We start from the raw sequence: 288,358 nt of genomic DNA, 5'->3' as shown, positions 1-288,358 counted from the left end.
GTGAAGTTTGGTTTGAGGAGATCAGGCTACAGTCAATTTGATATGTTTCTACTTACAGATGCAAAAAGAAAGACACTTTGAGTCTAATTCAAGCTACATTTATAAGGCCCCAGGGAAAAAAAAAGATTTGAACTCTGAATTCTACAACTTCTCAGGCATCTTGGCTTAACACTGAGGCATTAAGTAGCTTTTCACTGTAAAGTCTTCAGTTAAATTTATGCTCTCATTACAAAGCCATTTAACTTCATTACGTAGATGGGAAACTTTTTTGCTTTATTCCATCAAAACAGCAATTATATTTCACCTGGAGTATTATTACCTAACCATCTACAAACTCAATCACGCTTTTGTAAGCAGGTTCAGAGCGAATTTACTAGCCTTGGTTTGACTGCAGCTCAGCTCCATCCTAGCAGATGCCCTTGTGGCAGAGCCTTATCAAGCTGTTATTTGTTGTGATTTAGTAAAAAAAAAAAGTAACCGAGTAAGCAGCCTGTAATCTAACAATTCTAAATCTCTGCCACAAAAGCACAAAAATGGAGGGAACAGGAAAGTGGTTAATAACATACTGTAGACATTTATATCACTTTAGACAATCCTTAAGTGCTTGAAACACAAGAAGGCAGGCACAAAAGCAATTCATCAGCGGCCATTACATTGAGTTCTAAAATAATCTTAAAATGAAACTGAAACAAACATAACTGGAAGTACTCCACAGTATATTTCATGCAAACATATGTACACCACACTTGACATCATTACTGCTGGTAGTAAATGAATCTCACATCTTCTCTTTCCTGCACTGAATCTTTTTCTTTTTTCATTGTATAGGCTTTTGTTACTATTTTATTCAATTGGGGAATAAGAGATGCTGGCATAGTGGTGCAGTGGTTAGTATTACTGCCTTACAGTGTCTGATCCTGGGGTGCTATCAGCATGGAGTCTGTATGTTCTCCCCTTGTTCACATGAGTTTGTTTCTCGTGCTCCGGTTTCCTTCCACAGTCCATACTGGTAGGGTAATTGGCTTCTAGGAAAACTAGCCCTATTGTGAGTTTGTGTGTCTGTGTCCTACAGTCGACTTACATCCCATCCAGGGTATATCCTGCCTTTTGCCCGTTGCTTCCCAGAATAGGCTTCAGCTCCCCTGCGACCATAAATTGGATGAAATGGTTAGAAGATTGATGGATAGGGAATTAGAACTCAAATTTTGATCTTTTATCGAGGGAAATGCTATCATTTCTTTGTCCTGTAACATTTTTATGTTACGGTTTGTGCTATTTTATTTGGTGTGTATTGCTCCCTTGATGTTTTAGGGTTATGGAAGGTTGCAGTTACTGTACTGTACCTCATGAATATTCCTTTTGATAAATTCAAAGCACGAATTTATTGAATGAATCCCCCAGAAACAAATGTAGAGAATCAATTTGGATACCTTTTTGCAGTATGATTTGTGATTTATTGTTGTATTTTAAGTGTCCTCTTGTAACAAATGCTACATTTTTACAATGCGTTCTGGTGTTTCTTGGTCCAACACCCAGTTGTGTTTTAAAGCCCTATAAAAAGAACCTGTTAATTGCTGTTAGAAACCAATTGGCTATTTTATTATATATTAGTTGTTGGCGGACAGAGTCGAGAAGAACTAATTGAGTGATGTCGTAGAGGGGAAGTGAGGAGTTTGCTCCCTCATTTGCCCCTCTCCCTCTCAAATTTTGTGGGTGGGGTGGCATTCGTTTTGATTGCCTGATTATGCAAAGTTGTTACAGTCAACTGGAAAGCAGAAGCTGCTAAATTAATGACTTGTAATGTAAAAAAGTAATGACTTTCTAGTACCTCTAATATATGGTTTGGAGTGGCTGAGATAATGAGTTTCCTGATAACATCGTTGAGTTCATGTAGTCACGTACAGTATCATCTCAGTGTCACTGGCCAGAAAGTATAATATATGCTTCTATTGGCTTTCTCTGTGAAATCCAGATACAGGATGAGACTTTTACTTCCAGCAGGAAACACAATCTCTGAGAAATCAGTTTATCAGAGACGGGTGCATATACTTAGATGAAACAATATTTCAAATGAAGAAGAGACAGTTTCAGGTCTCTCTTTAACTGATTAGCTTTTAAGTGTTAGATTTTTAGAAATTGCTAATCTACAGCATGTTGCTTATTTGCTTTAGTTTGTGATGCTTTCTGTGAATGTTCTGAGTATATTATATTAGTTTCTTTGATATATGGATATATGCCCTTTATGTTTATCTGCAAGCACATATTACTCTTTTCCCTGTATTTCCTTACCAATTAGAATTTATACCTTACTCACCTATCAAACAGCATTGCTGTGGTATAGCTAAAAAGTCCTCTACTTGGCTTTTGAACTATTGAAACTGTAATGTAATACTTTTGCCTTTTATTTAATAACGTAAGTAAACACTAAAAATAGGACACATTGCAATTTAATCAGCACTGACACAAGAGAGTTGATAGTTGTGGTTTAATCCACAAAATTCACCCTCCTAGTTCCATTGCTGTGGTGTCATCTGACTGGTCATTCTGCAGGTAGTATGACATTCATACTGTACATGATATCTTTCTGAAAAATCATTAATAATTGACAGATACAAGAAAATTTCACCCTACTTTCTTCAGCTGCTGTATACGATTTTTTATCACAATATACTGTATGTGTGTTAAGGCTTTTGTTATTTGTACTGTATGCTCTATTTTAAAACCTGAACACAAAAAACAAAGACCTTTTTAAAAGCAATGTATCGCTGTTTTAAAATGATACGTTCCTAAACAGGAAAAGATAGTGGATTGGATTTCTGGATCATGTTAAATTCTGGGAGAAATTTGGCTTACAAAATGGGCTGGAGTTTCATAGTTTACTGAGCTGGCTGGAGCCCTTGGTTTTGATTGCCTTAGAGCAGGTGGAAAAAGAAGTGAATCTCAGAGAACTGTATAGTAAGGACTATCTCTTGTGAAGGCAGGCACTGAATAGTGTTCAGTGAAATGTAACACACGGTGTAACACACAATTGTCTCATTTTATTATAACTGTTTCAGCATTGCTTCTGATTTCCTACTAGGGGATCTCTTTCTGTGTGTGTTGAATACAACTCTTAAGGCTCCACTAATTAAATCGATCAGTTATTCCAGTCCTAAAGTTTGTATGACAGCTCATTGTGTAAGTTCTATGCCAACCGTGCAGCAAGAGAGCTGTCAGATTGATTCATTTACAGTGTTTAGGCACTTGTTTAGAGTTAGCCAGTGTGATTGCCTCTATTAAAAACTACACTTAACACTACAGTTTCTGTTATGTTAAAAACTATAATTATTAAGTGTTTTTTAATGTAGGTTTTTAGTTCCCATGATAAGTTGCAGGAAGCCGTGACTTCAAACCTTGTAAAACAGACTCGCTATAAACTGGGACTTCATTCACTTTTCAATACATATTTCTATGAGACCTTAATGTACGAAATGTTCTTATCTACTAAGATGAAGTTTTTATATAAGTATATCCACTGATGATTCACCTTTTGTTTTATGAAATTATGAAAAGTTACCACAGCTAGAAATATTTTTTAGGTTTAAAGCATCACAAAAAGGATTACAACACACTAGTTAAACCTGATAAATTGTTTTGGAAAAGTTCATGAAAAGAACCATTTGTGACTGTATTGTGGTTCCACTGTCTCCCTCTTCTGGCGAATGTTTGTTGACCTGAGTCAAATTAGCTTTTTTTTTAAGCAGAGAAATGCAGTACTACTCCCATCACATACATGCAATGTAGTGAATTCACTATTACAATCTAAACATGTTCATTTCTCTAGTCTTCTGAAATGTATCATTAAGATGTGCCTATTACTGACACGTGAGACAAATGCACCACATGGAAAAAAATGAAACATATGTAATAGAACACCTGCTTGCTTTTTATCTGCCATTTCATTTTATTATATTTATATAGTTTCCTCATAGGTACAGGTGTTTAATTGAGCAATTCATTCATTATATATACTGTAATTAAAGGGCCAAGTGTTACAAAATCCAGCAGTATATTGGATAATTAGTTAACATGCTAGAATTCTAGAACATTTTTAATATCAATGTAAGGATTAAAAACAGTTTGCAGTATATTTTGGAGAGTTGTGCTGATGATATATTTAATCCCTTATTCCTCTGGGTTCATATCACCAGACATTCTGGAATAATGTGTTTAATACTGAATGTGGGCCGGGAAAAAAAACAAGCCCTTTTTAAAGGAGTTTTTATTTTTAAAAAGGAGGAGCCAATGAACAGAAGTAAGTGAGAGAAATCACATTCTTGTCAAGATAATTATCTTGGCCATTAGTAAATTATATACTTTTTGCTATAGGCCTTTTTATTTGCGGTTTTAAGTTTTTTAAATATTCATTTCTTTAAAAAAATGTTGGTGCACAATTAATTTTTTTGTTGCACCCTCAGTTTTGCAGTCATCAGTTACTGAGTTTCACTCGCTGCTATAACCTGAATGCCTGAATGGCAAGGGTGAAGACAGCGCAGGGCTCCTCCAGAAACAAGTTCTGCTATTTTCTACCCTGGCAGGGAAGTGCTCCATAGGGACTTGTGATGCTGTTCTCTTAGCACACCCTAGAGGTCACTGTTGAGTAGAAAACTCAGGGTATCCTTCCTGGGGGTGAGCTAATGGACTGCCAATATAATAATAATAATAATAATAATAATAATAATAATAACCCTATACAATTTCTTGCATTAGGAAATTGTCTTTTCACATACTCCAGCTTGCTCTCCATGAGACACAGACAAAGAGAGAAGCTTGGGGTCAGAGCAGAGGGTCAGCCATTTATACAGCACCCCTGGAGCAGTTGGGGCTAAGGGCCTTGCTCAGGGGCTCAACAGAGTAGGATTTCTCTGCTGGCTGCGGGATTTGAACCAGAAACTTTCCAGCCACAGGCGCAGCTCCACCCCAATATGTGGACTGTAGAGTTTCCTCTCTGATTGTGTCACTTGAGCTCCCATTTGAATTACTTCTTTCTTTATTAAATTTCACTATTTTTTAATGCAAAAGTTGAAGAAAAGTCCTGTATATTCAAACGGGTAAAAATATATAAGATCACTTTATTTCTTGTATTAGGAATTTGTCTTTTCACATACCCCACCTTGCTCTCCATCAGACACACACAGACAGAGAAGCTTGGAGTCAGAGCACAGGGTCAGCCATTTATACAGCACCCCTAGAGCAGTTGGGGTTAAGGGTCTTGCTCAGGGGCCCAACAGAGTAAGATTCTTCTGCAAGCTGCAGAATACAAACCAGCAACCTTTCAGCCAGAGGCGCAGATCCTTAGCCACAGAGCCACCACACCGCCCTAGGAAAGTGGTGGTAAATGAACAGGGTATATCCTATAAAAATCCTATTAAACTAGATGCAGTATGTTAATAGTTGCAGTTTTACATATTGGTGTGCTATAACTAAAAATATTTATAAGATTTTTAATAAGTCAAATAGTTCTTCAAAAGGTATGTAAAAGAAAGGTTTATCAAGTGGCATGTAAGGTTCTCTATTGAATTATCTAAGTTATAAGTTATTTGAAAGATATTTGGGGGTGGCCATACAGTACATGTTGTTAATTATAGTCATTGATCTTATCCATAGTACATGTGCATCATATCGTTGAAGTTATAATGAAGTGTTAGAAAGGATGGATTAAGTATGCAAATGCAGCTCAGAATGACAGAGTTTTCTGAATTGTTCTTCTGCTCTGAATATCCAAATCCATTGAAGAACACGTACTTTATTAATATCTGTATCTGTCCTGTGTCATTAGTTTGTTACTAATCCTGTTAATAGTATGACTCGACTGTGCAGACTTTCACTTGAATGAAAATAATGTTTTCAGAAGCTGTCTAGAATGCTGGTAATTACTAGTCACTTTGGTGGTGGTGGAGGGGAGTCCCCATTACCTGTAAAGCGCTTTGAGTGGAGTGTCCAGAAAAGCACTATATACTTTAAGTGCAAGGAATTATTAGTATTAACTCATGTAAAGCAAAAGTAAACCTTTTTTGGCTTATCTACTGCATTTTGTGAACATAAGAATGGTTACAAATGATTAGAGCCCCTTTATCTCTATGCCGTAATACAGAAGTAAACATTCTAAACACAACACAAAAGTAAAGATGTTTTTTTCTGCTGTGTTTTATGTGGAAACTGAATTCATTAATGTGAGGCAAGCATGGTCTTTGTTGACTTTTGTCCTTTATAGCTTGTTTTAAGGTCACACCAGGAGACTGTCACAAGATTTGAATGTAAAGTCCAAGTTCTTTTTTAACATGTCTCTAACTTATTCATTTCATATCAGAGAAGACTTGGGTGCTTGCTTTCTATCCTTCTAACGAAATAAATGCTCTTTTATTTGTTTTTTATTTTTTGTGCTCATCTCTCTCCCCCAACATTTTCAGGTTTACAGCCTGAAATGCAAGTATAAATCTCTTTTTCACAGGCTATACTAGCATTATTTTAATCAGAACATTGATACTTACAGTTGACTTTCAGTACAATTAATTAGTCTTTTAAGACATGTACAGTATTTACAGTTAATCCTTTAATGTTTAAAACTTATTAGGATTCAGCACTAGTTAAATTTGTGCCACAGAGGAAGGTGAAGGACTACCATAATGTCACTCAAATCTAATGATGTTAGGATGTTAATTGTATACTGTAGGTCAAATCCACAACTGTCTGAACTGAACTACCGTTGGGCTATTTAGCTTAGTGCCTTAATATGAACAAACTCAACACAAAACACAAGCAAAACGAAAAGATGATTGTACACACCCAAACTGAGTGTCTTTGGGCCTTGGCTTTTCTGAATTATCATTGTGTTAAGGACATAAGGTAGTTTGTGACTACATCCCCAGTCCAGATTATCCCAAAGGAATTAGCCCCCAATAATGCTGCTCCCCATTTATATAGCTTGGTGAACTGGAGCAACGGATGTAAAGTACCTCAATTAAGGTGTCTGTAGCAAGGACTCAAGCTCATAGCCTGTCTGTCATTAGTCCAGAGTCTAATACTAACCCACTACTCCATCCCTTCCCTCTGCACCAAGTACAACATATAGATAATTCTAAACAAATGTCATGTCTCCCTCATGAAATGTACTGGTTCCCACTTTGTAAAGATACAATATCTACCATTTCATTTCATGGTAGATATTGTCATTTATTTAGCAAAGACAATTGCAGATGAAGAGCTATGACAAATTGAGTACAGTAAAAAGAGCAGGAGGAAATGTTTAGGAGTGAAGGCATACATTTTTTAACATTTAGAAAATATATGTAATATATTTTTGTCTGGGACTGCCTTGAAATCACTCAACATGATGGGCTGAATTACTCAGATCAGGGTCCATGAAGGACTTAAGTGGTTTTTTTTCCTGACTAACAAGATTCATAAGGAATGTGGTTATTCATTACATTTAACACAAATGATCTTTTTCTAATTTAAACAAAATAGTCTTTCTTAAATGAATTCAGATAAATAATTTTATCATGAATACTTTGGAAGTTACGGTATTCTTATAAGTGCAGTCTATTTCAAATATCAAATCAAATAAAAAGTATGTCCAAAAGCATTTCCATTGTCAGATGCTGTGCCTCATCTGTATTTGTTGATGATATTACAGGTTAAGGCTAATAAAGCCTTGAATGTACAGAGCTGTAAATGTGATTTTATTTATTGCTCTTGGCCATGAATAGCTTTTCAACAATTTTCAAGGGAGGGATTGGTCTGCTTTACCAGAATCACCTCCTCTGTTATACTGTTGAATGCTCCAAATCAATTCAGACAGTGATTCAGTGATCGGGACGGTGAAATGTGGGTTTAGACATGGTCGCCATCACTCACATTGGAACCTTCTGTATGTTTGTGTTTCCTTTTTTAAGTTCTTATTTTTATCCTAGTTCTTATCCTTTGCTTTGAGGACCCATTTATTAATTTGTCTCACTACTTAAATTACATTTTCGGTTATGTTATTCTCATTATTGTCATTATCATTTGTTGCTTTTTCATTGTTTTCCTCCTTGTTTTGAGTTCTGTGTGCACTGAGCATTGCAAACTTATCTTTTTAGGGTCAAAGAAGAACAAAAGCCTCAGCCAGCACAGTAAGTAATGCATAACCTGAAAGTGCTATAGGCTTTGAAGCGTCTACCTTTTGCTGTGTGCCCTGTGCTTCCTGCAGCTTCTTTGGTATTAGGTGTGTCCCTGATACCTCGATGGGCTGTACCTAGTGTGTCATCTGCTTCCTGATTGGCTTGTAAGAGAGCTTCATGCGGCTTCTTACTTCATCCACATGTGGGCTGGATGCGTCTACTCTGCTACCTGCTTTTTGAACAAGTAAAATGACACATACATGTACATGTGTGACTCTCTCTCTCTGTACATATCCCCTTTTATACATTCTTATTGGCTGATTTCTTACTGCGGTGCCCATTCCCCATTGGCTGTAGCTTCCCTGCTTGATACTTCTTTTTACAACTGTCATTGTGTACAGTAGTATTATTATTGACGTTAATAATTTTGTTATAATTACTATTATTGGAGCTATCATTGTTGTTACAGTAGTATTAAATTTTAAAGACTACCTCTATTTCATTTTCCTGTCAGATTTTATTTAATACAAAGATTAAGGGCACAGCAATGTTTTTGTTTTGCTTTTGGTTGTTCAGTCACACTATTTGCTTATTTAAACAGGTGGTTTCCCTTTAGTGGTATCACTGAGCTGGTAAATAACGTTCTTCAGCCCCAGCAAAAATCGCAAAATGAAAAGGAGCCAGAGACGTAAGTAAGCTGCCCTGAGAAAATTATTGTGCCTCTAGTTTTTAAATAAATTGGGCCCTTAAATTAACAACACATAGGCACTTAAATATCCATGGCTTCCTATGGGAAATTTAGTCATCTCTGTGTTTATAGGGCCTATTGCACTTGAGACACATTAGTCTAGTTGCTCCATGGTGTGTACTTTTTGACACTGAGGTACAAATTACACGGGACATTGTATTTTTCAAAAAAGTCTATTTTTTAGCTTATTTCCATGCATTGGGGCTTGAATTTAAAATATGGCTTCCTCGTTAGAGAAAGACAAGTCTAAAATGTATTGCCCAGAATACTAGGGATGCAAGTTGGATTTTTTAAGAACTTACATTCACTTTCTATATACATACTGTATATATAGAACATATTAACATGTTTTTTACTAGCTACTAAGGTTATATTTCTGTATTGAAACAATGACAACTGCATTATTGAGGTTACAATGTCATATGAGAATTACATGTGAAATGTAGGCTTCTAATTATTAAATTCGTGTTACGTATATTCATAGTAGATTGTAGATAGTAAAACTGCATATTAAATGCTGTTTCCTCACACTGATTTTATGTATCATTTTATCACATCCAAATGAAGTATCTGTATTCAACGATGTGGGAATTTCATTATCAGTACAGATTTCTGTGAAATTCATCATTTTGTTTTGGGCATATCATCTATTTGTTAACCTTTAAAGCAACTGAATCAATTGAGACATCAGTGTTCCTTCAGCCATGTTTAATGTCTGCCTTATGAAGGACAGTGATAACTGTAGACTTACAGGTGTAATTGAAATTTCTAATAGCAGAGAATTTCAAGTACTGTATGTGGGGGAAAATACATACACAGCATCACAAAGGCAAAAACTTTTTTTGGACTGGGATTCTGGACAGATCTTTATAAAACTCTAAATGGCCCCAATGGTCTAAGCTTTGCCTTTCAATATATAGTTCATGTACTGTCTTTCTGTAGTAGTCAGCCACAGAATATGGGAAGTATTTGTTTTCCAAATGTATTCAGTTTACAAAATTATATTTATCTATCTGGTTTGACTTGTAAATATTTTCTTCAACTGAGCTTTTCCCTTAGTAATGTACTGTATAGTTTACCATTTACTATGTCTAGCTTTAGGACTGTATGTTATGCAGTAATGATGCTTCTTAATATAACTTAACAACGGGGTGTTAAGATGGGTTCAATTTGTTTCTTTACAATTTGCACAAGGGTTTCACCAACATTAGTGGTGCACAATAACAATGTCCGGCCTTGCGCATGGTAAAAAATGATGTTCTGTGATCTACTAAACAGGCACAATGGGATGACTGGCCTTCTATCATTTGTAACCTTTCTTATGCCCTTAGGTTCTTAACCATGTGAGTTTCGACTAAGGACACGACAGTCCTTATGTCTGTATTTTATTTTTTTAATTGGTTCAACTTGGAAAGCTTCAGAAAAAAAAATGTAAACATTTTATTAAACAGACTGTACAGAAAGAGCAAAACGGTTGTTGGTAAGTCTGTGGACTACATCACTCGGCCCTTTTTAGTTTGGTTGTTAGGCAAGAGTACCTTGGCAGGAGACCGTGGATGGCTTAAAGATTGTTAATACAGCTGTGTAGGGAGTTACCACTGCAAGAAACAAATAGTAGAAACACAGAACACTGTATGTATCTACCTTAAGCAAGTCATACTTTACTTCAACACAGGTAGCAAAGAGTTTACGTTTTTCCACTTCAGTCATGCAAGAAGAGCTTTTTTTTGTCCTGTCAAGGTCCAAACAAAAACATGATTCCCATCAACACTGTGTCTGTGTTACAGTATATGAAAATATCGCTGTATGCTAGGTTTTTTACTGTTGCTGCTCTGGTAGTGTTCCTTTATGTCAGCAGGCCTACTAGCCTGAAGTAAACTCTGGTCAGAGTTTAGAGCCTAAAGGTATTTTAAACATGCTTGGGGTGATCAGCGTTTGGGTGTGGGGTCCTTCTTTTGAAACAGAAACCAAATGTCTCATTTGAATGACATTGCCGTAGGAGATGCTGTCTTTCAGATTAAGTATTAGACCATGGTTCTGAACGCTAGGGAGCATTTAAGCTTGCAGAATGATTTGCAGGAGAAGGCAAACTCAACCGCTTTGTCTGAACACCGATTAAGATGTTAAATAAGTCCTAACTATACTCCTACTATACAGTAGCATAACGGTTTTAGTTACATCCCACTTCTCCATGGTTTAGAGAAATGCTGCAAAAATGACTTTGGGTCCTCAAACATAAACTGCTGTTTGCATGTGCTGTAGGTTCATGCAGTGACATAGTGTTGATAAACTGGGCCACAAGTATGACATTCCTTATAATCTTCTAACTACTCTTGGCATGTTCCTGTTGTGATTAGATCTATTCCAGGCCTGATTAAATAAATTACTCAACACTCATAAAGTTCCATTGCCATCCTGTATCTGATGACAGGCATATAACATATAGGATATCTGCCATCTATATTGCTCTGTGCCATTAATGGGCATTTACTGTATGTGTTTGAAGTTACATTAGAAGGCAACAGGGGGAACAAAATATCTGATAAAACTTTAAATTGTTTAGAACAAAATATAGTATTAAAAGAATTTCTTCAGGAGGGCTAAAGTAGTAGAGTATTCTCTTATTGTAATATTGTACTGTATATTGTTGTGATTGTATTGTAGGATATTGTTCAGAGAGTTAAACTGCTGTTTTCTCTTGCATCTTTAATCAAGATTATAGCTGCTAACATTTACTATACCAAATAAATGTGAAATAATTGACCTTTAAGTTTCTGTTTAATTCTTGACCATCAATAGCCATGCTTACAGCACCATTTGTCTTATAATTGAGTGTAATCTTCAATGATTACACAGTGATCTGTGTTGAACAGTACGGCATGAATGACACGAACACAGAGAGCTCAGCAATGGATATCGCCCTCTGGTGCCTCTCCACATCAGGTTTAATCAACCACTTTGATCAGAGATATCTGCTGTCTAGTAGGAAGCACACAGAGGACATGTCTTTCATGTAGTTTTGTGAATGGGTGACCTCAGTCTTTATAATTGCCAATGCAGCTGAAAGAAGAAGCCTTAGTTTTGTCTAAGGCCATGATGTTGAATCTGATACCCTGGCTTCTTCCAAGAAATGACAAGAGAAGATCCCTGGATCAATTAACTACTACCAGAAAGCATTAATGGCTTCCTCTTTGTAACTGTTATCATGTTAATATGTTCACAAAATTAATATACTATAGAAATAGGAAAAGCTGCAGACCATGGTGAGGAATTCTTCAGGAGGAATGTCTTTAAGATATTAATTGTAGCACCATGGAATTTATTTTCCAAAGACAACGAGATGCCAGTCATCAAATGGGTCACAATCACTAGCGTCGTGAAATATTGATGCTACAAAAAATGTAACAGACAATATTCTAGTATTACCTAGTAGAAAATGAAATACAGTACCATATATCTTGCGAAGATTTCAATGATAATGCAGGTGTTCTGGTTAAATATTGATTACAAAGCTCTTCTTAGAAACGTTAATTTAAACATGCACAAAAAGAGGCAGGGCTTATTTTCAAATATCTGTTTGGCATACAGTATTTATGTGCTTTTAATGGTTTTATTCTTTTTGCTGTGGCTTTTGTTGCTCTTCAGTGGTTTATGAAGGAGCAATAAAATTTCTTCTAAAGCATTTGAAAGCCCACACATAATCATGCTTTTGGCTAGGTAACATGACCCACACAACAGGTGATGTCACTGTGCTGCTCATTCCTCTGAGGCAAGGTTGCTTAAAATAGGGAAGAGAAATGGAACCAAACAAAAAAAAACTCCCATTTGTGTTTGATGTGTATTAAGACCTTAAAAGCACTTGACCTGTGTTGCAAAATAGTGGGTTTACTCTCCAATTGAGCTAATGTTCTTGAATTGTTACTCTGATATACAATATGTCTGTGTTCTTCACAGCATAGATCTTAATGATTGAGGCTGTGACGTGTGGATAGTAGTCACTCAAACATTCTTGATACCAGTATCCTGAAGAAAAGTACTTCTGGTTATGAGAAGAATGTACTGTACAGTATTTTTCCATTTGATTTTTACACCAGCATGGTGGCTTTTTACTGTATTTTTGTGCTAACAGCCCAGCCTATGACATCCTGAACATTCTCTTCAGTCATAATAACAAACCCTTAAATCCCTGTATGTACTGGTTTATATATTGCTTAAGTGTTTTAGTTTTCAGTAATTAAAGGAAATGCCAGCTTTTTCACAGCCGTAGTTACCTTGTGAAATTTTCCAGATGCTGATAACTGAGTCATCTTTTGTGGCTCAGTCACTGGCAAATTAGTTTTCTTAAAAAGATAAGGATACATTATAGAGATTGGATAAGATATTTTACAAGCTGAAAATCTTACTGAGTGCTGTATTGGTGTGTTTTGTTCAGTTTGGGTTCTGATTGGGTATTTCGTCAATCTTTCAGATGGCAAAGGATGTGCTTTTAAAATACATTTGTGCAAATGAGATTGGTTTTAAAATAGCACATCATTGTAAGGCTGTTCCTACAGTGTAGAAAACCATTGCAGCTATTTTAATTTTACGGTTTAGAAAAGAATAAAAGCACCCGATAGTCATGCTAAAAGGCAGCCATAAAATGTGACACTTTCGTTTCCTTGTCTATTTTACATTGCTAATATGCAGTTTGCGGAGCACGTGAGTAATGTATAGCATGAGGAATTATGCCAGGTTTTCTGTGTGCTTACTGACTGAGATGCAAGAGCAGGTAGACAGCTGTGAGTGTCAGTAAATGCCAAGTTTACTTTCTGAAGGCAATTCGTTTTGACACATTGATAATGCCTGTCCGTAGCAATTACATGTGTATTTTAAAGTTCCATTTATGGGAAAAGGTACCCCATCAGGTTATCACCAACACCAAAGCATAGAGTAAAAGGATAGGACAAGTTAATTATTAAAAACCCTAATAAATTTTGCAAAGGATATGTGAAGTGAACTCATTCTGATCGTGATATTATGAAGTCAGCCAGTGTTTGGTTTCTGGGGATCCAGTACATCATGTCATGTGTCATACAGAATGCATGGAAATACACACATGCACTCATGTGAAAAATGTAAACATTTGAATTCCGTGTCCATTCACTTCTGAAGGTGCCATTCTCAAATTGTTGTACTATGGAGCACCAATAATTTACTACTGTACAGTAGGGTACAGTATGGAGAAGGCTGCTGCCCCGTCTTTAAATGTGTAATATGAGAAGTTACAAAGATGCAAATGGTGCAACCTGAGCAACTTGTCAGAAATATTATCTGTGGGTGTAAAGATTCTAAATTTAATACGATTCTGATACATTTATAAGAGTGAGTGTTAGGTGCAATTATTTCTAGCAAAGTGTTTTGGCTAAAATAGATATTAATTAACTTTGACTGTTAGTCACACTGAGATGCTAGTTTTGAACGGAAAGGCTACCAGCACTCTATTTTAATGCCTCTTTCTGTTTGCACAAGTAGAAATCCAGTGAGTCAAACCTTTGTATGCATTGTCACAGATATAATAAAGACATGTACTTATTATTCATTAAGCACGAAGAAAGCAGGGTAAATAAAATTAACTGAAGCAAGTGTTGTTAAATGTGCAAAGAAAACTTGATACCCACCTACAGTATGTAGGGTATATAAAGTAGAATAGGTTTTACAGGTAACCTTATTCAGTCTTTAAAACTGAACTATTATTAAGATACAGCATGTTTTTATCACCAATTTCAGGTGCTGTACCCTGAATGTTATTGCTTTGGAGACCATTTTATACCATAATTCGGAGAAGTCAAAACAATGTGTATATAAACAAAACGTTTTGTGAGTGAAATCATCTGAGGACTTAATGGAAGTTTGCTTTTATATTTATTTAGGCAGCGAGAACAACCGTAGTCCACACTTGAATGAATTGGCTGTGATGAAACAGATGTCAGGTGAATGCGCAGGGTTTACCAATGTCTAGAAACAGGCGTAACCAGCTTGTGCTCTGAAATCGACATGGCATCAACTGACATGGCTGTCTTATGAGTGCTTGTGGGAGAGTTCTCCGACAATGCTTCAGAAATGCAGTTTTTTAAATGAAACCCTTTTTCATGTTTTATAAAATGAAGCACATTTTCAAATCGAGGCCAGATGGCATTATACTGTATATTAACTCTTCTCACAAATAAATAATAAGGCTTTTCGAAATGTCTGAAAAAAATAAAGAAATATTGTTTGAATATTAAAGATAGGGACTCCATCAGGCAGTGGTCTGAGAGAAAACGTATGGGATGTAGGATGTTGGCTGGGTGAAGTGCTTGGCTCTTCAGTGATGTCGACCGAGGTCACTCAAAGTCAGCAAGCAACAGGCTCAAGGCAGGACACACCCAGGACAGGATACCCGTCTCTCGCATGGCAAGTACAGACACGAACACTCATGCACACACAATCACAGGGAGAACATACAACCACTGCTTAGATAGCACCCAAGGAATTTAATCCAGGGCCCCAATGCTAACCACTGTGCCACCAGACTGCCCAGAAAAGGTTATATAGTTTGTAAATAATTTAACAAGGAATGGTTACAAAGGAATATATCGCTCTATCTAGAGTAGATTTTAAAGTGAAGCTTTGTGTCTGACTGTGATTCCCTTGCTTGGTTTATAAAACAGAATCTTATATTTTCCTCCATATCTTTCAAAAAAATATCTTAAAAAATAAAAAAAATACCCTTTCTTTGTCAGTGTACTGTATGGTAAACCATAACCTGTATATCAATGAATTGCAATTTCAATAAATAACACACTTTGAACATATAATAATGTATGTGGTGTTTCTTGGTATGTCTGAAAATGTATTCAACGAAAGTAGAATGTAGCAGTCCACAAAAAGAAACAATACATTGTGCTGTACATCTATTATTTAAAGTTAGTAATATCAAAGTTTAGAGACACATACATCAAAACCATTATTTGTAAGTGTACTCACGATTAACCAAACTTTCTTAAAGGGAGCATTAAAGAGGTGCTTATATGTACTTCAGAGAGTGTAGTAGCGACAGTTACAATTATGTTCCAATGAATGGTTATGTACATTGTGTATATGGAAAGTGTTAATAGATGTAATCCAATCTTTTAATTCTGTATTACAATCTAAGAAAATCCCTCATCTCAGGTAGTGGGAAGAGTAATGTTTCAATTAAATGCACAATATTTGATTTTCTATATTTCTCGCAAACGTCTGATTTACTGTACATGTGGTAATACAGATCAGAACAACAACTGTGCCTGTGCGTCTACAGTATTCCATACATTTGGCATTGCATTGTGAAAATATTAATCAAGAGATTCTCAGCCAACAGTTTTGAGTGCTAGACATTTAAGCCTAGCAACAACTCATGAAAACAGGGTTGGTAATAAAATAGGTGTATAAGGTTCACGTGTTAAATAATCAGACTAAAACCTGTTATCAGCACTAACAAGTGCTTAAATGGTTATGTAACCTTTTCAACTAGGCGAAACTATCATTTAGAGCAGCCAAAGACCACAGATGCTTCCTTTGGGTCTGAACATATTTCAGTTTCAAATAATGCAAAACTCGAATGATGACTGCCTGATCACTCGATTTCTTTCTTAAAAGAGGCACCAGTTTTCCACCAGTTGTACTTTAAGACATAATATTATTGACATTATAATATTGAAGACAATGTTATTAACAAAACTCTTCAACCCGAAACTAACAATGGGGTGAATCAAGGCACGTTATATTAAAATTATGCAATGTACTGGTAAGTTGTCATTTAGAATATTGTGTTCACTTTTGGTTACCACATTTTAAAAGAAAATATTACTCTTTGGTAGCCTTTCGGCCTGTATAGTAGTTAGTAGCTTATTGAAACAAGGATGTTAAGGATGTTATTTCTTTAAAGAAGGCAGGGTGTAGGCTTCAACCAAATGGCTGAGTAACTTGTTCCATATCCCCACAACCCTAAAGAGGTGCCTCTATTCTCGTTTTTAAATGCACTTCCATGTAGTTTCCACTTGTGCCTTCTGGCTGGTGTTACATTATTTAGATATGTAATCTAAACTGTATGAAAATAACAGAAAACTCAGGTTCTTATAGAGAATCAGGACATTTAATAGACAGCTTAAGGGTTCTTATGTTGTTTTAAGAAAAAAAACGTACTTCTTTATTGTGTTTGACAGTAACGTGAAAGCTTACTGACATTCTTAGTAACTCCACAAAAAAGAAGGAAAAAACAGTGTTGTAATAGTTAAGTCTGGCAAATATTAAGAACAGCAGGGAATCAGGCATAGCCTGTTTTATGGGACATGATCAGCAACAAAAAATAACTGGATGTTACAGGTAAGGTTGAATTAACAAAGTGTTCAAGAGACATAAATGAGAAAGAATTCAATCAAATTAACTAAGAACAATTAACTAGGTCCAAACATGATACATGGGTGAAAAGGCCTCCTCTCATTTGTATTCTTTATATTTTAAAATTCTGACAATTTTGGTGATGGCATGTTACCAACTACCTTGCTGACAAAAACCTTTTTCCTTGTGCAAGTGGACTGGATTTAGACACAGAGCGAAGACGTCTCTGTCTCTGGCGGTCCTGACGATCTGGCCTTTTCCCGTCCTCGTAGGAAGTTGCACCAGCAGTTCGAAATGTACAAGGACCAGGTGAAGAAAATGGGAGAAGAAGCACAGCTGACGCAGGAGCAAAAGGGGGACGCTCCCACCTGTGGGATCTGCCACAAAACCAAGTTCGCCGACGGCTGTGGCCACATCTGTTCTTATTGCCAAACTAAATTCTGTGCTCGTTGCGGAGGACGCGTCTCTCTGCGGTCAAATAAGGTACGCTCTCTGTCGCCTTCCAAGCCTTTGCAGAGGTAGATAGATACTGTAAGACTTTATTGATCCCGAAGGGAAATTGATGTGTTACAGCAGTCCAGCCCAAGACAAGCAAAAACAGGTGGGGCCCTGAGTCTGATCCCTGGGGAACAACATCTTCCCCTGGAAGAGAAGCAAGTGGGACGTTAGGGCACTCTCTTATGATAAAACGCTGTCTCTTTCTCTAGTCAGGCATTTCAACAGTCTTCTCAGAGAAGAGACAGTGACACAGGAACTCATGCTGGTGTACAACATTATTTAATCTCAGGGAGCTGAAGGAATAGCGTTCATGGTTTGGAAGTGATCCGTTTGATCACTGTCAGAGGCAGGTGCATTATATTCATTACTTTTCACTTTCACTAAATGAAGGTTCCGCCATAGTGTGAAATTATTACTTTATTTTAGGGAAATTCAGAAAAAAAAATTATTTACCCAAACAACGATGGAAATTAAGAGAGAAGCTTCTGGAAATAATCACCACCAGGCATCCACACACATACAGTACATGTCCTGGGAACAAAATGATACAGTATCTTCAAATGTCCAATGTTCATGTCATGTGTATTTTTCTGGTTTCCTCGATACTGAATACTAATTAAGCAGATTCTTTAGCAAGTAACAGAACAGTTATCATAATGATCTACTCTGCCCCAGAACAGTGGTGTCTAATAGTATGGAATAACATTAGTTAGGTTTTTATGACCTCTACGAGTTACTGAACAGCCACTGTGGGCCTTTAATTCCTGCATTCCTGTATGTGAAAGATGGGGACACGAAACACTTTTTACACAAAGAGTGTTGGGAGTGTGGAACAACCCGCTCTGCCATGTTGTCGATACCCTGACTTCTTTCAAGAAACAGCTGGATGACACCCTCAGATCACTTAACTAATAACCACAAAACATCTTAGAGTGGCTGAATAACCTCCTCTTCATTAATAACCCTTCATGTCTTTTGTTTTGTACTAAGTTTCTAGTGTTTTTTTGTGCAAAATATTGGCTTTATTGATACATTTTTAGAAATAAGGTCTTGAGACTACAAGTTTTTTAACAATAAATATAAAACTCTGATATACAGTATAAGAAAAATATATATTGACTAAATTATGGTTTGAAGAAGTTCAAGCGGGTAGCTGTGTCAGCATTCATAGGCTGCAAAGGAAAAAGTAAAGGTTTATTCCATGCTGAAAACAGAAGAAAAACACAGTTTCAAACAACTGAAGAAGGCTCCACAGCCGAAAAGTTGTTTTCCTAAATCATGGTGTGTGCTGGTTTTGAACAAAATGTCCCTTATATTTCAGACAATCATAAGTATGATTCTTTATTATTCATCTTCTGTTACTAGCTAGAGTCGGCTTAAATTTTGCGTTAAAAGAGAGCAAAAAGGCCTATTTATCCCAGATTTCTCGGTTAGGTCAAGTTCTCATGTTCAATACATTTTGTAGCCACCAGGGGGCACTGCTACCTCAGCAAAACTCTACCGCAGTGCAGAGAAGTCTTTACTGTTTAACCAGTTACCTTTTCTGTTTTTTTTGTTGTTCTGTGGTATTGTTGTTTTATTTATTCCTTCCCTGTCTTTGTAGACAAGACCAAGAAATTACTAGCATAGTAGTTTCAGCCTCTAAAATCATAAGTCTCGTGATAAAATGATTGCAATACGAACCTGCTGCATATCTTTGCTGCTTGCTAAGGCATAGGGAAACTATGCATAACTCACTCATGGTGTCTTTTTTCTCTTGCCAACATGCTTGCTTTCCTGGACCTGCTGCAGGAGGACAAAGTGGTTAGCATATTCTTTTTATTACTTTTTAAATCATTGCCATATTTTTAACCCTGTGTGTGTTTTCTCTATGTTTCAAATATCCAGTCCTAAAGGCCTTTGTGTATCTTAACTCACAGAAATGATTATGCCCTGAATACATCTATTTATGAACTAATCTAACATTTTACTTTACAATGCCTTACTCATAATAATTAAGGTCAGTTAAGGTCCCTAAGACATGGAAGACATGGACATGGTTATCAATTATCAATTAGGTTTTGAAGCCTGTGGTTTTATACATCAGTATTCAGAAAAATAGAAAAGGTTTACTTAGGGATGAGATATAATCTGCAAATTATAGAAAACGATTAGAGGTGAACAATCTAAGGATTAAACTGGTACAGCAGGAGCAGAATATGTAAAAGGAAAATCCAGTAACCCCATATTAAATGTGTAGTGTTGCAGAGTTTGTGTAAAAAGAGTTATGTTTTATAAAAATAAAATAAGATTTATTGTCCCCTGAGGGAATTATTTTGTGGACACACAGCACTTCTGTACATTTAATTATAATGCAGAAAAAAACAAACATTGCACATCACTATATTGCACATGTACAGTATAACACATAAAACTTTACAAAACATATGGCACACAAGTGGATTGTAAAGGTCAAAATGGTGTTTATCCTTGCCATTTGCATTGACAGCTGTAATTGATAGTGGAACAAAGGATTGTCTGTATCTGTTTGACTTACATTTGGGAACCCTAAAACGTTTGCCAGAAGGAAGAAGTTGGTACTCAGAAGTGAGGATGTGGGAAGGATATAATTTTTTTCTGCCTGTTTGATTATGGCTTTTTCAAAGATTGTCTGCAGGGAGGGGGTGCTGTTTCACTCCCATGACCTTCAAAGCTGTTTAGATGAGACGGGTAATTTGCGATCTTAATTGAACTGATAAATTACCAAACCACACTTATACCATATCTGATAATGCTCTTGATTACAGTATGGTACATTATGTATGTCTTATGTTTTGTGTTCATTAGAGAAATTAAACATGATGGTACATATTTATAATACAGCATCAACAAAATATTCCTTATCCAATTCTACTGGTTGTATAATTAAGGAAAAAGATTGATTAGAGTACAGTAAGTTATCTGAAGTTTATTTTTATGACAAATGCTGCTTTTCAGCTTCTATGAACATATTAATATCTTTTAAATATGTTGACAGAAACCATCCTTGCCAACTCAGAGTTAATTTTATGTTTAGCTAGATAAATATATAAATGCAATTCGGATACTGTTTATATGGTATGGTATTACTTTGTGACAAAAAGGATTGGTGTAAGTTTTTGTTTGTTTTTCTTAAAAGGAGAGACGATATTCTAGGAAATCAAGCTAATGTCTCAAGACCTAGCATCAGAAAGAAAAGAATCAGTGTGTGATAGCCTACTTTACCTAAATCATAATGGATTTGCTGATTTTGAACCGGGAGTTTCAAGTGATATCGTTACAATGTGGTTTTGTTTTTCTGTGACTCTGGGTGTCAGAGTGTTTTACTGTGTCACTTCTGCACTAAAATTCTTTATATGCGATACCTAGCGGTTCTGATTATCAGAGGTTTTGTAAAAGTAAAAGGTGTATAAGTGATTGGAGTAAAAACCTGTTTTCAAATACGCAGTACTTGTAAATGCATACCCTGTCAGCTGAGTAATATGTAACATGGTACTGTATATGTAATATGCCTGTCACTTAACAATTACGCAGTACACAGTTTCAGGTTAGCTCCAAAAGTGGTAATTACAACTGTTTACAGTATACATGTTCTACTGTTAAAAATAAAGTAATGGTCCCTTAAATATGAATGTATATTCTTAATCGCAGTGGTGGGTGATTGGTGCCTCAATTTATATCATGTGCATGTTTATATCAAGACCTCAAAATCAAAGATCACATATGTCATTACGTGATCATGAAAGTGCTATATAGGAACAACGCCTCAATTTTAATGTCTCTGTTTCGTGACAAAGCTCAAAATATGCTTGTCATCCGCCTCTAAGAAGTGAGCCTCCCTCGAGCTTCAGTGTTAAATTTCAGCACCACTTTGACGTGGTTGTGACTCAGGGTCAAACACGAAAAACGTTTCAGGTGACATCAGGCACGGATGTCATTACTGTTACCCACACAGGTTATCCAGTGAATGCAGCGGCTTCTAACATGAGAGCTCCTGACTGGTAGACAGGATCAGGATTAGCCTTAAGATGGGACAATTCAGGTTCAGTTTTTACCTGCTGCTCATATTCAAGTTAAAGATGCTGGTCTCAAGAAAGCTTCAAAGTTAGCTGTGTCTCTGCCCTCCCAAAAAAATCAGTGTTAGGGGAGAAACTGCTCTCATTGTTAGCTCTTAATTTTTAACCCATTTTATTACATCTTAGTATGGCTGTGTTGAATTCTCACACTTGTTTTAGAATTTGGTGGTTGAGAATATTATTCTATTTTCATAATTTGTTAAAGATTCGACTTAGCATCTGTGACTCAGTTTGTTTTTTAATTTTAAAGTGAGATTGTGCTGTGTGTATTGAGGGACAGATAATGTGAAGCATATTTTGGTGCAATGTATAATTGCTACTATCTGTTTTAATGTTCATAACTAAGCAAAAAAAAAACATCAGCTCAAAAAAAAGAATAGTTTATAATGTTGAAGTGTTTTGAGTGAACAGTCCGTCATCAGGACTCAACTATTAAATCACACCAGGAAAGAACATAAAAGTAAGTACTGGTATTTCATCACTGGTCCCAGATTTCATATCAGGCCATAAAATGGTGAATAAAAAGTAGAAACAAGGCAAAAAATGAGTTAGGATTTTGTAATCATCTATAATCAGAAAGATGCTTATTTCTGGCAACCCTGAGTCTATCCTGGGTTCACAGGGCTCAGAATGCCTATCCATCAAGCAGGCACACAGACATATGGATAATTTAGGATCATTTATTGATGCTTGTCTTTGGAACGCTTTAGGAAACTGGAACATCCATCAAAAACCATGCGTGCACAAAAAGAGACCATGCTATTACAAGCACACAGAATGTGCCTTAGGGTGGGTTTAAACCAAGAGTGGAAGAGCTGTGAGGCATGAATGTTACCCCACACCACTGTGCTGCCCTTAAGCTGATTAGAAAAGTGAAAATTCATAAATTATAATTATAATTAATAAAAAAATGTTATACAAATAGAAAAAAGATGGACATACAAGCTTTATAAGGTGAGTATGTGGCTACCTGAATTTCTCTCTGATCATCCGTCAGCCCAATAGAATGGCAACCTATCTGGTGGTGGAGGTAGTAAATACTGGAATGTCCTGGTTCCTGTATGGAAAGGAAGCTATCGTTACACAAGTCAGGACCTGAAGTGTTAGTTTACCAGATGATGCCCCCTTTTAAGAAAAGCTGATCCCTTTAACAAAGTGCTTTATTATAATGCTATAATATTTCTGCACTACAACACACTGTATACATACATACTGTAACTCCAAAGTAAGCCTTCTGATAAACGAAGTGCATTTTTAATAGGGTTTAGTGATTTTTTAGTTTTTTTTAATTGTACTAGTGCTCTTTGATGGGTTGGATTAAGTTTTAGCCAAGGCTTTTAGTTTTGCACAAGATTACATTTCTTTTTCTTTGCGGAATTTTCTCTCTCACTGTAGTGGTGTTTAACATCAATACCTGTGCCACAAAAAAATATTTTACTTTTGCATTTGGATAGCTCCCAAAATGATACTCCTTATGATTCTAGCTTTTAAGCACCTACAAAACCTTGAAAAGCCCTGCACTAGAAGTGCAGTCTGGACCTTGTTTGGTTTGACATGGATACAGTGGGCAGTGTGTCTGGTTGCACTGTGGCTGGTTGACCTAGGTGTCACACTGTGGATTCTGTTCCTCAGCAGTGCTGGGTGACCATATTCTCTTTCAGTGTATTACCTCAGTGATCACCTGCAAAGCCATTTCTTTATGCGGCCCTATGTGCAAACATACAAAGGGGCTTTGGCACATTTTCATACTGTCCTTTTGAGAAGAGGACGTGGTAGACAGAAGTATTGCTCATTGCACAGATTTCCTCTAGACTCAAAATATCCATCTGCCTGGGACCTGGGCCTTGCTGTCCTTATAGGAAAAGAATGGTGTCATGAAATACTTAAAATTTTAGTGGTTGGCTAAAAGCTTCATACTGATGCTGTTGCTTTGTTAGAGATATTGTATGAGAACACAACATGATCAGGAAAGTACTGTATACCATTAAAGCAGGGCAGCCCCAGCCCCAAAATTTAAAAACCCCAATTTTTACACAACACTGTTTAACCCGTTCCAGTATGATATTACAATACTTAGTTGTGTTCTTTTGTGTTATGATTAGGAAATGACATACAATGTGTAGTGGTAGGGCATACAATAGGAAATACAGTACTTCTATATTTCTAGGGCATTCATGTTTCATCCACAATCACTAGATTTGAGTGCACTGTCAGCTAGGGAAATCAACCTTGATTTCTTTACACTCAGTGTAACGATGCAGAATGATCAGGTGCGACATCAGTTTGAAAGTGTAATGTACAGTAGCTGGTTACCATTTATGTTAACTTCATCAGTTACAGTATCTTGCTGTTGATAGCCATTACTGCATAGTGTTTGGACAGGAAGGTTTAGTGCATAATCCAGGTGTATAATCTAAAATAAATAGCCTTACATTTGTCACAGCTACAGTATATACAGATTTAATGAGCACATGGTTTGTATTTGTGGTTTTCTTTTATAATAATTTTGCATAAAAGAACATCAGAAAACAGATTTATTCAGTTGTACTGAATACATTAGAATGTATATTGTAATGATTGAACAAAAGTACCTGTTGTTCGGGAAACCTAATCCCTGACTGCGTTACTCTGCATGTTGTGTTTGAGACTGTGCAAGGAAACACTGTTTACAGTATTAATAAAGTATAGATGCAGTTTGGTTAAGTTTAGATACTGTGCTTTCAATAATACACTTCCTCTGGGTGATCTGGTTTCTTCCCACAGTCCAGAGACTGGTACTGTAGGTTAATTGGCTTCTGTGAAATTGGCCCTGACTTGAGCCTGTGTCTGTGTGTGCCCTGCGATAGACTGGCATCCTGATTTGAGAATTCATCTTTAATGAGAAGCTTTATCAAAAACCTTCTGAAAATCTTATATATACCACATTATATGCTCCGTTTCTATCTTTTACAGCTTTTGCTTGTTCACAAAGCTCTAACAGATTAGTTCAGCAAGACCTATCTGTTTTTAAATCTTCTTAGAATCCTCTTATCATACAGATGATCATCTATTTTAGTTTTGGTTATTGTTCCATAACTCTGTGCACAATTGAAGTAGCTTGATTTTGCCACGGTTTTTATAGATGGGCGCTAAATCAGCCATTTTCCAATCAGTGGATATGAACCTCATCTCGAGAGACAGGTGTTAATACCCATTTCACCAAGACGAAGAGTTACTTAATGGTCTATGAGTAACACGTTTTCCTTAAGTGTAACTGGTAGAAAGCCTTTGGGTCTTCGAGATTTGTTTAACATACTGTAAGTGCTTCTAGTACCTTTTACCTCTTCTATGCTAATATTAATTAAACTCTTGGCTAGTGGGGAGGATTTAAGAATCACCGCCTTTAAGCAGTTCAGCCTGTTACAGAAATTGATTGTAATCCTGTAACAGTACAATTCCAATTCACTCTGAGGAAGAGTCGAATCGCAGCTACATTACAAGATACTAGATTATGAGACGAGATAGAACAAGAGGAAGACAAGTTGATCCTGGGACTGAGAGAGTTGCTGACAGCCATGGAACCTGGAGCTGTGGGATGATATGGTTCAAGAATAATATTTTAGATGATTTTTCATCAGGCAACTTTTCATTTCACTGAAGCTTTTAACTGAAGTTCGGGAGGGATAACAACAACAAGCCAATCTCACACAGCTGTACCTAGTCATCATCATTACCATACTAGCTACAGGTTCATATCCTAAACTCAGATGCCTCCCTACGCATTTTGCCTCAAGCATCCCTCATGTGCCCCATCTCCACCTTGCAGCTGTCTCTTGGTCCACTCAGTCTGAATGGAGTTCGAGCCTTAATGTCCTGTGGTCAGGAGGCTGCCCATTAACCTAGCGGGTTAAGACATACTTTTATTACCATGTATTCCAATCATTCACAAAGCATTCAATTCTTGGATGTTGTTCCTAGTGAACTACAGTTACATAGTTACGGTTAAATTCTGTTATTTACGTGTTTGTTAATGAGTTATAATGCACTGTATACCTTAGTTTTAATTTTATCCTGATTGAATTAGATTCTAATGCAAGAGTATGCAAAGGACTTTTTTTCCTAATTCAGAGAGATTCTGAAAATATCACAGCCTTTAAAAAAGGATCTAGACTGAACTAAAGATGAAATAATCTTGATTAAGATTACTTTTGCTTTGATTAAGATTTACTTTTGTCATGTCATGTCATTTGCCAAACTGCTTTGTACCATATGGTGTCACGGGAAGCCGGAGCCTACCCGGCAAGCAACGAGCGCAAGGCAGGGTACACCCTGGACAGGACGCCAGTCCATCGCAGGGCCAGTGCAAGCCAATCATACATGGGGACAATTTGGAGGCCACGGTAAAGGCAGAGGGGGGAAATTTTGCCTGGACACCGGGATACCTCCCTAATCATGAAATGCCCAAGGATATCTTATTTTTGTAGCAGTATGATTTAATTACAATGTTTAATTACAGTCTACTGCATTTGTAGGACCTGCCACCTTTTATTCAGTTCACTCCCAGATACAAATTATACTAGGGAAGGGGGAGTGGGATTCCTTCTTGGAATTTGTTGAATACTTTGATATTCATCTCCAAAGATAATGGTCCATGTTTTCAATTCTAAGATATTAACAAAATATGACAATTGTCACGCAGGCAAGTGAAAACCAGACATGAGGACACAAAGACTCTGCTATTCTTAATATGAGGGTCATATTTTATATGTCTCTACTGTGATGCAGACAGATGCTATAATACCTCTATAATTAAGGAGGGCAAGTTGGTTGGTGGAGTGTCTACATCCTGAGCGGTCCCCGTAGTAAAGTCAATAGATTGAGGATATTCCAGAGACAGAACTGAAAGGATCAGTAACTACAAATCCAAGAATATCTACAGAGCTGAGTGCAAAAAGCCTGGCACAGCAGGATTCTAAACAAGAAGATGAGATCTCCTTGAAAACTGAGAAACATTGATTTCTACAATCTAATAGCACAAAACTATGTGTTTTAATGTGCTTCAGAGCCTCTTTTCTGGTCCTGTAGAAATCATCTGTCATTCTTCCAAAGTATAAATGGTAGGATAGCTTGATACCTTCATATATCTCAATCCTTCCTTACATGGCCAGAGTTTCATGTGCTGTATAGTTGATACATATGTTTGGCAGTTTTTATGGTCAAACCAGATTATCCATCCAACAATTTTCTAACTGATAGCTACACAGACACAAACACACACATCAAACCAGGGCCAGATGTTTCCACCAGTAATGTTTTTTCATACTCCCAGTATGTCTTTGGACTGCAGGAGGAAACAGGAGTACCCAGACAAAACCCATGCAGGAGGAACATACTGTACAAAATCCAAGCAAAGAGCACCCCAAAGAGCACCCCAGGAATTGAATCCAGGGCCTAAGTGCGCCGAGACAGCAATACTAAAACCACTGCGCCACCATGCTGCCCGAAACTGGATTATGTCCTATTAAATTCCACACTGTGTGTGATTAGAAATAGCCCCCAAATTTCCCTTTGTTTGAGTCATAGGCGTGTAACTGCACACTTTGGATTCTTTGAACACAGTTGGGCAGTGCGGCATAGCAGGGGATGCTATGTATTCTTAATGAGCTAGAATCAGCTTCAGTTGCTGGAAACCATTGCCTATATTTATAAATAATGAAGACGTTACTAGTAAAAAAAGTGAAGAAGAAAGCGTGGTTGTGCTTTCTTTTTCTGTTTTGAACATCATATTTCTAAATAAACGATATTAAAATTTGCAGGTGATCCTGCTTTCATGCCCCCATGGATTTTTTAAAAAAAATTCGTCATTCTGGCTGTCTCAGCCTCTTCATGTGAAGCAGGGAATTGTGAGCGTATTTTCCTGTGCGCGAGAAGACTATTTTTAATGCATTTTGGTAAGAAAAAAATGTTAGAATTTTTAGGATAAAGCAGAAACAAGTGGGTCACTGGCTGCATATAAAATCAAGCAGCTCTTTGCAGGTGCTTTCAGTCTGAGCTGGATCGTTCCTTACAGAGGGAACAATCTTGCAAGTACTTTGTGTTGCAGAGTTACCTGGATTCTCTCCCACTTGAGATGCGTTTTTTTTAATATTCCGTGCAAAGAGGATTACACACCTTTTGCTTCACCAGTGGCACAATGACTTTTACAGCTAATATGGGTAAGAAAAAGTGTGAGAGCATTGTTTTTGTTTTTAATTCTCGTTTTCCTTTCTGGATTTACAGTACGTTTCTAATTGAATAGCTGTAATCTGGGTCAGGAGGAGATACTGTGATGAGATGAAAACTGCACTTCAACCCAAGATTAAATGACATTTGCACACATTTAACAATATTAGAAACCTATCAGGCTCAACAAACCTCCTTGATTTCCTCATGTTTTTTTTATATTCGAATGATGACTTAATATTCTCTATGCTTTCCTTTACTTTGAAGCAACAACAACAACAAAAAAAATATTCAGTTATTCATATGAGATTACAGTTCATAAGGGGAACATTCTTGTATGTGTGATAGAAGTTATTTTAAAGCTTCGTAACAATACATACATTTCAGATTTAATGCATCCTTCTACTGAAGGCTAATGTTTGTAATAGGTTTTAGGTTGTTCATCTCTGACATAAGACAAGATTAAATACTGTATAAGCCAATTGTCTTGTTTGTACAGCATTTACCCTTCTGTCTATTAGGGCATTTCATTTGGGTTGCAGTTTTATACCATTTTGATGACATTTCTAATCGTTTTAAAGTTAGTGAATACAGTAATACTTTTTAAAAACTTTACATTTACCTTTTCGCTATCCTTCCATTCAACAACTCTGCCTGCCAAATCAGAATTTCATTTCAATTTCATTTCCATATTTTAAAAAGGGTTTTGTTTTCATGCGAGTATTCAATATTCATATTGTACTGTCAAAAAGAATTATACTTGGTAAAAACATGATGGCTTATTTATTCAAGTGCCTTGTTTTGGGTGTGGCATGCGGTGATGAAGTATGTTTCTTGTCATAATGAGTCCAGAATGGAAACCAGAAACTGAGATATTTCTTAGGCTTTGCAACCAGTGTGTTCAGATCTGTGGTAAACTGTTAGCCTACTATTCATATTCTTCATAATGAATGTTATTAAATATAGCTCCTGTGTTTAGGAAGACAAGGAACTTAAATATGCATATTTACTTACAACCAAGCATTAAAAATAGTAGGCTATATTTTTTTATTGGAATTGCATTTTACATGCATTGCATTCCGAAAAAGTTAATTTTCATTTTAAATTTAGGCATTGGTTAGTTAATGGAGACTAACAATGTACTTGTTACAGTGATCAAATGAGCTATAGTGGCATCGCTGCATCAGTACGGAACTTTTTATTGTACTTAATGTCCTTTTGTAGGGACAGGACAGTCTTTAAAAAAACTGAAGTAATGTAATTGGCAGAAATCAAGCTTCTTCTGTGATATTTCATGGTAAATTAATTAAGAATAAGATGCACAAAAATAAGTAAACTAATATGAATACATTAGAAAGGATGCCAAATGTGCATTCATTGAACACTGAATGGATGCCTACACTTTTGGCAGCCTTTTCAATGCTGCAGATCTCATAAATAGCTTGTGCTTGTTCCATGTACCCTATTTTACAGATGTACCTGCAGTTGCTATGATTCCGATGATTAAAAGGCTACAGTGCATTTTATGGGCTTCATCATGTCTCAAGATGGAAGCTATCATATTCCAAAAAAATGCTGTGGCTTTAAGAAAGATGTAGCCGCCTCTGATAAGACATGTTTTCAGGAGACTACCACTTATTACATTTTAAACCATTTCAAAGAGGCGATGCTTGACAATAGCATGTTAATTGCTAAATGTGATTAATCATCTTTCGTGTCTTTTTTTGTGGCATTTTCAGTGTGGCCTGATGGGTTGTCATCATTGTACTAACTGTGAACAATGTATTGATAAAATTGAATTGTAAAACTAATTCTAATCTAAGTACAATACTTTTACCTCAATAAAATATTTATTATCCTGTTTATATTAGTAAAAAAAATGTTTCCAAGTACATGGAGTACGGCAATACCATCTCCTATGGTATTGAATAGTGTGTTGACCAGAGTTCACTGGTGACGATTCAGTATTTCATTCAGACATACATAAAAAGAGCTTTTTTTAGAAAGATGTGTTTATATTTATCATATTGATGTCATCTTGGGGGATTCTTTCTATACTGCTTAGAGTTGCCGTAATGTATACATGTATGGTATCCATAATGAGAAACACCTGAATTTTTTTAAAAAGCTGGGAATTTGATGGCTAATGTCCACAAGAGGGAGCTCAATGAATGTGTAATACCAAATGAGCTCATTTTTGTTGTTTCAGATATAAATTCACCGATGTTATAATAACAATAATAGTGAGGCACAAAATGCCAAGTTTGAAGGGTATGTCATGTCTTAAGGTAATTCTTTTGCAGGCCTGTATATAAAAAAAATACAACACATATTTAGCCATACAATCCTAGTAACAACTCGTCTGTGGTGACGCCCATCTAGTTGTCATTGCTATATACTAAACCACTAATTAATTAGCTTGATTTGATAAATAGCTGATATGTGTCTTTTATGTCTAATTTTGGAAACAGTTTGAAGTGGTTCATTGGTCATAAGATTTGAAACTGCTATCAGAAGTGGTTTCCCTTCTGGCAACTGCGCGTCTTTTGAGTCATGTCCTTTGTGAATCATAAGTGACAATTATTCTGTAGCAAAGGCACCTCGGGCCATTGCTGCTGTTTAATCCCTGTTCAGGTTTTAGGGAAAATTAGTAAAGATTGCAGCTGGCTGTTATAGAGCACTCTATCTTAGCAGTTTGTCTTCAAAATGTTGTTGGTGGGGACATCTGCAACTGTTTCATTTGTCTCACGTTTTTATCCATCCATGTCTTGAGAGTGGGGTAATTGTATCCAATACAACTGACTGCAGATGCCTGTAGAATATTAGATATCTAATCTTTACATGCATACACATTAATTTAGATGTCTCTGGAGTGTGGACTAAAATCATTCAGATATAGAGACCTAGTTATCATTTTTCACAGGCATGTAAGAGTTCTCTTGATTTTCATTGCAAGCTAGCAAGCCTTATAAATTAAAACCTAACTGAAAAAATATTTTTTTCAAATCTCTGTGCCATACATTAGTCAGGTTTGTATTTTCAACCATTTTTGGGAGGCACTTCTATACAGTATGTGGTTTGCTTGTTGGTGAGACTTACAAGCATCTGAACTACTATCACAAGTACTAATGATTATATTCTAAGGCTGGTGAACTGTATATGCAACAACACACTATAATCCATTTAGTTCAGGTGGGGAGCTGCGTCAGCATGCATAGTCTGCAAAGGAACAAGTAATAGGTTTATGCCATGCTGAAAAGAGAAGAGAGAAAACACAACATTTCAGCTGTGAAGCGTTCTTTACCTGAAGAAGGCTTCACAGCCGAAACGTTGTGTTTTCTCTCTTCTCTTCTCAGCATGGAATAAACCTATTACTTGTTAATTTATAATCCATTTATTTTGTGGGGTGAAAAAACATCACAGTTGATATAATTGTATTGACATATTGCATTCTACTGTTTTATAGTTTTGATATACAGTATTAATGGTTAATGTATGCCCTAAGAAAAACCTAAAGCAATAAGCTAAAAATGCAGAAAACTGTTCTTGGATCTTCAGCCCTTTGGAAACAATGCAAGATGCAATATGGAGAGAGGATCTAACCCCTTAAATATTGAAATCCTTTCACTTTTACATGCTCCATTTTTATCTTTTTGAAGCTATATTTTTTTTAGGTCAAAGCATTAAAATACACTGTGAAAGGCCTGTATTTTGCCTAGTTACAATTACAGGACAGGGAAATCAGACTGCGACTGAGTTTATGCAAATTACACTTGTGAAAAATAAGTAGGTCAGGTCTAATATGCATTGCATTGCACACTGTAGAATTTTGCAAATGGCATAAAAAAGGAACATTATAGCAAAAATATATAAATATACAATAAATGTTGTCTGGAAATCTTACTTTGTGTGTGAATATTGGTTAAGTAGAATGGTGCACTTGAACTGCAGGAGCAGATCCAGGTTCCTGTGAGTGACCTACAGGTAATTGGTTTTTGTTCTTTGACTGAGATTAGAGAAATGACAGGAAGACAGTTGTACTGTACATAAGCAGATTGACTTATCACGGTGGACTTATCTGCAGTTGAATTTGATCTATTTTGAGTATTTACACATCAATTTCTTAAGCAACACACTCCTTTTGAAATTCGTTAGGTTCAGGCTTGCTTTCAGAACTGTATGCTTAGTTAGGCTCGGGGTGGACTATCCAGTTTAATGAGATATCTTGGATTTAAACGTGTTTGGTTTTTTTAAAAATTCCCATCCATATAATTGCCTCAAATTAATTTAGTTTTAGGAAATATGCTTCTGAAGTTTGAAAGCCTAAAGTTTGTTAGATGGGAGTACATAGGTGATTATTAAAATGAAATTTACTCTTCAGGAGTCTTGATGCATTGCAGCTGTGCCGTAGATTTAAGGAGGTAAAAGGACAGGTTGAATAAACATTTTAATAAAACGTCTTCTGCTAGAAAGGCCAATACTTTGTTACAGCATTTTGTGCAATATCCAGTACAATAATAAACAACCAATAGGAACATGTCTGGATGTAATAATAGTAAGCAAACAAAAGAAATGTGCCCGTCCATTAGCTCAACTGGGGACTCAGATTGCAATGGTGAAGTTTAGCTTCTAATGTTTTAATGACCATGAAATACTCTCATGAAGATCAAATACTTGACGGTGGTGATCTGTAAATCAGATCTGCAACGTAGCAGGGTCTTTGAAACAGGTAAATCTCCAATCACAAAAATGGCAAGCGAAGGTACAAAATGAGGTGTATTATACGATCTGATTTCCATTATGGGATTTGTTCTCTTCTGGGGCTGTGATATCAATGTCTCGGAACGAAAAAAGAAAAGTTCACTCCAAAGCCACAGTGGTTCATTGAGCCAGAGCTCATGGCTCCTGGTCTGTGTAGAGTTAAGACTAGAGAGCATTGAGACTCCCCCCCCCTGGATGGGACACTGGTCCATTTTAGTGAACAGCCCCCCAGCAATGCTGGTGCCCCACTTGTACAAGTGGGTGGATTAGAGCAACTGGGGTACAATACCTCCCTCAAGGTACAACAGTCTCAGTAGCAGAGACTTGAACCTGCAACCCTTCAGTCATGAGGCACTGTGCTGTGTTGTTCCCCTTGGGCTAGGAACACACGAAAAAAATCACAAGCCTGATAAGTTAGTAATTGTACAGAATTTAGTGACCTGTGAAGAATCCTTGCTTGATTAAACACATTTTTGTTATAATTACTGCGATGTATGCGCTAATGCCCTTTTTGATGGTAGTAGTATTTAAGCACACACAGGTGTGCTGGAGCACAACTCTGTATAATTAAGGTTGAATATTATCCTAATCATGCTGCTCGGTTACACGTGTCACAGAACAATCATAGCCACTCCTGACAGCAATCAGGTGCAAGAAAACTTATTTAAAGTGTGTGCTCCATTAAGCGCTGCAATCTTATTAACTGCTCACTGTAGAACCTGTGTCAGTAGGGGTTGCCAGCAGTAACTGCTTTGTTGTAGTGACTCATGGTTAGTGATTTGTACAGTACACAAACTGGACTGCTTCTTCCACCATCTGGTGTTGCCCTTTGAACCACTGGAATGACTAAACCGACTGTTGTTACCATTCACACTGCATGGTATACCTTGCTCAAGTATGATCTTATTATCATCTTAGCATCTTCATGAGTTTGATAAATGAAATGCCATTTTAGCTCCACTGTAAGATGTTTTCTGTCTTTTTGTGTAGGTAGTCAGCAGGGTTTGAAAGTAGCATAACCTTTTGAAAATTTGTTTTTCATTTTTTTTTAATTACACTGCAGTGTTGGCTTCAGATTGCTTTACAAATATCACCATTTAATTGTCTTCTCTGAGGACTCAAGACATGCTCAGTTATTATTGGCGTAGTTATTTGAATTTCATGTGACTTACAGTAACTAGTGCTACTGCCTCACAGTTCCTGTGTTCAGTCCTGGCCTCGGCTGCATGAAGTCTTTATGTTCACCTACAGTAGATTTGAAAGGCTTAGTGCTTTTATTTCTTCATAGAGTCAAAAAACATGCTTGTTAGGTTGGATTAGCTATTCTAATATCATTCCTTTCTTAAAGGACCCAGCCCCAACTTGTGCCCTATGCTTCTATGACAGGCTCCAGTTTCCTGTGGTCCTAACTGGGATAAGCAGCTTTCTCATAATGGATGGATGTGTTTTTTTTTTCTGACGAACAACATATGCAGTAAAAGCTTTATGATCTTGCTTCCTGCTATTTTTTTCATCCGTCTGTACTTGTAGTCTACTTAGCTCTCTGAACAATGATGACTCAGCAAGCCTACTGCTTTATTTTATTAATTTTTTGCACTCCCACTGCCGACTGTTGACATGGCTTTTTTAAGTCATGTGGCGGCAGTGTAATCTTCTGTCTTCCCTTACAAACAGTGCTCAGCAATTTTATGTTTTATAATCTTTCCCATGTCTCTTGTAAACCTCAGTATCCATTGGACGTCTTTCATTTCAACACACATAAAATATTAAATTGGTTTCTTGTGTAGAATAGTTTAGATGCCCATATGCATGCAAAATACAGTAATTGTAATCGCTTGAGTCTAAAAGCAGCAGAAATCTCTACCAGAACCTGGAAAGTTCATGTCTGTGATGCAGATGCCATGTAATCATTTTTTAAATACATTTTCAAGGAAATGAACTTCATTAAGTCAGGGGTGGTTGTTCACTGCTGGTCTGAAAGTGGTTGTTTTACTGCAGTTAGAGATAGAATCAATAAAACAATGTTAAAAGGGGTGTTAAAACACATTTTTAATTTCATTACTCCTTTTAATCTAAAAACTCCTTTTAAGCTCCTTTGCAGGGTTACTATAACATGAAGAGGTCAAACTATTATTTTAAATGGAAATGTTAAATTTTTAGAAGGAGAAAGACACACATTTGCTTAGGTGCAATATGCAATAAATGCTTTTTGCTTAACACTTTTGTGACCGCATATTTTGTAGAAAAACAATATAATTAAGCTAAGATTCACATTTCTTATTTTGAAAAGCAAAAACAGTCATCCATTACAACTTACACAGATTAGTGCTACTGTACAGTATATACTTATGTGAGCTGTTAGGAATGGTGTAGAGAGCAACATAATACTGAGTCACAATTTTATACAAGAAAAACAATGTTCTGATAAATGTTATTTTTTATACCATCTAGAATGTCAAGTCCCATATAATGCAAACAAAAATACAAGTTGCTCGACTATCATTATATAATTTCAATTGCATTTCCTTAAAAACAATTTTTTTCCCCTCTTTGTGCTTAGGTAATGTGGGTATGCAATCTGTGCCGAAAACAACAAGAAATCCTCACAAAGTCAGGAGCCTGGTTCTACAACAGCAGTTCGAATACACCCCAGCAGCTGGATCAGAGTGAGCCCCCCAGGGGCCACCGGAATGAAGAGGCACCTCAGGAGAAGAAGGCAAAACTACAGGATCCGTCCCACTACCAGGGACCCTCAGGGGACATTTCCACACCAGCGTCAGACAAAAACAGACCTCAAGGGCTCGTCCGGCAGGAGTCGATCAAAAACGGTTCAGGGCTGAAGTACCCTGGTCCAGGAGACGCTTCGACGGACAGGTGAGTCCTCCGCGGTTTCGAGAGCACACAGGAGGCTTTTGGCATCTGATGCAAAAGCTCTTCCGAAGGGGTCTCTTCTCTCCAAGGTCTTGACTGCGTCGGGGGTGCGAAGGAGCCTTAGCTTTGAATTTTTAAATTTGAGAGGTTCAGCGCGATTTAAATATTTTGAGTCGTTGGTGTGAAAAGTAACTGAAGAATGACGATGGCGAGATGGGAAAGTCAAGAGGTACCAAATTGGCTTGGGCTGTGTAAAACGTAAAATAGCTGCAGCTGACGTTGAAATTATGTACTGTATATTGTTTGTAGCAAGAGGATCTGAAAGGCTGAAAGAATATAGAGGGATCTGAACAGAGATCTACTCAACTATCATAGATAGAGGGAAATTGCTGTAAAATAAGAAAATATGAAAGCAATAGCTACAATTAAAAGGCTCCTTTTGAACCATTTTAAAGGTTTAGGGGTTATCTGAGTTACATACGGTATTCTCAGATATATGTTTGATGACTGCCTTTGCTAAGTGAAATAGGATACAAGTGGATATGCATATATAGAGAAATAGTCCACACTTTGGTGAGACATTGCTCTATTTTTTTATATCACCCCAATTTCTAATGACCATTTCTTAATCGACTCAGGTGATAGCCAAGAGCCATGTTACATTCTTTGCATTAACCTCTATTGAACTTAAGTTGAATTTGTGGGAATAAGCTTCAGTGACATGTTGGATCTAGGACTCAGAAACCAGTGAACATGCATGTGTTTATCACGATTCTATCATAGGAATGGAGCAAATTTCAGTGTATACGAAATGGCGCAATGCATGTATCTCAGAAGTGCAATTTGTATGGCATCTAGTGGCTACATGCAGACTTTCAATGCCAAATATTAATCCGCATAATGGGTTTTCCTATGTCATGTCACTTCAGTGCCCTTGGTACAAAAAAGATTTTATGACTTTCCTGATAACTCTGCTGTATTTCTGAGAGCCAGGAGCTTCCTAGCCGACTAATCTAACCCTGTCGATTGGTGGCTGTTCTCAGCCAATTGTGTACCACTGGTTCGGGAATCACAGTTGGATAATGGCATTTCCCAGGCTCAAACCCCTGATCAGAAAGCTCTACCTGGCCTTGCTCAAGTGACATTAACAGTGAGTCACACAGTAGTTCTCAAAATCAAAGTGTCTCATCCCTTTAATAGTGTAACGCATACGGCCTCCATTGGTTGCAAGAGCCGGCTTACCAGCGCGGTGACGTCACCGCCCTGCCCTGTGAATAGCAGGGACCGCAGCCGCTGGGCTGATGGGAAATTTCCCTTTGGCTCAAGAGGCTGAGTCCCTGTTGAGTGATGCTGAAGGCCTGGGTTCGAGTCCCCGACGGTGGGGGGCCGACCTGATGCGGCAGTGGCGAGGGCGCCCACGTGAACCCCGAAGCAGTACAATATATTTTATTTAATTGTGCTGTATTCTGTTGCTGCTTCCATGGAAAGTAAAAGTTCACAGCTGTGACCGGTGCAGCTCTGGTCAATTCCTGCCGGGGCTCCATCTTGGTGGCTTGTGGGCTCCCGTGTTTGTACAGCTCCATTCCCCATTCAGCTGATAACGCGGCCACTGCAAAAGACCTCTGCTACAAGAGGAGTCTACACAAGACCAGCGAAACATGGTGCTCTTCCCTGCCCCTGCCAGGATTCAATCACACTTACTAGTGGGCCCAGAGCCACACCATTCCTCTCTTTAGATATATCAGAATCCACTGCAGCAAAGGCCTGGTTCTTTGCCACTGCAGAGTTTTCCACTGTCTAGGTTTCAGAGGGAGGTGACATAACTTCTTTAACTCGTTCAGTGCACTGAGCTTTTTACACTTTTACCACGGAGACAGGCATACGTAATCCAGTGGATGTCGGTTCTGTCCATCGTAGATTTCAGGAAATATGCTCAAGAAATCCGGGTTATCAAGGTTGTCTCTGTACATTTTGGTGACGTACTGACAAAAGTGTTCGTCTTTGAGGTTGTCGGTGTCTCACCGGATAATCAGTTTGAAGTTTTCTTGTTTTTCCTGGGTGGTTAAAATACCTTTGCTTTGTCTGTTCTTATTCTGCTGCAGTTTTGCTTTCTTACTTTTGCTTGTCTTTGAATGCGGAGGATGCACTGTGCTGCCATGTCACTGTTGAAGTGGCAGTTCCCCTGGCGAATAGCTCTCCTGTTTGAGTCTGCTGCAGCTGTGAATTGCACTGAATATGCATGGGCCTAATTGTTACTTCCTAATATTCTTGAAATTTCATCTAATTCTTTGGCCTTGGACTTTTATGGTTTCGTGAACGGCAGGGGGCTTGTAAGAGTTTTGTTTGTGAAAAGTATGATGTCTCTCATGTTTTGAGCTTTTCCAGTGCTGCTGTTTCAGCCCTGCAGTCTTGAAGAGGCATTCTGTTTCTTATTTTTTTTATACTCTTGCAGTATGTAAGGTGCAGTGGATCTTTTGACAATCATATCATGGGTGTTGCCAGTCTCCTTGTGTCACTCTTGATCTTTTAAAATGAACTAGTGCCATAGAACAGTTTATAAAAGGCAACTTGGTGTTAAACTTTTTAAATGTTTGTTCTTTACCTAGAGCACAAACAACAAATATCAATACAGCTTTTTTTAGGAATTAGAACTATGTCTAATAGGCCAGTACTATGTGCTCAACAGAAACGTGATTACATCAGGATGGCTCCGTTTCTGTTAATTGAAGCCTTCCCTCCTGAATTTACCTTTTGACAGAGGCCTCATGGGGGAGGCCTTAGGAGGCAGCTTCCCCCATCTTTTCAGTTATGAAGGCTTGCTTTCCATGAGCAGAAAATCTGTGCTGATTATTTTCCTTTTTGCGTGTCTTGTGTTTACTGTTGAAACTAATGGTGCATTGACAAAAATCCTAATTTATAGACCATCCTGACTGGATGCTTCTTTCCTGGAAGAATTGAGATTGTATACACTCTTCTATCTATACCCCCAAGGCTGTTGGAACTGGGGGATCTTACTGTTCATGTGGATATAAGGTGTTGACGCCTTTTTTAAAAATGTACTGCTTTGTTGAATTCCCTAATTTAATATAGCACAGATCTCATACTATATACTCAGTTTAGCAATCCCTTTAGTTGCTAATATTACTTTACCTAGTGTAGGTTACACTGATCATTCCATGATTACTCTTGAAATTAACCTCATGGAGTCCTCTTAACACATACGTATGGCTAATGTTTCATTTGCAGCTGAAGATTGTACCGTTTTTGTTGATGGTGTTGTCAATTTATATAAACTAAAAATGCAGAAGTCTTTATTTGTACCTGCCCCCTCTTTACTAGTAATCACTTTCCATGGTGTACAGATTTGAAAAAAAATCCTAGGCTTGAAAGGACAAATGTTGGAGGAGAAATTGAGGAACATTGTGTGTTGATGAGGAAATTTGGAATTTCAATTTGAAGCAATATAGGGAACCGAAAAAAAAAGACTAATGCTGCTTACTTTTCTACTCTGATTGCCAAAGAAAAAAATAGGCCTGCAACCCATTTCAACACACTTGACAAGCTCTCACGTTCCAAGTCAGTGATTCATCAAGGCACAGACTCCACATTTCAGCATCAAACATTTTTTTATGATAAAACCCAGGATGCTTATCCACAGTACGTATTGTTCTGCTTTCTTCAGGCTTGTCTCCTATTAGTAGTTATCCTGTTAAGTCTGTTAGTACTGTTAAGTCTTTATCTGTGTTCTTAAATCTTTTTATGGACATTATTAAAGAAATAATTTTACAATTCCATCCCAGTTCATACTTTGGACCCTTCACCTAATTGCCTTCTTAAATATTTTACTGTCCTCAGTCCTGTCTTTACTTTCATAGTAATGGTCTTTAAACTTAGGCTTGGATATATTTAATTTAAAAGTGGCTAAAATAATACCTTTTTCTGAAAAAGCAGAATCTTGCTTCGGAGCAAGCAAGAAAAGGCGTGATTGAGCAATATTCTCAAAAATAATAGAATGTTGTCAGCATAAAGTGAAATGCATTGTTGCATATTTTTAATGCTGATAGGGAGAAAATTGTCAGATTGGCAGGGTTCTTATGCGAGATTAGGTTTTAATGGGAAACAGTAATGGGTAGAGAGGGCACCCCTGAAGGGTATCCCTCACGTTAGAGGACTGCATAGAACACTTGCATGAGGGTACTTTCAGTGAGGGTTCGGATAAGAAAAAATGAATCCATATGTTCTAACACCAACTGGTGAGCCTATTTCCTTAAAGGCTTTTTCTTCATCTAGAGAAATTGTGGTTGAGGATTTGGCATCAGTGGTGAGATGAATGATGTGAAGGAGATGGTGAACATTGCCTGTCGCTAGCCAAGTTCTAATGAATCTTTTTTTGGTCACAATGAATCAGTTTTGTCAGTCTCAAGGACATGTAAACACTTAGGCCTGTAGCTTAGTGTCCAAATATTCTACGAGCAGGGAATGACATCTGGCATATACAGAGGAATCATGATCTTTTTTTGTAACAAATGCAACAATACCAGCGTTGATGAGTCTAGAACAGCATTTTCCTCTCCGTAACCATCTGCATCATCAAAGAGTACGGGTGTCAGCTGATCACAAATGGTGAGGAACAATTTGAGTGGTATTCTGTCAAACATGGAGTCCATGTACAAAATGGCCTCGTTTTGATTGTCACATTCCTTATATTCTTTATCCCTTGCCTCCTTTAACATGGAACAATTGGAGCACCTAGCTAGTTTTCCATATAAGAACCACTGTGGCTCAAGGCCATCAAGAAACTATTTAATGTCACCTGGCGCCTGGTCACTGGCACCTGGTGTAAATCCTTAATTTGTAAGGCATGCCTACTAAACCCCATTAGGTTTATTGAGTTGCATTTGTTTCTGATCATATGATTAGGTCTTTACACTGTCTACCAGTGAGTTTTCTGATTGCTACTACATAGCAACCATAACATTTAAAACCCTGGATTAAAATCATGGGTTAGAGCCTTAATACCTTCAGGAGCTACTCATTCCACTTGTACTTAATTGATCATTAAGGTCTGGGTGAGAGTAGTTGTACCTGGACACTGTCTTTCGTCAGCTGGACTTTTAGATGCTACTGTATTCCAATCAATTTTAATAAATTCAGAAACACAGTGTTTTAAATTAAATGGAAAACCTATCCTCGTAATTAAGTTTTTTTAATGAAATGTATGGTAATTTGTTTTGCATTTTGTATTAAATTTTGTACAATGCTCTAGGATGCCCTGATGTGCTATATATGAATGCATTTATATTCAGTGAAATTGAACCATTTTTTTTTAAATTCTGGTATTGAATGGATATCCTTAGTTTAGTTTGGATTTCCTATTACTGTATGTTAATGCTGTTTTCTGGTGATTTAAGAGAACTTTCATTTAAGCCCTGCTGTGTCAGCTCTGTGTAAACTGATTCACAGTCACAAGGTGTTTTTAGGAGCACATGGATAAATACGTCAGCATTTCTTCAGAAATATGCAGCTTCTTTTTCAACAGAGAGGTGAAAGCCGAGAATATCCAAAGAATCCTGTCATATTGTATATATTCTGAGGATCACAAATAAATTGCTGATATTGGGAAGTTTTAATTTTCTAAGAAAACTTTAAATGCAGCTCCTTTTTAAAATATATTAATAATTTTCAGATTGAAGAAAATAATTATGGATTGTGTGTTATGTTATAATGGTATAGGATAGAATCTAGTAATACTATCAGTTGTAGTATACATTTTGCACAGTCCTCAAAGCACTGTTTTTAAAGAATTCCAAATACGCAAATTAGCATACTATCATCTGTGTGTATGGAACATGTCTAGTGAAGAACACAGTGGTATGCTTCAGTGGTGTCCTTACATTACAACTGGAAATTCAAAGGTGCTTGTAGGTCAGTGGTATAAATTATGCAATTAATAAACGGATGTATAGGGTTGATGAGTCAGCTTCCAAGTCTGTCTACAGAGAGACATTATTTGCAGAATTATGATGTGAATATGACAACAACAGATATGAACAAAAGGTTTAAATGTGACATAATGCACTACATTATCTTCTGTTCATATTGGCAACATATTTTTGAAATTATTTCATTTTTTTAAATTATCTACTTAATAAAAAGTTCAGTCACGCATTTTGTGAAATATTAGAAAAAGTCATTTACTGGTTTGAAAATATCCAAGACCTGTCTGTGCACTTTTTTAAAGATAAAAATGATATTTTGTTTTTCTAGGAAAAATGTATTAACGCCTACACTTAGGCTGAGAATTCCTCATTCTCACAGTGCAGTACTTGGTTAATGTAGTGGGTAGTTGTGTATTGGGAGCACACAGACTGACCCTTCAGAGTCTGATGAATTGGTGAGTTCAGGAACATGAGATCCACAGAATTTCTTTCCAAACAGCCGCTCTCATTAAATTAATATGAGATCTGAATTGCGCTGATTAAGGAAAATCCTGTCTTACCTACCAAAATTGAAGGTGGTAAATGTTTAAGAAAGGTTGTTTAATAAACCATTTGACACTATTCTTCCCTCTTTTACACTCATATGTGTGTCTGCAACAACTGAGGCTGTGGATCAGTCAGACTGCATATTGTTACCCACTAGCTGCTTACAGTATACTGGATATATTTTTGTATTACAACTTGTTTCCTTTCATAAGCTGTGAAAAGACATTGGGAAATGAATAAGATAGAATCCTGGCTGGATTGGGACCACACAGCTCCTGCTCAGGGGATGTGAACATGGAACATGGAACATATTAGTAAATGACATTGTGGTTCATGTCATACTATATACAGTATGAAAGCAGTGGAGGAATTGTGATGCAAATTACTCCAATGAGTTGCCGCTGTGTGTTGAATACAACAGTGACATACAGTGCTGGCTTATTTTAGAACTAGATTGGATAGGAAGGCTAAATCATATACACTTAAATACAAGTTACTCTTTTTAGTTCAGTGTTCTGAGGAGTGGATTATTGTCTTGGATGATCTCGTCCAGACTTGATTTGCAAGCTCCACTGTGTCTTTTAATAAATGCTGTTTGGACTGCAGATACCTTGCAGTGTAAACTGTGCGATCATTTTTCCTTTATTGCCCAGTAACAGAAATATATTAGCGCAAACATTTAATATTGATCATAGCATACAGTATGAACTGTATTTTTAAGATTCTAAAACATTCACATTTATCCTGCAAAAAATTTAAAAAGGCATATAAAGCTTTTCTCACCTTAAATGCCCTGGTAAAAGCCAGGTTACTAGTCATGTTTCCAAACAAAGCCCGTGAACACAAGAGTAATACTGAATTTCTATTACCATAACCTCTAGGAAACTTTAGCTTCAGTGTTGCTTGAGGCAGTCTGTGATAATCAATAGGAGCAAAATCTGTGGTAGGTAGTGTAAATACAGGTGTAGAATAACCTGTAAAACAAACCATCAAAATGAAAAGAACTATAAAAATCTTTGGCATGATATCTCTTATCCTATTTGATGTGTGTAGAAGACTGATCTGAAAAACTGAGGTGAAAGTATCTGGTGGAGTACAATTCGCTTTTTTAATGAGAAGAGAAAAGGGAAGAATTGATATTTAAACCTGAAACGGTTAACTGAAGGGCTGAGTGCAAGGTGTCTTGGTGTCTTTTTTTTTGTGAAACTAAAATTTGTTAACTAAAAAAAAAAAATACAATGCTTACGGTATTTTTGCAAGTGAAAGCCTTTAAAAGTTTGATTTTTGTTTGGCACAACTATCCCAAACTTAAGAAATTTAAAGAAAGAAAAGTGAATCTTCTGTGGCTTTTTATCCAGCATGCTTTTTTTGTCTCAAGGGTCAATAGCACCCAACAGGCCATTACTTGTACTGTTGGAAGCTTTGATAAATCTGCCTCCTGTTGTTATTGCTGTGCATTTTTAATGAAAGCCTAAAATACAGATTGATAAAGAACAGTATTAACAGTGTTAATGAAACCTTGAAAAAGATAAGCTACAAAATATGGTAACACAATATGTACAGTATGAGGATGAATGTACAGTATAATTCACTTACTGCCACAGGGGGGTCTGTATTTCTCTACAACCAATGATATGTAACTAGCATAAATATATTTTTAATCTGCATGTTCTAAACCTGAGTTTTTAGACTTATCTTTTTGCCAACCTTCTTAAGATGGAGAGATAAGCATGGCTTAAAAATTGATGCCTGCCGCATAAAGCTCTTCTTTTTTTTTCTTTCCAAGGCCAAACGTACAGGATACCGTAGTATCTACTGTAAAGGAACTATAGGCCGCATTTCATACAGCCTGCAGCAGAGCAGCTCTGCTTCCAGACTCTGAGCAGGCTCTAAACAGAAGCCCATTGCAGAGCATTCAAGGACTGTGAGGCTGGTCTCTTGTGGCCTCCATTCACTACCACGTGTGTCCTGTGATTGACCTTGTGGAAGTGTATTTTATTGTCCAGGGATGTTGCTGTCGTTGTGGGATAGATCTAGATATTTCTGCATTGCCTTGCTAAAGCACAGGGAATATGCAAGGTCGTATTTCTCCTGATTCCTTCTGAAATCGTCTTTTATCACATGAGGAAAGCAATTGGGATAGCCTGAGAAAAATGGAGGACGAGTAACTAAATGTTCGATGCAGCTGTTCATGCATGTCGGGTCCCCTGAGACTGCCATCAGAATTCTTTGAAACAGCACTGTATAATGAGCTCACAGGCTGCAGTTTTCCTGAAACTGGCAAAGCATTGGATTGTTTAAGTGCTGAAGGTAATGACAGGGGTTGTATATAAACTGTGTACTGAAAGGGAGCAAAGCAGCTCATATATTTGTAGGCATAGCTTGAAGGAAAATTTTGAAATGTCTTGGTGTCAAAAGCTGATGCTACTGTATGTGATTTTTAATGTATTAGCTGTATATAAATAGAGCAAGATGACTACTTTGCAGAGCACATTTTTACCCACGCGTTTACATTCAATCCTTTTTTTCTCTTCTGAAAATGAGGTGTTATTTAAAACTGAAAACAGCAGGCGTTTCTTTACCTAAAGAGTTGTGGGAGTATGGAACAAGCTAAAAGCCATGATGTTGAAGGCCGTATCATGGCTTCTTTCAAGAAATGGCTGGAAAAATTCCTTAGGTCAATTAGCTACCAACTACCAAATGGGCCAGACAGACCTAATGGTCTCATATAGTATGTAACAGTCCTTTTGTTTTAATGAAGTAATCAATCTGATTTCAACATTGTGATCTTGATTTTATTGTGGCACACTGAAAGCGTCTGCATTTATAACAATTTTTAATCATTTTAAAATACATTTTAAAAAGCTGGATGAAAAATACTGTGAAAGATGGTACACCGATTGCCAAAATAATCAAGGTTTCTGGAAGACTCAAAAGAGTTTTTTGGTAGGTAATTGGAATGCAGATATTGACCCTTATTAATATCTTCCACAGTGGCATTAATAAATAAATTATTTTTTATTTCATATTTCTTTTAATGAATTTTCAGCAGTACAAATCTTACTTTGTAAAAATGTTCTAACATCACAAGTGTTATTTGTCAAGAGGTCATGAAATTGCCTCAAACAGTGCATTTCCCATAATCATCAGTATAATTATACTAATTCTGTGATGTTCAAAGTGGCAGAAATCTGCTTTCAATCCAAGTGCTTGTATCCACTCTCATAGATTAAAGTTTATTTACTGTTTTATTCAATTTTTCATGCTGTGATTGTAAGTCGATGCAAATGCCCTGTTTATGAAGCCGCAAGGTACTTTTTAACGTTTTCAACGGATTAAAATAAAATACCCATCCTCTCCCACCTTGTAAGGACTTTACTGATGTTTCTTCCCTGTAGGGCTTTCTTGATTCTTGGTTTTGTGTCTCAAGTGCAAACAAAATAGTATCTAAACTGTTTGCCACTCTAATTTTAATTTTGTCCTGTTAACTCTGTTATTCAGTATGCATGTGCATGAAATTACTAGCTTTCTGGCGGGTCTTTATTTTTCATATGAAGGGGGCTTATCACAAACCTGTCTTCACTGCCTACCCCATACCTTGGATTTATTGTACTGTGGGGACTGAGATTGTTTAGTCAGAATGATAGCAATCTGTCTCACTGAATGATGAAACCATTGCAGTTTTTATTACAATACGTCTGTTTGCTGTAGCATTACATGTAGGGCTGAATCTCACGTTTTCCTGTATTAGGCATCCTTATGGTAGTCTAATCATAATTCATTTAGAATGTAGGAATTAAAGTAAAACCAACTTCAGTCCTTGTTTAGATTCTGTATATCTATGTGTATATCAGTTTATTTCCAATTTTGCAACAGAAAACCTTCTAGCATTTATTGAATGTACTGTATGATGCACTCATAGCATTTGTGAGAATAACAATGAAAATATGCAATAAATAACTGTAACATTCAACTCAGGATCAGTGCAGAATGAAATGTCGAAGTAAATTTCCAGGGAGACTGAAACAATTTATAGTAGAGCCTCCACATGTATAACTACTACAGCACAAGTATGAAGAACCCCTTTCATTAATCTTAAAGAATGTTTAATTTAACTTTGAATCTATTACACAGAAAAATCTGCTGACAGCCTATTTATAACAAAAAATAACTTGGGAAAGAGTCTAATTTATCTTGGTCTCAAAGGTGTCATTTGAATGAAGAAGCACACAGATACAGGGGATGCGTTGTTCTAGAGAGGTGGTTGAAACAATAGTAATTACAGTGGGATTAGAATTTAATTACTTACTTGTGTTTCCCAAGGTTTTGACTTTTATTCATTCAGTCTTTTGCTCTTTCCATTCTACAAATTCCATTAGCGCTGTCACATTAGAGAAATACACTGCCGAAGCCCATTCTATGCACAAAGAAATATAATCCCCATGTTGTTGTGCTGTTGTGATTAGCTTTGCAAGAATTTCATGTGATTATGAGGCAAGGGGGTGGGCATTGCATGCTTCAAAAAATTATGGAGAATACTGAAACAACATTGCTGTGGTAATAAACATTTCAGCCATTGCTATAGTATACAATAAAAATAGTCAAGCACATCTGCCTTTTTTTTGCTGTTGTGAAGGGTGTTGGATTTGCAGCTTGGTTTGCACAAGTGAGCCACTGATGATGAGCATTTGAAAACATCTGAGATCTTTTCATTCGAAATGCTGATTTTCTCTTGAAAGCCTGAGAGGAAACATAATGATGGAATGCTCAGAATCACAGGTGTGCAACAACATTTACAGGGGGAATTTCTAAAAGCCGAAATTGCACATTCAAGCCCCAACAATGGAAGCATGCTCCGTCTTGTCTGCCTGCAGACTGTGAGTTAGGAAGATGTAAGAGAAAGAAAGGGGGTAGGGCTTTCATTTGAAAGAGTCCATTGGGAATCTCTCAGGACAGGAATTTCTCCTGCTCTTGCCTGATGGGCTTTTGCCTTGTACAATGTGTATATATATAGCAATGTATGCATAAAATAATGAAGAATGGAGAAAACTGTTCTGAGGGTTCAAAGAAACCCATGTGGAGTTTAATTAAAGGTTTCCAATAATTACTAAAAAAGAGCATGATTAGTAAATTATAGGAAGACTTAATTGCTGTATCTAACAATGATAATTTTAAAATCGAAGAAGAGTTCTTCGAACATCTCTATTATTATGTGTATACTAGGATGGGGTGGACTACTAGCATTTTTATACAACTAAAAAATGCATTTGTGAATAATAACTCACGCTAAATATTTTTGCCAGCCCATAATATGCATGCCAGTAATGATCAACACAGCAGAGGACTAGAGTCCCAACTGCAAGCCTATAACAAGAATATTCAGTCTTTCACAGTAAAGACTGTTTATAATGCTAATTGCATGCTCTCGCTGCCTTTTATGTAACCATATTTCTCAGAAAAATATGAACTACAAATAAAGTATCATATGCATTTGATATATATGCAGATTTAAAGAACTGGCTTTTACGTAACTAGTATGATTAGAACACATCCCGATTAATCTCTAGTGCATCACATGTTGTAGCTTTTTTTAGTTTAGCAGGCTCTTCTTTCTGTAGGTTTTTTTTCCCTATGTTAAATTGCCCTGTGCATATTGCTACTCCCATCTGTGGGCTGGATGTTTTTAGACAATCCCTCTGTCCTCCTACACTGAATCAGCTCCTGTGATTTGTGAGTATACTCTGTCAGAGCCATTAGATTTCATCTCGGAAGAAATCCCGTCCACTCCCCCTTCCTCCTCTCAGACACTAGTAATGGTATTAGGATGCCTTGTCCTCCTTCTTTATTACTTCTGAGAGTTGATGGTTGGCAGCCAGATATGGCTAAAATCCTGACGACAGCATCTAGCCCTGTGTGTGTGTGTGTGCGTGTGAGTGAGTGGGTGAGCGTGCGTGTGTGAGAGAGTGTGTGTTTAATAAGCTCAGAGAAATATGAGTAGTGTGTATGAAAGCAGCCCCTGATGCTTCTGCTGGGGATGCCTGTGAAGAGATGCTCTGCTGCTTTGCCTTTTTTTTATTTTGCCTTTTTTTTTTTGCCTGCCGTGAAGAAATCTTGCTACAGTCAGGCGGAAAGCTGGCCCTGCACCTAAATCTTCCCAGGCTAAGTTCGGAGCATAATGACTGAACAATTAACTATCGACTGCTGCTCGTTAAAGCATACTTTCTACCGAGATCAGGAGAAATATGGAACTTGATTGGCGTCTCTGCGTTTGATGTTCCCCGTGAGATAGAGGACAGGTGCATGTGTTGTTTTGTGGTGGAAAGGGCCATAAAGAAGAAGGAGAAAGAAGGGGGGAAAAAGGAAAATGCAGTTTGAGACATTGCGTCAGTTTTGTAGCTCTGTTTTATCTCATTTTAATGGGGCTTTCTCGCCGCCTCAGAATATTTTGCAGACGGAGCTGCTGGAGCAGGCACTAAGCAACATCGGGTGAGTGATGCCTTTGAAAGAATGTGTGATTTATGAAGGGTTTCCCCCTTGGCAGATCAGCAGCGTATTCATGCCGAAGGGGGGACTCGCTTATTGATTGCTAGCCTTTGTGAAGTCATATTGGGAAATGCAATAGAAAATGTCCTTCAGTCGGGGGGTGGGGGTGGGGAGGGCTCTCGAACGGCATTAATGCTTAAAATGATGAGGGTGTTAAATTGGCGAGGGGGGTAGATACGTGTGCTTCAGTGTGTTTCAGCCGCATGTGCAGCATGGCAGCTGAAGTACCGCTCAGTGCAAGGGTCAGTTCTGTACCACAGCCCACCCAAAAGGAGGCATTTTCTGTACTCTCTTCAAAATGCAAAATTGCTTCCTGCAGCATTTCTAACACACAGTGTTTTTTTTTTAACAAAAGTTTTAATAAGTGTTATTTTGGGGATGGAATTGTAGCAATTTGTGCTTGATAGTTTATAAAGCATTCCTGTGAACGTGTAACTTTAGACCAGGCCATTTCCTACACTGTTATTTTTTCTTATTCCTATTTTTCTTTGATTATCCAGTTTGAAGTGTTTCCGAAAGGCAAGATTCTGTTTTGATGCCCTGCTTCTGGACTGTTGCCCTAATAATCGAAATCTTCCATTTTCACGGTGTCTTTGTGCACAGAATAAATACATGTCAGCTCAAGATATGGAAATACTAATTAGGTTATGTAACAAGAGACTTTCATTTGGACCATGTCTTTTCCTTATGCTAATAGCATTTTTATGTCTTAAGTGTCTGGGTCCATCAAGTTTCTATTTTTATTTTTGATTATGCATTTCATTGAATTTTATCCGAGGATGATCTCAATTAACCTTTTACCAGTGTTTACTTTCTTCCCTCCACTCTGCAAGGAAAAGATTTCTTTAAGCAATGTTATGCATAGGAGAATGGCCATGGTTAAAAAGGTGCAGTGTTACTAGTCCCAATAAAGTCAATGGGATTTTGTGCATGCTCTGTAAAAGCCGTGCTTAAGCTGTTTGTAGAGGTAATTGTCAGATGTGAAAGCACAGCAATGATGTTTGATTGGATTTTTAAATACTGTACCCACGGTCTGTTTTGCAAATGACTTGAATCTTCTCCCCAGGCTTGTGCGGGGCTGTCCTGAGCTGTCTTTTATTTTCTTTTGAGATTTTTCAGTGGGATTTAACCCTGTGTTTTTACTGTACATATAGCCTTATTGAAGGGCAAAGAAGGTTCTAATGCTTTCATCTGTAAGATAAATATTTCCAAATTTTCCCTGCCTCTCTGCCCCTTTGATATATCATGTTTTACCTTTCCCCTAACATTTTAGCAAGGTAAATATGTGTTACTCGAAGGGGTAACCTTATTAGAAGTTACGAGCTGCATAGATGATAGAGATTTTTTATATTTTTGTTTAAAAATATTTCATTTCTGAAATGCGAAATAAGACATAATCTAGCAGCAGGTTTCAGTGTATTGTAATTATTTTTTGAATTCATGCTTTGCCAGTCAACTATTGCAGGCTGTTTTCTGCATGGAGTTTGGGGTCGGCATTAGGATATTGCTGGTTCAAATCCAGACTGTACCACCTGCCAGATGTGGCCAGGAGTTCCCAGCAGTGGCATACAGCTGGATGAGTGCCAGTAGAATTGTTGGGTGTGACGTTAGCTGTCACTGTTTGTGTGCCTGCAGGACCAGACCAAATCATTACGAGTCATATCTGTCCACACATGCGTTCACACATAAGATCAACCAAAACCATGTTGGAACTGCTGTACAAAATGAAGTAATTGATTTGACAGCTAAGAGACTACACCCTTACCTCTTTTTACGAATGTAATTCGTTCCCTGAATCCCTTTTGTATAGAGAAAATTCTTAAAAAGAAAAACCTATTTCCATTATTTCTTATGTGGAAAAATAATCATCCGTTCCAGACCCCAAAAATATCACCCCTAATTTTACTTTTTTCACCAAAAACTTACAATAAATAAACATTAATACCGTGCTTTGTGTTTTTAGTAAGACAAAAGACTGCTTAGCTGTTTCATTACCTATGTAGATATTGTTTATCATAACTAATGATATCTGTACAGCAACCACTTCATGTGATTTTTGCGTAGTTACACACACACTCACAATTTTCATTTTCTTAATACCTTTATGATAACGTCTAAACCACAATTTTTCTTACGAAAAGAGTGCACGCAATAGCAAACAATGCACAAATCAAGGCGCAGTGAACTGTATCACACGTGTCTCTGTGCTAGCCCTCACCCATAGTAGTTAGTGGAATGTCATGCAAACACTCAGTATGAAATGAGTGGTATGACATCTTCCTCTTCACTCTCTACATTTGGTGGAGGTTTAGAAACATTCTTTATAAGAGATACGGGTGTATTTGTCTTTGATTCTCCTACTGTACAGCGGCACAGGACTGTAGTAATTAGCTGGTTTGAAGAACTGGTGATAGTCAATTCATCTACAAACAGCACCTATCTAAGCAGGTTGTTTGCAGGTGGATATGTAAGACGCTAAAATATTTGTGTCTATCTTACTCATTCATCCATCCATCCAGTTTCTAACCACCATCCAGTTTAGGACTTTAGGGTCATAGGGTAACCGGAGCCTATCTCGGAAGGTGGTGGGCACAAGGCGGGGTACACCCTGGACGACACGCCAGTCCGTCCGTCTGCAGGGCAGGCAGCTACAAACCCAGACACGCACACACTCACTTCAGGAAACGGTTTTCCCAGAAGCCAATTAGCCTACAGTACCAGTATGTCTTTGGATTGTGGGAGGAATCCGGAGCACCTGGAAGAAACCCATGTGATCAAAGGGAAAACATACAGACTCCATGCAGAGAGTCTGGAACTGAATCCAGGGCCCCAGTGCTGGCAGCAATGCTAACCACTGTGCCACTTTGCTGTCTTTATCTTATCCATGATTTCTTTAATTAGGATTTATCTTCATTTGTTTTTGGACCATTCATTTTTTACGTTTCATACCTTTTTTTATTGTACATAACTATTGTCCTAATACATAAGTAACTGTGCAGCTGAGCTTAGTGTGCATTTACCACTCAGGCCCAGTCATCCAGATGGTAAAGCCTACTGAAGTACTTAAGCTTTGCTCAGAAGCTGTTATTAGGAAATTTGGTGTTACTATCTCTGTAAAAGGGTACAGCCTTTTCAGCTATTGTGTCGAGGTTATAAACTACATGTTTATGTGGGAATTGCTCAGGGAATAGAGGCAGGTGTGTCCCATTGCTTATCTCAGTGTTTTCTGGTGCAGCGGGGACTTGACTAAAACATATCCTTGACCTGCTTGTTATGAATTTTAATAGTTAGTCAGGCCAGTGAAGTATAAAGAATTTGACATGCCACCAAAGATTTGCTCTGAGCATTTTTCGTCATGTTTTAATAGAACATTGCAACAGTCAAAAGGGTGGCAAGGGTTTGTAAGGTTATTCTGTAGGGCAGCAGTTTGGAACAGTGGTTAGAGCTTTGGACTCATTGCTAGAAGGTGGGGAGTTCAGGTCCTGGGAGGGCTCTGCTTTTGTATCCGTGAGAAAGGTACTTCAGTTTAATGTGCAGCTGTGTAAATGAGATGTTTTGGATAAAAGCATCACCTGGACGTAGTTGAGATGTCACATTAAAGATGCGCAATAAGCTACAAAATAACAATGAAATATAACATTGAAGAATAATTTAATGTGCTTGTCATGAACAGCTTCATTCAGCATGTAAGCTGAGGAGTGATGTTGGAATGTACTGCTGTAAGAGATGGATTTCTTAGTTTCTGCAAATTTCCTTCTGGTTTAAGAAAAGTTATGAGGTTAAAAGTAAGAATCTGATTATAGTCTATATAATGACTGCCAGTTTTCTGTCCAGTTATCACTAATTCAGGAGGGTACCATGTTATGTTTTTTGTCACAATACATGCATGTAGACAGAGTGCTTTGACGACAGAAGTTAGAATTAGTTCACACTTTCTGAAATTTCAAAATTTTGTGTGAATAAATAATGGAGTTTTTCCAATGAAAGTATTAAACTGATTGAACTGATTTTCATTATGTGAGAACCATAAGTAGTAGTCTAATCGGTGTTAGAAATCCTGTTATTCAACGTGAATTTGAAAAAGAAGCTCATTGTTGAAAAATGTTAATTGTTTTCTTATACTTTTGGTTAATTTTGATTATTTGTCTTTGGAATATGGATATTTATGATATTGTTTAAAAGTCTTAGATCTCACATTTTGGGGTATCCTGAGATGCTGAGCCCAAGAATGCTGGAAATAATTTAAGTGATGCCATGTCCTATCAAGGCACGGTCAGATACTTAATTTCATAAAGATATTCACATACTGTATGTTCCCTTCTCCTTGTTCAAACTCTATAGCTCAAACTATATAAATGTTTGGTAATATGGGTAACATCACAAGGAAATGTAAAGTGAGTGGTTTATCTTGAAGTATTGTAGAGTAACCCTAAAGTCAACCCTGAAAGAACCGAAGAAAAAGAAATACAGTAATGGAACATGTTTGTCATGTATTATTTTCGAAGTGCCTTTGTCAGAATACTGGAGGAGTGTGTGCTAAAATGAGGTCCTTTGGGAGTTTGTGTAGTCGAGGCATCATGTGGTTGTAGCTAGACCCCTGAGAAACGCTGAGAGGCTTTCTTCTAGAAACAGCTGCTAGAAGAACTATTGCTTTCCCTCATACACCTAGCAAGGACAGTATGTGTTATCTTGAACATGTGAGTCACATGTGTAGCTTAGGAGGTAGAATTAGTTAATCTAATTAAGACCACTGTCTACAATGGTCCCTCTCCCTTTGTTAACCTTTGAAGTCCCACTTTCAGTGTTTTAGCACTAGTGGTCTGTGTTTTTCAATACAATTATTATTCCCGTGCACGTAAGAGGTTTTAATAGAAAACCAGGGCTTTTCTTGTATGTCTTGAACTTTCTGTTTTGTATTTTGAACTGTTTTGTATTTTACAAAAATACAATTTGTATTGGTCTTCTCTATTTTGAACTCTCTATGTTGATCGTAATGTTTATGACAGTAACACATTTTGTAATTTTAAGATTACCGTCATATTTGAAGTGTACAGTAGGTAAAATCAGATACATTTCACTAAAAAAATAAAATATGCACAGTGTGGATAAAAATGAGGCTAATTTGTTTGACCTACATGCTATTGCAAAGGAGGCTTTGTGTAAACTGGTGTTTTTTTAAGTCTCGAAAATCCAGCGAGTTTATTTGGTTGTACTCTTTGGAGTTGAAATTTGGAGAGCAGTCTAATCTACAGTTGCTGTGTTGCATAAAATGTGCTTATTTAGCACACTTGGAAGCCCTGTATGTGCTGTTTGTATAGTAGGCAAGATTTTTTTGTGCATGACTAGGGGAAACTATGAGATTTCTGGTGAGAGAACTTCTATTCATTAGACCTTCCCTCTGCAATGGAAAGACGGAGAATTTTAATTGTAAAAATGACTCTGATATATTTGAATGATATGTTATCTTAGCTGAATCCGAATGCCTGTAGCGGGTGACAAAAACAGGAATTTGGTGAAAAAGCCCCTTGATTATATTGATCAAAATCCAGAAACATGAATTGCATGTCATAAGAATGCATTTTGTTTAGTTATTGTACTTGGGCAAAATGTTTCCAGGCTTACAGTTATGGCATTGTTGTGCATACTCTTAACTATCTGACGTTTATAAATGTTGCCTGGATGGTCTGTATACCTGTAGTCTCATTGATTTAATGAAACCTTTTATTGTGAAATGATTACCAGATTTATAAAAAATGAAGCTTCATTAAAAATGAAAATCTACAGCAGATATTTAAAAATACAGTACGTGTTTTAATAATTTCTTTATCATTTAAGGTGATTTAACAAAATAAAATATTTTTTAGCCAAATTGTCCTAATAATACAAGGACCTATAAAAATAGTTTCTATTTCAACCAGTAGATGAAAGAATTGAAATGATCAAAGGACCTTTCTTGAGGTCTGAGGATAGACAATTTAAAACATACTGTATTTCCACTCTATAAGGTGCAATTGTCACTATGGTTTTGTGTGATCAATGTTGCAATTTATGTGTTCTGAGTTATTAATTATTAACTGCTGGGAGAGGCAATGGGATTGTGGGGGAAGGGTCTCTTTCATAAAATAATAAATATAAAATTGCAATTTAATGGGAACTACTTAAAACATATGGCCTTATGTTCTATACAGTATTTGCTTTTTCACAGAGGTGTGGCTAAAGCAGTTTACAAAATAAAGGATGACCTCTCTTTAATGTCAAAAGCTGTCTACTGTACATCTCAGGAGCACAAACTTGAGATAGATTTGGCTACATTTGACACTATGAAAACACTTTAATATTTCTAATGACCTTTTGCATCAACACATATTCCCTAACTTTTGTAATTGAAAGTTCTTTTGGGAAAAAATCACTTTGTTAAAATATTTCGAAACAAGTAATTTTTCTTTAGTTGTTTGTATTAATTTATGCTGCACAATGAGTTTGTACACTATATGTCAGTTACTTTTTAGTCTATATTAATATATACTGTAGCTAAGATATTGTAGAAAAATTATAGGACTTCATATTTTATCTGTAAGATACTGAATCAACCAAGGAATGTTGTAAAATTACGTACAGGATTATGCGTCTTTATTTTTTAAATACAGCGTGTATGGTAATTGTATATGTACTGCGTTTCCACATAAACATGCAAACGTGCTGAATTAACTGTCCGTTTTATTTGTATAAATAATAAATACTTATAATAAGTAATGCTTTATTCTGCAAATAGGTTTGCAGAAAAATGCTGGAGTAAAGGAAAAGCAGCAGAGTATCATGATAGGATAAGGTGTTAGTCTTCAAGGGTTAACCAGCAGCACTCACAAGCAGGAGGCTGGAGAGTGGGAGCAGCGAATGCTCCTGTTCAAGAACAGTCTCAACAGAAATAGAAAGGGAGATGACAGGCAGCAGCTTTGGGGAGACTCACAGCTGTTTCAGTCCCAGATTAATGTTGATATGGCGATGACGAAAATGAAGGAGCAACCAGCCAAGAGAGATCACGGGCAAAGGAATATGGAAAGGACTTTTAGGTTTTCGAATGTTTTAGAGAAGGAGTGATTAAAAGACAGATCTACGACAGATCATCCTTTTTTACGTCCACTTGCAATTACATTTTCTAACGCCGTTTAATGTGTAGTGTTCAATCTCTAGGTTGGGATGGTAGCGCAGTGGTTAGCATTGCTGCCTCGCAACACTGGGGCCCCGGGTTCAAGTCTGGACCTGCGGTGCTGCCTGCATGGAGTTTGTATGTTCTTTTCATGTTCATGTGGGTTTCCCCCTGGTGCTCTGATTTCCTCCCACAGTCCAAAGACATACTGGTTGGTTAATGGGCTTCTGGGAAAACTGGCCCTGGTGTGGGTGTGAGTGTGAGTGTGACTGTGTTTGTGTCTGCCCTGCGATGGACTGGCATCCCTTCACCCAACTTGTGCACCTTGCCGCTTGGCTCTGGCTCCCCTGCCACCCCGAATTGGATTAAGACGTCAGAAATTGAATGGAAGGATGTTCAATCTCTATATCATACTTTCCATGAGGTAGTACTACTTAAGCTATAATAAAAAACGATATATATATATAAAATAATTTTCTTTTCCTATTCTTCTTCTCTCTTCTTCCCTCACAGCACCTGGTTTTATTTTGTTCTTTCCTTTTGTGCCCTAAAAAACCCTTGCATTAACCCCAAGATTAATCCCAATCATGTACGGTACCTTGTAAACCAAAGGGCTACCTCAACCCTTTAATAAGTTTGACTTTTCAGTAAATTACGTGCTGAATTGCAAATGGTTTTTATTCATTGGTCAAAGGCAGTATTTCTAATTATTTTATAAACAATATTAAGTTTAGCAAGAACATGAGTAAAACATTTTTTGTTCGATTTCAATATTGTACTGTAACAACCTAAAGAACAAACAAACGAGGTGATGCTAATGCGCTGAAAGATGGTATTTTGAGTTTTGCACAAGACTGGGTGGGTGCACGTTTCCTGGAAGCCAGTTTTCGGTATTACAGCCATTAACTGCCAGATTGTTTTGCAGTTATTATGGATGTAAAACATGTTATTTTCAAACATGTTATTAGTTTATTTTTTACCCTGTGAGGTGCAAACACTAAAAAGATAATTGGAGTTAAAAAACTGAAATGTTTAACTCCTTAAAAGTCTTCCAAGACTTACTTTGTGGAGTCATTTCACTTTGTTGTTGCTAAAGGAACGTTGCTTCTTGCCTCTGTGTCCTAAACGGTTGTTTGTCTCCTCAGCTCACCCCGCTGGCCCCTGTTCCAGGGAGGGAAACTAATAGCACTGCAAGCTTAAAGGTTCCCAGTCTAAGTTCCAGCCAAAAGGATTGTTGCGTGGAACACCCTGGCAGCCTTTAGGCCAGCTGTACATACCCCTTGGAGAATTTCAGTCACATCAGCTATTCGTTTTGGACCAGTTATCTATGGGTACTATAGAGCCACATATAATAGTTGATCCAGTCAGGGTCCTTATGTATTTATGATCTTTATTACTGAGTGCAGTTCATTTGTACCTCTGAAATATTTCTGTATTTAGTGTTTTTCCTCAGCTGTTCTGAGGAAAATTCCCCAGTTGTTATACAATATTCACTATGATAAATAGATTTTGTGATGTATTATGTGGACACATAAGCTAAAAAATTGACCATTTAAAAATATGTAAACCAGGGTAAAAAACCCAGAAACACTCTTCTTATATAGTAGGTATAATCGAGCCCCTGCACATTATTTTTTTGTAGAAAAAAAAACTACTGAACTTAAGAATGTTCAATTTATAAATAATTTTGTCATGTAAAACATATCTTAAGAAATTTAAATGGCATCAGAATCTGATGGAACTTTTTTTTTCATTTGATAATTTACCAAAGCAGCTGTCTAATGTTCAAAGCAATAGACTTCTTAATAAACAACTAATGACAATTTGCCATTTCAGTTGAGCTCATGAGGTCAGTCCTGGACATGCTTATACTGTACATGTAGCTGTGTTGTCCCTCTGACTCTACTGTTTATACTGTAGCAATATTGAATATTGGTTATTAACTTACACATTGTAACAAGGCATAAAAGGCAGTGGAGTCATGGTAAGTGATTAAATGAAAAGGAGAGCTTAAATTTTAAACATGATTGTCAGTGAAAGTGGCCTTTTGGACCTTTTGTGATCACACAGTAAAACTAATTCCACCATAGAAAAAGAGTGCATCCTTATCAACCTAATTCCTTCATAACTGTAGAAAAGACAAGACTCCACCCTTTAAATTTTCAACTCCAGCGGTAAAGACTATCACAAAAACTTGGCTGTGGTCTTAATTAGCCTTGGCTGGTTTTTATTGCTGTTTCAATGATGCTACTTACTATACAGTAGGAGGATATCAGGAATATATCCAGTTCTGTGACACTATTGAAGTAAAACATGGATGTGTGCTGAATGTGTTCATTTGTATTTATAAACCTAATGGATTCTCCAATCATTTTTTAATGTAACACATCGAAACCAAACTGTAAGAGCTCTGTTATGTTACAATTTTTAGAAAAAGCATGACATTCAGTAATCAGTGATGTCTGTTGAGCTTAACATATGTAAGAACAACTTCTCCAAATCTTTACAGTTTACCATTTTTGAAGGTCATTTGGATACAATTTGACCAAAATAAATTGCTCAGGCTTTGTATGCTTTCCTTTAAGAGTCTCTCAATTTGATTTGGTTCTACGGCTATTGAGCCTATTGATTATAAATAGAGTTTATGGGATAGATAAAGGTAAATCAATGAACAAGGGATTGACTGCAATACGCCTTTCTTTTTACCCTAGCAAAATGTTGTGCTCACTGCCTTACTTTGCTGTAGGTGGTTCAGTGCACTGTATCACGGAGGTGTAGTTAAAATCGTGCTGTCCCAATAGGGTGCTTGCAATTTTTTTTTTCCAATTTGGCTATTTGTTAAAATAAACAAGGGCTTTCTTAATCGTTTGAATGTGTTAATTTCATAAAACAAGCATTGTGCATTGTACTGCGACAAATTCTTTTATATCACAACGCTTAAACCTTTTTCTTCAAGACGTTTGTATCTAGGAAATCATTTGCTTTGAATATTCATGCAAAACTGTACTGTACTGTATGTCAGTTGGACCCACATTGTGTGCTAATGTTAAACGTCAAAGCAGGTAGTGAAGATAAGAAGAACAGTAACCCAAATTACATTTTAAAGGGTTTGAAGGGCTAAATCAATATTTGTAAGATATGTTGATTTACCTGATCTTTTTTATTAAAGGGAGGACACTTATTTGTTTAGTAACAGGGGTGTAAAGTTTCTAATACAGAAGGGGAAAACGTTCGTGCTAAAAAGGAATCAGGAGTGATTTGTGCAGCAGGACTTAGTTCTTGTAAAGTGTGTCAGAGTACTTGCAGCACACAAACTCCTATTCTCCTTAGAGGATCAGATCTTGGACATGAATAATAAATTCACTTGTGAGTGTTCTGTGCTATATTTGTTGCTCTTGGGTATAGTGTTAGGCAGTAGAAATGCAAATATCGTTAGCTGACACAGTGTAATGTGTCAGTGTACCACATGTACTGTAGTTTCTTTCCATTTGCAGAATGAAAGGAGGCATCGTGGTCTGATCTGGTCACACAGCACCTTCGCTACCCACTATGATTTACTGGTCTCCTACATTTTAAGAGTTGAATGTGATTTTTTTATAACTTGTGCAAGACTTGTCATTTGAGCATTTTATATACACTCTTTACATTCTGTGCTACTGTCTGCTTTGCAGCACATGGACAATCCATTTAATTGCTTTGTGTTGCAAGTGAACATAGTCTTGTGGATTTTTCCTGTTTATTTTGAAAGCAGAGCTGATCAAGTGAAAGCTGATCAAAAGCCCATCTTCTGAGAGGGGGGAAAGTAAATATGGATAAGCACCAGTAAGTGTCTCTCGCTGTACTGGCGAGACTTTCTAGAGACTTATATCATTAATGAAATTCAATTTAACATTAATTCGATTCAGTATGTTTACTCGTTCATTAGGTTTTAAGATTGATTTCGTCTCCTGGGATGGCAGGAAGCACTTTGATGATTTTTTTTTTTAAATTGGGACAGAGAAGTCTCAGCACTGCAGGCAGTGCTCTTAGAATAGATTGTGGGTTTTGTAGATAATCTGCAGCACAAGTGCTGTGTCACACACCGTGTACAAAATGTGCTCCACGGGGCCACTGCCATGCCTAATAACATATACCGAATAAGCAAGATTTAAAAGCCATGTGGAAAGACAGAAAAGTGACTCAGTGTTGCAGTACTTCAAATGTTGCAATAACTTAGATGCCATTATTAGCTAAGCTTGAACACTTTTTAGAAATGAAACCTTTTTTTGTATGTGTGAATCCACCACAAACAGTTTACCATAGAGGGTGCTCTCATTTCCAATTAAAATGAGCTGTATTGCTGTTATGTTTCCTCTGCTTTTAGAGTGTACGATTCTTTTCACTGAATGTACTTGATCCCCAGACTGGGCTGCAGGTTTAACCATGTTATTAATTTCAGAAGTTCTTGGACCACCTCCTACTGAGAATTTCAACAGAGATAGAGGTCTCTACAGCACTGATCAAGAAGCCCTAGACCCATGGCAATCTAACCTCTGTGCTAGAATGCTGGTGTGCCTGCAGATTTTCATTCCAGCTCAGCTTTACCAGCTTCTCCCAGCTCCCGAATTACTGCTGCTTTAAAGAACCCTGGAAAATCTGCAGAAACACCAGCATAGGCATTAGCTCCATGTGTACTGGGTGTGCTCAAGCACCCCTAATATTGTAGATCATATTATCATGGGATTTCACATTCTTAGTCCTAAATATCTATTACGGTATGTCTTGTCCTGGACAAGTAGACTTGCCGATGGACAACTGATCTGACTATTTGTCAAAATTTCTGTAAATTACTGTACGATTATGACTATTATTTGTACTGATACCTACTGTATGATATAACAGAAGGCATATGATATGAAACAACAGATATGTATGAAAAAGTGTATTGAGCACTGTGCAAGTCACCAGGATTTAGATCAAATATTCAGTCACGCAAGTGTCAGAAGAACACAAAGGTTACAAAGGAAAGGAGACACTTTGGCTCATCTAGCTCATTTGGGTGCTATAAATGATCTTGGCTTAAAGCCCAGTTTTGCCCTGCCTTCAGATCATGTGCAGTTTGTTTGTTTTCACATTCTGGTACCCAGTTCGAAGCTATAAAAAGGGACATTGTTTCATAAGGCAGGAGGACGTGGTAGCATCTGTTTCTCGCACTGCGGTGTCGGTGGCTGACATTGAGAGGGGTGAGCGCTGGCTCACTTCACACTGCTCTCATTGTACCCCACGCTGTGCAGATAATGGATGACGGTTCCTGTGAACAGAACAACTGCCTGTGTTGAGTTCTGCCACATCTGCAGGAGTGTTGTGTGCTTCACTTTGCACTCTCCTCTTTTCCTGTACTAGTTGTCTGCTGTTTTGATTTGGAACATCCAGGACAAAAGTATGAATAAGTGGACACACTTATGTATAAGGATACTGAGGATTGACACTTTTTTTATATGAAAAACATCAATGTTCCTTTTGTTTTGACTTTGTGAATGTATGAGAAGACCCTGTCAGATATTTCCTGAAGATAGCTGTTCAATCTAGACTTTATATCTGGCGATGTAATTGGCAACTTCTCTGAATTATTTGCATTTTCCTCAGGCATTATCAAATTAGGAGACGGATTTTCCTGACATTTAAGTTGCTGTTATAGGAATAATGCAATAATTATAGGAATTGCATCAATAAGATCATCTAGCATGAAGCTTTTTGAAATCGTAAAGTAGTTTCCAAAGAAAAAAAACTATGTCTGGAGCGAGGTTTTTAAACACCTAAACACTGTTTCAGGAGCAAAATTGTTTTTGGCAAAAGATTCCTGCATAATTTTGATTTTTGTGGCTGTTTTAATTAGATCTTTGTGTGATAAGTATTGTAGCTGGATGTGGATGGAGTATTGGGGCAAAGCAATGCTTAGTGACAAGGAATAACTCAGAATTTACATTTTTGCAGTGCAATAAGCATCTTGTTTGTTGTTTTACAATTTATATCATGCAAAGGAACAAGTAATAGGTTTATTCCATGCTGAAAAAAAGAAGAGAGAAAACACAACGTTTTGGCCGTGGAGCCTTCTTCAGGTGTGGCAGGACAAGGACAAGAAGCTACCCACCTGAACTACTACAATTTATATCATGCATTCATCAACACATTTAAATGTTTTTCCCTTCCCTTAACCTCTGATATAAGGCCTAGGGGAACACTGGCACATTATTAATGTTATTACAGGACTATTTGCTCATCATAGCAGCCTATCAGTGTACTGTATGTTTAACTGCTGTACTTAGTTGGATGACTCTTATATTTTGATGATAGCGTCTTGGGACTTCATTATACCTTTCAAAATAAAATTTCTGTTACCCATTCATGTTTCCATCTCTCAGTCCATATGTCCAGTACAGTCCATCAGAGTGTTCCTTTTTCATTTAATTATTTTCAGCAACCCTCAAGATCATATCTCTAATCTTTCTAGTTTACTTTATTTAGTTGTATATCTTACCACAGTATTCCTCGGCTCTTTCAATCTCATGGCACAGTTACAAAAATACAAAAAATGTGGTACACCACACATACAGTATACTCTACTGATCACCCCAATCTGAACATTCACACTTTGTCTGTACTTTTTTTTAAGCATTAACCAGTTTGTAATCTATACATAAAACACATTTCCCTTAATGTCTGCCAATAGTTTGAAAAGTAATCTTATTTATACTCATCCTTTATGAGTAACTATCAGAAACCTTCTAAAAATAAATACATTATCAAATGGTCTATGTATAATCCCTGTTTTTGCTTGTTCAAAGAACTCAAACAAGTTGGTTAAGCAAGGCATACAAATCCATGTTGATTATCCCCTAGGATCATATTTCCATATACTGTAGGTGATGCTCTAATTTAGTCCTAATAATTGTTTCCATAACCTTACATGTAATTAAAGTCAGACTTATTGATCCATAATTACTTGGTTCAGTTTTCTCACTTTTCTTGTAGATGGGGAGTACATTAGCAATTCTCCTGTCCAGGAGTACTGCTGCTGTGTTGAGTGATTGGAAGAATGGCTGATGTATCACATCTCTATTTTGAATACAATTGGCTGGGTACCTTTGAGGCCTAGCAATTTATTAATCTTAAGTGCTTTTAGTACTCAAAACACTTCCCTGTCTTTTATGACAATAATGCCTTAGACATGTTGATTTCTTCTTTGGTGAAATCCTAAGTGAAATTCTTATTCAGAACATGATCTACTTTCCTGTACATTTGCCACTCTTGTCCTGCATACACTAGATTTCACTTCACCCTTAATTTTTTTCTGTTTTAGTACAATACAATATTCCAAATTTTCCATCTTTTTCTTGGTCTTTCTAATAGCCTTTTTTAAACTTGTGCTTTTGAATCTTTATACTTATTTTCTTGACCTAGATGTTTTTTTAATACTTTTGTGAAGCACTTTCACTACCCTTATTTTTTTCCTAATTGACTTTTTGATGTTTTTTTGCTTTTTTGATAGATTGACTGTTGGTGATAAATTTATTGTGTGCTTCAAGTAGAATCTGTTTAAGATTTCCATTCTCCACTGATTTCATATCTCCATATCTCACGTACTGTACTGTATCTGTATGCCACTTTGCAGCTCATAAACTGTTACTTAAAAATGCTTACTTACATAAACTTGTTACTTACATAAACTTTCCTTAAAAATGCGTTTCCTAAATATGTTAAAATGAACGGCATTAAAAACACCACATGGAGCAGCTGCAGTAACCTTTCATTTATTTATTTTATCTTGTGTATAGAGAGTGCATTTTCAAGGATGACTCACAAGTGTTATATATTGTACTACATGTTGGGATAGATAAAGAAACAAATAATTTATTCAGCAGCCTTCAAGCTCTGTGCTTAATGCATGTTCTTAAAAAAGGAGACTTTGTAACCCAGGCTGTTGGTTAGAGGTTTGGGATTCAGTGGATCTGCTGTGTATGATGCTGTGGACATCGTTTCTTCTCAGCTGTTCAGAATGTAGGGAACAGTCAGAGGCAAATACAAATCTCTCTCTCTAGGCCCAAAATTTAGTTTTGCTGTTAAATTAAATTTCACAATATAACAATACCCTGTTTGTTTTGACTGACCACATTCTCTCACATACATTTTCACACTTCTTAATATACCACTATTTATGCAGATACTGTATGCTAATTGACTCTCTAAAAATACAATTCCTGCCTTTATCCCCTTTCAGATTTTAAATTAATCCCCAACTATGAAATTACAGAAATTGGCCTTAAAGGATCCGCAACCACTAGTAACTGATGTGGCAATAAAATACATACTAAAAATGTCAAAGTTACAAATAAATATGCATTTAAATATATAGCTGTGTACAGTATCTTCAGTCCAGTGTATCCTTATTTGATGTACAGTGCATAATAATACGCAAGTAAGAAAATTGTACCCTAGGAATAGAAAGTCACACTGGATAACAAAATTATTATAGGTATTTTTTAAGGGCTAAGGTGAATGGATTATTAACTTACCATTCCTGCTGTATCTCCATTTTTCAGATTTCTAGTATGTAGACAGTCACAATCTTTTCTTTGAAAATACAGCTGCTTGCTGAAAAAAATGCAAACTTAGCAGAATCAAAGAAAGAAAAAATGGCTTGAAAGACATTTTTCAACCTCAGAAAAAATGGTTCATTGTGTATTCCATTTTATAAACTTTATTATAAAAATCTTCCTTGATTGTGTAACTGTGAATAGGCTATATGATTAATTTTACCTTACACTTTTACATTTCCACACTTTCCACTGTGTTATTGTCTTTTGTGATGAAAGGTTGAGGTTTAGAACTTCTGGTATTGTACCTTAGTAGGAGCTTAAAGCTCTGTGGTGACCTACATAAATTTCCTGTTATTTTCAGCAACTTTTTAGAGCCTTGAGATATTTTCTTATGGAACTTTTGGATTACTATTACTGTATGAAAAAACAAAATGTTTTAATCTACTTTACAATTTCAGATTGACCTTTTTTACCATACTGTACAGTAGGTACTTATATTTGTAAGCTTGTAGTCTGCCATTTAAATCTAAAATGTTTACTCTGCAGTTTGAGATGAAAATCAAATGAAATTCCAGATTTGGAGGTATTCTCAGCATACATGACACTCTGAAACTTGGTTCATTCTTTATAGCCCTTTCTTCATGAATAATTTGATACTGTTGACAAAGCGACAGAAATGTATACCCACCGGGACATCTCATCTGCCCCCAGATGACACGGCTTGGAATTAATTCATTTATTACTTACCTGTACGTCCCGTGTATACATATTTAAATTCATGGGGTTGCATTATTTACAAATATCATAAAAAGCCCTCATAACACAACACATTTTAAATGTGTTTTTAAAGGCATTTAAATCTGCCTTCTGAAAATGTCTAGGACTTGCAAACCTTTATAACCATATTGTTTAGCTTTAAATTGATTCACATACAGTATATATTAAATAAGTGGAATGTTATGCACAACTACTGTAACAGATTTGATTGTTGATATACTTGCAAAAATGCTTTTTATGTAGAATGTATTATGGCCGCCTCTTTTTTGTAACCCTAAGAATACATATATTTAAAGAAAGAGGAAAACGGCAACAGACAGACCTTGGCTAATGATGATATATACTCTATTCCACACAATGTAAGTGATTTCAGTGTCAACTGACCACAGCAGCTATTTCCTTGTTTGTTCATAACTGTAGCCTATAAGCTTTTATACCATGATTTGAAAGCTCCTCTTACCAGTTTTACCTTTATTAGTCGCTAATATTGTGTACGTTCTCTGACTGCAGTATGGGCTGTGCTAAAAACATTTACATTTATCTTATGTTTTGACAAATCCATAGGAACCAAAAGAAACAAGAGAAAAGAATAATTTTCTATCATGCCATGTTTCCATAATGGTCGACCATGTTAAGTCAGGCCATGGAAGTGCATGTTTTACCACGTTTTTACCAGAGTGTTACATTATAAATCCAAACTTATACAGGTAAATTATTCAGGTTTGCCTGTTTAGAGTCAGTCTACTTGTGTAGTACGTAAGTAAAATGGATGGTATTACTCTTTTATTATAGTTGTAGACATACATATTGGTAACATGTACATATTAAAGTACATGTAATACATAAAGTAAAGTAAATAAAGTATTTTTATAAATGCTTAAGTCTAATAATGCCTACTCTAGTGAAGTACTGTATTTCATTTAGCTTGCTCCAAAGGAGCAATCAGGATATTAATAATTCTGTGCTCCCATGCAGAGCAGGAACTTAATGAGCAGAACAATACATTACACTTTGGAGTGTTTTGCAGTAGGAGAAAAAACTGTCTGTTCTGATGGCCAGAAATTAACACACCCCAATCCTGCTTAAAGCGACATCTGGACACCATTAGGACAGGTCCAAGCCAGTATCTTAAGGCAGTCTGTCACTATGGGAAGAGTTCTAAAGTTATTATTTTATAGAATACTCTCTGTCCTGCGAAGAGAAAAAAAAGAACATGTTTAAAAACTTGTGTCAGTGTAATAAAACATTTTGTATTTAAATTGATAATTGATTAATTGTTCCAGATTAATTTATGTGATGGATACAGCTTTCCTGGTCCTGCTGGGATTCAGTCCTGGACTCTGAGTTCAAACAGCACCACTCCCTAGATAGAGGATGACTTCACCACACAAAAAAAACAGTCCTCTACCACAGCAGAGTCTTACTTTTCTAGATTTCAGAAGGGCCGATGCCACTTCTGTAACTTGCTCACCATACTGAGTCCCGTTGCACTTATAATAAACAAACTGTGAAACATTAGCAAAAAACATTATAAACATTAATTGGTACAGTAAGAACAAAAGCAACTGGTTGATATAATCTCACACAGTACAACATAGCAAGTGTCACAGCCTCATAGAGTACAAGATGAGGCTGTCACAATAATGTTTTCCCCAGGATTCCCAGGGATGTTGATGGTTGGCCAGTTACCGTAGCAAACATCACTACCTTCACTACTGTGCGGGCCAGAGCTGATAATGCTTGTAAAATCCCTGCTTGGGGTTCCTTTGAATGCCACACGGGGTACTAAAATTATTAGAAACATAAGCTCCAAAGGTTCAATCTATTGAATGTGAAACAAAAGCAATAAACAAGTGTTACGACCCCAGGTGTCTAGGGGGTAAAGGGGTGTAACATTTAGGATGGGTTCGGATGCAGGTGGGTTTCTGGTAAGGGACAACAAGAGTTTGTGCAAGAGTGATTTTAATAAAGTGAATAAGTGACTGGTACGTAAACAGGACACAATAACACACAGGGAAAAGGAACTTGAGCGGTGCCAAAGAAAAGAAAAATAACAAAACTGCCCAAACTAATACAGTGACACCTAACCTGACCTAATCAAAACACGAAACAAAAGGTCTTTGGCAAAAAATTAATTTGCCCTAACTTCTCTACACCGAACTAACCAAATCCAGAAAAATACAAAGGTGGTACTCGCCCCTAACCTGCGTGTGCACAGTGTAACCCGACGACCTTACCTTACCTTTCCCCCTGGTGTACAACAAGTTCACAGTTAACAATAACAAGACACGAGTGAACCAATTGCACGATTATGGGAAAACGGGTAATACCGAAGAAAATACACGAGCAAGGAATAGGGTAACAAAATGAGCACAAGCAAAGTAAAAAGAAAAGTAACAAATGCGGGCAAGGTAATACAAAACACAGGTAATCAAAAACATCAAACAAACATGACCACTAGCGAGTAAATGCGAACACGAGTCGAAGCTAACCGAGGTTGACCCTTCTTCAGATATTTAAACTGTAGATCTTGGGTTCTGATTGGCCGGGAGTATAGATGATAATGAAGTCACAACTGCAGCAATGGCGTAATGAGGGACCAATGGGGGAGGGGGGGTACCTGAATACAGGAAGTGGGAAAAAAAAAACAAAAAACACGGACGGGGACGTAAGAACAAGGCAGAAAAATTGCAGTGATAAATTCTCCAGTCTCAAGGACTGTGGAGGTGCTGGAAGGTCCTTTTACATTGTGGAAGAGTCCATTACTTGTAGGTATAGAAGTTTCTGTGAGATCAACATAACATTGCGAAAAAACGGAAGTGTTTATGTACTTTATGCACTGAAGTAACTAAAGTAATTGAAGTAGTCTTGAATATTAAAATAAAAAAACAGCATGAAACAAAACATGCTGTTCAGGATCAGGATAGCATTGGTTCAGGATAGCATTTTCATTCCATGAAGTTATAAAGGAATAATATCTAGTCTATGCAGAAAACTTTGAGATGTACAGGTAAGAAGTAATTTTAAGATTTCGTCAACATAAAAATGCCCATATGTATTTCAGTCTTAGAAATACAGAAAAAAAGGACTGTTGTTAAGGTAGGCCCCTTAATCTCAAAATATAATAACTATTACTTTCTATTAAGATTGTGATTGGAGGAGCCCTATACAACATAACATGGTAGCTGTGTAAATTTCTACAACAATAAACATAATAAAAAATTAAATTTATTATCTTGTAAATGTGTAAATATACTGTGAGTTCCCAGATGTAAAGCTACTTTCTTGATCCATCTATAATCTTTAGATGTATTGTTCTTAATGTGTTTAATGAGTTCACTGTGTCTCTGTCTACCTTTATACTGTAGCTACAACAGAAACCAGTGGCAAAAGGAGTTTGTTTTTGAATTATGAAAGATGTAATACAGTGATTTTGGAAAACATTTCCTTTTATTATGATGAGTAGCTATGATGCATTGCAAAGAATACAGTATACAGAATCAAACCTGGCTGGATTGTTCTAAGTGTTAAGAGGAGAATGATACAGTAAATGTAAGTTTAGTGCATGCTACCCAGACATGCTACCCAGACACATGCCATATAAAAATGCAGTAATAGTGCTCTAATCGTACTTGAGCAGAGATGTTGTTGTTTGGGTAAACTAGATATTTCTGCATTATAAGGAATAACCAGACTCTGCTGTACATGAATCAAGATAAGATTCTGAGGATGTTGTATTGATATTAAGGTTGGTGCAAACTTGGCTGAATGTAAAGTTATTTTGTGCACTACACTGTTTTGTGTTATCTTTCTTATATGCAATATTTGTCAATAATTCAGGTGGGTAGCTGCGTCAGCATGCGTAGGCTGCAAAGGAACAAGTAATAGGTTTATTCCCTGCTGAAAAAAGAAAGAAAACACAACGTTTTGGCCGTGGAGCCTTCTTCAGGTGTCAGGTGTCATTATTTGTCAGTAATGCCCAAATTTAGGTTAATAGCTGGACCCTGTGCGCGGCCGGAGAGGTGGTTGAATGCAAATCCAAAACGATGCGAAGGTATCCAAATCGTTTGACAAGAGAGGAGTCCCGGATTTTAAGCAAAGGTCATTACCAAAAGGTCGAGAGAGAACTAAAAATTTGGATCGAAGGGTTGAGTAGCTCTAGCTGAGAGAAAGTCTCAGTGGTGAGTGAGGATGGATTGAGGAGAGAGGGTTTAAATAGGAAGGAGCGTGGTATCAATTAGTGCATAAGTACTGTATGTGTGGTGCGAAGTGCGCGTGGCTGTGTGGTGATGCCTGCGTGCTTGCGTGTGATTTCTGACAATATTATTGCATTTTCTCCATTCTAGGAGTGGCTTTCCCTTATAAACATGAAGACTTTAGGCTGAATGGGAACAGCAAATATGCCAGTTAAAAAGTAGCTGCCTGTTTTTAGGGTTGATACATGATCTTCTCTACCTTACTGTATGTACTGTATGTACTGCATGTTCTTTAGAGCTCCTTCTAATATAGACAGTTCTCTTCGTTATAGTGATTGACTAACACACATTCATGACTGAAAGGGAAACTGAATAAAGAGCTTAATGTTTTCTGAAATATCACAGACATGCTACTATTTGCTATTATCTTAAAATTCTTAAATATCATGGTATTTATTAGCAGGGGTAATGGTAGCAATAATAGCAGCTATAGTTGTGTTGCCGGTCTTGTGTCTATTGCCCCTTTATGACGGGTGCACTGCTTTGCTACATACTGTAATTCCTTGAATTGCAATCAGAATTGACATTTTGATTCCAGGAGCGTTTGTAACTTCTTTAGCTAATTAGCATAGCAAATATACATAACAAATATCAGAGCAAGCAGAAACACAAATAATTAATGATGAGCATTGGTCATAATAGCGTCTCATAAAAATAATTATCAAGCAAAAGCCATTCATCTGCACAGAAAAACAAATGCTATGCACACCCCTTATCATTGTCCACTTGTTAACATGTATCCTAAAATAGTAGTTTTATTGAAGTCACATATTTTCAAATTATATTGCTAAAAATGTTATGTTTTCCAATTCTCTACTGTTAGATGCATTTTGAAAAGCACACTATATATTGATAACGTAGTTACGCTCGTGAGATCAAATACGGCAACAGCCAGAAATGAATGTTATCTTTTGATTTAATTCCAGCAAAATAAGGGTACATTTTCATGATGATTGTCAGTTTTTTTAATTAGAAAGAATAAGAACATTTTTAGATGGTGCTGTTTTTATAGAAGCCCTTTTTTATGAAGAATCCTCCAACCCGAATTATTTTATTCATTGAAAAAAATATTTTCACTCATATTTTGAATACAGTCATTACAAAGAAAATATATTCTTGATCTGCCAGGAGAAATTGACGGTCATTTCTTTTAATTGAGGTAATGATAGGATGAAGGGTTTCAATGGGTTTTTTTCACTCGGAGAGCTCTAAACCTTCACTTTGAATTGTTCTGTTTGTCAAAGGGGCCGCTCATCCTGGAATGAAACTGCACAACTTGCACGCAGATCTCCGTGCTCTGAAACAGCATTGTGTTCCTTTTTGGCACAGCCCGTATGTGGCCCACTGTGAAGTGCTGTGTCAACATTCGTGCTTGAAATTGTTTTCCCACATGCTCTGATCTGTCAGTCATGTGTCTCGTCTTATTCTTTAGGCAGGTATCACTTCAGCCTTAAGCACAGTACTGTATATTTCAAGGGACAACGCCATGCAGGAGGGTCTACCTCGTCTATTTACAGGGTGTGCTGAAGGCAACTTCATTTCATTGTAATCTCACATGTACCAGAGCTGACCTCCTGCAGAAGTATTTGAAATTAAAAGAAAATGAAACGGAATTCACCTCGTCATTGTGGTGCATTTCGCTTTGAGTTTTATGTCCAGCTTGCAATTTCCAGGTCATTACAATAAGCTACAGAATGAAACAGCAGATTAAACAAAAAAAAAATGTTTTTCTTTGAGGCTATGCTTAAACGGTTACATGGATTATTTTTTGGGAGACTTATTTTCCAAAGCAATCCAAGGTAAAAGAGAAAATACCATTTGTTCTGTAGCAGGATAATTATCAGGGAACAATGTTACATTCCAATAGGCCAGATCTGAAGGCCTGTGTTTCGTAGGCAATAACTGCCAGCCAGTAATCAGCTAAGTACCATAATCCTCCTTGCAGGGTAAAATCTTGCTTGACCTCCAGCTATATACAGCCCATGATAACAGCATTAAACTGTAACACCACTCCATGTTCCCAGAATCCTCTACAGCAGGTCACCAACCCAGTGATTTTTAGGCTAGAGGAGCACCTAGCATTTGGTCCTGTCAGTAAGGGAAATGGTGCAATACCTGTACGAGAGGACAGTGAAAAATGGTTTTGGAAATTGCCGAATGTAGGAGCCGTGTGGAAGACATGCATTTCATAACCCAAAGCTTTTGGATGTGATTTTACAAAGGCATAGAGGGATTTAGAGAAAAGTGCTTGCCAGCACAGGATTTAATGCATTCGTCTGGACGAGATGCTAGTGACTTTCCAGATGTGCAATGGTTGATAGAAAGGTAAGGACAAGGTTTATTAACAATAAAATGGTTACACCCAAACCAAATGTTTCCTTTAATTTCGTTTCATTTTGAAGACAAAGACTGTAAGAAATGTAGATACGGTTTGATATGTTTCCTGTGTTAACTCCTTTTAATACGGATAGCTGTATGATCAATTGTTATCATTCGAAGGAGAATGTTCCTTAATAAGAGAGTTCACTGAATGTAGCATGGTCTTTTGGTTTTATCTGGTTTTATCTGGTCTTTTGGTTTTTCCTTCTCTCCATTATCTGTAAACTATTACAGAGGCAGCAGAAGTCCTGCAGGGACACCTACTTGTGTTTTCACCTTGATTGCTTTTTACTTTATTTAACATATTTTACCAGGATTTTCAGAAGAGGGGGCAATTCTGAAATATATATATACTGTACAATACAATAGATAGAAAGAAAGTGAAAGAAAGAGAAAAGACTGCAAGTCCAAAATTAAGATAGACTAGACATACTTTCAAGTTCAGATTTTATTTTTTCGCAGGGGGATTGAAATTTAGATGAATCATCTGAGTTAATTCGGTTATTAGTGTGTGTCATGGCGTCTTTTTCTCCTGGTTTTATCTCACTAGTACGTGGGCTACATTATTGTAATTGTGATCAAGAATGCATTTTGTAGTGATGTAGTTTATCTTTTATTATACATAGAAAACAGCAGCAGAAGCACAGAGAGCTTTAATCTCATCCGACAAAAGATGTTTTAAGTTGTTTTTAACAGCAAACCAGGTCAGTCAGCAGCTCACAGAAGCATGTGCTGTATGCTCGGCAGGCCTGAGGGATCTTTCAAGCGGTTGATCTAATGTGAGAGAAAAATAGGTTGTTCTGGGTTGCCATCTTCGCTTACTTTAAATTTTTGACCCACTTTTTTCATCTACTAAATCTACTTATGAAATATTTATGAAGTACGGTAATATCAGAACACTTTGGAACGTGTGGAAATCACAATCATATCAGAGGTTTCTCAGATATCATAAAGGTTAAAAACATAGGAGAATACCAAAGAGAGAAGGCCATTTAGCTCATACAGTATAGCTTGTTTAGTTGCTAATTCATCCAAGGAACTCATGCAGCTGTATCTTGAAGAAACCCACGCTATTGGTTCTGACATGATTGGGTCACTTGCTCAATTTTCCTGTAGCTCCTGTACCCCACTTTACTTTCACAAGTAAAGAAGTACCCAGAGTCTCAGTTTTAAATGCTCTTCCACATAGTTTTCAGTTGTCCTCAGGTCTTACTGTTGAATCTGAAGACGTCGAAAGAACTGGTTTCGACATTACCTTTGACTTGCAATATTTGCATCATGTTCTTTTGTAGTCTTCTCTTTTCAAGACTAAAAAGATATTAGGTTCATTGAGCCTATCTGTACATATTTTATATATAATATGTTCCTAGTTTTACATTTAGTGAAAGTACAAAGTAAACAATAAAATAAATTCAATAATTTATTTCACTCTGCAACTCACAACTGGCAGCCCACTGAAGCTTAGCAGGTGTGAGCCTGGTCAGTACCTGGATGGGAAACCTCCTGGGAAAAAAAAGGTTGTTGCTGGAAGAGGTGTTAGTGGGGCCAGCAGGGGGCACTCACCTTGTGGTCCATGTGGGTCCTAATGCCCCAGTATAGTGACTGGGACACTATGCTGTAAACAGGCGCTGTCCTTCGGATGAGACGTAAAACCGAGGTCCTGACTCTCTGTGGTCATTAAAAATCCCAGGATGTTTCTCAAAAAGAGTAGGGGTGTAACCCTGGCGTCCTGGCCAAATTTCCCATTGGCCCTTACCAATCATGGCCTCCTAATAATCCCCATCTATGAGTTGGCTTCATTACTCTGCTCTCCTCCCCACTGATAGCTGATGTGTGGTGAGCGTTCTGGCGCACTATGGCTGCCGTCGCATCATCCAGGTGGGGCTGCACACTGGTGGTGGTGGAGGGGAGTCCCCATTACCTGTAAAGCGCTTTGAGTGGAGTGTCCAGAAAAGCGCTATACAAGTGTAAGCAATTATAATAATAGCATAATAAGGCAAGCATAATCATTGTTAAATTACAATATCTGCTGACTTCTATGCACTCATGGCAAAAGTAAAGTGAATATCCTAGAGTTTGCAAAGTACACGTCTGTAGAATTTGCAGTTCATTTTGATGCCCCTGACAGAGGACTTCAAACAGGCTATAAATTATAAGCTAGTGGACAAGAGAAAAGATGATAGATTTAAAGCCTAACTCAGGTTTCGGAGCTCCTGAAAATATGATACTGCTCTTCTAAAAAACACATATTAAGTGAATGCAAGGGCTGTCTGTACTAAAAAAGACAGTAACTTAAGTTTCAGACATACTGTAAGATTTTCACAATTAGTCAATAGTAAAATCAAGCGATAAGACTGCTGTACAAAGTGAGACTTAAGACTAATCTTAACGAGCTGTTGCTAAGCAACAAAAAAGAGAATAGAGGCACACATTTTACAAATTAAATTATTGTATACATTTTCATTCTTTATTTTTTTAACAAAGATGAGACACCTCTAAAGAACAACTTTCAAAGCATTGTGCTTGGGTGTAAAAATCTCCAAACAGTGCTAATTTCATTAAAGCACTCTAAACTTTTTACACTTCTGTTGTCTCAGGCACAGCTGGCATCTCTGGCTTTTTATATTTACTGTATATTTTTTTAATTTTATTTTACTTGTAATTTTTAATAGAAAATTAAAATCAATTTCTACTGACGGCCAAACAGTGATAGATATCACCTTGACAGCTGGAAAATTTTAAATTATTAAGAATATAAAAATGATTATGGATCCAACATTACAAAATAATTACTTTTTTTTACCACAGTTTGACGTGTGGTCATCCAAAATTTCATGTAGTACTGAAATTCTTCCCTAGTAGAAACACTTTTAAAACAGTAATCTTCAATTTAGTAACCTAATATGTTGTATTAAGTCTTTCATAAGAAAGCAAGGCCTTTTTATTGAAACAACCCACCATTTTTGGTTTCATTTTTATTTTTAAGAGCAGGCTATGTGAATGATTCTTTAATACATCTGCAATATGATATGTTTAATAAGTTTTTGTAAGATGGAGTCACTAGGTACTGTATTTTGGCTTATCAGTAAAATAGAAATGATACAATACCTGTCCTGTTCCTGAAACTGTCACTTTCATTTTCCACATTTCACTTTTACCTACAAGTTTAGAGTTAAAAAGTCCACAAAGGAAATCTGAAAGTGAAATCTGAGAACGGTACATAATGTCTTCATGGCTGTGATAACACCATGTCATCCACTGGTACTGGGGTAAATGACATCTTTTCCCGTTAAGCAAGGTGACTCTTCTCCTGTCCATGCTTTCAGAAATGATGTTTCCCAAAAAAGAAGAAAAACATTGATTTTGTCACCATTTGTGAATAAACTCTGTTAACATACCTTTCTAAGAGTTTTATGGAATCCCTGCTTCATGTGAGGAGGACTTTTCTACATTGGGTGGGTGACAGAACAGATAACCTTGGCTTCTTTCACAATTTTAATACATAAACAATGCAATTTAATCTTCGAAAATAAAAAAATGAACATCCTAAAAAATGAAAATCAAGAAATAATGAAGGTGCTTGTTCTCACATTATGTGCAGGATTTTGAGGTTGCTGTATACTATACAAATGAATGGTTTTGTGGCAGAGTCAATCGATTTACTATGATTTGTACTTACATTTACAGTACTAGATTTATGCCACATCCAGTGTATCACAGAGCTTTAATATTTCTATGCTTGTGGGGTATAAATAGTGGCAGAATATATTTCTGAGATCAGTGGACTGTGTCATCACAGAGCTAGAAGCTTCTATCTAACCTCAAGGCGCAAGTGTGGCAACAGCTGCACAGAACTGGTTGAGACTGCGGCCGTAGTCATGACGTGAAAGAGGCAAAGGCGGGAGAAAGCCAGCCTTCCTGCCACAGCGTTAGACCGTTCTCCATTGGGCCGCACTGGAACAGGAAAGGACAAATGGCCCCATTGCTCCCAGAGCCGTGGGTCGGTCCTGGGTCTCAGCCCTACAGGTAAGTGACTGTAACTGAAGCGTAAAGACCGAGGTGACAAACAGATGAAATGACCGTCTTCCAGCAGTTAAGGCTGTCAGAAGCGGCTGCCCTTCGGACTGAGCTTGTAACCGAATTCTCTCCTCTCTCCACGCACCTCTGAAAGGTGCGTGAAGGCTGTGGGGGGGCTGAGGAGGTGAAACAGGAGAGCGATTTGCTGGCACCCTTCCCTCCCAACCACATGGGCCGTGCCGACTGTGAGACAGCGTTATATAACGCGTGTGTCAGACTTTCAAAGCTTCGCAAGAAAAAGCAGCACATTATTTCATAACAGACTGACCTTGGACACAGAGAGAGCACAATCCCTGCGGACTGCTAAGAGCTCTTACCGAACACTTTAGGGGGGGCTGCTCCTCCCACACACCACGCGATTCCTGCTTCAGCTCTGGCACTTAACATTTTTCAATGAAGCCCTCATTAATGTTCAACCACTGATGAATTATATATTAATCGAATATTTGTTGGTGCGGAGGATACATGCATTGCATATGCTTGCAGAACATACAAAGGCCCTGTTATTCTATATTTTATTAGGGAAGACTCTTGCAACCCTCCATTGCTTTGGTAGTTCTCATTAGCTGTGCATGGGGAAACATACTGCGATTGAAAATCCTGCAAAACTGCAAAAACAGGCAAATTATTCTTGCAGTCTTTTTAAAAAAAAACGTTAATGTGCTGTACTTCATATCATGCAAAGAAAAGTGTGAGAAAAGGAGCTCGGACACAAAAGCTAAAAGATGTGGGATTTTTACATAATTATGCTATAGGTCGCCATTACAAAACACCTGGAAATGTCAATCTAAATAAGAGGGGGTCCGTTTTGGAAGACGTTAACTGTGTGACATTTCATATGTGATGAACCCCGCCTCGCCTTTTACATCTCATAGACTAATGTCTGAGTTTTGAATAAATGTCCTTTAAGATAGATTTAAAATAGCAAATACTGTATAAGTATTGTAATATAAGTAATATGAGTATAACTTTTGGATACTTTCATATGTACATATTGTGTACAAAATGTAAAAAACATATTTAATGCCCAGAACTCAATTGAAAATGTTTTTAAATCCAACCCAAATAACAAAGACTAAATCTGTGTTCTCCTTATTTTGCAATGGCATACAGTACCTCAACAGATCCTAAAAATGAAAATAATCATTTTTTAACTCAAGTGAACATGACAAAATACATTTATGAATAGATGTTAGAAGTGTTCTCTTGCAGTCGATAATTTAGTAACCATCGCATTGCTTTATTTTCATGGGTGGTTTCTTTGTTTCTGCTCTTTAGGTTTGTCAAACAGAAGCAGAATTGATTAAACAGCTAGAAAAACTGATTAATCAGTGTAAAATGATTGGTAATTTACAAACATTTTTTATCAGTGTAAAATGATTGGTAATTTACAAACATTTTTTAATTTTTTTTTTCATGAAAGCCAGAATTGCATTTTTTATGGATGTCTGGAGGGATTGGCTAGATTGTCACATTGTCAGCAAAGTGTCTCGTTTTTAGTCTCATAGCAATATGTGAACTTCCAGTGAAATCACCAGGCTGAAAATATAAAGCCTCATATTAAATTTGCAGACACTAATCGAGAATGGACCGAGTCAGCATTTTAACGAATCTCATTTGAAAGAGGAGTATTGTAGAAAAGGTGTGGAATTAGGAAACCATTAGATGCCAAGATTTGTAAATGCGGTAGCTGACCACAACAAATCAAAAGAAAGTGAATTGGTTCGAAAAGCGCAGTAGTCCAATCTGTCAGCGAGTTCTAGAAAACAGGAAACTGCCCATTATACTGTACCCTTCTTCTGAGTTGGAGCTTGTCTTAGTTTTATGAAACTGCTGAACACCAGAAGGGGGAAATAAAGATAAATGACGGACAAAATATAGGACGCAAATTCACAAAATCAACGAAAAAGCATTCTAAGGGCTTGTCTGGAAAGGGATTTGAACTTTGTCTGTTACAAAGTAAAAAAACTGGCTTTAAAAAATATACATTGTGTCTGTCACACTTTTTTAAAAAGTGATACTGTACATACAGGTATTTGCCAATTAATATGACCAGATCACCCCAGGCCAAGATTTACAGCATGGCTTTACATTGTCCTTGATTTGCAGAAGAGAGGAAGAGCCAGGGCTGGAACTGAACCAGTAACCCAGAAGGCAGTGTCTGAATCCTATTAACAGTCCAGTGAGCCAGCCAATAATACATCCTTTTGAGCTACTGTCGCTAAGGGGACTTACAGTATGTGATTAATGTACCTTTGTAAAATTTATAGAAGGTTGTCATGTATAAAATTAAGAGAACAGTTGAGAAAATGTCCAAGTCCAATGTGTTAGGAGCATTTGTTTTCTAAAAAACATACAGTACAAAAATACAAAAACAAAAACGGTAATAAAGTTTAGACCTTGAAAGTGAATAAATGCTTTTCTATTATTTTTCTACATTTTCTGAATATTAATATTGTTTTTGAGAGGTAAAATATACTCTGAATTTGGCTACATACAGTATTACACATACACATCCAGTGTATATGTTTTTTAAACATGCATGTCATTAAAACCACATTTCCAAATATGCTTATTCACTGCTTAGACCAGTAATGAGCATTTGCAGAAATCAAGAAATCTGGCAATTTTTAAAATCATGTGCTTGTGGCACATGAAGCAATATTTACAAAATCTTGACATCATGCTGAGCTTGTTACAAAGTGTCTGTGTCATCACAAAGGGCAGAATAACACCCCCTACTATAAAATATGAGTGCTATAACAGGGCTCATAGTGTTGGAAGATAACCTTGTTATGGCGAGCTAACCTACAAGGCATCCCTAGTACTGAATTCTATTGCAGTGGAAGTCGGCCTTTAGGAACTGAAATAATGCTGTTGGAGGGTATTTGGCTTGGGGCTAGGAACATGCCTTTATTTGAGAAAAAGCTGATACACTGAGCCAGTGATAGAAAACTAAATAATAATATGAGACTGAGCCTAGGAGTTTTTGTTGTACTATATATTGTGAATACAGAAAAGAAACCCTCCTGAAAAGATTGGACTTTTGAATTTTTGGATATACAGAGAGAATGATTTGAGTGCCTATACTTAAATGTGTTGTCCTTTCATTCCAGGTTCTGGCACTGCAGGCATTTGTGTAATTTAGATCTTGGTTGATGTGGTAGGGAAGAATATTTCCCTGCCCTTAATTAGTTAAAATGGCTGGAGTGCAGGCTCCTTGGAGCTGCCTGATTGATTGATTGACTGATATGAGAATGCAGACACAGGCCTCATTCGCATTTTACAGGCAAACAGTCAGTCAGCAATTCTGAATGCAGCTCTGGCTTGCAAGGGAGCTGAGGAGCTAACCTCTGGTCTGGATTCTAGACATTCAAGACCAGTCACAGCACCGTACTGGGCTCTATCAGTAGTGAGTCAATTTTCAGTTTGTTTGTTGTTTCTTCAGCTCTCCAAAGGCCCTGTTGTCACACAAACCAGTACCCGTCATAAGTTAATATGCACTCAGAAAGCATACTGATTCCAGGAGGAACACGGAGGACATATTGGATTAGGGGAATCCTTGTCCTAGTTTTTCTGGAAATGCTGAACTTTGTTTCAGAGATCTCATAAATAAAACATTTGCTTGGGTAAGATGAGTACATCCTACTTGCCTCTATGTAGGCCACAGTAAATGTAATAAGGCTACGACCAATCCATCGGTAAGATCATTGCTTCAAATGTGTTTTTGAGGTTTCAGTGTAAAGTGTTTACATGGTTTTTATGCCATTCCACCATTCATACTTTTTTTATAATACTGGAATAAATCAACCTTATAATGTTGTCAATTGGATTAAGCAATACTTCCATCAGGGAGTCTTACTGATCAAAAGAGTGTCTGCTTTAATTTTTACACTGCTGACATTCACCTTTACATCTCGTATCTTGCCTGACCTTCCATGAGACTTCTCAAATCTGGCAAGCTGTGTGAGTGAAATCCAGGCTTGCTTGAGCTCAAATTTCCTCCATTTAACGATGACAAAAACTAAGGTGATGTGCATAAATCCCAGGGAAGATACATCGCATTTATTAAAGTCCCAATAACATGGAAACAGTAGCTTCACATTTTGCTCGATGGGAAGTCTGTGGGTCTCGTTCGATCCAGAGCTCTGTTTTGATGCACAAATTGATCACACAGCTGCAGAAACCACATTTCATGCCTTCATAACATCTCAGTCTTTACAGTGGTCTCCCTATTTACTCCCTAAACAATCTTCAAATGGTCCAAAACTCAGCGGCTCAAATTCTACTGCTTTCAAGGCTCTGTGACCACATCGCCCCAGTTCTCACACATCTTCACTGGCTCCCCATTGACCAGCACATTCAGTTCAAAATTTTACTTTTACGTTTTTAAGGACACACCTTTTAATTGTACCTTATACCTGTAGGTATAAGCATCTTGGGTGTGCGGTTTCAGCTGCCTTGCTCCACAAATCTGGGATTAACTTTTTCTCCTTTTCCCACTTTTTTTATCTCTATCTTTGTTTCTTTATTTTTGTTGTTTTGATTTTATTTTTTTGTGTGTTTTATGCTTACCCTCTTAAACTGCCCCAAACACCGGTGTACATGGGCACTGACATAAATAAATACTTGTAAAATACAAAAGTGTGTTACTGTACAGAGCAGAGACATCTTCAAAAACAGAACTTCTTATTTTAATATGGTGGAAAGACCTGCTAATAGCAAGTGTTATTCTATCAGTTTCCTATCAGTGGATCTGTTTTCTTTGACACTAGTAAGACACAGTGATATTCTGGAAACTTGAAAATATGATGACAAATTCATTGTTCCTTCCACAGTTGTCAAAACACCACCCAATACCAAAAAAATACGCACTCACATCAGAAATTTGGTAGAGAAACATTGAAGGATTAAAAAAAAGAGAGAAAATACTAGATTTAGAATACTAGAACACTTCTTTGTTCTCATCATGGACATATGTTTGACTATTGAAGTTTCCGGATTTTCTGAAGATTAAAAAAGAATGCAAGTGTAATAATGTCGAAAAAATAAATGTCAAAATAATAAAGAAAAAAAATTCAAATTACTTGAAATTCAGACTGAGAACAACAATACCCCAAATATTTTCTTTAATATTCTGTAAAATATAGAAATGTAATGGATTATATCAAAGAAGAAAAGACATAATGGTTGCAAAGAACACACTATACTTCTCACATGCAGACAAACTGTACAGCTGTCTTTTTCTAATCTTTCTATGCAATACAGGGTCATGGGGAGCCAAAGCCTATCCCAGCAAGCAGTGAGCACCAGGCAGGATACACCTGGTAGGTTATATCCTGCCTTGGTACACACAGACACAAATATACTGTACGCTCACACCAGGGCCAATTTTCCCAGAGGACATTTAACCTTCCAGTATAGATTTTGTCTGTGGAAGGAAATCAGAGCACCTATAGGAAACCTATATGAACATGGAGAGAACATCCAAACTCCTTGCAGATAGCAGCGCAGGTCCCAGTGCTGTGAGGCAGCAGTGAAAATCAGTGCACCATCGTGCTGGCCTACACATGCACATATGGAGCTAAACGCGTGAAACATTTTAATTTGGGAGTTGTAATTTTCTCATACCTTCCTTTTTACATTTTGTTTCTGTGGTGCTGACGTTCGCAATGCATTTGGTTTGCAGGCGTCTCGCAGTGGTTTTCATTTTTATGAACTCTATTTCTTTGTTTCAAAGTGATTAGAGCATACTTGAAAAGAATCATTTGGGATCAGCTTGACTCTGCTGGCTCAGTCACTGCCTCAGTGCACGCCCCCTTCCTGTGTGTGAAATCTTTTGAATCCCTATAAAACAGCTTATAGAGTCTTGTGGTAAAGTCATTAAGGGTATCTGCAGAGTGTAGCTGTGCCATAAAACTTTATTTACTGTTTTTGTTAGCTTTTTTAGTGCTGTAGATCTGTTTTTTGACTATTTGGGTACTATTGTACATTTCATGGTTTGTCTTTCAAATCACAAGGATTTTGGAAGGATTTAGTAGTGATATCTGTGTGCGTGTAGTGGGGAGACCTCACTGATAATTTAGACCATTGTGACATTTTTTTTTATAATTCACACATCTATGGCACTGAACTGCTTTTGATTACAAAATTGTAGAAGTAACAGCAGTCACACAAACAGGTTTGATGTGATCTATGAATCACCCCTGTGGGAGCACTTCATGCAGAGATATATTTATTCCCAGTCAGCAAAAAAAAAAACATAGTTTGTTCATCTATTGCAGCGGTTAAACTAATTTTAAGCTCTAATGACATTGTCATATTTGGTGTCATTTAATTATTTTATTGTGAATCATTTCTTCTTCTTTAGAGGTATTGTAGCTTTAAGATTTACTGAAGCATACAGTACTTGCAAAATCAAAAAAGAATGTACTGGATATATTTTTCTGCAAATTCTATGCACAAGCAGGTCCTAATTAAATAATTTCCTTTCTAAAATGTGCCTGAAGTTTAATGAATGTAAGAAATAAACAAAACATGATGAAATGTGAAAAAAAAATCATTGTTCCTTCTATGGTTTTCAAAACATCACCCCATACGAACAAAATACTGTACCTACTCGTACCAATAGCACACCAATTGTAACAGCAGTGAAAACTGAATTCTGTTTCGTATCAGAAATTCAGAAATTCTGTTTCGTATTCTACTGTATCAAAAACCCAGTTTATTGGAAGCATTTACACTGATTGTTACTGTTTTGATGATGTATTTTTAATATATTCAATCTGGAATCCTTGAGTTGTTTAACTGCGAGCAAGACATTTGTATTTGAATCTAGAAAGGTGTTTGAAAACTACAGCACATGGAAGTATGATTTTTTCACAAATTACATGAAATTTAAACACATTTAATAAAAGCCTTGATGTTGGAGCTTACTTCTGAAACTGAAGCAAAGGCAAAGGGCATCTGTGATGTGTGTCCTTAGAGACAATATTTCTGTTAATTTCTGGATAAAGGAGTGTGAAGTTTGAGGTGCAATAACTGCTTGAAATAGAACTGTGTTTCTAGTGTCCTCAAAGTACTGCAGGGACTGGGCAGAACAGTTACGTTGTATTAGAATAACATAATAGCATCTGTGGCATTTTATGGAAGGCTAGTTTTATATTGTATAATTTACCGGGAGAGAACAAAAAGTATAGAACCTAAAGTATCTCTTTATTGCTAAGAGCAATGTTCATGAAGTGATTATCTGATCCATGGAGAAGACTAACAGTAGTATCTAATTTTAGGATATAGTTTAGATTCTAGTTTTTAGGGTTTTAGGGTTTAGTATGAAGAATTGTGTGTTGCTTCTTACTTCTAGCACAGGTATAAATTTTATTTTGTGTTTTTTATTCTTGCATTTTTTAACTTGTGCAGTTTTCTTCTCTTGGAAACATTTCCAGTTGAAAACAAGGGTACAAAAATAAGGGTTTACCCTAGCAAAAAAAATGCAGCTCTCTGGCAGTGCATACTTTTATCAAGCAATTATTCTCTCCCACTCAGGAGAAAATTGAGACTTGTTACAGTGCTGAAAGCCTCGGAAAATAAATTATGAAATACTTGTGAAGCACTCATAAATGAGATGTCAGATCACCACCTCTTCTCTGACATTCTTTTGTGTTTTGTGCTCTAGAATTCTTTTTCTGAGAAGTGGTGGAAACTGAGGAGCTCTATTTAAGCACAGCAGCCACTTCAAAAGTTAAAAGTTTACTTCCAAAGATAATTGGTGTAGTTCACACAAATATGTGTGTGCAAGCTCTGTGTATGTTTATCAGCAGCACATAAGCAAATGAACATTAACATTTCACATTAAAAAAGGGTGTTATACTGTTAGAACTATAATGAAGTTTGATTTTTTTTATGTACAAATTGAATATAAGAAAGTCTTACAGTTACTATAAGTAACTTTCCACATGAAAACATTTTTCACAGTGTGTTATTTATCTGCAACACAGTTAATGATACCTGGCATTAGCACACACATAACTAATAAAATGCCATCTATAGTTTCTTTTTGTGAAGTGTTGATTTGAGTTTACTCTATGAACAGGGGACAAAACTGAAATTGTATATTGAACGATAAAGAAATACAGTATAATTATATAGAGAAAAGTATAAGAATGGATTAGAATTACTGTACAACCATTTGCTCATAAATTATTCAAATTAATTATTGAATTATTTCCTTAATGACTCAATCTTTTTCCTTGTCTTTTTAAACTTAACATACAGCACTACTATGTAATTATAGTATTATTATTATTAAATATTATTAACTATTAGTACTGTTAATATTATGCTATTATTTTGAATCACTATAGTCAGGGGTGGGACACAGATGTTAGCATTACTGCCTTGCAGTGCTGGGGCCCTGGGTTTAATTCCTGGAGTGTTATCCGTGTGATGTTGGTTTGTTCTCCCTGTGTTTGTGAGGGATTTCTCTGGTTGCTCCAGTTTCCTCCCACAGTCCGAAGACATACTGATAGGTTAGTTGGCTTCTGGGAAAATTGGCACTGTTGAGTGTTTGTGTGCCTGTGTTTGTTGGTTGCTGAGATAGGCCTTGGCTCTCCATTGACTCTGTATTGGATAAAGCAGTTAGAACATGGATAGATGCACTGTAGCCAGGCTCTGGTTGTTCAATCACTATGTGAATGAATCAATGTTTATTGCACACTTTTATTTGCTTTCTTTATATATACAATTGCGCACCCTGTTTTCAATATACTACGCCACCTGAAACCAAGGCCTTCAGTAGTTATCTGTGTTAATCTTGAGTTACGCATTTAATTTAAGTCTGCGCTTCTCTTCCTGGTTTTGCACACTGTGACGAAAAGAAAACTGAATCACCTAAGCCACAGCATAATAATGCAAGTCTTTAATGATGAGCATATCTTAATCATGAATGCTTTGCGACACATTTTCCAGAAAAAAAATGTTCAACTTTCAGTATCGATTTTTGTAATTGGCCTTATGTAACAGAATATCCAATAAATTATCCAATAAATTACACCAATAAAAACATGCTATATGTTTTAATATTTAAATGGAAATTCAGAACTACAGTATGTGTTTAGTTATGTTTAGCTTGAAAAAAATGGAACAAATAGAGGACGTTTTGCGTTGAAAGAGCATAGTTTTGCGGCCAAGTACTGTACAATAACCGTTAACTATTGAACAGCCAATAGTGGTCCTTGACCAGACTTTTTGCCCAGAGAGTTCACCCTTGATTTTAAAGTTTTTTTAGAATCATCGTTGCACACTCTCCCTTCCCATTTGTTTTCAACTAATGTCTTTGTTTTTGATTGGCAGGAAAAGAAGCCCATCAGCATCCAGGGATCCAAACCAAAAATACGACCAAAGGGAGGAGAGGGGTGACCGTTCGCAGTATGCCCCGGTGGATGGTGGGATGCCCAGGTCACCATCCGACTACGAGGAGCGAGAACCGCGGAGGGTACCACGGGGCTCGCGGATGTACGAGGATGCAGAGGCGGCACGGGGGGAGTACCGGGACCGGCGCGGACGGCGGCGGTCCCAGGAGTATCCCCTCGACGAGGAACTGGACGGCCAGCAGAGCGAGTACGAGAGGCAGCGGCAGCGGGAGGAGGAATACCAGGCCCGCTATCGCAGCGACCCCAATCTCGCCCGCTACCCGGTCAAGCCCCAGCCCTACGAGGAGCAGATGCGCATCCATGCTGAGGTTTCGCGAGCGCGGCACGAGCGCCGGCACAGCGACGTCTCGCTGGCCTACACCGAGCTGGACGAGCCACAGGGGACTGTGACGCGGGGCGACCGGCAGTCGCGGCAACGCTCCACTACAGAGAGGCGGATGCCCATGGAGAGCCAGCGCTCCTATTCTATGGAGAGAACTCGAGAAGCTCCCAGTCCTGGCCAGCGGACCTCTAATCACAGCCCCCCCACCCCACGCCGAAGCCCTGTGCTCGGCGAGCGGCCCGGGGATATGCGGCGCGGGGGAGGGGGGGATACCATGTGGAAGCAGCAACAGCAGCAGCCGCATCATCTGGACCCCAGCTCCGCCGTGCGCAAGACCAAGCGGGAAAAGATGGAAACCATGCTGCGGAACGACTCGCTCAGCTCCGACCAATCTGAGTCCATCCGGCCCCCGCCGCCAAAGCCGCACAAAACGAAAAAGGGAGGCAAGATGCGGCAGGTGTCACTTAGCAGCTCTGAGGAGGAACTAGCCACCACCCCGGAGTACACAAGCTGTGATGACGTGGAGATCGAGAGCGAGTCAGTGAGTGAGAAAGGTAGGCTTCCACCTTTTGTTTGGGCGAGTTTGATGATGAGTTCTGTTAACTCTGTGCCCTTAAACTTTAATTTTCTTTCCTTATACTGGGAGCTGGGGGGGGGTATAAGAGTTAATCTCTTTGTAGGCTGCTTAAATTTGTTGGAGACTATACAGTGTATATAACTATCATATAACTACTGTATATAACTGAAATCATTCATTTGCACTGCTTAACTACAGTAGTTGACAATACCTGCATTTTGTGTGACTAATACTTTTCACATTTTTTTCACAATTGTTTGATATTGCTGTTTTTTCTTGTTCTCATATCCCGTATCCCATTGTGAATTATAATCCTTAACACCAAAGGATTTGTTCAAAGTGATTGTTGTTATCTTTGTGTTTTCAAGGGCTATTTTCATGTAGAATTTACTATAAAGCACAGTGAAAACTGTGAAAATGGCTACTTTATCTTTGTTACGATCTCTGTAATTTAATTTGCAAGATGACTAGATAAAGATGTTTTAACCTCTTGTTAGATTCGGTAGTATCAAGATGAACTAACTGTCTGGTGAATGTATTAAGTTGCTACCAGACCTTTCAATGCACTACAGAAATAACTACTAAGGTACTGTAACTGCTATCACTTGTAAGTGGCATATTTTTTGCAAAAATAAATTTGAATAATAGTATATTAACAAAGTTAATTGCATGCAACACATGTCACTGTATACTATCATGCACAAGTCTCTAAACCGTCGTTCATTTCAGCCATCAGAGGTGTGCAAACCCTCCTCCCTGACCTTCCAGTTCACTCACAGTTCTGATAGCTCATTGCCCTCTGTTGCTGTTTACCCCCTGGCTTGTCCTGTTTGGCTCTTAAACTGTCTGATCATTCACAGCATCTGTTTCGAGCTGGATGGCTTGTGTCCCAAGCCTTTAACCTCTGTGGAAGGTCCGCTGTCCTTTTCATTGCCCCTTCGGAGTGGAGAATCCCACCTTGCAAACATCCTTCTTAATCCTTTCTCTTAGGTTCACAAGGATTTTCCCCTCCAACTCCTTGGCTGTCACAGTGGCTTGTGTTGTAAACTTAAATATGAGCCATCAGGTGGCTGTGGTAATGAAGGGTTCAGATATTATGACTTCAGGCTTCATTTGTTATACCTGGGTTTGTAAACTACTTGTTTCCAACAGTCATACAGTCCGATATTATGGGTACACTATGGTAAAACAAAACAGCAAAGCATCTTTTGATTTAATCTGCCATGACTTTTTCAGAGATAATGGTAATTGGAAAAGAGTTTATATTCTGCTTTAGTATTGTATTTTAACTATTGTCAGTATCGCATATTTTATTAAGTGAAGTACAGGAAATGTGATTAACAGGTTGAAAGAAATTACACCGTTCCCTCCTGAATTCAGTTTGATCAGCCCAACTATCAGCATTCAGTGGCATTCCTGATTTTTTAGTTTCCCTTTAAGTTGCTGGTTCCAGAGGCTATGAGAAGATCATCTTTTTTGCATAAAGAGTACTATCCATAGTGCTTTATTTCAGTGCTGATGTCATTGCTTTAAACATCTAATGAATCCTTTTCCCTGGCAGATGCTGGATTGTACAAAACAAGCACCATTTAAAGCAGTATCTTTTATGACTCAATGTAAAACTGATCACTAGATTCATTTTTGATAAAAAAGGAACTGAATCTTAATCACACTATAACACATACAGTAATATACACACAATTACTGCCATTATTCTAATACGTTAGCCCAAAAAACAGATATAAAAGATACATGTTTTACAATCTACTCAAATTTAAGCCCTTTACATTTATCTTTAGACAATGCAGCTAGTGTGATCTTCATGGGGTACAGTATACAGTATAACGCCTGGTGTCATACAAGCAGGTCCTCCCCCCCATTTAGAAAAAGCACATGCTAAAAGAAAGGTTAAATTAGAAGGTTCTTCCAGACAGCAGCGTTAACCATAAGAAGTACTCTACAAACCTTTCTGTTTATATAACTTAATGCTGCTGACTGCCGTTGTAATTGCAAATTGATTTTGTTGTCAAAACCTGTAATTACACGCTGCTACCTGGCCATGTCAAATGATGAAAGGAAAAGAGAACCTTTCGCCTTGTGCATTCAAGGAAGGCTATTCCGCAATAATGAAAGGGCAACAGCAGACTGAGAAAACTAGAGAGAATAGTAGAGCTATATTATGTAACCAGTAATGCCCTCATCACAAAAGCAAACGGAATTTTAATTATTAATGCTAGGGCTTCCCTGTTTTAATGTCTGTACAGGGAAAAAAAAAACATTCTGAGTGTTGGGTTTTTCAATCAACTTAATCTTTATTTGCAGTAAAGAAATAATTAGAAAAATGTTGGTTTTGTTTTCATTGCCTCCCTCTGAAGACAAGCTTATATCTTCTGCTTTGTACTGTTATTTGTTTTCTTACTGAAAGTTTTGCATGACTAATTGGACCCAGGAATAAAACAAGATTGTGCATTGCTAGTCTGCCCCAGCAAATAGCAACGTCAGTGCTACATTTCTTTTTCTCTTGTTCTGATTTTATCATCTGTACACAATTCACTGCGACAGTTTTTGTTTAATCCATAACTTATCCATCACTAATGATTTTTCACCTCCCCACACACACAAACGCTTGAAAGGAAATGTCATTAACGCTTTCAGGGCTGACCTTAGAAAAGCTTACTGGCCAGACTCTCTCAAGCAATTTTGCACCACCTTACTTCCAAAATTATAGCATACTGATTTTTCAAATTTTACAAAACTAAATCAAAACATCTGAAAAATCATTAAACTTGTGTTCTGGGTCTTAGATTATTTTCACACACTTTTTTTCCCCCAGAAAATGTATTCTCAGAAGGTGTAGCTTGTCACCATCATTGGTCTTATTTTCCTGAGAGTGTGTATAGTAAGTGGAAATAAGTAGCAGTCCCAAAAGCCCCCAGACTATTTAGTCCCCAAAAATAGGACTTCACTTGAAATAAACTAGCTGTTGAAAAATGCATGAAGTGGCAGTAGCAAAATATGTTAACAAAGTAAGGTCAATAACAGATTTGTTTTTTAATTCAATTCTTGTGGGTTCTGGATTTTTTTGTTAAACAAATGTCTTCCAAGTCTCACCAGGAATATTTATCGAGAGAAAAATATTTTTATTTCATTTTTCAGTGCTAAAACATTGTGTTCTCAGAAAGTCTTGCTTAGGCTATAAATTGAATTACCTTACTGTTTCAAATCAGTCCCTTAAATCATACGTGTCCTCATTATGTAAGATCAGCATGATGAAATTGTCAGGTTCTTCACTAAAAAAACAAGGTTAACGTCTTTAATCAGGTTAGAGATCCATCTGCTTGACTTTCTGCCTTGAAGTCATCCAGTTCTATTGACTTGTGGCCTCCAATGTATTTCAGTCCGCACTTTTTGCCTGTTAGGCTCTAAATTAAATGTATTTAATTACACTAGACCCAGCGATAAGTCTGTATCAAATCCTTGTTTAGAGTTGTTTAGAGTTGGGAAGGACACCTCTCATCCAGACTAGAGTCACAGAAGCTCATCAGGCCAGAGATCATTCTGGTTTCTATGGCATTAAGTGGACTAGAATTGGATACTGATTCGTCATAAGGATCACTCTCCAGCAATGCTCATCTTATACCTGTATATTATAGCTGGGTAGATTGGAGCAGCTGGGGTACAGTACCTCACTCAAGGGTGCAACAGCAGTGCTTTCAGTAGGAATTGGTCGGATATGATCCCAAATGCTTACTCACTAAGTCACACCAACAATCTTGTAAAGGACAATAAAATAATAGCAGACAAAAAGATTGACTCATATGAGACATACAGTATACAGTGTTGAGAAAAGCACGCATGGACTCTCTAGATTGGTCTGAATTCTATCATATTTTAAACCTAAAACATAATTACCGTAGATCTTTGACAAACCTTTAATAATAAATGAAGATAAACTGATTAAACATATACTGTAGCACAGAGACATGGGATATATTTAAATTATTTAACTCACAATTAATCCAACTGTAAATATCATTGTGTGAATAAGTTCCTTAGATGCTGTAACTGTTGTGGTACTGTACCTCCTTGAGCAGAAATTAATTACACTGGAAGTTGCCTATAACTCTTTCTCAGTCATATCATATTATTTTTAGAAATATTGGCCCGTTCTTCCTTATAGGACTGCTTCACATCAGTGATATTTAAGGGTTTCCTTGCAAGGAACACCTTCCTTCATCATGTCTTTCCTTGATGTTTCAATTGGGTTTAGTTCTGGATGACTATGACTTAGCCATTCCAAAATGCAACATTTCTTCTTCTTCAGCCATTCTGCTGTTGATCTCCTTGTTTGTTTAGGATCATTCTCTTGTTATGTGACTTGGTTTTAGCTGGTGAATTGATGGCCTGACTTTCTTCTCCAACATTTACTGATACAATGCTGATCGGTGCCAGATTTCCCATTAGGCACTGTAGGCACGGTGTAGGCAAAGTGTCTAGGGCCTACGAACTTTTTAGGGCCTATGAAGGAGGGAAACACTAGTGACTAACGAAAAACGAGCTGAAACAACATGCTTGCGATTGACTCTAGGTGTTCCAAATCAATAATCATACACTCTCTAGCGGCTATTCTAGAAACTAGAAGTATCGAAGTGACGGTCGCTCGAATCGCTCCATCAATCACGTGGTTCAGCATTAGAATAGTTTAAAGTGCATCATGTCAATCGACATCATGCAGCTGGCGTTTACCCCTCTTTTTGCACATTTCGGAGTGAAAGTGCCCAAGGTCTATGAATACCAAAATCCGGCGCTGATGCTGATTTAATGTTTCTTTCAATGATGGTAACCTTTCTGGGTCCTGAGGCAGCATTGCATGTCCTGCAGGGTCCTGCAGGTCCTTAGCTATTACTCGGGAGTTATTTGTGGCTTTTTTGGATGATTATCCAAATTGACCATTGGGAGATCTTAGCAGACCAAACAAGTGTGTAGAATCTGGTCTTGAAATTTTTTTTTGTTTGTTGACTGTCTGCCAGACAGATGGTTGGAGCCCCAAGTGTATAGAAATTATTTTGTAGCCCTCTCTGAATTGCGAAGTATCAAATGCTCTTTTTCTGAGGGCCTTTGAAATGTCTCTTCATCATGGCATGGTGCATTTCCATTAACCTGTACGGTGAAGATCAGACTCACAAAGTTGATGACCATTACATTGACATTTTCAATTAACGATCTGATTTCAGTTACCCTTTTAGTTAAGCTAAGTAAACTAGGGGTCCACATACTGTATGATTTCACATACAGTATACTAACTCTTAATTATTCAGTTTTTTTCTACAGCATACACCAATTCATTTAAAAAACATTTCAATAAAACAATTAGTTTATTGAAGAAAATATTGGTCTTGATTAACCATACTGTAGGTATCATGGTGAGAAATTGGAATTTCCAAAATTGTAGTGGGGTTTCACATCTTTTCTCAGCATTGTGTACTGTATATATACTGTGTGTATGTATACTGCTGTGCCATTTTAATTTGACACATGTTAGTCAAAAAATAGTTACAGGCCAATAAAGTCATACTGTAGCATCCCTTTCCACATATAATGTAATTGTATTCGGGTATAGTATGAAGGAACGCAGACAGCAATAAAGCAAACATCTTTCACGTGTGGACAAAACAAGAACGAAACTGTACAGTAGCTGGAGTTTCAAAATAAGATACAAAGGTTACAGAATCTACATGATGTGGATGGCTAAAAAATAAAAGAAAATGATGTAGATGGCTAAAAAGACCAAATTAAGACATTTTATTGGTACAGCTGACTCCTAAGAGAGCTGCTCATAGCAGCTGTGCTACAGAAAGAAATGGTTTTCTGCACAAATTCCAGTAGCCAGTAGGGACTCCCATCCCGATTGGTACAATATTGCAGGCACAGAGAATGTAACAGCAGATAGCAGATCTACATTATTTTAAAGTAAATGGGTGGAGTCTGTGATGCTTTCTGAAGTGGCATGTTGTTAGGTGGACTTCTGTACATTGGAAAATAAAATCTGAGCATCATTATGCTGCAGTGCCATTTACTGAGCATTTTTAAAATAGAAGTTTGAGTGGGGGGAGCTGCATCAGCATCCCTTAGCCACAAAGGAACAAGCAAAGGTTAATTCCCCAATGAAAAGTAAAAATAAGAAAACACAAGGTGTATCACACCTGAAGAACTGTCTACTTTTAAACATGTAATGTTTCTACTTTTAAACATCCTACTTTTTAACTTGCCCTTTTCCTGTAAATGAAATACAATTTAGGATTTTGTAGATGCATCTTGCTTTACTTTGAGACTTTGCTCCTTTTTGAAACTTATAGTACATTTTACTGTACTCAGAATATTCCAATTAAATACCACCTGTATGTAATCAGTTTTACCTATTTATCTTAGCAGTTTAAAATATACACATTATGATACAGTACATTAAGATATTTAAATGCAGTATTTTCCAAAAACGCAAGAGTTCAATTACTCCACCTCTCTTTATTTTTCAATCCTAAAAAGCTACATCTATCCCACTGTGACAAATTGATGTGCGCTAATTTCAATTTTAGAATTAATATTAAAAATAACATCTAGCTGAATCTACCCAAAGGTTTTCTTTATAGTTATACTGTATATTATTGAAAGTGCTTCGCTAACATTAAAGCTCTGTGAGGCACCATACTAGCCCAGAACCTTCACATCCATCATATCCAGTTGTGTGAAAGTTTTCAGACTGCAATGGCTTCAGCATGAGAAATTCCTGATAGAAATATCCTGTGCATCAACAGAATGACTTAATTAGCATCTGGAATCAGCATCAGCTTACCAAAAAATATTGCATGCCACTCAAAATCAAAAACCATCTGCTGAATGGATCTGTGATACTGTTCATTGCAAATCTATTGTATTGTACTAAATACACAGCGTGCTGATGGTCTTTACAGTGATGACTTTTGATGAATGTGATGATGTGTTACAGGGTAACATTGGAAATCTGCTTCTGCTTTGCTGTCAATGGGATTTTATCATTGCATTTTCAGATGCTGCTCAAGCAGAACTTTTTGTTTCTGCAAATTTCATTGGAAAACAAGGACTGTATATGTTAGCAGGTTGCTGTGAATTTAATAATTTTATATTACTTTTTGAACTCTGCCTTTATGTAAAATTACACTGAAAGAAAGAAAAAAAACTCCTGTACTGTATATCTGGCTTTGTGAAGAGGGGGCTTTATTTGTACTGTCACAGAGATAATAAGTGGTGTAATCTGAATGTCCCTATTTAAGGTTCTGTTGTTACAGGTACTGTACTGTATGCAGCGTTCAAATATTCCCATAGCACTTTCTCTCTGTGTTCCAGAGAACTTACAAAGAACTTGACAAAACGCATCATACTAAAATGCAGTCTTTTGTTAAATACCTTCTCAATAAAAAAAAATGCTGCAACTTTTTTTTGTATAAGTGGACATCCATAAGGATGTAAAATAAGTCTGGCAGAAGCAAAAATCTAGGAAAGATGGAGAAGTGCATCTGGTTAGCTGGTCAGAGAATACAACTAAATAATGTCTTTGCATGCTTGCCTGACCTTTAGCTGGTGCAGATAAGTTGCAGCACTGGCTCCTCACTCCATGAAAAACTCACATGTATCTTGTTTTGGAGGGTTAAATACAGCAAAACTGAAATGCTGTCATACTGTGCATTAAGTGTAAGTATGAGTAGGGAGCTGTGTCAGCAAGCATAGGCTGCAATGGAACAGGTAAAGGTTTGCTGAAAGAAAAGAAAAAGAGACACAACGTTCCAGCTGTGGAGTTTCTTCAGGTGTTCCTTTAAGTATATGTACTGTATACTCTATTATATTCATAAATAGATCAAACAGCATAACACAATCTTGTTTATATACTGTATATTTACAAATGTAAGAAATGCTACAAGGACACGAGAAGCAGAAATGGCAAGTTTGAAGCATATTTAAGGGACAACAGTTTTACAGTATAGAATAATCTGTGGTAAGAAAATCCTGATTGATCAGTTATCCAAAATAATTTTTTGTACCATTTATGTTCCAATTTATCTGTCCTCTGTACCCTGTCAAATACAATATCTTTAAAATTACTGAGTTTTAGGTAAAATCATGAAGAGCAGAGTGTGTATTTTTTGTAGTTCTAATAACACAGTAGATAATAATTTTTTATCAGTTTTTTATCACTATTGCATACAGCAGCTGATGTTCAGATATAATAGTTAAAGGTTAATTTTTTTTAGATCATTTTTTTATTTTTGTCTGGATTATTATAACTAATAGTTATATAAGCAATTCATCCACAAAGACAACAAAAAAGACAAACTAATTTTTATATGGTGATTACTAATTCCATGAAATATTTGATGTTGGACTTTTCTTAAGACCTGCTTCAGACAATCACAATGACTGATTTACTGATACACTTTTCTCTTCTTTTCTCTTCTTTATTCTGTATTGAACTTGTCAAATTAGTTTAGACATAACAAAAATATCTATCTAAAATGTTGATTAAAGCATTTAGACAGACTTTAGCGTTGCATCTCATAAGTAAATCATTATTTTACTGTTACAGAGACAACACATAACACTTTGTTTTACCCAAAACACAATAGATGAGGTTATGTGTGTTAAAACGTACAATATTTTGTACCGTTTCAGGGTTTGACCAAATCGTAGTAAAAACAGCGTCAATAATTAATGATCCAATTAATAGTTTACACAGGTTTTTATTGAGTTGTCAAAGTGATGGAGAGTCTGCTGGCTGTGAACTCTTGCACTGCCTTTGCTGTTCTCCTGAATCAGCAGTTTGCCAACATGGAGCCAAGCAAACTGTGAGGCTGCCACAGATTGCTGATGCTCACAATTTATTGCCATGATGAGTTTCCTGCTCCTAAACCACAGCACCTCACTGGAGATGAGAGACCATTTTGTGGTTGCCACTGTTAATAAACTATGAGGCAACATGTTTTCTACTAGGCTAACCTGAATCCCTTTCAATAGATAATGAAGAGAAAGAAGGGAGTGAGCTGTAGATGCTCTGTGGTGCAGTGGACTGTCGTACTATGCAGTTTATACAGTATGTCATGGTGAGCTGGATCTGTGGCTAATTTTTAAATACAAATGCACTATTTGTGGCTTTTTAGTATTAATAAAAAACATGATACCCTATGTCTCTGTATTCTCTGAGTCACTCTCTAAATAACCATAATCCTAGAAGGTTATCCTTATAATATGTGTACTGTGTATACAGTACTGTATGTCCATGTCACTAATCTGTCACAGTGATAAGCTACTGTATATGGGCAAAACAGTAGTGTGTGGCTGCCACGTTTAACTACATGCATGATTGTATGTGCAAGAAGAGGCTCAGATGTCTGCCTAGACAGTTCTACTTACTCGTATTGTGATACAGACAGTGCTATTTCCTAATTATTCCCATAATTCATAGTGAGTGCCTGCTCTTAAAAAAAATTGCCTACCTGAAAGATGCAAGTTCCCTGTTAAGATACATATATGTTTCTGTAAATTTGTGCAGAAATAAACTATACTTTCCTGTTGTTCATGATTTGTACAGAGAATCTAATTCTGAAAATTCTCTACAACTGAACATTTGAAATGTATGTGTCAAGCCCTCGGCCCTTTTTTTCTCTAATAGCTCTTCTCTGACAGCTTTTATGTCACATCAAAAAGACTTCAGAATCTCCAGGTGAGATATAGGGTACAATCATTTTATTTTCTCCAGGGTGTTCTCCCCTCTCTGTCTCCCAGATACACACACTTTACCTGCAACTTTGCCTTTCTGTGCACCGGAACAGTTTTTGACTTCTTGAAATGGGGTAGAGAGAATTTGAGAGGTGTTCACAGTATTTTTTTAGAAGGAAAACCATTGCTTCTCACCATGTATCACAAATAATCTTTTAGGGGTACTTCATCTCCCTGTAGCTGTAACCGTGGCTGTTTCACATGGGCTTTGCAGCCTTCATGTACTGTAGTATGCAGTATGACCATACATTCCAAATTTGAATTAATTCCTGAAGAAGCAAGAAAAGTGCCAAATTAGAAATAATACTAGATTAAAACTAAGAAATGTGCTGAATGATATGCCCACAAAAAGCTAGTGCTTGTACAGCTTACAGAGAAGATCCTACAGTAGATCCATCTAACAGGTCTAACTGGCTGATAAATGTCATTCTTAACATTATATCAGTGTTGACTATTAAACACAAATATTAGCTTCTGGAATTCCACTTCAAATCTAGTACAGTATGTATTCTTATGAGAGTAACCGATGGCCTTGGGAAACTGGGTTTTGCCCTTGACTTCAGTTTTATCAAATATGTTATGCTGCAGATGTGGAGAAGGAGACAGTTGTTGGCTTCCTCACAGTATCCTACATTTTTGTAGATGACATGGCCTAAATTGCAAAAAGCCAGAAACAGCAACACAACTGTCTAGTTAGGTCTGATAACATTAAGACTGATAGCCTGCAAAGTGTAAGCTAATGTTGCAAAGTTAAATAGATTCTTTCCCGGTGGCACTGCGTGACCTTTTACAAGGTACCTCTGCTTCCAAAGGGAATTCTTTTCCTTAGTTCAGGTTCATATGCTTTCACTGCCTTTAATTAGCTCACTTCTGTAAGCCTCAAATAAGCAGCTACACAGTATTATTCCTTCTTGTATCATTGCATTTATTGTACACAGCTCTTTGACAGAAGGACCTGCATTTTGCAATTGAAATTCTTAATAAACCACATCCCAAAAATCCCACACATGTCAAAATGGAGTCATTTAATGTGGTGAGTCCCAATGGCTACAACTCACAGGAAAATAATGGTCTAAGGATAGCTATACAATTATGTGGGGCACTTACTTACAGGACCTAAAGAGAAATGTTTGTTTTCTCTCTTTTTTTGTGACCCAGCATGAGTAGCAGAAAAGCTGGATTTATGTTCCTCTACTTTTTGATCACTATGACTTTGCAGTGTCTGTTTAGTTCTTGGTGTTGATTTCAGATTTTCCATATCTCAGTTTTTTACTGTTCATCATCATAGAAGAGGGAGGTGTCTGGTTCCAGCATTTTTCACCTGTGCTATGACATATTGCTGGGCTTGCCTTTAGAGCTTGGTAGAATTAAAACAGATCTGTTAGAGGGCTGTTTTACCCTTCACATCTGACTTTATTCTGCCAGTCCCACAGTAAGACATCCATCACTTGCTGGGGAATATTGAGTATTCCCTATCCTGATTTTTTATTGGTACACCAAAACTTTAGATCAGTGCTTTTCTCTGACTCTAAATTGAAGTACAGTATATGGTGTGTCTTTTGTTTATCAGGCTTGGGTAGTAATTCAATTATTATACTGTATAAAGTGAACATAGTTGTTTATGTAATTCTTAAGATTTTAAAGCTGATGTAGCTTAATGTCTTCCTTAGCAGCATGAAACAAATTTTTACAAAGAAAATTATATTAGGCCAGGTAAGGGTTACAAGAACCATTACATGTTGACTGCAGTTATAGTTGTAATTGCACTTTAAATGACAAAATTCAGAGAGTTTACACAACAGAACAGGTTTTTGATCTGACTCAGTTTTGGGTTACAATTACTGAACGGTGCATTATACAATATAAGTAGCCAAAACTATCCGAAAATTCAGTTGAAGATAGGAGCAAATTATCACTCATTATAAAGTTTGCTTGGGCCCCAGCACACAGCACTGAGCTCACGAAATGTCTACGTAGTGTGGTAATGCTAATCCTAACTCTAGCCCTCCGGTAATCGGATTTGAAACTATTCCTCAAACCACCAAATATAACTCTAAAACAGTCAAAACCATTGATGAAAACTCTTGGAAATTTATCTTCTTCGATAATCTATCTTCTTTAGGCAAATTCTCAAAAAAGGTGAAAAATGCTGTGAAAATGGTATTTAAAGGAGCAAGAACTATGAATAAAACCAACAAATGAGAGAAAGAGAGATGGGAGAGGGTGAAAGACTAGTGGAATGGCTTTCAATCAGCTGCTTTGATTGATTGTTTCCCTTTTATGGACTAAGCTACTAGAACAAAGAATAAAGTGCTTGCAAACATGTGTCGGTGCAACTAGGAGAAGGCGTGGTGGAAAATAAAATTGCATACCTTTAATATCACATTGCATGCGCGGTGTTTTTGGTATGTAGTGTAGTGTTTTTTTCATTCAGGTTCTTGATTAGTTTATTTCAACAATTAATATAACTGAATCCATCGCAGCTCAGGTGGCAGGGGCGTCTAGCTCCTGACCGGAAGGTCCCGGGTTCAATCCCAGGTAGGGGCAAGTGATGTATCTTGCTCTAATTCCTTCCAGATGGCTCCCAGGTCCACTCAGCCTGCTTTCCCAATGAGTACTGGGGGTTAATCCTTCTGGGGGTAATCGGCCGGCCGGAGCGTGATGCTGACCACATCACCTCCACCTCCAGTGTTGGATGGTTGAGAAAAAAGGTGGCCCTTCCCCTCCATTCCCCCATGGGCCTTTATAGCCTGTAGCCTGTTTTATAGAACTATAAAAGGAGACAGTATTCACTAATGATGCCAGTAACAGAGAGTATTTTTAATATACAATTATGAGAAATTATAAAAGTAACCAGAAACCACTGGAATTATTTGATGTCTCTGAGATTACAAATAATACTGTATCTGTCTCCACCAGATCTCACTTAATAGTTGAGCCATGTACAAATACTGTGTATCTTGGTACGGAGTAATTATACTAACTTTGTTTTTAATGTTGTCTTTAGCAATCATTTTTAAGTATGAGAAAACATTTCCTGCTGGAGCCTAAAATGGATTTCCCTTTTATGAAGATAAATGTTGAAACCCAGAGGATTTCTTCAGGAAGAACAGGGGGCACGTGTTGTTGAAGCAGATACCCTGGTGTCTTTCAAGAAACAGCTGGATGAAATCCTTGGAACAATTAACAATCAACTACCAAATGGGTCAAATGGCTGAAAGGCCTCCAATCGCTGTGACCTACCTTGAGTTCTTATGTTCTTCAATGTTTTCTGGAATAGAGATCTGTTTTAAAAGCGACTGCAGGTGTGTGTTGATATAACTTCTTGTAGGTCCCTGCAGGATGTCCGGAGCCCTAGTGCTATACTTTTCTTTCTTTTGTCTTACTGCAAACAATGGTATCACAATAGGAATTATGTTCAGATAAACATTCTTCTTGATTCTTCTCACTTGAAAGGTGTTTGTCTTGGTTATTCAAGTTGGGAGGCAGCGGTACGCAACTTGAAGATATGAGCTTCTGTTTATTTATGTGTGTTCCAGGGTCCGGGGGAGTGTGCACAGCACGTGTACATGCCAGTGTCTTGTAGGTCTGTCCTTTCCTCACCTGTCCTCTGCTGTACTTTCTTGTGTGTCTGATTCTCACAGGGGACATGGATGGCAACTGGTGGGACCATGCATCTTGGCATAGCAGCGAGGCCTCCCCAATGTCTTTGGTGAGACATGCGGAGCCTTAACCTTACAGATTCCTTTGTCATTTCACTTTTCCTTTGTTTTATTTACACCTCTGCATGTTTTCTTTTTTTTTTCTTTTTTATCCCACACCTGTAGGGGACAGTCAAAGGGGAAAAAGAAAAACTAGTGAGCAGGCATTTTTGTCGGACTCAAACACCTTAACTGAGAGACTAAAGAAAATGGTGCACTTTGGGGGCCACTCATTGGAAGAGGACTTGGATTGGTCTGAGCCTCAGGTTAAAGACTCGGGCGTTGATTCATGCAGTAGCACAACTCTTAACGAGGAGCATAGCCGTAGCGATAAGGTACTGAGACTATATAGCCTGCATTTTTTTTACCTACTCATCTGGTCTTCATTTGCTCTCTGTCACTAACTGTAATTAGAAAAGATTTTTTTTCAAGTTATGGTTTTATTGCAGGGATATTTCAGCAGCACCCTTTGAGGGTGTTGTTGAAGGAGGAAGTGGGTAACCTTCTGCTTGCTTTGCTGTTTGCTTTCCGGCAGCAATTAAATATAAAAGACAAAATAATGTTTGTTGCGGCACACAGGAATGTTTGGTCCTACAGCTGCATGTTAGTCTTTCTTAGTATTTTGTGTTGTTAACATCTGAGTATCTCAGGGTCTGAATTTTCACCCAGATTGGTGTCCTTCACTGTGTTTATGAACCCTCTCCCACACCCCCAAGCAAGTAATCTTTTGAAAATCTTATCCACTGAGTAAAAATCAAGCACAGAGTACAAGGGAAGATTAGATTTGTTTTGCACAGAAAAAGTTATGTTTTTCTTTTTTCCCTTCCACTGTCATGCTTTGTTTTCCATTTCTGTGCTGTGGCTTACTGGTGGAATCCGTGTGGCATCAAACCTTTGAAAATATTTTTGCCATCCACTTTTTTCTGTTTCACTTTAAATGTATCAATGTTCATCATGGACAATAGACCAGTAGGATATACAGTAGATACAGTAGTGGGTTAAATGGGAGAGTTTCTATGTTGTTTTTTGTGCATGGATTTATGCATGGAATTCACTCACTGCCCTACAAATTGTCATGATTACACAAACTCTTTGTGCCTAGTTAATTTTTATATAAGTTTCATAAGTTTATTTTAAAATGATTGCTTAGCCTGTGGGGCACAGAATGGCCTTTAACTTACTGTATGTAGTGAAACGAATTGTCTCTTTTATTGATTATGAAGTAAATGCACTGATTCTGAAAAACTTTATGGAGTCATAGCAATGTTTTATATTCAGTAAATAAAAACAAGGCATGATCAGAAATCGACTTTTGAGGAATTACATGTATTCAATTATGAATGCCTGTAAAATATTTCTGTGCTTTTATTAAAAAATAAAAAGGTACAGTCATTTATTGATTTAGAATACCCCTGTGCATAATCAAATGTGGGATTGACATTGACAATCACATAACATTTATCTCTCTTTGAAACTGGAGTCATGCATATGTAAACTCTCTGACGTGCTTTTGTGGTCCTCAACAGGACAAGCACATCTCCCTCTTTTCACATATGCTGTTTTTGGAAAGCCAGCTCTGCCCAGTGGTCTCCACTCAAATTACTGCAGTACTTTTAAACTAACAATCTGAAGCTAAACTAGCATAGGCTATGTACAGTATGAACCTGTAACCTGCACATGTAGAACCACTCCTACTCTTCAGGCAGAAGTTTTACCAGATTGAGCTATTAGAAGTCTTTTCTAACCAATTCAAAACAGAAATTGATTTTTTTGTTGCTTTGTAGACCTTTCTTGTGTTTGGAGGTTGGAACATGTAGCTATGAAATACATCTGTCAAACATACTTAATAATAAACATGTCTTCACATATAATACCACAATGCCTAAATTAATCACACCTCACGCCTCACACCTTTCTAAAATTATTTTTAGCTACTTCTTGATTAATACTAATCTAAAATTAGTTTAAGCAGCATTCTTGCAAAGAGCAAATATCACTTCTTGAGAAAATTAAAGATATTGTACGTCTGATATTAAAATAAAGTATTTTCAAACACCAGATTTATTTAAACGGTGCTTCAAGACAAGACACTATAGTTAAACATTTTGCTTTATTATTCTCATAAGCATTTTTGCCATTTTATTGTTTTTGTCACATTTATGCAAATTAAATATTTCACATTGCAAGTACTTTATATGCCTTTTCATTTAATAAAAAAGTGTCCTTCAAAATAATTGTACATGATTTCAATGCATTCCCAATAAAGACATATACAGTACCTTCAACAGCCAGCCTAGATAAATATACTATATTGAACAATCACCAATATAGCTATATATTTTCTAGCTTTTCTCAAGTAATACTCTTAATAGTAAAGAAATAGTCTGGAATCACTGTGTTTCAGTTTACTAAAATAAGATTAAAATACTCATAAGCCTTCATAGAATTTGCATTTGAAACAAATTATTTAACGGTTACTAAAAGTAACAATTTGCATTGGTTATCTGTTTCATTTATTGCTTGTTGCATATACCACTAACTCTGACTTCCGGTTATCTTAAATTTTATAATTCTACCTACAGTACAGTATATATACCTTTAAAAAACGGATTCTCAAAACCAAATAATGACGATAGTGTCAGGGATGTATAGTATATACAGTTTGCACTGTGATTTGGTGGAATTTTTCCGATTGGAGCAGTTTTCCCACGACCTAATTCCTGGAAGCCTGCTTTGAATTGTCAGTTAATTAAAATTCTATTCAACATGGAAAATATATCTTTCAGTTGAGACAAAATCAGAAAGTCATCATCGCTCTGTACATGTTAAAAACAATTTCAACACATTTCAACACATGGAACAAGTTCTGAAGTATTCTTCTGAGGGCAAAATCTGGTTGACAGAAAATGAAAGCTGAGGTCAGTCTTAAGGATTACACTGTACTTCTGTTGTGATCTACAGAAAGATATCTGGCAACAGTTAAGTTGTTCCTTGATGTGGTGAAATGATGTATTTTACACATTGGAATGATAAAACAGGATCCTAAATGTATTAACTGGACAGCCAGAAAGGGACCTTTACAGTATTTCATTGTTTTGCTACTTCTCCTGTCCACCTCTTGTCAGCAAAACCAGATGACCAATAGGATGTCAGGATTAGTTGAATGCTGAGAGCACCACATACTGTATGACCCATAAAATGTCACTGTAAAAAAAGTGGTAATATCATTCATTCCTATTTTGAAATGCATTCATATTCATTATTGAGTTACTTTACTACACATACTGTACATAATCAAACCTAAGCCTGCCAAGAAGTACAGCTGTCCCTCCTTACTGTTAGAGTACATTTTATGATAAAAGAAGAACATTGGAACCCATACTCTTTGAGGCATGTACAATATATTGATTATTTTCTAAAACTGCAAAATAAAATGGATCACAAAGACATGGTTGTTATAAAGTGCTGTACAAGCTCAGCAAACCATTATTTTGGTTGCTTTTTTTTGTACAAGAGTTTGTGTCATCATCCTTATGTTTATTCACATGGTGTGTGGACCATTTTTTTCATTTTCTTTTGAAATGTGATAGAACATCTGTTTGTTGCAAAATATAAAAATGTGTTGTTGCTCTGATCTCATAGCACCCTGTGACATGGCAGACATCCAAAGATGGAGACCGTTTAATAGGGCGGATTTTACTAAACAAGAGGCTGAAAGATGGTAGTGTGCCTAGAGACTCAGGAGCATTGCTTGGACTGAAGGTGAGTACTAGGTTTTTCAGATATTTCTCTAAAATTCTGAATCCCAAAACTGTAACCATGCTAAACACACTGCAATTTATAATCTTACTGTACTTTACTGTATAATCAACGGCTTGCCCCCCTGCCCCTCAATAGGACCAGCCTAGGCATTCATTCCTAAGGTGTCAATGAAGGACACATTGCATGTTTTACAGTAGGGAGAACGCACCATTTTCTTACATAGTAATTTTGGTTCATTTTATGGTTAGTTAATTGTTAATTGTTCAAGTCGTTTAAGTCAAACATATTGTCTTTTAATTGTCTCATGACTTATTTTGTTGGCTTTTGCTCAGAAAATTTGCAGGTTTTCGTAAGGCTTTACGTCTGTCTCTATGAATCAGATCAAGACTGTAATCTGTAGTCCTTGCTGCAGAGAAATAGGACTCCTCCTCATTTTAAACTTGCCTGCTGCAACATCACTTCTTTAATCAAATCTCCTCACTGCAGATGCGTGGGCGGTTGTAATTTGTTTCTTTGATCTCAGCAAACAAGAAGATTTTTAAAAATGTAGAGTAACCCTTTCTTGCATAATTTCTCAAGAGAAAAAACCAAAAGAAAATACCTAAAATAGCAAGTTCCATTTTAACAAAAGACCATTAGCAATGTTTTCTTGTCTTTTTCATACAGAAATGGTGCTTATAATTGTATTGTACAGAATTGCATGACCTTAAGACCCTTAGATTCTCATATCTCAGCCACACAAACAACATAATTCATATTACAGATACTTCCCCACAGGCAATCTTCTTGTGATGCTTCCCAGGTTTTTTCAGCACAGGGAACAGTATTTTATAGTGTTCTTGGTTCTCATAATTGATACTTATGATTCTAGTATTGCTATTAGTTTTTCAGCTCTGTCTTGCTGCCTTTCTCCTAGCTACTTTTAGCCAGTAAATCATGGTCCTCCTACACAGAAAGTGGAGACTGAGGGAGGCATGCTTCCCCTCTATTGACTCCTTCATCACTCATGAAAAGTAGGGGTTGACAAACTTCCAAGGCCCTTCTATACAGTAGCAGCCTGTCTAGCTGCTTGAAGGCTTTTTTCACTTCACCCCTGACAAACAAGTTTCTGCTGGAGCTTTGCCCTTTCTGGCTGAAGTTCCAGCAGCTGTAAGCGTGATGGCCAATGATTCTGGGTTTTCCAGGATTGTGGCACAGCACCTCAGCATTTTGAGCATTCAGGTGAATTAGAGTAAATGCCATCATTTTCCCACTTGGACAAAGAGTTCTTGAAGATAGGTGGGGACACTGTTCAAGCTTGAACAACATCTCCATCACAGACTGGTAGATCTTATCTGTAGATAAACAGTCTACAGGCTTGCCTGTTTTGCTGGGGATCTGGATGAGCCACGATGTTTCGTGGGGCATCTTGCTTTGAAAGAGTCAAGATTTTAAGTCCTCTTGAATACTGTTCTGTTCACCTGTGGTATCTAGTGATGATGATGATGAACCTTTAAGCTCATTTTGATACACATTTGGGAGTTGCAAAAGCCTGCTTTATCTCAAAATCAAAGTCTGATATTGAGTAGAGTGATGCTTTATCTGCAGGATCACTTTCTCCAGGTTTTTATAGCCAGAGGGAAATTTTGACAAAGCTCTCCTGATTCCTCTACCACAGGCAGGAGGAGATTATGGTGATAACTAAAGAAAATAGGGCTTACTGTCCTAACAGAACCAACCATGACACAAAGACATATTTACCTCTCAATTCTTCACTTTCTCTGACTATCTGGTGATAGCGTACTGGGACAATACAGCATCAGTGGCTGAAATCAACAGTTGCACAATGCATAAGGCAAACATAACTTCTCATTTCTCCACAGAATAATTGCATAGGAATCAAGGTCATACATCTCCTAGACTTGAGCAGCAGTGATATGCTGTCCACTAGGAGTTCCCTAGGAAAGAGTGGAATATGCACCATGGTAGAATAATACATAGAATGATAAAGTATAATACTACTGTACATCCTTAATCATGGGGAGAACACAGGGTTAATTTGACTATGTCACTTTGGAGGTAAAAAAATACTAAAGTGCAATTCTTCATGTATCAATAGGATATTGCTTTCTCCAAAATGTAACATGTAAGGCAGCAAAGGCTTTAATTTATAGATTAAAATGAGTTATTTATATTTAGCAATCTACTCTTTGGTATGCTCAGTAGAATCTTACATACAATAATTACTTCAATAATTACAATAATTAGTTCCCAAGTGTGATTATCGGTAAATTAATTTACAAGTGTTACTGTTATGAGGGAACATATATATAGTATTTATATATGTATTAAATGAATGTTTTCAAAAATATAAGATCAAAACACTTAAAAAGCAACTGAAATACAAACAAATCAATCCTTTTTTAAAAATAAAATCTAAACAGAAGTATTTGAATGTAGAAGAAATGAAACATAAGATAAACATTAGCATTGAGCAGATAAATAAGGAAATATTATACACACTACTAGGTATTTTGGACCAAGCATGCCATAGTTATTCTGGTGTCTGGGTATGTATTAAATATTCAATGTCAAAACTGCCAGATAGATGCCTCAAACAAGAGATCTAACAATAACTTTACCGTTGCCTTGTCTCTTGTTGCAAAATCCCTTCTGTAAGTAGTAAGCAAAAATAGCTTTTCCTGGGGCAAGTACTCCATGTATAACACGGAGAAGGGAAAGCAACTTGAGAAAAAATGTGGTGTTTTTTATTTTTAACTTTGTACAAAAAGATTTTACTTAAACATAATCCAATAAGTTCTGCAATAGTCTCTCTGACAAGCCCAAATCTGTAATTAATTTGAAACAAAATGATCATTAACTCAGAAAGAAATAACTATATGAATAAATAAGGAAATTATTTAATACATGGTACATGACAAGGTATTATTGCATCCCTTCTTGTTAAAAATGATTTCTCTTGTGACAGTATTCTAAATAAATGAAGGATTTCTATATACAGTACAATTTTTTTGGGGGGGGTGATTGAATTAGACACTGGGGGTTACATTTTTTTTGGAGATTTTATGTACAGTACTTTTAAAGTCATAAATATATTTGCCATTTTCTTTGTTTAACAATAAGTGATATAAATGTACTGGCTGTCGATATTTTATTACATACCATGTTGTATGCTGTTTCTAGTGGTTTTTGAATGCCTGCAAACTGCTTTAATGTTTAGCAATGAATTCAGAAAACAAACACAAGGAATAAAGAGGAACTCTACGAGAAAATTCTTACTGATTGAATGAGCTTCCTGAATTGGCGTATTTGTATCTGGTCACTGCTTATGTATGAGTTTCTTCCTGTGCGGCACTGCTAGCAGAGGTTCTGCAGTTAGATACTGGTTATATAAACCCATTTCATTTTGTAGATGTCCTAATCTCCTTTTGTATGTTTGGTGCAGCTATGATTAATTGGGATTTGTTTGAATAATGCTCATAATGGAAATCAGCCTATGGATATAAATGCTTCAGGTTAAACAAGTATATTTTTCAGAACCATGGAGAGGTACTTCTTTCCTTTTCCAAAATGCAAGTATTGTTATTCCTCAGTAGTTGCACTGAAGTACTGGAAGCAGAAGTATTGCAGCTGTCGTAACGTGAAAATTTTGGATGTAAAAAAAAAGATTAAAGAAAAGGTTTCAATTAATAAGGAATCTGATTAATGGAAGGGGGGGGGAGGAAACAGAATTATCACAGCTCTGATAGGACTGATTAAAGAAGATATTAAAAGAATCTAACATCAACAAGGTGAATAAAACCCAAGGTAATTATTAATTAACCTACTGTAGCTGTGGTGATGCTGTTTATTGCATTTGCTCTAAATTAACATTTTGTGAACTAAAATGAATACAAAATATATTTACAGTATACTTTGGTGAAGGTTTTAATTTCTTCTATGTATAGTGCGTCTTCATCAGGCTTCATTTGGAAATAAGGAGATCATGTTTCCTTTATTCTTTCTAGTGTTATTTCTGTTGAAGTTTCCCTAGATGTTGTCCCATACTGTGAAATTACAAAAAAAAAATAAAACTTTATGTATCATTTGTATTTAAAATATTTCCACAGATTTTCAGTAGGATTCAAGTCAGTATTTTGATTGGGCTACTCAAGGACATTATTTCTTTTTTAATTATTAAGTCACTCCAATGTACAGTAGCTCTTGCCAATGGGTCATTTTCCAATTTAAGCAGGAACTCTAGTTCCTGCTAAAACTTTGGCTGTACGTTTTCCCCTTGGATTTTAATTGTTGTTGCAGTCTTGAAGTGTCATGTGATTCCTTTGATATTTAAGCTATACAGATGTAACACCTGGTTTCTGTTTCTAACAGGTGGTCGGGGGAAAGATGACAGAATCTGGTAGACTGTGTGCTTTTATTACAAAGGTAAAGAAGGGAAGCCTAGCAGATACTGTTGGACACCTCCGACCAGGTAAGGCCATTGCTCTTCCAGAAGCATCAGTCAAATTATTGTGTAGATAGCGACTATATCTTTCACCTTGACTAACACTAAAGAGATATTGTTACTCATGTGCACTGTTACTCACGTGCACTAGTATTAGGTTAATTTTATACTCCCCAGAGACAAAAAAGCACATTTAGAAGTTAGCAGAGAAAGAATTTTGGATTGCTTGGCATTTGGAGAACTCATGCATATCATTCCAGCCAAACCATACAGGTCTCATCGTCTTATCAATAAAATGTTAAAAACAATAGTGTCTCAGATGATACTTGGAAACAAAGAATTTTAAGGGGTGCATTCCCGTTTTATTTTATTCACATGTTATTTTGCTCAGTCAGGCTGAAATTTCTTGAAAGGAGAACTGGCCCAGTTTCACTTGAAAGAAACATTTAAATTGATCAATTACAGTATGTGATACAAGACAAGATATGTTATTTTAAGGAATTTCTGGGTGTTAAGATCCTACTGTATATTCTGGAACACATTTGATGTAGACAATTGCATGTACTGTACATGTAGAAAATAAAATCCTTAAATTACTGCAGATATAATACGGCAGTATATATTTATGAAGAAATGAGTGTTTAAGTTGGCACATCATTTTAAATTTCTAGACGATATTTTTATATTTCAGATAATGTGGGGAGCAGCCAAAAAGATAAACAGAATGTTAGGGAATATAATAATAACTGTAGAATTTAAATCAAGTGATGTTATTGTTAAAGTTGCACAACACAGTACTACGGCTATCATATTCAATATACAACTGTACTGTTATTGTATATTGTATATTAGTTACCACTGTTACAAAAGCATATGGATTTGGTACTGTATGTGTTCATAAAAAGTGAGTAGATACATTTCCAGGCTCAAAGGAATATACTTGTCAGACAGAATAAAAAAAAAAACTGAATATTTTTAGTCTTTAACAGAGACTATATTGGTGAAGTCATTGCTTCATCGTGACCATCAGTGATACATGAGCAGAAGGACCCGAGTGGAAAACTAATGGGACGTGCTTTAAAATCAGGAAGCTATCATTTTACACAATGGGTTGTGAAAGTACAGAACAAGCTACCAATTTATGTTATTGACACTGTTACCCTGGATCCCTTTTAAGAATTGGCTACATGAAATAAATAAGAGCAATTAGCTACCAGCCACCAAAGGAGCAATTTGGCGCTACACGGTCTCCTATTCTTTGGAACCTTTCTTGTGTTCTTTATAAGGCAATGTATTCATAAGGCAATCCCTGATTAAATTAAAAAGCTCTTCAGATTGCATCACAATACCAAAAGACCGTCTTACACGTCTTATTTCTTAATTTACCAACCTCTTTTTTGAAGTGAATGTGCGATATTATTTCCAGGTGTCCAATTTCAATGTTCTGTTCCCGCTGTCCTTTTAGGTGACCAAGTTCTAGAATGGAATGGGAGGCAATTGCAAGGAGCTACTTTTAAAGAAGTTTACAATATAATTCTGGAATCCAAGCCAGAACCTCAAGTGGAGCTGTTGGTCTCACGACCAATAGGGTAAGAGTTGTATGTGTTTGGAGGAAAGGAACATGGGGGGGGGACGACGACTTTGTAATGGTTTTAGAAAATTACTATTTGATGCTTAAAATGAAATGTAACTTTTTTAGTAGGTACCACCTTAAAATTCCCCAACACCATCAACCATAAAACAGCCAGAACGTATTGTTTTCTAGAGTGCTTATTGTCTTCATGCTGCTGTTATACAGTATGCACCCATTGCATCTTGACCAGAAGTGATTGTAAGTCACTTTTGTTAAAGGCGGCTGGCAAATTCATTAAATCTGAATTTTTGCAAGTAAAATGTACTGTACATGTAAGAACACTTGAAATATTCAGAAATAAGCCCAAACGATCATGAAACAATGAATAGATTTTCCACGGAAGTAAAGCAATACAAAATTAAATGGGATTTTAATTAATTAAAAAAAACAATTTATGTTTTATGTTTATTGAATATGATTTTCACCTTTATATTTGCATCAGTTTTAGTTTACCAGGTATTTAGTCTCAGGTATACAGTACAGTTCATACAAAAATGAAAAGCAGTTATACTGCTGCCCGAGTTCCTTCTCCTAGAAGCAATGGGAAATAAATTGCTTTTGAACACAGTGACACCCTAGAAACTGAAAGCCCTGCTTTGTCAATTTACATATTTGACCTGTTTTGTATTACAGTGAAAACTGCTAGGGGAATAAAGATAAATGTAGTGCTTAGGGTCATTAAAGTACTGAACATTCGTACACCAGCTTAAAATTGATTTTGACTTTTTTTCTTCACTTTCCAGAGACATTCCCCGTATTCCAGACAGCACACATGCACAACTGGAATCAAGTGAGTAAAAAAAGCCTCATAAATGATATTCTTTAAGAAACAATTTCATTCTTCAGCTTATTTCTCAGAGTACGATGTGAAATTGTAACATACATCTAGGAAAACCCCAGGGATCATAAAACAATACACCAGTTTTAATTTTTAAATGTTTTTTTTTAAAGTGTGAAATATTAAACCAAATGTGTGTTTTCTAGCACCATTTTGTTTTTTAAATTAAAAGCATTTTCAGTTTAGAACTAAATGTATTTCCAGTAAAGTATTTTGCTAAAATATTTAACAAATATTTCTTCCAGATGCAGATCTTATTTAATGTGTGATGTGTGGTTTTCCGTCACAAGTTTTTGCTAGTTTATTTTATTATTTGTTAGAGGTTTGAGTGTTGGAGCTGTGACAGTTTGCAGGCTACAAAGGAGCAAGCACTGGTTAATTCAACACTGAAAACGAGAAAGAAGGGAAAAACACAACCTTTCTGTTGTTGAACCTTCTTTTTTCACTGCAATTTCCCTCACGGGATCAATAAAGTATCTATCTATCTTCTTCTTAACCTCAACTTGTTCCTTATTATTTGATCACACCAGGACATACCCTGTGAAAAGATCTGTTAAGGTGGAATGTGGAGAAATGTGCTGAAGAGCTCATGTGCTTTTCAGAAAGTATATTTCTGCTAAAATATATAGTTTCTGTAATTAGTAGAACATAGTGGAGGTTGCAGAGATATTCTGCAGTAAACAAGGACATGCAGGCAATAAAAAAAGAATAATAATTTTAAACTCCTCACATAATATGCAATAGGCAGTAATATAATGTGGTACATTACATTTTTGGAGCTCTCTTAATTGTGCTGTCTTCAACAGAAAACCACATGTTGTGTTGTGTCTGCTTTGTCATGTTAAAGGAAGAGGGACTGGTGTCCTTTAGATTTATACATTTCTGCTATGCTGTGTATCAGTATTTTGTACAACATGTACTGTACACAGTATGCTGCCAGCTTATAGCAGACTTCACTCGATATCATGTTAAATGTGACAAGCAACAGTAAAAAGACATTACACATTCTTACAGAGAACTTAGTTTACGGCGGTTCCCTTTCCATCTATTTACAGGTTCGAGTTCTTTTGAATCCCAGAAGATGGAGCGCCCCTCTATCTCTGTCACATCTCCCATGAGTCCTAGCATGTTACGAGATGCACCCCAGTACTTGCCTGGACAACTCTCAGTATGTACCATTCATGTTTATGTCAAGTGCTGCTGCTCTTCGTTGTGAAATAGCACAGGAGTTTTTTTAAGTCTTCTGTCTGAACAAAAACGTTCTTCCATACCAGACTAAAAAAGACAGAGGTTGGACCCAGAGATCTGGTGTTAAGTCCTTAGCAAATTTGCAGTTGCACAAACATTTTCAGTATAAGAGGTTTCAGATGAATAAGAGGTATCACCCCCTTTAGTTTTTCTTTAGTTTACATTGTTCTTTCTCTGCAAGCAATTTATGGAACTCTTTTTTTCTGCCTATAGCTTCTGTTCTTTTATAGTTGTTTGATTGCTTTTCTTTAAAAAGTGTTGTGTTACATTTGTGTTGTCTGTTAATTTAAAAAAAAATTAAATGTTGTTTCTGAAAATGTAGATTTTCCTTGAATACATTACATCCCATACGTTGTGAATTTACATATTTAAATGTACATTTAAAATTACATATAAATATTGATATCTTTTCTCAGTTTTGCAAAATAGGCAATGCAAAATAACATCATGTATCCTTAGTGCATTTCAATGAAGTGATATAATATACAACAATCAGTAATGAATTAAAACAGAACATTAGAAAATTATGAGAATTTGCATGCCCAAGAAGATGTTTGCACAAAGAATTGCTTTTCATTACAAATTACTGTTTTTGGAAATAATGAGGTGCTCTGTGCCCGATATCAACATCAGAAAGGTAAACTTTGATTTCAAGACTGTGGAAAGGTTTGCAGACACTTCTAAGAAGAGCTGTAGTGACACAGGCGTGAGATACAACTTTGGAATCTATCCATGCTACAAGGCCTGTACAGCTGGATCAAACCCAATTCAGCATGGGATAATATATCATGTTACCTTTTGTGGCATGTAATTCATTGTGCAACGTAAAATATACACTGGGGGAATTGCACTAAAGCTTGTAATACATGACAAACACGCGTTCCATTATGCCAGTGAGCAAAGAGAAGTTAGAGGTAGGTGTAACATAAAAATGAATATACATTCAATGTTGATTGAGTTCAGTCACTGTCAGGAATGAGCACTGCAGTACTGTGTTTTTTTCATCTTAAATCTAAAAAAAATCTGTAATATCATGTTGTACAAGTCTTTTAAACAACTGTTATTCGTACGGTAACAATAATTGCAAAGCACTTTTCCATTTGAACATTAGCATTAGGGTTAATTGCTTGCATCAGATGGATTTAAGAAATAACACTGCTATGCATATCAATGAGTGGTCAAGATTAATTTTCTGCTAATGGAGGGAGCTGTGTGTGTTTAATTTGCCTGTCAGTAAATGTTTTGAAGACTTTGATATCTAGTAAAATACACTGTATGTGTAGTGTATAGAGCTTTGAAGTTTTTAGTGTTCTATTTGTCATTTCCTTTCTTCGGGGGGAGATTTAAACTAAATTGCCAAATAAAACTTTGATACTGTAACTTTCCTTTCTTCAGCCACAAAGTTCACTTTATGGGTCTCCAGAACAAAATAAGAAACAGATGTGCCATAAATCTTTAAAGTATCCGACTCCAATTCTTCTTGAAAACTGATGTCATATCATTAGGAAACAATACTCATTTACCAAGTTCACCTTATTACTTTTGTCCCATGTAAAGAGGAAAGCATGTCATACAGTATGTAGTAACAGTAATTGATGTAATTGTACACAAATGTTTTTAAAGAATAAAAAAATCTGCAGTAAATTACATTTTTTTGTTTTAATAACCCTCTAATTTGGAATCGAAAAAACGTAGCTCAGTGTTACAAGGGTGCCCTTGGTCATCACATGCCTGCTTAACCCTGGCATGTCTTAGCCAGTTGTACTTTACCATTTGGGGAACCACAGTCATCAAGTGCGATTATAGCCCACATCTGAAACAGAAATACCTCGGTATTAAGGCCTTTCGATGACTGGGCTTAGAATTTATTTTAGGTGAATCCGACAATATGACTGATGTTTCCTACTGTAAAAGGAATGTTTTATGTCAATGAGAAAGGAAAAAAAGTCACATGCTGAAAAATACTATTAGGAAAGGGAACTTATTATGCAGTGAGTCTCATTCATCTGTCTTGGTGGAATTCAACTGAAAAGTATTGAAGGCTAGATTGTAGGCCACAAGACATCTGCACACAGCTCCTTCTGGATGTAAATCAATGCAAATGAGATAACGGCACAATTAGAATGAATCTCCTCCATAGTCTATTTTTGTGTTTGTGTGTTTCCAGTGTGTGTTGTCATTTTGATTTTGTTTTATGGCATTTTTCTTTGTTGTTTAATTTTGCTTACCCAGAGCCAAAGCCTTAGTAGAAGAACAGCGCCTTTTGTCCCTAGGGTCCAGGTAACAGTTCCTGTCTGCCTGACAGAATTCTCTCTTTGGTCTTTTTTTTTCCGTTCTTTCTGCGTTTTGGAAAATGCATCGCAGGGAAATGGCAGCATTTCAATCTGTTTTCCCTTTGCGTTTGTTTATAAAGTGCAGTGCTTTCTATTATTATTCTAATAATTATTTTTAACACGTTTCATGTAATCTTGCCAGGAGCCTGGAACAGTCTGCATGACTAACCAACCCAAATGAAACAGTTTAAAGAGACAATCTGCTATCGCCTTCTGTACTCCCAAAACACATCTCATCTATCAAGGATTGGACGAAAATAGTCAAACAAATCAAAGCGTAATGCACGCTTGCTTTTCTTGGTGCTTTTGACAAAAAGGCCATAGAAGGTTAGGTCTCTTTAAATGTTTTAATATTATGTACAGTTTCTGGGGCAAATAAATTTTATGTTTTTCCTTGTAGCATGAAACAGCTTTCAGAGATTTTTTTTGTATCAATTAGACTATATCTGGCTTACCAAGGTATCCTCAAGTAACACATTGATAGACTTATTTTCTGGAAAGCAAAGAGCTGATCTCTATAAGTTGTGTGAGATTAGATTTTATCTTGCAGTGGACAATACTTACAGAGGCTTAATGGATTAAGTATTCGTAATGAATGATATTGACGAGAGCTCTTAGCTCCCATGAAAACCACTGATAGAAAAATCTGGACTAAGAAACAGGATTCGCAAATAAGATATTCAATGTATACATTCATTATTCTAAATGAATGTGCAAAAAGATAATGCAAGACTTTTAAAGGATAGATTGCAGTGCTTAATCATCTCTAATGATTTTAAAACAGTTTACCTTGCTTAGAGCAGAGGAAGATGTTTCATGTTACAGTGAAAAGGCGTGCAAAGTTTACTGTCCCGTTACAAAAGAACATTGCATTTTCCAATAAAATATAGAAATGGGTTTATTAGGACAAATAAACAAATTGTACCGTCTGATCAGAGAGGATGTACAGTCTAAGTCAAGATGGTTTGCTGTACCACCTCTCAGTCAGCGTACTGAATAAGAAAACAAGTGTTGGTGTCCAACTTTTGTGAAGTGTCTGGAGAATCCTTTTTATTCTCTCTGTGTTTTCTGTCTTTGTGTGAATGAAGACTGAAGTAGTACTCCTGTGTCTGTCATATTAGTGTTGATGAATAGTCGGAAATGGACATTAAGACTACTTACACAGAGCAGTGTGGGAATTGTTCATGTTTTTGAAAGACCTGACCCAAGATATTTTGTCGGTGCAGTATATTTTTTCAAATGAACATTCGTATACCAATGCAGGGTACCCATTTCTTATTTTCTATCTTACTACATTTTGGCTGTAATTTTTTAATTTTTGTTTTCTTTATGAGAAACTTTACTTTCTTTACTTTCTTTACTTTCTTTCAAAAGTGAAAAAAGTACATAGAAAGCATGGCACTGATTGATAGGATTGTTAGTATGTTTACAGGCGGTTTTTGTTATAATGTAGACCAACAAATAACTGAAAATGTTGAATATATTTAATGAGAATGTTTCAAATGTAGAATTGATGAAAATAATAGAATACTGATTGGAAAGGAAAGTGGGTTTATAGATAACCAAAAGGAAAATTGAGACCTGCCTAAGATGTATTTAATTTTCATTAGTATTTATCTCCAAAACACCTAGTCTCCATGTCCCATCATTAATTGATGCCATAAAACCACTTGAAGATTTTCCACCTGCTGGGCACATCTTGCTGCCTTGGTGTGTATGGCTCCTAACACCACCTGACCTATTGCCCGCATTCTCCACCATACAGTATGTGACATTGCGTGGGGTGGCTTTTTAAATAGGAAGCAAAACCTCCAAGTCAGCCACGTGATGCAAAAACATCTCTTTCAATGTACGTGTAGAATGTGTAGAACACATTCAAACAAACCTAAACACAAGCCTAGTTTCTTCAGATCTCTGACTCCTCTTTCCTGTGAGTGGCTGTGAGCCAGGCGGCCAAGTGGTTTACTGGGTTACCACAGGAAACCCCAAAATACGCAAAGCCAGGTTGCAAATCCTCTCACCTCTGTCAGTGTGGTCACTCGTGCTCTTGCTCCCATGTGATTCTCAGCCTCTCTGGCTTTAGCCTGGGATGCAACTGCATCTTCCAGGTTCCAAGTCCAGGTTCGGGTTTCAGATGGTGTGGAGTTTGATTACTTCTATAGTGTTTGCCAGCTCCAACTCCACCTTTTCAGGAAATATTGCTCTTACTGTTTGCCATGGTCACCTGAACATTCCCCCTTGCTGGATGAGACGGGTTTATTAAGCCGAAGGCATGCAGATAATCATCCCCAAAGGCATTTTGGGGATGTGTTTGGAGCAAGATCCTCTTCCTTGTTCCCTTCTTTCTGTAATGCCACATCCTTTTAAAGACGGATGTTTGATTCTAAGACTTGATAGTTCTCTTAATCCTCTCATATTACATTCAATGTTTTCTGTGCTTAAATAGAAGGATAATGGTACAATTTGTTTGAAGTTTGTATTCCCCTTAATGTCTCAACGTGAAAGGTCTCCAGTTTGTTCTAGTATGTATCGAATGCTTTGTTTTGCTTTGCTGCATGCTTTGAGAATTAGATGGTTTAGAGTGATCAGTATGCTGGTTTAGTGTCTAGACTTGAACTTACCCAGTGAATTTTATGCAAGTATGGGCAAGACCTTTGAAGTTTTTTTTGACATGGTAGAAATCTATTAACGAAACTTTCTGAACTCAGTCAAATACCAGACTTCAGCATCACATGGCAAGTGTGATACAGCTTTTGCCCATACTTCTCTGAGATTACTGCAAATTGTCTATAACAGTAATTGCAACAGCATGAGTGAGAAGCAAAGTGCTTTAAGTTGTAATATTTTATATTTTCAAAGGTTGTGTTTATTTAATAGAAAATTGACTTTTCTTTCCATGCACACCTGCATTTCTGACTTTCAGAGCTTGGTTTTCTTGAGTGAAAATTTGCCTAAGCATTACTTTTTCCTGAAACAATGTAATTCTTATATTTGTTTATTTTTTTATTTTTTGTGTATTTCATTACTATTTTTGCTTCTTAATCAAGCATAATAATTCAGGATTTTTATTTAGTTTTTTTTTAATTTTGTACTGGAGCTTTAAGCTTTGAAAATCATTCTGTTGAGACGTTGGAGTCTTCGGACTGAGAGAGTTTTTAACAGGCTCTGCCATAAAACAACATATGGCCAAATGCCGCAGTCAGATCTCTTATTCAGGGGTGTTGCCAGGAGGGAACTTGCTTTTTCAGATCGGCAACCTGACTTGAATTGTTGCTTATTCTCAAGACAGGGAGTGAATGTCACCTGGGAGTAGTAACCTTGCATTAAAAGGTCTTTAGTGGGACCAGACAGTAACCACCTAGATTGAGCTCCGGTTCTTCTGGACTCGGCATCTCCACAGGTTTCATTAATTGATGGTGTCATGGAACAGAAGTCCAAGTGGAGGTCAAATTCTAATACCGCACTTCTGCTTCCCCGCGCATAAAAGCTCAGTGGCTGAACACCATGCTGCCCTGCATCCTCTCGAACCCGTCTCCCTCCGTCCCAGCATCACCATTGCAGCAGTTCTCCCTGGCTCATACCTCCTAACTGGGGAGGGTAGGGGGAGGGGGGGGAGTGACGGCTCTGAGCTTTGCCCAGCGCCGTCATGTCCTCAGCCAGGCGAGTTAAGGCCAAAGTACCAGGCACGCCATCTCTTTTTTTCTGCAGCTCATTTCATCATTATTACAATTTGGCCAATTCGCTGAAATGATCTGAAGACACTGTGCAAAGACACTGGGGTGTCACCAGAGTAAAGTTAATTCTCAGAAGCTGTACTAACCAAATACTGTACATCTACCATAAAATACATACTGTACATGCATGCATAGGACAAACTAAATTTACATGTAAATCAGAGCAATGTCGCATGGTATTAGGTCTAAAACGTAAAAAAATGTCAAATAATGAAAAGATACCTTTAACAATTTGCGCAGAATCATAATTTGAAAAGTCCCTGCACTCTCTTAAACTATCTTAACGTTGCTGTAGAATGCTAATCTCTAACGGTTCGTCGCTGAGCATGTGAGCCTTCATGACCAGCGCAGTGATGGTATAAAACTCATGTCTTTTTCTACAGATAAAAGTCTGGTATGACAAGGTGGGCCATCAGCTAATTGTTACAATTCTGGGAGCAAAAGACTTGCCTCCAAGGGAAGATGGGAGGCCAAGGAACCCTTATGTTAAAATTTACTTCTTGCCTGACAGAAGGTAAGACGAGAAGCAGTGACAGCTAGTATTGTATCATGCATGATGTAGTATCATGATTTAGAAGTTTTCTTAATTTAGTTTTGGCATATATTTTTCGTAGTCTGTAATTTCTGTGTAATAAATGCAACTTTTCATTATTCTGTTACATTTCTGTTTAATTGAAGATGTTATTCCTCATTTTGATCTTTTCTATGTTATTTAATTTGAAATGCTGCTTGTCTTAAAGTCATAATATGTCTTGTAGAGAAGCATCCTACACCTCCAAAGCTGTATTTATTTGGGAGGAGGTTGAGCATTTAAATGCCAAAGTAAAGACCAGACTGTATTGGTCACCAGTATTTTGAAAATGATGAGATGTGAGAGGAAGCCAACGATTTATTTTTTCAAATGCTTTGACTTACTTTGCTACCGTCTACTAGGTCTGGAGTGCTGGCATACTCGTGGGTTTCTAGCATGATGGTAAAATAAAAACAGTTTGAATCATTGTTCCTCCAGTGACAAAAGTAAGAGAAGAACAAAAACAGTAAAGAAATCCTTAGAGCCCAAGTGGAACCAGACATTTATGTATTCCCCTGTGCATCGGCGGGAGTTTCGCGAACGGATGTTGGAGATCACACTCTGGGACCAGGCACGCGTAAGAGAAGAAGAAAGTGAATTTTTGGGAGAGGTATGGACATTGGTAGCATTTCCAGATTATTATTCAATTATTATTATTTTTGACATGGAAAACAAGAGCAGAAAATGTTCTGGGAGACAAAGAATGCAATAGAGGTCAGGCTAACAAGCTAGGATCATATTGATGTTTTTACACCTTGAGAAAGGATTATAGTAGAGTTTGGACTAAACAGGGACCTCTTTGACAGTCTTTGTGTCCTTCGGGAGGCCAGCAGGCAAGAACAGGGGGGTGAGAAAAAGAAAAATGTAGGACAGAGATCGAAAAGTAGGTGTGAGATCAGCAGATGAAAGGGTTTGTAAAAAAGTGTTAACAGAAATTAAAACATTTCAAGGGCTGGATAACACCTGAGAAACCTAAGAAACTGAGAGAAAAAAAATCAGGTTTTGCTGTGAGAATAGTTCAAAGTGTGTTATGATTTCAAGAAAAAAAGTTCCACGTATTTAATCTTTCTCATTGCATGTGTACAGTATACCCATTCAGTGTAAAAATTTCCTCTGCAAAAGAACCTGTAACATTGATCCACATCTGCAAATATTGATGCTATTGACTACTAAGGAGCAATTTCCATTGCTCCAGCTGGAGCACATTGCGTAGCTCTTCACAGTTCATTGGAATTAACTTAAACTTCTCTCACAAGCCCAGAAGTGGTAAAGGTGAGATGGAGACAGTTGTTTCAATATGTTCATTAGCTTGCGTATGGACATTCATTGGCTGAGTGCCTTGTTCCGCTTGGCAGGTGTCCAGTAGAAAACTGAGCATTCCATCTTTCCCACATTCCAAGCTCCAGTGTTGAACTTTTAAAGAATGTACTGCTCCACAAAACATTTCAATATGTTATTCCAACACAGTCAAAAACGAAAAACGCTCCACATAGTACATTATTTGTAGCTTGTAGTAATACAGTATGCTGAAATTGAGTCACTGGGTTTTAAAACCATCCATACTATATACTGTATCTTATTATTTCCCTTTGTGTATCAAGTATCTCTTCTGACTAATTGCTTATATAGTTGTGGGTGGTAGTACAGTGCAAACAATCACAAATTATTTTTCAGCTATTTTTTTTAAATGACGCATTCCCAAAATAAAAATCATTTTCAAAAGTGTGTTGTAAAGTACTCTATGACAATATTCCTGCAGCCCTACAGTAGGTGGTAGACCAGCATGATAATTGCATTCCTATGCAGTCAAAAAACACTTAATGAGTTTTGGAATTGTTAAATGAGGTTATGTTTTCTCACCCTTAATAAGTATAACAACATTTTATTACAAGCATAGTTTTCCTTACTATACAGACACGTTTAAATTAAATCTTCTTAATCTTCTTATTGCCCCTGTGATTATAGTAGATCATTATTAATTAACCAAGGTTCAGATTCATTAGACAATGATTAATAGATATCTAATGGAGAGGTCATTTGGGTTTAGGTAAATCTGCCCATCCTCTGCCCAATGGTTTGGGTGGACACACTCAATAGAAGATGTGATAGATGCATTGTATGTACAGTATGGTGTCCTACTCACTTTCATCATTTCGACCCATTATTGTGGACACTAGTTCAAGGAATGCAATACGAATAGCAGTATGGCCCATGATTGTCATGATTGTTTTGTAGATCCTAATAGAACTAGAGACTGCGCTCCTGGATGACGAGCCTCACTGGTACAAACTCCAGACACATGATGTCTCCTCTCTGCCACTTCCTCTCCCTTCGCCATACCTGCCACGGAGAAAGCTACACAGTGAGAGCCCGACTCGGAGATTGCAGAGTAGGTTACGTTTGGGTTTTCTATAAGTGAAATTAAGCAGCTTGCCTTTTGCATGCCTTTTGTTCATCTGCAGTATACACACAAAATGTGTGTACTTTGTGATGTGGTTTTAGAGGTTTATAAGAACCTGCACATAAGAATGTCCAATGGCTTTGGCACATGATTGTATCTGTGCATGACAATTTGAAGTTAAGAAGGTAAATTCAAATGACCTCTGAAAGGAGACCTGCTATACGAGTTGTAAGGGGTGAAGTTCCACAGAAATTGTAAAAAAAATATATATTTTCAGAAGTAGTTACAAATGAATATTTCACAGCAATTTGCACTTGAGGAATAGTGTTTTAATATACTTAAAGTTTAATACTGACATTTTTGCTGAATAGTTTTAAAAGGTTCCCCCAGGACAACTTGAAGATGAAAAATAAGTGAACCAAATATGTCAACTTCCTAAGTAAGGATGAGAAAAGCATGAGTGCCTCAGCATATTTCTTGGAAAAATGTTAAGTAAAAAGTCTTAAAGGTTATGCTGGTTGTATCGGTTTTCGGTAAGAAAATTGCACAGCCATTATCATCAAGCATATTGTACAGAGTTTAATAATTTCTTTGAAGATTTGAGCATTTTAGTGATTCTTCGGAACATTACCTTTATAACTTCACATTCCATTCACAAGAGTGGAAACATAAAACCAATTGAAACACCTTGCATGTCAGTATTTATTTAGGGGAAAATGACACAATGTTGCACCTAAGCATGAGCCCGATCTGCACAGCCTACTGCAGGCTTTTGGGGGTGGAAAACATACGTGAAGTCCACGCTTGTCTTTCATCCCAGGGGTTACGTTTGTAACAACTAGGGATACAAATGAAATGATTGAAAACTATTTGTATCACCTGTGCCATGATACTGACTTGATGTTCCTTGAATGCCCATGTTCTTTATGGTTTTTGTCTGTTTTTTTTTTGTTTGTTTTTTCTTCACTTCATCCTGATACTTTTCCAGATAAAGGCCCGTATTACAATTCAGGTAAAACAATATGCATGCCTGAAATGACTTGAAAGACTGACTGAGTTTCCTCCCTGCTTCTGTCCCAATGCTGAGCTCTTAAAAAGTGTGGTTTCCCCCATTAGCTAACCCATCTTACCCTCTTACCCTCAAATGCTTCTCTGCTTCCCCCTCTGTTGCATTCAGAGGACAAACTAGTTTTACACTGACACTTTGTTATTGTCAGTGTCTGAGACCTTAATAGCTTCTGGGTGGCTTTCAGAATTATAATAATTCTACTTTCATTTCTTTTTTTTTAATTTCAAGTGAACATCTAGAACATTTGTTTTGCTGTGTGTTTTAAGGATGATAGATAAAAATATTAAACTTTGAAGTTTTCTGCGCTATTTTATGATGACTTTCTGACGTGGCTCTGGAACATATCAAAGAGCCCAGAAAGGTTCTACAACCATACTCACTGTCCGTCTTTGTTAAACTATGATCAAACTATTTGGAAAAGACCAACAATGGCAGCAATGAAAACCCTGCTCCAGCACAGGGACTCTGTGTGCTAAATACATCAGTGCACAGCATTGTGTCCCATTTTAGAATGGTAAAGTATCAGGTTGTATTCCTGGTAATCTCCAAGATGTCCTGGAATAATTAACTCTAATACTTAAATCCTACGAAGAATTTCAGAACTCGCCCTAGCCAAGCCTTTGACATAGTTTGTCCCAAAGACGCAGCCATAAGTATTGGTACTGTTCACATTTCATCACATTTACCCTGCGGCCCTGAAAAATCACTGTATTTTTCTATATTTAACTGTGCAATAATAGCAAAAGAGATTTAATTTGATGCTAGATTCATTTCTTCAACTCTTCAGATAGCCTGAATCACACTGCTCCATAATATTTGTTCTTGGTAAGGAAAGTCTGTTGCATGCATAAAGAGCAAGTAGTGAAGCATTACATATACCCTATGCTATTCATCTACAGCAGGAACTTGCTGTACTGCTTGCTCTTTATGCATGGTGTTAGTGGGACCAATAGGGGTGTTTGCCCTGCAGTTTGTGTGGGACCCATTGCCCCAGAATAGTGATGGGGATACTATACTGTAAAAAAGGTGCCATTCTTTGGACGTAAAACCGAACTCTCAGTGGTCATGTTTCTCGAAAAGAGTAAGTGTTTTACCCCAGTGTCCTGGCCAAATATTTTCATTGTTTTATAAAACTTGAAGATAAGGCTCGTAATATTGCCTTTTAACAATTAAAGACTACTGTGGCTTGATCAGTACAGTACTTGAAAGACACATTAAAGTAGAATTAAAAGGATTTGTGCTGCCTGGAAACATCATTTGATTTCAATCTGACCAAGAGCTCTGCCATACAGTAAGTTCAGGAACCTCCCATGACCATTCGAGATGTACAGTATACCATGATATCTGCCTGATCGTTTAAATCTGAAAATTCAGTACCAAAACAGCACTTAATATACCTCGTGTACTGTACAATAGAGTTTATTTTATGTAGAAATATTAGAAATTTTAATAACAGATAAATAATAAAGTGTAAATAATGTGGGTATAACTGACCCCTACTATTTGTATATTTATTATCAAAGTCTATCATTCTGTAATGGATTGCTTGTCATCTTTTGCTAGGGCATTATTTCCTATGTCTTTATAAATCCCCATGTTTTGTCATTTTCTATTTTTGTAAGTGAGGGTTGCATCTAGGACAAAAAATCTATTTCTGTATTTCGTTTCCTGAGACAGATCTCCGACATGTGTGGTATAGCTATGGTTAATGAACCAAAAAAGTAGTCATAAACAGCAGCAATGTTGTAGGAGGGATGTAAGATGTAGTAGAGGATTGTTTTGCTGTCTCTGACTTGAGAGAGAAATTAAATGATTGATGTACTGTACCTTTCCAAATGCATGCATAAAAGTATCAAAGTATGAATGTACTGAAAAGGGGTTATGCAGCAATATTTATGAGAGTGTTTGAGCTATATTAAGATTTTGAAACAATGTTTAGCAGTCATTTAAAGTCTTGCTCAGGGTGGTGGCTGAAGTTTTAACAGAGGCATGCAGAATTAGAATTGTTCAGATTTTATTGTGATCGATAGCAGTATAAAATACTAAGTTATGGTTTTATTGGAATCAGATTTATGACAGACTTGTAGAAACAGCAGCATAAAGCACTCATGCAAGATAGAAAGGGCTCTGTAGGTAGTGCTTAATAACAGTGTCTTAATTAGATGTAGTCTTGTCCTCTTTTCTGATACTAATACATGCTCTTACATTTTTAACTTAGGGGCTATATAAAGAAGATTTACCCAAAAACTGTTTTCACATTTGACATTTTGTTTACATTTTCTTGGTTTACATTTGTTGGTTTATGTTCTTAAAAAGAAAAGTAAGTAATCTTAAAAAGTAAGCAACGTGCTAATAATTTTAGAGTAAGATAAGATACACCTTTCAGAAAAAAACATTCAATAATGAGCATCTAACTGAAATACTAATAAAAAATGTCTCTGTGGACATTTTAAATTATATCTGGAGCAGTCTTACTTATATTTGGTGTTGACACTCCATTTTATCCATTCTTAGAAAAAGAAACCTTCAGTTGAATTCACCTTCATTTACATTAACTTTCTAACTAAAGTAACATCATTTAGAAGTGTTTACTGAAATGGTTTAAATAGTTATTATTTTATGATGTTTCCTGATTTTTCTCAAATTTAGGACTGCTACACTTAAAGCTAAAAATTAAGATATCCATGAAGAAATACATTTTAAAGTTTTTTGCTAGGATGACTCATGCCCTTTTCAAATCCCGTTTTATAATATCACTTATGATTAGTAATATCATAAGTGATATTAAAAAATAAAAAGCACTCCTCTTTGAAAATCAGCCATCTTGTAGCCAGAACAGGCATTTTTGCCTTCTTGATTTTACTATATGTTGCTGATGTTACATTTATATCTTACCTGCTTCATGAACCCTCCCTGTTGTTCCAAAAAGTGTGTAATTGCTAACAGTCTGTACAGAGTGGAGTGTCCCACTGTGTTTTTTTTTTGTTTTGGCTGCATACAGTATATGTATTTTTTAATTTGCTGTAAAATGGTAGCCCACGTAGAATTAATTTACCTTTACTGACCTCACAAGAGATCACACTCATAGATCTGTAATGGCGCTTCACTAAAGAGAAAAAAAAACAGCTAAATTCAGTCCTCCATCCTGCTTAGATGACACTAAACAACCCTTTTTTCTTCTCTCCATTCTGTCTCAGGATCCCAGAGGATTAGTGACAGTGAAATATCAGATTATGACTGTGATGACGGAATTGGAGTTATATCAGGTAAAGTTATACGGGTAGTATCAGAAAAATGTAGCATAAAAAATAATTTCGAAGATGCTAAAATCTTATATTTATTATTAGCAAAATCACAACGGTGCTGATGTATGTCATACCTGCATCTGCAGTTTATACATACTGTACATTTACTTCAGTTAAGGAATCCCTGTTCAAATGACAAAACCCCTACTGTTCCTATTGTAGAATTTCTTTTTATAAATAATATTTGTTAAAGTGATTTCAATGGGGGCAGCACGGTGGCATAGCTGTTGGCTTTGCTGCCTTGCAGTGCTGCAGCACTGGGTTCAGTGCCTGGGGTGCTGTCTACGTGGAGTTTATATGTTCTCTCCCTGTTCGCGTGGGTTTCCTCTGGGTACTCCAGTTTTCTCCCACAGTCCGAAGACGTACTGGTAGGTTAACTGGCTTCTGGGAAGACTCGCCCTGGTGTGTCTGTGTGTGTCCTGTGACCAACTGGTGTCCCGTCCAGGATGTATCCCCCTTGCACCTGTTGCTTGCCAGCTTGGGCTCTAGCTTCCCTGAGGTTCTTTTTTTTGGATGACAAGGTTTAGAAAATGGAGGGATGGATGTACAGTACTGTAATTTTGAATGACAATAATGTAATAACATAACAGTTATAATTGCAAATGTACCATATACAGTATGAGTGTTTTCTGTCTAACATACTGTATGGTTGTGCATATGACTAGTATTATTCATTACTGTAACTTAGAATCTTGACTGACTGGTATATTTTACAATCTGGCAGCCCTCAGATAGTTAGGCTTTACAATAAATAGATACTGATTATGCATATAATGACACCAATGTACTGTAATTGTAAGATAGATACATCATTGTCTATTTGTACCAACAACTATAAAATAAAATAGACAGCTTACATAGCACAGGTGACCAATCTCATCACAGCAAAACTTTCCAAGTATAATAGATTTTCCATGGATAATTAGATTTTGTTATGATAAGGAAAAGGGTAGAAAGGTGTTACTATACAGTATATACATGTACAGTATAACTTGTACAGTATGTGGCTAAACTCTTGCTTTCTTTTTCTTTTAACACCAAGATAATAGGCTGGGTTATTTAAAGAAACTGAGCTATACTGTATTTGATTTCAGAAAATTATTTTTAATGTGTTTTTGTCACTTTTAATTGCATAATACAGTAACTGAATATAATACATCATATTTGTCTGATAAATTATTGTACAAGGAACAAAAAGATGTCTTAATATTCATGCATTTCAACCTAATCCACACTCTGTTGAATATAAATTAAAACATACTGTACATTGACCTTATGCCTGTTAGCCACTCCTGATTTTTAAGCTAATTAACTTCTCAAGTTCATTGGACTGCACACTGTTATTCAGCAGTTCAGTAAACTGCGACATGGAGACAATGTTTATTCAGCAGAACTTTCCTGGCTGAGTGAATGGCATCCTCCCCCTGAGGACAAGGTACCCCCTCAGGAGTAATGAACCAGGGAGATGCCTCAAGGGTGAAGATGAGAACAAGTAGGGAGAAAGAAGTGGAAAAGGGAGGGAACAGCAGATGATACATATTGTATCTATATATAGCATATACTGTAGATATATAGAGAGTGGAAGTGGGTGAAATTAGAAATGTAGCCTCTTTCTGAGCTTCTGTTTAAAAACGATTCATAGTATCGCATTACATTATGAAACACAATATTGTTTTTTTTATTTTAAAAAGGTCCGTGTGTATCTACTGTAAATGCAGTCCAAAGGATATTTGTTTTTTCAGTTCCATAATCCAATCAAGTTTTCCAAGATTTCCCCTTCCTCCATTGAAGCAATTTCTGTATTCTGACATTTTGTTTAAGACTCGAGCCTCCGAACCGAGCCTCTTCATTTTTACAGTTGCGTTTGACGTCCTGTGTTGGAAAATATTTAGTACATGGGAGTGCACAGAAGAATATTACTAGTACACCATGCCTAACATCTTATCTTTGTTACAATCCTTCTTCACTATTCTGTTCTTTACTCTTCAGTCTGGGACTCTCCCTGATTTACCATTTATTTATCTCATTTATTTCTTTTATAGTTCAAACAGTTCGAACTGTGTATTTCTTTCTTTAACAAATCACTGATCATTCCTCTTCAGCTTGCAGAACTTATTTGAACAATCATATTTATATTTTCAGTAATTAAAATCAGAATACGCCTCCAGCTTTTGAAGATCAAAGCAATCTGTTTTCCCTGTTTGGTCTTATTGTCGTGTATTTCTTATACAGTACTTCTGTTCTGAGGAAATATGTCAAACATACACCCTGGGTCTTTTCTAAATACTGGTAGAGAGCTTGCCAGTACAGTGTTGCCAAAGCACTTCAATGGTAAAATCCTCTTTTGCTCTCTGTTTTAATAATTCCCTACACAATGGGGAGAGGGGAGGTCATAGTCCCTCCCACTCATGGCATTCTGCTTGCGATGTTTTCCACAGAATACAGACATAACGGCAGGGATCTCCAAAGCTCCACACTATCAGTTCCAGAACAAGTGATGTCATCCAACCACTGTTCCAGATCAGGGTCACCTCACCGGGGTGACAGCATGGGCAGGACGCGGTCTCGGTCACCCAGCGTCCCCCCACCCCAGAGGTAATTGAAGGCTACTTTTTTGTGCTGGGAGTTTTTCTCTTGTAGGAGGCATTACAGCTGTACATCATCACCCAGTGGTTTGCAGCATAACACAACTGGGAGATCTCACTGGCTCCCACTCATAGGAAAGGCCATTCTGTAGGCAAGCACATGAAGCATGAACTGTACCCTATGCTACTTGTGTTTTTGTTTTTCTAACATGAAATTTGCAGGTAGTTCGAAATGCACGTATCATTGATTATGAATAAAAGTTGGAACTTCAGCAGACACACGGAGCCTATAACAGAAATCTTGGGCTTTTGTTGTAGTGGAATTCACTGATGTCTAAGGAGTTGCACTGTATCTGCTCTGAGTCTGTAAGCCACTGCAGGGTAGATGAGCACCCATCTCATCAATGCTGTGACTCGGCTTTCACAGTCTGGTGACTATCAATTGCTCAGATTATTGCAAAGGCAAAAATGGAAATCAGAGGTAGAGACTATAAAAGGGCTCACTAACACGGCGCCTGTTACTAAAGGTGATATCACCTCCTTGAAACCTACGCAGTGCCTTATGATGTAGCAGAGTTCACTACTGCCCAGGGAGTGGGGTTGTGTATCCTCTGAGCCTGGGAATGTACAGCAAGTACTGCTGTTTCTAATGACTTTTGATTCCAAAGACACGACAATAAGTAGCATCAGTAACATGGTATGGACAAACTAGCTGCTGATCTTTATGACACAATTAATTAAGTTGTACTGTTGTCATTAACATTCTAGAAAGGGAACCTCAGCACTTTTTGTTTTTTCCTACACTATAGAAATTCATAGTCCTGTTCCAAAACATATTTAGTGATTCCTATACTGCATTAAATTGCATTCAGTTATATAAATGTACAGTCGAATCCCAGTATCCCATGAATTGTGCCATACTATCTACCAAAGTGTGACAGTTGTTAAGCCTGTAATGCTCAACAACTTTTAGGTATCCCCTGTCAAATTATAAAGAATCTTAGCAGGCATTGGAGATCAAGCCATCATCTGTGGCAGAGATCAGGAAAACTTCCCAGAAGCACTTGTGTCAACACACTGTGTGCATTTGCATGCAGCCTGAAATTCAGACTCTTCAGGAAACTTTTTTTTGCACGGTCACAATAGAATTCAATCTTCTCTAATATTTTTTCGTCTGAATGCTTCTTTTATGGTCGTGTCACGGTGGCTTCTTGAATGACAGCTGGTCCATTGAGTACCAGCATTTAAAGATATATATTTTTTCATTACTTAGTTAAATCTTTCAATCTCTCCCCCTTTGAATACGTATAGAGTACTGTATATAGTGTAGGTCTATTTAAATTACAGTATATTTACTGTATAATAACAATATCAAATAAAGCCATATATTAGTCTTTCATTGCTCTCTATAGGTACATTTTTAGCATTTAGGACTCAGAAGGATCGGTAGTTTATATTTCCAGTGGTTCTTTTTTTCTGAAAATCAATACGAACAACAGACCATTTTTCTCTCACTTCTCTTAATATTTTTTGAACTGAGAAATGCTTCAGAAAATGAGCAAAGAATGTTATCCTTAGAGCATGAAATTTTAAATTCTGGTTAGAAGGTGCAGCTTTCTGAAACAGTGGATTTGAAACACTTGGATATCCCATGTTTGCAGATTAATTTCTGTAATCTCTACCCTCCCCCCCCCCCCCCCCCCCCTTGACTTCCGGACTGCCTCTCTTATCATGAATAGTTGCGTGGTAGAGCTAATGCTTTTCTGTTCTGCAGCCGCAGCTTGGATCAGCCTTCGCGCGGTAGCAGGTCCTCCCCAACACAGTACAATACGATGAGTCGAATGGACAGGCATCGAATGGCAGAAGACCACTACTCCCCAGACAGGTAGTCACTGCCCTAAGCACTTTCTCTTCTAGGTTTTTGCAGAGTATCCAGTGTCCAGAGCCAATTGTCTCATTAAGGAACAGTTGATTTTCCCTCTACACTGCAATGGACTATTACTATTGTATTCATGGGTGTTATAAATGACAACTTTTGCCATGGAATGGGTTGCACTCTGTCATATTGTTTTCTGCCAGCAATCATGTTTAAGGGTAGGAAAATTAGCAAGGCTAATGTCAATTTCTCCTGTATGTTTTTCCAGTGCCGTGATCATCTGTTACAGTTGATCTCACGTGAATTGAATATAATCTGTGTGATAGATATCACTATAGATATACAGTAGATATAGATATAAAGATATAGATATAAATATAGAGTGGAGGTGAATTAGGAGGTTTTTCAAACTAGTATTATGTTGGCTAGTGTTGGTTCATCAATTGTGTTTTTTCACTTTGGTGTGCTCGTCATCTGAACTATTTGAATTAAATCTTTTGTGAGTGATGGTTTGGTTTAAAAAGGAGAACTGATAAGCTTTGAATACACAACACACCAAAACTTGATTTTTTAAAAGCCTGACAATAGTGTTTCTTAGTACTGTAAATATCTTCTCCTTAAACAGCTGACTGGTGAATGCCCTGATCCCAAAGTTTTTAGGCACGCCCGTGAAAGAAACCACACCTCTGAGAATTCAAAGGAGTAATATACTGTACACAGATCATTAATGTTTTACATCTTCCCTTACAATATTCTTACAGGTTTGCAGGATTTTTTTATGGCTGCTTTTCTGTGTGTCTTTTAACTGTGGTCATTTTATCTCTGAAACCGGAATAACTCACCACCTCTGCTATCCTCCCTGTCTTCATGAAGTTGACGTCACCAACTTCCTTTTGGGCAACATATCTGTTACCAGCAATAACAAGCATCTGGATTGTAGTGTGTTACATAACTATGTATAGATCTGTAATCAAAAGTGCATGCCCAGAGTCGCTTGGCATATATTTTCATACTTTATTCATTCCAATTAACTTGATTTCATATTCCAGAAGCAGAGCTGTAATCAGAGTTGTAAGTAAAGAATGCACTTCTCTAAATTGTATGTGACAATACTCAGTAAACTGTTTTCCAGGTTCCAATGGACTGTTTTTCTTTCAAACAAGCAATTAAAATGGACTATGTTGAAACTTTGAAAAATAGAACAGCATTTTACGTTTTTTCTGAATACTGCATGTCCATAGTGTTGTCTTAGGAACAGAAAAACCAAAAGGAAGTGTTCACCTAAGCAGATGTAAACACTTCTAACTGTCTTACTAATATGCAAAGTTTTAGCTTATACAGTATGCTGTAAAATGAACATTCTCAATATCCATTGGTTTTTATTGGTAGAAACACAAAACATCCTGAGCGTATTCTGTCAAATACAATATCAAGTATTATGAATATATATTGTGTCATAAAAAGGTATATGAACCCTGGCAGGGGAACCTCTTTTACCATAATACGTACTGTAGATGGAAAAGTTGATAGAAAAACAAACATTTTCCTGCAGTGCTGAAGGCAGTACTTCAGGGTTAAGTGAGAATGTTGATTTTACACAGTAGGTTAAATATTTTGTGACTTTTCAGGATGCCGGGAATCACCTAAGTCAGTTCTGGGGACACACAAGCATCACTGCAGCCTGTTAAGAATCCCTGCTCTGGTATTTCTGCCATGTGAGAGAGGGACAATATGTCCACAGCATTAATTCTGTGGCCAAAGGTGTACTATACTTGTTTTTGTGTATGAATATGTTTTAACAAAAACAGATGGGCACTGACCGATCTGCTGAGACGAGTCGTAATTATAGGCTTTTACCCATGTTTGTCAGACTTGCTCAGTGACAGATGTACAAAAGAACATTGTGGGCTTTGGCGTTTTCAGAACATTTAATCATCTGGTACAACTCATACTACTTTTCCAGAACCACATATTCACATATTCTTCTTCTTCTCTTCTGTAGTGCCTATGACTTTAACCTTTCTTCATTCAACTCCATTCATCCGTTTTTCTGTTTTGTTTTTTTGACATGAATGCAGCCAGTTTCTCACTCTACCTCGGTCCAGACACAGTCAACCTATTGAACATCATCACAAGGAACCCAGGTATACTGTTACCTGAGTCTGATTTGGTGTACAGGTGCATGAGTGTCCAACTCGTTTAAACTGTCTGAGGTATTGCTTGAATGATGACAGTGCGTGTTGATATAGTGGCACTGGCACTCTACAGCTTTTGTATACTGCAAATACACACAAATAGGGTATATATCTTACTGTATATACCGTATTGTGATGTTTTACAGTATGTTGCATTCCGAAAAATGCAAAAAAAGTAATCTATAAAAATTAGCATACAGTTCAGCCAACATGTTTATGATAAAAAAAGGAATAAGAAGTCACAGGGTTAATATCTGTTATACTGTAAATGACTTCCCTAGTATTACTATGTGTGCTCACTTCCAATCAAATTCACCCTCAGCTCCCAAATTTGTGTCATTGCCATTGACAGCACAATGTGTGTGGTGTGGTGAGGAAGTATATATTTTCCTAGAAATGATAAATATATACTGAACCGTCTACTATACTGTAAGTCACGTGTCTGATGTTGCTTTCACTACAACAGGTAAGCTCTGTGGAGTGGTAGCTGCTGTGCATTTGTGCTCCCCTCAGCTAAGCTCTCCCAAAGTCTGTCATATTCTATCATATAATTGATCAGCCTCACATCTCTACATTGCCCATTATTCATAAGCTAGCCGTTTCATCAATATCATTTCTGTTTTCAAGGTTTAACACACTGTTCTTGCTGGGAAAGACTAGATCAATACCATGCCTAAATATACTTTGGGAGGCTTTTTCTATAACATCAATCGATTCTATAACCCCAAAATGTACTTAATATTTTTATGCATATTGTGGCTAAGATAAAGTATGTTTGATTTTTTTTAATGAGAAGTAAATTATTACATTCATATTACAAATATATTTATTTCATCTTGCAGTGCAAAGAATTGGAAGAGAATGAAAGTGATTGATCATGAACCATAATCTACCGGCCCTTAATGTACACTGAAAATGTACAGTGAGATCAGTTATACAATAATTGAGTTTCACACTCTTCAATAATTTATGTATGAATACCTGTTAATACACTTACTCTCCTGTTATCCGTGCTTAGAAGCCCAACTGGGCCCAATTGGTTTGCTTTTACAACAGTGCCACAAGAACTGAGAGTTGTGCATGAAGTCATACAGTGCATAATGCTGTTTTCCAATGGAATGAGATGTACATGTGTCACTAAATAATAATATTAAAACTAACAAAAGCAGGGATTAAACCTTCTTGACGGCATCAGAGATTAAGGGTGGCTGTGCTTTAAATTTACTTATGCTTAGAAATTCAAAGAAAAGCAAATCCCTATCAACCTTTTCCTTTGAATGCACACAAATGCACCATATTACCACTTCTTCTGCTAGTGTGGCTTAAGCTAAAATGGTATATGAATGTAACATAGTAACTCATGTAATTCGTACCATGAAATGTAGACCAGCAGAAAGAAGTTCCCCTTCTTTGTTTGCATTTTATGTAGTGTATACAGTATAAAGAGTTTATACATGCTATACACTTACTCTGGGTGCCATGGTAGCCTGGTGAATATAGTAGTTAGCATAACGTATTTATGTGATAGCTTGTTGTGGATTGCCTTTCATTATTTTGTCAGTTTGTTCCTTAAGACAGTAAACAAAAGCTCAAGCCGTTCAATATTTTCCTTCCCCATTTTTTCCAATGTTTTGTCTGTCTTTTGACCAACTGTAAAATCTTTTGGCAGCAACAACCATGCCATGTACCCCCTCTATCGTGAAGATGCAGTCAGGTTACTGCGTTCCCATAAGATGTCCCGTACTTATTCTGAGGGCGCATACAATGATCTTGAGAGGTATTCATGCTAAGAGTTCCTTTTCCTTGTTTTTCTTTTAATTTTCTTTTTCTGTGTCCCACATTATCCCACAAATCAGGACAAGTTCAAGCTACAGTAGCTTGCCAATCTGCTTTAGAAAAAAAGCACTCAGCAATCTTTATCATCATAGTTTATTATCGCCTCCAGTAAATGTGTTATCGCCTTTTAAATTAAAATGTAATAATTCATTACATTATTTTTAAAAGACAAAATCCTGATCTTCTGGATACTTGTTTATGGAATTTAAGAAATGTGGTACCTTCTGAAAAAAACAGAACAAAACCAAAGCCTGACTCAAATGCCATGGTAGTACCTTGCACAAATCAGTAGAACTGGAAGGATTTAAACACATGGAAACAATTTCAATTTGAAAAAGTGACACTGTCATCAGTCATTTTCCCAGGGATGATAAATACTGTATACACTGCTTAGACTTTGTATTGTTCCATTCTTTTAACAGTTTTCCTTTCATGGTTTCCCTTCTTTCTAGAAAAAATTTCTGTTGAACTTTTAACATTTTAAGCTAACAATTACATCTGGCTAGTTTTGTATATTTGTAGTCCAAAACAATTCAAGTTAGCTCAGTGGATGTGTACAGTACAATGACACCAGTTCAAATTCACTGCTTGTGTATCATCTATCGCCTACCTTAAATTGTTACAATCTAATTTTTTAAGATTCTGATCAATAAGCAATCAGTAAAGATGATAATAATAATAATAATAATAATAATTGCTTACACTTACAGTATATAGCGCTTTTCTGGACACTCCACACAAAGCACTTTACAGGTAATGGGGACTCCCCTCCACCACCACCAGTGTGCAGCCCCACCTGGACGATGCGACGCAGCCATAGTGCGCCAGAACGCTCACCACACATCAGCTATCAGTGGGGAGGAGAGCAGAGTAATGAAGCCAATTTATAGATGGGGATTATTAGGAGGCCATGATTGGTAAGGCCAATGGGAAATTTTGGCCAGTTACACCCCTACTCTTTTTGAGAAAGATAGGCTATAAAAATGTTTATTAAGATTTTCTCTCAGCTGTGTCACACAGCTTTTCTTCTGCAAATTAAACTGTATTAACAGTCACAATTGTCAGAATAATAGAAACATAGTAGAAGCTTTGAGAGCATTGGTGATGCTCTTTATACATACTTTAACTTGTGATTGTATCTAAGACATCTGAACAATAGGGTATACTAAAATATTTTATACAGTACTAAGTTGACATTTAATCCATTCATCCATGATGTTCCATGAAGTGAATAGCATTTGCTTTTTAAGAAAAAGTTGAATCCATATCTTTGAAGATCACAAATAGTGATTGAGTAAAAATAGCCTTTTGTTCAAGCCCATTCTATTGCAGTGTCATTTACTGTAGGAGCGAAGAAAGTAACACAGGGATAATGTTCTGTCATATTACCTATTTCAAAAAATAATTTTCAAAGGAACTTAGAAAAACAAAGGGATTTGAATCTTTACATTATTTGACATTTACTGCAATAACTAAAGCACAGACTGGCTATAGACAAAAAGTTAAAGCTACTATTTCTTAACTGTCAAATTAAGATTAAGACACATGGAAAGTTCAAAATAGCTTTCCACACTGACAGTGTAATGACAATGTATTGACAATGTTAATGCTAATGAGGAAGTGTTAATTTTGGTTCTAGATATTAAACGATTTAATGAACTGACTTTAATTATAGGTGTAATTACAGATGTACTATCTGACATTTCTGGCTTAAAAGGGGCATCAGTGAAATCTGATACTACTTAACATCTTCAAAGCTGCTTCTGTCACAATTATTTTTACCTGTGATGTAATATTTTCAGGTGATTTAAAGATCTGGATAATCTGGCTCAAACCTGTGCTCATGGACCTCAGCCTGCATGCAGGGGAACACTGGAACCCCCCTTCCAATCACTCTCAATGTCAAAATAAAAGTGTACAGGAAAAAGAAATGACTCAAAATTAGGGGTAGCAGAATATATTGATTATTCGATCAATTCTCCAGATCTTTAAATCATCTGAAAATATTACACTTCCTCATTAGCATTAACATTGTCAATATCTGAGTGTGGAAAGCTATTTTTAACTCTCCATGTGTCTTAATCGTAATGTCACAGTGAAGAAATAGTAGCTTTAACTTTTTGTCTATAGCCAGTCTGTGCTTTAGTTATTGCAGTAAATTTCAAATAAAAAAAAACACACAACTGACTCTTCCAAATTGGGTATAACAAAATAATGATCAATCCTAAATTTGGAAGAAAAAAGCATTTTACTTACTAACTGATAAGCCGCTTCAATGTTCCATTCAGTTCAGTTTAATACAAGCTTTGTTATCCTTTTGGGAAACTTTGTTTTACAGCACAGTCCAATTCCAAATAGCAACAAAGAAAGATAAACATTACCAACAAAGAAGACAGTACAGCAGTGTTTCAGGAGACAGAAGAATTACATTCCATACGACTCTTGATCTGCCCCAATAGTTTTTACTGCTTATCTGCACTAATTTCCCCAGCCTTTTACAATAAACAGCACTGGTGTTGCCAGGCCAACAAGGGAGACAGTACAGTATGTTAAAACACTTTCAATAAATTATATGATTTTTCATTTTTAACATTTGTGGTATATGTGGGCTACAATTATGAAATTGCATATACTGTAGCAGACTTCAAAGTGATGAAAGTTTTTTATCTAAGCTACAGATCTTTCAAAGGGACGCTATAGCATAAATAAAGACAGAGAAATATAGTAAGGAGCTAAAGCTGGCAGAAAAGAAGGGATGCATTCAATGCTATATACAGTATGTTGTGATGCCATCTTCTCCCTCTTACAGTATATTATGGAGGTTGTTTCCACATAAATAGGAGACAAATGTATTTCTGATATCACTAAAACAGTTTTACAATAAAAATATTTTTAGATTATTTTTGTGTCAAATATACAAATATAAGAAGTAGTGTCCCTTTCAGAGTTCTGAAGAATGACTTTGTCTCTTCTGTGGTTCTGTGTAAAGAGCTTTACAGTAAGTGACTTCAAATCAAACCTTTTAGTTCTTATTGGGAGAAAGAAGGCAAGTTGGGACAGGAAGAGGAGCTGGTGTGTTCCATTTGCATACATGATACTATTTTAATTGTTGATTTGGGTTTCAGACTTCGTTACAAGTCACATCTCGCTTCAGTTCCTTGAAGCATCCCTGTCTGAAATGTCATTTCTATGTTCTGCATTTTTCCCACTTTATTCAATTTAGATGTTTCTTCCAGTTTGGACTATATCATAATATCATTAAACAGAGCTAGTTGGGAGAGCTATTATGTAGTGCACATTTAGTAAAGCTAGGAAACTGGCAGGTATTTCTGAGCCAGATGGGATTCTGAATGCGGGTCTGATGTTAACACACCAGGTGGCTGTCATGCCAGAAACCATATTACACTAGATATATATAAACTAAAAGGAAAGCTGTGAACTTGTTCTACCAAAATGTTCTACCATTAATATTAAGATTATTGCCAGTAATCATTAGTATCATTAAATATTTGTATTATAAGAATGACTGCCATGCTTCAAGAACTGAAGCAAAGTCTTTGGTTCCATATCATAATACTTAAAATAATGCTAAAAATGCAAGGCTTCAGGAATGTGACTTCTGTGACATACTGTAAGTAGATACAATGTTTCCTTGTCTGTCTTGTGTCATGGTCTGTTCAGGAGGATTAGGCGGGAAAGGAGAATGCTTAATGCCTATGACGACTCATTCAATTCTCCTGAAAGGTACATTAGAAATACAGTACTGTACTGTACGTGCTGCCCTAGATATACTGTAGATTAGAAATGCATATAGAGATTCCAGGTAACTTTGTAGATTAAACAGACATCTTAGATTTACAGCTGTAACCTGCTTTTAGTGATCTGCTTTCAATGTATCAGGCTGTCATTTTTTTCAGCACCTACTGTATGCCATCTTCTTTTTTTAATGTTCTTCACACACTGAGAAAACGCGCGGTTTCTTCTGCAGAATACAGTAGCCTGGAAATTCCTGTAAACCTAAAATTGTCATTACTTTTCCAAAAGATGAGAAAACACTTTTAGAATTACTGTTATTATTTTAACAGTTGTTAGTAGTAAAAATCTTGATTATGTTTTTTGTTTTCATTTTTTATTTTATCTAATTATTTGTTATTTATTTCTATATAAGTGAAAGTAACTTTAATATTCATTATTTAATATACAGTACTGTATGTACTATAATATATTCATTATTTTAATTCTGTGCACAGCAATTTTTCCCATTGTCATAAATGTTGGTAAATACAAATATCTATGATATTGCCTATGTAGCCTTAAGCCTTTTAGATCAAATTATAATTGAAAGAGTAAGCAGGCTGAACATACTGTAATTCTCACCAGCTGGTCAACACTTGTTTAAATAAAGATGGGATCCAATATTTCAATATGCCAGGAGAGATAATGTAATCTGAAATAAGCGTTGGATGTTATATAACCACTTATTTCTTTAGGAAATGTAAGACTGCATTTAAATACAAATTCATCATGCAAAGATTTAAAAACCTAAACCTCAAGAAAATGTCAATGAGGTCAGAAGAGACAGAGTCCTCAATACATCAATGCAATTAAATGAAATTAATTATCTGACTAAAACTAAATTATCTGACAGAGTACAGTATGTGATATTTTTGTGATTACATGTGAATGGAAAAAATAATAACAACACAGTTTTATTTAAAACGTGAATGCATATGAGAATTGCTTAAAAGAAATGCCAGGTCTGTCTATGTAAAAATGCCTCTTTCCTGTTGACAATTACGAATTTCCTTGTGAAATTTTGTATGTACTTTAAGGTGTTAGACACATACTGTATGTTCAACATGCCATTTGATGAGCACAACTACAAAACTAGCCTGATCAGTATGATTGAAATCAAACTATTGCTACTGTATACGTAATTCTGGGAAAATCAGTGGTGATGGAGAGGGAGAAGATTATTATTTTGATTGTTAATCAATTATAAATGTAAAGGTTGAAGGTCTGAACCTTACTCCCCCCTTTTTTCATTTTAGACAGAAGCTGGTGAGAACTAGTCTCTTTCGACTGACTGTACAGTAATTAGATCAACTCTTTTTTATGCCAGTTTCAGGCATGTATTATTATTCTTCAAAGTACTGAAAAGCTGATTACTCTCCCCAGCATTGATAAGGCTGAAATCTTGAGAAAACACTGGTTAAGGACCCTCTCACACTAAAGTAGTGCTGATGCCTTTCTGTTGAGAAGTTTGTTTTTCAGGCATTTTCTTTCCGCACTCTTCTATATCTGTATTCCCAGTAGACACAACCTTTTAATTCCACATAATGTGTTTCTCTTTTCAAAGATGGTACAATGGACCTAGCACTTGGTCAAATCATGTAGTGAATGGTACATGTGAGGATTACAGGTAAGCAGAGTGGTGGCATTAGTGTCAGTGTTCAGCTTTCTCATAGAGCTGGCAGCATTCTTATGCAAAGCAGCAGCTCAGGAAAGTCAGCTGCTGTTTGCATGATGACTGCAGAGTGCTGTTTTGTTGCCAGTGTGCCGTGTTTGCCCTGATCGTATCAAAGGAATCTTCTGACAGCGAAGCGGTGAATGGTTTACTTAATCGGAGAGGCGTTATTGTGGATCTCCAAGTAGCATGTCCATGATTTACTTTTTGAAATTGAAAACTTTATTTATTTTTCCTTTGAGTCAAAGTCATTGGCTTTCTCTTAAGATGCTTGAGATTCAGTTAATGTGCACCAACATTGAAAGTCACAGTAATATAAGAAAGTACATCTGCAAACTTTAATAATCAGTGCAGCTGGCATTACCTGCTAGATAATTGACCATGGTGTATAGGTCATCTTCTGATGGTATCAATTACACTGAGCTTCAAAAGAAACTTATCACTTAAAAAATGCAGCAATTTCATAAAGTTTTTTTTTATCAGGAAAACACTTTTTTTGTAGGCAGTGCACTGACATTGATCAGACACAGTAAATTCATAATGCTGAATGCCGATGACTGTCATCAAAATACAGTAGTTGATCTGTGGCAGGTCTGCTGTGAAAGTCACGGGCTGATCTTGTAAAACTGTTGTCGGAAGCAATATAAGCTGTACATCTTACCAGGCTGCAGATGTTGTTTTGTGGGATTCTTTTCCTCTTCTTTTCTTCTTGTAGAGCCCAGACAGACACATGCCTGTCATCCTAGCTCATCCCACTAATGTTCAATGATGTAGAAGTCTTTTGAGAAGGGCATCCACAGCATAAATGTCACATTCTCTTCTCCCAAGCAATCTGTTATTACTGCATATGAGCAGCTTGAGCATGTGTGCTGTCCTGCTGGAATGTTGTCACACCAGGACGGATCCACATGACGGGCAGGAAATGAGGTCCCAGGGTTTAATCAGTGTATCCTAGTGAAGTCAGATTACCATCAATCGCTACAAGAGAAGTACGGTAGTGACCAGACACTCCTTGCAGAACATCTCCTTTGGACCTACAGTAATTGGAATAAATACTGAACGAGTTAAAGCAATATGCATACATAGAATAATGAGTTTCTTTTGATGCTCTATGTACAGTATGTTCCCCTTTAATTATAAAATCTTAACTCAAGTTTATGATTACGTCGCATTCCCATTTGATGGGAAGTCTTTACAGTGTGTCTATTTTAGCCAAGGTAGCTTAGCATTATACTAAATAGGGACTGTTCATATATTTAGTGAATCATTTTGTGGTCTGTAAAAATGCACAATCGTTCTGAAGCAATTTAGAAATGCAATACATATTTGCATGGGTTGGTATTAACTTTGTAGTTCTGGCCCATTAATACTGTACAGTATGTTTGATATTATATAAAGAGAACTCATGACAGACCTCTAGAAACTGTTAGAGCTCACACCCTGTTTTATGCACTTGTCGTTGGCTTCTCTATGGGCAATCACAAAAAGTTTTTCACTTTCAAAATGTGTGCTTGCTAGCTAGACTGAAAGTGCCAAACTGATGTCTGTACACGTTAAAGTCCCAAAGGTCCACTGTTTAAATACATTGTGCAGAAGCCATGTCTTTGCCATGATAATGTGAGATGTCTCTGTGACATTCATCTGCCCAGAACAACCCTGCTCAAACACAGAAGCTATTAAATTACAGGAATTAAGTTTTGTAGGACCATCTATACAGTAAGAGTAACAAATGACTTCTAGCACAACCTGTGTACCATGGATATCCTATAAATCCAATTACAGTTATCAGGCATCCCAACACGACTAACGTCATAAGCCAGTGTTAAATGTACTGTATGTTGGGCTACACAGCTACAAATATAATTGGGTTCTCTAATTTTTGTCATGAATCTAGGGTAGGTTTTTGAGACAGTTTCTGTACATGTGCTATATTTTAAATGGCAGTTTATAGTCCAATATAGAATACAGCCTATACTGTATACACGATTGGAAACTTGGTCAGTTTCTGCCTATTACTGTTTACATTTACTTTTACATTTACATTTTGCATGAGAAAGCCATGATAATTATAAACTGTATCTTTACAACACAGAATAATGTCCTTTATTTTCTTTCACACAATTCACTAAAGTTGAAACTGGTAAAACAAAAGACATCAAAGATAATTGTTAATTTATGTAACGAGAGTATCTTCAGATACTTAACCAACAAGAAAGACCTAACGAACAATTACAGTACATTTCAAGTTGTATGCGTTTAAAATTGTATTTCCAATGTATCGGTTTTGTATTTTGTGTTTCAGACTTTAAAAAGGAGATGTTACCATTCCCAATTGCTTCTCTGAAACAAGTTGCCAATATTAAATCTAAATTCTAAATTCTAAGTTTAAAATGGTATAGTTTCATAACAAGTATTTTAAACAATGCATCCTCTGTTTATCTGCAGTTCTAGTTATGACAATTCATAGTGCAACAATAGTGGACTGTGTATCCTGAAACTCACAAGCTAAAACACACAAATATACAGTACCAATCTGTTTTGTGGAGACTAGCTAGATCCACGCATTCTGGCCCTGACTGAGTGCAAGTTTGTCTTACTAATGTGACTAAACAGCAAAGTTCATTTATCTAGCAGGAAATGTCCAAGGATAGAAATTCAACAGCCTTCCACGGACACTGACAGGTATTAATTACTGACAAATAGCTGAAGTAGTTCCCAGTAATAGTAGACATTAGATTTATCCTGCCTCACTTGTAATGTGCTCAGTTCAGGTTTATTTTTGCAAGACTGTTGTTCAAAAGTACTGTAAAGCAACTGTTTGCCCTTTTCCTTGAAAGTAAAGCCAAACACCATCTTCCCTTTTGACTTTTCTTAAAATAAAGAAAAGGAAGACTTAATTTTCAGTCAGTGCAGAACTAAAGCTTTAAAGTAATGGTTATAGAAGTTGTTGTGTGTTGTGTTTTGTAATGCTGCTAGTTTATAAAATACTTAATATTGTTTTTATACAGTAGGTCAGGCTTTAGCATTTTAAAATAAGTATACTTATAACTAAAGATGTCTCTGTTTAACATTAATTTACTGTTACTGGCAGTTAGTAGATGGATACTGGTTTTTGGCCAGCTGGCTGGAGTTGAGGTTGCAGGTTAGAAGAGCCACATGGCTTTGTTTTAAGACCGGGTTCAACTGGCAGGATAAGGGAAATATTTAGATGTAAATTAATGTACTGTTGCTAAGTACCAGCATAAATCATGTTCTGCTGTTATAGAGGTTGTAATTAATTTTTCTCATCTTACATAACAGACATAAAACATTAAAAAGGAAAAATAACATGAGAACTGAGAAACTGTAGAGCGTTTTTTTTCTATCAAAACATCCAAACATTGGGATCATTCATATTTAAATGTATTGTTTACAGTGTGGATGGAAAGGGGCGTACAGTTGCTTGATGTTTGTTAAAGGGAGTTGAAACATGTACAGTACAGTGCATATGAAAATCATTTAGCACTGTTCAGTTTGATTATTCTAATGTAACATGCTAATTCTAGCAGAAAAACATCTGTCACTTTAAATGATGTCAGAGATACTTGTTTTCTCAGCTGATCTCAGTAACGGAAAATCCATTTTATTCATAGTAATTTCAAATTGTCTATCATTTACAACTTAATCCAGGTGGACAGTGGTAAATGACATATGCTGTGTATCAAAACAATGAGAATGGATTTTGTTTGAGAGTTTTGATTTTGCTATACTTATGAAGATCTTTTAAATTATATGGACTTTTCATGTAATCTGTGTAATTCCTGTTCAGTATTTACCAAAGTCTGCTTTCCAATTCCTATATAAAGAGAGACAGTGGAAGCTTTGGCAGAATTACAGTCACACTCTGAAGCTGAACAGCCTGATCCAGAAGAAGACACGAGGTAATAGTTTAGTTTAGTAAAGACCCTTTTCGTGTTCTAGCTGATCGGTGCATTCACTGACATTGAATCTAAAACAAATAAGTACTCATCATCTACAGAAGTAATAAGAAGCAGAAAGCTACAGGAACATATTGTCCTGACATTTTTAAACCCTGTTTTTTAATATAAAATAAATAATAGTCTTTTTGCTGTTTTTGATTGATTTGCCTTTTATATTATAGATTGGTTGGTTTACTTATTAATTGATTTGATTGATACAATGTCACTTGTATGAATGCTTTCAATGACATACCAAAGACTGTGAGGTTTGAGCCTTTTGATATATTACAACCTCTGTTTCTTACTGTTACACATTTCCTTCTGCTCATGGCTTTAAGAGTCAAGCCAACTCAGTTAAGAGTTGGTGGTTATTTATTGCTGAAATTTGTAATGACAGGTTTATAATGAGAGAGTACTGCTGGACTACTTTTCACAAAATGGGTTTATTACATGACCTTTATGTCTTTTTCTTTATTATACAGTATATTCCTTCTTTTAAACCTGAAAATTCAATGAAGGCCTGGTTGTCACTTAAAGGTTGGATAGCTGAAAAATATATTTCATCATTCAGTTAAAAAAAACTGGGTCAGCACAGATAAAGCACAGTGCTCTTGTGAAGGGATCTTGTGTTCAACAAACATCGAGGAGATACTTTTAAAATACACTGCTTGATAGCCACATATTGCCCTTAAAAAAAGGTTTCTGCATTTGAAAACTGGGCTGTGTGTAACCATTTAGAAATCACATAATTTTCCATCACCCACTCATTGTAAAGGTAAATAAAACATAATCTATTTAATAATAATATGATGATGCTTACAGTACATCATGTACAACCTTAATACTTCCCTCCACCTTAATGATGAATAATCTTACTGGATTTCCAATTGTCCGCTATTTTTCAACAAGTATATCTTTTGTATTGTGATTATAATGATAAAAACTGGTTATATCACACAGATGTTTTCAGAGACTTAAAGCATGATTGGCTCACTGGTCAGAGATGCCACCCTTGAGCTCAGGTTTTAAAACAATACTTTTCATACTGTTAGATATTTAGTTTGATACAGTGTTAAATGCTTATAACCAGCTTTAAAACATTTGTTCAGTTTGATCAAATCTCAAGTGCCACCGTGTCTAATTTTATCTCTGGAAAGAGCAACCTGCAACAAAATGGCATACAATATCTGCTATGCCTTCACATTGAAGCAGTAATTTGTAATTGCATACAGTATGTGAAAACAACATTATCAGCATTTGTATTTAATTACTAATTGCCAAACCAGGGCTGAATGGCTCCTTTGTAACTTTTTTATGTATGTCTAAAGTCTGATTTGAACCTGTTATTTTTGCTCATATTATTATCAAATTATCATTCAATGCATCTTGGATGATTTTAGCCACAATTGGTCCAAACTAATGATTGTAAAGAATCTACAGATATAAACAGAACACATGTTTTATATAGAGCAAAGCACAATATACAGTCTACAGCATCTGAAGTAGCCGATATCTTTGTGTTTTGTCAGGCAGTATATTTTGTGTTTTTGTTTAGTTTCTGGAGTTGCAAATGGCACTGTAGGAGGATAGAAATCATATATAAACACAACTATGCATTAATAATACACTGTAGTTATACAGTATATGAGAACAAACCAACCTTTGATAATAAACACAACAATTCCTGTTTGACAAGTTATTGGTCTATTCATATTTTTTATATTTATATTTTTATAAAGAATTTATAAATGGAATTCACAACCCGTTGTAGAACATTTCTTTCTAATAACTGGTATTTCCAGGAAATCAGGATTTCAGGTGTATGTATATCTTACATTTTTCTAAGAGCTATAATTTTACATAGGTCTAAAAGCATTTATATTGTACTGTATGTGTTTTCCTAAAGTTTAGCAAGGTGGTTGTATACAATTTTCTACACTGAGCAATACGTACAGTGCGTTGTTTCTTTTTCATTTAATGCTATTGTTTCAGCTCAGGGGCTGTCTTTATTTTCCCGGTGGACATTTCTGATATACTTTTACAATGGATCACAAAAAAAAGAAAACTTTTTTTCTTACAGCTCACAGAAGATGAGGATCCCAGAATTTCCTGTTTTTAACTTTTGTGTTGTTGTTTGACCAAAAATGGTATTTGACTGCTGACTATTTGATTGCTATGGCTCTTTCAAACAAAAACTCTTTTTAGCATTTTGTAAAATATATGGCATTCTACATTTCAGGAATGAATTGAAGATTTAAACTACTGTTTGTTGCTATGGGGTTACTGTAGAAAATGCAAATCTTTAACCGTATTGACAAAGGCATTGGAGGTATAACAATATTTATCTGGCTGTACCAGTGATTCCCAAAACAGGTCTTGGTGGACCACAGTCTCTGCTGGCTTTTATTCCAATGATCTCTAACTCTCCAGTGCTAATTGACGCCTTTATTTGATGTGCTTGCTTTTTGTATATACCACACTTCCAGGGGACTGCTGTACTTCCAATCACTTCTGCATACTGAACTTCAAGATGTCTCTCCTTAGGTTACTTGCTGAAAACAAGCTCCAATTGGAAATTTGAAATTAATTAGCCTGCAATTATGAACAAGCTTGGGGCAAAACACAGAGGATACTGGGGTTCCATAGGCATGGCTTGGGGTTATGACAGCATTTAAGTCATACAATGTAAAAGAGTGGGGGCACTGTGGTACAGGGCAAAGCTTAAAAGATTCAGACGTTTTGAATCATGAACTTAAACACATTTTGCACACATATGAAAGTCAGGCAATTCACTAGTAAGATCTAATTTACAACAATATCTAGAGTTTCGGTCACCAAGTTACTTTAAAGATATTACTGCTCTAGAAGAAATCCTAAGAGGAGTGAAGTGAAACTTTCCCAGGCTCAAAGAAATGTCCTACACAGTTAGAACTAATCTTTTTAGTCTTGAACATAGAAGACCTGATTCAAGTATTCAGTATTCCTCAAAAGGACTGACAAAGTCAACCAATCGAACTGCAGCTCAGACTCGACGATGAGCTTGAACCAGAGGATACATGTGACACAAGTGACAACTACTGGGAGATGCATTGAAAACTGAGAACAGGAGGAGCTGTTTTGCACAAATCTGTGTTGGAGTCTGGAACAAGCTACCCAGCCAGGTTGTCAAAAAATGACAGCCTGGATTTTTTGTTTGAGAAACAGCTGCAGGAGATCCATGTTTAAATTCACTGCTAGGAACCGAACTGACCAGATTTCATGCTCATGTAGCTGAATGGTCTCCTCTGGTTATCTTTTTATTTCTTATATAAACTCATCTCAGATTTGCCTAGTTAAGTAATAGTGTTTTTTTTTCCTTGTATTGGTGATTTGATGTTATCAGAATGTACAGACTAAAATTCACAGCCAGATCATTGCAAATGTGTTGCACTAATAGGTGTATATTGCACTGTGTATTATATCGATTGCTATGTACACCCCCCCAAAAGCAGCGTTCCCTCAAAGTGCACAGTGCAGTCACAATGACCCCAGGGCTGGTCCACTCAGCCGGCTGCTGCTCCACAGGCGTTTCGCCATGCAGGGATGACCTCGTGCCATGTGATGTGCCGTATGTTGTTTGCTCTAGGAGCTGGGTCAACTGAGTGGTTTTCTGAATAACATTGCAGGAATTGCGAAGCCCTGGACAGACATGAATGTCAAAGGTCCAGATCCACAGATCAGCGCCCTGTCCTAGAGCGGACCGCCTCCCGCTCCCGGTCCACTGAGCGCCCCGACTCAAACCTCATGAGGTCGATGCCATCTTTACCGTCTGGAAGATCTGCCCCTCCCTCACCTGCCTTGACGAGGTGACCCAGACAACTCAAAAAAGCCCAACTAATTCAACCCCGTCGCCACTCCCCCTCCACTCTTCCTCTACACAACTCCCCCTGCCAGCTCACCTTTTATTTTCCTGTAGTATAAGTGCTGTATTTTTTCCATCTTAGACTAGCCTCTAGATACTGTAGATACTAACGTTCTTTCTTTTACAAACACACACACACTACTTATATTCTGTACGGATATAATGGTGTGGGATTATCATTGTTGTTTCTTTACTAACATAACTAAAGATTTTACAGCATCTGTTTTGTTTTATTTTCTTCCTTTTCTGTGGTTCATTAGGAATAAGCTGGGTAGTGTCCTGCATTTACACTGTAAACCCTCATGGCTACCTGCCTTTCTTGCAGCTTAAGACTCTGACGCCAGTGTTTTGACATTTGACATCACCTTTGTTGCAGATTTCATAATACCTTTCAATAACGGGATATAGCAGAATGTTAAATCAGATTATGTGCAGCAATCGTACTGCTTGTGGCTAATCTACTGACTGTGCTCTTAATATGTTCAACAGGTAGCAAATCTTTGTCCATAGAGACTTTGATGAATGTTATTGATGCTGCCTGTGTATTGAAAATATTGAAAATTTAGGAATGGATGTTTTAGTTTGCGTATGGAGTTTATTTTGAAATGCTCATGATTATCCGTTTACTATTATTGATGAAGCAAAGACGCGATACAAGTGAATAGCAGTAAAGGTGCTATGAATGTTGTTGTGCTCCATCTTGGTTTATCTCATCTGCCATTTTCTAATTCATTGCTCAGACAAAATGTAAATAATGAAGCTGAATCGTAAGTAAATAATGTAGTTATGACTAGATCATTTTATTTAGAGGTGCGCTATATATGACTTTCATTCATTTCATGTAAAAGGTCATATACACCTCTCTCAATTAGCAAAACCAAAAATACCTAACTCTCTTGCACTTAATCACTTTGTTTTCATATGATACGATTATTTCCTATTTTGGCACAGATTAATGTATTTTAATTAGATTATGATGTGATTAATATATATTTCTTTATCTGCTATGCTGAGTTCAGACTTTGCAACAAATCAGAGGCCGTGATCAGAGGTCTTATACTGCAGCTGATCCACCTGGCCCAGTTTTCATTCCTCCGGTGTTTTACAGTGCCCTGCCCCTGGAATTCTTTATTGACAGCAATTATTTACCAGAGCAAAGTGTGATGCAATTGATTTTAATGAAGTGTGCAAACCATTTACATTTCTCAAAATGCAGTTTGTATATGTACACTGTATGTGTGCATATTTTTATGCTTTTATATGTGATCACATACAGCATTCATCAACATTTTGAAAATGAGTGTTTCTGGTTTTCCAAATCTGTTGCATTTAAGAAAAAAATGATGAGTTCGCTAGAAATTCACAGCATATCTTTTTTAATTATGCAGATTTTCAAGTGTACAACATTATTATTCAGACAACTCTTTGTTTTCAGGCAATATCTTTTCAACTAAAATGTACAGTATGCATTTGAATAGAGTGACTGAGTGTGTTTTTCTACTTTTCTAATAGCTGCCCTTATGAAAGTTTAATATGGTTCGGTTTGCAAGGATGCTCACATGGTTTTACTCTGACCTAACCATGGATCATGAATCCTAGGGAATCCTGTGATACCCTGAACAATGAGAATATCATTATAAAACTGTCTAAGGAATGTTTCTGCTACACCATGATATTCCCATTGTCAAATGTAGTAAAACATAATCAAACTATTAAAAAAAAACATCCATGGGCGGTATGCAGTAAAAGCAAGAAAATAAGATGAATGCCCACTTTCTAAAATCATTAGAACTTGTTAATGTTTCAGGAGATGCAAGGCTTCATCATCAAGGTCTACCAGTAAGACAAAAATATTTTTGGACAGGAAAGAGTGTAGATCCAGCTCATCTTAATACATTTACTGTAGTTTAACCTTATAATAATAATAATAATAATAATAATAGCTTACACTTATATAGCGCTTTTCTGGATACTCCACTCAAAGCGCTTTACAGGTAATGGGAACTCCCCTCCACCACCACCAGTGTGGAGCCCCACCTGGATGATGTGACGGCAGCCATAGTGCGCCAGAACGCTCTCCACACATCAGCTATCAGTGGGGAGGAGAGCAGAGTAATGAAGCCAATTCATAGATTGACCATTGGTTTTATTCATTCTTACTGGGCAGCACCTCAAAAAAATGTGGGTGTGCATTCTTCATTTCTCTTAGCAGTCTACAGTAAAACTATGTGAAAATCCTATGCTGAATCTACAGCTGTACAACGCCATAAGAGTGGTGTTAGGATAAACTAATTAGAGCAACCGAGCTCCCATTTTCTTCAAATTCTGAATTAATTTTTTTTCCAAAATCCTGTTTTGCATCCTCATATACGTCATGTGCATGTAATATATGTAAATATACTGTATTTTGCACAGGTGTATTTATGTATGGATACATGCACATACTCAACTTGTGTTTTTTATCAACATCTACTGTATAACATAACATTCCAACATATAATTTGTATACCTTTTCACTAACAATATAGCTTTAATTGACAGGAAGACAAACAGTGATTGCAGGAGTATGACCAAATAAAGTATATACTGTAGTTTTTCATGACTGAATTACTGTATATACACTGACAGTCTTAAAGTATTTTTATAACTTAGTTCTCTTCTGTGTTAAAACACAGTGTGAATAGCTGTGTACAAAGTTATTAATGCCTCTTCACTGCAAACTTAAAACTAAAAGTGCAACAAATCATCTTTTATTTTTTAAAGTAAGACTAAAAATATATCACAGCAGAAAAAAAGAAAAAAAAACTTGGCAAAAAGTCAACCTCTGTGCATGAAATATGAAGTAGGATGTACTATATTTGGTCAATATTCATAAACCCAGTTGGATTAAACCACTTTTCAGAAGAAGAAGAGACGCAACTGGGAGCTTTATTCAAACTAATGTAGAGAACAGCTATATTTTGTTAGAATGGACAGGATTATAAGAACCGATCACTGTAATCCAGTTTGAATTAATCATGATAAAACTTGTGGGATAAGTATTTTCTGTAGGCATGTTTTTTACAGTTCATCATATTTTAAAATGACAATTATTGCACTTCTACTTACATATACTGGATGATTTACTACCAGAAGTGAGATGCAAATGAGATGAATCTGTTCCTGGGTACAAGCCATGTTTTTGCAAAGGCACAGCCAATACTTAAACAATTTTTAACTATAATACCATGTTATTATCAATTAAGGATTATTATTAAAAGTTAACAGTCATTTATTATTCATACTAATACTGTGCTTAAGCAGTTTCACTTATAATACCTTTACTGCAGTTTTAAGCACTGCCTTCACAAAGCAGATATTCCAGTTACAGTCATACTGTAGGTGGAGCCTTGGGATACACTTTAGGAAGCCTGGAGCAATTCTAAGGTATATTTAGTTGATTAAAGGTCTAAAAGTAATCACACAACACACGTTTATGGTCATGCAATCACTGTTTAGTTTTCTTCTGGTGAAAATCCGTTTCAACTAATTTTGTAAGCAGACAACAAATTTGAGCACCTTCACTGTTGCGTACGACAATGTTTGTACATATATGCACCGTATGTATATGTACAGTAAATGTTTCAATTCTACACTCCATCGTAGTTCTGGAGCTTGTATAGTAAAATCAATCTGTTTTATAACTATTCATCCATGTCATGTTTTGTCCTAAGGTGTGTGTTTTGGCTTTTGTTGTTGCTGGCTTTTTTTTTTCACTGATAACTGGTAAGGAAAAAAAACTCTTTTCCTCTCACACAGCAGTACTGTGGAATCACTTGGTGCTTGAGAAAATTAGGCTCTCCCTCCCGAGGTATGCTTTTGAGGGAACCCTGAGCGCTGCACCCCGCATCGCTAACTGCTTTGTGTCCTGCAGGGCACACCCACGTAGCGGATCGGTGCAGACTAGCCCCACAAGTACCCCCATGGCCGGGCGAAGAGGGAGGCAGCTGCCACAGCTTCCTGCGAAGGGCTCGTTGGAGAGAAGTAAGTGCACGGCTCTTTTCAACAAGTCTCTTGCCTGCACCTTTAGACTGAGCAAGAGGAATAGCTCTGTGAAATACTCGCCAGCTGAGCTGCGGTTTGGCGCTTGACGTTGCTTATCACAGTTAAAAACGAGAATGGATTCTGTCGGTCTGTTTGTTTGGCAGTGTTGATTAACAACACAGATCTCTTGAAGTACCATTGGTGGTTGTATTAATATAAACAGCGATGGCTGTGGTGGGTTCTTGATCAGACCCTTGAAGCTTGTCTGTTGTTTTTTTTTTTCTGACAAACAAAAATCTGGGTTAAAAAATGTGCAAAACTGTTGCTGCTAAATAGAAGCAATGGTTTAACTGGTCCTGGAAAATGCTTGCTGTCATTGTGTGGTAGGCTGGTATATTGTAGTAACGGATGAGAAAGCTGTATTTATATAATGGTTTATGTTAGCTGCTTGGGTACAAGAAAAATAAAAGGAAAAGATTTGTTCTATTCCCTGTTGGAAGGTACAGTTGGCATTGTAATAGAGTATATGTTTTCGCATATGCAATTTGGAAAATTGGAAAATGCAATTTTATACTGTATATTTGTCATTATCACTGGAATACCCTAAAATGAGTTTATCTTTTATAGAGATTCATACTACTGCTGTTAATTAATTTTCTTTAATTTCTTATTAAACATTTCTGCTTTGGTTCCTTTTTCGTTTCTTCCCAGAAAATGGAGACGAAGGATTAGAGCCTTATGAAGGTCTGTAACTAAAAGTCTAGGTTTAGTTTTGCAGACAGAGTCTGAGAGAGCTCAGTTTGCAAGAGTAAACCCATCTGCAATAGGTGTTAGCTGGTTTCATCAGACTCAGCTCACTCTGCTCCCATTTTGTCCAGCTTGAGTTTTTGCAGTGATACAGTATTTCTGCCTTTGACTGCATGAAACCAAGCGATGTCTGTTGCGGTTTGTTCTTGTCTTTTGTTTGAAGTGTGTGTAATAGCATCGTTGGACTTAATCTTGTCAATGTCATGATTTCTACTCTGTCCAAACACTTTTTTCCTGTTAACTAACATTCGCTAACATGTTCAACATTTCCAAAGCTGTGAGACATTACACTATTTTGCATTTCTAAGAGGTTAGTTTACTGGGACCAGTCTCCTTGATTCAAAGGACAAAATACATATTTCATCCCTCTATAGGACCTAACCAGATTTCTGCATTATAAGTATAAGATGTAGTTTTGTACGTACAATGCAACACTTATTTAAATGGAATGTAGGGTTGCTAAGTTAAGGCTTGATTGTTTTTATGTAGCAGCTGTTATCTGGGTAAAGTTGTATTTTATACAGATTTTGATTTATTGTATTCCTCGTTTAATTTATGACATCACATTAAGCGAAACCATTTCTACTGAATAACGTTTGCTGTACAGTTGTTTATCTGTTTTTATCATAGCTACAAATGAAATTGTGGTAAACTGACTTTGGATTTTCATTCAGATTTTCAGAAATAGTGTATTTTTAGTCATGTGACATACTGTAATAGGTCAACCTTCAATTATACAGTAAGTACTGTAAATACAACTAACTATAAGTTCAAAGTTGTTTAAGGAATGGTTGGAAAGGTAAATATAGTGTGATAGTACTGTTTGTAAGAGCTGTTCATAATATATTTATAATTTTAAGGCATCATTTTAAATACCATTAATATATTTTTTTATTTACTGTGTTTGGATAAATATTTTGCAGATAAAATTTTATGTATGCCCATGTTGCATCTGTTTCAATTTTTAAATACCAAAAAACCCCACAGTCACTTAACTTTGACAATAGTTATCTTTCTAGTAACTGTGGTACAATTACAGTATTGTTCTACTCTCTGCCATATTACAGGGTACTATTTTTAGTAAATAAAAGACAGCCCTATAACATATCAACAGTTAAAACAGTTTAACTTAATTTGTTTTACTTTACTCTCTCTTATGCCATACTATCAGGTCCCACACATTTTCAACCATCAATAACTTGAAGGCTCTGCTGATCAGCACTTGTTAATTTGTTTAGGAAAGGCTGAGTGACTACAAATGACTTTGTACACCGGACTGTCACTAACAGGAAATGAACAGATTATATTCCCATGGCAGTTCTGTTGCCAGACTTCTCCACACTGTAAATAGCATAGTGTACAAACTTTAGCACTAAATTGTAACAGAGCTTATTTGAAGAGGGACTGTTACAGTGACATAACCCTCTGCAGCTCAAACAATATTACAGCATAAACCCTCTGGGATATGTGGCTGGTCTTTTATGCTCAGTAGATTTGTATGCTTCTCTGTGGCTCCAGTGGCTAAAATACAGCCACATACTGTATGAGACAAACCATACATACAATACTGTACAGTACTGTACATACTGTACGTAATGTGTGAATGAAATGCTGTTTGTAACAGTCAGAGGTCAATATGCTGAATAGATATCTGAAATACCTGTATCTGTCACAGAATTATAGTCTTGTTAGCAACACTAACCCCAAAGAAAGATAAATGTCTTTGGCCTTCGATGTGGTTATACACTAAGCGCAAAGCTCAACAGATAGCAACACCTGCCTCGTAGCAGGCCAATTTACAGAACATTCCTGTAGTCTAAGAGCCTGGATTGGCCTAATGGCCTCCTCTTGTATGTAACCTTTCTTTTAATCTTATTACTGTAGGTTTTTCCAATTGACAAGGAACACTTTGAAAAGTTTTAGTTAAAGAAAATGAGAAGGTGAAAACAACACGTATGATGGAAATACAATTGAAAACACCGGCTTAGTGTTGCTGAGAGAATTTTTCGGTTCAAAAAGTACCAGCTCCCTGTGTTGCGTAAAGGGTTGGTTCCTCAAGACCACGTAACCTGGATCTTACGTAAATCGGAAACGACCTTTTCTGAGCCATTGGGTGAATACTGTACATATACTGTAGATAATTACCAATGTGCTTTTATGGCAGTCATCCCTTATTGCTCTAACTGTGTCGGGGAGTGAGGAAGGAGTGCCAAGAGATGAGAATTAGAGGCTCACCAAGGTTTATTGTCTTTTAACGATTAACAGGTGCTTGTGCTAATCGTGGATGGGAATAGAGAGCAAGAGAGAGAAACTAGCAGCAGGAGCTAGCCATCCACGGTGAAAGGAAAGAAAGGAAACTTGCCCAGTTTGTATAGGGGAAGAGAAATGAAATACCGATGAATGAAAAACATATTTTAAACCTATAATCAGAATAATTAAACACCAAAATATAGAATCCACTTCAAAATATACGGCAAACAAATTTGAATTATTATTAAACAAATTTAAAAAAAACGTGCACATTATTGTTCACTTGTTCACTGTACTGTTCTTAACACAAAATACCCAGCAAGTAATAAAAATAATAAAGTCACTTGGGTTCCACCCTGAAATTATTGCAATACGGATTACACATAATTTCCAATGAAAAGCACGAGATAGCATGCAAAAGATATCTACACATGCGTGAAAGCAGAGTGAGACTTAAGGGTCTAACAGAGCCCTGGTGGGGACTGCATTACAGTATGCTCCCTCCATGTTATTCATCAGTGCAAGAAATGTGCTGGACTGCTTGCACTCTTTGCACGTAACATAAACTCTCCTTATCCTGAAATTATGGGAAGTACAGTATAATTTCAGTAAATATGTAAAGTCAAATTTGCATAATTTGAGTCTTGCATAACCTGGGATGGTTTTTTACTTTGTGAAAGTTGGTCATGACACGTTTATCATTCTGTAGTCAAATCTTACCATGATGAGATCTTTGTTAGATTCATATGTTTTTACTTGCTTTACAGTGCTTTACTGTACTGTGTTGTTTTCCATAATGTCATGCTTATCTGTTTGTTTCTGGTCATGTATGGTAAAGCACATTGAGAGCATGTAAAAAGCATAAGAAAGCACTGAAAAAGTGGATGCAAAACTACTTTGAAACTTCAAAAACTAATATGATGAACTCATCATGGGACATCTTCAGTAGAGTCCATTTGTTAGTAGGAAAGACAGAAAACAGACTGTTGATTTCTGTGAATATATATTTTATCTATCGAAAAAAACTAACATGAAAACTTGATATAAAGGGATAAGTCCTGTAAACGTGTACTGTACATGTTCATGTACAAATACAGTATATGCATATGCAGTTATTGTATATGTGCATATTTATTTTTGCTTTGTTGTTGTATGCCTCTCTGCTAGTCCCTTGTCTTATCAACCATAACCATCCACTCTGTCTGTGTTTTTGTCTCATGATCTCCATGCCCACAGAGGAAGCAGGGGAAGAGAATGAGCACAGTGAGCTGCAGGGCTCAGAGTGCGAGGCAGGTGTGTCTCATAGAAATGCCTTAGCCTAGGCTCTTCCCTGACCCTGCTGGAAATTCCATACAACCGAATTCAGCAGCTGCTTGAATGCTGTCGCAACTGATAATATGCTGTACATTGGCTACCTAATAGTTTCAATACTCCACAGATAATACACAAACTTCTTCATTTGGTTAAAGATTGGACAATCCATAATGTGCATTCTTGTATTATTGCATGCATGGACTAGGTTATTTACCACTGAGAGGTGTGGACTGCAGTTAGCATTTTGAACATGTACCTGTACACTAGAATATTGTAAGAAGATAATGCCTCAATCACCTAAATTCTAGATGTTCATCTCAGATTTTTATAACAATAACACAGATTACAGGTTCTCTTGTTTCAAAACCAAGAAACCACATCTTTCAGATTATTACAGCCCTGAGATATTTCCTCTGTTGGCACATATTATTAAAATATGTAGATCTATGGTCTGATGTAGAGAAGTGCAGTACTATTAAAAAAGCTGAGAGGAAATACTGTATACTATTCATATTTTCTTTTATATTAACAGTATCTGTTTTAACAAGTTTTAATAGGTTCATTGGCAAATGCTGGAATTTCCAACAGTAAAATTATTCTCCCCTTTTTGTGCTTCTGTGTTTTTGGTGTTTTCTGTTTATGTATCCTGCATATTTGAATCTGAAATATTACTGCAATACTTTCACTTTTGGTTTGTGTTATTTAATTGCCTAGCACAGAATGCTATTTAAACCATTGTAAATGTTTCAAATAGCAGCATTTCTAATCCTCTATAATAATTTACTTAATTAATTATATTATATGTTTTATGTACAATTTTGATTTATCACCAGCAGTCTTCCTTGCTTTCATTTTCAGGAGTACAAAACCTACAGTATATACACCAATAAGGAAAAATAAATGACATTGTATACTTTTATTTTCTTGTTTTTTACCACTTATTTGTTATAAGTGGTACTGTATCCCCGACAATTATTAGTAGATCATAGTGTCTTCACTCAGTATTTTCAGATTAATTTAGAATATAAGCATTCTGTGAAATGCAACCTTACTGCACAATCACAAAATGTATTTTCTACACAACTACAACCTAATTTTCACACATGTTTTCAAAACCTGAGTGGTGTGATGCAGCTCTTAGCTTTAGTGTAGTTTACTAAGGTGGTTTAATGTGTATGTATGTGGTTTTGTCCATGAAGTATTTTATCATTCTTTAACATCATTATCTGTTTCTAAATTCCATTAAGAATATGAGGAAAAACCTCAGTGTCCACCAGTTAATGGGAGAAAAGGCAAGTTAACCAGATTCTCCTTTGACATTTTGAAGTGTGACGGTGGTTTTTCTTAGCATTGTGATTTAGAGCTGGCATGCCTTTTGATGTGTGTGATTTAAATAGACTGTTTTAGTATGTACTGTGTTGTGTATTTTAGAGCACAAATAGCTCAGTGATTCCATTTCTTTGATGGAAAAAATGAGAACCATATCATACTGTATGTTTGGTTTATGCAAATTTAGTCAAAGTATTTTAAGTTTGCTACACAGGTGTAAAATATTAAAAAGTATCTTAATGTTTGTCCTCCTATTCTACATCTTAACCCTTACACCTTAACTCAATTTAATATGGATTGATATACTCTGAAGAAACTTTATAGAACTCAGGTAAAATGTTTGAAGAATGAGCCATTTCCTTATATTTGAAATGGTATGAATTTAAAGTCAGAAACAGCGTCATGTGACATTCACAATTGAACCTATATCAAAGTAATCACAATCAGTGCAATCTAAATATAACATTTTGAAGTAGTTCTTACTACTCTCATGATTGCTTACTCCTTTCAGTGTCTTCAATTTGATAAAGGACATACAGTATATACAGTATACTGTATTCTTATTTGTTTCCCAGTTCTTGTAAGAATAAATCATGAATGCCTTATATGAAGATCCGTAGATTTACATTAATAATGTAACAGTAGAAACATCCAATTCATTGAAATATCACAAGGCGTAGGAAGTTAAGTGATGCTGCTTTGTGAGGGAAAATGTTTTTCTTCAAAATACCAGCAGATGGAGCAAAGTTCCTATATTTTAAGAATAGGAGCTGTCCCATCATAAGTGCTGAAAGCAAAGAAACAGGTATTCACAATATCAGTGCAAAATATGAAGAATACTTATTTCTGCATGTCATTCTTTTCAGATTCAATATAGGCAGTGATGAAAGTCAGTTGATAAGTGCTTTGCACATTAGTCTACATGATTATTGTCAATAAGATAAAATAGATTGTGTGATTATCCATATTTAATCTCAGATATTTAAAATGCAATTATATTCAATCCAAATAGTAATTTTAGTGATTCACTGTTTATTATTTTTTCTGAAACCTTTTGGAAACATAAACTCAGATTTGAAAATAAACATTTATTTGAATCTTACAGTAATTAAAAAAAACATTCAGCAACAATATTTAATGTACATTATTAATATATAGAATTTTAATTAAAGTTTCTGGAACTGAGACCTCTTTTACATATTTTATTATAATTGTGATCAAGATACATTTATCTACAGGTATGTACTATATTTTGAGTATAGCAGTAAAGCAGCCTGGAAGAAATCTAGCAATAATGTGAAGGCAAAATTACCATAATACAAGTTTTTTATCTGTTTTGTACTAAGTTACATGGTATTATTATGGTTAATAACTATTATGTCTGGACTATTAAGGTAATAAATGCTATTTTAACCTTAGGTCCAAAGTAATGTTTTAGTTCTCTTTTCTGTTTCAGTTGTTTTCATTTAGTAAACAAAAAAAGAGCTAATGCAAAGGAAGATGAGAAGTGATGGAATGTTATATTTGCTGGTTAATGGTGGAGCAAATTAATATATCAAGTCTTATATTTGATCTTCATTCAAACATCTATTTCTGTGACGTTGAGCAATCAATATTCATAACTATTATCGTTTTTATTATCCTAAAAATACCCATTTCGTACATGGTTTCTCCAAAACATAGCAGAAAGCCGGTTAGTTTAATCTGAAAATGATTGTGATATATTTAAGCAGAGCTCAAGCAGTGGCTTTGTCTTGAAGAAATTACAGTATCAATATCATTGTATCATTAATTGCAGCATCAGGAAGTACAGAGTGCAAAATATTTGAAGGCTCCCTCTTCTTTTCATGTACATTCACATACTGTATCTAAAAGACAGAGCTGAGTAAGAGTTTTCTAGTGTGGAATTTAAAATGCATAATTTTTTACATTTTACTGTTTCCTGACAGGTATCACTTAAAACTAAGCCATTCAGAGTTATGAGGATTATACAGTAGTACAACTGTACAGAAAAAGGCTCAGATTATTTTGTGCTGGTATGAAGTAAAAAAAGCTACAAAATAATAACAAGAGATTAAAAAACACTCATGCCTGCTTTCAGTTAAATTTGCAATAAGCTTTCCTTGTCCTCTTTTATCACATTCTCACTTCATTTAGTTCACCTGCAAAGCCCAGTTTCATGCATGCAGACTGTCTCTAACCGTATATTTTGTATGTGTAATTTTGCTAAAAAAGAAATTTTTTTAAAGACTTTAGCCCCACTGCTGTCAATGTGACATAGCTCAGGATTTGTATTTAATTAGCTGGAACATTTGTATTTCACCGACTTAAGTTGTACATGATGGGCCATCTTTCCTTTTGGTTTGTATCAGAAGTGACCTGGGAGGACCAGCAGAGAAAGGTGAATGGTACGGTAACTGAGGGCAGGACGAAACAGAAACGCCCCTCTGAGCCAGGTTTGTCAGGGTGTGAAAAAGTGTGGCAAAGCGAAGCATGAGGATGAGGAGAAAGGAGGGTGGGAGTCCGGGGGCCTCATGCTTTAGTGCTTGTCGACATTGTGTTGTTCTCTTCAGCTCTTTCTTCAACGTTGTGATGTGGAAAGGTAGTATTGTGGAAATAGATCAGTGTGGACACACAGTAGCCAGCTTCGTACAGGAAACTCTTCCAGGCTGATGGTACTGCAGGTTTTAACGCATTTGTCCTTTTGTCAAGTCACTGTATTATATGTTGACGTGTATCATTTATGTCACTAAGGAGTAAAAAAACAAAATGGGTTTTAACTGCGTCTGTGGTTCCATTGTGCAAAACACAGTACTGAAGCTCATGTGAGACCTTGGTAAATAATCACTTTAATACAGATGTCATGGTTTCCAAAGCTTGAGTGAAAAAATAACCTTGTTTTGCACGTGACTGGATACAGCCATTCCCTGCACTTAGATAATTGGGAGCTTTCCTTTTGTTTGTGTAAATACATTCCCAGTTTCATTCAGCCTGGAAAGAGTTATAAAGAATGAGGAATAAAATATACAATTATCTAGCTTGATAATTGTTTGTCATTAATGTTTTCTTCTCTTCCCCTCTTAGCTTTCATTGTCTGCTTGCTTTTCAAAAGTTCTTTGTGTGTTTAAGATTGCTTTGAACCATCACTATGCTTTGAGTTTTTTTTTTGTCAAACTTGTGTTCTGTAACTACAGTATGGCACTGCATCAGTGTTGGTATTCCAAGTTGAAGATTACATTCAGTTTGTTTCCCTAGGTGAGAAATTAATTGAACTAACTATTATAAATTAATTGAGCATTTGATTTCTCGATTAAGATTGCATTCAGACATTGATTGAATTTGCTTCTTTAATTTGTTGACCTGTTTGTTTTAATTTGACTCCGTACATCATTAAAACAGGAATAGAAGCATAACATAATTTGCCCTCTGCAGACCCTCACTGTGAGTCTGTCCTGTGGTCAGTATGCCCAGCCCTTCATTGTAATTCCCATAATGCCAGCTCTCAGATGGAAACCCCTCCTACACCAGCAAAAGAAACATTTTACAATGTAAAGGATCACTATTATTACACTTATTTTTTTCTTAACAACTGTTTTAGTCGGTATGTGTAAATGATGCTCTTAGAAATTGCTTCAGCTTTTAATTTAAAAATATATAATGACATTCATTAATTTTGAACGATGTCACTTTGTTATAAATGATTGTGTTATTGACTTGTATATTGAGAAGTGAAACAAGATTGTCATGAAGGCAAAAGAGTTTAGAATGCGTGGGATGTGTACAGGCTGCTGATTCGTTTTATATATATATGTAGAAATTAGATTTTAGTGCTGGAAAGAATATAATAAAGAAATGAAGAAAGAAGGGAAAAAGTAATGCATCTGCAACTGTATGGTGTATGAAGTAATTACAGAAAGAATATGGATACTTTTGCAGTTTTCTTATTCCAATATATTTTTATTAGTCTCACTGTTTCTATTGGAGCCATAAGAAAGAAAAGGTTTCTACTGAAATATACATACACAGTATATAAACATTTTAAAGCTATACTAAAGCAGATTAATAAGGATATTCATGAAGTTTTGAGTGCACAATAAATATATCTAATAGTGCACGTACATATATATATTTCCTTTAATAAACTATCCTGTTCTTCGTTGAATGAAATTGTGATGACATACTGACTTGGATATGACATTCGCAATTACTGTACCCCTTTGGTCTGGATACTGTATCACTGTGTGTGCAGTATGTTGTTTATATACCAACTGCAAAATAAATTAAAAAGTGCACTGAATTGTTGGAGTCAGACAGAAATGTCAATTTCAGTAACATTTTCTTGTCACCAGTAAGATTGTCCTAAAACTGCTCTAAACAATGTGTAGGAATCAGGTAATTTAGCGGAAGTGTGTAACGGTAGCGTTACTTTAAAATTTGACTGAATACCGTTATCAGATGAAATTAATATTGCTGCAGAACTGCATTCCATGGTAAATATAGAGTAACAAAAACAGAGCTTCTCAATGCAATCATTAATAAGGTGGAGCTTGGATTGTTCCTTTGGAGCAGTGATGAACCAGGGAAATTCATCATTTCTGTGTACAGTACATACTGTACAGTAAGAAAAGAAGGAGGTTGTGTAATTACATACTCTATCTACATAATACTGATTTTCTTAGACTTAGATCGCTATTGATAAGAAATCCAGTGTGTCAGGGATTGGTGTATTGAGTGAAAACTTTTTAAGGCTAGATTAAACAGGTTATTATTTATGTGACTGTTTTTCATGACTGATGCAGTGTATCAAGTGCTGGAGGAAGCCATGCCTTCACCACCTTATGTGCAGCTCAAAAACATTTTTGCAAATACCACATGATAATGTAACAGCAGTGCATACACTTAAGACTCAAATGATTTACTACTACTGTTGACATAGCAGCTCAAGATAGAGTACAGTACCTTTTGTACATCAGGAGAATAACAAAGTAAATGTACTGTATCGTTTCAAAGGCTGTCTCTTTCAGCATCGCACTGTACTGTATGTTATCTGGCATTTTAGAAGATTCATTGCACTTGCATTCCATTTTTTTCAGAAAATGTGTTCAGAATTCTTCCTTTTTAACTCTTAACACTCCTTTTAAAGCAGTAGTAGCAAAAAATCATAATCTGGCAATTTGCATGTTCTGTGCAATTAAAATCAGTTTACTTGTGGGCTAATTTGTGCTATAAATAATCTGTACCGGTGACTTGTAGGTCTTACTGTCAGTTCAGTTGTGTGTATATATACAGTATCACAAAGCATGTTTAACAATAATTGGATAAGATAGCATCTGAAGGATGTGTGAATAATAACACAAGGATTGTTGGCAATAAAAATGGACTATGTTTCCTAAATTAATTATTCCACAAGAGTTTGTCACAGGTTTAGCCTTGCAGATTTTCGGTTACCGTATCTTCATGTCTTGTTTTTTTTCAGTAAGACAAGTAGAATGCAGTATAACAGATCCTCATGTATTGAAGGGTGTTCAGGGTAACAACAGTTTTAATTTGCATTAGAAGGACTACAAAGAGTTGTAGATTGTGGTACCTTGTTTGCGGTACTTTGTACAAATGGTGAGTACCTCTCAGCATCTAATTACGACCCCTCTGTACTTTGTTTAGACATTGTGTATGCAATTATTTAGACTAGAACTAATGAAATGCAAGCAGATCCCTCTTATGTGTAATCCGACATCAAAAAACACATCGCTGCATATGATTAAATACATTAGGATGAAAGCACAGTTGATCATAAAGTCCTCAGCAGTTTTTCTCCAAAGAAGGCAAGAGTGGAAAATGCTTAATTAGAGGAAAATATTCAGGACTGAAAAGATTTCCTCCTCCTGAGCTAATGAGAACATACATTAACTGTAAGCCCTAGAGATGTATTACATTATCTGCATAGGCAATAGTAAAATAGTTTAATATTTCCATAAAATATATACTGTTTGTCTAAATATTTCAGTCATACAGTACAGTATATAATTACAGCATTTCCAAGGTTTGGCGCATTCTGTTGTGTTTGTTTATCGTAACCGTATTTTGGTGAGCGGTTTTGTTGCAGCTGAAACTAGAGCCTGTCAGAGCAACTAGACGTATCCTTAAGAACCTGAGTTTTTCACTCCCTCTTCCAAGGTCTTCAGGTTGTCTGTCTGGACTCTTTTCCACGTGTTCTCATTAACATTTCTTTAACCTTTCAGCTCTCCTCCCTCCGCCGTCAGTAACAGTCTTCCTTCCTTTGTCAGCATAATGAGCTCTCTTCTAGTCTCTCTCTCTCTTCCTCGTGGTCTGTGTTTTGTGTGTGCAGTCTTTTTTTACCGTGCTGTTTCTGGCGTTGTTGCTGTCTCCAACTCCCCGCCCCTCTTTTCCCTCCATTTTTGATGATGTGGTGGTGGTTTCCTCTCTGGGCCCATTTGCTCCTACCTCGGTGTCGCTTCTCACCTTCTGAAAGCTTCCACTCATGCCCCTCTCCTCTGTCTATGTCTGTCCATTCTGTGGTGTGATCCCAGAAGACACGGATTCATCCCGTCGGAGGAACTCAGGTCTGTCACTTCTCCTTCTCCTGCTTCTTCCCCCCCTTTCCTTTCTTATTTTTACTACCCACTTCCTCTCCTCCTTCCCTTATTTTTATTCACCGTCTCCTCCTCTTCGTTCCTCCATAATTAGCGTTCATTGCTCATTAGTCATCAAAGTCATGGCTTTGTTTGTCTGTGTATATTTGAATACACACAGATATAATATAGGCAAACATGTACACCTGCCTTCAAGCCTACATTTCCATTTCTGCTTTAAAAATATGCAGAATGCTTTCATTAAAAAGCTGTCTTTTTTGTGGGTATGGGGGGGGGGGGGTATTTATAAGAGATATTTTTGATGTGCTACAGGTTTAAGACTGAGCTTCGCATTATTAATATTGTAATAATCATTCTAGTACCGAAAAGAAATAAAAGCTAATACTAAAAAAAGTGAAACGGCAAAACGTCTGGAGTGTGAGTTTGTGAACATTTTCATTTTTCTGTGAAAAGCGACATGTACTGTGCCAATGACATGGTAACAGCCAATTGAGTATTGCACAGTATGCATTAAATATTTGCAGGTACCTGTACTCTCATTTCTATACTCATCAAAAAATCTCATTTTTATACTATATTTTGTGGTCTGTATGATAGTCTCATAGGAGTGATTATCAGTCATAGGCGATATTTTTGACAGGAAAACAAAGTCATGTAATGTCTAGTTCTAAGATTTTTCTACCAGATAATGTGGATTTATCTTTATGTAATATTTGCAAAAACACTTCCAACTAAATGCAATTTTCTTTAAAGAATATAAGTTACAATTTTACTATGATTATTAATACTTTTAATAGCCCTTAATATACTGTATTACTGTTTTTTGCAATTGTACAGGGTACCAAAATCTAACAGCTTATTTTTTAAGTATCACATATAAAATTGGTATTCAGTATTTTTAGAAATGTGTGCTGAATGGTGTTTTCAGCATTAGTTAAATATTGCTGGTGACAAAACTGTCTTATACTGTACTGTATATTGCTTAAATATTGGTATTGACATGAAATTATACAGACTGAATTGCTGCAAACTGTATGTCACTTTACGTTTGCAATTATTTTCTTTAAACTCATTGTAAATATTACGTTGTCTCCATTTTCTTATTTAATTACTCTAGTTGTATTTGGGTCTACATGGAACACAAAAACTCCTTGTTCTTACATGTTTTTACATTATACTGTAGATTGTATGTGTGAATGTATTTGTATATGAATTCAGAATGTATCCCTGGCATTTCTGGCTTACAGTATGTGGTTTTATAAAATCATATACAGGCTACATAGGCATAGAATGTTGTCTAGTCTGAAACACTTTTTCATTTGATCTGAACAAACAATACATTCAGTACAATGCATTTTCAGGTATTCGTGCCATGCATAGAGTCATTATCTTTTGATTACAAAATTATAACTTTCATAAAAATAAGTTCTAAAGGAAGCATTGTTAGACAAGTGCAGAATGATTGTTTATATTTGCACATTTTTAATCAAAAGGTCATAACATTTAATATTTAAAATATATTAATGCATACAATTATTGATATACTGTAAAATATACCGTGTTTAAAGTATAAAAACCCTTCATACTTTATGACGTAAGGTTTTTTCTTAAGATTTTAAAATAGTAAACATTTAAGTCTTTGTTATTTCTATGAAAATAGAACATAGCAAATTAGTTCTATGAAAACCGAATCACTGATAATGACTAATAACACAATACAGTTCATTCCAGGAAACCTTTGTAGATAATTCCAGTCTGTTAAACAGTGTTTGTCTGGTGAAACAATCAGCGTCTAAGATCTAAAAAGTCAGTAGTCTGTACAATAATAAGACTTTTCTTAAGGCAATTGTGGAAGAGTGAAAGCTGAAGTAGAATCCTTCATACATCCAAACACTTGTTAAAAATTATTTTAATGCACTAGAAACACTACTGATATTTAGAACCCTAAAATGGTGAGAAGGTTTTGTACGATGTGCTGTTCAGCTGTGATTCTGGTGCTGCTTTGATGATTGTCCTGATGTACAGTACCTGCCAAATTAAAACAAAATAGCTGAATGAATGATGTAGGGTGATGATATATGAGCAATGTACTACATAGATGGCTGAATGTGCTATATAACAGACCAAATAAAAACTTAGTCCATTTTCTAAAATAAATGGGAGTTAAAATCACATGTGGATCCAAATGTAAAAGCTGTCTTGTCTTGCTAATAATCTAGCATAAGCCAGCTAAACATTCAACCTTTATTTGGCTCATAACAAATACATCTGTATCTGTTGTTCTAAAAGCTAAAACCCTTGTTGCTTTTTACTTAAAAAATCAAAAATGAATAGCCAATGGGTTCTGCAGGAAGAAGAGAAATAAATTAAAATATGAGCTACAGTAAGAACCTCTGAGAAATACTGTATTTGAGATCTTTGTAGTTTAGTCTGCGTGCATTGCCTTCTATACAGTACATCATGTTTTCTTCTGTCAAATATACTGGTAGCACTGGTAATTTTTACAGAGAAAGATTAAAGTTGACGTTCATTTGGATTTGGGGTAAATAGTGAGATCATAGACATACCAAATGCCTTAGCCACAAAACAATGCTACATACTGTAAGTTAGAAAACAAATATCCATTATACTGTACATTACTATATGTGAATATAATTAGATGGGACGCCTTGTAGCTGCTTCATTATAGTGCAAAACATTCTGGCTTTACAGCCCGTAAAGCAGTATTTTCTAAATCTTTGTCTTTTCACTTGTACAAACTCAAATCAGAAAAAATATTTCTAAATTTTTCCTGCATGAATGATTTGACACAGTATCAAAAACAGAACTATATTTTATTTACTTTTTACAAGCGTGGCAGGCCCAGGTGACTGTTTTTCGGACAAACAAATACTGCATTTAAATGTTCAAAGGTTTAAGAGTTATGAGCTACTGTTCAACAAAATATCAGATCACAGCTATTCTGCTGCATTTCAAAGATTTCATGTTTAATGATTATGCAGCACAGACGACAAAGAGAAATATCATCTATGAGGCCAAATAGTTACTTACATAAATGCTCATGTCATTTCTTTTTCTCTTTTTGTTAACGCCTTGTTTATTGTTCATTTGTTTTTTTAACGTCACTGTTTTATTGTTGTGTTTTTTTCTCATTTTTGTGTTTCCTTTTCATTGCCATCTTAAAATAAAAAGTAGAGAGGAATGAAGCAGAGCCAGAGAATGGAGATACAGGTAGGACAGTTGCAAAGTCTTTTCTAATGTTCATAGTGCCTCATTGTTCTTGTACTTTTCTTAAAACAAGAGGAGCACAGGAGCTGTTTTCAAAAAACAGATGTTAAACAACTTAGGGATCTCACACACTTGAGGGGGTTGTAAATTACTATATATACTGTATATTTTATTCAATACTGTTTCGGTGGTTTCACAGACCCTGATATGCACTAATCTTGGACCAATGTTATTATGCCTTGGTCTGTGAAACCATCCATTGAGGTACTGTATTAATGAGAGAATACCCTTGATCGTCTTGTCTAATTTGAATTAGAAAAGTTAGTTTTGTATTTATGGTATATCTTGCATAAAAGAGGATTAGGTCAAGATTTGGGTTAATTTGCTCAATTCTGAATCCCTTCACTGCTCGATGTCCATCTTACGTAACATGCCAAAACAGGCAAATGAGTTTACAGTAAACCAATCCACACCGCAAGTACCACACAATTTAAGACCACAGCACATGTTTGAAACACTATATGCAAAATGTAGCTTTCCCTGTGTGTAGCATAATAGCATGGTGGTTCATTCTCCGGGTCTTTGGGTGGATTCCTGACTAGGATGCTTTTTTTGTGTGCAGAGCTCAGATTTCTCCTATTTCCGAAATACATATGCTTGTAATGTGTCCTGTGATAGACAGGTGTCTCATCCAGGGTATAGGCCCACAGTATATAACCTGTGCTTCTGGATTAGGCTATGACTTTGCTTGATTGACTATTCTAAATGGACTCTTTTTCTGTGGCCCTCTGATGGAGTGGTGTCCTGTCCAGGGTTAAGAGCAATCATGTGCTAAGTCTCTGGGACAGGCTATGGGTTGCCATAACTCTCGACATGAAAATGGATAGATCATTTTTCTTTCCCCAGAATAATTTGGCAGCAGATTCTCTTTGCAAAGGGCATTTGTTTGCAAGTATACTGAGTCTTTTATTATCTTGCCAATAACTTGGTTGGTTTTACACTCAATAGAGTTATCCGTCGGGCTACTGTTATGTTTTGCACATAGCTGGGAGTGCATGTTAGGATGTGGGAGTGTAGCGGAGTGGTGCGTAGGTCACTGATAGGAAGCACTGATTCAGTCACTCGTGCATGAACATCTGTGGGATTTTATTCTAGGTCACCATGGTCCAACCCCTTGTGGTGGCAGATGCACTATCATGGAAATCAATAGATACTGTATTTCCTTAGAATATCAATGCATTTTGTGCAGGATTGCAACAATTACGATGCAGTATTGAATCTGTATAATGCTATATTTAGAGAAAACTGCCTTGAATTACAGTCTGATGTAGATGCCCATTACCATCTGCTGTACTCATTGATTTGCAACTATTTCAAGTTTTTGCCATCTTTTCATGAATTTCAAACATGTAGGGTAAATTACTATAATTAGTGTCTGTTGTTTCCGTTAAATGTGTATGATGTTCTTTCAAAACAAGCAGGAGCTTTGGGCATGCACTACATTTATTTTCAGACAATATTGCTGCCCATGAATGAATGTTACTCACACTGTGCAGGAAAACATTCCACTTCACATGAAGACAAATGGCGCCACAAAACAAAATGAATGAATGATCTTTGTTTCTGATATAATGATCTTGTGCCCAAGAGTACCAGATCTATAAAGGATTTATTTATAGTGAAATATGGCATCTGTCTGTGTGATAAAATTAAATTTGAAACTGAAAACATAAAACATAACCAGATTATATACAGACATTTTAACAGTACAAGTAAAGTAGCAAACGCACTAGAGATGAACTTCAAATGTCAAATCAGTGTGAATAAGATGTGGACAAAACATGGACAACAGAGAGGACCAGCCAAGTCGTGTAAAATGTAATGCCTACTTTCAGCTGTCCTCATCTAACTCTTGTATAGTATGTAATCCAGTGTAATGTTATTGCCACTATTCAAAACTTTGCTTTTAATTGGTTTTCTTCCCTTGTAAAATATTTTAAGTTATAAAGGTTTCTTTTTCAAATGTTAATTTCCGGAAGAGTTCAGTTGCTATTAAAGTAACTTCTAACATACAGAGAGAAGGCCATTGCACTGTAGGGGTCAGTTCTTATTCCTATTCCTAAAGTAATTGGTGCTTCCACAGAATTCTCTCTTTTCACCTCTGTTCCTGCCTACATTTGGATCTGTTTGCTTTGGTATTTTTGGATTTTTTAGAAGTCAAGCACTTGTGGACACTTTTATGTAACTGAGGGTAGTGCATCATGTCTAAGTGATATGTATATTGTACTGTATATGCATATTGTCATTCAACTTATAGAGAGTAACATATCGAAATGCCTGTCATTTTAGTTCATTTAGCCAAATGAACAATCTATGGAAATGGACAATCTCTGTACAATTCCCTCTCACTATCTTTAGTTCCAGCTTTACTTTGCTAATGCATCATTGTAGTAATTCATTATTTCAGTGCCTAGTTACAGGAATGCACACCTGATCCATCAGCTTTTTAGGCAATTAGGCAATGAGGGCCATTGGATTTGGCATTTTCACACAAAGCAGGATTGCTGTGATCTACAATGCACATGTTCCGAATGAAGTATACAGTATGGTTTTATCTTCCAAACGTAAAATGAGCTTAAAACTAATCTGACTAATCTGACATGTCCACCTCAAGATCTGATGGTCCTAGTTCTGTGTCTATTCACTTTCTTTTTTCAGAACAAGCTTTTTATCAACTCAGATTTTTTTGTATTGATCTTGTATTCATTATTTGTTATTTTATGGAAAAAAAGTATCGTGTTTGTTCAGTCAAGAGGAATGCTTTGCTAGGAAAAAAACGTGATGTAGAGGAGTTTTAAATTTGATTATTTATTAAAGTCATGGCTTAAAAGTAGTAGTTGTTTAGCTGGAAGAGTTTATGTTAGGAAAAGCTAGGGTTATAAAAATTATAGAGGCCTTTTCTTTTTTTATTTCATGCTTCACATATTTTCTCCCGCTAACACCATACTGTAGCTCATTCCACATCTCACAAGGCTTCCATCACACATGAATGTGTCAGATCTAAGTACACAGGACTCTGCTGAGTTCTGGTACCTCTCCCCTTTCAGGTGCTATGGATGTAGAAGAGAGGACAAGGCAGATGAAGCTGAAAATGAACAAATACAAACAAGGAGCTGGCTCAGACTCCAGGCTGGAGCAGGACTACCATTCCAAGGCAAGTCAACAAACCCTTCTTTTATAAGGAACAAGTAATAGGTTTATTCCACGCTTAAAAGAAAACACAACATTTAGTCTGCGGAGCCTTCTTCAGGTGTGTCAGGAGAAAATGAAGGCTCCTTCAGGAGAAGGCTCCACGGCCGAAATGTTGTGTTTTCTTTCTTCTCTTCTCAGCATGTAATAAACCTATTACCTGTTCCTTTGCAGCCTTCTTTTATAAGTTTTTAATATTACGAACGGAATGTTCTGTTGTTTTCTAATTTCAGGAGACTACAGTTCTTTGGTTTTTAGGTCCTTGCTTAGAACCTTTTCAAAGGAATAAAACATTAGCATCCTGCTTCTAATTTAGATTGCTCACATCTGAACAATATGTGTAATTATTTAAGCAAGAGCCCTAGCAATAGAGTAGTGGCAGCTATCTTCATATTATTTTAGCACCTGATCTCAATTTTATGTACTCATGGCTTTACGTGTGATGCTGTTTTTGTGTCAGATTTTGATGATACTCTTATGTAAGATGTTGCTGTAAATTTTGAAGGTGTGGGAGCAGTTTTTTTGTGGTTCTGCTGACTACAAAACACATTTAATTCAGTTTGCTAGGGTTTTCCAAGGAATGTATCACCTTTAACTACATTCCTGTATCCTTTTAATTTTGCAATACAGTTTGTAAGAGTAGAGATGGTAACACCATCGTCCTGACTAATTTCTGCTCTAAACATGCACAATCTTGACTCCTGGAAGTTCTCCCTTAATTCAAATGGTAAAACAAATTTTCACTTGATCTGCTGTGGAGTGTGATGCTTTGGGATAAAAAGGACTATATAAAATAAATTAATTGTTTAATTCAAGTTAAGCACTTAATCTGCTTTATGTGCAAATGGGTTTAATTAATTTTGTGTTGATATGCTGCAGTTTCATCTCCATCTTGGTTTGTTGAAATTCTGCAACTATCAACTAGAAATACTTATACCTATGACAGTATATAGTTATAAAGTGGTGATCTCAAGCAGGTTCATATACTGTACATATTTTTAACCATTTAATCTTGTGTTTACCTTAGAACCTTATACATTTTGTAGAATATTCTTAAAAGATCACTTTCTTTTAAAAGCATTCATTTTGTTTTGACTTGCAGTATATAGAATATTGTACATTTTGTATTACTAATGGTAGTGAGTGTAGAAATTTAATCCGTTTTTTTAATTAAAATCAGTTTAGAATTAGGATGTAATTATGTAATTGTACACTGAGGCTTGTGTAACCATAAGTGCTAATGACTAAATATTTAACTTTAAAAGCATAGGAAGGGAAGCACATGAATTTTTACACATACTATAGCAGTTTCCAATGCAACATTGAATGCATCACATGCAGAAAGTACAGGGTAGCCATTCATTGACTACGTCAAGGATAAAGGCGAAGATCCATTGGAATTATTTCTACAGATTGACACAAAGGTGTATCAGAAATAGGATATATTAATTTCTTAAAGCAGCTTACAGTCCTCAATCCAGTGAAATACAAATATCATATTTGTCATTGAGTGGACATGTGAGAAGCAGTAAACCACCATTGAGAGTGACCCACAGAGTCACGGATGGCAAAATGCAACCCAACTGCAACAACAGCTGCAGTTCTCTCACTTTTTAGCTTTGTGGCAGGTTCATTTTTCAGCACAATTATGCTTGACACCAGCATGCATATGTGACCGAAGACCAGTGACCAAAGGCCACTTCCATGATAGAGATTTCCAGACCACCACCAATATCTATTTTTGTCCCCTTTTCTGGACATTTTACCTAGAGAATGTAACTTGAAGCACACATCTTCGAGAATGTAAACTCCATCTCTAGAACTTCCGGGAATTTAGGATGGCTCTACAAGAATAATGGCATTAGACAATACAGGTGCATCTGGGTCACTTCTTTAGAAAGATGCATCTTTACTGCTAGCCCTGCAACGCTGCTCATTACTGATGTCAAGCAAAACAATAACCGTTTTTGGCTGCTTTCTTGCCTAAAGATTTTGTGTCCAGCTAAAAAATGTTACCTGAACTCCACATATCAGTTCGTATCAGCACTGCTATTAAAGTTGCATCTACTGGTGGATGCAAAGATAACTCATGAGTATCACCTGTGGCCTGGCTTGCGTTGTCCAAAAATGAAGGCTGTATGACTATAAGGATTTAATCAAACAAAATTAAAGACATATTAAAGACATTACTTAAACTGTTGGCTATAAGAAGGCACCAGGTTAAGAAAAGATTAAAATCTTTATCTGAATCACATTATAAATACAGAATGGTGTGACGAATGAGCTGGTCTCCTCAGTGACTCGATCAGTTCTGAGATGAGTGGTCAGGAGAGATAAAAGGGAGCAAGCTTAGGCTTTCTGGGTTGCTCTTTATCCTCTGTCTGTGGAAAGCGAGCAGATTGTCCGTTAATGCACATGAAACCTGAGGGAGAGGGAGAAGGAGAACCCGGCTGACTGAGCAGTAGGTTGAATCTGGTACATCTTAAAGTTTCAAATAAAACGATTGTTGTGTTGAAGTTAAGCAGTTCTGCTGTCTGGCTACTCTTAGACAGGGAACTAAAGAAATCTATCGAGAAGCTCCGAGAGGAATCCAGGCTTTTGGTGTGGTTTTTGATTTTTGCCTGAACTGTAACTTTCCTCTTTACATTACAGCTGCTTTGTGTGTCTGTTTTACCTGGACACACCTATTTACTTGACTGTTTACAATATCCTTCTCCAGGGTGTGTCACAGTTGGTGTTATGATTTATGCACATTTGCATGTCTGGAACACATTTGTTTTAATAGTTTTATTACTTATAATTAACTTTATTATCTTCAGAAACATAGATTAATTCACAATTACATCTTTTTATAATAAATAACTTAATTTACAAGCATTTAATTCTTTAAATCAGTCATTAGAATTAGTTTGGATTTGAATATATGAATCTGATGCAATATATGTATGTATATCTAAATGTTCTTGTATATTGTTTTTCCTGTATAGTGACTCTAGCTGATGCATATCCATATAACTCTATGCATATGTTAAAAAATATGTTTTCTGTTATTTTCTCAATAGCCCCATGTTTTCTTTTCTGGTAAAGAAGTTAACCAAGAATGCCTGTGTCCCTCTTGCAGCACCGGTCAGGGAGAGACCCACAGAGGGGCTCAGATAACATCTCAACCAAGTCTTCGGACAGTGATGTGAGCGACGTGTCCGCTGTGTCGAGGACCAGTAGCGCCTCTCGGTTCAGCAGCACGAGCTACATGTCTGTCCAGTCCGAAAGACCGCGGGGTAACAGGAAGATCAGGTGGGGCACCTGACATGCAGACACGACCAATAGAACAAAGTGCAGCAGCCAGGAGTGAGCAAACGTACAACTGGATACTGAACCCCCTTGATGTTCTCGGGTTCAGACTAAAGCTGCCACGTTCAGATATTTATACTGTCAAAAATATTTGGACTGGGCCCCTATCCATGAAGGAAATGTCTGTTTCAGACAGACTCATTTCCAGCAATTCAGTGAGTTCAGGTTTGGCTCTACTTATGTGAGAATTGAACCAAACGTCTGAACTTTACTTTTGTTTGTTGAGGTTTGCCCACGCTTGGCAGTGCGCTGTGAAAGTGAACTTGTTGTGATTGATATTGTAAAGGGTAAATAAGTGATATTTATGACATACAAACAGCTAGAGCTCTTTATTTCTAGTGTATGTGCTGCACCCTTGCTTTATGTTTTTCGTCAACTTGGAATGCTATCATTTTTTATTTCTTTCCATTTTAATGTCTGAATTTAATGTCTGAATGTTTCAGTCTGGTGGTTGTTCTTATTTCTGTTCACATGTTTTCCTTTCTTCTTTTGCATGCCTTCCTTTCTATTCTGTGCGCCGCCAGGCGCTCCAGAACAATGCATGATAAAAAGGAGGGTGGGAGGGAGGGGGAGGAGCTTTTGGAAGAGGTTTTGCCTGAGGAAGAGGAGGAGGAGGAGGCGGGGTCAGAGGAGAAGAGGGAGGGGCAGGAAACCGAGAGCTGTGAGAAAGTAGAGGATAAAGAGGAAGGGGAGCAGGAAGAGGAAGGCAAAGATTTGGTGGAGGAGGAACCACAAGAGGAAGAAAAAGAGAAAAGACAAAGAAAGAAAGAGGATTTGCAGAGGAGGTTCTCGGAGAACGATGTCAGGTAAAATCTAGCCAGTGCCCCTTGCTTTTTTGGTAGTGGTAGATTTTAGGGTGTTGTAGTTACCCTTTCAAAACAAAGTTTTGTCCCAATTTTTATTCCAGTTTACATCAGATTGCATTTAGCCAGCCTTCTTCCATTAAATAAGAGTGAAAATGATGGAATTGTCCAAAACCTATTGACCAGGTAAATAAAGATCAGATGCCGTTTATCCAAATGGCCGTTAATTAAAATGAATTTGCCATAGTGTCAGTTATTTTGGGTGTGCCCTGAAAACATCAGGATGGCATGAAATAGAAATATTTAAATAATAATAAAGCTACTGCAGATATTGTGTGACTCAAACAATTTAGACAATCTTTAGAAAACTGGGATGAAGTTTGTTTTCCTAAGGGCTGAAGCAGTGGTGGAGGAAGATGCAAAACCAAGGTGTGATATCATTATCTCATCAGACTTCCCACACTAACCACAGAAAGTAAATTGGGCACAGTCATGCATATTGTATTTTAAGGAAGGTGGTTTTAACCTGAGTTTAATTTTAACACATAGGTTGCATAAAGAAATGCAGAGATTACTCAAGATTTAAAGGTACTGGCAATGAAAATGTATCTGGGCAACTTGAAATCTTACTGAAGAACTAAACTATGCATAAATGTTTAGGTTGGAAGCCTGGAAAGGAGTGAAGGATGAATACAGTACTTGGCAAGTACTCATAATGTTCCCAGAAAGACAATAAAATGCAATTGATTGTTCATCTTCATTATACATCAAAAGGAGAACAACATTTTAGGATATGTTGTTAGAAATGCAGGATTTAAAATCAAGAGAATTTAGGTTTTCACAAGCAACTTGTAAAATCAATTTATTCTTTAATTTATGAATTACTATGAAAAAGAGCAACCAGCTATGAGGACTTAATGGAATGAAGTGCCCTGACATTTTAATAAAATTGTATTGAATGGAGAAGACTACAAGAATTGGTTCAAATATACAAAATTCTGAACGGTATTCATGAATTTAATCCACTTCTTCAGGATCAACAATGAAGCAAGGTCCAGAAGGCCCATATAGAAAATTAAGAAATTTAAGACAGAACAAGTTCTCATGTTCTCAATTATAAAAAGACTGTTTTGCAGAAACGTGTACTGTATATGTAAACAGACATCCGAACGTAGAGGCAAATGCAGACCAAAGTGAAGGATGCATTCTGGGGCTACAGCAAACGTCCTACACTGAAAGGCTGAATACTACATAAACTGACCCATTTTAGACTTTACCACAGAAGATTATAAGAGCACCTAATGCAAGTATTCATATTCCTCAAAGACAGTTACAAAGTCAATCCTATGGACTTCTTGAGTACCTCTTTCCCCAAGGAGTTGTGGGATTACGGAACAAGCTTCACCGGTTTATGAAGACTACCTTCAACAAACAGCTGGATCCAAGGTGGATCAGTTCCTTGGATGGATTAGCTACCAATCACAAAAAGGAGCTATGAGGGTCGAATGGCTCCCTCTCGTTTGTAACTGTTCTTATGTTTTTAAGTGTCAAAGATGTGAAAAAAAATGGTGGACAGAGGTCTCCATAAGTTGGAGTAGTGTGGTTAGGAGTGCTGCTCTATATTATAAAAGCATAATAAGAAGAGCAAAGCAAGGACATTCTTGTAAAGTAAGGAGTGTCTTGTATAGCGTTTACTGCTAGATATGGGAGAGGTAACTTGGACGTTTGAGGTGTTTTGCCAGTGGAGAAGCTAGATTTATAATACTGAAAAATAAAAACTACAGTTACACTCCTTGTAGAGAAATGGTATATCATTGGGGTTTTCCACTCCATGTAGTGCTCTCAAGAAGGCAACCTTGGGAAGAGTATTTTAGTTTGAGAATTTTCACAGTCAAACTAACTCATGATGACTTAAGAATAAATAACTAAGTAATAAAATAAGAATACAAATATAGCCTTTGCAGTTATACACTGTATGGTCCTTTTGACAGGATGGTATGTCTGTAGGCAGTATAAGCATGATCTGGTCATAATTAGGATTCAAATTAACATCATAAACAATATGTTTTACCTAACTGATTTGACAGAATGCAAAGAATCTGTAGCTGTAATATTAAGAGTAATTGTTCTATAAACTGAGTGCTTTTACAGGAAAATGACATCAAAAACATTCTACTGCATTTTCCTTTAAGAATGAAATCAGTTTGCATTGGTTTGCACTTATTTGTCCATAATTAATTGCATTTCAGTATGATGTCCAGGTGTCCTCATCATTTTAGCTGCCAGTATATATGTTTTTCATCTGAACTGCAGTTCAGTAAATCATTGACTACACTCAGATTCCTTTATTTCAAGTAGTACTTTTGTATTAGGAATTGAATTATATGAATAGAATGCTAACGGACAATGAGGATATACTGTACACAAACAGTACCTAAACAGCAGTGAGGGAAGTCTGATATACCTTGCAAAGGCATCTTGCACCACTGTTTTAGTATTTGTGGCTGTGTTCTTGCCTGCTTAATCTGTGCCCTCTCTCTCCTCTTTAGCCTCTTCCATAACTGATTGTATTTATCACTGTAACTTTATTAAGCATGCGATTCCTTCTTTCTAAAGCAGCAGCACTACACTTATCAAAGATCAATATAAAATGGACAGAAGAAGAGGTCAAAACACTGCACTCTTCCTCCAAATGAGTTTCTTATTGAACTGTTTACATTTCCCCAGTTTGTATTTTTTATAAGTGACCCATTCATTTGGTTTTATTGACTTTGAGAACTATCAATAACACCATATTGAATCATCTAATAATTCTGCTTACCTAAAATATATATTTCTTTGCAAAAGTGAGCTTTTGAAATTTGTTGTAGAAATATTGTCTTCATACTGCTCTTGTTTTGCCAGAAACTTTCCTAACAAGAAAAAAAAGTCATTACTTTTACATCATCTACTATCTACATCTACTTTTCTAGTTTACTTTTTTATCGAATACTTTATTTTGTTCTCTTAAAGCACAGTAGTGTACTGTACAACAGTACTGTTTAAGAGGAGCATTGAACAAGAATCTGATAGGCTTACAGTGTATGTGATATGATCATGAAACACAAGCCCTGAAGGAAGAATAAGATAAAAGAAGTAGCTTACTGTACAGTATGTCATCAACAGTTCTCTTTGATCCTTATGTTCTTCTTATTATGTTTCCTGTGATCCTACATTTTTTTTCTATATATTATCGGTTGCATTATCAACTAGTTATTAACATGAAGCACTGATCTACAGTATTTAATGTGAAATGAACTATTCATTTAAAATGTGTGGAAAATGCTGCCTCAACCCCTTACATAGCAGGCCCAATCAGATTGCATGTAATTAAGTTGCAGATCTTCAGTAAGTTGGTTTGTGCATTTTCTAGGACAAATACATGATTAGGCAGCCGTGTGATTGTGTTTGTTTCATATTAACAATAAGAATGAGAAATAAGAATAAGTAAAGTTTAATGTGTTTTTAGGACAATCCATCATTACAATCAAACAGCAAAGTTTGGTTCTACACATTTTTCCAATCCTTTAAGGTTGTTCTTATTCTTGATTATGCTATTATGGTCATTTACTTTTACTTCATTCTGTTTTATTCAAGGTAATACATTTTCTTTCAGAAACTAGTTCAGGCGCTAACTGTAACTAACTGGACTGCATGTCAGCCCTCAGACTTGACAACAGGACAGGTTGAATGGTTTATTCTCGTGGCTTTCTATGACAATTAGATGTCACATTCCTGACTTGGAAGAGAATGTTTTCATTTTGTTTTAACATTTTCAGTGTATTCTGAATAATAAATATTCATCACATGATATGTCCAGTAGCAGGTATTAAATATGCTTTGCAAAAGTATGCACACCCCTTCTATTGTGTCCCATTTCGTATGTACAGTGTACAGTATATGCAGTACATACTGTATACTGTGCAATTATATGTAAAATAATACATTTAATTGTTATTTTAAACTTGAATGTGGAAACAGAAAACTGATTTTCTCAGATTCTCAAAAGGTGCTTATTGATTGTTTATGGATGGCAGTTTTCAAATCTTCACAAGTCACATTTTCAACAATTCTCAATAAGATTGAAGTCAGTGACAGGGCCACTCCAGTGCAGCTCTGGCCTTGTGCTTTGAGTTATTCTCCTGCTGAAAGGTGAATTTCTATGACCAGTTTTAGGCCTTTAGCAAACTAAAGCAGGTTTTCCTCCAAGACTTGCCTGCACTTTGCTCCATCCATTTTCCCTTCAATCTTTACAAGCTTCTCAATCCCTGGGGATCAGATAACGAGGGGCAGTATTATGTTGTGGGGCTACTGTCACAAGGGGGGTTTGACAGCAGGGATGGTGTTGCTCTGTGAATCACTTATTCACAGTAGACCTAACATTTTACATTAAGACCAAAATATTCCTATTTTGTCTCGCCTGACCATAAAACAAATTTTGACAGATGTCTGCAGTACACTGTGTGCATTGTAGGAAACTCAAAGAATATTAATGTTTTACTTTCAGAATTGATGTCCTCCTAGCCCAATTCATGCTTTGAACATTTGGACATTTTCTCTCATCTCAACCACTGACTTTTTAAATTTTACTGTGGGCCTTTCCAGTTTATTCTTTGCCTTTGAATTATTCTGCAATCATGACTTTTCAGTTTTTTCATTATCTACAGTATCTACGTACATCTTTTATTGTTGGGCTTTGGAAGTGCTCAGTTTGGAGATACAGTGCAGTATCTATGCTATGCAGTATCACCCTGCAACTCACAACTGGTAACCCAGAAACAATACAGTTTTGAGCCTGGCCAGTACCTGGATGGGAGACCTCCTGTTAGTGGGACCAATAGGGAGTGCTGACCCCAAGGTCTGTGTGGGTACTAATGCCTTAGTAGAATGATGGGGACACTTTACTGTAAAAAAGGCACTGTCCTTTGGATGAGATGTAAAACGGGGGTCCTGAGTCTCCAGAGAAACACTGGTATTAACCCCGGTGTCCTGGCCAAATTTCCCCATGGCCCTTACCAATCATGGCCTCCTAATAATCCCTAACTATGAATTGGTTTCATCACTCTGTTTTCCTGACCACTGATACCTGTGAGTCGTTTTGATAGCTCGTAAGCTATCAAGCTAACTTTGCTTGAAGTTCAACTAATTGTATGATTTGTTAAGGTAATTTTGTACAGCTAAATTAATTTAGATTTGCCACAGCAAAGTGTTTGAATTCTTCTGCAATCAGGACTTTTAATTTTTTACTTCATATTTATTATCTATTTACTTCTCTTTTTTTTGCTTTGGATGTGTGGTTCACATTGTGGTTCTATGGACAACATGAGTTCTGGGCTGAATTTTTGTAGATCTTTTTAAATTAAAACCATTAAAAAAACAAAGATATGTATTTAATTAGAAATACTTGTAACTATAAAGATTAAATTAATAGAATTTTTGTAGTTTTATTTTGGTTCATTACCATGGTAAAATTAATTGTGGTACTATTAGCTTCTGTTAGATCAGGTCAGTACATAGTTAGAAATGTACTCTCTGCAGGTTTGTGAGGAACTTTATCGTGTTAAGAAGAAGTTGATTAGATGACACACATTGTCAGCATAACAATGCAATTTTCATAAGTTAGGGTAATGCTGTGCGCTATCTGTGTGCCAATCCATTTGAGCCAAAAAATGTATATCATTAATTAACTTTTGAATTCTTCAGGACTTTTTTTTTAATTGAAGGTCATGGAAATTAAATGCTCAGCAAAGCCAATAAGCATCAGATGATATTTTCATAGAAGTTATTTCTATGACAATAAGGAGCTACTCTGCTAATTAATTGCCTGTCTTCTCTTATGCTCTTAATTAGCATTTTAATTACAGAGGAGTGTGAAGGGCTTTTTATTTTTGTAGGTTATAATGAAAGATTAAAATGGAAAATCCAATTCAAAAGAAAAATTGAACATAAACGATACTGGATATAGTTCAGAATATATTTGGTCATTTCATCATAATTTGGATGTTCCAGATGTATCCATAATGCGACACAGTAAGTTTCAAAAATGGTTTCTCAGTAAGATCTTGTCAGCAAGTGTGTGGGTCTCTGGGATCAGAATTGGAAATCCCTTTCTGAGCCATGAAACATGACTTCCTCTTGCACCACGTGGAGAAAGAGATGTTTTCTCTATTCCCAATACAGAAACACTAAAAAGCTCATTTGGAAACATCAGGTGTGTGTACCTACTGTATGTATGGGTACACAAAGGACAAAGGTGGCAGTGATATTGTACATTCACAGTATCTCATTGTACTTTCAAAGTATCTCATTCCTTATTAGATTGTTAGATACTATAAAGCTACTATACCTTTACCAAGGACAGTAGTCTGTCCTGATTGTGGTAGATAGGCAAGCAAATAACTGAGCAGCCATGCAAGGAGGAGGGATGCCCCTGAGAATCAACGGTTACCTTGAAAAAGCCAGTGGCTGAGATGGGAGAAAATGTCCATGAATGAAAGCTGGACTACTGTATGTGGCAGAATGGCATGGAGGAAGCCAATACTATAAAAAATTACATCAAACTCTGAATGGCATTTACAACAAAGCATATATATATATATAAGTTCAATGTTTGCGATTCCACCTATTTGAGCAAAATTATGATTTAACACTTTTTTTCACATATGCTGACCAGATTCGCATTATTATTATAAAGTCTCACATGCGTACTTTTATGATTTGTGGAGACTTCAAAGTACCTACTGTAACTTTCACAGATAGTGAAGTTTTTGTACTACAAACATGTGGCAAAATTTGTTTTATGGTCAAGACAAAATTTTAACATTTTGGTCTAAATGCAAAATTCAAGAGGCAAGTTGGATCATGCTGTTTGCGTTTTTCTTGCAGGTTTCCTGACATCAGCAAACCTCACAGAAATAAACAAATGTGGCAGCTGCCCATGCTGCATTTTTCCTCATCCCTCTCTCTCTTCCTCTTGCCTGCTCCATTCCGGTCGAACATCCAACCTATCCCGTCTACTGCCCCAACCAGCATCTGTTGTACCGTCCCCTCTCTTCAATCCTTTTTTTCTCTGTCCACTTCAAGAGCCCCCTGTCTGCCCAACAAGCGTGAGCACACAGAGGCTGTCTGTACCAGATCTTCATCATTCTCCCCCAAGTTGTCCTTAGCACCTGGGATAGGCACCCCCCCATTTAGACTGGCGTCCAACTGGTCAGTACCTGCCTTCGACTTTTCCCCTCCCAAGCCTCCAGCTGCATACTCTACATAGCTGTTATTCCACCTCTTGTTAGGGATTCAGTTCACAATCAGTCTTATCTAGCCAAATTCAGCAAGTAACAACTCCCTGCCTTGTTGTGCATCAGGCTATTTTTCTGGGCCTTGTTACAGTAGTACTTCTGGTTGCAAGTCCCTTCTGCTGCCTGCCACAGAATTTCAATCTTAAATTAGCTAGTACTGCTACATGTAGCTGGAAGCTCTCTTCCTGATTCCACAAAAGATTCTCTTCGAAACCCCCAGCACCTTCCACAGCACTAGTCAACATTTCAATCTAAACTATCCAGTCCTGCTACTACTGCTAGCTGCTAGTGCTGCCACATGTTCTCTGACTTGCATTCCGTCACTCACAGCTTATGTGCGCCTCAGGCACCATGTCTGAACCCACTAGCTCATACAAGCATCACACATGACCTTTCACTCCATACACTCATCATAACACTTGTTATGTTGGGCTAAAAATTTGCTCATTTGACATTAAATCGCAGCTGAACGTACTTTCTCTTACCTTCAGGTGTACTTTCTCACACCTGAAGAAGGCTCCACGGCTGAAACGTTGTGTTCTCTTTCTTCTTTTTTTCAGCATGGAATAAACCTATTACTTGTACTTTCTCTTAGCTCTGCACTTTGAGTGCTACAGCTGTCTTTTTGGGCATTCTTTTGGGGGGTCTCCCTCAGCCAGACGCTATGGCTAATACACTCTGCATAGCTCATCTCTCTCTTGTATATATTAGGTTCTTACCAAACTACTGAAATGTTGAAACATGTTGTGTCAACATTATCACTTCAGGCTGCTTCTCAGCAGCAGGGACTGAGAATCTTGTAAAGGCAAGGGAAAATGGATGAAGTAAAGTACAGGCAAATAATGGAGGAAAGCCTCTTTCATGAATCATCTGGACTATGATCCAAAGCACAAGGTCAGAGCTGCACCGGTGTGGTTCAAGAATAATAAAGTGCATGTCTTTGAGTGACCCAGTCAAACTCCTGATTTGAATCCTATTGTGAATCTGTGGATAGACTTGAAAGCTGCTATTCATAAGCAATTCCTAATCTGCTTGAGAGCACAAGCAAATGTGTCGAGAGGAATGGCCAAAACGTGCACAGAGGCAGTGTGCAAAGTTAGTAGGAACAGTTAGACTTGCAGCTGTAATTGCAAAGGTGCTTCCATCAAATATTGAGTTTATGGGTCAGAATGTGCTATCAACACATACTGTATCCCATTTTTGCTCTTTAGTTTTTGATGTCATTTACTATAATTTATCTTACACATACAATGACTTTAGTTTGAGAATTTAACTTTTGAATGCAATATTAAAAATTCTATGTGTCATTTTATAATTTCAGAAAATGGGACCACATACAGTAGTAGAGGTCTGAATACATTTGCGAACACTGTAGTGCCCATCCATAAAATGGGTGGCACAGCTAAAACAAGACATTATAGATAGACCAGTTTGACTGCTATTACATGGTACAGTAGGTTACGGAAGCAATGATTAGGTGTAAATTAGAACTTCATCCTTAGACACATTCATTTTACATTTAGACAATGCAGAGAAGAAATAAAAAGGGAAACAGAAGGTTAGGTATATACAATATACAGTAGTTTCAAGTACTGAATAGAAATCAAGAGATGCTACGTTTAAATTGTACAATGCACTAGTAAGACCTCATTTTGAATATTGTGTATAATGCATCATCATGTTACATGCAAAGATTTGCTGCTCTGGAATCAGCCCAGAGAAAAGCAACCAGATTGTCACGGGAGCCGGTCCTGACTCCAGTGAAATGCGTAGTAAAGACCCTATGCGTACTGTATAATCGAGAAGTGGCTGGAGAAGGACGATAGGGAAGACACTGCAAGGAATGGACGGGATGACGGCAGTGCCGACAGTGATCCAGGTGCATGGGGGGAGCGCAGGCGAACAAGTCCAAACAAGAGAAGGCCAAAGGGGAAACTAGGGCGCAGTCCAGAGTCCAGGAGCTGGGAGATCCATCCAGACAAACATAGGGAACAGGGATCCGGGAATAGAGAAGGTTAAAACCATAACGGAGCAAGGCGCTCCGAGCCCCAGACTCAGATGGCCAGGACGCCTGGGGAAAAGGCTTTGTCCTCGGCCTCCTACTGAGCCTGGTAGATAGGCAGGCCTTCAGACATCTGTCTTCCAATACTGAGCCTATTTTTTACTATTTAAGCCAGGCATCTCCGCTATTCTTGGCTCAGTATTGGAAGATGGATGTCTGAAGGCACTGTCGGCACTGCCCCCTGTTCGTCATCCGGTCCATTCCTCGCCATGTCTTCCCTATCGTCCTTCTCCAGCACACAGGTGTAGGAACTTAAACTTACCAGAATATATAAAGGTACAGTAGGAGTGCCCTCCAGAGGAGGGAAGACGATCGTGACACAGACACAGTACAGTACATGCACGATGTAAAGTAATGTCCCGTAATGTGGTGAGGTGCTAAAAGAATGAAATCTATTTTGCCTTGAACAGAGAACATTATGAGAGACCAAACTCAAGTGTTAAATATCCTCTATTGACCCTAGGTATTTAGGGTTAATCAGTGAATCAGCAGTAAAGCACAACCTAAGTGTACACAACGTGGCAGCCATAGTGTATACTGAGATATGGTATTATGGAACAAGCCACCCTGTCATCTTGAAACCAATACCCAGGTCAACTTTCAAGAAACGACTGGGTTTATTCCTTTGTTTTTAGCAACCAAACAGGACATATGTCTAAAAAATCTCCTATGATTTGTTTCCTTTCGTATCATGTTTTAATTGTGCTGCACAGTGTGCAGTCTAATGTAGCTACATAAACAACTACCAACTAGGTAAGCATACTGTAGATATACCACATTCAGCAATCATGGATTGAGGACTAAATATTAAAGGTCTCTATTTAAGTGGAATATCGCCGCCAAGTGTCTTTAATGAGGTTGTTAAATCGACCTGTTAGTGGGTATTCAAAAACTGCACTGGTTATAAGTCAAGAAACGTCTGTAGATGAATACCACTATCTACAGATAACCATGAGAGCACTTTTTTCTGTCCTGTGTTTTCTCATAGTCCAAGCTTTTTCTGTGTATTTTTCTATATGCACCCTTAAGTACATCCACAGATTTTGCAATGGGCATGTATCGTCCTTTTGTTTGAGGTACAGAAAGAAGACATTTTGTCTTGTCCCAGGAGGCTACAGTGAGAAGATTTTTTTAGATTTGCAGCACATCCTTTTACAGATATTTTGTAGCACAGATAATACTTTTTAGTTTATGTCAGGCAGGTGTTTCACCCCACAATTCCCCTTTAAGTCACTTCTGAAGAATAAATTGCAGCATAATTGCAGCATTCTAATTCTTACAAGCACTGCTGTGGAAAATAATGTAAGTGTGGAAAAATCCATTTAGGATTATGTAGTAATTGTACAGCTGTTGGATTTAAAGAGAGCTGTTTTGATTAAAAGTTTAGTCACATTACATTTCTTCATAAATACTACATAACTTTAAAGCATCTAAATACGTGTGCTGTTTCATGTTCTTTTCTCATCACATTTGCTGAGAGATCAGTCTGTATATAGCTAACCTAAAAAGCAAAACGAAACACTTTGTAATTCAGTAGTGTGCAGAGGTTTGCATTTAATGAGTTATTAAGCGAATGAACCACTTTCTTTAGAACTACTAGGGTGATTTTCATTTAACAACTAGCAAAAACATGGGCTAGATGAGTCTTTTCACATCTGAAACCTTTTTAAATATATTTTTACAAGCCCCAAAACATATGAAAGCTTTTTCTAGAACATTATTTTCCGCAAAGAGTATATATAGTATATACTTTCTGTTAGGTGTCTGTAATTACAGTATATACACCTGAAAATAACCTTGTATTTAGCAACTGTATTTGCAATGCTTTTCAGTTGAGATCTTAATTAAAACAGAAACTCTGAAGCACATATGCCTCAGCACAAATATTACACCATTGTAATAATACCAGGACTTAAAAGCAGTTTCAATGTTTTGAACAAACACATAACCTCAGATTCACATTAAATATGACCCTCTTCTCCAACACTGTTCACTACACCTTGCAGCAAGACTGGAGACCCTTGTTCTGTCTGCTCGTTTTCATTTTATTCCCATTTATTTTATATACTTTTTGATGGCATTTGTTTTATTATGCCAGCTTAAATGATGACTCAGTATTCTACACTGGAAATGTCAATGGCCACAAGTATATTTGCTGATCTTTATACTTTGTCTTCATCTCCCTTCCCAAACTGTAGTGTCACTAACTGAACTTGAGGAATGCAAATGGCATGACAATGTCAGGTTCAGGCAAAATGAACTTCTAGCGTTGGTCTGGCCTGGTATCTGGGGATAGAGGGTGAAATAAATGCCTGACTGTGGGCCTGTGTGCAACTGTGAGTGTGTGTGATGTGAGTTTTTGTGAATGGACCTCTGTGTGGTGCAGTTACTTATGCGAGTGTTTAGAGAGTTTGTTTCTGAAGCCTGGAGACAGATTATTTGTCAAGCTGCGGTTTATAGCGAAGGATTTTATAGAGGAAGCACAGTTAGAACCTCAAAACAGTAGCTTAGTCTTTTATTTTGGTTATGTTTTGCAGGGGTTTAGCTGTGTGTCCAAACATTGTGAATGAAAAGCATTTGTTCTGCACTGTTTGGTTGCTATTGTCTGTTTTCCTGAAATCAGCCTATGAAAAGGTCACTTGCTATAGCTCTCCAACCCCCTAGTGTGTCACAATGCTTTTAATACATACAGTATATAAATATACTACTTAATAATATTTTCTATTATTCCAAAAGAGTTGCTGTGTAGTTACATTAGCACGTATAACAACCTCGCTATAACACACTTACCTCTCCTTGCTGAGAGAAGCTCATCCCCCCTTTATTTGGGAATAAGCCAGGAAGCTCCTGAAAGAGCGAAGATGGGGAGGATGGAGAGATGCAAAATGACCCATACAAGTGGGTAAGATGGAAACAAGGAATGTATGTGGAATTGGGTGAGATTAGGATTTGACCTTCTTATAAACTTTTGTTTAAAACTTCATTCACAGCTCTAAAACTTTATAATGCATTTACAATTTCCCTTTTATGTTCAATTTCCTGCAGGATGTATCTGTGGTGTGAGGACTGTGTTTTTTATTACATCATGTCATGTGAAAGTTGCAGTTTTTACAGCTCCGTATTTACAACAGTGTAGCTTATTTTATTTGGGAAAAAAACAGCAAGGCTATAATGGTTCAGTCAGTTAAGACAGGAATAAAGAAGTTTCTCTGAAGGAGGTATAACTCAGGTTTGTGTTCCTATGCGGACCTGTATTTGGGGAGTTTAGTTATTTTCATTTTAAAATGAAACAAAGATAAGATCCTGTTCAAGTGTAAGAGTGACAGTTATTTAGAAAAACCTGAGACACCCGAGACGGACTCAGCGATAAAAGAACTGTGTTGTATAGAAAGATGATAAAGATGCTTGATGCTATTTTTTGTTCATTGCCACAATGAAAAATTGTAATGTTTTAGCTGTAGCTAGTATAACAATAACAAAAGAAAATGGGAGAAGCATTACACAGGAAAAGTCTCCATTTTTCACTTATTTTCAGTGTAGTAAGAAAATGCAGTGATTATGTAATTTCACACTTAACTGAATGTATGTTACATTAGATCAAATGTTCTGAGATCATGCTCTTTGAAGGTTCTTGGACATTCCTAGAACTTACATAAGATCTGCAATTATTTAGTAATATGTTTTGTGAATAATACAAAAAATATTTAAAACTGAATGCTGATCTTTTAGAAAAAAAAATTAAATTTAATAATTTTAGGCTTATTAAAAGATTTGAGCACAGATTTTGCAAATGAATGTGATAGACTAGAGAATCTTTGTTTTTAATTGCGCAGCTTTTTTACAGAGTTAACAGTTTAGGTACTCTGTTTAATTCTGAGCGGTTTCTGATAAAATACTTTTAGTTTGAACACCAAATAGTGAACACCATATTTAAAGATATATGTATATACTGTGCATTCTAACTTACATTTTTCAAAACTACAGTAAAGCCAACAGGTGTAAATAGGGATCACACAGAGAAGGAGTAGGGAGCTGCATCAGCATGCGTTTGCTGCAAAGGAACATGTAAAGGTTTATTCCATACTTAAAAGAGAAGAAAAGAAACACGTTTTGGCTGTGAAGCCTTCTTCAGGTGTCATGCAGAGAACATTTGGGCCAAATGGCCTCCTCTCACTTGTAACTTTTCTTAATACCCAATGATACTGTACTATGAATTTCCTAAGCATTATTTCAGCCTTGTCCTATGTGTTTTTAATTGTAATTCATTTATTTAATTGTTGTATATGCATATCCTCTGAGTTCCCACTCTGAGTTTGCTTTGAGTCTTTTCCAGGAAAGGCAGTGGTCTCCTGCCTACTCTCATACACATTCTATGACAACATCTCCAATAGAAGATGCTCTTTTAGTCCATCCTGACAGTGAAGCATGAGACTAGCAGACAAATGCTTCATGTAATACAACCCACACTTTAATTGTAAGCACTACACAATTAAGAACATTTCTGTTGCAGACAACAATGACTCAATTTGTTTTATTTTTTAAGCAACTTTGTTTTTTGTGAACAGTTCTAGAGCCATTCCTTAATCCCCTTTTTAAAGACTGATGTAAACTTTTAACACTTAAATTAAGAAACTTGAATTGGAACATTTCTCTGAAGATCAGTGTTGTAAATACAGTATACAATATATACATACACACCCTTCTTATCTTATATATATTTAAACATAGCTTTCATGTTGAGTTACAATCCAAAGCTACAAAACAATCCTCTGAAAATTGGTCACAGGGTCTTAGTTGTTTGAATTTCAAAAAGAAATTCTTATGATATTCGCCATATGTACAGAACTACATAGACACCTAAGGCACAGTTTCCATAGAAACCAATTCTTCTGCATCACTACAGCTCTAGAAAGGCTTCAATCACCCACTTTAGAAGATCTTCAGTCAGGTGATTAATTATCTTGCAGAAAGAAGGAAAAAAGACGTCTTTCCTTTAGATATCATCTTCTTCATTCACAAAAAAACCCACAATTGCCAGGTTACTCTGTGCTTCACTTTGATAATAAAAGTGGATAAAAATAGTGGTGCAGATTACAAAGAAACAGCTTTAAAACAGTTGCATTTCCAGCTAGCTACTTTCCTCCTACGTAGGATCGCAGAACGATCATTTTGAGTTGTGATGTATAAAGCAACATATATAATTTAGGCCATATATAATTTAGGCCATCGGGCCATGTTTCAGTCATAAATGTTCTGATAGATGTTTGAGCCGGTGTCCCTTAAAGGTCTAACTAGAGTGGACAACACACCACCACAACTGGCAAAACGGCTAAACATTGTTCACTTTGATGAATTTCAGTAGTCATGTGAAATAATAGTGACATCTAACAAATGTCTTAAAAATGCCAGTGCGGTGGACAATTGTAGAAGAGCCTCCTTTACATTGTAGGATGTCAAGTTGGGTAAACCCAGCTGTCATTCAAAACTATGGATAAAGTAAAGGTAGATGTATTGCATCCCACTGCTGTAATTATGAGGTTTTGCTACTTTTCTTATGCTGTTATTTTTTGGTCAATTAGATCTTGTTTTTTAAGCATGATACCATCTATATTAAGCAGCATAGATCAGCTCGAGTCTCCAGGTATGATATTTATTTAGAAATGCTTTCTCTCTCAATGGTGCTACTTAACATAAGATTGAGAGGAGGTTAAAATTATAATATAGCATGTCTGCTCCCCTATACAGTATATACTGTCTGGCAGCACCCAACTCTTCTGTTGTCAGAGACAGACATGTTCCATACTCATTGATAGTAAGAGCTAAGCCAGGACCAGACTGTTTTCTCTCCCCCCCATCTTTTCTCCATTTCTGGTTGAGTATCCAACCTGCTGAACCTACGGTCCCAGCCTATATTCATTAATTCATCTCTTTACTTTCCCTAGTTCCCCTTTTCATTGGCCCTACAGGAGCCTCCTGGTTACTGACACTCAGTCCGGCCCGTGAATATTAGTGCATGATGTCCATCTACTGTACACTAGGCCAAGACCTTCTTGTTAAGACCCCTGGTCCATCCCTGATGCCTGTGACCCAGTTGCAGCCCTGGATGCTGGTGTGATGGGCGTCCTTCACTGTACCTTTGGTTGGTGTCCTACTGGTGTGGTGCCATCCCTTGAGTCTTTGCCCCTCAAAGCTTACTCCCATGAACATAGTAAATATTTTCTTTTTCTTTTGAGTGCTCTGCTTGCAATATATTTTCACCCATTCAGTTCTAGCAAACTTCAGTAAGTGATAGCTCTCTATCTACTTCCACATCAGCCTACTTTTCATGGTTGCTGAGGTATTTTCTGCTGCCCACCCAACTTAAGCTAGCTCCTTCTAGTGCTGCCACCTATTCACTGACTTGATTTCCAACATCTACAGCATACATACTTCTCATTCAGCTTATTTTCCATCAGTGTTTCAAAAACTGTATATCTGAATCTGACTGCATTGTGATTCATTTCATGCTGCTTATACATTCTGTTTTCAGTTCAGGTGAAACTTTCCAGCCAAACCAACTTAGATCAGTTTTTGAAATCTGAATTGTGTTTTGGGGATCCTTTTTGGGGGTAACTGCAGCACTGACCTTTGCCCAGTGGTGTTACTTCCTTAGCCCAACTAGTTATGCCAAAGTATTAAGTATGATATCCCTTTATATTCGTTGGCTCGTTTTGTCACTATTTGAATTTGATCGAATTATGGATTGATTAATGGTGTGCATCTGTCAAGGCTATTGTTAGAGGACACATCCATTAATAATCCATGGTTTGATTTTGGAATAGTAACATTAATTGACAACATTATCTGTGGCGATTGAGACTAGATGGCTAGTGTAATGACCATTTCATGTTCAGAGTGTACAGTATATTACTAGGTATCTTTTTTTTCTCTTGACGTACTTGTAAACAGAGACAGAGTGGCACTGGAGGTTATTCTTCCCTTAGACCACTGGAACATTAATATTATTTCACCTCTAAACTATCTCCTTTTTACAAATGTATTTAAGTATTAAGAATAGAAGACATTATCTAAATAATGAAGAGATTATCTTGTCTAAATAATCATGGTTATAGTACACAGACCATCATTTTATGAAATAACTTCTACTGTTACTCTTTTTTTTAAAAAAAACACTTAAAATTCAATAAAAAATTGGTTCCAATATGCATGTGTTGCTGCTCTTTATACAGTACAGTATATGATACATAAAATTATAAAATTGATTTTTAGCACAACTGAGAAAAACATTCTCATTCTTGTGGTGTACATCTTCTTTACAAATGCAGATAATTTAAATGGATTTTGTTGTTTTACAAAACTGTATAGCAAGTATAAAGCGATATTTGACTATTAGATGACATTGATTACACAGAATGTCCATTTAGGATATAGTAATCAGTAATATGTTTGGATGATTTGCATATTTCTCTAAACACTGCATAATGTGCAGATATTTTTAACCAAAAAGAACGTTATGGCTTACTTATAAATAAGCTTAGCGGAATATGCATGAAGTGGGAACTAGACTACAATTCACACAGGGGAATATGTTGGATTTTCAATAAGAATATGTTCCCGAGATACTTATTAAGCTGCCAAACAAAAGCTATGTCTACATTTATCTTTTTACTTGGATTGGATGACTAATGCAAGGAAGAAGTAAAGAAAAGGATACCTATGGAGTTGCAGTGATAGTGGCACCCCATTATCTTCATTTAATTAATTCTCTATAACATCTTAACTACCACTTACCAGAATGAATGTTACTTTATGAATTACACTTAATTGAAAAACATGGTTTTATGTGTAGTACTTATATGAATATAATATACAGCTACTATCTCTCATTCAGAATGATATACAGTATGCTTTGAGACTATTTCTTATTTTTTCTACTCTGAAAAAATGAATGCTGGCCCTTTTTTAAATCAATGCACAGTGACTTTTACTATGACAGACAGAGTTCTCAGACATCTCTCAAAGGTGGGTAAATAGGGAGAAGATGTCATCTAGGATGGTGGCGTAGTTGATTTATTAGGTCAATATGATACGTTCCCAAAATTCTCATGCCTATCAATAAGCCAACTAACACCACCTGAGCAGATACTTGTCCCTGGGTTGATCTGTATTGCAAGATCCTGGAACTAATGATTTCCTTTCTGGAAATAACATCTCAATGCTACCTGCTGAATTACAGTGAGATTCTGTACAATATTTATCTGCACTTAAAAATTTAAATTAAAAGTCTACAGAATGTCTGAGATGGAGTTTTTCTTTAAAAGATCGATTATGAAGGGAGGATCTTTATAATTGTGATGGGGTGTACACTTAACTGTGTTTGGTCTTTGAATAATTCCAATTAATTTCCAATAAATTTGTGCACTTTTAAAGACAGGTATAGTCTGCATAACAGACTAATTCAACATTCTGTTTTTAAAATTAGTTTTAGGTTCTCAGCTTAATTATTTGACACCTGAGAATAAGTGTGTAGTTGCTTTCATAAACATTAAAAACAACCACACATAAAATGTACTCTGTATATAATGCACTAAATTCACAACAGTCAGATGTATATAAAGCCCTAACATAAATCCACGTGTGGTGAGAAATATCTGTTATAAAATCGGTCTATATAGAAATAAATTAAATTAAAATTGTGTATCACAAGTTGTTACATATTTCTGAAGTAATGATCCTGTACCAGAGGATTCTTAGAACAAAGCAACAATAAAAGCAGTACCTTTATTTTATTCTATGGAAAAATACATATCTCTTGAATCTCAGTTGGAGTGTTAACTCAGCCAAGAACCAAGAAGAGGTGTATGGGTCACACTGGTAGAAATACATTCAAAAGCTATAATGTTAGACGTATAATAGATTTCAAATTCAAATATCAGTTATGCAGGAATTAGGGATATTGAGGATGTTTGTGTATTTGAAGTGGTGATCATGGGAGACTTTAATTTTCTTCACATACATTGGGAAAAAGCCATCAGGGATGTTAAAGGATAAAACTACAATGGTATGCATGCAGAATGATTGCTTTCTTACTCAATAAGTTTCCAAGTTTTATTAATTTATTGGCTTTCCCTTGTGGTTGGGGGTTCATTAGATGTTATATTGGGAGATATCTGATTGTGTACTGTGCAATTGTATTGTATTTCTTCATGTCTGTTTGTACTACATCTTTAAAAAAATACCCTGTCTTCTGCAAGTGTAATGGCTAAGCAAGTTGAACAGAATGCTTTCCTTGGAAGCCTGGAATCTGATATCCAAAAGAAATGACCAACCCAACTCTCCTGATGATAGTGGATCATAGCTTCAATTGTTGTAACAAGTGCCTGGGAAAGAACATTGATATTTGTGCATCTATAGCATACTCCCACTTGATGCATAAAATCTTCTGTGTTGGTGGTAGGACTGTAGCCCTTTTAAATGTTTCCTACGTATTGTCCTCATTTCAGTCCCATATACTGTAGTAAGACAAGAATGGAGACTCCATATGATAGGACATCAGCTCATTTTACTAATGTTATAATCCTAAAACACTTACTTCTTGAGGCAGCCAAAGACTACACTTTCAAGTTCCAAGTGATGGTGTATTTTGTTTTCAATATCAGCCCTCTGTGAAAAGTAGCTCCCAAGGTATTGGAAGATAATTTGCTACATTCTCCACACAGTCATTCATGTCTTGAGGTCTGCGTAGGCACATATTGCTGTGTACTGGAGTTGTTTGACTGAATTCCAGGTGGTGTTAGTTCTGGACCACAGTCATTAGAGATTAAATAATTTACTGTCGAATTTGTAAATCAAATAAGTTGTTCTACAGCAGGGAACCTGTATGTAATGAAATGGAGCACAGTACTGAGATATTCCAAAAATATATGGACTATTACTGCACACCTGTAATGGATCTGTCACTGCACTCATGTCGTGATGAAGCAGGCAAAGGTTCCTTCTGAATTTTCCCAAACATCCATACTTCAGTAGAATCATCCAGAGTTCCTCACAATTTACAGTGTCAGCCATCTTTGTCTAGTCATACAATGCTGTTAGACATGTTAGTGTTGCCCATGACATTTTTCTTATAATTGACAGGCTGTAAAATGTGTCAGCTGTGTCTCTTGAGAGTCTGAACTTATACAGTTATTTTAGGAGAAGCTTTACAGCAAGAGGAATTACAGTACTGGTAAAGATATTAGCTGCAGTCGGCAGCTGAAAGATCAATCTGAAATTGTGTCATTGGATTTGTCCCCTTTCTCCCAGATTGTTGTGATCATAGTATTGAAAACATTTAGATGTTACTATCATTCCAGAACTGTTTAATAATCAACGAGGATGAAGTGTTGGTTTCTGTTCACTGTGCTCATCAGTCATTCATGTCCTGCCAAGCTCATCTCTAATTGCGTGTTGTAGGACAAAATTAAATTGACAGTGGATTCTAGATTGAATATACCCTCCTTGGATACTTTGGATATTAATAGTTCTTGTTAGTCTTTGTCTGTTCTTCATGTCGTGAGACCTTTGAACCTCCTCCTATACTTGGAGGTAGAATAGATTTTTTTAATGTAGTTTGAGCCACTGTGCAATGAACAGATAGCCTTGCAATTGTGATCAAGCCAATGCTAGTGTCTCCTCATATAAAATCCAGGTGTTTCTTTGCAGGTGTTGGTGGTATTTATCTTAAGGTCTTTCTGGGTGGTGTGAGTACTTTTCTTGTGTTCCCAATTGGTTCATGAGAGCTCTTCCCTAATGTATTCATTGAGATTTTCTCATTTGGTTAGATCCTTGATCCTCGACATTTAGTGGATGTTGCTCCTTCTACATACATTTGGTGCCAATTTGGGCTAAAATAACTGAACAGATAAGATGATATTAGGTCTAGAAGTTGTTATCATTGCGTTGGTTACTGGGCACAGACAATGACACAGTCAATCAGGTGCCACTGTCCAGAGCACAGTTTCCAGGATATTTTGAGTGTGTTTTCCTGATGACATTGTCTGTTAATGCTGACAAGACTGTATGTACAGTATACTGTATGTACTCTATCGTTAAATTCATTCAAGACCTAAATTGATGAAGCTGCAGATTTAGTAAATAAGAGATATACTGAAGCACTCTTTTTATTTATGTTGCAACATAATACTGAAATGAATCACTGCTGTAACTATTTGGCTGTGGGTAGCTGTTTTTAATGTTGCTGGTAAGCAGAACAATAACACGGGAAAAATGAGTCTTATATTGCTAGGTCTTTTTTCCAAAATAAATCCTTTATTTAATTAAGCAACAGTGGTTTGTTGAAGCTATTAAACATGGAATATATTTCATTTTTGTGTAGCTGCCAGTAGGTGTTTCTTAGCATGAGAAGCACCTTTGTATTTTATTATCCTAAGCAAAATGGTTGTTTTTATAAATGCCCAGAATTAAAATTAAACAAAAATTATATAACTGGACACTGTGAATACATTACATAAAAGACAGGGATGTTCCTATAGATTTTTTTTCTCTCACCATCTATTAAGACTCAACACTTGAAAAAGGGATTTACATGATTGTGAAAGCTCATGGAAATGTATATATTCAAGAAGGTACATCAAGATGACAACCATTTCAATCATGTATTTTATAGAGTGATTATTTCTGGATTAAGTGTTTTTTGTTTTTGCTCACTGGAATACCAGAGAAATTATTAACAAACCATATTGTATACTGTATACGCTTTGCATTCTAGCTTGTAAGTCATAGGGCATGAACAAATTTGATCCTTAAAGATGTCTGTAATTAAATGAAATTCTAATGTAAGAGAACAATTACTTTTGCTTCATGTCAATATTTTCACAGAAGATAGACGTCTTTCATGTTAGTGGTAAAATGTATTCAGAGATGCTAGAGCTCTCAAATATATTTGATTATTCGAATGCAAATTATTTTTTGCAAGAATGTAACTACGGTATAAAATCTACTTTAAACCTACTTACAGTACTAAGAAATACCTTGTTTGTGTACAAAGAGACTAAATAAAGCTGGGATAACTGACTACATTAAATGTAGTTCAAGTACTGTAGGTAACTGCATCAGCATGCATAGGCTTCAAAGGAACTGTTGTAACAGAAAGAATAAGCTTCTTGATCCCGAGATGAAGTAAAACAGATGAGTTTATTGCATGCAAGGAACAATAAAGCCGAAGTCTTGTTTCCCGCAAGAAACAACAAAACCGAAGTATTGTTCCCCGTACCGGTACAAACTTTTGGGTTATATAGTATCTTCTTCTCTGTTTCTGACGTCACTCGGTCTGATGGTAAAGAGGGGGGTTCATGGTATTTGGCCAGTTTACGAGGTCCTGGCCAAATGGTCAGTTTAAGATTACACCCAGGGGGGTTCCTAGCTTGCATCTGGAATCCTTATCAGTTAACCCCCTTTCCTGCCATAAACCCCAGCTTGTGACTTAGAAGTCTAAACCACATACAGAAAGGATTAAATTCAAACCCCCGTCTTCACATCTTTCTTTAGAACAATGAAGGTTTATTCCTTAAACTGGAAAGAGAAGGAGAGAAACAACGTTTTGGCTGTGTAGCCCTTTTCAGGGCATTATGATTTAAATTCATTATTAAATGATAAATAAATTATGAATTTAATTAAATTTGGGTCATTATAATTATATTATAATTTCATTAATTGTACATGTAGTCTATCATCCCTTAATTTGAAAGGGTAAGGATGAAAATAATTGTAGAATCGAAAACTAATTTTGTCAGTAGTGCTTGAAAGGCAGATGCATGTTATTTTGTTTTTCCTTTTTTACTTAAAAAAATAAGCATAAAAATACAAAATACTGTAGGCACTGGATTTTTTTGCTAGGTAAAATGGAAATTCTAATAATTAAATGAGGATTCTTAAACAACATTACTTTAAACATGTAAATTAATGATCTTTTGTCTTTTGTTTCCAGTATAAAGATGTTTTCTAGAGGAGTGTGATGTAACGATGAATTTGATTTTTGGTTCATGTATTGCAGAATGAATTCAGTATACACTAATAACACCAGAATATTGAAAAAATGCTTCCATCACATCTGTCTCTGAATTCAGGTGGTATATTGGTTAAGAGACTCTACCTACAGTATATTCTTGCAGTAATTATTTTATATAAGAATATAAGAATAAAAGGAACATATTGGCAATATATCAGAATCCACTAGGATTTGCAATAGCTCTCCTAGAAATTTCAGAACATAAAGTAGAACATTTGGTGTCAGTTTCCTGGGAACACAATGTGCTGAAACAAGACTGTTGTTCTATTCTTTTAGTAAAATTTCATAATACTGCTCTTCAACTGTGTCTAAGCCAAAGTACACTACCAAATTTTTAAATAGTACAGTCATAGTCACAATATGTCGTAGGTGATTCCTTTGGGCTTAGCTTTCAAAGCGTGAACATTAATACATTCTCATGCCAGAAGATTTTAAGTGATGATAAAGGTTGTGTTGCTGAAGTACAGGTTAGATGTTTAAAAAAAACAGAAGAGTTCACAGTTGTTGTAGTGTGGATTTTTATTTAAATTCTAAAGGTGGCTTTAGATAAGGAACTTTGCTTACAGACAATTTAAGACAGGAGCTGATTTACAAGATGATTTAAGATAAACGGGGAGTTGTTTTAAAAGCAAGATGCGAGTAATTGTAAAGTAAAGTCAGCTATCTGAAAAATATATGAGCACAAACCTCTGCTAACAACATTTTAAAGTACCATATGAATATTTGAGTCTTTTGCTCACATACTGTTTATGTTGCCAAGGGCAATAATCAATAGGCATGCTGGAAAATGTTCATTTCAACATATTATAACATTCCCAGCTGCAGTGTTTTCACATCCTCAGTGAAGTGTTTAGATTTTTGTCTTTAATAAAAGTTTAATGAAAAAACAGATAAAGTGAGAAATGAAAACTTTTGAAAAATCATATCTATGCTCTTCCATTCCACATATTTGTATAGCTAGCAATTTAATCACAAAGTCTTACAAGCACATACAGTACCAAGAAAATAAAATGCATTAGGCTCAAATTACTTTTTTGACATCCTGTATTTCTTAAATATATGTTTATTGCATCCTGTGCTTTAATTCTTAGAGCAGGGTTATTTAGCTTCTGTGCAACTCTTCTAATCTACTCTATTGCAATGCTTTAATTTTTATCTTGATACTGTGATTGACAATTACATAAAGATCTGGTTTAAGCAAAACTTTGTAATTGAGTGGACAGGAGGGGCTGCAGGTTAGTAGTCTTGCTGTTAAGAGTTATGATTCTGGAGAGTCCTGGTTGAAAGTTCTTTGAGCTGCTTTACAGTTCTCTCTTTATTCTCCATTTTTGGACATACTGTAGTTGGGTATACATCCATTATTCAAAAGATTCCCTTTAATTAATGAGAAATGTTTTTGAAGTTTAGATTATCTCAACAGCCCCATATACTAATTTGGGGCAGCAAAGGTGTCAAGCCAAGCTCATTTTAAATAACTTCCACAGATGTGGAAAGAGAGGCTATATAAAAAAGGAACACTTTGGCTCTGACCATACCGTACATATCAAAGGACAAATAAGTTGGTGAATACATTAACCTTTCATCTGAAGGGGTCAAGTATCACTATTAATCACATGAATCAACTTAATGAGTTTTCTGTCTTTTACTAAAATAAAATGGTATTACTTTATGAACTGTAGTGCTTAGGAATTCTGCACTATCCAGAACTGTTTTTTTTAAAAGATCCTTTGATTTTAAGGAAAAAAATCATTCATTTCAAATGAACGTTTGCAAGTGAAAGGATGTTCATGCAGTTAGTGATGGTATTAAACCATTCCTCAATCTACCTGTTGACCATTGTTTGATTATTGTTTGAAGTGATCATGGTTGATTGTTGTCTGATATGTCTGTAGCGAGGAGTCTGTAGTATCATGGATTGTGTCCACGTAGCACCTGCTGACATACCTCTCAGCCTAGCCACACTTCAGCTTCCCAAGACCCTGTAGCTGAAGCCTGTCCTTTTCTGTCTCTCTTGTTTTTCCCTGCCCCCTCTGCTGTCCTCCTCTGTCCCCATTCTTCCCTGCTTTCTGACTCCGCTTAATAAAACCTGTCCACCGGGGGGGCTGACAGTGACTTTACGTCCAAAATGAAAAACAGGCAGATGGGAGCGCCCGGGAAGAACATGACGAAAAGCACCAGCATCAGCGGCGACATGTACAGCCTGGAGAAGAACGACGGCAGCCAGTCGGACACGGCCGTGGGGACGGTGGGCGCGGGCGGCAAGAAGAGGCGCTCCAGCATAGGTGCCAAAATGGTGGCGATCGTGGGGCTCTCGAGGAAAAGCCGGAGCACCTCGCAGCTCAGCCAAACAGGTAGGAGCCAGCCACCGGGTTTTTCTATCTCCAACCGTCTGTCGCTGATGCGCTTCTTCTTTATTTCCTTCGCGTGACTCCCGGGCCTGCGTCTCTCCGCCCACTCCTGCTGGGGTGATACGGGAGCTGTGGACGGAGGCGCTGCCTCTGGTGGACACAGGAGGACTTAAACACACGGTCACTCAATTTCTTTCTCTCCTAGATCAAGGAAATTCAGGCAAAGTTGCGGGAATTTTATAACCGTTCATTTTTCTCATTCAGCTGTTTTTGTATGCAGGTGTGGGTATCAGCCTAACTCTTATTTCCTTTGTAGGCATAACTAACAGGCGCTCTTGGCTGCTTTTCTGAAAACTTCTCCTCAGTTTTGTGAACTGTTGTCTGAATTGTTCGAAACTAGAATGAATTTTGGTTTGTGTTTGCTTCCACACATTGCAAGTATCATTTCAGGAATTTTTATGAGCTTCGTAGAATCACAAAGTCATCAATACGTGCTGAGTAACAATATATTTTATTAAAATCTATGGCATGATATACCCTTCTACTTTCCCCATGCACTGTTAATAGTTGTGATTTCATTTGATTGCAGAATCCTATTAGTCTGTTGGAGCTGATCACAACAAATTTGTTTTATAAGTTCATTAGTGAAACTATTGTAGTTCTTCAAGCACAGAAGTCAACTGTTTGCTTTGTTTGCATTTTCAGCCCTTCTTTTGAGGTGTCCTTATTAGACTTAGAAAATTGTATGTAAGTGGTTGTTTGTTCATCAGTGTTTTTTTATGGTAATTATGATTATGATTGTGTTATTATGGTAGGATTATGGTGATATCTCCAGACAAAATTTGATCTCTTTAGAAATCATTAAGGTTTTCTAAAGTGAAATCTTAGTCTGGAAACTATCAATTTCCTGTAATGCAGGGTTTTCCAATTAAAATTTTGTAGCATAGTCTGATTTGTTCAGATGATGCAGAAATGGCTTTAGGTTAAGAGAATCTAGATATTTTATAGAATCTACATGTAAAATTTTACTAATTGCTATATAATATTAATTATTTATGCAGTGACACAACTGAGAGAATCTGCTTTACAGCATTGACTGTTTTTTGTAGGCCATGCAGAGAGGGATATGTTTCCATTGAATACAATCTTTTTAAGACATGGTAAAATGGGCTATAGGCTGTTGAAGATTATTGTAAACTTGCTGTAGGGAATGAGAAGAAAGTATGAATATATTATGGATATAAGCTGGTTTGAAGTCAACAGTTGCTAACAAATACTTTTTTTTTATGTTTACTGTAAGAAACCCCTTAATGACACTTCAAATATCTTGACTTTGTCTGCTCTTGAGCTGAATATTCTTTTTCAAGATTTCCTTTGTTAAACATCAAGATGTACAATTTTTGCTTAGTTTATCTACTTACCAAGAAAGTTCTAACATCAAGCACAGTTAACAGTAGTAGCCATTATAGTGTCCTCTACATTAGTGCACATTTTTTATTAATAGACCCATTTAATCTACGTGTTCAAAACAGGTCAGCTTTAGTGGCCTACTTTACAATGAATACACAAAAGATATTAATGTGTAGTTGTGTACTGATTTATCTAAGAAAGATCTAGTGGTTACTGCTCACTACAATGGATCAGTGTACAATATTTTTTAAAAGATATACTGTAGTAAAGCATAGTAAATAATATTTTTCAGATGAAGAGTGCCCATACTTTCCATACAAACTGTAAAATAAGTGCAACAAACAGAAACTTTCCTGTACCTGAGGTATAAAGGTTGATAACAATAAGGTTATATTATTTCATCTTGCACATTACACTATGGCAATGCACGCTGGTAAAATTAAATTGTAAAATATTATATGACAGATTGCTAATGTTATTACAGGTAATATCATTTGTGATGTCATGACATATTTTTCCCTAAAATTTAGACATTGCTATCTATATTAGTCCTGTAGAGAAGTATCTGTTCAGACTGATAGGGCAATAATGGAACAGAACAGGTCATTTATAACTATAGTATTTTCCGTTTAAAGCAATATCAGAGATTATATTTGTGTGAGGTTGTTCTACAGTTTCTATCCAACAGTCTTTTCTTAGAATAAGGAAACTTCAACCTTGGGTTTAAGAAAAAATGTATAGGTTTATTAACTGGCACTTTTATTATCCATTACTAAAATGTCATTTTGTAATTCCTTAAACTGAAGATTTACAGACATAAAATACTCGACCCCACTGTTTACCTGAATTATGACGTGCATACTCTTACTGGTAACTGGCCAGTGAATCTAACAGTGTTGTTCCTGTCAAGACATTTTGATGCATTCCAGGCAAAATGTTCCAGGAATAATCCTTGGATCAGGCATCTAGGATAAATGGCTTTCTCTGGTTGCAGAGAAGCTCAAAGGAGAAAAACAAGTCTCAAAGCTAATATGCACCATATAAAAAAATATATATATTAAAACAAAGGATACAGTATGTTATCCCACATTGCCTCAGGTGACAGGGAAAGTAACATTAGCCTGTTAATTTCAGGATTTGTTACTGATAGCTTATTTACATTTAATGAAGAGGATGAATGAGATCATTTTTACAGCTTTTTACTCCAGTGAAGAACTTTCTATTCTTTTTGGTAAATCTTAATGTGCATCCAACAAAACAACTACAGTATAAGTCTGTACAGTTAATATCTCTATGTACACATACTTTGTAGCCATATTTTAGAAAGCATTTTTCATTCACAGAAAGTAACCCAATTATCTTTTGAGTTGTGTCCAATTAATTTAACTCTATTATAATGGCACAACATTCACCAAGCGTACTGTATGACTACCAATGTGTTAAAATACTTCATGTAAACCAGAGAAAAAGTGTGTATACTGTACTTGAAATTATTCTAAATGATTTCTAAATACCACAGTCTGCAGTTTTCCTTTCATCATACTTTCCTAAAAAATGTTTGTCATGATGTACATTTCACTTTAACATCCATTTTATAAACAGCTTTCCCTTTTATAGTACAGCATTTCCGCTTAAACCATTGACATAGTGCAGATCTTTCAGTGAAGCGCTACACACGAGTCTGTACTATTCAGGTGACTTTGTTCTTGTGGACATTTTTTAACCTTGAAAATCTAATTATAGGCCATCAATGTGCAGATGTCAGTGTATATTTGGATTTATATATTTTTTTAACGTCTGTGGTTTTAGTGCATTGCCTGTTTGCTTCTAAGGTAGTGAAGTTAATTTTTTAAAATATCCTTATTCATATACAATTATATAAATCTCTTAGAATATACAGCTTAATCTGCCACTGAAATCATACCCAGTCTTGTATAGAGATGAGGCTGGGTGGTTAGGAGTGAGGGGTTAACCTTTGTATAAGCTTATATAGAATTGGTTAGTGGATTCTCTGTAATATTTAGTGCTCTGTTAAACCCTAATTCCTGATTCAGCTAATGGACAGTTCACAGCACAGAATAAGCTCCACTATCAAGCTTAATGAGAATGCACTGATTACAAACACGCCTTGCCTGTTTTACTGTTGAAAATGCACGCATTATACTGTACAGCAATAATAATATACTCTTACTTTTGAGAACAAAAAATGACCCATGCAGCATCTTCCAATCAATTAAATGTAATGGAGTCAGATTTCTTTTTCTGTATCATTGCACTCATTCATGGAGACAACATCATTCTGAAAGTCTGATCTTAATCCTGATTCTGTGGTCTTGAAACTTTGGGCCCTAGAGCAGCTTTCTGATTCTTCAAAGCATATGGGACTTTAGACACTTTTCTCTAGTTGAATGAACTGCTGAAGCATGTGTTTGCTGATTCATTTTTAAAGTCTTTCCTATTGCCCTACATAGAAACCACTACTCCTGCATCTCCATGTGATCAAGGAGACACGTGTACTACCGTCTTGTCTCTCCTGAGAGCATTTGTATCAATTAGACACAATCATCATTCACCTCTAATGCCATTATTAGAATGGACGTGATAATAGTGTTCTTACAGCTCAGTCCTACTAACATTTGGCTTTGTTTCTATTGTTCAAAAAGGAAGGAATACCTCTTTAGCCTGAAGTGTTGATTATTTAAGGTTTGTGGATTTGTACAGGCTGAACTACTATATATTCAATAAAAATGAAAAGAAAATGCTCACTTCAGTTAATGAAAACACTATCAGAAAATGTTGAGAAAATGTTATAATTACTGTGTTTCCCATACTTCCAAATATGGCTGGACATGTTCAGCAACAGCTAAGTACTGTTTCAGGCTTCACGCTGTTTACTTATGCTTGAATTCATGTCAAAATTAATATTTTATTGTAAATAATACATATATATATATATTATGTGACGCTGAAAAAGGTGTGCAGTGCAGCTTTGCTTTGCATTGCAGTCTGAAGAGATCATTCCAGCACAGTGTGATATTTCAAAACTTCCTGTATAAAAAAGGCATAGTAGATAATTTTGTAGAATGTAAGTACAGACACTTTGCAATGTTATCATTCCTATTTCAAGCCTAGAGCATATAGTAGAAAGTCTGTGCTACATCTGTGGTCACGTGCACAGTTAAGAAACAAAACTTTGACATTATTTTAATCTTAAAAGGCAAAGGTGAGGCAATTGAGGCTGAGTGAATAGTTAGCTCACTCAGTGTTGTTTGTAACACTTACAAAGCCACTTAAGGGAACCAGGGCTGAGATTATCCAACCTTTGCTTTTTTTCAGGAATGTCATGTTCACATTTAGTTCTTAGCAGTTCTGCCTGATAATTGCAATAACCATCAGTCTATATGTAATATGTAGACTAGTCTGTTACTTTATATTATTTGAAGCACCCATCCCCTTAAAAAGGTTCATATCCAAAATCATATTAATGGTTTTACTGGATGCTGTTAAGAATAAGACCACAATAAGGACAAAATAAGACTGCGTTTGAAATTCCTGTCCTGGATGTTTAGCAGTAGTTGGCCTGCCAGGTTTAAATCTGGAAGAAAGAAAAACTGAGAGCTGCCCTAGTTTGTTGTGCACTTACCCAGAGGAGCCATGTTAGAACTTAAAATGTGTACTCAGAGCATACAGTATATCTTAGAGGGTTTATTCTAGGATTGACCTCTCAGTATAAGCAACTTTTGCAAGAACAGCCCTCCAAAACATCAACATTGTTCCAGAACACCAAAATTTAAGACGGGGTGTGCAATTTCTCTGCCCAGGGAAAGCTTAAGAAGAAAACAATGTTTTGCAAAGCTGTGTTATTGTGCATGTACATTGTGTTCAGAATTAGTAATTGACTTCTGGAACCACTCTTGTAATGTCAGCCTGACAACTACTTAGCTTTGATCAGTCAGCAAAAGCTGGCACACCGTGAAGTCCGGGAACAAGGAAGAGGTTGGAATGAAACAGACAAACAAAAGAATAGTACTCCTGATCTGTAGGAGGAGCTCAGTGTGCTTATAACTCAACTGGCGAATACTGAACTAGTGTGATAAGTTAAACTGGGCTATCAAGCCACCCATTTTCTAACCACTATATCCAATATAGGGTCACAGGGATGCCATTGCCTATTCTGGCAAGCAACAATAAATCTAACCCTAACCCTGGAGGGAACACCGTGCTATGCGTAAACCGAACATTATACAATAGATTAATAGTTATATTGATTTGAAGACTAGGAATAAGTTGCATTGCTATTAAAGGAGAACAGTCTTTGATTGTGTTGTTAAACTGGATTTTATAATTAGATAACGCTCTTCCCCTTGGACCATAATTTCCTTACCAGTACCCCCAGGGACAATGTTGTGCTGTAGAAGAAACTATGGATGAGATGTTAAACCAAAATTCAGCCCACTTGGTCATTAAAGACACAACTGTGTTCATAAGAATAAGGGTGTAAGCTGTGGTATCCTGGTCATATTATATTCTGGGTTTCCACAGTGTGGCCTACCCATACTTCCCAATGAATTGAATTTGTAGAATATTTCCTCTCTTCTTTACCTGATATGCTGTGTAATGGCCGGTTGACATAAAATGGCAAATGGCAGTACAGTACATTACCCAGTTGATGCTGCTCTTCAGTGCCAGATGAAGTGTATCCCCCTGAAATATATAAAGCGCTTTAGAAACCTTCAAGATGAAGAGTTCTATAGAAGGGCACAGAGTTATTATGAACTGTTCGTATAATTGTTTATTGCAGGAAAGCATTTATTAACTTACATGTATTAACACATGGATTAACATGAATCACTATCACATTTAACACAGTATTTTCCACCAGTGATGTTGAGAGCCTGCTTTATTTATGGTTATGTGGCGTGTTATGCAATAAAACAGTGATTGCATAATCAAATCTGACCGAATGCACATAAATTATTTCCTCTAGGAGAATTTTAAAAGCAGGACTTACAATTCCTACAATCAAAACAATGCCTGCTTGTGTTTCTTGAAGAGCACTCATAAATACAATTATATTGTTGTTTTGCTGTTAAAGTTCACACCATACAAAGCATTTTTTATAAAAGTATGAACTTTAATAGTCTACCCTTGTAGTCACATTCAAGTTGGGAACAGTTATGGGCTCTTCCTCCCTCCTTGGGCCTTGTGCTTCCAGGTTCAGCTTCAGGTTGACACCATCCATGATTGCGATCTCCCTGATAATGGAGGGATGGATTGACAATCTACTTAAAATCTTCATGAATTCATGTTGGTAAATTATTCAGATATACCGCTCATCTTATGTCACTGGGCTAATAAGTGAAGACCTGATTTTCATTAATTATTATCATGTACAGTAGTTACTAAAAATGCTCCATTTTATTCAATAAAAAATTACGGAATTTAATTTCTTCTGGGTTCTACTTTATACCCAGCACCAGAAGCACTACTAAGAACTGTAGTGCTTCTGGACTGTAATTTCCCACGTGCCTGCTACAGTACCTCCCGGTTAAGAAAATAAGGTGTAGAAGAGGCTTTGGACTGAAAGATTGGGCCTGATATTTTCCAAGTCATCAACTAAATTAGAAAATCACTTTCTTTGGCTTCATTTAGCATAGAGCATTCAAGGAACCTGGACCTTTATAAGGTCTGAGGTCTGAATGTACAGCTTGAAGCAAAGACCAAAACATGACAAGAAAACAGAAACGTTATCTTTGTTTTTCCTTTTATTATTTTCCTATGGGTTATCCATTTCGGTGGCTTGGGCAAACCCTAACTACGAAGAGGACTTGTGTGAGATTTAGTGCGATAACTCCCCTGGTTGAGGAGAATGCCAACCTGTCCGTAAGAAAGGGACTGTTGGAAGTGCCTCTTTAGTAAGGGAATGAGCCAGGGAGCTGCTCGGAGGGAGATGTTGTGGAGAGAGGGATGCAAAATCGAAACACACAAGTGAGTCAGCGAAAGGAGTAATATTTATTTAGTGCATAGGCAAGAAGAAGAGGAGATTGAGTTTGGACCCTGAACTTTTCTAATTTTTTAGTTTTTTTTTAATAAAAAGTAAAAACAAGCATAAGCCTTTGCCTATGAATACAAAACTTCATGGTATTTCTGAACTGGATAAATTAATAACACAGTATCTCAGTTTAAATTTCACAAAGCCACTCCGATATTACCTAGTACATTATCTTCAATTTATTATTAATAACCAATATTATTATATTAGATTGTTCTCTACATTACTGTATATGCTTATATTAATTGGTCGCTTGTTTACATTACATAGAAGAAAGCAATAATGAAATGTACTTTGTGAAATGTTAGACAATGCCTAAAATTAACTAAAGCACAATTAATAAACAGTCTATAGAAATTCATATTTCTCTGAATTTTCTCTGAATTTTGTAGAAATTATTTAAGTACCTAATTGTTGTTCCTCTTTTATGTTTTTGTACAAATCAAGTGTAAAAAATATTTTCTTTTATATATATAATGAATAGAGTTACGATGCTTGAAACTTTAAAAGGATAATGGAATAAAGTATATAAAAAATGCCATCAACTCTTTTGGAGAATGTTCAGAAAATGGACTTATTCCTGGATTGTAAGGCACAGGCTACAGCATTATGACAAATTGAGAGCCTGCAATTTTTTACCCTACTTAGGTACTGGCTCAAGGGAGACTGAATTGAGGTCTTTAGAATCTTAAAAGGAATGAAGGTTGATTCCAAAAGCAATTTCAAACTTAATCTCAGAGTCATAAATTAAAACTTGGTAAAAGTAGATTAAGACATGATAAATTTTAAAAAGTTTTTATACATTGAAGTGGTTGATGCTAAACAGAGTCTTTGAAGTATAGTACATTGTAAGCCTTCACAACTCAACTAGACAGCATTGAAATATCTGTTGACAGAACTAACTTTCCTGTTTGGGAACAGAAGGAATATGAGGGGATAGGAAGTGAGCACATAACAGTTAAACCACAAATCGTTTTCTATAAAAATGTTCATGACACCAATAATATGGATCTTGCTTTTGGAGATGTCCAGTTAAAAAAATAAAAAATAAATCAAATCTAATCAGCCAGGAGGAACAAAAAATTGATTGATATAATCTTAGTACAAATATGATGGCTGCAGCTCTGCTCTGCTTCTGTCAGGATTCAATCACTGTCATCCATAGACTCAGAGCCACAGCGCTCCACTCCTTAGATAGTGACAAACTCCGCTGTGCCAGAAAACCGACTTTTTCACCAGTTAGAATTCTATACCGTCTAGCTTTCAAGGGAGAAACGTCACTTCTGTAACATGCTCAAGGCCACTGCTGAGCTCTGTTATACCAAAAGTTGTATTTTAACTTTTAGAACTAAAAATCTATTTTAAAACACCTTTTTGACAACTGCCTATTTATATTTGCCTAAGACATAAATGGTTTGCCATATGGAGAACGAACACGGATTTCCAAAACTCTGCTTTTTCTTGTTAAGTATCATGGCAACCCTGAGACTATCATCCCATTTCTTTTACTTTTAATGTATAGTAGTGTGCCAGGGAGCAAGAAGCACTTATTAGTTTCCTTCCATGCTTTTTCAGAAGATAGATTTTTGCATTAGTTCCTAATGGCACAGTGGTTTATCAAATGAGCCAGCAGATTTTGCAGCCAGATGCAGTCTGCTAAGGCAAAAAGCACAGGCACTATAGATGTTTACTTACTCACAAAAATACATCCTCTCTCTGATTGCATACAGGCAGACTTGGAAGGCATGCTGTTTGAGGCCTGATCTCAGCCTGATTCTGTGTAATAGCTTCCTGCTGTGCCAGCTGATTTTAGCTCTGTCTGGCCGGTAGAGTAAAGCAAATAAATCTTTAGTTGGAAAAAGGGCTCTCTTTCCAATTAACAGACTCTGTATGAAGTGGGGCATTGATTGTTACAAGTTATAGGAAATATATAAGGTTTCATCTTGTTTGGTGAAGGAAGGAAGCATAGTGTTCTATACACTGACTAGCCTCTGGGGGAAACGGAGAATGAAATGATAGTGTATTTAAGATTTTAAGGATATTGTGTGGGTAGCATATGAGGAGCCTAAATGGACCATTGTTTTTGTTAGGTCCCTTGTGCTGTATAGATAGAAGCAATGTAGTGGCTCTTGGGCCACACTGATATAATTCCGATATCTTACATGGAGGAGATAAAGGACTTAATTAGGAATGTTCAGATGAGGACTGAGGTGCTTTTGGTGGAAGCCTCATTCTTTTCAAGCACAGTCAGTTCTGAGCTCTGTCTGTCCTAGGTCTTACCTAACAGGATTGCTTGTCCTTGTGCAGAATCTGCCACTGCAGGGCTGACAGATCACCCGGTTTCTATGCATGTCCTAATGATGAGCCAGGCCAACTTGTTGATGGTTTGGAAGTTGCAGCCAGGATGGTGACACAAATTTACCTCTGCTTATGTCGATGGTTCAGCTCATCTTTCCTTGACTCCTATGATCTGTTTGTTTGTATCTTAGTACCATGGATACAGGTATGGAACAGAAAGGTAATTTTGTGTTGCATTTCTAGTGTATATCAACAGCAATAATACCAACACTCTGATGTTATTATGTGATCCATTCAATAAGAATAATCTTTTCATGCCTAAGAGAGAGAAAAACAGCACAAGCAACTGATGTAAGTTTTTTTACTGGGTTCAGCTTATTTATAACCATTCTAAACACATTTCTATAAATACTAAAAACTGAATTCATTGCGTATTTGCGTAACAATGTAAGTGGTATTTATTGGTACTGAAAGGCGGTGCCCATCTCTATATCTGACTGTTACATAGTACTACTCATCTTTGGACACTTGAACATGCCACATTACATGATGGGTTTTAGCACATCATGGCTTATGGTTTAGTGATCAGTTAAAATATCAGAATACTTGCAATATGCTCATATGAATATGAAATATATTTCAGAACCCCTGTCTGAGGACGTACTGTATATGGATCCACATAAGGACCCCATTTCAAATTCTGGTCCACTTTTCATTTCTCCTGGCTCTTGCAGTTAGGGTCTAACATTCATCAAAGGAGGCTGTACTTCACACACCAGCACAACAACCATCACAAGTGTGGATAACATAGGAGTTCACCTTTAATAAATCCATCTTGTTACAATGCACTGCTTACACCACAGCAGCAATGTTTGCAGTTCTTGAGCCTAGCAAGGTTAGTATTTCATTTGTTAGGTTTCATTTGTATGCTTTTCATCTTTATATACCCAAATTCCCGTCATAGATGAGAATTGCTCTGAGTGTAAACTAAAATAAATTGGTGGCACAGCAACATACTTATACAAACATTAATTTATCTTTAATAAGTACATTTATTATGCCAGACAGCACCACATCAATCAACAGAAGAAACATTATTAAATATTTCCCTTAATATTAAGCCTTGCTCGTTACCACCATCATCTGAGTATGGTATATTTTTCCATGCCAGAAGAAGGCACTAAGTATCATCAGTTGTTTTATGAAATACTTCCAGTCTGTGCAAAAAAGAAAAGGGGGGAAGTTTTGACAGAATTCAGTCTTGTCTTGATATGTTTTTATAACTAACATGCCAGTAAACTCCGTCAATGAATCTGAAAAAATTACAAGATGATAATAGCCTTCCAGCCATGGAAAAAAAGATTTGTGAAGAACCTGCACTTATATTCTGTATTGTTCTTTGGTTTTGATTAAGAGGAAGTGGTACTAACAAAATCTCTGATCACTAGATGGCATATTGTGCTGCATTGCAGGAGATCCTATTCTGCTATAAAGCCGCATCATGAGAGAAAAAATTCCTGTCTCAGCATCTACCTTATATTCCACCAAGTATAATTAAAATGAAAAAGAGTGATTCACTCAGAAAGTGCTGAGAATGCTGATCATTCTTCCACTGAATTATCTGCTCAAATCATACAAGAAAGACATACAATCAAAAATATTTTACAAATACACGTTTTGGGAAACATTTGAAAATTCTTGATGTTACTGTATTATCAGAGTGAATATAAATGTTCTGCTTAACTTGGGGTATGTCTAAAACCTTACTCTTTTAAAAATGGTTTGGGTAGAGGCACTGAAATCTGAATAGGCAGATATCTTCAGAATGCTTTTTAAGAGGCTACATAACAAGTTATAAATTATAATGTCTTCCAAGAGACTAAATGTATCCCTAAACCTAAACCTAACCATAGCACCAAACCTTAAACACCTTGCACTCTTTTGCCAGTGTTATTAAGACTTGTGTATCAGATTATGTCCCTTGGAACAATATTCTTAAAGGGTTATGACTATTGTTCTAATATTTTATGTAGCCCCTAGGGAGGATTACACAGGGTACCTGAGGCCTAATTCATTAGTAATTAATCAATCTTTATAACACCCTTAAAAATGTCAAGTACTGTATAGCAGGGCAATGGTCATATGCCACAGAGAAAAAGGGAGAAACTGAATCCCTGGGGGTCCAAGGCTCAGTGACGTCCTACGCTCTAGGTAATGGGTCTTGTGAACCTTCATGAAAAGCAGGTTGCAGATTGTGAGTCAGTCCTAAGGTGTTTCATCCAGGGTGACACTGATCGGAAAGGAATTTGATTGTTATCAAGGGTCTGTTTTTCAGAGTCGAATCTAAATCCTCATCGCCATAATTGTAATTGTAGGCCACAAGGCTGGGATCCAGACCATGGAATGAGAAAGAACGGAAAAATGTGTGAGTGTGACCAGATAAAGAAAACTGGGTTTGAAAAAAATCTGTAGCAGAACACGTTTTTGATATGAGAAAGGCATGTACCTGTTTCACCTGCCTTGGAAGAAGCCACTTTAATCTGGCAATATTTTATAACTGGGAAAAAGACACTCTAGACATTTTTTTGTCTCAAATAAAATGTTAGGATAAAATTTTGCATGCAAGTTATGTTTTGTACATTTGGTGCCAAGATTATAACCTTTATGTAGACCTGAAAACATCAGGCTGTCTTCCCTAAGGCCAGAATCTCTGTTTTATCTCTACAAGGCAGGATGATAGATTATTTATGGATAAGGTGTCAAATGGATTTATAAATAAATACGGTTGTTTGTCATGGGTATAACAGTGAAAGGTATGTTATGTCTTTGAATAATGTCCCCTAGAGGAGACATGTTTAATGAGAAGAGTATGGGTCCAAGCTCAGTGCCTGGATGAACTCCACGCATTACCTGTGATAAATGTGAGTGATTATTTTTGTTAGGTTACATTTAAAACAGGAAAGGACATGGCTTGAGTGTACAATTAGGGTCTCTTGGCAGTCGATCAATATTCAGGGGTCATTGGTATTAAAACTGCACTAAAGACTAGAGGAACATCATGATCTGTGTAGAAGACAAAAGGAAATCATGTCCTCCTCTAATTAAAGTTGTTTCACTTCTATGGTTGGCTCAGAAACCATCCACAGAAATTAAATGTTCAGATTATTTGAAGTAAATTATATTCTTGCAAGATCTGTTTCTAAGATTTTAGTTGTATATGGGAGATTTAAAACAGGGCTATAATGTAATGAAGTAGTGGCTTTAACTGCACGAGTTAATGAAGCTTAACCATTGCCTGAAAACTGAGGTATTAATTGTAATCAATATGGGAAAAAACAACTGTTGAGATTGCATCTTTTTAATAGACTAGTTTTTTACAGGGTCTAATGCACATGCTGTTACATTTGGTTTTACTAAACTTCAGTATTTGCAAGTACAGTACTTAATTCAGCTCTTTCCTGGAACGAGCTGGTGATAAGAATAGATTAGGGGATGGTGGTGTTTCTTATGGTGAATGTTCCAATTTTATTGTTAATGTCAGATTGTATTTCTGTGTGGGTCTATCACTGTTGAATAGTGGCCTGACCATGTGGGAGACGTACATTTTTTGAAGGAGCCATGGATTCCAGCTCCAACCACTGAATTGAGAAGCCAGTTCCAGAGACTCACAACTCTTTGCGTGAAGAAGTCTTATCCGTTCTCACATTGCAATTTATTGATTTGTTGCTTTTAATTTGACAAAACTATAGCCAAGTATCACACTAGATTCCCTCAGGAGATGGAGGTCTCCAAAGTTTTTTTTTTCTTTTGTTATACTTCAAAGTCAGTTTGCATAACATCTTGTAATACTGACACTTTTTAGGTTAACATATTCATTAATTCAGGCCAATAAACCCAGCATATGTTCCATTCATAGACTTCTGAGAATTGATGTTTTAATAAGTGCTGAAAATTCCTTATGGCTAACTGGAAGAAAATAAATAATTCTGCAGGGATACACTATTTCTTGTCTCTATCTTATCCTGTTACTCTTGGATAACCTAACTTACCTACTGAGATAATTTAGTTGATAAATGGTCTTTTAATATATCCATGCATTTAATTTTTCAAAGGAAAAAATACTCTTTTTCCTCTTTTTTTAGTACTCTAGCATTTCCCTACCAATTTTAATACTGTAGAATTCCATGTTATATATCACTTTCAAAAATCTTTGTTAGAAAAGATTTTATTTTTTTTTATTAGGTGGGGTTATTTATTATCATTTGAGGCTGCTATGTATACAATGTTACTTTTTTATTAGCCACCTGACTGATTTGATGTAATGATAGATAAACAAGAATTTTAATTATTCTTTGTTGAATCTGTTGTTTTGCAAATTATATTAATTACTTTCTTTGATAAGTAGGCATAAAAACCTTTTTTAGTTTTATATATATATAATGGTTCATAAATTCCACTGGAGTGTTTTTGCTCTGGGCATTTGTAGAGTAATTCACTCTGATGTCCATTAGTAGTTCTCTAAACATTTTTATCTTATCTCCTAGACAAGGTTTCTGTAATTCAGGATTAGCCTAATTAATGTTACATATTTAACTTGTTACTTGTTAGCGACATTTACTGTAGCATATGCTTAATTTACAGTCTAGAGTACAGTTTGTTTTTCCTTGAGTTGATATCGGAGGTCTCTGTGTAGTCATGGCACCCAGGATGTGTTCATCTGCACAGCACAAGTGCCAGTGATCAGCAAAGAGGGTCTACAGATGTATTTTCTTTGTGAAATTGTTCCCCTTAACTGTTTCCACACACTGTCAATAAGAAATGATGTTGTGTTAAGCTAAGTGTGCCATGAATCTTAAGAGTTTGGAACTAACAGAAACTGTTTTTTAACAATCTGTGATATTTCACACTCCAATGGCTTTCCTGTATGTATTGCACAAGGAGTTAAGTATACGAGACCACCTAGCCACAGGAAATTAGGCCCTAAGCCAAAGGATTAAGCCACATTTTCTTATACCTAACCCCATAGTAAGAAGTTAACCAAGGAGCAGCTAGAAAGGTGAACATTGGATTGAGGTGTGATGTAGGGATGCAGAAATAAATATAATATAGAGAGAAGCTTACTGTGGTATTCATATTTTTTATAAAGTAATGTCATGGAGAATTACAAGTTACTGTAGACTAGCAAAAGTGAGGTAGATCTTGCATTCAGTCATTCCTCCTCAACATTCATTACAAACTCCATTTCTTGTCTTCATATACAGGTATATATAAAATATTTATATTTTAGACTGCTTTGTTACTTTAATTTGAACTGATACAGCACACAGTAATTGTAATTGTTTAAGTCTAAATTCTCTAGATTTATCTCATTCACACATTACATTTTAGTGACTTTTATTTTTTTCTGCTGTATTTTAACAGGATTAAAGCGCTTAATTTACAGTCTTCCATTATGGCAGGGCAACATCTCTTTGTCATTATTAATGTTATTTAAAAGAGGAGGAATGTGATTTATGTTAGAGTGTTTTTTGTGGTTGAAATGTATACTATGATGCAATATATTCACATGAAATGGCTGGTTCTGACATTGCGATCCCATGAGTGTGTAGAGCCGCCACTTTTTATCTGTCTATTGATGGCAAGAAATTGATTAACGTAACACCCTTTGTGATCAAAGCCAGACCCAGCAATTCATCTTCACGGCAGATCTGGGTGCCTGTTCTTCATTTTATCTCTAATTAATCCTCAAGGAACCTTTTACGAAGACATCTCAAGTCATGGCACAGGAATGGGCAATCCACTATTTTAATGTATTTTGACAGAGCACTCCATATAAACTCTTACAGCATTAAGAGTTTATCATGCAGTGTAATAGCTTAGAATTTGTCAGATTAGAGAATGTCAATACTTATGCCTGCAGAATCTATAGTTGAAAGTATTATATAAGAACTTTTGTTATAGTTTGATTCTGTCAAATTACACTGCCACCACACAGCATAACCTGGCACCGAAGATGTACAGTAGATAAAAGAAATTGTTTTATAGTAAGTGAAATAAAATGTTCAGTTTGTACTTATTGCACATTGAATGGTTATGTGAATCTAGGATATTAAGCAAGCTGTGCTACATTCAGTTGATTCAGTAGGTCCCAGTCCAGGTTATGGGGGAAACCTGTGTCTCCTGAAATAAGGAATTCTGAACTCAAAACAAAAACCTGTAGTCATAGTAAGATACAGTGAGGTTGTAGCTCACTGTATCCCTTTAAAGATAAAACAGTCGCTGAAAATGGATGAAAGTTTGCAACTCAAATAAGAACTAACACTTTGGAAGAATGCTTACATAAAAACATACAGTATATCCAATGTACAAAATGTTGATCATTTCCATTGCATGTCTGTCATATACAGTACATTAAACACATCCCTGTAAATGACTAAGAGATTTAGGGTTTTCCATCAACTTAGAGCAGCAGGGATTTTTGTTTTAGTTCTCTCTTTAAGATTCCATTTTAAGGTAATTCCTGGCAATCTGCAGTCCGTAAGCTCCTTCATCGGACCTCTGCTCTCCATGCATAGCGTACAGTACATGAAAAATACAATTTCTGATGTTATTGGTTGGACTGTTGGTTGGAATTTAAGACTTCATTTTAAGTCTTAATTTTAAAAAGTCTACAAAACAACACCTTCACAACAATGTACAACATATGAGATATGTAAATATATGTTATGGACATTATATATGTACAGTATCTGATAAAATATATTAAGATGAATACATAATATAGTGAATATTATGTTATTGTTATTTAAATTAGTATATATTATTTTTAAATTATATTATGTTATTTTAGCATAGTTTAAATGAATGTGTTCAAAATTATATTCAAATATATACCCACACATTTCTCAATATGTATTATCTCCATAAGAGATTCTTTTCAATTTTGATTAAATATAATACAGTAGTTTTGCGTGATTGTCTTTCACAGCTTGGAGACAGTTATCTTGAAATCACGAACCAAAGCTCTAAGTAAAATAAGAAGGGTACATTTTCAATTACACAGACTGTTTTGCTGGCCCATCAACTCTATATCCCATAGTACAGTATATAATGTCATTGAATATCATTGCGAGTTAAATTCACCCTATTGGCTCTTTGTGGATATTTTTATATATTGTTGTTTGACTGCAATGCATCTTTTTTCTCTCTTGTTATTTTACATACTTGCCACACAAACACTATCAAAACCAGTTGCATAAAAATGCAGCATGCAGGGCTCTAAGAAAGTGTATTGGGAAAACAAAAGACAAGACGATGTGCAGATCAAATGATCAAACTGCAGATTGAAAGTCGAATGCTTGTCAATGTCTTTATTTTTTATACATTTTTGCTTCTTCTCAGTGGAAATTGTGTTTATAATCCATGACATTCCAGTTGTTTATACCTATAATTTAATATTGACCAATTCTGTCCTTCACTTTGTCAAATTAATTATTTGCTAATTTGGACCTTTTTAATGTTAATACCCAGTCTTACCAGTATTGCACAGCACTTTAAAGATGCTTATGCAAAATTGAAGAGAGCATAAAGTCCTTCTGGGATTAAAATTCCAGTTTGTCCTCTGTTAGTTCTACTCATGGGCAGTCAACCAGAGTCAGTGACATATTTGCTAAATTTTTTATTTCTTTTCTCATTGATATTGATAAAGATTTTATTTGAATGTATGGCCCTGGACAAACGGGCATATCCTTCAGTCATGAGGCTATACCCACTGATGGACCTTCCCCATCTGTCTCTTCTGTTAAATCTCATTTGAAAACATTTTTGACTTCTTTTAATCAAACTGTCTGTTTTCTCTGAAAAGGCAGTAAATGTGGTGATATTTGACATAGTTATTGCAGACATTAGTATAGTTCTGTTTTGTTAGAAAAGGAACACTTCAGTTGGGGAGCAGTATTCATGTACGGTACATTTCTGGTAAAGGAACACATAAAGGTTAATAAAATGATGGAGACTACAAAGAACAAACAACTTTTTGATGCCTTCTTAAGGTGTGAGGAAGATAGTAGGGAACTGTAAAGCATAGGAGATTGAGTGGGCTGTAGGTGGTTTTATTCTGAAAAAGTAGGAAAATTCTTCTATATCATCACTGTCTCCTTGTAAATGTTCTTTTACCTCCTGGACAAAATGTTTTTTCTGTTCCATACATCAGAATACAGTATGACCCCTGCTCTGAAGTGTTTGAGAATACAGGGAAAATAAATTGCTGTCATTGCTTTCTAGACATGTCTTTTTATAGTTTTATCTCTGTTAATTACAGAGTGCCTCAGTGGTGAAAGAAAAAGAAAAAAGTCATGGATGCTGTGAAGTTGACATAGCCCAGTTACTCTTGTGATTTCTTGTGAAGTCAAAATGCTTTAATAGCCAAGTAAAATAAGAACAAAACCATTTAAGTATTTTATTTGCATTATTAAACATTATTATATTATACAAGTATTTGGAAATACTAGCACATACCAAACCCTTTCTAAAACAAATACACAGTATAAAACTAATAAAAGATTTTAAAAAGTTATAATGCCCATCAAAATGTAAATAATGTCATTGATAGTTGAATGTATGCTGTTGACTACAGGAAAAGGCTATTGCCTTTTGTTCCTAGAATATTATATGAAACATTGACTCTTAATGTATTTCTAGCTTGTCAAATGACTCATATGTCCTCAGAATGCATATTTTATGGTAGTCCAGATTTGAACTACCCACGTTTATGAATGGCTCTGTCCTTTCTAGTTCAGTGTAACTCATCCTGCTGTGGGAATATATTTTGATTTTCTATTTTAGTCAAAATCCATGAATGAGTAGGAAGACATGGAGCACATCATGCATAGCTGAAACATGTTTTTATATACCAGGTAAAGCTTTCCCATTTATTTTGCTTTGTAGGCCTAGTGTAATAATAGATTCTTTCTTTTCTTGCCTTTCCTGAGTTTTTGTGACTTGTGGGTCTGTGTATACTGTACTCACATGTTTTATCACAGATAATTATGATTATAATGTTTTTGTTCTATTTAGGCTATTGCTTGTTATAAGATGCATACAGACACATGTTAGAAAAAGCTGATCTTTTTCTGATTTTTAAAGTAATGGATGATTTTCAGCAAGAAACAAATAATCAAACCATGTTGCTTTGCTGTTCCTTTGTATATTTACTTTTTCTCTGAGGTGCAGTATGACTCACCCTTCTGCTCATTTGTTGTGGTTTTGTTTGCAAAGTTTCCTAACATAAAAGTCAATTCAGTATGTGACAATAAAATACAGAATATATAAAAATAATATATTCTAAGTTAGAAAAAAAAACAACTGTCTGGCTACAGTAAAGCTTATTTTCCCTAATACTGATTAAAGCACATTGGACCAAAATCGAACTGTTGCGAAGAATTAAAACATTACTTGATTGCAGTAACCTTTTCAATGTTGAGTAATTCCGTGAAATTTTAAACAACATTAAACATACTCTCTAAAGCTTCAAACCATGCCTCTTAATACTCTCAATATAAGATATGGTAAAGGTAAAGAGATGAAACATGTACATTACAGAGTATGTATCGCTAATAAATACAGATGGGTACTAAAACGTATGGATTTTGTATAACACCCACAGTAAGAATGTTATCAAAAACACGCTGGAAAGCCTCTTCAGAGCTGTGTTAGCAGACAGCTCAATCTGTACCTCACATTTTATCATTCTATTGTACGTTAGCCTTGTGTTTACCTTTGGGACTAGTCCAGGTCATGGCTCCAGCAGAGCTGTTCCAGTAAAATGTGAGCCTTTTCTCTATCTTCTCATCAAACTGCCATGATATATGTGGCAGTTTTTAAATACAGCATTAAGAATTGCTGCTCAATGCTTTCATGTTGAGCTCTTCTCTCTCTTTTTTTATCTGACACTATTTTACATTTAAACCTGTGAATATACACACAAGTTTTAATGTAAATAATTATGGTTGTGTGGCCTTGTAAGCAGCAGAGACTAAGAGCTGAGCTATAGGGGTTTTTTTTACGTTTAAGGTTAACAAATGTAGCTCATTCACAGGTTTCACCCTGGAAAGAATATCCTGAAATAAATCACCTGGTTCTAGAATATTCAGAGATTCTCTGCAGACATTAATGCTCATTATTGAAAGATACTGTACATCAATTTTTATGAGAGCATTGCTATGGTGATATACTGTACAGTACGTTCAAAGTGTGAAATGTAGTTTGATGATAGTGAATTTTTGAATGAGAAAAACTAAGGAGTCTTCAGCCCCCTTCAATCCCACCAGCTCTTGTTTTGAACACCTCAGAGCAAATGTAATTTTAGAAATGTCAAATGTAGTCCTGCTCAGTTTCAAAATGGTACCTATCGCGTGGCACCTCAGTATAGTATGTTGTACGCACAAGTGTATTATGCATTCTTGTTGTGGTTTGTTGTTTTTATTTGGGCTACACTAGCACAAATTCCAATCATGTTGGCATTTAATTCAATTGAGATTAATGAAGGAGTTAATCAGTGGTTGATGGAGGTTACTTATTGTAAAGGTGTAAATATTAGAGGGTTTGAGCACATCCGGGTCTTTTATTATTTCACATACTGCAATCATCAACAATTTTACTGTACACAAAGCCTTATTTCACAACTGCTGGGCAGAAACTATGTGATTTACATGTCTAGGTGAAAAAACACTGTGCACACTACACCAGCTGGTTTGAGTGGTAGTCGTTTTCTTGAGGGCTCTTCAGCCAGGAAAGCATGCGATCTTTTGCAGTGACATTCCAAGTGCACATGGAAGCCCATCACAGCAGAAGTGAATCAGAAAGGCCATTTGTCAAGATCAGTATCACAGGCTGCAGGACCCGCAATATAAACAAAAGGGAAAACTCCATTAAGCTTTGTTTATACGTAAAGGAATTGGGAAAATGCGTTCACCATCCAGGGATTTTCATCCATCAGAGAAAAAACCCTTCCACCATGTGACACACTTTCTAATTCTCAGTACACAATGAAAAGCCATGAAAGGAGTATTGAAATAATTTCTCTACCTACTCATACACTTTGCACTGGGACATGATGAGTAGTTTACGTTTGTGCTTAGTGGAATCCTTAGAATGCAGTTACTCTTTCAGTGTCTGTCTCATAGCATCATGTATGCTCCTTTCTTCTTCTCACTGGCAATAGCCAGTGCATCCATTATGTCACATTGAGGACTGCTCTCATCACTTACATTGACTGAACTGTTGCTTACTAAATTGAGTGCATCTACCCACTTCCTCAGTTTCCCAAACATAAAAGTCTGCTTTCTCATCACACTGAACCTACAGTACATTTCTACTCATAATTTCATTCTTAAGATGAACTGCTTGTGGCATTATGTGCTCAGTGCTGGTTATAAGCTTTTAAAAGATGGCTGCTGTATGTAATATTGCTCCTTCATTCTACAATAGTGGTGATGATGACTTATCCATAATGATTTTCATCATTCTAAGACTAGCATTAGAAAGGAGAGCAATATAATAGTTATAACTTCGCTGTCTCAATATCTGTGGAGGGGACAATACAAGCAAGTAGCTGTTTTGTGTAATGTCACTCATATATTTGGCAGTAGTAGTGATAACGAAAATGCTCATTATCACACTAAGAACATAAGAAGGAGGAGAAGAAACAAGAGAAGAGCATTAGAATATCTAGTCCATTTGGGAATATACTATTTTATATAACAGGAACAACAATAATACAGTAGATGTACTGTAGTTTTTCTTGTATTATGTATGGGTTAACTGAAGTCGCTTCTAATTATCAGTTTGTGAATTGAGAGAATTACCTAAGGAAGAACTTATACAGTATATTCTGGTACTAAAACAATAGATTAACAGATGAAGCAGGAAAACATTTCCGTAGAGTAGCTCCTGACTACTTCTGTCTTAGCTGAATGTTTGGTTTCTGGAGGTTGTTTTGGTCTAATTATATTTTTAGTTGTCCTTGTATGAGCAACATGCGAAGCTCAAAAACAAATTGCAGTGACTGCTTGTAAATTACTGTTAAGATATTTTCCCCTTGAGTGTGCATTTAAGGTTAAAGAAGAGGTGAGTTCAAGTATTTTCTAGAATCTTTGCTACCTTGCACTACTTTAGTAGATTTGACAAGCACCAGGCCCCTGCTGGAAGAATTTCTCTGATGAATGGAGGCAAACATTTCCTCAGTTTCTAGGTCTGGATTGTTGCATTCAGACCTGTGTATGTTAGGGATCACCATAATATCACCTGGGACATTACCATTGCTGTTTTTCACATTGTCTTTTGTTTTAAACAGATTTCGGGGGTTTCTGTTTTGTTTTTACGTTTATACTTTAAAATGTATTTATTTCATTTGACTTCATCAGATGTGTGCCCTGTTTGATTTAATATGAATGGGAGTCATGCATCCAGTAAAATCCCATGGAATATAAGAGCTTGAATATTTGCAATTTCTTACCTGAAAGCATGATATTCCAACAACTAAATGTTACTACAGTACATATTCCCCGCACTCAGTTTTTACAGCATATACTGTATATTACATACTTAACAACTGTGTATTAAGTTTTGTCATATATTCTGTGTTTTAATACTGATGTCAAAGCATTGTTGCATGTGGAGCAATTTAGTATTTTTTTTCTGTAAGAGCATCATTGTGCATTAATAAAGAGAGGCACTAGCCGAACACTAGAATCACAATTGGTGAATAAGAAGTAAAGCTCGTTCAGTGCTGTTGTGGGATGCATTAATTCTTTACTTTTTGTAAAGAAAAGGAGTAGGGGTGAAAACTGAATTCTTAAGTATAAAATTAACACCCAATGTAGCTGGTAATTACTTGTTTTTCTTGTTTCAACTAGCTTTTAATCACTATGATTTATCGTCCTTCCTGTAAGTAAGCTTCAAATTTTCTGTGGACAAGAAATATTATACATCTCAAAATTACATCAAATATTTAGTCATAACTTTTATTTTACTACTTTGCAATTAGATGATTCTAGGATTGTCTAAACTCACTATCCATGGCTGTATGATTTGTTTGATAAGTATCCAATGATACATCTGTTTAGCATAGTTCTGGGTGTAGTGGAAAATCACATTGAAAAAGTATGTTCTGCTCATGCCTTGTTTCCTCGGCTTTAATATGTCTCTGTGGCAATGGAGGTAAACAGAGGGGGTCCCTTTTAGAATACTTATGAACCCAGGTCTCTTTAAACTTAATTTTCAAAGCTCGCTACTTCCAAACCATATTCCTTCTCCCTAGAGGTATTAAAATTATGACTTCAAATGAGACAAGTCTCCTCTGTCTTTAGAACCTTCTACAACTGAGAATATATTTTTAACAATTCTGTTATTAGAAGTAATTCTGTGTTTTTCTTATTGAGTAAAGCACATATAATGCTGCAGTCAAAAACTGGGTTCTACTTTTACTCCAATGTGAACATTTACTTATCTGATCTGCTGTGTGCATAATGTTTACAGTAGAAAACACAAAATAATGTCCATTGTGTTTTTAATCTCTGCTTTCAATTTCCTATCTTGTTTTTGGTCCTCATATAATTCATGTAATTAACCTACTGGTAAACATCATATACGGATATTATTTGCACGCATTGTACTGTTGGCTCTCTAAGTCTGCATTGTACACGTGCCTCAAAGGGACGAAGTGAATTTGGTTTTATTAAGGTCATGCTTGCTTTATAGAGTTTAGCAACTCTGTTAGCCTGTGGGGAAAAATGTCACCAAGAATAAACTTTGTTCACAGAAGGATAACAAATAATTTTTCCCTGTAGTTCTCATTTAAAAAGAATTGGAAAGGTGAAGGATTTTTTTTTTCAGTCTAAAGCCATTATTTATGAAGGTGTCAAGCTTATAAATTATTGTTGTGAAAATTGGCAACATTCCTTCTGTGAAAAGACTGTAGAACATCACATTCTAGCAAATCTTAACACATAGAATACTTGGCCATTTCACTCAATGATACTGCTATTTTTCTAAACTGAATGGAGGTTTGTGACAAACCTGCCAAATCAGAACATTTTGTATTCTATTTCTTTTCATTGAGAAATATGTGCTGAATTTGTCCCACCCTTGCTTATGAATAGAGCTAAGAGCATAAGAGCTTAATCTTCAGTATGTTTTGTTAAAGCTGATTGTTTCAACCAAAGTTATTTGTGTATTTCATCGAAATACCCTGAATATGTCACAGGCACACCAAGGTAATGGTTTCATGTACAGCTAATGTTCTTTTCTCAAAGACAAACAGCTGTTTGTTGCCATAGAAACTAAACCTAAGTTCCACCCCTGTTAGGCCGTTTCACCTTTTGTTTAAAATGAAAAACATGCAGAATGTTCCAGGTTTTGAAAAATAACCAAGAAAAAAAAACTCCACCTTTTGCTATAATAAGGCTGCAATTTCTTAAAATCAAAAATTAAATATTTGATGTGTGGCATCTCTCCTTGTGATTAGCAAAGAAAATCAAAAGGCACAGGCCAGGAGCTCATCACTTACAGTACTTCTTCTTTTTCAGACCTGTTCCAGGTAACAGTAAAATACTGTTTCAAAATGTTCAGTTTACAGTGCTTCACCAATGCATGTAATTTGTTTCACCACAACACTGTCTCACAATAGGCTTTAACTAGTTCTTTAAGAAATACTTTTGGTGAAATACAGTAGTTATCAAATTAATTTGGATATGTTTTTTTTCCATATGTATTATTATACAGTATATTATACAATATAGCATATCATGAATCATAAAATATAACAAATGTGCAGGTGAAGCAAAATATCTGCTATTAGTTCAAATGAATATTCTGTCTTTATAGTTTGATAGTGAAATTTACTAATTGACGGAATACATGGATATTGAAGGTTTTAGAGTTTTTAGTTTAATTTTTTTAGTTTGCTCAGTAGATTCAAATCTCAAAATGTATTTCATTTTCTAATATACCAGTATATATACTGTACTACTTATATAGTATTCATTTCCTTTATAACATTCTGCAAAAATTGCTGACACGAGGCAGGTACCAGTCAAATACAGAATGCCAAATGTTTAGAAAACATTAAAAAATGTGAGTTAATAAGGCCTAGATCTGGGTTTCAGGTATGTGTGGAGGGTTATGTGAAGGAAGGTTGCATTTGGAAGAGCAGTAAACTTAAACTTTGGAAGGTGCAAACTAGAGAAACAAATCAATATAGAAGTGTCTGGGTACATTCCCTCAGAAAAACAAAAAAAAAATCAATTTGTAATGAAAATGTATGAATCTAATTAATACATCTGAATAAAACTTTTGTTAGAAAGTTTACATAAACAAGATATGACTAAAACTAGAGTCCTCAAGTATCCTTACCCTTTGTCCTAGCGAGAATTTGCTGTAACACTTACATGATCAGACAGTATAAAAGTACCATGGCATTCAACACTAGGATAAAGGACACCTACATTGTTGTACAAACTCGGGGCAGCACGGTGGTTTAGTGGTGAGTCTTTCTGCCTCTCAGTATTAGGGCGCTGGGTTCAGTTCTGGACCTGGGGTGCTATCTGCATGGAGTTTGTATGTTCTCTCTGTGTTCGCATGAGTTTCCTCTGGGTTCTCTGGTTTCCTCCCACAGTCCAAAGCGATAGGCTTCAGCTCCCCTGTGGCCCTGTATTGCTTATAGCACTCAGAAAATGCTTGAATGGAACTATTATTAATACTTACTTCTGCAGGCACAACTTTCTAAGACATTTTTTTGGTATTTTTGTAGATTAAATTTCTTTAGTATTTTTATAGTTCACAACTGATTTTTTTTTCAGAAATGTGTCCTGTAATGTAAATTTTGTACCACAATAATCAGTTCAGTGAAAATGAAAAATTCTATGAAAGTATTTTGCTCCCTCAAAGAAAGAAATCTGAGTAAATGCTGCAACCCTTTCCACATCTATAAGCTTCTATTTATCACCGAGTTTACGGAGAGCAGCTGTATACGAAATGGCAAGAAGGAAAACAACTTTACTCAAAGATGCTGAAATGAAAAAAAAAATTGGGTTCTGTGAACACGATAACAGTGAGTGACTGTTGGGCTGCCTGTTGCTGATCGCTCATTAGTGAGGGGATGGAGGAAGATGTCAATACTCCTAATTGCACCCTGCGATGTAGATGCTGTCATTTGAGTCTTGTAAGAGAGATAGCTCAGGCAGCGTAGCAGTGGAAGAATAAAGTGGTATCTGTGAGCAGAGCTCTGTGTTCTGGAGAATGATTCTGTGTGCTTGTCTGCAGAGCGCCGTCTCATTGGCTCACACAGAAGAAGCAATAGTCCAGTCAGCATGTCCCCCCCCCCCTTGCTGAAGCACAGAGGAAGGTACAGAGAGAAAGAGCTGAGTGCCAGAACCAGCAAAGACTAGCTGCCTTGACAAGACATCTATGCATTGCTCTTCTTTCAGATAGAAATAGGTTTGGATTTGTGATAATAATTTGTTATAGATGTTTATTTCCACACAATTTGGAAAGAAGACATGCAGCGTCTACTGTGTGTGCTCTTAATTGTGACGCCGACTGTTTAAAGCCCAGCCGCACCTTCCCAGCGTGCTGCCACTGAGTCTCAGCTGAGCATCCCTGGAAAATCTCCCCTACCGCCGCACCTGTGAGCCGCAACAACGCTCCGCGTTGTTTTCCGAGCGAAAGGAGGGCCGGTCGAAATGGGCAGGCAGGGACACGATGCCAGCGCTGCCAACCCCAGCATGCGCATGCAGCGCTCTCAGAGCCGGATGAGCCTCTCGGCGTCGTTTGAGGCACTGGCCGTCTATTTTCCTTGCATGAACTCCTTTGACGAGGATGACGGAGGTAAGACGGTTTTGCCTACAGAAAGAGCTCCAGTGTTTGAAAAGCAGTCTCTTCCTGCTTTGCAAGGGAGCTGCAGAGAGGTATTCATTGCAAATTATTTCTGAGTTAATCCTTCTGTAAGAGAGCAGATAAAATTCACAAATACCCAATGAGTATTTGAGGTGATCCGCGTCCAGCATCATGTTTTCAGTGAATCCATGTATGGAGATGTGTGTCAGTCAGAATGCTTAATGTATTTTTATTAGCGTAATATTCACTAAATTTATTAACCAAAGGCCGGGTCAACTAAAATACTTTAAGGTTTGCTGTATAATGCATATTTAAATAGAGTTGACTTCAGGACATTTGTCATTTTTATTTTGGCCTCTTAATAAGTGGAATTAAAAATGAAAATGGTAATTTAGTAATAAATTGAGTAATCTTTTGGCAAAGTTCAGAAATAGAGATGGTTTGCATACAAAGTCCTCCACTTACAACGAGTGCAGTATGCCAGTATCTTACCTGAGACTCGGGAAGCGTATGAAATTCATTACATTTACTTTACTTGGTCCACTACCCGAGATCTTAAGGGGCTCTGTACTGTGAATTCCCAAATGATCTGATTAACGTTGGAGCCTCAGCAGTTCATTAATTATGCAGCAAAAGACCTTTTAGTTTTTTCATTACTGTCTGCCTTGGGAAGCAATAAGAAAGTCAGCAAGAATTGCTTTGCTTGCACTGTTTGAGCAACTCGACATTCCTTGATTGCCTTTAACCGTTCTGCAAAAGTAATTTTAATCAGAAAGCACAGGGCTTTATAGCTTTTATGTGGCAGAGTCTTGGCCACCATGACTTATTTAATTGGAGAAGAGTAAGCAAGATGAAACTTTGCTTTGCTGTCTACCTTTTTTTCTCCATGCCTGTGTCTGATACTCAGCTCATCAGACAAGCTTGACTGGCTGTAGCTGATGTGTTCTTATACTCTAAAATACTCAGTATACTCTGAAATTTAGTATAGATGCAGTATGAGCGTGTATTTGAAGAGTATTAGGGCACATCTTAATTAAGAGAAAGTGTGTCTAATACTGAGCCTTTACAAATCCGCACTAAGACTATAAGACTCTCTTCAATAACAATCAATGACACCTTTGTGTGCACGTTTATCCACTTTCTACTACAGAATACTTGGTTAAAGTCACTGTTTTTTTGGTCTACGAACCTTTCTATCAATTCTATGAAAACAGGCTTACGTCCAAGTAATATATCGGATATAAAGAAATTGTTCCAGTTTTTCATGTTGTAGATATAAAATGAAAACACTACCATTTTGAACGCAACCAGAAACGAAATCAACTAACTTGTGGCAAAACACAAAGCTAATACAAATTTGGTGTTACAAACACCAACTCATGAACACAACCTTTGACCTCTGCTCTTGTTGTGAAAGCAACTGAAAATAATGAGAATACATACTGTATCAGCTCATAGATATCAACAGTTTAAAAGGTCTGAGAATTAATTTTCAAACTCTAGTATGGCATTTTGGTTTTCAGTTTCATTTCTGAACTATAGTATATAATCTATTTCAAAATATCATTACTAAAGTCCTCCCATCCATCCATGTATCACCAAGTGCAGGGTTTATTGGCTGAGGGGGAGCCAGAGTCTATCTCAGCAAGCAAGAGGCACAACGATACACCCTGGACAGGGCATCAGTCCATTACAGGACACACACACACACACACACACACACACACACACACACACACACACACACACACACACACACACACACACACCAATTTGAAAGGAAACCCATGAGAGCATGGGGAGAACATACTGTACAAACTCCACCCACATTTCATCCCAGAAATTGAACTCAGGACCCAAGCGCTGTGAGGCAGCCATGCTAGCCACTGCACCCCTGTGCCACCCCAGTAAAGAAGATTCTAGTACAGTATATCAAAGTTTAGATCCATTTCAGTGACCTTCATTTTTATCTTAAGGCTCCTAAATGCCAACTCCATGGACAAGCATTTTCGTCAGGAAGAAAAACTCCAATTGAACATGAAATGACTTGAATTCTAAACTAGCAGCTCTAAAAGTAAATGCATAATTTATTCATCACAGATCTTTTAAATCTCTCCATCCCCAAGCAAATGACTGCAAGGACAAGAAACAGCTCAATAGAAGCTCGAATTTAAAATGATTGTCCTTGCAAATGGCTCATCTTTGAAAGCACTTGTAATTCTAAACCATTTTTATTGCTAACCTTGAGTTAAGTGTAAAGTAATACTTTGAAATTATATGAAAACACGTTGCAAATTAATGTTCAAATATCACGCTAATGACTGGAATGTACTTCATAAAAAGCCAGGAATACGGTACATCTCAGTTGTGTTAATTAATTAACATAAACTCTTTGTGTTGAAATGTATTTATTGTCCTTGATTTACACAAGAAAATATTAAGGTGTGATTTCTATTGTATTTGAATTTAGAAACCTGAATGTTTTTAATATAGAATCCATTGTAAAGGGGGAGAGGGGGGTTGAGAGAAGAAGTTAAGGTAATTGAAAAAATACACTTTGCTTAATGAAATATTAATCTAAATATCATTTCTGTGAAGGTGTTACAACTCTGTCCTTTCCTCAGTTTTCAGAAAGTGGCTCATTGACAGTTCAGTGATGAGTTTAAGTCCAAGCATAGTTGAGTTTCATCAGTCAAGGTGTATTTTTAGGTGATAGATTTCATTACTGAGATTATTTCACTAATTTAGATCATTTTCTGTTCTTGCAACAACGAGTAGTGGTGCTATTAACAGTCAGTGGCATTAGATAATGATATGATAATAGGTATTTTGACATGTTCTGAATAAATGTTAATTTTAAAGAGTATACAGGAATGTACAGTAGATGGGTCAAACAAGACCAGCATTTACACAGAGCCCATGTACCTTACAGGACATTGTATTCAATTTAGTGAAAAGAAAGTAATTTTAGGACATGAATAACTAAAATCCAGATAATTAATACACATTGATTAAATTACGGTCTTGAACCCGCAACGATATAACCTGTAATTCAAAAAAGTGTATTTTATTAATAAATTTACTGTCAAATGTAAATTCTATCCATAGATTTTTACAGATTTAAACATTTAGATTATTCCATCTACACTACTGTACTGTATGTGTCCTTACATAGCTTAGGAACAAGTAATAGGTTAATTCCATGCTGAAAAGAGAAGAAAGAAAACACAACGTTTCAGCCGTCACACCTAAAGAAGGGTAGGGGATCGCAAGTGCAGTGGCGAAATGCAGATACTGCATTGTATCTACTACTGTATATCTTGGCAGTCAGTTAAGACAAAAATGTTTAAATATTGCTTTTCCTATCAATTAAAATAAAATAATAAAAGAAAAAATAAACACTTGTTCCATATATTTTGTTCTCACTATAATTAACCTGATCAGAGGACTGGTGCTTTTAAAGGGGTGAATGACTCACTCTGCCATTATTAACGAAAACTAAAGTATGATTAGATATTAAAAATAACATTCACACTTGTAGAAAACTGTCAAATTAGGCATTAAAGCTGGAAAAGGAAATATATTTCTAGTATGGTATGCGCCTTTTGTTGTTATATTTTGAGTGAAACTTGTTTACTCATCCAGTATTTGAGATTGCACTTCCATAAATCTTCGTCCTAGCAAATGAGCTAGTTCATGTTTCAATTGTGCTCGATTAGGTACAGCAAAGTGCGGAAGTATAAGCTTCAAAGCGTGTCAGAAAAAAATGACAACTACTTTTTCTTTGCTAAACCTCTGCTGCCTGCATCTGGAGGATTGTTTCTTAAATGAACTTATTTTAGTTACATTTATTGAACAGGGACAATACACGGTCTTTGGCTGCACCAGGGCTAACTAAAAGCTAATGTACAGCTCTAGTTCCTGGGCAGGACACAATCAATAAAAAAACAAAAACATGTTGTTTGATAAATACAAAATTGATAATACAAATGGTAAAGTGTACACAAATACTTATATTATAACTTATGTACATTAAGTTAACTTATGTTTGAGACCACAGTCATTTGTAATATTTTAGGCATTAGGAAATACTGTATACTGATGCTTCATTCTCAGTGTACTTTGCAAATAAAGACTATTCATACAACACTTAATTTCTTCCATGCTTTTCAGGTATAATTCTCAAGATGGGTCACGTAGGGCATTAATGCATTACTTTCCTTCTGTAAATGCTGCTCATAGAAATAGAATGATTTTTTTTTTATTTACAATATTTTCAGTAAGAGCTCCATTATTAAAATAATACCTTCTGCATAAACTAAAATATTGGACAGACATATTTCAGGAAGTCTTTTTGATGTAGAACGCAAAATGGTCAGGTAATGGGATGCAACTATGGAAGAAATCATTGTTTTCTAGCAAACTTGACTCATTTATTTTGTCCTTTAGTTATTTATTTGGATGTTACTGCTGCTCAGCTGTAGCATAAAGCCCAGTGCTTGCAGAGTTCTGTGTGGGAAGTCTCCATTTATGCAGAGACAAAAAAAACATGAATTGGTTTACTCCTGTCAAGTGTATTCCATGCACCGTATTCATCCTGCAAGGATTATTACTCATTCCAGATCACCGCTTCATTTCCAGTACCATGCTGACGTTAGAATTAGGAAAACTCATGTTCTGGGCAAAACAGTCGCATAGTCTGTCTCAGGCTATCTCAACAAGTTTGTGCCTGTGCTTGTGTCTGTAGCCCGGGTCTGTCACATTGCTTGTATCTGGATCACAAGCAGGTTCAGTAGAAGACGTCAGCAGTCACTTTACGTCACCAGATGGGTACTAGAGCATTGTAAATGGTCTGACTGGATGAAAAAATAAAACCACTGTACAGTACACCCCCTGAAGGCTCCATACTTCTGGGGCCACCGAGGTATCATAACTCTGAACACAATGATCTTTTTCATTCAAAACAATATTCTTTTGCTGGAATATTGATATAGAGTCTGAACTAAAACGGTTCAGGGCTGCCTTTGAACACTTAGACTAGTCTATCTATTAATGTTAATAAATAATTGATCGGTTTTGCCATGTGTATGCTAATTACAGTTCTTTTGGGGCTGTCCCTTAAAATTAAAACTTTTTTGTTAGTAGTTTTCATTTGATTACATCATGATGGATGTAACAATAAATGTACTGTACAGTATGTAACAATAAATACTGTAACAGTACAAATACAGCAAGAAATACAGTGGATGGCATTTTATGGAATAATTATTTGCATTCCTCATTTGTACTTTTTTTGTTAGTTACTCAGAGCTTAACATTTGATGTTTTGCTTGTATTTATTCCGACTGTATATTTTAGATTTTATATTAAATTGTTTAGTGAAGAAACGTGCTTTCTTCAGAAGCATGATGTTATTGCAGAGCTTGGCCGAATGTTATCTTCTTACAAATGCCAATGATTTTTAAGGAAGAGGGAAAGCACTATACATGCTTGTTTTAACACAGTGATACCCAATCCTGGTCCTGGTGACCTGGTGACCCTCACACCTGCTGGTTTTCATTCCTTCCCACCTTAATTAGATAATTGAAGGCTTACTTGATCTAAACATTTATTTCAGTTTCATATTTTAGTTTTGTTTGTCATCACAACTTTGGGATTTATTTCCACTAATGCAATACAGTGGATAAAGCTCTAACATGTTTAATCTTATTATTAAGCCACTGAAGGGTTTGAGTGGAACAAAGGGAACTGAAGGCTTGGCTGGAACAAAAACCAACAGGTGTGTAGGTCACCAGGACCAGGGCTGGGAACCATTGTTTGAACCAGTCCCAGAGCAATGGAAAGGAAACTAAAGAGTGATTTCTTGCTGTTTTTGGTGTGGTGGTTGTTTTTGTTTTTCCCCAGCATTCTTTGGAACAAAGAGGCAGATCCAGACGGGAGAGGTGGAAGACAACTCAGTAAACAAGGTCGGATTCATATTTTGTCTTGCTCTTTGTTCTGCAACAGAAGCAGGAGGGAAGAAGCTGCGCAGCACCATTCAGAGGAGTACAGAGACGGGCCTTGCAGTGGAGATGAGAAGCCGGATGACTCGGCAAGCCAGCCGGGAATCGACAGACGGCAGCATGAACAGCTACAGCTCCGAGGGAAAGTAAGTGAGGCTCTCCCGGATGCTTAAAAAAGCCGTCACGTCGCCGACTTTAGTCCTGCAAGGTCTCCAGCTGTGCCCACAACAAAACTTTTAAATTATACATACTGTACATTATATATTCTTCAGTATGAATTTTAACTTCAGCCAACAGCTTATCCACAAAAACATTGGTAGGACAGACAAACAAACAGAACAGGAAATTATACAGGAAAAAAAGAAGATGACAAGCAACTATTCCACAAGCTTTTGAGTCCTGCTATTGTGTCTCACAGTTACGATCTACACATTTTCAAAATATGAGAAGCACAACCCTTCTTTGGAGAAAGTGCCCCTATGAATTTAGCCTAAATCTGTGTTGCCACTGAAAACTTCGTAGCAGCTGGGCTTTGGTGAATATGGGTATTGGGTAATAGAGGTGTTAATTGCAACTGTTTTCTCCCCCCAGTCTCATTTTCCCAGGCGTGCGACTTGCGTCAGATAGTCAGTTCAGTGACTTTCTCGATGGCCTGGGCCCTGCTCAGCTCGTTGGCCGACAGACGTTGGCCACTCCATCTATGGGTGAGCAGTGCTTGTTGTCTTTATTCTTACTTTACAGTGGATTGTCACCTGGTCATTGACATAAGTAAATAAGAGTATTATATAGATGATAAAACTGGTCTTTGTAGGTTTGTGGGGTTTCATTTAGGTTCAGGTAGACAGAGGCAGTCCTGAAAGTCATATGTTTTGAGGGATCCTACATATGCACTTGGGAAGCAATTTGCACAGTTTTTTAAGAAACCAAAATGTAACTCAACTCTATTTCCCTACTTGTTTTAGCTTAGTAATTCTCTGGCAAACATAGGCTTAAGTAAAGCTCAACACAGTTTAACCTCAAGTATGGTTCAGTACTTTTTTATATTTGAATTTTGTGCTGCTTATAAAAAATGCTGTAGCAAAATGCTTAGGTTTTAAACATAATTACATGTATTCAACTTTTAACACCTTTTAATTGCTTCTGAACCAGACTGAAGGTTGGGAAACATCTTCATTTGAAGTGATTAATATATGTTAATTGGCTATTTGTTTGTGTGTGCAAATCTTCAAATTAAAGCAGCCTAAAATCACTTAATTTAGTCATAATGGAAAAATGCCATTTAGCCTACTGAATATTTATTAAGGACTCAAATTGTCTGAAACATATTTAATTTGCAAGTTTTAATGCTGTGTAGTGACGTAAAAAAAATTAAAATTAAAAAAAATAAAACTGTGGAACACTCGTGTTGAATAATAAACAGGTTAAAATCAGTAAACTAACCAAAATATAGACATTGAAAAGTACCAAGTCAAACACCCAGGCAAAATTTTAGATTTGTGTACATCTATTGTTCAAATATTATACTATATGTAGAAATATATATATTTTTTAAATTGGTACACGTATTCATCTTTTGTATTTTTTAGTGTAAAAGTGATGATGCTATTTATATGTAATATCATAGATTAGTAATTTTGTAGAATCTTAATAATGTTGTGCACTCAGATACTTTTATAAGAACATCATCTCTTCTAGGTGAGAATGCACTTTGACCCTATCTGTGTCTTTACTGAGACATTCACATTCATTTGTGTTATCGATAAGGAAATGGAGTAGTGTAGACCATGAGCACTTCTTTATTAGCTCCAAGAGTTAGTCAATACGCTTTTTGTATGGTTTTAGGTGACATCCAGATTGGAATGATGGACAAGAAAGGTCAGCTAGAAGTTGAAGTAATCCGAGCTCGTGGCCTTGTGGGAAAACCAGGCTCTAAGGCACTGCCAGGTGAGGATCTGACTTGCATGTACAGTAACATCACTTAAAAAACTGGAAAGAAAAGTTTGCGAGTCTTGAACCACTAAAGCCAAAATAAACAACCCTCAAGAACTGCTTTCGCATGGGATATAGTGGGTGCCAAGTTGGAATTATATCTGGATAAATAGATGAATTAGAATCCAGCCTTGATGGGTCTCCCTGTTGGTTTCTCTGTCCCTCCCTAAGACACACTCTAAGATTGATTGACTATTCCAGACTGTCCCTTTCCCTGTTACCCTGCAGTGGGCTTGGTTGGACGGGAAGGGACCTTTGTCAGTCCTGCCTCCAACCCTGAGCTTCCAGAATCCTCAGGAAGGATAGGTAGCTTCAGGTTAATGGTTGGATGTTTTACTGTAACTGTTTATCTCTTGGTTCTTCAGTAGCAACTTCCTGAAACAAAACAAATGGCAAAAAAATACAAGAATTGAAACAAAAGAACAAGGTGGTTTATGCATATATTATATTGGCCTATCTCTGAAGTGCAGTGGTGGATTGTGTTGGCCATATTGATCTTCTTACTCCTTAAAATGCTTCCGGTTTTACATACTGATGCTGCTACCTTTATTTTATTGAAGCCTTTTCATTATAATAAAAAACAAGTTTCTACTGTCCATTAGGAAGCTTATGTCTAGTAAATGTACTTTCTCTCTTGAAAGCACCCTATGTTAAGGTATACCTGTTGGACAATGGAGTCTGCATAGCCAAAAAGAAAACAAAAGTAGCAAGGAAAACTTTGGACCCCCTTTACCAGCAGCAACTCTCGTTTGAAGAAAGTCCAACAGGAAAAGTTCTCCAGGTACGTTACACAGCTAAAGTCACTTATACATACTTGAAAAGTAAATTAACGACTCTTGATTGGTTCAAAACCAATCACCTAAAGCACTGCGTGGCATAAATTGAGGTACAGAACTATAGTTTGAATTATTTATGTATTATAAAGAGGTACTCTGATAAAACGCTGAGCCCCTTTCCTTTCTAAACATGACACTTTGGGTAGACTGCTGTTTGCTTCATCAGCTTTACAACTAAATTAAATAAAGTATGAGTAAGCCTGAATAAACCAGGGTAGCAATGTGCCAAGATGCATTTTGGTTAGCAGTTTTAGTTTGTTCACAGTATTTAAGGTGTTTCCTCCAGTGATGACATAGTCTCATCCTGATAACCGTGTGTATAAGGTATAAGAAGTTTAACACGATAAACACACATCTTCTTTTTTCTGCCTTTTTTATAGATTATTGTGTGGGGTGACTATGGACGCATGGATCATAAATCCTTTATGGGAGCTGCTCAGATACTTTTAGACGAGCTCGACTTGTCCAACATGGTGATTGGCTGGTTCAAGCTCTTTCCCCCTTCCTCATTGGTGGACCCAACATTGGCACCTTTGACTAGAAGAGCTTCCCAGTCATCACTTGACAGTTCCTCTGGACCTTATGCTCGTTCATAGCAGTGCAAGGAAAATAGCATTGTTGTAGCAACCAGCGTTCAAGTTAACAGTCTTAACAGGTCACGTGCCCTGGTTACACTGCATGCTTAATGTTGTGTCTTCTGAGCCCGTTTCTAGGGATGCAAAAGTGGTCCTGTGTTTTCAACGAATGTTGCACACATTGTGCGCACAGAAGCCCTCCGGGGAGAAACAGGTGGAAGCTGTAAAGAACGTCAGCACGTGGAATTCAGTGACTCTAGGTTTTCATCCACTTTGAAGCCATGGAAAAAAGAAATGAGAATCAATTGATGAATTCAACAGAAGCCCCTTTTTTAAACCCATGTCATGATTTTTGCGTTGTTATTGTTCTTGTACCCTTCTGGGTCACGATCCTCCTTAACCGGAAGCTTGGCTACGCCACTCCAACGAACCCAGCTGCAGACGTGGAGACTTGAGGACAGTTAAAGGAGACTAAGGGACGTCTGTGCATTCATGAAGAAAGAACGACACCAGATAAACCTCCAGCCCAACCCACCGATAACCCCACGATATGCTCAGAATTACAGCGGATCTCGAAAGACAATTTTCAGAAAAAAAAAATGGCAATACAGATGTGGCTACACCCCATGCTCCAGAATATATTTACACCAGAACCCACAATGAAATGAACTTTTATGATCTAGCATATTAATTTCTCTGTTGATATATTGTATGAAATTTAAAAGAAAAAAAAAGATTTTTTTTGCATGGACACAAGTTTAGCAGAACTTACAAAAAAAAACTCTTAAAATTATTTTCTTGAGGCTGCAACTTGCAAAAAAAGAAAAGAAAAAAACAAACGGATCAGCCATTTTCAACAATTTATATTATTTTTAAAAAATAAATTTCACTAGTGCATGGTTTTCAAGGGGAGTGAATGCAACAGTGTGATTAAAAAAAGACTCCATGTTTATCATCCTTTAGACCATTCATTAGTCTGTATTTTTACGGACATTCATTTAAGAAAAGCTAGGAAGAATACTTTCTAGAAAATATTAAATTAACAAGACCTGTTTATGTGACAAAGAGAAGATTAAAATAAATGTAAAGTATTTATTTCATTGTAAAGGCGCAAGCCTTATAAAGATGAACATTATGTGCAAATTGTACACTTTTTCTCTTTATCCCTCTTCCTAGGGTGACCATTGTACTCTTCATTGCTACCTTTGTCTAATTCTCCTCTTATGCCCCATGTTTACAGAGCTGTAGATTATTCTACAATTCTGTATTGTTTATCTCTATTTTTTTATTTTATTTGTTTAACAAGCATGTTGAAAAGGGTTTTTGCAACATGGCTTGGGCACACCTTATAGTAACTCAGCATGTTTTGATAAAGAAGATATTTGGAATTTTTGCAGTTTCTTGTACAGTGCATGTAAACTAAGTTACTTTTCTCCCTCACCTTAAATTGAATTCTACAGCAAATTAGAGACTGGGCTTTAATGGCCACTGTTAAAATGTTTGATGAAACATTCCACCTCCCAGCATCATGTTTTATTTCTGAAAGAAAATTAAAAAAACATTTTATATATAAAGGAGGTTGAATAGCAAAATATTTAAGGTTGCAAGTATATTTTATTTTACTATTGTTACAAAGAAAAGCGATACAAGCAAAAAAGAAGCCCATAAACTCGCACTGTAAAAAGTAGTCTACTCTTGAAAGCAACAGCAAAGGTTACATCTGTAACAATCTTTTGCTGTACAGTTCAATTTTACAGGCACTATTTGTGACTCAATGAATGAATCACACAGTATGTAGGAATGGGAAGTTGCCACGCTATATGAATTTTTAGTTCTTTCTTGTTTTCAGAAAATAAACATCATTTACTATCTTTTTGTTAGTTTATTTACATGCCAAGACCAACTACCAAATACTGAGAGATTATGTGCTTTGCACAAATGGGAAGTAGTTTAGTTTAGAGTGAAGTCTAAAGGTTGAAAAGGTTTTTAAAGATGAAACAAGGTATTCTTCTTTTTAAAAAGGTTTCCTTCTGACATTACCATATGCAATCATTTTTGTTACGGTAACTATATGTGTTTCAAGTGAAATGTCCCATGTTCAAATTTAAATAAGCAACACTGCTGTTCTGAAAACAAAGAGTCTTTTGAAGATAAAGACACACATTATCTACATTTTGGAATGCCTTTTTTTCTGGTTTAATGTGTTCATCCCAAGGCTATACAGTATATTGGTAAAGTATGGTTGAGATTTCTGAGCATTATTTTTCAAATTAAAAATAAAAATAGAACTTACACAGACAGTAAAGTACCAGCAAACCAAGACAAAATAAATACTATAGCATTAACCCTTAGTTATTTTTTAAATTATCTGAACTACTACTGTGAGGTACAAGTTATTTTACCAACACTTGTGCATATTTTTCAGTCATATATATATAAGTATATATGGATATGATTTTCATATGCATACAGTATGAAGAAATGCAGAGTATGGAAGATTTGTACATACTTATCATTATGCAGTATTTATTTAAAAACTTGATGTATTTTTTTTTATTTTTCACATAATGTCCTCAATGCTATGATTTAGTCATGTAAATGTCACAGCTCCAGTGAGCACAGCTGTCTTGTACATAGTACAAAATAACCGAGGAAAAGCTATATTTGGAAATGGGGCACTTCAGGCCTTCATGTGACTTTAACATAAATACAAAAAAACAGCATAAAAAACATTAAAAAGTAATTCTGGTAATGGTATTTAACACTGATAATAAAAACAAATCTTTACATAAGTTTGGAATGGTGTTTGATTTTGTTTGCTTTTTCGGCTAGCTCTTTCAATGAAGAGGTCTTTATTTTGGATTTTACTTTCGTTTTCCATATTTAAGTTGTGAATGTGTTTGCAATGCGGAGAGATCGAAGAGACCAGCGAACACTGTTCCAAGTTTCTTGTACTCGACAGCTGTCCATTTGCCATTAGGTTCTACTCATTCACTGAAACCATTTTAAGAGGTGAATTCTTCTTTGGCTGTTTGCACTGTCATGCTTCTGTTAGTCCTTTTTCTAAGATTGCCACCCAACTAAGTGAATCTTGATCTCCATCTTAAAATCATTGCACAATTAACAAATTTGAATTTGAATGTTGGTTCTCTGGTGTTAGCAGCTCTCTTGTTTTGCCTAGCCAGCAGCTAAAACCATCTTTATGTTGAAATAGTCACATTCAGCAATCAAAAACACATTTATTTTTCACCACTCTTTCGTATTTTTCAAGGTTTTGAAAAATTCACAAAAGGAGATACCCACATTTTTACTTGGTTATTTTACTTGGAATGCTATTATTCAGGTGAGTGTCTGGAAATTATTTTTAACAAAAAGAGAAGGCTAAGAAAAGCCTCTTCACTTTGTAACATTGGGGAGTCATTGAGAATTACTCTTTTAGAGATTTTTCTACTTGTGGCGTTGCATTACCTGATCCTTAAAGTACACATCTTGCTTTACTTAATGTACAGTGAATACTATTTCTATTCATCGGCTGTCTAGAAATTCTCCACCTCACTATAATTCTTAATGCTCCTGCCTCCAGAAATATAGAAACGAATCAGACTTTGTTAGTCTCCTAACAATAACAATGTTGCATATTCTGAAGGGTAGATTTTGGGGATCCACTTGAGGCATAAAATGAACTTACTCTTTTTAGAGGTTTTTGATCAAGTCCTCCCTAGATGGACAACATTTAATAGTATACAGTTTCTCCATTTCAAAGTTCTTAGCTTTGTAAAGCACTGTAAAATCCAGAAATTGTGATCCTTAGTAATTACCTCTTACACTTGACACTTACACTTCAAATTTACAAATTAGTCTTCAAAACAAATGTGTTAATTTAAAGCTCACAGTATAAACTCACTGAAAACAAAACAAAAATGTTGAATGAATTGAATTATAAATATGGTGAAGGCATTGGCTGTATTAAGTTTTCAATTAAGGAACAGAAACCAGAAGAGAAGGGGTTTCAATGACCTTGGGATCCCATGTGTATCACGAACAATATTCGGAAATTCTGACAACAACATGGGAAGATGAAAGAAATGGTGGAAAGCACCATCCCAGAGTTTACCCACCTCTGTAAATTGTGAGAACTGAAAATACTCTCTTCCCACCAAAAACAAAGCTACAAATGCACAGCTAAACAACCAAACAATCAATTCAAAGCTTTCTTCAATGGCTTTCAATTCTATACACTTTCTAAGTCACTAAGTCATTTTTTTAGTTTTTTAAATATTTTCTTCAAAGGTCTTTCCCATAAATACCTAATTTCATTGTAAGACATCTACTGTATATCATCCCGAAGTTCTTTGAGTCACAGATCTTACACTCTTGGATTCCCCTGAGCTTCTTGAGTTGGTTTTCCGTGAAGTTCTGTTGTTACTTGTTCCCTTGACTCACTCACATGAACAAGACATCAGTATGCAAGAAAAAGCTGAAAGGAAAGTTTACAAACTGTAGCCAATCTTGATCGATTTAACATCTCTTCATGTGTCATGTCACACCGATAGTCACTTTAAGCTCCACGAAATTCACACCTTGCTTGTTACGAAACTATAATAGAAACATCTAAAGTGTTTTTTAAAAAACAAATGCCATTGAGCAGCAGGGGGTGGATTAATCACTTTAGAGATTAAAAATCAGTCAGCACCTGTGCAAAAAACATGACTTTACCACATTCCAAAAAGGCTTTGACCAAGATAAGTAAGCAGAACTTTGCTCCATTCTGTCATCCAGATTCAAGCCAATCTACAAGCAGATGTACAGTACATTTCAGCTTGGACTTCAAAGCAGATACCGAGCTTCAGATGTAAAGCATTAATGTCAAGCACCCAGTTTGCAGGTAAGTGATTAAAATACAGGATATACCTTTTAAATACAGTCTGTCATAAGAACAACCTTGTTTCCACACTACATCATTTTGTTAATTTTAAATTACTGCAAAATGTATTTTTGTTAATGACCTTATTAAGACGTCAGTGTCTGAAAATTGAAACTTCTTGTTTATCCTTTGTACTCAGGGCATTAGAATAGCACTGATAAGCAAAGAATAATATAAATAGGCTGTAGATCACACATCTTTATATACAGCAAGTTCCTCAAAACTGCTGGGAAACAGTAACATGGACTGGCTGTATTTTGTATGCAAATTCCCCAAACTGAATGTGGGTTAAAAAAAAACTGGCAGTTATCTCGCCAATGAGTCCCAGCAAGTACCAGCTGAGTTTTGTCTCAAAAAGCAAACCCACTGTAATAACTAACTCTCCTTATATAATTATTAATTTGTTAAAAATCTGGTATAATCTGAGAAACATTAATTTCTTCCAGAAGCTGTATAGGTTGAGTGATGTACACATATTGTGCATGTACTTTAATATAAGTCTAATATACTTACAGTAGTAAGGTCATGATCAAGAATCAGTTTTAACACACAGGTTTATGAAGGAGAAAAAGTCCTCCTGATGTTTATAGATATATAAATGAAATCCATAGAGTGAATATCCTAAATTAGCATCATTAGTATTTATGAAACACTTTGCAAACTTTATTTTGATTTTGTATTTTTGGAAACCTACTGTAGGTGTAAACAGCAATGGTAAATGTTGTATAATTCAGAATATGACTCTGTATGTCTATATTTAAAGGTATTCATTTACTAGTGGTTTATTATTCATGTGATGGGAACATGATTCAGAGGAGCAGAGCTTCTTCCAACAAGCTATTTCAAGGCAACGACCGTGTAAAACAGCCAGACAAATGTGATTTTACAGATAGTAAACTAAAGATAGAACTTGACACATAACCAAGAGAGTAAGAGAATTGTTTGGCTATTGTCACGGGAGCCGAATCCGACTCCTGTGGAGCGTGTTGTAAAAGACCCTGTGCATGACAGTATAATCTGGAAGTGTCTGGAGAATGACGTCAGGGAAGGCACAGTGAGGTAAGGTGAGGATGACAGACAGGAGGCAGTGACTGAGGTGATACGGTACATGGGGGGAGGACAGGCAAACAAGTCCAGAGGAAGTCCAAAGGGGTAGTAAGGCGCAGTCCAAAATCCAGAAACCAGGAGATCCATCGGAGATGGTTATAAACAGGAACAGGGAACTGGGACCAGGAACACAAAAGGTTAAAAGCATAACGGGGCAAAATGCACTGAGTCCTGGACTCAGAGGTCAGGACGCCGTGATGAAGCCTGTGCCCTTGGGCCACTCCTGTGCCTGGTGGTAGGCGGGCTTCCGGGCATCCGTCTTCCAAAGCTGAGTCCGGAACCACGGAGACACCAGGCTTAAATAAGGGAAAGGGAATGAAACACAGCTGACACTAATAAATCTAAGAACGGTACGAGAAAGGTAGAAGTGCCCTCTAGAGGAGGGATGATGACCGTGACAGCTATGTTATATTTTATAACAGAAGTGCGACACATAAACAAGCCACTCAAATCACTGGTTACAAAATCGACTATTTCTTTCCCTCTTGTAATCATTGCTCTGCTTTCCTGCTCCATCCCCATTCTATCGCCATTGCCCTCTCGTTCACTTCACCTGAAGGGGCAAAAACCTTGTGCATAAAGCTGGGTGTCACACCTTCAGTGACTACAAGGTTTGTATGAATCTACTGAAACAACACAAACAACATCACTCTGATATAGAGTAAGCCATACTGTAGATCATCCCTGACATACTGTACTATAGATGCACAGACAAAATCATCAAGTGACACACATATGGCCTAACAGGGCAATAGGAAGCATTTTACTATTAATAAAGGTCATAAAGAATTACATCAATCTTTTCACTTTTAATTTGATTAAAAAGCCCTCAGCATATTGCTCTTTTCTGATCAAACAATTGTTTTGTTGTAGCTCTTTACATTGAAACTCATACATATTTATGTGTCCCCAAACTGAAGAACCACTTTTTGTCCTTCTGACATTTTTGGCACAATTTTAAAATTGCTGAATTCAGGTCCTCCATTCAAATTTTGTAGCGATTTATCTTTCCTTTGCTCCTGTCTACTATTTGCCAAACACATGAATGCTACAGATTACTTTTCTGTTTGGTACAATTTTAGTTGTGTGTTCTCTGCAATAAGAAACGATTGCAATACAGTATATCAACCTATAAAATGATAATTCTCTGATGTAATGTGATGTAAATAATTACCATTTTAGGAGTGCAGTACAAAGGTTTAAAGCTTTAGAAGATTGCAGTTTCATAATTCTGTGTGAAACATAAAATGCACTATGAAAAAAGAATACAGTATATGGATGTATAAAGTGGTAATTTATCTGTGGAAGTTTGATTTTGGATGAAAGGGACAAGAGGCAACAATCTTCAAGAAGTAAAGACTTAAATCTTTTTTGCACATCATGAATTTACAAATTGTATTTTGAACTCTGTATGCCAAAATGTTAAGTAGAAATGTACTGCAATGTTGTCGTGCAATTTCATGCAGTAATTGTAAATAATCTAGTTCATTAAAAGTATTCCTTTTAAACAGTTGCTGTTTTTCAAATATTTAAGATATCCTATAGTATTTTAAAAATCGAAGCAGTATAGAAAGCATGGGTTCTCCCAGTTTAACACAGTTTTGTTTTTCATGCTGGGAGCTGAATGTACTGCACAGGACAAAAAAGTCAATGACAAATGACATACTTTAAGATTAGATGTTGAGAACATAGTGAATGCACCCGATAGCAAAATAATTCCTTTATGGTTATGTGCTTCTTTTTTCACATGACTGCTCTGTGATCAGCTGTAGCCTAATATGAACATTTTGAAACTTTTCAACACGCTGCGTGAAGAGGAGGAGCCTTTGTGGTTTTTAAGTGCTTGATAACGGTAAGAGCTCTAGACCTTTGTTCATTTGTACTAAGAAAATTACTGAAGTAGCAGGTAAGATGATTTAAATAAACATTAATTGATTGGGGTTTTTTTACCTAGGTTTTCAGCAATGTCTTTGTGTTTACTGTTTAATATACTATTTATTGCACGTTTCCAAATACTTGTAAGTAGTATTTAGATCTTGTGTTTGAAGTATCAACAAATAATATGCTTAAATAAGTTTTCTAAAATGTTTTCAGGATTTTTTTCTTCTTATTGTTAACGTACCCTTATAACTATCTATCTGAGTTTTAATACTCAAAATTTTATATTGAGTTACTTACTAAGCTGTTTGTATAGTTGAACAAATAATTTAAAATACTTCAAGAGCATTTTCATCTCATTCAATGTGAGCATGTCCTCGTATGAGTACAGTAGCTGACTTGGTGAAGCAACATAATTTATTAAAACCATGATAAGTAATATTAAAAACACTCTGTCCTGACAATGTCCTGACAAAGTGAGCACGATTGGCATATTTAAGTACAGCGTCTGTGATGAGTACTTAATCTTTGATGATTTATGTCAGTGTTACACCATTGTAAAATCAAAGGCAGTCATCAGAAGGACTGAAAGAAAAAAATTCAGTATCTTAGGTAGAGGAAGTTGGGAAGGCATATGCATCTTCGTATTACAGGTAGAGTGTGCTCAGTAAGCCATGAAACATCAATTTTCAGAAAAATGTATGCTAAACATAACGATTACCTCTTGTGCCTATTTATACTCATCTAAACAGCTTGCACACCACTTTGAAAATTAATAACATATGCCATTTTTCTCCTGTTGTACTTCATACATATCTGAAGAACGGAGAACATGAGCACAATACCAAATACAGTAAATGCAACAAACAATAAATATTACCATAAACGCATTGATGATATAAGTATAAGTCACCTATCTCTTCATGCTCTGGTCGTCTGCAGATTTTCAATTCAAGTAACTCATCTGACCAGTCCAATGAATCACCACATGATGTGTGGCAACTCTCTGAAAAAAACAGCTGTCTCACTGAACTCCGTAACTTCTTTTTTCTTTTCACTTAAACTGTTTTGGAGAATAGAAAGAGATGGCAGAGAGCAGTCAATAAGTCTCAGAACTCAGAACTACAGGTTATAGGGTCAGCTCCCTGCTGGAGTGCTGTTGAACCTTGAATGAGAGACTTTACCCAGGTTGTTCCAGTCCATCCAGCTGTATAAATGGGGGCAAGCATTGCTGGGGGTAGGCCCTGTGATGGATTGGTATCACAGGCTCTGAGTATGCTTACTTTCAGTGCTATAGCCTGATGAGCCACTGTCTATAATTTACTAAACATGCATTTTGCCTTTGTCGCTGCGGAACAGAATAGATCTGAACATATTCCATGTATTCTGTTTAGTCCAATAAGCCAGCCCTCCCTCCAGAGGCTTTTGCCTATCAGGTAATAGAAGTTATATTGTGCAAACGTCCGCTGTCCCTTCAGCATGTGCCTACAGCAGGAAGGATGAATCACTCTGACGTTATGTGAAGCCACACATTCTAGTGTTTCCTTTTTTAATGCTCTTACATAAGTTTACCACTAGACCTTGAAGCAAATACACAAAGGCTGGGATGAATTTGTAGGGAATTCTTTGGTAGAGCGTACAATAGGTAACTTTTAGGGATATTTTGCAACCTTATCTATGGGCAGAGTTTTTTTTTTCACGTCACAATTATAAACAATTATCATAATGAAATCGTGCAGTATTGAAGCAGAAGGAAATGTACAGCCTAGGCATAAATCTCTGTCTCTGTAGTGAGCTGGTGAACTACCACAATATGTATGTTCAATTATTAAATAGTACCATACACTCTTTTGTAATAATCCTGCTAGCAGTTATGAAGCTCTGACACTTTTTCTTTAAAGGCATACTCCTGTAATCCCTGTAATGAAAACTCAAGCTGTACCACCTGTATTTATACTTCTTTCACGAATCATTTAACATGTCACAGGCAGCAGAGCCCCCTACCAGACGTTCAGGGCTGATTGCTGTATTGCTCCCAACTCCCTCCTCCCACCATAAAATCAGTTACTGCACGTGCAGCTAGTGACATGAGCCAGGCTCAAACCCATGATCATAAAGCTCAACCTGCTGACCCACCCAGGAGGCCCTTTCCAGTGCAATCGTAAACTTTCCATGGCCTGTGAGATGCTTGTAAACAAGGAGCCAAGTCAAATATTTGAATAATGACTCAAAACAATGCTTTTAAAATGTAGCTTTTAGAAAAATGCTGTCAAACACTTGTGTCTTTTTTTTTCTCTTACTATTGAACAGGGATTGTTTGGTATGAACCTGTAATGGCGATGTGACCCTCTAGTCTTTCTGCGCACACTGGGTCATATAACCAGTCTTTTGATTCAATGGATATGTTCATTTGTCTGTGTGTAGTTTTTCTAGCCCTGGGAGATGTCTGAGGGATGTTGGATGTCGAACATTTTTTCCAATCACACAACTTGTAGCGCAGGTAAAGATTCAATAAATGTCGTAGTATGGAAACGCATAACAAACCAGAAGGTTATTGATACCCTTAGGGCTTTTCATGATCTACTGTACGATGGTCTTTTTGGAAACTGCTGATTCTCACATAGCTTGCATGAAGTTTCTATTGTATTGTACTGTGTCATGTCAATTCTTTATTTTTTGTCTTCTTTTAGAGTTTTATCCTCAAAGAAGAAAATGCCACTCAAAACTGCAATATCTCAAACCTGGGCCATCATAGTGGACTTGTACACATCCAGTAACAGGCCAGACTGGAGAAACAACCGCCTTCTTTTCATTACTTGTTTCATATTAGGCTTTACCTTTGGGTCCCTGCTCTTTGTAGGCTTATATTATTCCTTAGCATATGGAAGTCTTGTCTCTGGGACTGTTGCTGTAATGGCTGCTCTGATTGTGACAGGAGCTTTGTTTTGCTCCAAGCTGGTTCGTTGTTTCAGTGTGTTATTTTTGCTTGCTTGCGGCATGCAGGAAGGGAGGAACTTCCTCATTACAGCTGGGACTGGCCTGGTCATTTATTGGAATGTTAAAAACACTTTTCAAAACCTACAGGGCCTGGCCAGCAGTATGGTCTGCAACCTGGAAAAAAGGAGGATCTCCATTAAAGTGACTCCCATTGACAATTACATAAAACTCCTGAAATGGGTTGGTGAGCAAGTTAAAGGGTTAGGCGATTTTGTAGTTGTGAAGTTTGACTCTAAATTAGAAGTAAGCCAGAGAATTTCATCTGATGAGGAACTGGAAGAAAAGCTTAGAGAGGCAAAGCAGCGACTGAACGCCACTGCAGAAACAATGAGTGGAATCCTGAACACTGTGTCCTCCGTAAGCCAGAAAGTTCTGCCTGCCGTTGGAATCATTTTTGTCGTGTTTTGTACTGTGCTGTTCCTGAGAAAATACTTCTATAGTAAGAAATTCAAGAACATTTTTATCACAAGGACGTTTGTTTACTTTGATGAGAAGCAAAAAGCCAGTGGAAAGCCTAGTGTTCTTCCCCTCACAAAGAAGGAAAGCAAACAGTACATCACCATCCCTTCATCCCGCTTAACAGTCAAAGAATGGAAAGCCATGGGGACTTTCATAATTCCAGTTATAACCCATGTGTCAGCCTGGGCTTTATTCATAGGAGTTGATTCACTACTGTACTGGCTTATTTTGACAATTGGCAAACACCTCCAGAATATCGAGCCATTTGAGGTTCCTTTAAAAATGTCTGTAGAAGTAAGTATGTTCATTGTTGAGTTTTTGCCCTGTCCACTGTCACACCTTAGGCTTTAACTTATACTGGAAGGCGTATTCAAATACCAGATTAACATACTGTATAATCACGGCTTAATATACTGTATGAATATAGAAAGGTTTGCTTAATTAACCTAGATAAAAATTTACAGACTTGTCCCAGGTTTGATGTAAGAACCTTGTAAAATACATTTAGGTAATGTGATTCCCCTCACAAGTTTATTTTAGATGGACATGCATTCGTGCTTTTTGTTCCTATCATAAGAACTACATGCTGTCCAAAACAGTATGAAATATGTGGTCATTGTTTACTTTTTATGATACCACCTCAGGGAAAGTTGTGATGCGAAGAAAGGTTTCAAACACATACAGTATATCCTGGGTCAAAAATCTGTTGATTTTGTGTCTAACAGAAGGAAATATATGCCAAGAGTTACTAAATACTGACTTTTAATTACAAATTTTAAATGAGTGATCTTGGGGTGTTATTTTATTTTGACTGGGTAGTGAATAAATCTGATTAAAAGTCCAGGTTTTTTTTTAGAATTGTTTTATATTAATTATATCTGAGACTCAGGATGAGCTAGTTAGTAGACGGAACCACTTACATTTGGCTTAGCTTAATTGAAAATCAGTGAATAAAAATTAACAAAATTAAAAATTAACATTTAACCATGGGCATAACACTACATGTTTGTGAAATATAAATACATTTTCATAGTAAATACAAAACAATCTATTGTATTTCTTAGAGTTAAATTAAAATTATTCAAACCTTTTATTCGTTAAAATATCTGAATATTATTTCTAATACCTTGTAATTTTTAATGTATTTAACAACTTCATGTGCAGTATAATACTTATTTTGTGTACTTATTTTACACAGAAAGAAAGCACAATTATTGTTATCAAGACTGGTTCTACCAGTGAAGAGAATGATTTCTCCTACTCCGTTCCTTTGTTTGAAAAAGACTGCATTCCTAAACCCGAGCTCTTGCTCTACAATTCAGTGGTTCCTCTCCTGGTAATCATCACCATTCTGATCTTGCTTGGCTTGTTGTCAGCCAAGCTAATTCAACTGAAAGTCCTGGCGTCTTCACTGTTCTATCCTGACAATGCTGATGAGAGAGTTCAGTATTTACATGACAAAATTCTCAGAAAGAGATCAAAGAAGAGATTATGTGCAGTGAAAAGCACAGTGGTTGCACTTGTTAAAAAGGTATGTTGACATTTCTGCTTTCTTATTTAATTTGTTCCGATTCTTCAGATGGTGTGTCTATGTACATATATATACAGTATATGGTCTCATTATATAATAAAACACTGAGATAAAGGCTAAAAATGGCTTGAAGCAGAAAATGAAGGACACCATCTATGTTAATATATTTAAATAAAATGCTAAATAAAGGGACACTTGTATAATCCTCATTTATCAAAACTAGGAAATATTTTTAAAAAGTAGTACTGTACCTCATGCTCATTGATGGGTGAAGATGCAGTTCTGTTATTATAGTAAGGAAGAAAGCCAAAGATGGGAGAATACTGATAGATTTTACTTACAGGAACTTTAAAAAAAAATAGCATGGTACAAAACACAAAATACAAAATAATATCAAGATATAAAGATAATATATAAAGAGAAAAGTATGTTATTTGTCTCACAATCACCTCACACATTATTCACCTCCTTCTTGGCCCCAGGTCTGACTGGTATCCTATTCCTGGTTCAGTCAGCGGGTGTCCCACATCTTTTAATGTCTTCCATCTATATTTCCATACTGTGCCTGTACATTCCTTCTGTCGCTGCTTCAGAACAGGTCGTTTTTGAGGTTCACATGATTATTTTTCTTGGGTCTGAGCCTCCTTGTCCTATGGCCAGGAGGGTAAACCCCCTTAACAACAGTGGGTTATACCAAAAAATATTTTACTTAAATACTCATTCACAAAGCATCTTTCTTGGATGTCATTATTCCCCCTGAAAACATATTAGTGAGTTCCACAAATCATGGTGCTGTGGTTAGGGGTTAGAACTGGTTAAAGACCAGGAAACAGCGCAAAAGGGCATGGCTTCTAACTGTGAAATTGTGAGCAGTTTTGATACGGCGTTCTGTTTTGAGGCCCATTGCTGGTCAATGAATGAATAAACCATTGTTTATTCGAAAATAATTTTAGGTGCAAAGTCATCCACACAGATAGTAGGAAGATGCTCTTTACATATCACACGGGAGACTCCAAGCTGTGGGTAGCTACAGTACATGTGAAAGGGATCTGGAGTTTATATAGATTCCTTTATGTCATCAGCAAAACAATGTGGGAAAGCAATAAAGATGCTGGTTATATAGCAAAATGCAAGGGAATTGAATTCAAAGTTTTGCCCAAGCTTTACAACACTCTACTAGGAACTCCTTTGAAGAGTATTGTCCACTTTTTGGTCATCATACTACAAAAAGAAATATAGTTTAGTGGGTATTTGGAACATGTATCTTAGTCAGCTGAATGAAACTTTACATTTACAATTAATCCTGTAGTTTCCAAATCTTCTTGTGTTTTATTGTCATTAAATATTATATTTCAAACAATACAAGTGAATGATTTTTACATATCAAAAAAAGCTTACACGTTTTTTGCTTACTTTAGATTTTTATAAGTTTTAAATGAACTCCTAGTGCTTAACAAATAGACTTCATAACAGTTTGTGCATCTTTTTCTTTTGTGTTCACAGAAAAGTTTCTGGTTCCCAATATTCTACCAGAACCAGGAGGATTACACCATTATCTTAACCTGAATGTTTTAAAAAAAAGAAAATGACTGGAGAGCACTGAAGGAAAATCAACCACAATATTCCTTCCATTGTAAGAAATATTACAGTACAATTCTATATTCTCTCTTCCTTATGAATGACATTTTCAAATATGGGCACACATATTTATGTGCTCTAAAACAAGTGAAATGTACTGTATGTACATATGCATTTTACAATTATTTTTATCATATACAGGTATTTATTATCAGAACAAATAAGTAGGTTTAACATAGTCGAGCAGAATTGTGAGGTGTACTCTTACTCTCCATCTTTTGATCTTGTAAATCAAAGCATTGACTTATCTGGTGACAAAATAAGTGTACATAAAACCCATTTCCTTCCACATTGTCATTTTGTACATGCGTGAGTCACACTTTGCGTTTCAATACACAATCTTGAAGATGTAACACTGCTTGCAGTGAAGCATACATTTCGAAAGGTAAAGCAAAATACTCCATAGGCCAGTCATCTTTGAAGGTTTGTACTTTTTTACCAAACAGGCTTTTATGAAGTTTGTTTTTTTTTTAATAACAATGACAGCTATACATTATATATTTTTTAAAAAGTATGCAGAATTTTATTTTAAATCAGTTTCTGATTTGTTGTTCAATGTAGCAAAGCTGTTTAAGAATAAAGGGCCTGCAAAATTGTGACCTTGCCTTTTGTCCTGTTGTGTAAGTGCCACTGCAGTTCAACAAAAAAAAATCTTCGAGAGGTTATTTGATATTTTATTATTTCTCATCATATGAGACCTTCACCACCGAAAGGTCTATGAACCTCTCGTTTATGCAAAAAGAAATGTATACATATTGTCTCCTGCAGCAAGTCACTTTGTGCATTTCTTTAGCACCACACCAACCACCCCATCTTTACCCTTGCAGCAGCTCCCTAGCTCATTCCTCGTGAAAAGGTGGAGAATTCGGTCAGTCTCATCTTCATGGTTAGGCTGCTATTCCCTCAGTGGGTGAGGTACACTGAGCACTAACATCTAACCAATGTTGTCTCTATATGGCTCATATCAGGACCAAGCTACTGAATTAAAAACTCTAGCAGTTATGTGTGACTTCAAAGCTTTTAATTAATCAAAATAAAGTCTGCATAAATTTAACATTTGTCTATTAGTATTAACATGAGCATCAAGTACAAAACACTAGCTGACATAAAAACTGACAACCCACAATTCCATAGACATTTAAGCTTGTTACTTTCTGGAGAAAGTTTTTTACTTCCAAAGTTTTGCATACTTTTTAGTATCAACTAAACGAAACAAATGTCACAGTCTTCCACCTTTAGAAAACATCCATTCTCCACCTTAGCTCCTTATTAGTGACAAGCTACCCAAAACAGACCTATTTTACTACCCAATTATCTGCTGTTACCTACTACCTATTAGACACCATCTGTAACCCCTCGTCTGCCAATAACATACATTGCACTGAACTTCATAAATACAGATCAGAAATTCACTCTTGATCCCAAAGACGTTAAGTGGGTTGATTATGTGGATTCCTAAATTAAGTTGTAGTAATACATTGGACAATTTTAATATAGATGCACTTGAATTAAATACTAAATTTACCTTAAATGTCTGTGACAGACTCCCACTCTTACATAAGGTGACTCCTGGGATCAGAACGTATTAAAAAACTCACAATGGCAATATTGGACTAATTACCACCCGGTCTGTCTAGAGGCCTTTGACAGCCTCATGGGGCAGGCCAGCCGCCTGTCAGAGTTTTGCCTTTTTATTGCCTCTTCACATTGTATAGAGGAGAGGAATATGTCAAAGCCCTAAATATTTTATTAAAGGTATAACCATCACAATGTCTCCCATCTTGAATGTAAAGTGTGTCTTTTCTACATAAATCTCCTGTATTCCTTGTGCCTGTCTTAATTAAATTGTTCAGGTGTCTGCCCAATCCTGAATTTTTAAGTTTTTCCGATTGCATCATCATTCACTACAAATTCCTCCCACTTTGGTATCATCCAAAACTGAACACCTTAAGTGACATTCAGCAGGACACCATTTCATTCTCTTATAAAACTATTCGTTTTAAGAACAATAAAATGCAAGAGGGGTTACACATGAAAGGAGACCATTTAATGTTTCTGGGTGGTAGTAATCGATTGATCAGACGATCTCCTCTTGCCACTTCCTGAAAGAATCCAGGATATTGGCCTCACGGCACAGGACTCCGTCTGAGGCCATTTTGCAAAGAAAGTGTATCAGGAATGGTAGAGGCACGGCTAAAAAGGGAAGCAGCAGAGTCCAATAATACTAGGCAAAATAAAAAAAAAATCTAAATCCTATAAACGAGCGATAAGTCCAAAAACCGGTAGAGGGCAGCAGAACGAGGCAAGCAAATCCGAAGACGTAAAGCCGAGATCGAGAAACCAAGAAAACAAGCGAAGGTCAGTAATAATCCCAAAAACGTAAAGGAGCTGGAAAAGTACGCGCATTACGGGAGCTCATGGAGACTAACCACGATAAAGAGCGAGGAACAGGGGCGGAAGAGGGGAACTAAAACGGTGAAGGCAGGGAAAAGTGATAGGCTAATCACTTGTGGCCTGAGCGTTTGTGAAAGCGGGTGCGCGTGGAAACTGTAGGAACGAGTGGAATGCGAGCGTGTGGGAATACGGGTGCGCGTGGAATGCGTCACAAAGCGCCTCTTTCAGTTTTTCAGCCTTTAGTCTCCAGTTGTGGTCCCTGGTTTGTGTTTTATTGGAAATTATGAAGACGTATAGGGTTAAGTTTGTCTATACCTTTGAGGATTCGAGCTTCGTCTGCATAGACATGTTAATTCATAGCATGTCATTTTAACATTTGACTAAAGGAGAAAATAACGTAGATCCCAGCATTGAGCCCTGTTGAACGGCACCAACGTCACAATTAATTATACATTGCTCAATTGCAGGGTATATTGAAGGGCTATACCAGACATGCCAAATAAATTCTCTGATTAATCAGAATGTCATGATTTACTGAGTCCAATGCAGTGCTGAAATTTTAAGAGAATGAAAAGATTGAACTCACATAAACTGCCATAGGATCAGCAGCTTTACCAAGAGCTGTTTCAATGTTTTGTCATTGTCTAAAGCCAGTTTGAAAGAGTTTGAAAGTTGTTTTGTTTTTTTACACTGAGAACAGTATTTTGTTGCTCTGCACCAGCAGGTTCAAATGTCTTTGCATGAGACGGGACGTAAGATGTGGGTTTAAAAGTACAGAGATTATCCAAAGCTATGACAACAGCAGTTTTAAAAGCAGTCAGCACTACACCAGAGCTCAGGGAGCCGTTTATTATAAGTAGGTATCTGAGTCATCATGCGTAGCCTGCAAAGGAAGAAGGCTCCACAGCTGAAACGTTGTTTCTTTTCTTCCGTTTTCTGCATGATATAAACCTTTACTTGTTCATTTGCTATTATGTTAAGCACCAAAGGGCAAAGTTAAGAGCAACACAAGGAAAATAAAACAAAGGGAATAGGATCCAACAAACAGGAAGAAATGTTCTGATGATTTTTGGCTATAGCTCCTCAAATGCAGAAGTACACAACCAGAAATTTAGCTTTGGCTTTAATATTAAGTTCAAAGGAAGTGAAAAGGCATCACAAAACAAAACATTTTTTTTAAAAGAAAGATCCTTTTCTGATCAACTTTAATCAGAAATGCGAAATTCCAGATGGTGGCTGAGAGCCTAATAAATGGGACAAAAGAAAAAAAAATATGTTACGATGTCTATTCATAAACATAATGTTCACAATTCTGAACGAAACACAATAAACACAGTGTCTGGGTGGTTTCATGTTTTATGTTTATATGAAAAATGACGTCATACTTTAAAAGCATAAGTATTTAATATTGTGTTGGAACAGCTGGATCACTAAAGCAGTGACCTGCAGCAATGAACAGATTTAAGGTTTGGGTTGTGTTTGCTTGTGTAAAGGATTGCTCATTACTGTTGTTAATTCATTCTCACGTTTTAAAAAAGTATGCCCCTCCGACTCCACTATGACAAAAAGACTGTCTTTTTTTCTTTTTTTAAGTGATATACAAATAGTTTTATTTTTTAGCAGAACTGGGAGTTTTATTAAGCTTATCTTTGACAACCATATTGAGTTTCTTTATGCTCTAATGATTTATATTTTTATATAACTGAAAAAACTATTTTACTGTTTAACAGAGAAGCCTTTTGATTGTATATTTGTCTATGTCTAGAATTAAGAGGCAGAGATGAATGTTTTGTACAATACCTATTTGTAACTGTAAATTTGGAATCCTCCAGTTTATAAGAAGTGTGTACATGTTGTTTATGTGTTTTAAGATCTTTCCTCATACTGTAGCTTAGCATTTACAATTTCCTTAATTTGTCTAAAGTATGTTGCTCAACTTCTTGGTTTTTTTTCACAATTACAGAAGGTAATGTTCTGATAGCAGGGGATTGCTCACCATGTTTTCTAGTTAATTCACTCTTGAGTAAATGTGAAATTTATAAAATTTTACAGACTTTCTAATAATAATAATAATAATAGGCAGTATGGTACAGTGATTAGCATTGCTGCCCTAGGTCCAATGTTAGACCGGGAGTGCTACCTACATAGTTTCTATGTTCTTTCTGTGTTCGCATGGGTTTCCTCTGTGTTTCCTCCCACATTTCAAAAACATATTGGTAGGTTAATTGGCTTCTCAGAAAATTGCTCCTGGTGTGCGTGTACGTGTGTCTGAGTGTATGAGTTTGAGTTTGCCCTGCTATGGACGAGGGGGGGTACAAAGTGGTTCCACCAAGCCTCCAATCACACCAGAGCCCGGTGCTTTGAGGGGCCCCACTGGAAGGCACTGAATACAGTATATGTGCATAAGCCCCACTGATATACAGGTCTGAAAGTACTTACAGTATACATTCCATCAAATCAGAGAACAACATGTTTGAGGTGTGGTGGGCCAGGTAGCTATGGGACTTGTGAAGGGGGTGGGACCTAACTTTTTTTTTTTCTCAAAACCCTTGCGGGCCAAGGCTACATTACACTGTTTTCGCATTTTCTCTTAGCCTCTTAAACTGGAGAAATTGAATGTGAAGTCCGGCTTGCAAAAGTGAAAAGGAAAAAAAACGGAAATGGGAAAATACAGCAAAAGAGGCCACACACTCAAAAAAGATGTTGCATCGCGGCCCACAATGGTGCCTGCAAATCATTTTAGCGATAATGATGATTGAGCGCGAAAGCTACCCCACAGCCAGAGCAGCCAAAGGCTACTGCACCCCAAGCTGAAGCTATTTCTAACATTAGTTCGCAACCAGAGGAGTTAACGGAGGAGACTCCTGAGCCTGATGAAAAAGATCCATGGAACAGCAATCCATTGGAATCCCTTGTTTACCAGCAGGTATTGTAAATTATTTGATTGTGGCCAATTTCAATGTCAAGGAACTTAAGAGCTCAAATTGTGCAACAGAAAGCTAAGCAGCTCAAAGAGACCAATTATGAATTACCCCCAGATGGACGGTTTTACTCGTGCAAATTATGAATTTGGCATACATCCAGAGCATGACTTGTTCACTCCACCTTAAGCAGCGCACTGTTGTGTTTCTGCTGCAATCTTTTTGGAACTGAAAAAGATGTCTTTACACAGGGTTTTTTTAAAACTGGCAAAGGTTGTCCACAAGATTGCATGAACACAAATGGAAGTCTGCTCACTCGAAAAATTGTATTAAGTGGAAAACACTTGGAAAACTGTTTTACAGTATACTGTGGTGGAGAGTTACATGAAAGTGCTTTATCGAATACAGCAATAGGACTGCAAGGGCTACAGACAATTCCTGTAAACGTTTCGAGTCCTGAGAGATTGTTCAACTCTCTCTCATTAAAAATAATCTTTGATCAACCATGTCCCAGGAGAGACTCTCTGTTTTAGCGATGATTTCAACTGAGAACAAATGAGCCAGACAGGAGGATTATCAGATCATTTGTCAGTTTGCTGCTGCTTAAGGTCACAGTGCTGGGCTCTGAGATGGTGAGTCTACTTTTATTTCACTTGGTATATAGGCCTGTAATCAAATTCCTGGCATAATTAGAATGAACTAAATATTCACTAAACAGTGTGACAGTGTGCATTATGGTTTTAAAGGCATTCCAGAATGCAGGCTCATTTTGGAGCTCAGTGTACTCTAGGAGCGTCATGATATCATATTCCACATGTATTTAGATTGAAATAATTGTGACACCCTACCCGGCTTTGGGACATTAAATATTTTAATGAAAAAAAAAACCCACACACAGAATTATGTTTCTGCCTTTTTTCAATTAAAGCCAAGTTTGCAATGAAAACCAGAAACACAGACTTACAGTACACAAGGATCAAATAGCAATCACTTTAAAAATAACTAAATGTGGAATCATACATCCTTACTTTATAATCAAGTTTGAAATTATGGTTGTATCCAATATATAGTTTATATTAAATATTAAAAATGTTAATCAGTGCTCAGTTTTGATTTTCCTTTATGGCCTACAATGAGCTTCCATATGATCCATCTGCTGTTGTTATTCTGCTGAACCCTCACCAGTCCTGTGCATCAAACCCAATGACCAAATTATAAGGAAATCATAAAAATTAGCGTTCTTGATCATTCCTCCATCCATAATACTTCAACCAAAGTCTCATTTATGAGTTGAAGAAATTAGATAACACAAAAAAACATGCACCTGAAGAAGATATTCTGCATAGATGACTGGCCAGATTACAGACTAAATCTAGAAACTGCTTAATGGTCTGTTATAACAAATTATCGCAAAAGACATTAACTCGCTCTGTAATTACTTCAGCCATAAAATACACATCTGATCGTTTATATAGATAATTCAGTGAAACTAATGCAAAAAATGTAGAAAACGGTGAAATTGGTAGCACTTCACTTTTAGCACTCAGAAAAAATGTCTTGTCAAAATTGTTAGAACAATTAATGTATTATGATACTTCACTTCCACATGAATAAGCTTCAGTAATTAGCTTTTTTGTTCCTTGTGTCTTGAGAAATCATTGTTGAGAGAATTGCTTTAAAAGACTTGGAGAGTAACTTGCAGCAATGCATATAAAAGCAAATAATGATGGGAATGCATCACCTATTGTCGAATTTGTTTTACCATCAAGTTCTCTCTCAATTGTGGAAATCTACAGTATAATCAAGAATTACTATGATGTTAAGAATGTGACGGTCTGTACCATACGCGTTTAGCATTCTTCACATCACTTCTATAAATAAGATCCGCGTTACATATCTAAAATCTTGTGTGTCCTGGAATTTCATGTTAGCCTTGTTTAAAGAAGTGAGCTTAAAGAAAATATACTGTACTGTATATGCTGTATACAGTATAAGAAACACATCGTGCAGTGAGAAGTTGGGGCTGTGGGTTTGGTCACTTATTATTTCCGGTCTTCTTTTCTGATGTGCAAGCTCTTATCTAGGGTTAACATGACTCTTGAAACAACCTGTCTTCCAGAACAATGCACAAGAAGTGTTTTATTCAAGCAGATCACAAAAACATGTTCATATGCTTACTAAAAAATATTTACAAAATGCGTATTATTACTGTTTTTATTTTTTCAGGTTTTGAAATTCTTACATTTAACACTCCCTTATTATAAGGGTAGTGAAATAAGAATATAGAATTATTTAGATGAAAGATTCTGAAAGAATCGATGAGAGCTTCATAGACCAAATATACAAATGAAGTTCCGGGTCAAGAAGTTTTTTTTTTTATCTTGCCAGAAGTACTGAATATTGTGAAAATACATTTTCACAATACTGAAGGAAAAGCTTTTTAAAACTTTATTCTTACATGAGCTTACACTTCTCTACAACCCGCCGTATTCATGATGCAACTGCAAAACTGGAAGAAAGTAGTTACAGAAATCCGACTCTTTTGGCTAAAACTTTAATTTGGTGTGACTGTATGTGTGTGCTAGCAATGTAATGAGTTAAAGTGGAGATTTTTTTTTAATTCCTGCACCTGACAGTGAGTGTTCAGTAGAGTTTAATAAATCGCATGCGTCATGTACAGTACAGCTACTATGTAAGTAGATGAGTGGGCTAGCTATGACTCAGATTCTGCTCTTGACCCATAAAATCCCGATTAACTTGAATTCAATCTGAAATGGCCTGTGGACCAAAACCTCAAAAAACACTTTTAGAGAAAAACAAAAATGGCATCATTTTAAGTGTTTTTAACACTTTATTGAAATACAGAAACAGCTTCATTAGAGTAGATAAATGTATACTGTAGTTCAACAAGGCCTATAAATGACATTCAGCATGTTGCATCATAACAATATAATAATTGTAAATAAGAATTCGTTGGGCCAGACTAGCTCATTTGATTTTTAGTAGTTCATTGATCTGTAACACTCATCAAGCCGTTTCTTGATGGAACCTAGGGTATGTCCAAAAACATGGCTGGATAACTTGTTTCAGACTACCACAACCGTTTGTGTAAAAGAGCGCCTTCTGTTCTCGGTTTTTAATGAACTTCCCCTTAGTTTAAACTTGTAGCCTGTGGTTTATGATTCTCTGTTGATTTTGAAGAAGTCCGCTGTGGTGACTTTGTCAATGCTTTTGAGGTTTTTGAACACCTAAATTAAATCCCCTCATAATGTTCTCTCTACAAGACTTAAAGATTCAGTTGTTTTAGGAAGTCACTGTAGGATTTTTAAATGGGCCCAGGAATGTACTGTATTGTATGCTCTTCTCTAGACTGGTTACTGAAGAGCAGCATTTTTCGTATCATGGTGTAAATAATATTCTGAATATGTTCCAGTGGAACATTGTACAATACTTACAGAAAAATCTAAATAATAAACAAACTTTCAATTGTAAACTTTTGAGCTCAAAACAGAAATACTGTAAATATTTGGAATACTAGAAAACTATTAAAACTGTACTGATTTGGCTTCACCTAATAACAATAAGAAATATAAGTGACAAAGCTAGTTCTAATTAAAATAAATTCATTAAAACCTTGAACTCTTAGAGCTTAGTATTTGGGAAGTAAAATCTTATTTACTTGCTATGTACAGCATACAGTAACAGTAAAAAAATACAAACGATTATTTGGGTTATAAATTCTCATTTTAGACCCTATGTAAATATCACTGCAAACAAAAGTCCTTTACCAATTCCCCAGACTGCTCTGACCAATGGACATTACTGTTTCAGATTTACTTTGGAAAAATGCTGACACTCAGACAAGTCATGTCAGAGAAGCAGTTTGCAGTTTCCTTCAAAGTAATCTGTCTGCAGCTTTCTAATGGTAGGAATTCTGATTTTTCTAACAGATCAGTCAGTATTGTACTGACAGGAATGTTGTATTTAGCCACTTGAGTTTCATTTCCAATCAGAAATCCCAAACTGCCTAGACACTAATAAAGATTACTGCACATTGCTTAATCTAGAGAAGTCCTGAACTACAGTATGCAGTCAAAGCTGATACCCTGGCTTCCTTCAAATAACACATGGATGGTATTCTGAAATTAGCTCTTAGCAAAGCTGGATATCCTAATGTCCTCCTTTTGTTTGTCACTTTGTCTTATGTTCTTACTTTTTTACAGAAACAAGTGACATAACTCTGTTTCAATTTATATTTTAAATAGCTGATTTATGCAGCCTTTATTAGTATTGTGTGCGAATCATAATATATTACTTCATAGTTACATTTTGTTTTCTCCCATAAATTCCTGTGCATGTCATGGGGATTTATTAACCGTACTGTTAATTAGTTTGTAGAGTCTATTGAAAACATTTAGGTATCTTTGGTTTTACACTGTACAATCACATGCAACAACTATTTTAAAATTATACTTCAATTAAGGGGTTAATTATACTGTATATTTGATACAGTGTGTTTAAAGTATAGTAGGTAAATACTGTACAAGAAATAGTTTTAAAAATTACAGATAACATTTATAAGAGATCTCATAAAATATTCATTAAAAGTTTCAATGATTATTGTCTGTGAGGTTCATCAAAAGTCTCAAAAAATCCATTTTTGTTTCAATCACACGAGTACTCAGTGTTCTAAGAAAGGCTTCCCTTTCTTGGTCACGAGGACTCCCACCTCCTGGTTTTTATTACAGCTGAGCTCTTTACTTAAACCAATCCTTAACTGAACCACAACTTTGCTGGTTTAGAAACTTTGCAAGTTTTTTTTTTCTTATTCAAGGGCTGGAGATACTAAGGTATTTCAGAAACGCAGTAGTTAAATGCAATTGTCTCATATGTGTTTATAAACTGAAAACAACAATTTCGATTAAACCTGTACTATTATTAGGTAATAATAAAGCACATTTAAGATAGTCTTTAATAGCAGCGTCTCAAAGAGCCTAGCTTTCTGCTAAGGACTAATTATTTAATTAGAAGCTCATGTGGGAGAAAAACCAGCAGGTACATGGGGTGCCCGGAGCAGGATTAGGTACCTCTATTCTAATTCATTTACATTCATGAAAGCAGGTATTCATAGTCGATGGTATTGGGACACTCCTCCAACACCTTCATTGTTCAGAAAGCAATGCTGGACTTTCCACCAGGGGGCGCCAACACGCGTTTTGATGATTGTGGGGGACTGGAGCCACTTCCAGCCACATCACCTGGTCAAACATTAAAAGAAAGAGCAGCGTGAAATAACGTTTTAAAAGATGCACACTGTGTGGTAGATTTGATTATTTGTTTTGCTAACTGTCTCATTCATTTCAACTGTTGAAGCAGAGGAGATATATCTTACATCCACAATTTCATTGGCTCATTATACAGTATAAAAAAGTGGTCAGCTCAGATACCACAATTTAAACGTATACAAAAACACGGCTGTCGACTATTCCTGTATGGACTGTATGTGTTCTACAATTCTTGAATAATACAGTAACTCATTATACTGTAGCAAGTGGTCTTATCTATAATGATTTAAGATGGGGTCAGTCATGTCTACATTTCCACAAGCACGTTTATAAAAATATTTGAGGAAACAATATTCTTTTAAATAATTTTGGGATTCCTTGCATTTGTACTTTGATTTGGGGCAACTTTACCCCAAAGATGAAGGCTTTCTACTTATGTATTAGGTCGTAAATATACAGAAATAAGGACCAACCTTGGGGGTTCAAGGTTCAGATCTTTCATTTTGTTTCTTGGATTTGTGCAAGAAATGCAGGAGGCTGTAGTGTAGTAAGTTCAATAAAATGTTTCTCAGAAACTCAAAAGGTCTCGCGGCCTAATCATTCTGTGAAGAGAACACAACTACCTGCAAATGTGAATGTGGCTTGGTGTAGGTCTCTCCCTGCATGTCTGGGACTCTTATTCTGTGAAGTCACTGAGATAACCTCCCCATCATAAGGGTCTCTCTCTACAGCCTTGGGCAGTGCCACCTGAAAGTCAAGGAAAAACGCAAGTGGTTAAGTTAACTGAAATTCAATGTACTCTATTTTAGCAACAACAAGAAAAGCATGACCTGTAAACAAAATGTAGATTCACAAGTAACTCTGCTCACTGAAAGAAGGTGGATCAAAAAGGTCTCAGTATGAAATAGAGGAAAGCAAATCAATTTTAGATGCAGAAAATAACTTTTTTGTTTAGATGACTCATTTGCATTTCTAGCCAAATGGAATTATTAAATGAGACAGTAATGCCAAACTAAGAGGTTTGTATCTATAGTATCTGCAGTCGATATTTGAATATTTGTATGCAATATGCTTGTAAGCCTTACTCCTGAATCTGATTTGAGAGTCCATTAAATGTATTAGCCACTGTTACTCTCACAATCTGTTATACTGTAAATAAAAAGTGCTGGACCTCCAGTTATTGGCAAAATGCCTCATTTTCTGTTTTTTAAATTCTGATGGAAATGAAGGATTGTGCCCAAGTTAACTCTTCGGTGAAAGAGATTAGCTGCTGCACTCTGTATCATTTCTTCTCCTTATTCCCTACGATCCACTTTTGTCAGATTATGTCTGATTTTTTAGTTCTCTTGTTACGTCTGGTCTCGCTTGGTACAGTACTTCATTATAAGAGAAGATTAGGTTTTGTGTCTTGGCTTCCATTCACTTCCATCCAGAAGGTCCTTGGATCTGTCTGCTTTCCTTCTTTTCTCTTCCCTCTGTCTCTTTGCATTCTGAATTAATGAAGGCCGCACCACTACTCAAGCAGCTTTCTTATGACTCTCCACTCTTTCTCACACTAAATCTTGCCAAACCAAGGCTCCTGTTCATCATTATACATCTGTCCTCTTCTAACTTGCCAGCAGCTAGTATATCACATGCAACTCAGAACTGAAGCTAAGCTGGTGTGATCCTACCCAGTAACTCAATGGGAGACCTCCCTGGGAAAAACTAAGGTTGCTGCTGGAAGAAGTGTTAATGAGGCCAGTAGGGGGTGCTCACCGTGCTGTCTGTGTGGTCCTAATGCCCTAGTATAGTGACCTAGGGACACTGTACTGTAAAAAGGTGCCGTCCTTTAGATGAGACTTAAAACCGAGGTCCTGACACTCTGTGGTCATTAAAAATCCCAGGGTGTTTCTTGAAAAGAGTAGAGATGTTACCACAGTGTCCTGGCCAATTTTCCCATTGGCCTTTACCAGTCTTGGCCTGCTAATAATTCCTATTTATGAAATGGCATCATCACTCTGTTTTTCTTCTCCTCACTGATAGCTGGTGTGTGGTGAGTGTACTGTGAACACTATAGCAGACGTTGCATCACTGAGGCATGGGCTACACATTGGTGGTGGAAGGGAGTCCTCATTACCTGTGATTAAAAGTGGAGTGTCCAGAAATGTGCTATAAAAGTATACAAATTAATATTTCTAGCTCGGTTTTGTTTGAACTTTAATGTTATTCTCGATGCCACTTTCTCTTACTCTTATCAAGATAAATCTCCTTCCCTGGTGCTATCTTTTTGTTTGGGTCTGGATAATATTTCCAAAACCTGTTCTTTTTGTCACTACAGATTCTTCTTAGTCTTTAGTTGAGGCACTGCGTCTGTCTAGACAGCAGTACAGTAACTCTCTCCTGGCAGGCCTGCCTGCTTCAACCATCTGTTCTCTTCAGGACAAACAATTTTGTGGTCCATATCTCTGTTTATTTCTCTTATGGAGATCCTACGTACTGTACTACTAAGGAACCAGGACAGACACTAAATTATGTAATGGACCCAAAGGTTAGGGTGTCACAGCCTGGGAGGGGGGCGGGGGGGGTGGATGGCTCACTGCACCTCACGGCCAACACAGGCTGGCACAGTGCAAGCCTGAAGTGAGACTGTCCAGGGATCTGTGCCCAGACTCCAGGAGCAGTGGCTGCCTCGGGTTGAAGGGCAATCCAACAGGATCGCCCAAGATGCAGGAACTGGAAAGCGCAGGGAACAGGGAGAGCTTTGTTCCAGGTTGCAGTGCAGGGAGGAGTGGTCTGGCACCAAAGCCAGTCGAGACAGTCATCCACAATTCGCGTCTGTCCCGAGCTGAAACGAGCGCATGCTCCTTGGGGAGTCTTTTCCTTCAGCCCAGACCATTGCGGGCCGTCAGGGTGGAGACGAGCCACAGACCGGGCTGAGAGAGCTGTCTGTTGAGATCTGGGTCCATGGCAGGGTCCCGACCTCCAAATCACGGACAGCAGCCTGGAGAAGCCCTGGGCAGCACAGCAGCGGGCAGACTCCCAGACAGAGGGCAAGAGAATGGGAAACCAAGAAAAGGACGGACTCCGCTGGGATGCCAGAAGGTGGCTCAGTAGTACAGTGTGAAGAACGTCAATCCCGCGTTAAATACCCCAGAGCATCTGCTGCCATGAGAATTCGCACAACAGTCAGGTGCTGTGCATTAGCTGTCTTCATGGTAGTCAAGGCAGAGTGGAGGCGTGGCCACTGGCCACTAGAACTGCGACACTGTGATGCAGCGGGAGCTGTGCCACAGAAGGGCAGTGTTGAACCAGCCCACTGTTATCACTGCTGCTGGTGTCATTGTATTTCGCACAACTGCATTTTCTGTTACAATCGGTCTTTCTTTTCTTTGCATTGTTTCTCGCACTTTGCAAGTTCCTTTTCAGCACTATATAAATAACTGCTGATTTGTTTTCTGGTCTCAAAATGTTTCTTATGCAAGTACAAGGCATTATGGCAAATCTATGTGAATAATAAAATGATTCATAAGACTGGATCCATGAGGAACTTTCAAAAACAAAACTGTCAAAATTTATTTTCCTGTGTCACTCAAGAACTATTTTTCTCTCAATTTGATCTTCTTATCTATTCAAGTCAACATTATACCTTTAGATGGAAAACAGGTAGAAAAGAAAGACAGAAAAAAAGGGAAGAATGAACAATCTAGAATGTTATTTTTAAAGCAAAAAATATATTTTTAGAAATAAAACCTCTCAGACAATTGATGGAATTTTCTCATTTTCCTTTAAACTGTATGTCTCTTGAGAATGCTCTCAGATGCAAGTGCTCTGATCTAATTTTAGAAGGGAACATCAGTAAAAACACAACGATATTCACTGCAATGAAACACGTATTAGTTAATGAACTGGTGGTGAAATCGCAGAATTAACGGCCACAGACAGAATACAGATCACAGAGAACGAGCGCTGCTGTGAACTGATAACAATCCACATGTATCAGAGATAGCAACCCCTACCTCCGTACGAATTAGCAGAAATTCTGATAAGATGATAAAAGCATGCCCTGGGTCTCACCTGGTCTCTCTGTTTCACACGTTTGTAGACATAGTCAGGGAAGGGCCTGCAAGGAATGAACTTCCCTTCTCCACGGACGGCCTGCAAGACCCCATGCTCATAGACCACCTTCCCCCTGGAGATTGTCACCACTGGCAGTCCATGGCACACCATGCCTTCAAAGATGTTATAATCCACTGCATGGTGATGGGTTTTTGCAGAAATCGTCCTGAAAATGGAAATCTATTAGGACGCATATCAGTTTTGATGTTCTATCAATATTATTCTGAATGGGAAAAATATATTTAAAAGCAAACTGTACAGTACATACATATAAACAGTACAAACAGAAACAAATTACATTAACCTTATCTGCTGATGAAGAAGTTCGTTCTTAGATTTTAAATGTTTCGAACCCACAAATCTGCTTAAAAGCTTTTGAATTCACACCCATAGGTTGTTTCTTTATTGCTCATACTATGAAACTATATGATTCTGTAAAAGGAAATCATAAGGATGCCCTGCATTGTACTGGAGTCCTGAATTGCACGAAGCAAGTTAGAAATCATAAAGATTGGTCACAAACAACAATCGCCTGCAAAATTATAGAAAGACAAAGATTTTGTGTGTTGAGGTTTGATGTTGAAATATATTGGGGCATTAAAACCACAACAGCTATTTGAACCAATCACATCTTTTGTGTTTTTAATGTCTTCAATATACTCTCCTTTATTTTAATACTGCATGCTTGGGACAAGAAATCTTCTGTTAAATCTTCATAGCAGAAAATAAAATTTCAATCTGAATTCAAGAGAATGGATGTTAACCCTGGTGTCCCGGCTAAAGTCCACTCTTGTTGTGTATAGTTTGACCTTCCTAACAATCCTATTAATTCAACGGGGAAAACATTATCTCTGTTCTCCACCTGAGCTGTTGTGTAGTGGGGCTACTAGGGCATAAAGTCTACCAAACATCACCCAGATGGGCGCTGCACTGCAGTGATAGATGAGCTGGGTCTTCTATAAGTCAACACCTTTGAGATTCTTTGGAATGAAAAGCATGGTACTGTATAAATGGAAGGAATTAATTAGCAACAGTAGTAGCCCATAATTCTTTTTATCTTTTTTTAATTTTAGATCCCAGATCTGGCATGTATACAGAAATAGAAAAAAAAACAGCCTCAAACTATTGTTTTGCATCATGAACTCATATTCAAAATTTTAACACTTTCCATGGATTTTAAAGGCCTACAGATGTCCATAAACATTCTGATATGTTCTAGCACACTGCTGAAATCACTAAAATGTAATTTTCCCAGAGGATCAATAAACCTTTCTGATGTTCCATCAGCTGTTCCCAGGTTAAATGTATTTTTCAGATCTGTTTAAGAATATAGGATTCATTTACATACAGTAATGACACAATCATTTTAAAAAACTTTAAATTGCTCCATACAATATATTGTCCATCATCTCAGCTTAAAAGCTTCTGCAGCAGCAATCATTTGAATTAAATATATAAACATATGCTATGTATATTTATATACTCTTATATATGATAAATATACAGTAATGTAAAAAATATATACTGAATATATAATATTCAGCCACTTTAGCCTGTTTGGTTGTTCATAGCTAATTGATCCAATGATCTCATTCAACAGTCTCCTGAAATAAGTCAGAATACCAGCTTTAACAATATGGCTGTGTAGCTTGTTCTAGGCATAAAAGTGCCTTCTTTATGTCCGTATTAAATGATCAGGTCCCTGAATATACTAATTAATTACATTTTCTTAATATTATGCAGTATATTTGTAATGTAATAGGTTTATTTTATGCTGAAAAGAGAAGAAAGAAAACACAACGTTTCGGCTACCCACCTGAACTACTTCAACATATTTTTAATGTATTTAATATGTATATAAAATCATGTCTTTGCAAAATCTGGTTGGCTTTCTCATTTCTGATGTGGTACAGCAGCAAAGCTGTTTTGTGTACAGCAGAATTGTGCTTTGAACTCTTAAGTCTATAAATTGAAAGACTTACAGACTTAATCTGTATTACAGATTAATTTGTAATACACTGACACTTCAAATCCATCCCAAACATGTTTGACAGATTAAGGTAGGTAAAAACCCCGAAAAAGTCAGTTGGGCAGTTAAATGGTTGGGTGTTTTTTGTAAAAATAATTATTTTCTTAGCATTCCTAACAAAACACCAATGATAATAAATAACTCCAACTATTATATTCTATCAGTAACCTTTCCAAAAGGCATAAGCAAATTTATTACAGGAAGACTAATATAGCAATTGTGCAAAAGGTTGTTTCAGTCCAGTTATTGTTTAAAAGACTTAAAAGGCAAAATAAATGGCGATGGGAAAAATTGCATACAAATTCAACATAAATGGTAATTGACTCAAAGAATTCATTATAACTTTAATTAAACTGGCTGTAATCCTTGCTGTAGGTATACTGTAAGAACGCAATGATAACATTCGCTACTAAAACTAAAAAGCCTGACAGACATCCAGTTTTTACCTCAAACCACAGATACTGGCAAAAAATTGAATTAGGTGAGGCTGAGTAATAGAAAAAGAGCACTCGTTATTGCCGGAACACACATAAAAAAATCACAAAATATTCAAATGGAATGCCTGTAAGCCATGCTTACACAAGAACTCAAATCATATTAATGATAACTTGATTTGCTTTGAGTTTTCCAGGTTTCTTGCCCCCTGCTATGCATCAGCAATTTCTCCTTTGCCTTCAGGGATCTAGCCCAGATTCTATAGGAAAACAAGCAGCGCAGCCTGTATTACATAAATCGGGTATGTTAACTTCCAACACTCAGAACAGCTTTTTTGCATTGTTTGCAATGGTTGCAATACAAAAAAAAAACATTAGCGAATTTACCGAATTTGACTGAACTGTTCTGTTTGCATGTGTGTACATGAGGTACAGTAAATAGCTTAAAGGAATGGTTAGAATTGGATGGCACTAGCCTTGTTTCTGTCATGAGCTTTGGACACTTTGTCAACATTCATTACTGCATGTCAAACAAAGAGATCATAAATATTTTAAAATCTCTGCTAGAACGTAATGCGAAAGTAAGTCTATACTGACAGGTCAGAAACATTTAATGATTTTCCTGTCACTATTGACTCAGAGTGGCAACATATTTTTCACCTGATGTCACATGGGATGAACAAATATTTTTTAATATTTTTTATGAACTTATTCCCTAATCATTTAATGTTCTTTCACTCCCTGTAAATCCATTCCAACCTCGCACTGCCTCACTGGGCTGCCGACAAATGTCAAACCTGTCAAAGCATTTTCTCCTTTATGATTGAAAACTGAACAAACATGCAAAGCTGCAAGAAGTTTAGTGATCTGAATTAAAGTGAATCCTGTAAAATAAAAGTCTGAATTGGTGTTGTGTTTGTGTTAGGTTAGCATAAGCAACAATCCAACCAAGTGAGCCCAACATAGAAACATCTTGTTCATATTCTGCAAGTATGCCTCATACACATGAGCATAAAAACAGAAAGTGTTTTCTTAAACATATGACTCCAAGCTGTCATTATACTATTATAAATAATTAAAAATGTCATTTATTAATAAATCATGCAGAAGCTAACCACATATGTGAATCTTTTTCTTTTTTCTTGGATTACACTGACAGGAATAACCAGATAGGAATTAAAGTTTCTTGCATTAATCCAAAAAATCATAATTTAAACATATTTACAGAAATTGTATTTTGCTTTAAATGAACCTTTATATATCCTAAATCCAGTCCCAATCACCATTAGACACAGCAGTGAGCAGTGCTGCATTATTCAAGCTGTGGGCACCCTCTACTGTTTAGCATTTAAATAACTTTATTTAGTCTGCTTCTGTGCAATGAAATGATGTGTTCCACAGATTTTGCATGCCTTAACATTGTATTTTGGGTTTTAGTGTACCCTACTGTGAATGTCTAGACCGAATATCAATTTTAAAATATTAAGATAAGCAGGACAAACACTCTCTGCTCTAATAATGCATTAGACTCTGTCTATCTTTAAGCAAACAAAAATCTTCATTACAACTTCACTTGGTTTTGCATTAACATTAATTAGCTGAGTACATCCAAAGTGAAAGGAAGCCTTCTTTCCTAATCAAACAATCAAGTACTGAATTGATCAGTTAGTATGTAAGTATGTTAGTAAGTATGAAGTAGCCTATTAAGGCACAAATGATAAAAATGTAAACATACATTTACACAACTACTAGAAATACTACAATTACTAACAAATTGTTCACTCAAAGAAGGTCCAAGGTTTAGCCATGTTGTACATAGACTTGAACAAATTATTCTAAACATAATAAAATATTGTGATTGACCAATAAGTATTTATAATAAGAGCTTAAGGCCTAATACGACCCACTCAGTATTGTAGTGTCAAGACGGAAAATCCAATTAAATATTCAACAAAATTTCTTCTTAAATTTTGTCAAAACAAAATGACTTAAAAAAAACTGCTGCATATTACCTTTTAGCAGTTGGGTCCCACACCACCACATCAGCATCAGAGCCTTTGGCAATTCTGCCTTTTCTGGGATAAAGGTTAAAAATCTTTGCTGCATTGGTGCTGGTGACAGCTACAAATCGGTTTTCATCCATTTTACCAGCATGCTGAGGAAAGAAATGAAACACAGTATATGGGGAGTTTGAATATCTTTGAATTCGTATTACATTGCAATGGATTACTGCACAAAAGGTCAGTGTTTCAAAGCTATGCAGTTACAGTTGGAGCTCTTTACGTTTTGCTGTCTAAAAACAATTTTAAACTATGCATCCAGTCTGTTAAGGTATTTCAATTTAATACCAGTAAGTACTTTCAGTGTGGCACAGAAATCATTCTGAACATTTTAAAAAACTATGATGCCATACAGTATGCTTTTACTGTGTATTAATGGTGTAATCTTCAGCATTTTTTATTTCTTTAAATAAAATATATTAAGCTAGTTGTAATCAACAATGATATAAGGAAAAACATTTTTTTTTATTTTTAACAGAAAGTTGTTTTTAAAAACAAAGGTTCCTTTTGCACTGTAAATTGACTTTCTGATTTAATTCCACACCATTTAAAGAAGAATTATAAATATCACTTCTCTAAATATAATAAACTACTATTCTAAACATCCATAAAATCAGATAGAGCAAACCGTTTTGTACACTTTATTTTAGCATACTTGTTATTTTCAACATTCTAGTATTACTCTATGAAAGCATTTCTTGAGTTAATCTCACTGGAATGTGTTTTAAGGGTCTACTTACTGTACATAAAGAAAGCTCTCTCCATCAAGTCTGAACACTGGAAATAACAGCTCTCTCTGTCTGAAATCTACCACCAAAAGGTTTAAAATACACAATTCAAAGCGTGATTCTTTGAAAAGAGTCCATTTAGCTGAAATTTTTAGGGGAAAAAGGCTGTTGTACTTCTTTGCTTTAAATTAACATAAATCAGGTTTTAAATTAAATCATTGCCCCCTTCTGGACAAAGATTTAAATTTGTCCTGTATGTGAAATGGTAGGATTGGAATTCACCAAATAGTCAGCTCTTCCTGTTTCTACACTGTTAACAATCATACAGTATGTACTATTTATATTTAAAAATAACTCTTTAACTCTTCTCTAAATGTAAAATTAATTAAAGTGATACAGTTACTTCATTATGTTTTTAAGCAAAGTTTGAGCAAAATACCATTCATCAGCCCAGCTTTCTTGACCAGTCTGCTCTCAAAGATATTCCTTTCTTTTGCATTCACCCTAACAAATACTCTGATGTTTCACAGTATATTGTAAGATCTATTTTATCTTGATTAATATAGTTTATATCTAACACAGCAAGTCAGGGAGACCTGGGATTTCATCTCCTCTTCCCCACATGCTTTCCTGCACAGCACATACAAACAGCAGCCAAGCCCACTACTCCAGAAAGCCACAGGGGACTTCAACACTCCTAGGAGTAACATTTTCCAGTATAAAACCTGCTACAAAAAATGAATCTACAGTAGGACTTAAATTATATGAAATAATTTATTAACCACCAGTGTTGAAGCCACATTTTAGGAAGTTTAGCTTCTCCAACATTTAAAGTATGGTATTGTGGTAATTATTTAATAAAATAATGGATACTCCTTTTAACAAAAGAAGATCACTAAATAAATGTAAGAAAACTACCTTGTTGCATATTCAGTAACTGATTATAACTAAACTTTTTTATATATACTGTACATTATACAAACCTTTCCCCTTTTTAAACTAGTTTACCAGTTAATTTACTTTTCACAGAATGCAACTGGGTAACAACAAAGTCTGAATATTCTGCACTTCTTGTTTTTCCTAAACCTTATTTTCCTTGAACACTCCTTGTTGTGTGTGTCCTAGGCCATGCTGGCATGAATTAAAACCCCTTTTACTACAGTGAAAAAGAGAATAATGTATTTGACAGGAAATGCTGTATGCTATTTTGCTGCCTTTAGGGTTAGGTGTAGTAGCTTTTCCTATTTATTTATTCATTCACATTTTGCAGGTTAGAAAAGGACATATTGCATTGCTATATCTTTTAAATAGAGTTCTTTAACTGAATATTAGGAAGGATGATGACCACCAAGTTACTGTCATCCTATTCTAAATCATAGTAATTCCTAACGTCATTTCCTCCTCCTCCACATCTTCAACTTTATTGACACCCCTTGGTTGACCCTTCACTCTGAACGGGAGTCACAGCCTCCTTGTTTAGGGCCATGGGCCTGGCACTCAACCTAATGGATTAAGCCAAATCTCACTATACCTAAATACTCAATAAACTCATGTAATTATTGGGTGTTTTTTGTGAAACAAAGCTAGCATATAGGAGAAAGTTTGAGGATGCATTTTAGCTTCAAGGCTATTTAAACTACTTAGTACAATAAGAAAGTTATGTTCCCAGCAAACTGTTGATGTAAAACAGAGCCTTCATTGCTGAGATGATAAGAAATCTGTCTGCAGCTCTCTAGTCAGAGTAATTTTAATGAAAAACAAAATAAACTAAATCAGGAAAAATCTGAGTCAATCAGTATCTGAAAATATTAACTGAAAATGTTAATTTGCATTGATAGCATTGCTCAGGTTGCAAGACACTTAGAAAGATAAAAATACCACATGCATATTTAACTGATGAATATGACTAAATTCCCACAATAACAATGTGCCTTACACATCCCCTTAACCACTTCCCCTTTTCTGTTCTCAAAAAAACAGTTAACAAAAGGACTAACACTACCTCAAATACAGTCACGCAACATATGAAAACACCTCAATTTGTCAGACTACTGAAATAACATTTTACCATTAACCCTTAAAAGTAAGGAGAATCTTCACAAAGGGAATGAATGTGCCTTGCTGCTCTGAAGAACCATTGTTTAATAATACACTCTTAGAAGGGAGTATTATTAATAATTAAATTATTACTCTTAGAATAGCATTGACAGAATTAAAAAATTTGAAGTGTTATTTCTGGCGCAAATACATCTTACCACGCCATTTTCCCATATAACTGACATACGGTCTTCCACCCCGTTCACTCCGTTAGGGATTTTGGTGAAGTCATCTTTTCCCAGTGCTTTCTGGCAGATATTGAAGGTGCAGTTGTCTGTGCCAGTCACACTTAGGTCATCGCTATAAGAGAAAGAAACAACAGGTTCTTCACACATTCAAAAAACAAAACTACAGGAATCATTTTACTTGCAGAAAATCAAAATAACTGTGATGTAGCCGTATATGTGTATAAAGAGTTTGTTCAAAGAAGAAGTACCATAGGGTAAAAGGATATACCACAAATTAATTATGTTGAAACAGATTCCAGAAAGTCACACCATCCCTATTTACTATAGGAGCCAATATTAGAAGATACTCAGGATATTCAGCAAAAATTGTCCGGACAATCTCAAACTCTCCGGCCACTTTTCAACACCAGCACTGAAACCTTAACTGTTGGCAACTTTCACAAGCTGTCATGATAACGTTTACATAGTGGGGAGAGCAGAAAGTGTAAAAGGCTAAATTTCACTGAGGTTAATTGGTTTCAAATATATTTAAAATATCTGAAAAAAGGTGTTACACCTGTAACCTGTAAGGTTGGGGACCTTCAAACCTCAGAAACTGCTCCAGTAAAATTCCCAGCTCCAAAAATTGGAGCATTGTTAGTGTTGAACCATCGTTTGAATCTGGATGTTGTCGTGCAGATGCTTTCTCAAGATAAGCATGTTTATGGACATGCTGGTATAAGGAAAAAAAATGATAGGGTAGACTGATGATCTCAAGTGAAAAGTAAACAGAAAAACTGTTTTTGATGCAGAGCCTTCTTCAGCAGGCTTCTTTTCAGCCAGGTATTAAGCACTAGTTGTTCATTTCATGATCTAGTCTAGCATGTATGAAACAGTACTTCTAATGCGAGCAACAGCTACTTTATCTGATGTTTCTAAAAGTCAGGACTGATTGTTAGCGTGATTGATTCATAACTCAGTTACTGTAACTGAGCACACAGATTCCTGTTAAAGGTGGGGTGAAAAACCCCACTGTTCCAGAGTCAAGATGTAAGCACGTCAGCCCCTAACTTGGCGAGGAGGTCCATGAGGTATCCGGGTGTAGTTGGATCCGGTCTCAGTGGAGGGCCCATAACAAAGCCCGCTGCATGAGCCCAGTCCTGGTTCCAGTAATGAGTGCCGTCTGTGCCCAGGCCTGCAGCGATTGGCTCTCCAAACACGATCCTTCCTGTCAAACATGACACAGCACAGCATTCATCATCAGCAGTGGAAAAAAAAAGAGGAACAACTTTTTCATCCAATTGCAATAGGAAGGTTTTTTTTTAGCTTGGTGAATATTTGAAACCTTAATTTTCAGAGAGTCATTTCAGATCTTAGATAGAGCAAACGCAAGCTTATGAATCCTGTCCATCAGTTAGGCCTACACGGTTAACTGATTCTCACCCTCAATATGATTATGTGAGGGATCACAAAGCCTGAGAAATTAGGCACTGCATGAAAATGTTCAATAAAAATGGTTGGAAATAGAAATCTGTTAACCTGTTATAGTGCTGGCATAATGTTCTATTTATTAAACATCTCTATCACAATTCAGCCCATTTGTTTCACTTCATTATTTAAATCCAGCTGTTTTAATGAAAGAAGCCAGTGTATCAGAACATCATGGCTATTCCAGACTCCCATAACGCTTAGTGTAAAAAAATGCCTCCTGTTCTCCATTATAAATGCACTTCACCATAGTTTCCAGTTGTGTCCTCTGGTTTGCGTCTCACTTTTTTGTCCAATGGTAGACTTCGTCACTGTCTTTCAGTGTTAAATTCATTTTAAATACACAAACGAGATCTCCACATTGTCTTCTCTGTTCAAAACTTTTAAACTTAAAAAAATCTGCGTCTTTACCTTGTCAGAATAGGATATTCCTTTCACCCCAGGAATATATCGGGCGGTTCTTCTCTGGACTGATTCCAGAGTATTAAAATCTTTGTTGTAATATCTTGACCAAAATTGTACACACTGTTCTAAACAAAGTCTAACTAGGAATATTAAGTACATATTAATAGCATGAATTATTCATATCTTGCCACTAGCCTCTGCCAGTAGGCACGAGTATATCATTTTTATGCCATTTTCTGAGGGCACTGTGCACAGATTCTCTCTGTCTCTAACATAAGGTACAGCCCACATTCCCCTAGACTGTCAGACAGCAGAGGATGCCCAAGAAACAGGCAGCAGAAATCAGCAGATGAAACGGGCAAACAGACCAGACAAAGATAAAACTCCATGAATGATGTACAAAACAGCATGAATGCAGTTGAACTGTCAATACAGTTCTAAGGTTCATAAGGGGAAAGCATGGTGGCAAAGTGGTTAGCACTGCTGCCTTGTAGGCCTGGAGCCCAGGGTTCAGTTACTGGACTGCATGGAGTTTGTACAGTATGTTCTCCCTGCATTCACATACAGTAGGTTTCCTCCAGGTGCTCCAGTTTCCACCCACAGTCCAAAGACATACTGGTAAGTTAACTGGCTTCTGGTGTGAGTGTGTGTGTCTGTGTGTGCCCTGCGATGGACTTGTCTTCATCGTGGATAGGCTCTGGCTCCCCTTACAAAAAACTGTAACAGATTCCTCTAGAACAATATGCATTGTCCATTATTTTTTTAAGCAGACTGAAATTTGCCACATAAAATAAATCATTAATCTCATTACACCTGCTCCAGCACTGGACCATGGCTGAGGAATGAGTTTAGCCAAATGAGCTGATAACTCTTTCTGTTTGCATAGTGTTTTTACAGTTTGATTGACCCAATGGAATTCAAGATTCTTCTGCATTTCAGCCTTGATTATCCACTCAGAATCTTTCAACCGCACCACTACAGCCTGCAGTGAACTATGTCGTCTGTGACAGACTAAGAAATGATTATCTGTTTTTCAGCTTCACCTTGAATAGCCAGATGGCCCATTGAAAGTAATCAATACTATAACAACATAAATACCAACAATTACTTTAAACTGTACTGCTTCCTGCTGTTTCTAAGCTAGTACTGATTACTGGCAGTGGGCTATCCAGCGATTTAAGTTGAAGTTGAGTATAAATCTGGATATTGTATATGTAACGAACAGTTCTTTCCGAACCCTATGCGGACGACACAGTCCGACGGAGTGGGGGGAACACTAGGGAAACGTCATGCAGGAATACGGGGCTGAAGACAGGGGGGCGTGTCCAAGGTGCGCTGGTGCACGGGGGAAGGTGTGGCCGAGGCGAACAATCCGAGAGAGTAGTCCTTAGGGATAATCCAAAACGCAAGGGTAAGTCCAAAACCAGGAGATCCATCAGAACAAGTTAAAAACCACGAAGGCCGGGTCGGAACCGGCGGACGGGGAACAGGAACGGGAACAGAGGTTAAAACCTTAACGGGACCAGGCGCTTCCAGGTCCCGGACTCGCACGATATGGAAATCAGATGCAGAGCCCGGATGAGCGTCAGCGCCTGGCTTTTAAGGTGGGCTGGGAATAGGGAACAGGTGCAGAGAATAAAGTCTTAGAGAAAGGGCTGGAGCACCCTTAAGGAGGGGGGACTATAATCGTGACAGTACGCCCCTCCTTTTCAGGGCGGCTCCGAAGCCCTAAGAAAAAAAAAAGGGGAGAAAAAAAACCCGATGGAATCCAGGCTGCCAGGGTGCCGTCCGCGGGGTCCAGGTGTTGGCTCTGCATTCTGTAACGAACAGTTCTTTCCGAACCCTATGCGGACGACACAGTCCGACGGAGTGGGGGGAACACTAGGGAAACGTCATGCAGGAATACGGGGCTGAAGACAGGGGGGCGTGTCCAAGGTGCGCTGGTGCACGGGGGAAGGTGTGGCCGAGGCGAACAATCCGAGAGAGTAGTCCTTAGGGATAATCCAAAACGCAAGGGTAAGTCCAAAACCAGGAGATCCATCAGAACAAGTTAAAAACCACGAAGGCCGGGTCGGAACCGGCGGACGGGGAACAGGAACGGGAACAGAGGTTAAAACCTTAACGGGACCAGGCGCTTCCAGGTCCCGGACTCGCACGATATGGAAATCAGATGCAGAGCCCGGATGAGCGTCAGCGCCTGGCTTTTAAGGTGGGCTGGGAATAGGGAACAGGTGCAGAGAATAAAGTCTTAGAGAAAGGGCTGGAGCACCCTTAAGGAGGGGGGACTATAATCGTGACAGTATATGGTTCTTAATGAAAAATAAGGTAATTGTTCTAGTTTAACTAAATGTATTAACCCCTTAAAGAATGTTGTTAACTCTACAGGCACTTGCTCTTTCAAGTTCTTGTAAAGACCTTTACCTTGTCTGCGCGCATTAGCAACCACTTTCGCAGCGGACTTGCTCATCACATGAACCACGTACAAGGGGCAGTTGACTGAGTGTGCGATGGTAATGGCCCGTTGTGTGGCTTCAGCCTCCACCTCCTCAGGGCGGCAGAGCTCGTGTCCTTCTGGGCCTCTGATGCCCAGTGCCAGCATCTTCTTGGCCTCCTAAAATAATAAGAATACATTTTATATACAGCATTTAAAGGTGACTTCTCAAACCTGCAATGGGAAAAATGAAAAAAAAAAAATTCACAAGATAAACACAATGGAAATACACAATTAGAGGAAACAGTAGATTGGGGTACTGAATACAGTAGGAGAAAGGGGGCACAGTAACAGAACCAGTTAAGTAAAGGCCCTTCTAAGAAGGTTTTAAGTCTAGATTTGAAAGGGTTTAGGGAAGGTGTCTCTCTGACAATTAAAATTGAAAATGCACATTTTAAAGAAAAGACACATTTACCACAGGGACACAAACTGAGTACTGTCAACCTGAGAATTCACAACGGCATGTTATTTTTTGTTACTGCTTTTGCGCACTGTATCACAAAACTGAGTGTGTGCAGCATGAGGCTAAACAAGCAATGCGAATCTAGAGGTCAGTCATTTCTGGTATGATCCTGATTGCCAGCAACTGCTTCATCCACGTAAAGCTGAGGTACATTTTTACAGACTAAAGAAAACAAGCAAAAAAATATGCATACTGATGTCACTAAGATGTGCAATGAATATATAGTGTATACAAGCAACAAATAGCTAATATTTTGCTTCAGGATATGATATGATGTATTAATTTAATGTTGCAAATTACCCACAAGGAAAGCAAATGCAATAAGAATTTTACATAAAGTATAACTTGTCCTAGTTACTGTAATTTTTGTTAGCCTAAAATCTTTTAGTCCAAAATAGATGTATATTTTTACTATTACAATTTTGGTTCCCCCTAGTGTTGAGCATATTGTATTACTGGTATTGCTATAGCAATTAACCAGACGAAATACTTGCAGATGTGGGACAACTCCGCGTTAAGCAGTTTACATACAGTATATAGTACATTACGTAGGGTTTCATACCATCCGTATCTCATACAGGGTGCCAAATGACAATTCATTGATGGTAAATTTAAAAAAAAATTAACTTAAATATATGTTGATATTTTGACCGTCACATTTTTACTACAATTACTATATAATGCTTCAGTCTGGACCTGGCTAAGATTCAAAGAGCATATTGTGTGTTTTTGACACAAAGTCAGATATTTTGGACAAAATGGCAGCTGTTAAGAAAGCTAAGTTAGATGTTCGCTGATTTCAGTCCTTTTTGGTGAGCTGAATATGCATTTGCTTAACAAAAAGACCATGCTATGTGTGCTCCGAGTGCGTGGATATACAGTACTGTAAACTACGTCGTACCGCGATTAGCAATTCCTGCGAGATACTGTAACACAAATGTAAATCGAGAACTGTGCCGCCTAAAACCTATAGATGGCACAGCTACTGGCGAAGATGTATTAATTAATTATTAATTATTAATCATTTTGACAAAAGAGGAATTAAGAAAATGTTTTCTCTGACAACTACCATGGTTGGAAAACAAGGGATTCGTAAACGACATTGTGCATCACATTGGCCACCCCACGGTAAGATTTCATTGTATTAGTCATCAGGATAATCCCTGTGTCAAGATACTGAATGATAAGCTTAATAATGTGATGACTACAGAAGAGAAAACTGTTAAGCTTCTTGTTGCACTCTCTGCCTTGACACAGGCAGTTCCCAACTCTGCAAGGAGCCTGTGATGGGAGAGCTCAACAAGGGAAAGCAAGGGCAGGGATCACAGTAAATGGCAAGACCTGCACATTAATTTTAAATACAATGATATTTTAATATTTTTATTTAAACAATGTAAGTAGAGCTATTGTTGAAGTAAAAAAAAATATATTAATGGCACGCAAATCTGTAAAAAAAAAAGTGTATGACTAACGCTTGGCACGCACCTTCTGAAGGGCTTCCAACCCCTGGTCTAGAGTTTCGAGTTCTCTCAAATTCTCTCCACCTCTTTCTCTTCCCTGACCTCAGGTTGGCAGCATCACCTCAACCCTCACTGCACTGTCAGAGGGGACCCCTGGCCACACTATCACTAGTGCTTTCCAACTCTCATCAATTTACTCGCTCATCTCCTTGAATTCCCCTCCTTTTTCAGTCCCCTTTTTTCAGGGCCTGAGCTCCCAGTGCCTCTCGAAGTGACTCTCTTCGAGTCAGGGGATTCCTTCTGATAATCTCCTCTTCCTCCCACCCTCTAAGGGCTCAGCTCCCGGTTGTGAAGCAGTGCCCCTAGATGCGACTCTCTCCCAGTCAGCTTTGCTCCCATGCTGATCCCAGTAGTAGTATCTCGTTATCCTGGAACCTTCCTTCCATCTTCACCCCTAAGGGCTTAGTGCCCAGTCATGAGGCAGCACCTCTCAGTGAGTCAGGGGCATGCATGTTTTTGGGCATCCTTTGGCAGCTGAGACAGCCGATCCTCAAAGACCACGATCGCTCACTCAAGAGTTCCCCGTGCAGTCTGGGAGCCCATTCCCTGTACTCTACTAGCCTAGGCTTCTCGCGTGAAATACACAGCTGAAAGAAACACATACATAGTTGAAATATTTGGATAGTGCTGACTGGAACCTATCAACTTGGAATTTGTATTTATCAGACAGTAGGTAGAAGTCAAAATGTTCACCCTTCAAGTGGTTTCTAAATCACACTTTTTGTGTCTCACAATTCAACAGAGAAAAAAACTTATAACTGAATACAGAAAAAAACTTAAATACATCTGTATGGTAAAGTGTTGCAGTTCCAGGTATGCATTTGGAGTATTCGCCACATTCCAGTCACTGCTCACTACTACTTACTGTCACTACTGTGACAACAAAGCCTCAAAGCCTGTAGTTCAATCTAGAACTGTGATCGGTGGCATTAAATGTTTTGACACCTGTTTGGAATTAGACCACCTACTGTTCTAGACTTTAACTTGGCGACTGTGTTGTTTTAATGACATACAGTACCATGTTGCTTCAAGAATTAACACAACTATAAATAGTGTGTCCAAATCGTAGGGGACTCACATGGATATTACTGTATATACATTTCATCTCCATGCTTTTTCCCAGAATTCTAAAATGATCATTACACTCTTTATAAGGTCTGAAATTTTCAATGGAAGAATGCTTGTAATCCTTATTCATAATAAATGGACCATTATTATGTATTTATTCTGAGCAAGACTAACCAGTCTAGAAATAGCAACCTCACTGCAACACCAGGCACATCTTCAGCATAAAAAAAAGCACATAAACAAGCATGTTAAACAATGTGCACACTTTATGTCTGATGTCAATCAGTCCTTATGCAATCAATGAATTCACTACATAAATTGATCTAGTCTGATGAATTCCTCTTGTGCTGAAGACAGAGTCTATCTTTGACAGTTCCTCTTTTGACTTGCTAAGTGCTAATTCAGTTTTAGGAAAAAGCACATGCTGCTATTTTACACTATTGCATTAAACAAGTTTATTAAGTATGGTGATGGTTATATACAGTGTATTATGTGATGCAAGCAAAATAAAGACATTGCTGAAGGACTATTTACCATAACAGAAAATACTCATTATTATATGCACTCACAAAATGATGAGAAAAGTTAAGATACCCGGCAAGAGAAAATCATTTATATGGTTCACGACTTATGTTAAACTTGTAAATTTCCATCATGACTGGTTAAAGGGTTAATTCTGAGCATTCATGGTTTGATTAGAAATATTTAATAAATACATCATTTGTATTCCAGGTTACGACAGGAACAAAGGAAACTGCTTACCTCTGCTATCAGATCTCCATTTTCTGCATGCACCTGAGCAATGGCTCCAAGCTCTTTACATTGTGAAAAAGCAGCATAAAGTTCATGATCAGACAGCATGAACACGTCCTTATAAGCCATAAACATTTTGAACGAATTGATGCCTTTTTCTTGGACCAGTGTCTCCATTTCCTTTTTAACCTATGGTGAAATACAAATAAAACTGGTGTAGTTCTTATGTAGGAAATTGATTTTTTTCAACCTAAAGCAAACACTTTTACAGCCACCATAGACATTAGACTCATGCTCAACTCTAATCTGATTACAATTTAGTTGTTTTAGCTTTAGTTTATTTTTAAATACTTTTTAAGCTAGGAAATATAAATCCTACATTTGTTTCTATAAAAGCACAAATGTTTAAGTCGGGAAAGGCTAATCATTCAGAATATATACTAAACCAGGGTTATAGCAATAAACTCAATCATTTTGCTTAGCCTAGCTCTAGTCACATTTTCTAGGCATTCAGTTATGTTTGTATGTACATTAACAAAATCTGTCATACAGTACTGTACATTGCTCCTTAGGCATTACATAATATACTTATTCTAAGGCTAAAACAACTTCAGTACAGCATAAAAGTCTGCAGCAATAATGACTTTTCTTAGATAAAAATCTATTGGTATACAGTATGAAAATAAAAACATTTGCCTTTCGTGAGGCATCTGGAACAAAGTACTTCTTTGAAAAAAACAGAGTAGAGCACAGTTTCAAGGACCAATGAACAAGAAGTTAATTTATAGATCACTAGAATGTACAGTATGTCAGTGCTCAAGTGTCACAGAACATTCTTGCATATAGGAATTACATATTCAGCTAAACAGAAGGTCTGAGTTTCTGTGATCGTAGCCATTAAGAGGACCTAATTTTTCAGAAAACAGCTGGTGCTAAAACATTACCCTAACAGTTTGCACAAACGTGGCAAGATACAAAGAAATTTCAGAAAAAAATCCAGACAGTGTGTTGCACTATCAAGAACAGAATAGTAAAACTTCTTTGTCAAAATCCAGAACAAAATACATGTTTTCTGTCTCCCACACCTGTTGACTAAGATATAGTAATAGTATATAGATATATAATAAATAGATATATAGATATGCTACAGACTTTGTTAAATCCATTGAAATACCTGTTCACTCCACCATGTGACAGCAACATGAAAGGAGTAGTCACAACAAACTTTGGGATCTGCTAAACTCCTCCAATTGTCATAGGCCTCCAAAAGAGAGGACCCTTTCTGAGGAATGACAAAGTCCAGGATCATTGTAGTGCCTCCAGCCACAGCAGCCTGCAAGCAAAAACACAGCTGCAAATAAGTCACCTGGATTCGTCAGAGGCTCTGATTTTTTTTAACTCCTGGTAGTTTTGATGTTTGATGATTCAATGTCAATCACAATTTGTGCTACAGCTTCCATTACACAGTTCATTTTTTAATAAAAGTGGATGACGGGGTGGTGCGGTGGCTCTGTGGCTAAGGATCTGTGCCTGTGGCTGGAAGGTTGCAGGTTCATATCCTACTCCATTGGGCCCTTTAACCCCAACTGCTCCAGGGGCGCCGTATAAATGGCTGACCCTGCGCTCTGACCCCAAGCTTCTCTCCCTGTCTGTGTGTCTCATGGAGAGCAAGCTGGGGTATGCGAAAAGACAAATTCCTAATACAAGAAATTGTATATGGCCAATAAAGTGATCTTATCTTACCCCTTAAGGGTGGCATGGTTATGCAGTGGTTAGCATTGCTGCCTCCCAGTGTTGGAGCCCTGGGTTCAATTCCAGACCCAGGGTGCTATCAGCATGGAGTCCATGTGTTCTTCCTGTGTTTGTGTGGGTTTACACTGGGTGCTCTGGTTTCCTTCCACAGTCCAAAGAAACATAATGATAGGTCAAGTGGTTTCTGGAAGGACTGGCCCTGGTGTGCGTGTGTGCGTGCCTGTGTGTCTGCCCTGTGATGGACAGGCGTCCCGCCCAGGGTGAAATCTGCCTTATCCCAGTGCTTGCTGGGATAGGCTCTGGCATCCCTTTAAAGCAGAAGAGAATAAAGCAGATAGAAAATAGATGGATAGTGTCTGTTTCAGACACAGTAAGTGAACAATCAGCACTAAACAGAAAAACTCATTTACATTTTTCCAATGTAGAAGCTTATCAAAGAATCAATAAAAACTATTTTCAATTTACATTATTAAATTAACTTTGCTTTTCTTATACACTAAGAAGCATTACAGATTCAATAAATTCTATTAGTTCCAGTACTCGTTTGTTGTATTTTCAATACTTTTCAGTAGATACTGTACGGTTGGCTCTAAAATAATTAAATAAAAGCCTAATGAATGGTACATTAAGAAGTTATATTTATAATTGTTGCTTCCTCCTTGACCTGCAAATACAAAACATGGTACAGCTCAGGTTTTTTACCCTTATGGGTGTTTCACATTGTTCCAATAGTGAGACAAGGATTTAATCACAGTTTGTCTATAACTTGTTACATTACTATATACTGTATATTCTCAGAGGATTGAAGTCCAAACGCTTAGGCAGAGGAGAGTGCAACCAAATTCCCTTTAAGGGCTACTGGTTTTCAACTTTTTCTTAACTGACAAGACAATGTATTACATTTGGATGTATTATATTCACTGGAAAATACAGATTTAAGCAAAAATAAGAATTAAGCTATATGTGACAAAGGAATAAATGTTGATTTAAATTATGGAAATGTATGAACTATAAGGTTCATTTTTGAATATCTGATTTCGGAGAACAATACATTTAAAACGTTATCAACAAGGTAAAATGTCATATTGGCATATATTTACAGTTCTGTCTAAAGGCTGGTGAGGACCAGTTGCGATTTTATAGTCATCAGTGAAATACTTTGACCAACACTAACATGGGGACAAGCACAAGTTAACACATATCAAATGGCTTATCTCTCTTTATTGAATACAGAAAACTGTAAGGACCTTTATTCCAGCTTTTTTCCAAGTTTTTCATTTTGAGGTTTTGTCTGGACAGCTAAATGACATACTATTTTAGCCAGTAACATTTAGTAGCCCAAATTTCAATTTTCTTACTAATCTATAAGTCTTTTAATCAGTTATCTTCATTTATCTCATATATCGTGAGGATATAACCACAGACAAAAGGTCATTATTTGCCTTGTTCAGCGATCTGAACCACACTTTCACAGTTGAGTATTTTCTGAGCCATGGTATCTATTTTTGCATCTATTCTTACTGTTACAGTTTTAACATTTTTAATTATTAAACATTAGCCTTTTATCAACCTATTTTGAGGGTCTTTCTAAAATATATGCCAACATTATTTTTTTTTATAAACTAGCTATTTGAATAGCTATTGCAAAACCTTGACAACTTACATCGGAAAACAATTATCAAGAATTCTGCAAGCACAGTAACAAAAATCTGCTGTAATGAGATTTTAAAGCTTTGAGTGAATGACATGCCATACAGTGTGTGGCATACAGCCTGTCAGTCTACAATCATCGACAGAGAAACCAGATCTGTAACATGGTACAGCCCATTCCTCTGTCTGATGCCTGTGATGAATGTCGCACGATGTTTAGTGATTGAAAGGTGCAGCTGAAACCTATTCACAGTACGGTCAGTGACTGATGTTTCAGTCATTTCTAGCTGGTCTTTGGGTGAACCGTGAGAAGTTGCGTTCAACTGTTCAAAATGACTCCAGGATAGTGAGATTTCAAGATATGTTCTGTTTCTGAAATCTAAACAGCTGGGTTGTTTGGGAATAAATGTCTGCTAATTTATCAGAAAATACATGTCCATGTTTGAGATATGTTCATGTCTGATCAATTTGCAGTGTGCCAAAAAAAGAGAGGCAGTGTTCTAGGAAAGGAGAAGGAATTAAATAACAAATCATTAGTGAAGTACAGTATAATAAATACTTCCAAGTTCAACATCTGAGTGACTTCACAAACACTGAAATGTACCACTGGTGAACTCTGAAAGCCTCCAGTAGCATCTCTGAAGTATGTATAGTTCTGTTAGCACATTTCTTTTAAATATATTACTTACTGTACATCTCTCCAAGGTTACTTCAAACATTCATTTCTTCTTTTTAAAGGCTGTGTGTATTACCCTTCTGTTCTTTGAAAGCTATGGCAAGATTGTCCTGTCTTAAAATTTTCAAATCATTTCATACAGAAATATGACCCTTCTGAGTAAAATCGAGGAAAAAAACTGAGGCACACTATAAAAAGTAAGATTAATCTAATCTGGGGGTGATTCGGGGTATTACAACGGCCTCAGAAAAACATTGTCAAAAACCAGGACATGTTCGGTCTTTATATCAGTGAAAATGGAGTCAGTGGGAAGCAGGCTTTGTCACTGAAAAACATAATAATAATAATTAATAATAATAATAATAATAATAATAATAATAATAATACCTTTGTTCCAATGTAGAAATCGTCTACTGCTTGGGTGCCCATAAAAACAAATTCCATATGAGTGTGGGTATCAATTCCTCCCGGTATTACAAGTTTGTCTTTAGCGTCGATCACTTTTACTCCACCCGGTACTTGCAGGTTTAAACCAACTTCTTTAATTATACCGTCTTCAATGTAGACGTCATTGATTTGAGAACAATCCTCATTGACAATTTTCCCCCCCTTTATAAGAATTTTGTTTTGACTTCCCATTTTGGTTGTAAAATCAAGAGTCCAAAAAAATACCTTCTAATATCAGAAATATATACGGATATATTTTCGGCGTTTTAGGAATCGCTTAAATTATGATCGATTTATGCAGTCCTCTTGGTAGCGTCGCTTGTTTAAGCAAAAATAAAACTTTTTTTACTTCACTTTACAAAAGCGTGCATGGATTTATAATCCAGCTAACTAATACCAAAGCAAATAATACTTATTTTAATTTTTTTAAATTACAATTCAATTTTGTGTTCTACAAATAATTACTTAACAGCATACAGCCAAGATAACCGCGGCACTCGTTCTTCTTTATCTCAGTACGGTATTTTTTTAATTTCAGGTGGGTCCATTTAGGTGCTTGGAGCAATGTGCAATACCTTGATACCCTGGAAGCTGTCTTTAAAAATTCTGGCTAACCTCGATTATGTAAACAGTCCACAGCGACCAAAAACCTTGAAATACTCCGATCTGCAAAGTTCCAACTATCCGCCCCCTGTCAAAAGGTGGATCATGGTTCAACGCCGGGGTAAAGTTAGCTTGAAGTTCAAAAACAATTTTGGCACGCCTGTAGCGCTTTCACGAAACCTCTTAGAGTTACGAAAACACTTGCTTTGTGTACAAAATACATCGTGAATGCTTTCTCAGCGTTCACTTTATCGTTTTTATGACAGTTTGTTGACCAAGCACAAATATTCTTTTGTCCATATCTTCGCAATGGAAGCACAGAACGCCTTCAAACCAAATGCATTTTAAAGATCACGACTTGTGGAAATTTCCACAGCCTCTACATCAAACTATCAGTGAGCTAATTATCTTTTTTTAACCTCCGGTATAAACCAAAACAAATCTATGTTAGACATTTTCATCTTCAGCCAAAAAATACAGACCTGTGTGTTGTAAAAAACTGTTGGTTCGGCTCGTGGGCTTGGTGCAGATCAAGCTCACGAGGTGCCGTATGTCCCCCAGCTCCGAGCCCATTGGGCCTGCTGGTGTGACCAGAGCTGCAGGATAGCCATGCTGGTGGGGGTCAGTTCGGCTTTTCTGTTGGAGTGAACAGGGTGGTTACATGATGGTGCTGTCTGTGGTCCGGCTGTCCTGCTGGTCTGGATGAGGGCTACGTAGTGTGGTGCAGGTTCTTGTCCCATCCTGCTGTTGACCCAGGTTAGAGGGTTACACCAATTCTGAGTCTTGTTAGCTGGTATGGATGGGTTTGGGGGTGTTGATACCAGAGTGGTCCAGGAGGGGGGTGCAGGTGTCTCGGGGGCATTCTTGTTTTTCTATGAGTTCAGGTTGATTCTGTTGGTTCTGAGTGTCTTGGTTACATCCGTTTAAGTGTATTGATGAAAAAGCTATTGAAGAGCACCCCCCCCCCTCCACCCCCCACCCATCTCGGTGGAAGTTGCCATGTTAAAAAAATCCTAAAAAGAGAATTAAAGTTTCACACAACAAAGCATGACTGTGAAAGGTCAGGAGGCCTGCCTAGTGAGCACAACACTTGATTACAGTAAAAAAAAAACATAAAAAAATAAAGAAAGGTGCCACAACCCAAAGCAAGGTTGTATAAGGTTAGGGGGGCTGTCTGGTGTGTAAAACACTTGGTTGCAGCACTTTGGCTGTTGTGCCAGAAATGCTATTGAGCCATGAAGAAGACCCCCCTATTCCAGTGTATTACCTGTAGTGTTATCTTCAAAAAATCATAAAAAAATAAAGAAAGGTTCCACCACATAAAACAAAGCTGGAAAAGTTCAGAGGACCTGCTTAGTGCAGCATTGTGGGTGCTGTGCTTTAAATGCTATTAGCTTGTGAACAGCATTCCCCTATCCCAGTGCATAGTGCCACATTAAATAGAAGCACGAGAAAAAGAGATTCAGAACGCAAAGCTGTGTCAGTCTTCTGTGTAAAAATCGGTTTGAACATCATCGGAGCTGTTTTTAATAAGCTGCTGAATAAAGAATATTTTAATTTTCCTGCTATCAGCAGTATTGTGAATATACAGTAGTTGACCCTTACCTGAATGAAAACAGGACATAAAGAAAGGGTTTCAGAAATCAAACAAACTTTTATTCCCGTGCTTACAGTCTGGGTAATTGGAGACTGCGCTGTTCTGCTTCCTATGGTGATATACGGGTTTTTCGCACTATGCCGTATTGAGCAGTATTTATCGCGTTATGAACGTCTGTACACAGCGGTCCCCCCGGGTTCCAGTTAGTGCGCAATTACGCATCGTTGAAAAACCGGAGGTTTAAAAAAAGATAATTAGCTCACTGATAGTTTGATGTAGAGGCTGTGGAAATTTCCAAAAGTCGTGGTCTTTAAAATGCTTTTGGTTTGAAGGCGTTCTGTGCTTCCATTGCGAAGATATGGACAAAAGAATATTCGTGCGTGGTCAAAAAAATGTCATAAAAACGACAAAGTGAAGGCTGAGAAAGCATTCACAGTGTATTTTATACACAAAGCAAGTGTTTTCGTAACCCTAGGAGGTTTCGTGAAAGCGCTACAGGCGTGCCAAAATCGTTTTCGAACTTCAAACTAACTTTACCCCGGTCAACAGCCTGGCTGCCTGCTCCTCTGTCCATTTTTTTTTGCATTATGGATCACTAACACCATAAGGAACAATTTCACTATACCACCCCTGTCAGGAAAGAGTAAGACTGGCAGTATCAATTTATCAGGAAAACATCGATATATTTCGTTAGCTCAAAGACGGAGGAAAAGTATTTTCAGATCATATTTAAAGTGCTAGCTGTGTGTTTGTGGATATTTACGTTCATCCCCAGAAACGGCTGGATTTTATTTTTTCATTGAGGTTTTTCCCGTTCAAAACACTGCCATGATGCGCTGTATTGATTAAAGTTTAGAGCAGATCACACAATCTGACAAAGCGCTTGTAGTCTCCCTCCTGTGTGAAGGGACTGCAGGGGAATCTGTCGCTTGGTGAAGACGGTAGGGGGCGCAGAAGAAAACTCGTACAATTGCTTGGCAACCGTGAAGGAGCAGAAGATGTGCGTATCTGACCCCTGCACAACGTTGTTGGTCGCTTCTGACTAGGGTGCAAGTCATAGCCAGGATCTCCCTACCTTCCGAGTTTCACTATTAGAACATCTTCCATAAAGTACTCTAAGTAACTGCAATTCCTATCAAACATCAAAGAGACAAAACATCGAAAAATTTCATTGAACACTGAAAACTCTGGGGGAGGCACAACAGTTAGCTGCTGCCTCACAGCGCTAGGTGCTACCTGTGCGTTTGTCTCCATGTTTGAGTGAGTTTCCTCCAGATGTCCTTGACTGTCCAACACTGTAGGTTAATTCCGGGAAAACTGGCCCAGGTGCAACTGTATATGTGTGCTCTGCAATGGACTGGCATCCCATAACAGGGTGTATCCTGTCCTGTGCCTCTTGCTTGCTGGAATAAGCTCCTGCTCCCTCATGACCCTGGATTGGATAAAGGCACTAGAAAATGGTTGGATGAAACCCTGTCATGGGTAATGGAGAGGTGGACTAAGCTGCATATAGCACCAGTTGAACAGGGTTAAAATCTTGAGTCTTCTGATCAAAGATGTAGTGCCACATGCTCCTCAAATCAAAAATGTATTGCTTGCCAGGGCTATCTGCTTCACAGGGAGCTCCTAAGACTCTTGACTGATGAATGCAGTTCCCTGATCGGATTCTTTCTCTAAAGCTTGATATCAACCAAAAGACAGTGCCAGCTGGTGTTGCCTCCTTTGCATTTCAACAATTCGGGGCAGTTCTTGTAGAAACATCCTCAGCTGGGAGTCTATGTATAATTGAAGCAATATCGACTTTCTGTTTGGTCATAAAACAAAAAGCAATATTGATGGTTAGAATACAAGAAACACTTCTGACAGATACAAGCTTATCATTTACAATTCTTTTCAAGTGCTGCAATGGCACAGTGTGGTGA

The 288,358-nt window shown here is 36.6% G+C and overlaps 5 protein-coding genes across 7 annotated transcripts; 4 read left to right on the top strand and 1 right to left on the bottom strand.

Annotated features, from left to right (window-relative positions):
• The first annotated feature begins 71,748 nt into the window (after positions 1-71,748).
• Positions 71,749-127,723, top strand: LOC148822998 (regulating synaptic membrane exocytosis protein 2-like). The gene is made up of 14 exons (XM_088928599.1): positions 71,749-71,820; positions 85,303-86,258; positions 99,913-100,121; positions 103,429-103,548; positions 107,920-108,019; positions 109,458-109,581; positions 110,369-110,415; positions 111,519-111,631; positions 118,162-118,292; positions 118,788-118,959; positions 120,585-120,738; positions 121,739-121,762; positions 125,017-125,085; positions 127,563-127,723. Exons 1-14 carry the CDS (start codon positions 71,762-71,764, stop codon positions 127,721-127,723), a joined length of 2,439 nt encoding a protein of 812 aa, XP_088784725.1. The 5' UTR covers positions 71,749-71,761.
• Positions 127,724-129,489: 1,766 nt separating this feature from the next.
• On the top strand, positions 129,490-172,945 carry LOC148822997 (regulating synaptic membrane exocytosis protein 2-like). Its single transcript, XM_088928598.1, has 6 exons — positions 129,490-129,594; positions 150,857-150,966; positions 151,678-151,710; positions 163,215-163,247; positions 169,613-169,719; positions 172,817-172,945. The coding sequence occupies exons 1-6, from the start codon at positions 129,542-129,544 to the stop codon at positions 172,943-172,945; spliced, it is 465 nt and encodes a 154-aa protein (XP_088784724.1). The 5' UTR covers positions 129,490-129,541.
• Positions 172,882-236,944, top strand: LOC148822996 (regulating synaptic membrane exocytosis protein 2-like). 3 transcript variants are annotated; one of them, XM_088928612.1, is made up of 7 exons: positions 172,882-173,048; positions 198,483-198,724; positions 231,381-231,522; positions 231,968-232,080; positions 233,219-233,320; positions 234,007-234,146; positions 234,582-236,944. In XM_088928612.1, exons 1-7 carry the CDS (start codon positions 173,005-173,007, stop codon positions 234,795-234,797), a joined length of 999 nt encoding a protein of 332 aa, XP_088784738.1. In that variant the 5' UTR covers positions 172,882-173,004; the 3' UTR covers positions 234,798-236,944. The 3 variants fall into 3 exon arrangements, with proteins under 3 accessions (XP_088784738.1, XP_088784740.1, XP_088784739.1); XM_088928614.1 differs by lacking the exon at positions 172,882-173,048 and adding an exon at positions 173,794-173,911 and having other exon boundaries at positions 198,510-198,724; XM_088928613.1 differs by lacking the exons at positions 172,882-173,048; positions 198,483-198,724 and adding an exon at positions 224,906-225,365.
• Positions 236,945-245,397: 8,453 nt separating this feature from the next.
• On the top strand, positions 245,398-249,402 carry dcstamp (dendrocyte expressed seven transmembrane protein). The gene is made up of 3 exons (XM_088929769.1): positions 245,398-246,435; positions 247,340-247,672; positions 249,176-249,402. Exons 1-3 carry the CDS (start codon positions 245,398-245,400, stop codon positions 249,236-249,238), a joined length of 1,434 nt encoding a protein of 477 aa, XP_088785895.1. The 3' UTR covers positions 249,239-249,402.
• Positions 249,403-257,456: 8,054 nt separating this feature from the next.
• Positions 257,457-285,069, bottom strand: dpys (dihydropyrimidinase). Its single transcript, XM_088929118.1, has 10 exons — positions 284,177-285,069; positions 280,886-281,044; positions 279,721-279,900; positions 275,838-276,027; positions 272,595-272,751; positions 271,515-271,656; positions 268,484-268,626; positions 263,967-264,174; positions 260,534-260,657; positions 257,457-259,883 (listed from the first exon to the last, which is right to left on the bottom strand). Exons 1-10 carry the CDS (start codon positions 284,426-284,428, stop codon positions 259,795-259,797), a joined length of 1,644 nt encoding a protein of 547 aa, XP_088785244.1. The 5' UTR covers positions 284,429-285,069; the 3' UTR covers positions 257,457-259,794.
• Positions 285,070-288,358: the final 3,289 nt, after the last annotated feature.

The sequence above is a fragment of the Atractosteus spatula genome, chromosome 12, assembly GCF_055471065.1.
Source record: "Atractosteus spatula isolate fAtrSpa1 chromosome 12, fAtrSpa1.hap1, whole genome shotgun sequence".
NCBI classification, from domain to species: domain Eukaryota; kingdom Metazoa; phylum Chordata; class Actinopteri; order Semionotiformes; family Lepisosteidae; genus Atractosteus; species Atractosteus spatula.
This window is presented reverse-complemented; position numbering and strand designations above follow the sequence as displayed.

Bases quoted from the DNA above. Each gene is read 5' to 3' on its own strand.
- dcstamp (XM_088929769.1), top strand. From the start codon at position 245,398: ATGCCACTCAAAACTGCAATATCTCAAACCTGGGCCATCATAGTGGAC. The intron at 246,436-247,339 runs GTAAGTATGTTC...TATTTTACACAG, and splicing joins CTTTAAAAATGTCTGTAGAA to AAAGAAAGCACAATTATTGT. The intron at 247,673-249,175 runs GTATGTTGACAT...TTGTGTTCACAG, and splicing joins TGGTTGCACTTGTTAAAAAG to AAAAGTTTCTGGTTCCCAAT.
- LOC148822996 (XM_088928612.1), top strand. From the start codon at position 173,005: ATGTCTGTCCAGTCCGAAAGACCGCGGGGTAACAGGAAGATCAG. The intron at 173,049-198,482 runs GTGGGGCACCTG...GGGGGCTGACAG, and splicing joins CGGGGTAACAGGAAGATCAG to TGACTTTACGTCCAAAATGA. The intron at 232,081-233,218 runs GTGAGCAGTGCT...GTATGGTTTTAG, and splicing joins GTTGGCCACTCCATCTATGG to GTGACATCCAGATTGGAATG.
- dpys (XM_088929118.1), bottom strand. From the start codon at position 284,428: ATGGGAAGTCAAAACAAAATTCTTATAAAGGGGGGGAAAATTGTCAAT. The intron at 272,752-275,837 runs GTAAAGGTCTTT...CATGTTTGACAG, and splicing joins TGCTAATGCGCGCAGACAAG to GAAGGATCGTGTTTGGAGAG. The intron at 260,658-263,966 runs GTGAGACCCAGG...CTTGACTTTCAG, and splicing joins GTGTGAAACAGAGAGACCAG to GTGGCACTGCCCAAGGCTGT.
- LOC148822997 (XM_088928598.1), top strand. From the start codon at position 129,542: ATGAGTCGAATGGACAGGCATCGAATGGCAGAAGACCACTACTCCCCA. The intron at 150,967-151,677 runs GTAAGTGCACGG...GTTTCTTCCCAG, and splicing joins GAAGGGCTCGTTGGAGAGAA to AAAATGGAGACGAAGGATTA. The intron at 163,248-169,612 runs GTCTGTCACTTC...CTCCCCTTTCAG, and splicing joins ATCCCGTCGGAGGAACTCAG to GTGCTATGGATGTAGAAGAG.
- LOC148822998 (XM_088928599.1), top strand. From the start codon at position 71,762: ATGCATTCGTCTGGACGAGATGCTAGTGACTTTCCAGATGTGCAATGG. The intron at 86,259-99,912 runs GTAGGCTTCCAC...CCACACCTGTAG, and splicing joins CGAGTCAGTGAGTGAGAAAG to GGGACAGTCAAAGGGGAAAA. The intron at 108,020-109,457 runs GTAAGGCCATTG...CTGTCCTTTTAG, and splicing joins TGTTGGACACCTCCGACCAG to GTGACCAAGTTCTAGAATGG.